We start from the raw sequence: 288,358 nt of genomic DNA, 5'->3' as shown, positions 1-288,358 counted from the left end.
ACAATTGAAAGGAAGCCTATAGAATGAGAGAAAATAGTTGCAAATGACATGTCTGATAAGAGGTTAATATCCAAAATACATAAGGGATTTATACACCTTAATAGCAAAAAACAAAAACAACAATAACAAATAACCAAATTTAAAACTGGGCAAAGATTCAGAATAGATATTTCCAAAGAAGACAACAGATACATGAAAATGTGTTCAACAACACTAATCAGGGAAATATAACTAAAAACCACAATGAAGCAGCATCTCACAAATGTCAGCAAGGATGTGAAGAAAAGGAAACTCTGGTACGCTAGTGGTGAGAATATAGGTTAGCATAGTTATCACAAAAAAAAAAAAAAACAGAACGGAGGGTCCTAAAAAAGTTAGAAATAGAACTACCATATGACCTAGAAATTCCACTTTATCCAAAGGAAATAAAATCAGTATCTTAAAAGAGATATCTGTACCTTCATGTTTCCTGCTCCATTATTCATAATAGTCAAGAATAGTCAAGAGAAACAACTGAGTGCCCACTGAAAAATGTATATATGAAATTGTGGTGTGTTTATATGTTTGTGTGAAGACATATGGAATATATATTGTAGAATGTTATATATTATTCAGTCTTTTAAAAAGAATAACATGGAGCAATATGGGTGATCCTGGAAGACATTATGCTAAGTAAACTGAGCCAAACACAAAAAGACAAATACTGTCTGATCCCACTCATATGAAATCTAAAACAATCCAAGCTCATGGAAGCAAAGTGTACAATGGGTCTTTCCAGGGTGGGACAGGGGCTGAGGGAAATAAAGAGATGAAGATGTTCATCAAAAATTCCAGACATTTAGTTAAAATATGAGTAAGTTCTGAGAATCAAATGTACAACATAGCAACTACAATCAATAATACCATATTGTATACTTGAAATTTTCCAAGACAGTAGATCTTAAATATTCTCACCAAACACACAAAGAAACTAGTAACTAAGGTGATGAATGTATTCATTAACTTGATTATAGTAATTACATCACTACGTATGTGTATCACAACACATTTCACTAAATATATAAATCAAGATATACTGTACATCTTTAAAATATGCAATATAAAATTTTTATTTGTCAATTATACCCCAAAAAAGCAGGAGAAAAGATTTTAAGCTTTCTTACAAAAACTGTTTATACATACACACACACACACACACACACAGAAAATTTTTAAAACAAATAATTATATATAACCAGGATTTTTTTTAAAGAGTATAATCACCTACAGGCACATCAATGTTTATAGCAGCACAATTCACAATAGCCAAGTTAAGGAATCAGCCCAGATGCCTATGAATAGATGACTGGATAAAGAAAATGCAATAAATATACCCAATGAAGTTTTACTCAATCTTAGGGAAGAATGAAATTATAGCATTGATGATAAAATGGATGGAAATGGAGAACATCAGGCTAATTGACATAAGCCAAATTCAGAAAGTCAAAGGCCAAATATTGTCTATCATATGCAGAAACTAGAGCATGATCCCATGAAAACAGAAAGGAGATCAGTGGAGTAGAAGAAGAGAATAGAGGGGGAGGGAGGAAAGATGGAAAAAGGACAAAGCTGCAGAATGAAATTGACCAAATTATGCTATGTACATATATAAATATACCACAATGAATTCCACATGTATGTATATCTATAAAGCACAATTAGAACATCAGTAACTAATTAAAAGGAAGATAGTAGAGTGGACAAAGGGGAACAGGCTGAGGGAGGAGGAAAAGGAAAGAGTAGGGACTAAAATGGAGCAAATTATATTCCATGCATGTATGATTTTGCCATCATGAATCCCACTATTATGTATAACTATAATGCACTAATTAAAAAAAACATTTAAGCAAAAAAAACTGAGAGTGAGGAGGCTGAGTCTGACTCTGACTCTCACAGTCATTGCAGTACATTGAGCTCCATTGAGACAGCGTGGGGCAAGGAAGAGCTGGATGGGCACTGGGCAACTCTGTGTTTTGCTGAGGAAAAACAACTAAACATGAGCAAAGGAGAGCCTAAGAAGCTGAGAAGCAAAATGTCATCATATGCATTCTTTGTGCAAACTTGCCGTCGAGAGTACAAGAAGCAGCACCCAGATGCTTCAGTCAGCTTCTCAGAATTTTCTAAGAAGTGCTCAAAGAGGTGAAAGACCATTTCTGCTAAAGAGAAAGGAAAATTTGAAGACATAGTAAAGGTGGATAAGGCCCATTATGAAAGAGAAATGAGAACAAACTAATAAACAAAAAGGCTAAAATCATTTAATAGCCCCTTGGCCTTAAAAAATATTAGAAAAATAATCATAGAATATCTAATTTTAAAAAGTATAACTTCTAGGTATACATTCTAATAATAAAACATTGCAAAATGTATTCTAATGAATAGTTTTATTATTTATATGCTAAATTCATTATGTTAATAGTAACTAGGTTAATGACTATAAGGATGTTAAATGCCAGGAAACAACTCCCAGAAATGATGGCTTGGCTTTTGAATAGCTAATCTAAAGCCCTCACTTCAATCAGAAACAAATAGCTGGGCCAGTCCTCAGCTCCTAGTTTATGACTATAATACTATACCATATACATTATGAGGAAGCTTAGACTTTGTTTCTTTGTATTTTGGTAGGCAAGAGGTGAACAGAGAAATAGCAGATGAATTTAGCTAAACTGGAAGCTCAAGTTACTAAGTTTCAAATTAAAGAAAAATAGTGGCCACATTACATCATAATTTACACCCCACCCATGAAATTATCATCTCATATTTCTAAGTTCAAGTCTCAAATATGCAATTGGGAAACTTCTTTAAAGGCTGCACTTCCAGTAAAACTAATTAAAAAGATCTGGAGCAGGGCCTGGAATTTGAATCTTACATAATCTTCCAGGTGATTCTGACACTTTTAAGAAACAGGCCTAAAATACAAATGATCTCTGTCAGTTCCAAATAGATTTCTGCCCCAAATGACAAGGAAATGTACCAGCGATCAGTTGTAGCCCATCCAGGTCTAAACTTGATATCCTTCATAATAAATAACAGTTTTCAAAAGGTCCAGACCAACTAAATATTAAGAAGAAAACCAGAAAAATTCAAATGGCCTCTACTCTGGCAGGTTAACAACAGGCCTCCAATTAATGGAGACAACAGGTTATTCTCTTTAAAAATGTGATCTAATCCAGACTCTGGGACCAAATACATATCATCATACCTAGGAGACTGAGAAAATAGATTAATTGGCAACCTAGGGAACTCACCATTCAGTTTTGTCAATAATTTTGGAGAAGAGGGAAGTTTTTCATAATGGTTAAATGTTATTTGTCCCTCTTTGAACAGATTTTAAGAAAGATGAGCCCAGTAAAAAGAAGCAAACTATCTGTAATTTTAATATGCAGTTATGTTAAATATGACCTGTTCCTTCCCATTATTACTTAACAAACTGTATTTAGTTATAAATTTTTTCCTCATATCCCCAGATTTTCATATCACCCTGAATTTCCCCCAGTTTGCCTATGAGGCTAGAAAAAAACAGTAATTTTTTTTCTCAAAACTCTATATTTTCTAAACATCAAATGCATCTGTGGTTTTTCTAGCACATGTGTTAAATTAATTCTCTTTTAGAGTTATGGATATCAAAGACACTATTTTCTTTTCATGATATGACATCTTGAATAATCCATTTTCTTTCAAACTAGCAACATATTATTTCACTCCCAGGAGTGACTGCCTGTCATCTTTAAAGTAACCATACTATTCAAACACTGTTTACAATGGTAGATCCAATGTCTTTGAACTGAACTGTTTTTTTTTGTTTGTTTGTTTTGTATACTGAAAAATGACTGGTTTCTGTGTTTTCATTGAAACAAAGATAGGTGTGCACTGTAATACACAGTAATAGATTTCTAATGTCTACATTCTACACAAAGAAATTAAATTTTCTTTGAAAATTGTAAGCAGCAGTAAGTAGCTCTTCCTTAAGAAAAATAAACTTTGTATTGCTTCTTAGACTTTGGAAGTCACTGTATTTAAGGCTCATGGCCTCCCTTGGGATATGTACTCAGAATGTTAAATTTTCTATATAGTTTATAAATATTTTTATTATAAATTTATGAATGTTTAGGACATAAGTATGTGAATATTGATCATCCCCATCAGTGACTCTCAGTAAGAGCCTTCTATATGCAAAGTACCACTGAAGATGAAGCTACAGAAGGTTCAGGATTTGTAACTTCAGATAATAGCAGTTCATATGTAAAATGCTCATCTCCTGGACCTGGAGATGTAGACGTTCGTTTTCCCAAGTTTTCTATCAGAACAACAAAAATAATGCTATCCTGAACATACAAATAAAATGTGACTAATGCAAAGTCAGTGGCAAATGATTTTTAAGTTTTATTTTTTGCAAATATTGTTCTGATTTGCCTATTCCCTCCTGAGCTGTCTAATGCAATAGTCCCTATACAAATGTTACTATTGAGCACTTGAAATTAAGCTAGCCCAATTGGGAGGTGCTGTCAGTATAAACTACACACTAATTTCAGTCAGCACCAAAAATAATGCAAATGATATTTATTATATGTTGAAATGATATTATTTAGATATATTAGGTTTAAAATGTCTTATTAAAATTCTTTTTACTTGGTATTTTCTTTTTGATCACTTTTAAATGCAACTTCTAGAAAATTTTAAATTATGCATGTGGCTCACATTATAATGCTATAATGAAAAGCACTGAAACTAGTCAGTCTCTCTCTCTCTCTCTCTCTCTCTCTCTCTCTCTCTCTCTCATAGATACTGAATGGTACACAATTATAGATATATGATATGACTTAAATTAGGGGTATCATGTTACAATGATAAAGAATAAAATTAGAAAGCCATCAAAAGGACTATGTAACCTCAAATCTATCACTAAATGCATTAACCATACATGCCACCAATGAATCCAGAAAGTTGTAACAATGTGTCTAGTTGTGATAGCAGCAAAAAGTTAGTCCCGTTGGTTCAGATCCTGCAGAAGAAGGCTGGTCACTTGGAAAATCCTTAGCACATGCAATATCTGAATGCTTACATGTTTATATTTGTAAAGAATTATGATGATAATGATGATGACATGATTATTATCATTATTATCATAACTACAATTTACTGAACACCTAATTTGTATCAGGAACTCTACAAAGTTTCTTTGTGTACTCTTCTTACTAATCCTACTAGGTATATCAAAGTAGGCTAAATTCTGAAATAAACATCCCCCAAGTTTCAGCAGCTAACATAATAAATGTTATTTCTTGCTTTCATCTGATTAAGTGGCAGAGACTGACAGCAGGCTCTGATTCAGGCCCCTTCTGTCATATAGTTCTTATGTCTCAAAGGTCTGTGGAGTCGTCCCCCATCAGCCAGCAAATGGATAAACAAGAGAAAAGAGCACAGGGAAGATTTTTGTGGGTCAAGGATGTGGTGCATTTTATTTCCACTCTTACATTCCATTATAAGAGTTCAGCAATGGAAACACAATCTACAAGGCAGGCTTAAAGATGAAATGTAGCTGTGCCCAGAAAGAAAAAGAGAACATGGATATTGATGAGCATTAGCAATCTCTACAACTGGTAGATATCATATCTATTTTACAAATGAGGAAACAGAGTATCAGAAACAAAAGTAAATTCTCCAAGATCAAAGGTCTAGAAAATAACATCCAACACAGTTCTGTAACCCTAAAGCTCATAGTTCCCCCTCTACACACACAAGGAAACACTTAATAATTTGTGGGAATTGTCACGATTTTGGTATACTTACCTTAGCAGGAGGATTAGGCAAATGACCAGGAGATGACAGAGTATTAAATTGTCTATCCTCTCCTGGCCATTACAAAAAGGCAATGTTGGAAAAGCCAGTTTAGAAAATCAAAATTTAACTTTGCATCATTAAATAATATATCTATAAGACTTGATATCAACCTTCAACAAACAAACAAGAAACAAAATTAATGGGGTAGGTTATTACATTGCCAAAATACTGAATACTCAAATACATATGTCCCCAGGATTTCCATAAATAATTACCAGCTGGCAGGATTGGTATGAGAAAAACCAAAGAATACTGTGTTTTGAGAGCTGAAATAATCTCTTACTTATCCCAAAACCAAAAATATTCAGAATACCTTACTAATCAGATTTCCTTTAAAATCCTATTAAATAATAACTATTGCTTGAATTGGTGAGCCTAAGCTATTCTAAGATACTCAAATTTCTTCTGAATTACCAAAGACAGCTTTTCTCATATTTAACTTGATCTTTAGGAACTCTTAAAAATTATCTCATTAAATCTTGATATTTTATGTAGGCTACTTATGTTAAACCAGTCACATTGTCCAAAATTTATAATCATTTCATTTCCTGATCATTTCTTTTTAAATGATGCATTATAATTATACATAACAACAAAATTCACTGCTACATATTCATACATGTACACAATACAAAAATATTATTTGATCAGTTTCATTACCCAGTACCTTATTTCCTGATATTTCTAAGAAAAAAAAACTAATTGTTTTTGGGAGAAGAAAAGAACATGGAATGATTAACATGAAATTGGAGCATTGTCTTTATAGTTAGATGACTAATGAGCTGGATGTTAAGTGTAAATGAAATTGCTAGATGTGAGAATCATTAAATTTATTTGACTATAAAAGAAATCAAGGCAGATGAAAGGTTAGATTAAAAAGTCTAGAACAATTCATAGGAGACCTTGAAGTTCACAGATTTGAAATTTGAATTTGATTCAAAAGATCACATTAAGCTCTAAGATTGCTGCGGATGCCAATGATCAAATTGCTGATGCTAATAATCAAATTTCTTTTAGTGGTCACTGATCTATATATACCTTTGGTTGAGGAGAGAAAGTCTAGAAATGAAGAGATAGGAAAACTGTTTAGAAAGACAATGACTATGGTGGTGAAAGGGGAGAAATCCAAAAATGTTAGACATTCATTATGTTTTTATCTCTATTTTTATATTCATTACATCTCAAAAGCACTTCATCCACTTCCATATCTTGTTAGTCAATATTCCTGACTCTACTGAATTCACGAACATATTTCTCAGAGGATAGTTTTATGTTTTAGTTCTATTTCCATTCTCAGAATGTTATTTATCTAATCTCAAGCCTTCTTGGGAAATCATATATTGGAAATCTTATACTTACAATGTATTTTTTTTCTAAGCTTAATGTGATAAGCATGATTTCTACAAGTCTGGGGGGGGGGGAAGATTTTATGTCTTACCTCCATACTTGTGGGCACATGGCTTGAGTTTTCCACTAACAGGTACTGTCCCCTTACTGGGTGAATGGTATATTCATTAGGTAATATGCTGTTAAGTATCATGTAAGAGTTTTGTTCATCAAAGCTTCCCCACTATCTTGCTCAGAGACAATCCTCAAATTCAAAACTGTCTCAGCTTCAAATGTCATGTAGTACTATTGAGTTCAGAGCTTACCCAAGTTTATTTACTATCATGTGTCAAGCACTATGCTGAATACCTTTAAAAAATATCAAAATAACTGTCCTATTAATCCAGTCATCTTATCTGGCAAATGGAATCCTCATCCTGTCTTTGAGATAAACTCCTGAGGGAAATCCCATTGCTTTTAATGGGGTGAATCTGCATTCTCATGAACAACTGCAGAACTCTTGATTTCACACATTTCACTTCTTGCAGCTGCTGCTTTTCTATTCTACATGAAGCTCCTTACCTTGATTTCCCAAGCCACACAAATGATTCAATACAATGTGTTTTTACATTACCAAAATTCCAAAACAACTAAATATTGTAAATAAGATATTTATGGTATTTAAATTTTTGGCTAATGTGACACCATGGAATTTTTCATGTTTTTTCACAGGATCCAGCCTCTTATCCATATTACATGGCTTTTTTCTAACTGTATTCTTTCTTCCTGGCATTTCTCCTAGTATGTGTGTGTGTGTGTGTGTGTGTGTGAGCCACAAAATAGGTGGCACAACATAAATATGGCATAGACACACATATAAAGGAATACCCACACACACATACATATGTATATAAAAAGAGAGAAACTGTCAATCTAAAAAAGAAAGCGTCTCAGAGGAGATAAATTTCACAGTTCACATATCTTAAAAATTCAGACAATTTAACTCTAAATGCCTGTGTCGTTAAAACACGATGCTAGAATTTAAATTTTTATTTAATTAATAAATTATTAATAAAATTATTTTTAAAACCCAGCTTTAGGTTCACAAGAAAACTGACCAGTTTCCATATATCTGTCTCCCAACCCTCCTAGATACAGATATAGATACAGATAAAAGCTACCCAACTATCAATATGCTGTATTATATGGATACATATTTCCATCAATAAACATAGATTGATTCATTATTATCCTTAATAGTTCATGATTTGCATTAGGGTTCATTTTCAGTGATGTATCAAGGAGAATAAATGCTGGATCATATGGTAAGAAAAAGCTTAGTTTGAAAAGCAACTGCCAGACTGACTTCTAAAGTGATTGTGTCATTCTTCATTTCTACCAAAAATGAATGAGCATTCTTGTAGCTCCACATCCTCACAAGTATTAGGTATTATCAGTGTTTTGAATGTTGGTTATTTTAATATGTGCATAATGGTATCTCATTATTATTTTAATTTTAAATTTTCTAGTGAAATATGATGCTAAACATCTTTTCATGGGTTTAACTGCAATTCCTATATCATCCTCAATGAAGTGTCCATTTAGGCAATGTCATTTTTTATAAGACTTGATAACATTGATCATGTTGTATTATCTTTGACTCTACTTTTAAAATTAAAGAGGCTTCTTCAATGCTCTCATTATATAGATAAAAAATTAAGTACAGGTTAAAACTGAATTCATGAAGAAGACAGTAGAATATGGAAAGAACCCCATGTTAATGGATAGACATAATTAATATTATTAAAATGGACATAATTCCAAAAACAATATATATATATATATATATATATATATATATATATATATATATATATATAAAATTCAATCTCCATTAAAATAGCAACAACATTCTTCACAAAACTAGAAAAGAATCCTAAATTTCATTTGGAAGGAAAAAAATGCCCAGAATAGCCCCCAAAAAATTCTAAGCCAAAAAATCAATGCTGGAGGCTTCACAATACCTGGGTTCAAATTATACTACAGGGCTACAGTAACAAAAAACTGCATGGTGCTCCCATAAAAACAGACACACAGACCAATGGCACTGAATAGAAGACACAGAGACAAACCCATACAATATGGTCATCTGATTCTTTTTTTTCTTCAAAATAACTAATTCATATTTCTTTAACTTGGGAAATGTAAAAACTTGAAGACAAAGGAATCCTTTTCAATAGCACTTTATTGTTGAATTTGCCAATAGTCTTCCTTATTGATTTTTATAGATATCTTTCCTCCCCTTTGTACTGTAAGCAAAAATAATAAATTCTAATATAGACTCTTATACTTTGTAGAATAAAAATTCTAATATTGTTTCTTACACTCTATAACATAAATGCAGTCTATCCCAATTTTTTATTCCACCCCACAGCAAGAAATACATCATCATAATCCACAACAGATACATACATAATGTGTGTTAAGAGAGATGAACAAAGGCAAACAAAAAGAGGATAAGAGAACATAACAAAATTTCACCATCAAATATTATCCTTACTATGTCTGTCACACACTGATGGGTCATCTGATTCTTGATAAAGGCATAAAAAACACATACTGGAGAAACACTGCCTTTTTAACAAATGGTGCTGGGAAACTGGATATTCATATAAAGATGAATGTATCTAGATCCTTATCTTTCACCCTGCACACAAGCCAACACAAACTTTGCAACTGCTAGGGTCAACACTCCAACAAACAGACACAGGAAACAAACTTTTCAATAGAACTTTTAAAGCTCAGAAAATAATAAGAAGAATTAACAAACGAATAGTACCAAATTTAAAAGAAAAGGAAATAGTTAAGAGTGTGAGGAGAGAATCTACAGAACAGGATAAATTCTTTGCTAGCTATCACTAAATGAGCAAATGAACAGACACTTCTCAGAAGAACAAATGGCCAACAAATATATGAAAAAATATTCAACAACTTTTTGCAAATTAGGGAAATGTAAATCAAAACTACACTGAGATTTTATCTCACTCCAGTTATAATGGCAGCCATCAAGAATATGAATAACAATAAATGCTAGAGAGAATGTGAGGGAAAAGAAAACTTTTACAATGTTGATGGGATTTTAAATTGGTAAAATCAGTAAAGAGGTTCCTCAAAAGTCTAGAAATGGAACTATCACATTACCCAGCTATACCACTCCTTGGTACTTATCCTAAAGAATTAAAGCCAGAACTACAGAAATACATACATACCCATGTTTATGGCAGTGTAATTCACAATAGTCAAATTATGGAACCATCTAGTTGTACATCATCAGATGAATGGATAAAGAAAATGTGGCTGGGTCCCATGGCCCACGCCTGTAATCCTAGCAGATCAGGAGGCTGAGGCAAGAGGCTCACCAGTCCAAAGCCAGCCTCAGCACAAGTGAGGTGCTAAACAACTCAATGAGACCCTGTCTCTAAATAAAATACAAAATAGGGCTTGGATATGGCTCAGTGGTCTAGTGACCCTGAGTTCAATTCCCAGTACCCACCCCCCCCCAAAAAAAAGAAATAAAATGTGGTATATATTCATCATGGAGCTTTATTTGGCTATAAAGAAGAATGAAATTATGTCATTTGCTGGTAAACTAGAGACATCATCCTAAGAGAAATAAGCAAATTCAGAAAGTGAATGGTTATTTCCTCTCATATGTGAAACTAGAGAGAGAAATGGGGCAGGGATGGTGTGGGGAGAATCTTCTGAAAATAGAAGGAAAACCAGTGGAGTAGAGGAAGTAGACCAGGATGGGGGCATTGGGGAGGAAAAAGGTAGGATCTGGAAAATAATATTGACCAAATTATACTGCTACATTGTGTGCACATGTGAATATGTCACAATAAATCCCATTGTTATGAATAACTACCATGCAATGATAAAAAAGGGGAAAAAAAGAACTAGAGAGAAGGATGTAGAACAAGAAGAGTATTACACCACGAGGTGGAGGCTAAGAATTGCCGCAGAGAAGCCCCACATTTGCCAAACGCTTACTGCTGCACTCACAAATTTCCTGTGGGGTCCTGATAGAAATTTGCATGCACCATAGGCCATTTAGGGATGGAGAAGGTTAAGTAAGACTAAAGCAGGAGCCGCTCCCTCCCCCCGCGCCTGCAAGGTAGACGGAACTGTGACCACCCACAGAACAGGTCCAGCGGCCTGCTGAGGGGCAGAGCCACCCCCCACCCCCTGCGCCTGCAAGGTCAGCGGAACTGTGACCACCGACAGAAAAGGCCCAGTGGCCCACAGAGGGGCAGAGCTGCCAACCACGCCTGCAAGGTAGGCGGGCCTGTGACCCACCGGCAGAACAGGCACAGTGGCCTGCTGAGGGGCAGAGCTGCCCCCCTCCCCCCGCGCCTGCAAGGTAGGCGGAACTGTGAACACCGGCACAACAGGCGCAGCGGCCTGGTGAAGGACAGAGCCGCCACCACCCCCGAGCCTGCAAGGTAGGCGGAACTGTGACCACCGACGGAAAAGGCCCAGTGGCCCGCGGAGGGGCAGAGCTGCCAACCACGCCTGCAAGGTAGGCGGGCCTGCACCCCACCACCAGAACAGGCACAGCGGCCTGATGAGGGGCAGAGCCGATGCCTCCCCCAGCACCTGCAAGGTAGGCGGAACTGTGACCACTGACGGAAAAGGCCCAGTGGCCCGCTGAGGGGCAGAGCTGCCAACCACGCCTGTAAGGTAGGTGGGCCTGTGACCCACCTGCAGAACAGGTGCAGCGGCCTGCTGAGGGGCAGAGCCGCCAACTCCCCCCGTGCCTGCAAGGTAGACAGAACAGGGACCACCCACAGAACAGGCCCAGTGGCCTACTGAGGGGCAGAGCCGCCCGCCCCCTGCACCTGCAAGGTAGGTGGAACTGTGACCACCAGCAGGACAGACCCAGAATTCCGCAGAGGGGCAGAGCTGCCCGACACGCCTGCAAGGTAGGCGGACCTGCGACCACCAACAGAACAGGCCAGACCTGCAACTGACAGACAGAACAGGCCCAGCGGCCTGTGGAAGGGTAGAGCCGCCCTCCCCCCCGTGCCTGCAAGGTAGGCGGACCTGCGGCCCACCGGCAGAACAGGCCCAGAGGCCTGCAGAGGGGCAGAGTCGCCGCCCGCGCCTGCGAGGGAGACTTTGCAACTATACAAGACCAATATAAATATATAGGGGGAAAATTCAATAGCACAACAGTTTCACCAAGCAGAAAGAAATGCGAACAGTATGAAGAGACAAGGAAAGAAAGGACCACAAGCAATACAGGTCAACTCAACCTTAGAAGAGGTAATAGCTGCAGAAGATGGAATGTCAGATAAAGAATTCAGGATATACATGCTTCACATGATCTGGAGTCTCAAGGAAGACATCAGACAGCAAAATAAGACAATAAAAGATCACTTCAACAATGAATAACATAAACAAATCCAAGAAGAAAAAGATCAACTATACAGGGAGATAGAAGTTATAAAAAACAAACAAACAGAAATCCTAGAAATGGAGGAAGCAATAAATCAACTTAAAAACTCAATTGAGAATACTACCAGCAGAGTAGAACACTTAGAAGATAGAACATCAGACAATGAAGATAAAGTATTTCAACTTGAAAAGAACATAGACAGCTCAGCAAGACTGTTAAGAAACCATGAGCAGAACATCCAAGAAATATGGGATAACATCAAGAGACCAAATTTAAGAGTCATTGGGATACAGGAAGGGACAGAGTTTCAAACCAAAGGAATGAGCAATCTATTCAATGAAATAATACGAGAAAACTTCCCAGACTTGAAGAATGAGACAGAATCCCAAATCCTAGAAGCCTACAGGACACCGAATGTGCAAAATTATAAGAGATTCACACCTAGACACATTATAATGAACATGCCCAACATACGGAATAAGGAGAGAATTTTAAAAGCTAAAAGAGAAAGGAAGCAGATTACATTTAGGGGTAAGTCAATCAGGATAACAGCTGATCTTTCAACACAGACTCTGAAAGCTAGAAGATACTGGAATAACATATTTCAAACACTGAAACAAAATGGGTTCCAACCAAGAATTGTGTATCCAGCGAAATTAAGCTTCAGGATGGAAGATGAAATTAAAACCTTCCAAGACAAACAAAAGTTAAAAGAATATGCAGCTAGAAAACCATCTCTTCAAAACATCCTCGGCAAAACATTACAGGAAGAGGAAATGGAAAATAACAATGAAAACCAACAGTGGGAGGTAGGACAGTAAAGGGGGGGGGGGAATAATCAAAGAGGAAAACAAACCATGTTTAGTAACATAAATAAACAAATATGGCTGGAACAACAACCCATATCTCAATAATAACCTAAATGTTAATGGCTTAAACTCACCAATCAAGAGACACAGGGTAGTAGAATGGATCTCAAAACAAGATCCAACAATATGCTGCCTACAGGAGATGGATTTGATAGGAAAAGACATACATAGGCTGAAGGTGAAAGGTTGGGAAAAATCATATCACTCATATGGACTTCGGAAACAAGCAGGAGTCTCCATACTCATATCAAATAAAATAGATTTCAAGCCCAAGTTAATCAAAAGGGATAAAGAGGGACACTACATACTGCTTAAGGGAACCGTACACCAACAAGACATAACAATCATAAATATATATGCCCCAAACAATGGTGCAGCTATGTTCATCAAACAAACTCTTCTCAAGTTCAAGAGTCTAATAGACCACCATACAATAATCATGGGAGACTTCAACACACCTCTCTCACCACTGGACAGATCTTCCAAACAAAAGTTGAATAAGGAAACTATAGAACTCAATAACACAATTAATAACCTAGACTTAATTGACATATATAGAATATACCACCCAACATCAAGCAGTTACACTTTTTTCTCAGCAGCACATGGATCCTTCTCAAAAATAGATCATATATTATGTCACAGGGCAACTCTTAGACAATATAAAGGAGTAGAGATAATACCATGCATCTTATCTGATCATAATGGAATGAAACTGAAAATCAACGATCAAAGAAGGAAGGAAAAAGCATACATCACTTGGAGAATGAACAATAGGTTACTGAATGATCAATGGGTTATAGAAGACATCAAGGAGGAAATTAAAAAATTCTTAGAGATAAATGAAAACACAGACACAACATATCGGAATCTATGGGACACATTGAAAGCAGTTCTAAGAGGAAAATTCATTGCGTGGAGTTCATTCCTTAAAAAAAAAGAAAAAACCAACAAATAAATGATCTCATACTTCATCTCAAAATCCTAGAAAAAGAAGAGCAAAACAACAGCAAAAGAAGTAGAAGGCAAGAAATAATTAAAATCAGACCTGAAATTAATGAAATCGAAACAAAAGAAACAATTGAAAAAATTGACAAAACTAAAAGTTGGTTCTTTGAAAAAATAAACAAAATCGACAGACCCTTAGCCATGCTAGCAAAGAGAAGAAGAGAGAGAACTCAAATTACTAGCATACGGGATGAAAAAGGCAATATCACAACAGACACTTCAGAAATACAGAAGATAATCAAAAATTAATTTGAATCCTTATACTCCAATAAATTAGAAGATAGTGAAGGCATAGATAAATTTCTAAAGTCATATGATCTGCCCAGATTGAGTCAGGAAGATACAGACAACCTAAGCAGACCAATATCAATTGAGGAAATAGAAGAAACCATCAAAAGACTACCAACTAAGAAAAGCCCAGGACCGGATGGGTATACAGCAGAGTTTTAGAAAACCTTTAAAGAGGAACTAATACCAAGACTTTTCAAGCGACTTCAGGAAATAGAAAAAGAGGGAGAATTCCAAATTCATTCTATGAGGCCAACATCACCCTGATACCTAAACCAGACAAAGACACTTCAAAGAAAGAAAACTACAGACCAATATCTCTAATGAACCTAGATGCAAAAATCCTCAATAAAATTCTGGTGAATCGGATACAAAAGCATATCAAAAAAATTGTGCACCATGATCAAGTAGGATTCATCCCTGGGATGCAAGTCTGGTTCAATATACGGAAATCAATAAATATTATTCACCACATCAATAGACTTAAAGATAAGAACCATATGATCATCTCGATAGATGCGGAAAAAGCATTCGACAAAGTACAGCATCCCTTTATGTTCAAAACTCTAGAAAAACTAGGGATAACAGGAACATAACTCAATATTGTAAAAGCAATCTATGCTAAGCCTCAGGCTAGCATCATTCTGAATGGAGAAAAATTGAAGGCATTCCCTCTAAAATCTGGAACAAGACAGGGATGCCCTCTCTCACCACTTCTGTTCAACATAGTTCTCGAAACACTGGCCAGAGCAATTAGACAGATGAAAGAAATTAAAGGCATCAAAATAGGAAAAGAAGAACTTAAATTATCACTATTTGCAGATGACATGATTCTATACCTAGCAGACCCAAAAGGGTCTACAAAGAAACTATTAGAGCTAATAAATGAATTCAGCAAAGTGGCAGGATATAAAATCAACACGCATAAATCAAAGGCATTCCTGTATATCAGCGACAAATCCTCTGAAATGGAAATGAGGACAACCACTCCATTCACAATATCTTCAAAAAAAATAAAATACTTGGGAATCAACCTAACAAAAGAGGTGAAAGACTTATACAATGAAAACTACAGAACCCTAAAGAGAGAAATAGAAGAAGATCTTAGAAGATGGAAAAATATACCCTGTTCATGGATAGGCAGAACTAACATCATCAAAATGGCCATATTACCAAAAGTTCTCTATAGGTTTAATGCAATGCCAATCAAAATCCCAACGGCATTTCTTGTAGAAATAGAGAAAGCTATCATGAAATTCATATGGAAAAATAAAAGACCCAGAATAGCAAAAACGATGCTAAGCAGGAAGTGTGAATCAGGCGGTATAGCGATACCAGACTTCAAACTATACTACAGAGCAATAGTAACAAAAACAGCATGGTACTGGTACCAAAACAGGCGGGTGGACCAATGGTACAGAATAGAGGACACAGAAACCAATCCACAAAACTACAAGTACCTTATGTTTGATAAAGGGGCTAAAAGCATGCAATGGAGGAAGGATAGCATCTTCAACAAATGGTCCTGGGAAAACTGGAAATCCATTTGCAACAAAATGAAACTGAATCCCTTTCTCTCGCCATGCACAAAAGTGAATTCAAAATGGATCAAGGAGCTTGATATCAAATCAGAGACACGCCGTCTGATAGAAGAAAAAGTTGGCTACGATCTACATACTGTGGGGTCGGGCTCCAAATTCCTCAATAGGACACCCATAGCACAAAAGTTAATAACTAGAATCAACAAATGGGACTTACTCAAACTAAAAAGTTTTTTCTCAGCAAAAGAAACAATAAGAGAGGTAAATAGGGAGCCTACATCCTGGGAACAAATCTTTACTCCTCACACTTCAGATAGAGCCCTAATATCCAGAGTATACAAAGAACTCAAAAAATTAGACAATAAGAGAACAAACAACCCAATCAACAAATGGGCCAAGGACCTGAACAGACACTTCTCAGAGGAGGACATACAGTCAATCAATAAGTACATGAAAAAATGCTCTACATCTCTAGCTGTCAGAGAAATGCAAATCAAAACCACCCTAAGATACCATCTCACTCCAGTAAGATTGGCAGCCATTAGGAAGTCAAACAACAACAAGTGCTGTCGAGGATGTGGGGAAAAGGGTACACTTGTACATTGCTGGTGGGACTGCAGATTGGTGCAGCCAATTTGGAAAGCAGTATGGAGATTTCTTGGAAAGCTGGGAATGGAGCCACCATTTGACCCAGCTATTCCCCTTCTCGGTCTATTCCCTAAAGACCTAAAAAGAGCATACTACAGGGACACTGCTACATCGATGTTCATAGCAGCACAATTCACAATAGCAAGACTGTGGAACCAACCTAGATGCCCTTCAATAGACGAATGGTTAAAAAAAATGTGGCATTTATACACAATGGAGTATTACTCTGCATTAAAAAATGACAAAATCATAGAATTTGCAGGGAAATGGATGGCATTAGAGCAGATTATGCTAAGTGAAGCTAGCCAATCCCTAAAAAACAAATGCCAAATGTCTTCTTTGATATAAGGAGAGTAACTAGGAACAGAGTAGTGTCGAAGAGCATGAGAAGAAGATTAACATTAAACAGGGATGAGAGGTGGTAGGGAAAGGGAGAGAGAAGGGAAATTGCATGGAAAATGAAGGAGACCCTCAGGGTTATACAAAAGTATATACAAGAGGTAGTGAGGGGAAAGGGAAAAATAATATAAGGGGGAGAAATGAATGACAGTAGAGGGGGTAGAGAGAGAAGAGGGGGGGGAGGGGAGGGGAGGGGGGATAGTAGAGGATAGGAAAGGCAGCAGAACACAACAGACACTAGTATGGCAATATGTAAATCAATGGATGTATAACTGATGTGATTCTGCAATCTGTATATGGGGTAAAAATGGGAGTTCATAACCCACTTGAATCAAATTGTGAAATGTGATATATCAAGAACTATGTAATGTTTTGAACAACCAACAATAAAAATTTTTTTAAAAAAAAGAAGAGTATTACAAAAGTCAAGGAATGGGACTCAACATGGCGCGGCAGGCGGGGAGGCAGCGCTTTCAGTACCTCCTCAGACTCGGAGACAGACAGACACATCAGAACGTTCGGATTCTACCTGCTGAGAAACTCCCAGCAAAATTCCTCTGAAGTGAGACTTGGCTGGGGAATTTGGGATTATTTGAGGTGACAGCTTGCCCCAGATGGGTGAATCTCGGCCACACTGCGAGGAGGTCCGGGCTGCCACTGCCCAGAGACCAGCGCAGAAGGAGGCATTTCAGCACTGTTGGATAACGTGTGCGGCTTAGAGAACCTATGAAGAGGTTGCTAACCAAGCCCTCATGAAACAGCGGACGAGAACTGGAAACCGAGACTGGGACTGACCAGAGACAGGCAAGACCTACCCCTCCCATCAGACACTTCAGCAAGGAATTTGGGGCCCGCCATAGCAGAGATCTGACATCACCAGAGTTCGGTGGACAGGATCCCTTCCCAGCGGAATCGGCTTTAACAGGTGTGTGACTCCCATCCCCACCAAATACATACAGCTGGGAAACCTGAAAAATCTCACCCCAGAGTTCCGTGGATGTGACTGTAGGGGCCGAGGGAATCAGAGGGGACTCTCGACCCCCAACTCCCCCTACCACCAGTGTTGACACCCAGGGACTTAGCCCCCAGTTCCCAGGGGCGTAACCACCAAAGGGGTCTGGACAAATTAAACTGACGGTGTGAGCGGGGCCTGGCTGGCTGGCAGGAGGAAGGGGGGAAGGGGCCGGAGAAGAGAAACAGCTCTGGACTAATAGGATTGGAGAGACGCCCAGTAGGGGAAGAGGAGCCACCTTACAGGGACTGCTGCCGGCACATAGAGGGCAGAAGCTGGGCTCTGAGGGTGCAGCTCTGCCTACTGGAAGAGAAGAAAATAGGACTTTAAGACTTCATTTATGTTTTTTTTTTCCTTTTCAATTTTTATTGTTCTTTCCATTCTCCTTTATTCTACCTATCTTTCTCTCCCTCTTTCTCTCTAAGGACTCCTTCCTTCCCCTTCCCCGTAACTTTCATCCCAAGCATTATGACTTTCATTACATGTAATTTTCTAAATGCAAATAGGTGAATGTTCCGAGGCTGTCTATAGGGCTCCTAAGTACCTAGCTATTACCAAATACCCCGATCCATTCACTGTTAATATCCCCCTTCAGTAGAGCAATCTTCCAAAGTAGCCAAGACATACTAACCTTCATACCATCATAGCACCCAACCTAAACATAAAGTACTAAGACCAAACAACAGATCACTATATGCCTACAGAATCCGTAAGCCTTTTATGAATTGAATCAGCTTTAAATTACAATAAAGCCCAACATCTCTAGACATAGTCTCCCACCATAAAGGAGAGACCACAGACATATACAAAACCAAAACAAATTTATAGGAGAAAACAGAAACACAGCAGTTAAACAGAGTTGGAAAGTAATGTGAACACCATGAAAAAACAAGGGAAAAAGGATTACAAACAATGCAGGACAACTTAAGTTTACAGGAGAACCTAGAGGAATCAGAAAAATGGACAGAGAAAGAACTCAAGGCATACCTGACTCACATGGAATGGAATCTTAAAGAAGTCATTAGACAGCAAGTCCAAACAATGAAAGAATACTTTGAAAATGAATTATATAAGCAGATTCAAGAAGCAAAAAATGAACTCTACCAGGAGATACAGATTTAAAAAAAATCAAACAGTAATCCTAGAAATGCAAGAAACCATAAACCAAATCAAAAACTCAAATGAGAATATTACAAATAGACTAGATCAAATAGAAGTCAGAACATCAGATAATGAAGACAAAGTTTATCAACTCGAAAAGAGTATAATGAACGGAGAAAGGCTGGTAAGAAACCACGAGCAAAACATCCAAGAGATATGGGATGTCATAAAAAAAAACAAACTTAAGAGTCATTGGGATAGAAGAAGGTATAGAGGTCCAAACCAAAGGAAAGAGCAATCTATTGAATGAAATAATCTTAGAAAACTTTCCAGAAATGAAAGATGGAATGGATTGCCAAATTCTGGAAGCCTACAGGACCCCAAACATACAAAACCGTAATGGACCAACTCCAAGACACATTATTATGAAGATATCCAACATACAGAACAAGGAGAGAATATTAAAAGCTACAATAGAAAGCAGACAGATTACATTCAGGGGTAAACGAATTAGGTTAACGGCTGAGTTTTTATCACAGATGTTGAAAGCGAGAAGATCCTGGAACTACGTATTTCAAACGCTTACAAATAATGGATTACAACCAAGAATATTGTATCCAGCAAAATTAAGCTTCAGGTTTGACAATGAAATTAAAATATTTCATGATAAACAAAAGTTAAAAGAATTCGCAGCCAGAAAACCAGCACTGCAAAGCATTTGGAGCAAAACACTACAAGAAGAGGAAATGAAAAATAGCACCCAGAACTAACAGTGGGAGGTAACTCAGTAAAGTAGGGGGGGAATAACCAAAGAGGAAAAACAAGCCAAATTAAAATAAATAAATAAATAAATAAACATGACTGGAAGTACAAACCATATATCAATAGTAACCCTAAACGTTAATGGCTTAAACTCACCAATCAAGCAAAATAGGCTAGTAACTTGGATTAAAAAAACAGATCCAACAATATGCTGCCTTCAGGAGACTCATCTGACAGGAAAATACATACACAGGTTAAAGGTGAAAGGTTGGGAAAAATCATACCACTCATATGGTCCTCAGAAGCAAGCAGGAGTGGCCATACTCATATCAAATAAAATCAACTTCAAACCTGAGTTAATCAAAAGGGATAAAGAAGGCCTTAAAAGGAACCATTCACCAACAAGTCATAACAATTATCAATATGTATGCACCAACTAATGGTGCTGCAACCTTCATAAAACAAACTCTCCTCAAGTTCAAGAATCAAATAGACAACAACACAATAATTATGGGTGACTTCAACACACCGCTCTCACCATTGGACAGATCCTCCAAACAAAAGTTGAATAAAGAAACTATAGAACTCAATAACACAATCAATAACCTAGACTTAACCGACATATATAAAATATATCAACCATCATCAAGTGGATATACATTCTTCTCAGCAGCACATGGATCCTTCTCAAAGATAGACCATATATTATGCCATAGGGCAACACTTAGTAAATATAAAGGTGTGGAGATAATACCATGCATCTTATCTGATCATAATGGAATGAAACTGGAAATCAATGATAAAATAAGGAAGGAAAAATCCTGCATCACCTGGAAAATGAACAATATGTTACTGAATGATCAATGGGTTACAGAAGACATAAAGGAAGAAATCAAAAAATTCTTAGAGATCAATGAAAACACAGACACAACATATCGGAATCTATGGGACACAATGAAAGCAGTTTTAAGAGGGAAATTTATTGCCTGGAGTTCATTCCTCAAAAAAAGAAAAAACCAACAAATAAATGAGCTCACATTTCATCTCAAAATTCTAGAAAAGGAAGAGCAAAACAACAGCAAATGTAGCAGAAGGCAAGAAATAATTAAAATCAGAGTGGAAATCAACAAAATTGAAACAAAAGAAACCATGGAAAAAATTGACAAAACTAAAAGTTGGTTCTTCGAAAAAATAAATAAGATCGACATACCCTTAGCCATGCTAACGAAGAGAAGAAAAGAGAGAACTCAAATTACTAGCATACGGGATGAAAAAGACAATATCACAACAGACGCTATAGAAATACAGAAGATAATTAGAAATTATTTTGAAACCCTATATTCCAATAAAATAGAAGATAGTGAAGATATCGATAAATTTCTTAAGTCATATGATTTGTCCAGATTGAGTCAGGAAGATACACACAATTTACAAAGACCAATAACAAAGGAGGAAATAGAAGAAGCCATCAAAAAACTACCAACCAAGAAAAGCCCTGGACCGGATGGGTATACAGCAGAGTTTTACAAAACCTTTAAAGAAGAGTTAATACCAATACATTTCAAGTTATTTCAGGAAATAGAAAAAGAAGGAGCTCTTCCAAATTCATTCTATGAGGCCAACATCACCCTGATCCCGAAACCAGACAAAGACACTTCAAAGAAAGAAAACTACAGACCAATATCTCTAATGAACCTAGATGCAAAAATTCTCAATAAAATTCTGGCAAATCGGATACAAAAGCATATCAAAAAAATTGTGCACCATGATCAAGTAGGATTCATCCCTGGGATGCAAGGCTGGTTCAATATATGGAAATCAATAAATGTTATTCACCACATCGATAGACTTAAAGATAAGAACCATATGATCATCTCGATAGACACAGAAAAAGCATTCGACAAAGTACAGCATCCCTTTATGTTAAAAACTCTAGAAAAACTAGGGATAGCAGGAACTTACCTCAACATTGTAAAAGCTATCTATGCTAAGCCTCAGGCTAGCATCATTCTAAATAGAGAAAAGCTGAAGGCATTCCCTCTAAAATCTGGAACAAGACAGGGATGCCCTCTCTCACCACTTCTATTCAATTTAGTTCTTGAAATACTGGCCAGAGCAATTAGACAGACAAAAGAAATTAAAGGCATAAAGATAGGAAAAGAAGAACTTAAATTATCACTATTTCCGGGTGACATGATCCTATACCTAGCAGATCCAAAAGGTTCTACAAAGAAACTACTAGAGCTAATAAATGAATTCAGCAAAGTGGCAGGATATAAAATCAACACGCATAAATCAAAGGCATTCCTGTATATCAGCGACAAATCTTCTGAAATGGAAATGAGGAAAACCACCACATTCACAATATCCTCAAAAAAAATAAAATACTTGGGAATGAACCTAACAAAAGAGGTGAAAGATTTATACAGAACCCTAAAGAGAGAAATAGAAGAAGATCTTAGAAGATGGAAAAATATACCCTGTTCATGGATAAGAAGAACTAACATCATCAAAATGGCAATATTACCCAAAGTTCTCTATAGGTTTAATGCAATGCCAATCAAAATCCCAAAGGCATTTCTTGTAGAAATAGATAAAGCAATCATGGAATTCATATGGAAAAATAAAAGACCCAGAATAGCAAAAGGAATTCTAAGCAGGAAGAGTGAATCAGGCGGTATCGCGATACCAGACTTCAAACTATACTACAGAGCAATAGTAACAAAAACAGTATGGTACTGGTACCAAAACAGGTGGGTGGACCAATGGTACAGGATAGAGGACACAGAGACCAATCCACAAAATTACAACTATCTTATATTTGACAAAGGTGCTAAAAGCATGCAATGGAGAAAAGATAGCATCTTCAACAAATGGTGCTGGGAAAACTGGAAATCCATATGCAACAAAATGAATCTGAATCCCTTTCTCTCGCCATGCACAAAAGTTAACTCAAAATGTATCAAGGAGCTTGATATCAAAACAGAGACTCTGCATCTGATAGAAGAAAAAGTTGGCTCCGATTTACATACTGTGGGGTCGGGCTCCAAATTCCTTAATAGGATACCCATAGCACAAGAGTTAAAAACAAGAATCAACAAATGGGACTCACTCAAACTAAAAAGTTTTTTCTCAGCAAGAGAAACAATAAGAGAGGTAAATAGGGAGCCTACATCCTGGGAACAAATTTTTACTCCTCACACTTCAGATAGAGCCCTAATATCCAGAGTATACAAAGAACTCAAAAAATTAAACAATAAGAAAACAAATAGCCCAATCAATAAATGGGCCAAGGACCTGAACAGACACTTCTCAGAGGAGGACATACAAACAATCAACAAGTACTTGAAAAAATGCTCACCATCTCTAGCAGTCAGAAAAATGCAAATCAAAACCACTCTAAGACACCATCTCACTCCAGTAAGATTGGAAGCCATTATGAAGTCAAACAACAATAAGTGCTGGCGAGGATATGGGGAAAAGGGTACACTTGTTCATTGCTGGTGGGACTGCAAATTGGTGCGACCAATTTGGAAAGCAGTATGGAGATTCCTTGGAAAGCTGGGAATGGAACCACCATTTGACCCAGCTATCCCCCTTCTCGGACTATTCCCTAAAGACCTTAAAAGAGCATACTATAAGGATACTGCTACATCATTGTTCATAGCAGCACAATTCACAATAGCTAGACTGTGGAACCAACCTAGATGCCCTTCAATAAATGAATGGATTAAAAAATGTGGCATTTATACACAATGAAGTATTACTCAGCAGTAAAAAATGACAAAATCATGGCATTTGCAGGGAAATGGATGGCATTAGAGCAGATTATGCTAAGTGAAGCTAGCCAATCCCTAAAAAACAAATGCCAAATGTCTTCTTTGATATAAGGAGAGTAACTAAGAATAGAGTAGGGACGAAGAGCATGAGAAGAAGATTAACATTAAACAGGGATGAGAGGTGGTAGGGAAAGGGAGAGAGAAGGGAAATTGCATGGAAATGGAAGGAGACCCTCAGGGTTATACAAAATTACATACAAGAGGAAGTGAGGGGAAAGGGAAAAATAATACAAGGGGGAGAAATGAATGACAGTAGAGGGGGTAGAGAGAGAAGAGGGGAGGGGAGGGAGGGGAGGGGGATAGTAGAGGATAGGAAAGGCAGCAGAATACAACAGACACTAGTATGGCACCATGTAAATCAATGTATGTGTAACTGATATGATTCTGCAATCTGTATATGGGGTAAAAATGGGAGTTCATAACCCACTTGAATCAAAGTGTGAAATATGATATATCAAGAACTATGTAATGTTTTGAACAACCAACAATAAAAAATTAAAAAAAAAAAACAAGGAGAGAAATGAAGTACAGTAGATGGGGTAGAGAGAGAAGATGGGAGGGGAGGGGAGGGGGGATAGTAGAGGATAGGAAAGGCAGCAGAATACAACAGACCACTAGTATGGCAGTATGTAAAAACGTGGATGTGTAACCGATGTGATTCTGCAATCTGTATACAGGGGAAAAATGGGAGTTCATAACCCACTTGAATCAAATGTATGAAATATGATATGTCAAGAGCTATGTAATGTTTTGAACAACTAATAATAAAAAAATTAAAACAACAACCACAAAGTCAAGGGATGCTATGGGTGAATCCCTTTTTTGTTTGTTCATTTGTTTGAGGAAGACCTTTGCCAACACAATAGACTCTTGATGTAGTGCAAATAATCACTGATTATTCAAAGGCAATAAGACAGAATAGAAAGAGCATGTGTAGACTTGCTCTTCCAGGAACCTGAGAAACATGACTTTAAAAACTGTCTGGGTTCTATTTGTTCATCTGTAAAATGAGATTATGTATCTTCAAGCTTCCAAATTCTGTATTTTCTTCCCTATAGAATTTTCTCTTACTTTATTTTGTATATCATATTTTTTCTTTGACAATTTTACTAATTTATTTAGCATCTCTCTATACCTTCTTATATCTCTAATGATTGCCCAGATAACCAAGATTTAATTTACCTTATGCATGTTTAAAGAGTTGTAGTTATAATAAATCTTTAAAATATATATATACTTGTAAAAGCACAAGAAATAAAATTTTAAAAATCAATAAATAGGATGGCATCAAATTAAAAAGCTTCTTCACAACAAAAGAAACAATCCAGAGTGTGAAGAAAAAATCTACAGAAAGGGAGAAAATCTTGCCACTTGCTCGTCAGATAGGGCATTAATCTTCAGGATATTTAAAGAACCCAAAAAACTTGACACCACAAAAACAAATAACCCTGTCAATAAATGGGCAAAGGAACTGAACAGACTTTTCCCAAAAGAAGAAATACAAATGGTCAAGAAATAGATGAAAAAAATGTTCAACATCACTGGCAATTAGAGAAATACAAATTAAAACTACACTGAGATTTCATCTCAAGCCAGTCAGAATGGTAATTATCAAGAATCCAAGTAATGATAAATTTGGCAAGGATGTGGTGAAAAGGATACACTCACACATTGTTGGGGGGACTACAGATTGGTGCAACCACTCTGGAAAGCAGTATGAAAATTCCTCAAAAAACTAGGAATGGAACCATCATTTGACCCAGTTATCCTATTCCTCAGTATATATCCCAAAATTCAAAATTAGCATACTACATTGCTGCCACATCAATGTTCATAGCAGCACAGTTCACAATAGCTAGCTATGGATCCAACCGAGGTGCCTGTCAACAGATGAATGGATAAAGAAAATATGGCATATATACACAATAGAATATTACTCATCCATAAAAAAATAATTACTTTACGATATATGCCAGTAAATGCACGGATCTGGAGAGTATCACGCTAAGTGCAATAAACCAATCCCCCTAACAAAACAAAGATTGAATGTTTTCATTGATACTTGGAAGCTAAATCACAATAAATGTGGGAGAGGGAAGAAGAGTTTAGTAGATTAGACAAAGAGGAATGCAGGGAAGGGATGGGGGTAGGAATAGGAAAGACAGTAGAATAAGTCTAACAAAATTTTCCTATGTACACACATGAAAATACCTAAGTGAATCCCACCATTGCGCCTACCCATGAAAATGGGATCCTAATTAGAATAAGATATATTCTATGCTTGTACAATTTTATCAAAATGGATTCTACTGTCATGTATAACTAAGAAGAACTAATAAAAAGAATTACAAAAAAATTAAACTCAAATTTCAAGAATAAAAAAATGAACTTGTAGAATTTGGAAGCAGAGAAACAATTTATGTAAATAGTTCTTTGATTTTTTATAATTTTATAGGATGTTTCAATACAAATGTGATCATTTATTCTGTTTCTACAGAATAATTTCTCAAGAAATTAAATAAAATTTCCTCCCTAGTCAGTTTATGTGCTGCAATATTCTATAAGCTTGGAAACTAACAGAATTTGGAATTTAAATTTTGGAGGTTAAAATACCTATGGGCAAAACTATCTCCAATCCACTACTTTCAAAGAAACTAATTATCAAAAAGCTGTCTTAACCCAAATGTTTCACAGCTTAAACTTGCAAATTGTCCAACATTTTTATTCTCTTGTATACAAATAATGTACTTCAGTTAGAATATATAGAAAATGTAATTTTATTACAACAAATTGTTTTTATTATTACTACAGTAGCTTAATTTATAAATGAATTCTTCCTTAATTAAATGGACATTTAGTGCTTTGCATAAGCAATTAAAATATTAAGTCATGACATTATGCAACTAAACACATAAAAATCAAGAATAATAAGCCAGATAATACCAAAGCAAATCAGTGATGTGAAGTGAAAAGGGGAGAAAATAATCAAAGTGAGAAAGTATTGAAACTAAAGCTTACCTGAAAAATAGAAGTATCCAAGAGGTCAGTCAAGCATATATACAAAATCAGGTAAGATCTAATCCAGCAACAAAATATAGGGCAGCACAGTTGAACAATATGATAGAATGGGTAGGACAATTTATGTTTATTTTCCCCCAGAGAGCAGAGATGTACTTGAGAATACTTTCTCTGGATGAAGTTGTAACTTTCAAGGTGAAGAAATAATTATTAAACTTGGACTCTCTCTATCAAAAGAGGACACAGTAAACAAGCCTGACTGGTGAAAGTCTCCATGGTCCACACTGCACACCCTATGACTGTTATCCTATCCTACCTGTGTCATTTTGGTACCTGAAGATAAATCTCTGCAACTCATAAGAAAGCAATAAAAAAATCTGGAAATAATAAGAAACATCAAAAAGAGCTATTTAGAGTGTCCAGGATATTTGTGAGATAAGATAGGATATTATCTCACTTCATTTCTGGAAAGTCTGAATCCAATTACTTTTTCTTAAAAAAAACTCACTGTAGACAATATCAACAAATATTTATCTCTTTCTCCTTTTTCTAGACACCCATTCATGCCTTAACCCTTTGTCTTCTATTTCCAAGTCAAACATTTTCTTTGGAAAGTCACTAATAATTTGATAAATACCAGGTTGAATAGGCCTCTCTCTATCCTTTAATTTTTACTTGTCTGTATCACTAGACATTATGAGTCACTTTCTCTTTTTGACAATTTTACAAACTGTAGTTCTACAACATTGTGCTATCTTAATCTTCTCTTGTCCTTGTGAGCCTTCTTTTCTGCCTCCTTTTATTTTTTTCATTCACTAATATATTTTTCTTAAGAAACTAACTACAAAGTATTATAAAAAAGTTTAAAGTGGTCCACTGCCTCTGGCATCTTTTAAACAAGAACCTTAAGATGCTTGAACCAAATTCAATGAATATCATTCCTCCTCTTTTAACTGTCCAGTTTTTTAGTTTCATTTTATTTAACTAATCACACACAAAAAGAAATCATTTTTACTAAGTAATTAAATTAAACTTCTTGGGGGTATTTTAATATATTTAAATATTATAACTGCTTCTTCTATCTCATGCCTTCCTTTTCAGCTTATTAATATTTCAAAGGCATGTACTATGGTAATAGTTTAGTGAGAGTCTGCAGGTGGGCAACTCCCTTCAGTCTATATCTGAAAACATCTTTACTTTGCCCTCATTTTCCAAATCATAATTTGGAAAATTATGAGACTTTCACCAGACAGCACATCAGAAATCCATCAAAAGTTGAAAATGGTACATCTTGGGACACCAAGCATGACATGAACCAGAGAGCTATTTGCATGCACAGTTACTTAGACCCCCACACCACCCATTAAGTTCACACCAAAACACCTCTCTCAGCTCATACAAAAAGTTATATGGGTAGAGCTCAGAAGATGACAAAGCAAATCTGGGCAACAATCCTTAACTCCTTCACAGCCCAGAAACAAAACAGTGAAAGAAGAGCTGAGCAGAGAGGTGGATTACAAAGTAAACACTCTAACACTCAATACTTCACCACTTGAGGCTTGGAGGAACTGGGAATTTGGTTAGCAGAGCAGAAAATAAAGAAAAGAGTTCCTTGACCCTGATTCCTGATTAGGATGAGGTTAGTGGGGAGAGGTAACAAAAAATTGAAAGAGGAAGAGGAAAAGACCATAAGTTTACTTCCTTAAAAACAAATGGAAAGAAAAACAGACCAAGTTAAATATGTGACAAGGAGCAACAAAGACAGAGAAGGAGATCACAAAATTCAGCTCAAATTTTGGGCAGATGTTTTCTCAGTGGAGTCCTACCAGACATTTAAAGAAGAACTAACACCAATCTTCCTCAAATTGTTGCATAAAACAGAAAGAAAGGGAACACTCCCAAATTCATCCTATGAGGCCAGTATCACCCTGATACTAAAACCAAAGACACATCAAAAAAAGAAAACTACAGACCATTATCCCTGAAGAACACAGATGCAAAAATTCGTAATAGAATGTTAGCAAATCACATTTTAAAACACATTAAGATGATAGTACAGTGGATTTCATCCCAGGGTGCATGGATGGGTCAACATGTAAACCAAGAAATGCAATGGATACAGAAAAAGCCTTTGACAAAATTCAGTACCCACCCATTCATGTTAAAAACACTGAACAAAATGGGTATGGAAGAAACTTACCTCAACATTATAAAGGATATATACAGCAAACCCAAAGTCAACATCATACTGAATGGAGAATAACTGAAAGCATTTCCTCTAAAATCAGGAACAAGAATGTTCACACTTACCACTCCTATTCAATATAGTTCTCGAAACTCTAGCCAGAGCAATCAGCAAGAGAAGAAAATTAAAGGGATACAAATAGGAAAAAAGAAGTCAAAATATCTGTTTGTTCATGACATGATCCTATATGTAAAAGACCCCCAAAAAAACCCACCAGAAGACATCTAGATATGATAAACAAATAGAATGGAAGAAAATCTTTGCCAGCTACTCCTTCAACAGGTGATTAATATCCAGTAGCAGCATATGAGATCAACATACAAAAATGAATAGCTTTCCTATACTCCAATAATGAGTCTGCTGAGAAGGAAATCAGGAAAACTATCCTGTTCATTATAACATCAAAAAAAATATTTGGGAATAAATCTAACTAAGGAGGTAAAAGACCCCTAACAAAGAAAACTATGTAACACTGAAGAAAGAAATTGAAGAAGACCTTAGAAGATTAAAAGACCTCCAATGTTCTTAGATAGGCAGAATTAATAGTGTCAAAATGATCATATTAACAAAAGCAATATACAGATTCAATACAATCTCCATCAACATATCAATGAAATGCTTCACAGAACTAGGGAAAAACAGTCCAAAATTTCATATGGAAGACTAAAAGACCCAGAATAGCCAAATTAATACTGAGAAAGAAGAGTGATACTGGAGGCATCACAATACCTGATCTCAAATTATACTACAGAGTTATAATAACAAAAGTAGCATGTCACTGGCATCAAAACAGACACATAGACCGATAGAAGACAGAGACAACCTACATGTTATCTGATACTTGACAAATGTGCCAAAAACATATGCTGTAGAAAAGAACCTTTTTTAACAAACGATGCTGGGAAAACTGGATATCCATACATAGAAGAATGAAACTTGACTTTTTAAACCATATTAAGTGGATCTAGGAATTAGACCAAATACTCTACAACTGTTAAAAGAAAACAGGCTCAATACTCTAACATATTGGCACTGTACATATTGACATTGTCCTTAAAAAGACACCTAAATCCTGAGAAATAAAACCAAGAATCAAAAAGTGGGATGGCATTAAATTTAAAAGCTTCTGCACAACAAAAGAAAGAAGGCTGTGAAGAAAAAGCTAATAGAATGGAAGAAAATCTTTGCCAGCTACTCCTTCAACAGGTGATTAATATCCAGAATCTTTTGTATAAAAACATAACACCAAAAAAATTAACAAATGGGTAAAAGAACTAAACACAGATTTCTCAAAAGGAGAAATACAAATGGTCAACAAGTATATGGGGGAAAAAACGTCTAACATCCCTCGTAATCAGAGAAATGCAAATCGAAACCACATTGAGATATTGTCTCACTCCAGTTACAATGACAATCTTCAAGAATACAAATAATAATAAATGCTGACTATGATGGGGGCAAGGTATGTTCACAAATTGTTGGTGGAACTGCAAATTAGCACAACCACTTTGGAAAGTAGTATGGAGATTCCTCAAAAGTCTAAGAATGGAACCCCCATATGATACAGCTATCCCACTCCTTGGTATTCACTCAAAAGAACCAAAGTCAGCATACTACAGTGTGAAAGCACTTCAATATTTATAGCAGTGCAATTCAGAATAGCCAAGTTTTGGAATCAGCCCAGATGGTCATCAACAGATGAATGAAGAAAATGTGATACACACAAACACAAACACATACACACACAATGGCGTTTTAGTCATAGATAAGAATGAAATTATGGCATTTGCTGATAAAATGGATGGAAATGGACAACACGATGCTAAGTGAAATAAGCCAAACTCAGAAAGTCAAGGGCCGAATGTTTTCTCTCATATGCAGACACTACAGCAAAATAAGCGGGGAAAGGTGGTGGGGTAATCCAATGAAAACAGAAGAGAGATCAGTGGAGTAAAGGAAGGGAATAGAGGAAAGAGAAGAGGGATGGGAAAAGGGAGAAACTACAGAATGAAATTGACCAAATAATGCTATGTACCTGTATGAATATACCACAACAAATTTCACATTTATGTATATCTATAAAGCACCAATTAAAAAAAAACAGTAACTAAATAGAAGGAGGAAGATCAGTAAAGTGGATGAAGGGGAACAGGCAGAGGAAAGAGGAAAAGGAAAGAGGAAGTAGGGGGGACTGAAATGAAGCAAATTATATTTTATGTGTGTATGATTTTTCCAAAATGAATCCTATTGAGTATCATACACTAATAAAAACATTTTTAAAAATAAAAGACACATATATTATGGCACTCAGGGGGAAAAAAGTCATATGAGCAGTAAGGGTTACTGTATGACCACATAGAGGAGGAAAAAACTCAACTTTTATGGATACATTATGGATAGGATGGTTTGTCATACAGGTTCAGAAATGGAAAGCAGCTGTGAGGGGTAACGAGAGGAAAAACTTTCCCAAATGTTGAAGCTTTGAATTCTGCACACACATAGAGATCTGCTTTGTGTGGAACTCCACAAATTCCTTAAAGCGAAGAGTTATACAAGTCAGCTTTGTATTCTTCATTATCTACTCTTAACAGACAATTCTCTTAGTTTTAAGATAACGTAAAATTTAGTCAAGGTTATTATGCAAAAAAAGGAATTTATGATAAGGATACAGTGATTCTTTTATAAAAATTCAAGGACAGGAATAAATACAGGTCTAAGGAAATTCTAAAACTGGAGACTTTTCCCATATCATCTTTGTACCTCCCTGAATATACAATTTGCTTTCTCTCTTCTTTATACATTGATATTTTCTACATCTCCAGGAAAAATGTATGTGAAAAATGGCCTCTATCATAGATGGATGAAGACACCACACACAATACATAAATAAAGCACCGATTTTTAAAAAATACATAAATAAAGCACATAATACATAAATAAAGCACCAATTTAAAAAACAGTAACTAAATAGAAGGAAGATCAGTAAAGTGGATGAAGGGGAACAGGAGGAGGGGAACACACACACACACACATTATTGATCCAACCAACTTGATAGAGTCATTCTTTATTCAGAATGGTTGCTAGGGGCTCAGCCTTGACCCAGATAACTAGGTCATTGTGAGATTAAAAAAATAAATAAACAATAATTCTCATTAATTCTCCCCTGAAAAATCTGAATCTTCTTAGGCATATCTGTTTTTATTTATTATATAGTTCTGTCGACAATCCATCCTTCTTTAAAACTTACCTTTATCTTTTCTTCTCCATTCTGACTCTATTATTTGCCAAAATGATAGTTCAAAAGATATATATTTTACCGTGATTAAATTCACATTTCTTTACCAGTGAGGATAAACTTTTTCTCATGACATAGGGCTATCAGTATTTTTGCTCTTTTGGATTGTAGGTACTGAATTGTGTCCTTTCCCAAAATTCACATGCTGAAGTGTCAACCCCAATACTGTATTTAGAGACAAAGCCTTTACAGAAGTAAGTAATGTCATAAAACAGGCAAGGTCATTTGAAGGCAGATGTTTGCAAACCAAAGTGAAAGATCTCCGAAGAAACCAAACCTGCTGATATAATGACCTTGGACTTCTATCCTCCAGAATTGTAAGAAAATAAATTTGTGTTGTGTAAGCTTCAAAGTCAGTCTGTGGTATCATCTTTGACTTTGTCATGTCAGCCCAAACATATTAGCAGTTTACCTCTGTATTTCTTTTTTTTTTTTCTTTAGATTTGTTTCTTCAGGTAATAGCACTCTAATTTTAAGGCCTTAGCCTTTCATACATGATGAATGCTACAAATATTTTTCCAATTTATTTCCCTTTCTCCTTCAACTTCTTCTTTTTGGCTTTACTTAGTCATTTTAAAATTTGCAAGCCAAATTTTTTAGACTTTTCTTTTATTGCTGCTGCATTTGAAATTATGCTTGAGATCGCCCTTCTCATCCTCAGAATTATATTTATCTACATGTTTTTCCAGTTCTATTTTTTTCCTTTTTGGTCACTCAAATGTTATTTTCAGTGTATAATGTAAGATATAGCTCAATGTTTTAACATAGCTAACCAATTCCCTATATCATTTACTCAATCATTTTCCACTGATTTGAAATCTTTTAGCATAGCGTAAATATACTTCAAACTTCTGTTGCTTTTTGCTTATAATGATCATTCATTCAATAATTCATTTTGGAGACTATATTCTCCCACAATCACCATTGGGGAAAACGAATTTTCTAAGTTTAAGAAAAATCTTGGATGTCTTCAAGTGTGGGAAAAAAAAAAAAGATTTTTCTTTTTTCTTTTTTTTTTTTTTTTTGGATTAGGGAAAGCTTTTAAAGTGAGTTTTAAGTTTTTCATCATATGTTTTCATCTAATAAAAATATTTTATCAAATGAAGGGCAGGTACCATCGGATTTGTCAAATTATCATACTAATAAAAGAAAAATGATAAACTACATGAGGACTGTTATTTGGCTTTTTCAGATTCCTTTAAGAGAGCGTTCTAATCTTTTATTATCACTATTATTATATATTATTAACACCCCCCCCCCTCCCATTCTCTTGATAAAATTTCAACAGTAATGAAGGGTGAGTCACAAGACTGTTTTCACAATGATTACTGCTTAGTGGTAAGAAAAGGACCCACCCAATGGTGGGGCCTTGGAAGAAGGGGAAATTCTTCCAAGAATTTCCAACAGAAACACGTGCGCAGTCCCGCAAAGCCCGTTCCCCACTTCCACCACTCCCCCCCACCCCGGGAGCGGAAGGCTGAGGACGCCGAAGTTGTGTGGAAAGGCGGAGCTAACTGAGAGGGAGGCCACAGAAAAAGTGCACTCAGATTTTTGAAGGTCGTAGAGTGAACATCTTAACTATCTCTAGATGCTCAGCCAAAGCCTCAGAAAGAAAACGCAGGAAGATTTTCTATCAGGTGTGCGGAATTCCGGGGAAAAGCTCGGCCCCACCCCACCCCGGCATCCTTTGCGCGGTGCACTCTTCCGGTCGGCCGCAGTCAGCCCGGAGTTGCCATGGAAATCCAGAGGCTCTAGTTATGTCGCTCCAGCGGCCTCCTCCGTCGCGCGTGTTCGTAGAACTGGTTCCTTGGGCTGATCGGGGCCAGGAAAACAATTTGATCACTGGCGGAGAAACGCGGCCCAATGTCTGCCGCCCCTTTTCCTCAACACAGGCCCAAGCCGCGACCCGCGAAGTGCACGTCAGCGGCACTGCGGAGGTGTCTGCTAGTCCTGACCGGGCACAAGTGGCAGTGCGAGTGAGCAGCACCAAGGAGGCAGCGTCGGAGGCTAAGAAGAGTGTTGGCCGTCGCCTAGACTACATCATGCAGTGTCTCCAGCAGCAGGGATTGCAGGTGAGAGTTCAGCAGAGCGGAAACTTCCAGCCTCACGGCACAAAGGGATGGGTGGATGGTTGGGCCCTGACAGAACACTGGTGGGGATGCGGGTGTGGAGATTCTTGGGCGTTTGGAAAGCCTTCGATGCATCATATTTGAAGGCACCACGACCTAGCCAAGTGAATCTTTTTGACCTTTTCATGTTCTAGATGAAAGCAATTCTTGGCCTCAGTAAACTTGCCAAAAAAAAAAATGCAGATTGGGTAGGTTTTTATCTGGTGATTTGTTTTTACATTTGATGAAATGTTAAAACTTGCAATCTTAGATGTAAATACTTGGCTAAGTAGAAAGCTGGGCCCTAAGTTTGCTTTTCTTTTTCTTCCCCCGCCCCCCTTTTTTCTTTTTTGTCATTTTTACTTTATCATGGAACTGGCAAATAAGACGTGACCTGCTTCCTCCGAAGCATGTTAAAGTTTTGTAATGTGTGGTTCTTCAGTATTTTTTTTTTGTAAACAGTATTGCAGGGGGTGAAAAGGTAGCACCCATTTTAAGTTTATAAAAACTCCCTCCAAAATTCTTCAACATTCTTAGTTTTAACTTTTTTTTATAGAACAGTTAAACCGGTGTATTGTGGAAGTGACATATGTGAAATACCTCTACTTAACAGAGATGCCCATGAGACAAATCACCTAATAAATCTTGCCTTAAAGCCCACTCCTAAGAAAAAAATGAGCCAGCTTTATTTTATCCATACAACAACCCTGTTAATCATGTTTTAATATCCCCATTTTCTAGATTAAATGAAGGTAAGTAATGCTCTGAACTTTAGCATAGCAGTATTTGAACTTCTGTGTTCTGAAATCAAAATCTAAGTTGCATCCAACTATCCCAGGCTCCAGATAATTAGAATGAAAGAAAATCGGAAACCATAGACATCAACTGTTTCAGCTTCATTATTTTACAAAGTACTTGGATTCTAAAGAACAAAGATCTTACTTTATGCAGAGTAACATTGAGTTTGTAAAAGTGCAGTCATTCTTGCTTCCAGTCTATTGCTAGAAATACCATAACCCTGAAAAGCAAGTCTGTATTTTAATAAGGAAAATATGGTTATATTGCATTTACAAAAATAAGAGTTATTAAGTCATTTAGGAAAAAATTCTCAAAAGAGATTTATGATTTAGAAGAATTCAAATGCTAATTCTAAATAATGTGAATAAAATGGGCTTACTATATAGAAAAATGTTTCTTAAAAACCTGCTGTCAGTGCCATAATCTTGTTTGAATTAAGTCATTTACATAAAATATAAACTGGGCCCATGTGTCTCTAACTTCTAATATGTAAAACAAAATAAATTACTAAGTCTAGTTTAGAGTAATTACGTTAAGATTCAATGTTTAAGACAAGACAAAGGATAGTAATCTCCCAAATTATCTCTGTTAATGAAGGAAGGCAATCATGTAGATGATTTGTTCAATAAATAATAAATTAAAATTATTTATATTACTTTTCAGGATGAATTACTTGCATTCATAAAGTCCTTATTCATTTTAAACTTGAGAATATTGGGTTGTAAGTTTTATAAATATCATACCCCTACTTAAAAGGCTCCTCATACTTTTAAACTCTTTTGCTTAATATATGGAACTTAACTCTCTTCATTTCCTGTCATCTTTCTCTCCTCTCTTTGTCTAGCTAACTTTTTCCCCTCTTTCCCCAGGCCAAGCACACCTTTTGGCATTCCTTTCCCAGTATAACACAAGTCTCTATTATATGATACTCTACTCCTTAATAAAATATATCACCCTGTGTAACTCTTGATTTACTTGTCTGTATATATTAAACCTCCCCAAAGCAAAGGGCTTTTTTGCATTCATGAGTTGTGTTCATGTGCACCACATAGGTATACATAGTCAAGGGGCAAGGCAGTTTACTGGAGCCTCTTTTATAAGGGCAATTTGTTGAAGAGTCACAAATAAAACAGACTAATATAAGTATGTATGTAATAGAGTAAGAAAGAAAACAATGTTCATTGTACTTGAGGAGTTTCAGTAAGATCTCATAAAAGAAGTGACACTTCTGTCAAATATTAAACAATAATTGAAGGGAAAGCTTTCCTGTTCCTCATTAGAACTCAGCAAACATATATGTTCTGAGCACTATAAGCAGTTCAGAATGGCTAGGACACAGAAGACCTGGGGGACATAAAGGAGAATCAGAGGTAAGATTGATGAAGAAAGCTAGAGGCAGAACATGGAGGAAACTTTGTGTGCCCTACTGAAGAGTTTAGATATTATTAATTATTATTGCTGGGCCTTTTACAAATGCTATTTCATTTAGTATTCCTACCCTATAAAATTAGTACTAAAATTGCTGTTTTACAGATGAGAACTCTCAGGACCAGAGCAATTGTTCACATCTGGGAAGTGGCAGAGTTTAAACTCCAAGAACTTTGATCTCAAAGCCCATGCTCTTGACTACTAAAGTATGTTGCTACTTTATTCTGTTGGCAGTGGGTGATTGAGCAGATGATACTGATCACCCCCACATTTATCTGTTGGCATTTCACATTTGTCTGTTGGCATTTCACATTTGTATGCATGCAGGCCCAACTTCTGTCTGCCAACATATGTGAATTATTTGCCTGAAAATGAAAGTTTTCCCTGGCTACCAGAATTTATTCTGCCTGCATGTGAGGCCAGACAATAATGCTTGGAAATTAATTCCTAACCCCTCATCCTAACAGCCTTCAATTGAAGGCTTAAATGAAACTGGAATGACTGAGGAGACCCCAGCTTCCTTACTCCTTGAGTAGAAAAACTTGGAGGCATGTGTTCTACCCCAGTTGCAGGGTTTTTCTATAGGATTAAATTTGAGTTACCCATAGTAGTAATTTCCTTGACAATGGCTTATTTTCCTTCTCTCTCTTCCCACTCTGGTGTTCTATGGGATCGTATTCAAAATCACCTATACTCAAATCTTTGTCCCAGAATCTGGTCCTGGAGTCACCCAATTTAAGACAGAGAATAATGGAACAGATAGAACATATATATTAACAGTAGTTTTTAATTATTAAGAATGGTAAAAAAATGATGTACTTATAGCTAAATATTTATATAAATCCTTAATTAATGTTCTTTGGACATTAACTGCTATATATATATATATATATATAGTGTATATTTATATATATATTTGATATATATATATATAATCTGTATATATCTATATGGAATATATATACTTGAAGGTTGATGAAAAATTACACTCTAGGAAAATAAGTTATACCACAACCTTGCATGGCAGGCAGTATTTTGTTTCTTAATTTTGTTCATTCAGTAAGTCTAAAAAATTATTCTGTTACTTTTTTTTAACATTTGAAGTTAAACTTTTTTCATATTAGTTTCCAGGTACTTTCCTATTTTTCCATTGTTTTTTCTTGGTTAGTTTAGAAGAACCTTAAAATTATGATTGTTCAGAGTTTATGTCTATCATATATTGCAAAAGTTTTCTCCCAGTTTCTTATTTATCATATAATTTAGCTTATACTTGTGAATATTCAAAATTTTGAATTTTTATTTACCCAAATTCATTCATCTTTTCTGTATGTTTTCCGCTTTCAATGTAATGCTTATTGGGTCCTTCCTAAGCGTGATGTCATATAGCCATTAACTGATATGTCTGAAATATTAAGGGACCCTTGAAAATGCATTAAATGTTATGTTTTATTTTTACCTTGGTATAAGAATAAGAGTTTTGTAAATAACTGTACTGAGACAAAGTATTGAATTCTGTCATTCCCTTATTGTATTTGCAGGAACCTATCTTAAACTGCCTTTACTAATAAAAAAATATTTCTTTACCTAACTGAAAAGTTGTAATATGAGTAATCAAGTATAATATGGTCAAGACTCTATTTTGATGTAGTTCCCTTGGCTTCATCTGCATCTTCCTGCATGATACAAAATGACTGCAACAATCTGAAGCCTTACATCAAATACTATATCTTAAAAAGACAATTGTGCTTATTAATGTATCCATGTTAAAAAAAAAAAAAAACCTGCAATTCACTCTAACTGGATAATTTAAACTTGTCTTTGTGGCCAGGGAAATGCAGTAGACCAGTTTAGATTGGATATCTGTCCATCTTTTAACCTAATCCTGGGGCAAGTCAGACATGATATCAAGGCAATAAAGACTTATGGGGGTGTCTCTGAATCATAGGACTTCTGCTCTGAAAGAGTAGGGAAAAATATACGATATGAGGATTCCATATTGCCTTTTTTGCCTGTTGCTTTAAAATGTTCCAGATTATTGTTTTTTTGCAGTCTTCAGATGTTCTGGAATTGGGTTATATTAGTAGCACACTATTTAAATTATTAACATCTTTATAAAATCTTTGAGGGAGAATTCTGACCTCGTTATTGTTCCCCTGAAATGATTTCCTATCTGCAAGGAGTGGTACATGTTAAATGGCAAAATGGGAATACAATCAGAAATTCCAGATAGTGGGAAATCCTATAGGACAAATAAGACTTCTCTGTTCATATTTTACATTATATTTATATGTTCATTTTAGGATAATTGCCGATTTTGCAGTATTGTGTCCTAGTCCATTTATTCAGTTATTTTTTCTGTAAAGTTTTATGGTTTTCTTCATGTTTGCCTTTTTATGAAAACAACTGGCTATTAATGTTATTCTCATATTGACCAATTCATTGTATTTATATATAAAAGTGCTTAATTGGGAAAACGTAATGAATTATGCTTGTATAATTCAATATTTTTTAGGCTTACCTGGTATTGGCATGGTTTCTCAATATTGGCACTGTTAACATTTTGTATCATCTAATTCTTTGTCATCCGGGGCTATGCATTGATGTTCAGCAACATTCCTGGCCCATAACCATAGGGTAACCAAAATGTGCCTATTTACTTTAAACTGATTTTCTCATGTCTTAGGAACCTCCTCACTTCCAGACTAACGGGAACACTTGGTCACTTTGTCTATCTACTACGTAATGGCAGTGTGCTTTTCTTCCTACATTGTGATAATCAGAAATGTTCTACACATTGGCAATGTCTCCTGGAGGACAAAATCATCCTCTGGTTGAGAACCACTTATAGACATACAACTTATAGATATACAAGAGATCTCATACTCTCCATGGAAGCCCACCAGCTAAATGGGAATATAACTATAGGAAACAGACTCAGGTTTATTTTTATTTCTTTTTTATTGGTTGTCCAAAACATTACAAAGCTCTTGACATATCATATTTCATACATTTGATTCAAGTGGGTTATGAACTCCCATTTTTACCCCAAATACAGATTGCAGAATCACATCGGTTACACATCCACATTTTTACATAATGCCATACTAGTAACTGTTGTATTCTGCTACCTTTCCTATCCTCTACTATCCCCGCTCCCCTCCAGACTCAGGTTTATATAGCATGCTACAGCAAAGAATGCATCCCAAAGGACTTTAGGAATATTTCAGAACTGAGGAGTAAGTTGGAGTCTTTTAATAGGTTTTAGACTGATGCTAAATTGTTCTAAGAAGGATCAGTGAAACAAGGGCAACATGGTAATTGGCTATTTTATTATTTTTTTCCCCAATAGGAAATCCAGAGCATTAAAGTTCGGCTAGAGCTACCTTCAGTTAAAGCTCAATAATCAAGCAGTAAAGGTTGCAAGTTGCGAATGCAGTTAGGTTCTTTTCAATTAGAAACTTAGAAACTGTAATTCTGTTAAAAACTTTGGGTTCTTTCTGTATTTTCTTGGAAGCATTGTTTATATTCTCCTTAGACCTTCTTAGTGATTGCCAACAGGCAATTTTCACTTCCCCATTCCCTATATCATTTGTATTTTCAAAATTTAGTAAATATGTGGTTATATTAATAAGAAAGATAGCTATTTTATATAGATTGCTTTCAAAATTTCTCAAGCTTCCCTTTATGAATCACTGGGCTAAATGAAGTAACTGTTTTACTGCTTCTAAGATTTTTTTCTTTTTCAGAGAGAAAAATGCTAGGGCCTAAAGTAAAGAAAGGATGGTCTTTTCTGTAATACTCCAATGTCCATGTGCAAGAAATGAATGACAACTCACACCTTAGATAAAAATTTGTTCAAGATGGATAATATACTTAAGTGTAAATGTTAAGCAAGTGGCATCATTGCTTATTATCAGAGTAGGAATCTGAGTACTTCTTCCAGTGCATCTTGGTTTGGGAGTCACTAAGAAAACACAAGCAATCAAGCACTGGATAAAGCAACACTTTACTCACATTAAGAACAAACAGCAAAATCAACTTCAGTAGTAAGTATCAATCTCCCACAGTCAGCAAATCCCTCCACAGGGGAATTGGCCAGCATGTCTATCTCTTCTGCTGCTATAAAAAAGACCCCATCCTTTCCCCAGTGGGGACAGCTATAGCAATGGAGTTGTCTAGGCGCCATGTAATACACACACTTAATAGAACAAAGGATTCCACATTAAGCCTGAAATAGGGAAAGATTCCCATGCAAGGCAATAAACTCAGTGCCCAACATAAGCTATGAGGATACTTTCTCTCTTACAAGGAAGTGTTCTAAGATCTAGATCCAAGGTCTAGATCCAAGTTCTAGACCACAGGCAGCTGAGAAGGGACTTAAGACCTGAATGAACAAGACTGTCTTTCCCAGCAGTAAAATATGAAACTTTTAGGAGAAAGTAAAAGAAAAAAATCTATGTGACCTTAAGTTTGAAGATGAGTTTTTAGATTTATTACCAAAAGCATAATCCATAAACTAAAAAAAAAAAGATAAATTGTACCTTATCACTTTTTAAAAATTGCTTTGTGAAAAACAGTGTTAGGGAGCTGGGAATGTAGCTCAGTTGGTAGAGCACTTGCCTAGCATGTACAATGCTCTGGGTTCAATCCCTAGCACCACTAAAAAAGAAAGAAAGAAAAAAACTCTTAGAAAAATGAAAAGACAATCTAAGTCTAGGAGAAAATATCTGTAAATTACATATCTGACAAAGAACTTCAAGAATATATATACACACACACACACATATATAACTTATTCAACAATAATACAAACAGCTCAATAAAATTCACAAAAAGTTATACACAGACATTTCTTCAAAGACATACAAAAGGCAAATATATACATGAAAATATGGTTCAGTATTACTTTTCATTAGGGAAATGTAAATTAAAACCACAATGATGTGTCACTGTGTACCTATTAGAACCCAATATGATGGTACCAAATGCTGAAGAGGATGTAGAGCAATAGTAGTTCTCAATCAATCATTGGTGGTGAAATTGCAAAATGATGTATTCTTTGGAAGATAGTCTTATAGTTTCTTATAAAGTTAAATGTAGACTTATCATAGAAACAAGCACCTCTGATAATTTATCCAAGTGAATTGAAAATTTATGTCCATATGAAAATCTTCACTTGAATGTTAATAGCACCTTTATTTGTAATTTCTAAAACTGGAAGCAACCAAGATGTTTCTCATCAGCAAATAGATAAACAGTATGATATATCTATGCAAAAGAATATTATTCAGCAATAAAAAGTACAGAAATCAATTTATAGAACATCATGAGTGAAACTTACATGTATATTGCTAATTGAAAACAACCAACCCCAAAAGGATTCCATTCATGTGATTCTGGAAAAGGCAAAACTGTGGAGACAAATCAGATCAGTGATTGATAGGGATTGTTGGAGAAGCAAGTGGTTGACTGTAAAGGGGATACACAGAGGAAACTTTAAAGTGAAAGAATTATTATTCATGGTACTGGCATGGTGGATATATAATTTCATGCATTTGTCAAAAACCATAGAGTTGTAGATCACAAAGAGTGAACATTAACATATGTGAAGTAGAAAAAAGGCATTAAACAGGCTGTAAGAGGATCAATCCAAAAGTAGATTTCAGAGTGTGACACATAAACCTAACTCTATTATAAATGAATGGCATTACTACACTGAAAGTGTTGTGGGAAGGAAGGGAGTAGCCTTGGAAAATGGTGGTTTTTACTGGAAATTCTGAGATAAAAATGAAAAGCACATAAACCCTATACTCTAGTTGGTAAATTTGTTTTCCAAGGGGGTGTACATTAACAATTCTGAATCTGCTTTACACATATACTAGCATTGAATAAATAAGTGGATGGTGGGTGGTGAGGACCAGGTTTCTCAGTATTAAAGATAGGAGAGTTATAATGACCTCTCTGATTCTGACTTAGAGCTGAAAAAATCAGCAGGAACCCATGTTTACCTTCCTAAAGATGGAAAGATATAGAAACAATCCTAGATATGTATGTATGTATGCATTAGGATACATCATCTAGCTCTTCCACTAAAGAGGGCCTAGAAGGAATAACTCTTAAGTGGTAGTAAACAGTTGTAGCATTAAGATTTTGGTCCTAAATCCCAATCTCAGAAGGTACTTTGCTTCTTGAAGAAATAGTCAGGTTTAGAGCTGGGGCAGGAAAAGTACATGAGCCTGACACACTGTACCAGAAAGTAAAAAGAAGTGCTCAAAAAATAAAGGATAGATGTATGTCAAAGGTCTATAGGTTCCAACTTCAATCCTAAAGTCTGTATTTATTGAGTATGGAGTGCACTTAATGTCTTGCCTCTAATTAATAAAGTATAGAAAGAAAAAAAATAGTAACTTTATAATGAAGGAACCTGGCAATACTTCCTTAACCAAGTGACCAAGGTTAACATCATGAGTAATGTAGATATGTTGTAATGAAAAAGGCATTTTACTTCTATCATATTCTTTCCTAAGATAATCTCAGTCTAACCACAAGAAAAATGCAAAACAAACCAAATTAAGGTTTGTAAAATATATGACCAAAACTTTCAAGATCATGAAAATGGGAAGACTGAGAAACTGTTACAGATCAAAAGAGATGAATTAATGTAATATAGTATCATGGATTTGATCCTGGAATAGTAAAAAGGACACTAGTGTAAAAACTTATGAAATCTAAATAAAGTTTGGGCCTTAGTTAATGGTAATGCACCAATGTTGGCCAAATCCATTATAATAACTTTTTTTTTCTTTTAGTACTGGGAATTGAACCCAGGAGTGCTTTACCACTGAGCCACATCCCCAGTCCTTTTTTATTGAGACAGGCTCTCGAAGGTTGCTGAGGCTGGCCCCAAACTTGCAGTCCTCCTACCTCAGCCTCCCACATTGCTGGAATTATAGGTGCGCACCACTGTGCCTGGCTGTCAAAATAATTTAAGATAATAAGATCAGAGAAGTCTGAAACTGATGTATATGACATTCTATACCAGCTTAGCAACTTTTTTTCCCCCCTTCTTTTTTGCTACTGAGTATTGAACCCAAGGATGTTTAACCACTCAGGTCAGCCATGTTCCTAGCACTTTTTATTTTATTTGGGATCTGGCTAAATTGCTTGGGGCCTCACTAACATGCTAAAGCTGGTCTCAACCTGTGATCCTCCTACCTCAGCCTTTTCTTTAAATTTAATATTATCCCAACGAAAAAGTCTATTTTAAAAAGGCTGAGAACAGAATGTAGGATATATTTATGAAAAAGTCTAGCCAGGCTTGGTGGTACACACCCATAATCCCTGTAGTTTGGGAGACTGAGACAGGAAGATCTCCAGTTCAAGGCCAGCCTCAGAAAATTAGAGAGGCCCTATGCAAACAAGTCCAACCCTGTCTCAAAATAAAAAAATAGGGCTGGGGATGTGGCTCAGTGGTTAAGCTCCCTGGGTTAAATCCCCAGTACCACAAAAAAACAAACAGTAAAATATAGACATTGACCTAGATATATTTATATGCACTGATAGATGGTTTAGTAAAATTTTTACTAAAATATTAATAGTAATAGGGTTTGGGGATATTACTTTTTGTCTTTTTCTCTAGTATTAGATTTTCTTTAATTAACATGTTTATATTTTTTAAATAACACTATTAAAAATAAGATTTTCTTTCCAGCTTCCTTTCCTAAAAGTGTTTCTATAATAAATTTTTAATCAGAAGTTTTATATGTATGAAGTAGAGAAAAAAATGAAAAAAGTGATATCAAAGGTGGACCAAAAGTATATTTACATATCATAAAAGAATATTAAATGACAGAAAAATAACTTGTTAACATCAGTGAAAAAACTGATTATAAGCCATATTTGTGTATGCACACAATTCTTTTTCATACTTATCTTTGTTCTAAATTTTCAACAATGAACAGGTATTACTGTTTTAATTTTAAAAATTCACATTAATATTTTCATGGGAGTGACAGATAACAGAGCTACAATTGGAACTTCAGTTCATATACCAGATTAAAGCTTTTAGAATTTTTCTGGATAATATCAATTGCTTATACTTAGTTTATGTTTTAAACTTTAGATACAGCCATCTTCCTTACAACTTGCAATTATTATTTGACATAATAATTATTATATACTTATTTAACATATATTTTGAAAGATACAAAGAATTTTATAAAATGTTATACTTGTTCCCAAGGATGAATTTTAAAACTTTTTTGAAAACTAAATAATAAATTTAACTTTTTTATTAGAATTATGTACCAGTATTAACCTAGAGAATCAAAAAAAGTTTTAATATTACTTTTCTAAAAATAAACAGACCCAAGTTCACTGTTTTAGAAAAAAAAAATTTAATTGGCGTAAACATCAGGAATTTGTTTTCTGTTTTGGAGGCTGGAAGTCTGAAATAAGAATGCTAGCATGGTCAGATTCTGGTGAAGGGGTTCTTTCCTGGTGCCTGAGAGATCAAGTTCCCTTGAGTCTCAGTCTCATGGAATTAATATCATAAGACTAGGACTCCACCTTCCTGACCTAATTAATTCCCAAAGGCCCCATCTCCAGTTAACATCACATTGAAGGTTATAGCTTCAACATAAGAATTTTGAGAAGACAATTTGATTCAAACCTTTACATCCCTGTCCCTTGCACTCACCACCAAATTCATAACCTTATCACATGCAAAATACATTCATACTGTTCCAATGATCTCCAGAGTCTAACTTATTCCAGTATTAACTCTGAAGTGGTCATCTAAATATCATCTAAATCACTTGTGAATCTAGACAAGTAATGTACTTCCAAAATACAATGGTGAGATGGGAATATGAAAAACATTCCTTATACTCCAAAAAGGAGAAATAAGAAAAATGGAAAGGGTGAGAGTTTCCAAGGAACTCCAAAACCTAGCAAGGCAAATTCCATTAGACCTTAAGGCTTGAGAATGATTTTCTTTAGTTCCATAATCTGTCCTCTAGGACCTTAGAGTAGAAGTGTCACCCCCACAGTTCTACATGGGGTGGGGGGTGGGGGGTCCTTCTCCTGGTGGCTCTGAATAGTGATCCTGCCTCCAAGGCTTTAAGAGGAGTTTATCTGACCTGTTGAAACTGAGGTATGGCCTTAATGATCTGAATCACATTGGGCATAATTTTTCCCTTTTTTATTTTTTTAGGATAATGTGTTGTTGTTGTTGTTTTGGTACTGGGGATCAAACCCAAGGTGCATTACTACTGAGCTGTATCTCCAGCCCTTTATATTTTTTATTTTGAGACAGATTCTTATCACATTGCTGAGAACCTTGCCAAGTTGCTGAGACTGGCCTTGAAACTTGTGATCCTTCTGCTTCAGCTTCAGAAACATTTTTATCATAATAGTATAACATCTACTTTGCTGAGTGGCTTTTTTTGTCAAGTACTTTACATACAGCTTAAATTTTCATAGCAATTTTATGTGATATACATAAAATATATTCTACATTCTGTTCTCAGTCTTTTTATTTGTGTGTGTGTGTTTTTGTTGTTTGAATTTTTTTTATTTTTTATTTGTTTTAATTAGTTACACATGACAGTACAATGATCTTGACATATCATACATTTGAATCAGATGGGATATAATTTCTAATTTTTCTGAGTGTACAGGTTGCAGAATTACATTGGTCATGCAGTCACGTATATACCCACAGCAATAATAATGTCTATTTTATTCTGCTGTTCTTCCATTACCCCCTACCCCTCCTCTCCCCTCCCATCACTTCTCTCTACCCAATCTAATGTGACCCACTTCTTTTTTTTTCTCACATCATCATACCCGAATTCTGTATAACGTAGGGGGTCTCCTTCCCTCTTCCATGCAATTCCCCTTCTCCCTCCTTTGCCCTCCCACCTCTCTTCCCTATCTAGAGGTAATTTTCTTCTCATGCTCTTCCTCCCTACCCCATTTTGAGTTACCTCCCTTATATCAGAGAAAACATTCGTCTCAGCCTTTTTAAACTAAACTAGATATTAACCTGATTTTATAAATTTAGAAACTGAGGCTCAAAAAAATTGAGTAAATTGCTGGGCGCTATAGTGCACACCTGTAATACCAGAGGCTCAGGAGAGGGAGGCAGAAGGATGGAGAGTCCAAAGCCAGCCTCAGCAAAAGTGAGGCTCTAAGCAACTCAGTGAAACCTTGTCTCTAAATAAAATTCACAATAGAGGTGGGAATGTGACTTAGTGGTCAAGTGCCCCTAAGTTCAATCCCCAGAGTTAAAAAAAAAAAAATGGTAACTTGGCCAAAAGGTACAAATAATAGTTATTCAGTAAGTTTATGTTACTTATAAATTTTTTGTGCATTATTTATAAGTAAATTTTAAAAATACTGAGACTCCTCTGACATTAAATATGTTATGCAGTGTGTACAAACAGTTCCTCATATTATGCTGCCCTACGTTCATACTTCCTTTATATTCTACAAATATATAATTATGATCAAATTTTAAGCAAATATTTGTAGGTTTCTTAATTTATTTTGTGTCACTTTTAGGACAGTTTTAAAATATCAGGCAATACAGGGTTTTTTGTGGTTTTTTTTTATTATTCTTATGTCTTCCTGATTTTCATAAGTTCAGGTTTCTGGTTTATGCCTTAGAGCAATTATATTTAATAGCCACACACTTAGTAATCATCCTCTTGTACTTTCTGTTTCAGGCAGAAAATGTAACTGTGACAAAGGATTTTAGAAGAGTGGAAAATGCTTATCACATGGAAGCAGAAGTATGTACTTAGCAAATAACTGGAAACAGCATGATTTTGTGGAGACAACTTGTCATTTAGTTTTATTTTTGCAAAAAAATATACCAGAGACATGCTTCTCGTAGTTTTGATAAAAGATTATTTTTCTCAAAATAATTTTTGATGTTATATAGATGATCTTTTAAATATATTTAATGAGATTTAAGAGAAGTTATTTAAAATGCAATAAAAATAGCAACAGGGAAATAGCAGTTAAATACCACCTGAATAAACTTTTAGTAAAATTATTGCCTGGTGAGCAGGAAATACTACAGGAAAGAAATTTCTCTTAGATAAAGAGTAAATGAATAGGGAGGGGAAGAATAGAAATTCAGTGGATTAGATAAAGGGGAATGAAGGAAAAGGGAGGGTCTAGGAATAAGAAAGACAAGGGAATGAATCTAACATGAATTTCCTATGTATATATATGAATACATCATAGTGAATCCCCACATCAGGTACATCTACAAGACTGGGATCTAATTAGAATAAGACATACTTCATGTTTGTATAAATATCTTAAAATATACTCTACTGTCGTGTATAACTAAAAAGAACAAGTAAAATTTAAAAAGAGTAAATGAAAAAAGTCATAAAGGATTGAAACACATTTTAACATTCTTTTATTCCACAATGCAACTTAACTGTGTTTTAATAAGTATTATTTGGAAATAAAAACTGCTTTTCCTTTACACAAATTAAAAAAAGGGGGGGGGGGGGCTAGGGATATAGCTCAGTGGTTGAGCACTTGCCTGTGAGGCTCTGGGTTCAGTGTCCAGCACCACACACACACACACACACACACAAAGAGGGAATCATTTAAGTATACTTAATTGATGATAACATTATTTAGAGCCTACAACTGTCTCAGCTTTTTACTTTCCTTTAAAGTGTGATGATTAGGATATTTTTTATGGAATCAGAATATGTTTCTGAAACCACATGTTTGGGGTATGTGCTTAATCCATGTTGCCTCCTTGTCACAGGAGAAAAAGAACAGTGAGGTTAGAATGGAATCTTGTTTACCCAGTCAGAGAATCTTTGTTTTTAGAAGTAGGAAGTACCTCAAGGTATCACCTAGTCCTATCTTCAGGCAGAGATAGATTATTTTTTCTCTAATTTTTCTATTAGGTTTAGATCACTTAGATCTAGACTTCTTAAAGGGCATATAATAAGAATTAGAGTGAAAAACTGGAATCCTGTCTTTTTATCTCTTGAGATAGTAAACAATATTCTGTTTGTTATCTCCTGGTAACAGTTTTGTGATTTCACCATTTTAATGTAACTATTTCAAGGAAATTTAAAATTACTTATTATGATTTTAGTGATCCATTTGGCAAAAGTATACTCGTGGGGACTAAAAAAATATCTTTCAAAACAAAATGAAGAACAGTCTAAATTACAGAGGTTGAAAGTTGGGAGTATGCTGTAGCATTTCAATAGTAGATACTACCTGTTAGAGCTTCAGATTGTAACACAGAGGAGCAAATTATCTTAGTTAAAGAGGTTTATTGTGAGGGTATATCAAGGAGAAAAGAGGAGGAAAAAAATAGTCCCATATTTCATGAAAAACTGGCATATTTTCCAGACCACAGAGTTTTGTAGAGATTGAACTTTCAGGTACAAAGAGTACATTAACATTAGAACTGCTTGTTTTAAGAAATAACTAAATGATGACTTAACTAAACTCTCCTCCTTTTCCTTCTGCTTTAACTTGCCTTTTTAATGTATTATATTCAATTTTCTTAAGAGAATATCTGATTACATTTTGTATAGAGCTCTCTGGAAATCAGAACTCACATTATATTATACAATACAATACATGATTGTCCTTAGATTAGCACCAGTAGTAGATATTATCTAAAATATCCAAATTTACAGGAGCAGAAAATAGAGTGTGAAGGGGGTGTGTGTGGAATAGGAGATCTTGTTCAACAGGCATAAAGTTACAGTTATATAGGATGAATAAGTTCTAGATATCTACTCTACAACATAGTAGCTATAATTAGTTTGGTATTATGCACTTACGAATTTAAGAGGGTAGATTTCATGTTTTAATGTTCTTACCACAGAAAGAAAAACAAAACAGCAAATACCACAAGAAAACATTGCAAAGTGATAAATAGGTTTATGGTCTTCATTATGTTGCTTGTGGTAATGGTAACACAGGTTACTTTAAAATTCGACAAATTGTATATGTAAAATGTGTGCGGTTTTTTGGTTTGTCCATTATACTTTAATAAAGCTGTAAATAAATTTTAAAAAGATTAATGGACATTACTTTTCCACATAATATCTGAAATTTTCATTCTGAAAGGCATTTTAAAGATGTTTTAGCTAACCTCCCACCACTTGGCTGTTCCCCTTTGGTTTAAGAATAAACATGTTGAAGGTTAGAAAGTTTCTAAATGACTTCATTAAATGTAGATGAGTGAATATGTGTGGGAAGTGGGAGTTGGATTAAAAACCGGGCTTTGAGATTCCTATATTGGTACACTTGTCACTTCTTTTGTTCTTTCTTATAATAATCTCAGTGTCAAGAGAGATTTTAAAGCCTGAAATATTAGAGGCATTCACTAATGTATATCAAAAGAAAAAGTAGTGTAGCACTCATAAGAATTTCCCCCTCCCTGTTCCCACTTATTTTTCCTGAATGCCTCCCATTATAGCTGGGACTTAGAGAGGCTGCCTTTGCTAAAAGCAGTGACTCTTTACCTAGATCTGCAGTTGCTGTCATGGGTAACTGAAAGCAAGAGAAAGCTTAGCATCTCTGCCTTTATTTTATATTTGTTTCCTTTATTACCTTAAACTTTGGATTGTGTTCCTGCTTAGTTCTGCACATTGGTATATTAATCTTCTAAGGAGTGTTTATCGAAAAACTTCACATCATGTACAACCATAAGAATAGAATCCTAATTAGAATAAGTTATACTCCATGTATGTATAATATGTCAAAAATACTCTACTGTTATATATATCTAAAAAGAACAAATAAATAAAACCCTCTAGTAATACAAGGTTTATTAGCCCTAAATTTACCATACTTATCTGTTTGTCTTGAAGACAGAGACAACATTTACAGCATCTCTTATTTCAGACCTCTGGGGTGGCACCTATAAGTCTTCAAGCTTGTCCTAAACCTTCCTGGAAATTATTCCATGTTTTAGTTAGCTTTTTCACCACTGTGATCAAAAAGCATGACAAACAATTTTAGAGGAAAAGTTTATTAGGCATTCACCATTTCAGAGGTCTCAGTCCATAGATATAGCAGACTCCATTGCTCTGGGCCCGAGGTGAGGCAAAAGATCCTGGCAGAGAGTGTAGTGGAGCAAGGCAGCTCAGGACACCAAGAAGATACTCTGCTCAACAAAGACAAAATATAAGCCTCAAAGGCACACCCCCAGGGACCTATCTCCTCCAGCCACACCCTATCTGCCTACAGTTACCACCTAGTTAATCCATTCAAGTGAATTAACCTACTGATTAGATTAAGGTTTTCATAACCCAATCATTTTACCTCTGAACGTTCTTTTATTATCTTACACATGAGCTTTTGGGGGACACCTCATAGCTAAACCATAACATCCCATGATGAGACTGCCCCCTGCCCCCAGCAGGAACTGTCATCCATCTCATGAGAACTGAAGTGTGCCCTCTTTACCCCTTTCTAGGATTACAGGTCTGGTGGATAAATTTCCTGAGCAACAAGAGGAAATTGCCCTCTCAAGTGGTAGACATCTCTGGCACTATCTAATAGAAACAGAACTCAGAGAATGAACAACTAAACCACAGTTTAATCAAATCTGCTTAATTATGCAGACCTCTTGTCCCCTACCTCATTCCATCCTCTGTTTAAACCTATACTCATGTGTGCTCTGAAGATAGGACTGAGAAGCTGGATCTCACTTTGCCTTCCCAGCATGGCCTTATTGATTAAAGTATCCTTTCCTGCTTTTCATGTACCTTTTCTCTTTGGTGTTTGGGACAAGTGGCCAAACATGGTCTTTTTGGGACCACTGGAGTCAGGACCCTAGCCTAGGACTCCAGTAACACCATATGTTGAGCATTTTCCATCCATATCTCATCCAATCTTTGTTTTAACTATTCATTTTTCTTTTGAAATATTTTATACGTAAGACCCATTGCATTTCAGACATCTAATAAACAACATTTTCTAACCTTATACCAAAATTGACTTACTGTACCTATCTACTGTTAGAGTATCTCTTCCAGAAGGAAAAAAAATAGCTAATTATTTTCTTGAAGTATATAGCTGAAGCTCACTATCATATTGATGCTACATTTGTCTTCTCTAGGAGTAAAGATCCTCGCTTTCTTTGGTCGTTTCTTATATGAAAAACTCTTTCCTGAGTTAGTCAATTTCATCCTAAAGGATCTACATCTATAGTGTCCTACTGTGATTTGACTATTCATGTTAGAGGAAGATGATTATTATCCTCACTCTAGAATATTTTTTCCTAGTAACACACTGAATTAGCTTTTGGGCATTTGCATCACTTTGTTCTATTTAGCTTATAGCCTTGGTCAGTAATGAACAGTCTTTCTCACATGCTGCTTTTTGAATCATATTTCTCCCAATAAATCATATTTCTTCCATCTTATTTTTTTATTTACTGATTCAAAATGAACTGGGATTTTATATTTGCCTCTATAAAATTTTGCCCATAGATTCAATCTATATTCTTAGCCTGCAAAATAGCAGAGAAATAAAGTTTATAATAAAGTCAAACCACTGCAGAACTGATACAGATGTTAAAATTAATTGGCAACGTCATTGAAAGATATTAGAGGGCTGGGGTTGTGGCTCAACGGTAGAGCACTTGCTGGCATGTATGAGGTACTGGGTTTGATTCTCTGCACCACATATAAATAAATAAATAAATAAATAAATAAAAAGGTTCATCAACAATTAAAAAGAATATTTTTAAAAAGTTATTAGAACTGTTTTATATACACTCAAAAATTAAGTAAGGGAGAGGAGAGAGGTAAAAGTCTTAAACTTCCAGAGATGAAAACTATAGTGTGAAAAAAAGAAATATAGGACTAATATCAAAGTTGACATTACACAGCCAAGCTTAGTGAATTTGAAGACACTGCAATAAGAACATCTAGAACAAAACATAGTAAGAAAAGACAAAAAAGAATCAATGGATTGAGGGACAACTTGCAAGTGACCTAATATACATTTAATTTTAAGTCCCAGTGGAGGAGAGAATGGAGAACAAGGATACATCTGGAGAAATAAGAACCAAAAACTTTCCAAACCTAAGGGGAATTGTAAAACCACAGATTCAAAAAGTATAATCAACCCTAACCACAACAAATACAAAAATATACAAGTGCACATTATAATCATATTGCTTAAAACCAGTGAGTAATAAAACAGCCAGAGGGAAAAATATTCATTATATACCAAGTAACAAAGGCAACAGATTTCTCCTTGAAAACAATGAAAGGGAAGAAGCAGTAGAATTAACATATTTAACAAACTAAGAGGGAAAATCAACTATAAACCTAGAATTCTATATCCAGCAAAAATACTTTTCAAAAACTAAGACCAATTAAAGAGTGTTTAAGTAAGCTGAAATAATTCATTACCTATATACGTGCACTATGAGAAATGTTAAATGATATCATTTAGACAGAAGAAAAGAGACCAGAAGGAAACAGGAATCTACATAAAGGACTGAAGAGTACTGAAAATGTTAACTATATGGTTAATATATGATATTTTTATTACATAAATCTTTAAAAAATATAAGTATTGTGAAGTTCTTATATATAAAAATGGTACATTTCTTGGAAGATTTTGATAAGTTAAACATGTATCCTGTAAACTCTAAAACAAACATTAAAATAGCAAAAAGGACTATCATTAATAAGCCAATGAAGGATATAAAATAGAATAATAAAAATATACTCAATCCAGGAGTTGGAGAATATAATGCTAAGTGAAGTTAGCCAATCCCAAAAAACCAAAGGTCAAAGTTTTCTTTTATATGAAAATGCTGACTCAGTGGCATTGGTGGGGAGCATGGGAGGAATGGAGGAACTTTAGAAAGGGCAAACCAGAGGGAGGGTAATGGAGTGGGCAAAGGGGTAGGAACAATGGTGGAATGAGTTAGACTTCATTACCCTAAGTACATGTATGAAGACATGAGTGGTGTGAAAATACTTTGTGTACAATCAGTGACTTGAAAAATTGATTTCTATATTTGTAATATGAAATGAATTGCATTCTGCCATCATGTATAACAAATTAGAATAAATAATTTAATAAAAAATATACTCAATTCAAAAGAAAACAAATTGAGAAAAAGAGGAACAGAGACAAATCAAAAATAAATAGTAAGATCAGAGGTTTAAATTTAACCATATCAACAATCATATTAAATGTAAATGGCCCAAATACCTTCATTCAAAGGCAAGTGTTTCAGATTATATAAAATAGTGAACTCTCTCTATATGCTGTCTGAGAGAAGCATACTTTAAATATGAAGGCACATTGGTTAAAAGATGAGGAAAGACAGACCATGCTATCACGAATCAAAAGAAAGGTAGAGTGACTAAATGATATTAGACAAAGTAGATTTCAAAGGAGAGAATATTACCACAAATAAAGAAAATAATTTCATAATACTAAAAAAGAGTTAATCAAGAGGACATGCAATCCTAAATACTTAGATCAAAGCTTCAAAATACTTGAGACAAAAATGATAGAACTGCAAGGAGAAGTAAATGGAGAAACCATGTTTATGACTTAAAAGACTCAATATTATTAAGATATCAGTTCTCCCAAAAGTGATTTATATATAGATTCATTACAATTCTAATCAAAATTCCAGCTAGCAGCCAGGCACCTTGGTGCTTGCCTATAATCCCAGTGACTCAGGAGATTGAGGCAGGAGGATTGCAAGTTTTAGGCCAGCCTCAGCAACTTAGTGAAGTCCTAAGCAACTTAGTGAGACCCTCTCTCAAATAAAAAGGACTGGGAATGTGGTTCAGAGGTAAACTGTCTTTGGGTTCAACTACCAGTGTAAAAAAAAAAAAAAATCCCAGCTAGGCTTTTTTTTCCGATAGAAATTGACAAACTGACTATAAAATACATGTAGAAATTCAAAGGATCTAGAACACTTTGACAAAGCAGCATCTTTATTTATAATAGCCAAAAATTGGACACAACTAAAGAGTTTTCAAAAAAACTATGTTTATATTCATATAACAGAATATAAAATTAACCAACTATTGACCATCTACAACTAAAAAAAATTATAAAAAATTAATCTACTATTATGCCAGAATAGGGATGAATCACAGATGCATTGTGCCAAGTGGAAGAAGTGAGTCTCAAAAAAGGTGCATATTGTATGCTTTCATTTATATGACATTCAGAAAAAGTTCAATGTATAACAAGAGAACAACAGACCAATGGTTGCCGGGGGTAGGGGTTGATTTAATAAAGGGGGTTCTTTGAGGGAATTTAGGGAAACAAGTCTATTATTATAGTTGCAGAGCTCTGCATATTTATCAAAAGTCATAGAACTTTACACTAAAATATTTATAGTGTATTTAAAATAAATAAATACATAAATGGTGCCATGATGTGATCATTTTTGAAGTTAGGTAATTGATGTCTGGGAATTCTTCAAATTCTTAAATCTACTATTATATATATTTGAAATTATAAAGCTAAAAAAAAACTATGATATTAGAAGATGTCCACATAGATCATAGTATGATTAATAGAGTAGTAGTAGTAAAGACAAAGAATTATGAGATGACCTCAACTTATACAATGCAGAACATAGTCAAATAGATTAGCTTCTGCAAACAGATGTGAAAATGACTAGTGGCAGCAGTGAAGTATGATGTAATTGCTGCTTATCAGTATCTAATGGCATAGATTAGATTAAAGAAAAAGAAAAAGTTATCAGGATTAGAAATTAGCCAAAAAATAAAACTGAAGGGGAAATCCTCCAATTTCATAGAAATTCAAATTGAATAAATGAATTTTAAATATTCAGGTCAATATAGATAAATTTCAACATTCATAAGCAAGAGTCTTTTTTTTTTTTTTAACTATTTTTATTTTTTAGTTTTTGGCGGACACAACATCTTTGTTTGTATGTGGTGCTGAGGATCGAACCCGGGCCGCACGCATGCCAAGCGAGTGCGCTACCGCTTGAGCCACATCCCCAGCCCCAGCAAGAGTCTTTTAATAGCAAAATAATTTAAGTATCAAATAGTCTTTCTTTTTTATTATATAATATAAAAGAACCTTATAATCTAGGTTTACTTTTTTTACTCATATTTAAAAAAATAAATTTGAAACAGTACATTAGACATGAAAATAATACCAAGTGTCATTTCATTTACAGGTTTGCCTTACATTTACTGAATTTGGAAAGATGCAAAATATTTGTAATTTCCTCGTTGAAAAGCTAGATAGCTCTGTTGTCATCAGTCCACCCCAATTCTATCATACTCCAGGCTCTGTTGAGAATCTTCGGTAAGTTTAAGCACATTTTTATTATTATTAACTAAATTATTAATTGCTTAAACAAAACTATTCAGAGAATGCCATATTAATAATCTCTGCATTTAATTCCTCAGACGGCAAGCCTGTCTTGTTGCTGTTGAGAATGCATGGCGCAAAGCTCAAGAAGTCTGTAACCTTGTTGGCCAAACCCTAGGAAAACCTTTACTAATCAAAGAAGAAGAAACAAAAGAATGGGATGGCCAACCAGATAATCATCAGTCATCCTCAAGTTCATTAACTGTACAACAAAAAATCAAAAGTGCAACAATACATGCTGCTTCAAAAGTACTTATAACTTTTGAGGTAAGAGGGAAAGAGAAGAAAAAAAAACATCTCTAAAGTTCCAAACAAAATATGTTGTATTTGTATTTTTTTATCTATTTTTGTACTTTTTATAAAGTTTCCTTTTGTCCTGAGTACATATGTTGGATAATAGATAAACTGTTTCTTTATACAATTTGTAAGTCCTTGAATATAGTTCCACAGAATGTTCACCTTTTGTTTTCAAGAACTAACTGAGAAATGTTCTTGAGAAATAAATGTAATATATGCACACTTCTGTATACCAACAATTCATACAAGTGCATGTACGATATTTACAATATAGGAAAATACTGACACTTTTATTTCATCCATGTTCTTATATGACACCACATTTTATATAAAAACTAGGCTTCCACAACTTAAAATTTTTACATATAAAAGGAAATCTTACCATCCCATCAGACCTAATAATTTTCTAAATTCATGAGTTTGATTATTTACAAACTAGTAATTTAGCCTGTTACAGTTTCTTAGATGCTGACAGAATACATGAGACTCCAGGAACAGAATCAAAGGAGCATGAACATCAGCATATTGTCATTGGCTCCCGTTGTCCCATGTTACATAGGGAAGCACAATATGGCCATAAACATAACTACACATTCAGCAGATTTCTTATAGCTGAGGACTACAGAGCTTGAAAAATTCACTGCTTTTTATGATGAACAAAAGCAAACCTCTTTGTCCTAGAAGGCATTGCCTCTTCCTTCACAGATGCTCACTGCAAACTCAGTCTTAGAAATAGCTCAGGTAAAGAGTAGTCACACCTAGCAAGAAATGTAGGGAAGAGGAAATTCATAGAAGACTGTCTTTCTCAACATATCTGATAATTTTCTTACTAGATCCAGACCATTTTATGAAGACGCAGACCAACAACTTCACAACATTAACAAAAAGAATGATAATACTTTTGATAAAAGGATAATAAGGTATACTAGGGAAATATTGATGCCCAAAATTGACATAATGTATGAATTAGACTCTCTTCTACAGTGCTTGTTAGATGATACTAACACCTGTGTGATACAAGCTACATGTGTAATGCAAAATTTCCTAGTACATGTATTATAAAAGTAAAAAAAAAACAGTTAAAAGTAATTTTAGTAATGTATTTTATTTAAGTCATTATATCCAGAGTATTATGATTTTGGTATATAATAAATATTTAAAAAATTATTAACAATATACTTATATTCTTTTTTTGTACTAAGTCTGTTAAAATCCAGTATATCTTATGTTACAGCACATCTCAATTCATATGCTAAATTTTTATCATGAATACTTGATCTGTATTAAATCCCTATACTGAGCAGTTGGAAAAATTGATTCACATATCCAAGTTGTTCCGAACATGTTTAAGTTATCCAGTAATTAGATCAAGTATCAATTTTGAAATTAAAATTTAAAAATTTTAAATGCACTTCCTTAGTTACATTGCCACATTTGAAGTACTTCAGAGCCATAAAAAGGTATTGCCTACCTATTTAAACAAAGCAGGATCATACACTGATATATAATGATCCTTAAGCTATTTAACAAGTACAAACCATTGCTATCGCATTATATATTATTTATAAGCGATCATATCACAATTCTGTTACACCGTATGCTTTCCATTCACCTAGGATTTAGAATTTTTCCATACATCTAGGACATAGAATTTTTCCTTTATATCAATATTTCTTTCCAACATATATCAATATTTCTTTCCAACAACATATTCCAGGATGTAGTGTTCATCACTTCTTACTTTTCTTAAATAGCCCTGAAACAACTAAAATTTAATCATGTGGGCAGATTGTTCTTAGTCATGGGCTTCATAATATATTGGGTTCCATCATATTTGATAAAGAAGATTATCAATTGAGCATGAAATACCTAAGGCAAATTTTTTTTTAGTTAGCAAGCACTTGTTTAAATTAAAAGAATAAAGATTGTTGCTTCAAAAAAAATCTGTAGAATGTAATCTTGCACTTCAGTAGAGTGGCTATGGAAAGAAATCCTTCAGAAATTAGACTGGTTTTATCTATGGCATCCTGTACACCTTTCCAAAAATTCCAAATTACAATTGCTACTTTCTGAAAGACAAAGGATTTTTTTTTCTAAGAAACAGACCTACTATATATCCTAAGCTTCTTTTTAAATTTTTGGTACATATTAATGATACAGAACAAGTAGGTATCATTTGTACATGCAAATAATATCATTTGATCAGTTTCATTACCCAATACCCCCTCTCCTCTCTCCTTCTTATCCTCTTCCTCTACACCAATTGTCTCCTTTCTACTTTTACGACATCCCTTTTTTCTATTTTTCCCTTTCACTTCCACATATGAGAGAAAACATGATATTTGTCTTTCTGAACTTGGCTTATTTTGTTTAATGTCATCTAAACTCCTTTTTAAAAAGAAATGCTATTAAAATAAGGTATCTGAAATTTTATTCAATTACAACTAAAAAAATTAAAATTAGAAATGTTTATCAGTATTCTCATTTAACAGTCTATTTGAGTTCATTGTAAATAAATAAGACCTGGAAAAAAATTTTGTAACTCAAGATGCTATACCTCATATCCCATAATTATTGTTATATCTTCCTCTGGAATGTAATTAGCTAAGGAAATCCCACATCTGTCAGACTCTTTGAGAAGAACTGCATAGTGAGGAGCCTTATAATAGCCTACAAAAATAAAGCATGAATCATGAGGTCAAAACCAAGAATTAGTAAATGATTATCCACATTATAAAATTTAATAGAAAGCAAATACTTTTATTATTCATTCCAGAAACAAATATAAATTAGTTTTAAAATAACATGAATATTTACTATTGTGCATACAGTATTTGCAGCCAAACAGCATCAACTCATAACCTAATGTGGCCTCTATTACTTCAAAATGTTCAGGTATCTTAATAGACTAGAAGTAACAGCGGCTGATCCAAATCCAGACACCACTTTCAAGGAGAGGAAATAGAAGTCTTTCAAGAAGGATTATTTGTATCATTTTTTATTAGCAAAATAAAACTCTTAAGCTTGCTTGTTAGGAGGATATTTTCATTTCAGCCACTCTTCTGGAGCTCTGGCTTCATCATCCCAATCAAAAATTATTTCTGGGCTGGGATTGTCGGCTCTGTGGTGGAGCGCTTGCCTAGTATGTGCGAGGCACTGGGTTCGATTCTCAGCACCACATATAAATAAAGGTTCATCAACAATTAAAAAAATTTTAAAAAGATGTAAATCATCATGGATTTTTTTTTTAGAAATTATTCTCTGCCATGTAACTTGTGGATGATCACCAATTTCACATCAAAATGAACAAATACTGGCTTTAGACTTTGTACATTGATTCTATTATAATAGAAGAAAAAAAGACTAAGTAAACATTTTTATTGATTTTTAAAAAAATAAATGACAGCAGAATGCATTACAATTCTTATTACACATATACAGCACAACTTTTCGTATCTCTGGTTGTATATAAAGTATGTTGACACCAATTTGTGTCTTCATACATGTACTTTGGGTAATGATGTCCATCACATTCCAGTATCCTTTCTAATCCCCACCCCCTCCCTTTCCCTCCCACCTCTCGGTCAATCTAGAATTCATCTATTCCTCCCATGCTCTCCCTCCCTACCCCACTATGAGTTAGCCTCCTTATATCACAGAAAACATTTGGCATTTGTTTTTTTGGGATTGGCTAATTTCACTTAGTCTTATCTTCTCCAACGCCATCCATTACCTGCAAATACCACGATTGATTTCATTCTCTTTTATTGCTGAGTAAAATTCCATTGTGTATATATGCCACATTTTTTTAATCCATTCATTCACTGAAGGGCATCTAGGTCGGCTCCACAGTTTAGCTATTGTAAATTTTGCTGCTATGAACATTGATGTGGCTATGTCCCTGTAGTATGCTGTTTTTAAGTCTTGGTGAGGTGAACAGAGAGCCTACATCCTGGGAGCAAATTTTTATCCCTCACACATCAGATAGAGAGCTATCTCTAGGGTATATAAAGAACTCAAAAAGCTAAGTACCAAAAAAAACAAATAACCCAATCAACAAATGGGGCAAGGACCTGAACAGATACTTCTCAGAAGAGAATATACAATCAATCAACAAATATATGAAAAAATGATCATCACTAGCAATTAGAGAGATGCAAATCAAAACCACTCTAAGATTTCATCTCACTCCAGTCAGAATGGCAGCTATTATGAAGACAAACAATAAGTGTTGGTGAGGATGTGTGGAAAAAGGTACACTCATACATTGCTGGTGGGACTGCAAATTGGTGCAGCCAATATGGAAAGCAGTATGGAGATTCCTTGGAAATTTGGGAATGGAACCACCATTTGACCCAGGTATCCCTCTCCTCGGTCTATACCCATAAGTAAACATATATTATTGGCTACATAGGTTTTTTAGATTTATTAGAGTTTCATGTACTCAGTATATTTGACAAGAGATAATATTAGAGAAACAAAAACCAAAAATAGTTTACACACTAAAAGCTGAAAAGCCCAGGTGGCAAGAGAAAATGCTCATTTAGAATGATCATGAAACAAGTTATTGATCCCTGAATTAAATCTTCCAAATGCCATGTTGCTTATCATCTGGTGTGGGGCATGAAGCATGTCCACCCTTAAAAATGAAAGTGTCTTTCAAAATAATGATTCTGTTACCTATCTTGCTCATTTTCCTTTGATAAACAATTTTGGACAAAGTCAAAAATAGGTAAATAGTTTCAGCACTTCATATATACATCAGTTTTATACTGATCACATTAATTACTTCCTAGTTATATTTCATCTGTTCCTCTATATGACTATGAACTCCTCAAAAGAAGGCCGTGTTGGAGACACTTATTTTCTCAGTTTCTGGCTAATAAGAGGGGAAGAGAAAACTGACTGTCAGATATTCTACTTTGTTCCCAAACAAAAGAGATCATTAATAGCACTATAGCTGACTGCCATTAACATGAACTGGAGAAGGGAAACACAGGACATTGATTCCAGATGTATTCTTAAACCATATATGTTTTCACCAGAAGGCATGGTATTATTTCCCTAAAGCTTACCTTTATTAAGAAGGAATTTGTGGGTTAAGAGTAGAGATCAATAGTAGACGACTTACCTAGCAGGCATGAGGTCCTGGATCCATTACCTACCACCAAAAACAAAAACCTAAATTCATCTCAGGCTTATTGAAGTGGCTATATACATGTATCTTTGTCTTTTACCTCCTCTTGCCACCGAGGGTGAGTACCAGTTGTGCCATACTCTTTCACCAGCAGGCAGGTTACATAACAGTATGCCTAGAGAAAGTCACTTTTGAAGTTCTGACTGTAGTCACTAGAAAACTGCATATAATAAATTCAGTTTACTTATAACTATTAATAAACAAATGCTTTAACTGAATTTGTTTCCATTGGCATTAATTTTGCTTCCAAAGCTTATTTTAGAAAATCATATTTGTACCTTATAGCAATAATGAATGTGTGGCACACAAAAAATTACATTTTTTCCTTCTATTGAATCAGTGATATTCTAATTTCATTTTAAAAGAATTAGTGTAATGATCCAAATAAATCAACTCTAGCACAAGTAAGTAAATAGCATCAAAAGAATTTTTTCCACTTATGTTAAATTAATCATGAAAAGTTCAAGGCATAACATTCTATATGGAACAGGATGTAATGTATGATTGATTCAATGCTGAATGTCAACTAAATAGTAAATTCGTTTTAGTTTGTCAAATACCTCACTGCAAAGTAAATATTTCTTCTTCACCTTCATTGTACCATTCCTAAAATTATAAAGATTTGGTGATACTGATTCAAATGGTCTGCAACTAAATCAATTTGTATATGCAGCTGAAACCTTTAAAAAGCATTTATTTGTAAACCACAAAGGTCAGCATATATTTGAAAAATGTTTATATTGGCTTTATTCTGTAGGTGGGCTGAGAATTCAGTCTCCCAAAATAGTATTCCTCTTAAACATTGCATTTATTCAAAATATCCAATTACTTAATGCTTAATTTGAACAAGAAGAAATAGAGAATTGATGATCTCAATATTAAATCAAACATTTTAGAAATGCTTTACCTAAATGGTTAGACATTTCACTGACCACTATGCACTAATGCTTTGCCATACTGTTAGGTGAGAGTCCTGGAAACAACACTGCAACCCACACACAGCTGACTGAGAACACCTGCTGCAGCTCTGAGGAGAACTGGACAGATTCCCCCTCTCACCCCAGGAGAGCTGCCCTGCTGGCAAGAAGAGTGAAAAAACCACAGCAGGGTCCACCCTGCTTCTCTGTGTAAACTAGAATATTCAAAAAGGGGTAGACAGGCAGCAGCAGACAGAATAATATACTTCTTGAAAGATAGCATGGCCCGGGTAGATCCTGTAACATCACTTCTAGAAGTCTATATGGAGGTAGTACTTTTAATGCTGTTTTCAGTCTTAACACAATTCTTATCCATATTTTTGTACACCCTTTAATACTTAGGTTAATATCAAGACTAGAAAGAAACCTGTATAATCTAAAGAATTTTTCAAAATCCTGGGCTTGAACCCAGGCCTTATGCAGGCTATGGAATGTAGTGTACCTGTACTGCTACACTTGCAAGCAACTACATCTGTGAAGAAGTGGCAAAGGCCAAAATTTATCAAGTGCTTGAAATTAATAAAACACATGATAATTAGCAAAGTCTTGTTTAGAATATTTTTCATTAAGGAAAAAATAAAACAGGAAATTCTGACTACTCTCTCCCTTTTCTATCCTGGATCACATACAAAGTTGCTATTTCTCATCAATTCTCTTTTTGATATTTAGTCAAACAGACCCAAAGCTTGCACATACATGTGAGACATAATTGAGGATGCTATACATAACTTAAGCCAAAATCTTTTCATTTTTTTCCACCAAGAAGATAAATTATTATGAATGTAGAAGTTTTTATTACTGATTTGGGAAAAAAACTGGATTTTATGATTTTAAAACTTTATCCTGGGGCTGAGGTTGTGATTCAGTGGTAAAGTGCTTGCCTAGCACATGTGAGACCCTGGGTTTGATCCTCAGCACCACATAAAAATAAATAAATAAAATAAAGATATTGTGTCCAACTACAACTAAAAAATATTTTTAAAAAAACTTTATCCTTTGTCAAATCTCAATCATAGAAAGTAAGGTGTATCATGTTATCCACATGTTCTTTTTTTTTTCTATACTTTGTCCAAAATATGTATTATTTTCCAGTCAAACCTAAAATAATATGGGACAAATATTGGAATAAATAAATATCAACTTACCTAATTATTTTCTAGTTTTTCTTATTGTCGGAAAAATCTGAATCAAATCAGCATGAAAATGTAAAAACTAAGTTTATTTTCAAGGTTTGAAATGGACTTTGTATAGTCATCTTGCATTTTTCCAACCCATTAAACCATCTGTTTCCTAGCTGCCTGTGGTCAGTAAGGTCCTATGCCAGTAATTATTTTTGAATCACTTTTCATTTCTAAGTGGTATTGATACTATTAAATTGGATTACACTATTATCTGAAAAAAGTATATAAACATTTATATATGTACATAAATTTAGACACATAGATATATAAAGTTATCAAAAAAGAAAGGGATTACTCCTTTGACATGTCTCCATCATTACTAATACTTATAACTTAAACCAAGTGAATCTGATTGCTTTATTTATTTACTTATGCGTTTGTTTATTTATTTGTTTTGGTTAGGCTGGCCTGGTATTCCTCCGCTAAACAAATTTTAGCCTCTCAAGTAGCTGGGACTACAGACATGTGCCACTGCATCCAGCTGCCTCTTTATAACCAGAAAGCAATTATCCCTTTAAAGTTTTTATTTAGAAATTAAAGGGATTTTATAAGTATTAGGTAGACCTCTAGAAGCCTCATGAACTTCCTAAAAGACCTTTCCTAACTTCCTTTATTCTTTGTAAAAATATCTAAATACAAATATATTCTGGAAAGAGTATATGCAAATCAGGAATCAGATTAAGATTTGAATACAAAATCTGAAAGAATATTTATATCATATAAATCTCATGTCATTTATACAACCATGGGGAGTTTGTGTAAAGGTAAGAAAATAAACCTCTCCCATGAGACAAAAATATAAAATACATCAACTGACATACACTCCTTATCATGTCCTGTTAATTTTCAGTTTTCCTTGGAATATCATGATTTCAGAATATTTTATCATAAGAATAGAATTTTTTAATCTGTCCACATAACATTTTCCTGCATTTCTATTATAATTGCATTATTCTTTACAACCAATTTCTTTTTCCCATGAATGAGCCTTTTCTAATTTTGTACACGTTTAAAAAGAATATAAATTAGATTAAATTTCTATTTGGGAATAAATTAGAACAACACTTTTTATAGGTTAATCAATCACCTCTAGAACACTTTGGAGTTTTCTTCCTATATCGCAAAATTGGTCTATTCTAATAGTTAAAAGACTTCTAAATCCTATAACAATATTCAGCATTAAAAGTGTGATTTGATAATATTTTAATATGGGTCTCAGGTGTCCTGTGAGTTCATCAATTTGCTAATGAAATCATGAATTCTCAGGGTAAAATTCTGACTTAGGGAGATTAAAAAATTGAACATACTCTACCTCAACACTAAAACACAATATCTAATGATAGTAACTCAGTGATTTCTTTCTCCCAAAGGTTAAGTAAAATATATATTAATAAAGATCTATAAGATTTTATGTACGCTGGAATAAACTGAAGGTTAAATAGTCTTTGCTGAATAACCTCATTCATTTTCCAACTATATGGAGATATTTCAGATGAAAGAAAGTATACAAAGAACAGACTGAGATCACTGTTTCAATGTTATTTTTAAGAAAAAGCCAAAAATAAATATTTTTCAAAAATTACATTTTATCTTCTAAGCTTACTAAGTAAAATTATTTTCTCCAAAGTTGTTTGTCCTCATTTGCTCACTAGTACTCAAAGCAGTTTTGAAGACTTAAAGTGTTTCTGTTTGTTCTTAGTCTAATTGCAGTTTTTAAGTCTTCATTAAAATATTGTTGAACACTATGTACTAATCTCAATAAGTACCTGTATTATTATAATTTATTGAGTCACCTTCTCCTACCTCCCCAAGAAAAATCTAAGGGGGTTATAATTTCATTAAAGAACATCCTCTACAAAGTAAGAAGGCATACTGATCTCAGATTAGTTGTTTTTTTCAAATATTTACAAAGAGATGATTATATCACTACCTCAGGGAATTTCTATCCCAGGACTTCACTTTTCAACATAAGTGGTAAAATGTGCATTATTTTATAACTTTTATTTATCAGAAGCCACTATATTGATTAAGCACATTACTTTCTGTCCTTGAAAAACTAAACTATTATCTTAAATAATCGGTAAAGTTCACCTCCAAAAGATAGTTAACTATTTTTAAGGATGAAAGAAAATAAGACAGAACTACAATATAGTAAAATCTTTTTATTCCTTTAAGATTTTGAACAGATTCATCATCATAAACTTGAGAGATGAAGTTCTTTGCTGATAGAGCTGCTAGCAGAATATAGATCTGCAAAAACATTACTATACTATTTGCAGACCTCTCCACAGTGATAAGACTTCAAACATACATCTCTGTATAATACATAAGGGAAAAAAATGAGGAAAAAGAAGTGTATTAACTTTGATGTGCAAATTCCTTTAGCAATACCTACATTGGAAACACTGGGTATTTTTCCTCATTACCACTGCCTGAGTCAGTTACTGACCAATTTACATTTTTTCTTATTGGACTGAAAAGTAATTAGAAACATTATGAGATTATTGATTCCTTCACAGCTACAACTATTCTTCTAAAAATAAATGTTAAAAATCCTGTTTCAAGCACCAAAATTTCCACGGACTTTAGTTTACATACAAATTGTGTGTCCCTATAAAAGCCCACTTGATATTTGTAATAAAAATAATTAATTAAAGAGAAAGCTTAGATCACAAGAAAATGTTCCTTTGCTAGGAACAGAAGATCCTTACTTGAAGAGGGGTTGAAATCCTGAGACCCATTTAATTCATATTTTCTGTGTTGAAAGTTTAGAAGTCACTACTGAGAATGTTTTTATGTCATATACACATATAAAAATAAAAAGTTGAGATAGCTTGATAGATAGTTGAGATTGATGATCTAATCTCATCAATCTGGTAACTGAGATAGCACTTGTTACTCAGGGTTCAGTACATGCCTACCAGATTGATTCAGTGTGCACATCTATTAAAGAACTTCTGGTTCTAGACATGTAATGGGGTAGAAAATCAATGTGCAATAACTTTCTTTCCCAGTGCTGAAGATCAGCCCCAGAAAGCATGCCAGCAAGCACTCTACTATACTGAGCTAAACCCACAGCTGCAATAGTTTTTACTATTAATTATTCACATGCATTAATTAATCAAATCAATGGGTTTCCCTGTGGTATTTCTATATATGCATACATTGTGCATTGCTATGACAATCTACCCTGGGATAATTCTTTTAAACCACTCTCAGCTGATCACAGTGACACAAAAGCTGACTAAAACATAGTGTTTGGCTATTAGAGAGCATTGATAGAAAATCGTAAGGAGGAATAGCATGAAAGGCCAGTCTTGGTACTGAAGAACATATTGCGGGGGGGGGGGGGATTGCTGATTTAATAAGAAAAGAAAGCAAATAAAAGACTAGCCTGAAGGTTAGCACATCCTTCCCTTTTGCTGAAATACAAAGATTTTAACTTAGTGTCTCCTGGCAAATCCACTGTGTGTCATATATGTGTATGTGAGTTTCACTAAGTGCTCTGAGAGTTCCCTTGAATGAAAGCACAATTAATGAGACAGTATCCATGTGCTCTTTTTCAGTCAAAAAGCTGAGCTTTAATGGCATAACTGCAGGATTCCTCATGTCTAAACCTGTACATCACTGGTAGGTCCCCACCTTTCACTAAGAGAAGGACCTTAAAAATAATTTATTCCAGTGGTACATATAATAACATGAATCCCAGCTGGGGAGCAGGGGGAATATGGATTACTTAAAAGACAGTAAATAGTTGTAATGTGTGGAGCTTATTTGGATCCTCAAACACATTAAAGCAACTAAAATGTTTATAGCAGGAGACCTTTAGAAATTTGAATACCAATGAGATATTTGATGTTATTTTTGTGTGCTTGATATTTTCATAATATATCTGTAAATGACATCTTTTATTATAGTATTCTGTTTCTGACAAGGACATGCGGGAAAAGTATTAAGAATGAAAAAAATCAGGTGGATCACACAAGATGGACATTAATCTGAATGACAGGCAGAAGCCAACTAAGGCTTTGATTTTTATCTGGGTAGTAGAATAGAAGAAACTTTAGAATTCCACAGGGAAGGAGAATTGCTAGACTGGAAAGGAGAGAAATTATAGTTAGTTGCTGGTGGGGGCAGGTGGCAGGACTGTCATTCCGTTCACAAGAGAAAGGAGGAAGACAATAGAAGTCCCTCCCTGAGTGATTGATTATCAAGAAATTGCAATTTACCAAGTCCAGGGTATTGTGGAATATTCAAAAGGAAATACAAATCTCAGAATTTAATTCAACAACATCAGAACAGGACAGAACCAGTTGAGTAAGCTATTTGTGGAAAATATTCACTTGGTGGTAACATTTGACAGAAAAATCGATTTCCCATTGAATCAGTAATTCCTGTTTGAAGTATTATAAACGTACAAATGTAGATCTAGATTTGCAACAGCTACAAAATGCCTCAAGAAATTGGATAGGAGAGAAAGTGATACATCAACCAAGAAGACCAAGGTGAAAATGAAAAAGCACAAAGCAAACCAAAAATGACCTGAGGAGGTCCGACAAAAACTTGGCACTCCCTCAGACTCAAAGAACAGCAATTCACACTACATTTTCTTCTTCCTCCCCGCCCTTATACCCTGGAATGACACAGACCAAGATACTGCTCTCACCATATTTTCTCCTCAAATCTGTCATTGTCATCAGTGAAGAAGTTCTGGTGCGGAGGCCCAGGAGCAGGAGATTCCTCCCGTCTGCCCTGATCCGGGGTGTCTATCCATATGCATGGCCATGAACAAAAGGTATGTGCCTCCTGTTGGGGTCAGAATCAAGGCACCCCAGGCAAAGTCTGGGAAGGGGATGAGCCTCTCTTGTGGGGGAAGGTGACCACAGCCATGTGCGAGCTCCCCAAGTCTGGGCCCCGCAGAAGCAGTGGCTGAGGGACAGGGGAGGTTTGATTTGTTCTTGTGTTCCACAGGCAGACGAGGCAGGGCACCAAAGATACCAATATCTAGTTTTGGCTACAGCAAAGTTCAGAGGGTACAGCTTTCGCTGTAATCAATTAATCCCTGAACCCCAAGTTCAGGTACTTTCAGAACTTTATGCCCAGAGTGTAAGGGAAGGGGCCAGAAATTCACAATCTATGGAAGTTCACACAAAAGCAGCTTTTTCTTTCACTGTTCTGGGCAAGTGAACCCTTCAAGGACAGCACCTGAGAAGGGGAGAGCTTCTCGCCTTTTTCCCCTTCCCTTGCCAGCTGTAACCATGGAGCCCAATTGGTAACCTCTTCTCTTAACTTTGAAATGTAAACATCTCTGTGAAGCTCTGGCCCAAGGCCAGTGGCCTGGTTAAAAGAATCTGTTTTTCCTATCACACTCTGCATTTGCAAACATACTTCTACAAACTACTATACTGGATAAATGTTTGTCAAAAACTAGTAACGGGCGTTTGGCACCAGGAGTGCTGATCTCTTCCTGGCTAGTGGCCATGTAAGACAGCAATAGGAAATAGGATGTTCAACTACATTGAACTCTTTTGTAGAGACTCTTCTGCTGATAGTCCTAAGAAATCAATTATGGTGAAGATTTCTGGAGACGCTTAGTTAAGATTTTCTTGTGGAGATGGGGGTGCCCCTACATTTGGGGCCGGCAGGCAGCCCGCTCCCCCGCCATGCCAAAATCCGTGGGCCCCTAGTTTGGGCAGGGCGATTAAGCTCGTGATGCACCCTCAGACCACTGTGCACACCCAGTGGGATAGGGGACTGGCACAGCTGCAGGAGTCTGAATTGTACCTACTCCGCCAACCTGCCTCCAAGGCCTTATAGAATCACTGGACCCTTTACAAAGTCTACCAGAGCCTCATTCCCACACTGTGATCCCCATCCCTATAGGTCTTGGCACTTCCCTTGTTCGCCTGTTAGTGCCAGGTTCGAGATGGCATAATTGTGTCCTTTGCATCTCTCACCCTTTTTCTGCTACCAACACCTGTCCAGTTGACCTCTTTCTCCCTTATCAGCCACTCCATTTCTTACTGTGACTGCCTGAGAGCAGGTCATTGCCCCAGCTGATCACCCTATTCCAGTACCCAAATCAGGTCACTGTAAATACTTGCCAGGATTCAGTAACCTAACTTAAACATGGCTCTAATCACATTCAACCCAGCTTAAAATTTTTTGGTGGCAATAGATAACTGACATCATCAAGATCAATTCCATCTTGTGATTTCAAAGCCCCTCAGAATGGCCTCTTGCACTCCCTCCTCTTTTAATGTCCTGCAGGAGAATTGAACACATTGTACTGTCTGGGATGTTTCTAATCCCTGAGGGCCTTCCTTCTCTTCCCACCTCCACCCCTCGTGCTTGTTCAACTATACTCAGCTTTAAATTAAAAACTCATAACATCATATCCTCCAGAATAGCCACCTCAGTTGTTAGATGACCCTCTTGTGTTTTCCTTGCACCTTCACATTACTCTTTGTAACAACTCCAGCAATGTGGCCACTATCGATTCCACTCCACTTGAAGCAATGTTACCTGCATACCCTGTACCAGGCACAGGGTAAACCAATGTTAGGAATTGTGGAGAGTGGTGATTTAAATCATGGTCTGACTTGTGGCTGTGTTTGCATTGGGAACTGGCTGTGCAAAAGTGCAGGTCAAATGGGTCAATTGCTATGGTGACACCATTGGAGGAAACTCTGTGTAAAGGCGTGGATTATCAGTTGGCACCTTGAGTTCAGGCATCAACTCCCAGTGATAGAAAATTTTGAACATAACAAGATGATCCTAATGTCTCACCAGTCCTGCATCTTTCAGATTGCCTGCTTTGCTAAAACTTACCCATGAATTACCTTTTGATTAAACCTATACAATAAATGTGCTGAGCTAGCTCTGGGTCACTGTTTCTCCGATAGAGAACAGTGTCCTACCTGGCTCTACCTCTTTCTATGTGTGTCTGTTTATCTTTTCTTCATCTACCATCACACCTCGTCCAGTTTCCTGTTTCTTTCCCTGAATTAATGGCTACAGCTGAGAGATGAGAGGGCCATGGCAATGATTACTTCAAACTGCCCTGTGAAGTAGCTTCTATTTTCTTCAACATACCATGCAGTACCCTAAGAGAGCTTAAGTACAGCCATTCCCTGCTTAATGACAGGTTTACTGTCTGAGAAATGGTTCTTTAAGCAATTTTGTTGTGCAAACATTGTAGATTATACTTACACAAACTTAGATGTTATAACCTACTAAACACATAGGTTATGTGGGATCAACCTTTATTTATTTATTTATTTATTTTTGTGCTGGTGATTGAACACTGGAGTGCTTCACCCATCCCCAGTCCTTTTATTTTGAGACGGGATCTTTCTAAGGTGTTTAGGGCCTGGTGGATTTGCTGAAGCTGGCTTTGAATTTGTGATCCTCCTGCCACCATGCCTGTTGGGACCAACCTCTTATATGTTATCTGTCATTGATCAAAATGTTATTACATGGGACATGAGTGGATTTGTCTAATTTCACATGGCCAGGATGTAGGGAACACAGATAGGTATTCCACCCCCACTTTTTAAAAAAATCCTGCCCTATATGAGTTCAGTGTGCAGCAGAATTGATAACCACTGCTATAGTCTGTGAGTTCCTTTAAGACAAAAGGCCATGAATTTAGTTTCTGTACATAGCACAGCAACTGGGACATAGTATTATGGCATAGATAGTAGGTGTCCTCAAAAAGATAATGAAAGAAAGTTTAGAGGTGAAATGATTAGTTATGGGAGCCTTAACCTAGTCAGTGCATTAATCTACTACTAAAGATGATAACTATAGACAGGGAGGGTGTGGCTGGAGAAAGGGAGTTGCTGGGGGCTTGCCCTTGCAATATATATTTTGTCCCTGGGGATCTTGTGAAGTCTCTGCTTCCCAATTGTCCTGTCCTGAGCTGCTTTCCTGTGCCACACTCTTCCTGCCATGATGTTCTGCCTCACCCGGGGCACAGTGCAATAGAATCATTCATCTGTGGACTGAGTCACAATCCTCCAAAACTGTGTCAAAAAAAAAAAAAAAAAGCTTACTATAACCTATAGTAAGTGTTCATTAAATATTTGTGGAATACATGGAAGTTTTTTGGCTTATTTTTCCCTTTATCTTCCTCACTCTAGAAGGAAAGCTACACAAGATTATACAAGAATCAAGGAGCCCTTTTTAGGTATGCAAGAAGTCCTAGAAAATGACTTGACAGTTCATAAATGGTAGTGACATGATCAAAGATTATGCCCTTTTCCTCCCATGCCCTTTTCACTATTTTAACTTTTTTCTGGAACAACCTCCAGGGGAGAATTTTTTTTTTCTTTTCCCTTGGAAAACTTCGGTGGTAGGAGATTGTCACATCTAACCAGATTGAGAGCATCTGTAGACCAGAATTCAGAGTGGGGAGGGTCAGGGATAGTGTATTAGCTTTTAATTGCTAGAATAAAATACCTGGGAAAATCAACTTAGAGGAGGAAAAATGTATTTTGGTTCACAGTTCCATGGGTATCAGTCTATGTTGGGCTGATTCAAAGGCAGAAACATCATGGCAGAAGGGAGTTGGATAGGAAAGCTTCTCACCTTATGGAAGCCATGAAGCTGAGAGAGACAAAGTGGCCAGGGACAAGAAATATCCTTCCAGGAGATGCCCTATTTCCTCCATGCAGGCCCCACTTCCTAAAAAGTTTCCATCAGGGCTGGGGATGTGGCTCAAGCGGTAGCATGCTCGCCTGGCATGTGCAGGGCACTGGGTTTGATCCTCAGCACCACATAAAAATAAAGATGTTATGTCCACCGAAAACTAAAAAATAAATATTAAAAAAAATTCTCTCGCGCACGCTCTTTAAAAAAAAAAAAAAAGTTTCCATCAACTCCCACTAATGTCATCAAATTATTAATCCATCAATGGATTAATCCACTGAGGTCAGAGCCCTCATGATCCAATCACTTCTCAATATCCCCACCTCTGAACACTCCTGCATTGGGGACTAAATCTTCCACACATAAGCCTTTGAGGAATACTTCATATCCATAACAGGTAGGTTCAGTTGAAAAAAAGGAAGAGGAGGAGGAAACACACTTTGCAATATCACTATTTTCATGTATAGCTCCAAAGAAATTGTGTCAGTGACTAGCAATTATTATAATAGTAAATTACATATCTTGAGATCCTTTTAGATCATCCAGAACATTACTCTAGGTGGTTATTCCAAACCAGCAGGTTGAAACAAAGTCATAAGAATTAGACCTACTGGATATATGCATACACACATATACACACATGCAGATCACCATTACCAACATCACCAGCAGTGTAGGCAATGGACTGAAGTAGTACAAAAGCAAATACAGGAAATTATGTCCTTAGCAGGGTTGTTCATAATAGCAAAAGTTGGAAACCACCACCATATCTCTGGCCACAGAATAGTTATAGTGATGTGTTCACACAATAAATACTATTCAGCAATGAAAATGAATTATATTTTGTATAAAACACATGAACACATCTTAGAAATATTAAAAATTATTGTTGGATGAAAAGACAGTATAACACCAAATATGAGAAAAAAAATATTAGCATCAGGCTCCTGATTTGTTAAATGTGCTGTGTGAATTTACACTTGCATACTGCATATGCAATTTGTTACAGAAATATTTAGATACTTATAATTCACAGGCATCTGTAAGCACATTTATACATATGCTATACAAACATTGTCTAAAATGGACTGTGATGGCACAAAAGCCATCACTGGAGAGATGACTACATCTTTTAAAAGGTTTTTAGACAAAAAGAGAATGAACTAAATAATAAATATTTTAGGTGAACCCTCCTTTTTCTCTAGCAATATTGCAACTATTTGTTAAAGAATATAGGCATTTGTTCGGTTTCTTGAAAATACTGATATTGCACAAAACAGGAAGTAAGCAGATGATATATCCTTTTATATTTGACATTTTCTACTACTCCTTGATAATCACAATATATATATTTTTAATCATCACAATGTTACACTAAGCCAAAATGCTTAATTCATATGAAATATTCCAAGATAAAATTTCACTTTTAATCTAGATCATTTAAGCTATTCCCCTAAATTAACTTTGCTTTAGGTGGGGATTAACAAATTAATATATTTATCAATTAACTCCCAGGTAATGCTATTAACTTGCAAAAGAACATTGAAAACTTTTCTCACACTTGAGAAAAGGGTTTTCTTAATTTGCCTTTATATTGAATTATGCAGAGGTTAACCCAAAATGTTAACTTCTTTTAAAATTTTGCCTGAAAAATCAATCTAAACTTTAGAGATTAGTCATTATTTTGAGTTGTGATATCACAATATCCAACACATTAAAATGATTTATACAGTACTTTCACATTTCAAAAATGTTTTCTTTTTGCACACCAGGGATATTGGTGAACCCAAATTGTATAAGGAATGAAACCAGAGTCCTCCCAGGCTGCAAAGGTATATTCACACAGAATCTTGACATATCTGTGTTTGTGTTCATTGGAGTTGTTCTGCCTAGATTCCATTTCTGCTGTCATTTGGTTGGTGACCTCATTCATGTAAAAATTAACTCAAGACAACACTCAAACAATTTCAAGGCTGTGAATATGGTATTTACATATAAAATTACTTGAAAGATTTTCAATAAATTGTCTATTGCCTACTGTTGGAAGTCACATATAAATTATGGATTTGTTTGAGCCATTATAAGGTAGGAAGGCTATTTTTCTGAGAACTCCTGGGTGAAATTCCCAGGTTGGAGAAAGCCCAGATCATACTGGCGCCCTGCCTTAGCTCACAGTCCCTAGGTTCAAATGCATCCACGTGGAGATGGGCGTAACCTGCCAAGCCCCCAACAACTTGTTTTCCCCATTCTTATTCTGCTTTCCTCAAGAAACCTGCAACACTGAAACGTATATATTTCTCCTTAAATAAAGGTCTTGGGCCCTTTTTCCGTGTTCAGTACCAGTTCCCATGAGGGCTGGAAGAGCCACCTGGTGCCCTGCTTTTAAAACTATTTTCTGTCCCTTGTCTTCTGCTCCTTATTATTTTCAGACTGTTTGTTTTCCCAGCCGGTTCACACCTCCAAGCAGGAATCTGCTCTACAGGGGTGCTGGTAACCCTGGCAGCCTACATATAATGAACAAGTTCCCTCTTTGATGATTATGATTATGACATTTAGCTTAACAGGCTGAATAAATTTTTATACGTACCACTGTTAGCATTCTAACAGTTCAGTTATAGATTTTTATAACAGGTATTATAGGAAGAATTGTCATGACTCAAATGTGAACTTCTGTCTACATCATATGGACCACTGTATACTAATTTGCATACGATGCAGTAATTATGAACTGAAATTGTTAGAGGAAATGATTCAAAGACTATGAGTCAGCATTTCCAACAATGTAATTCATCAAGAAGTTGGGAAGAGTGTAAATAAAATGTGACTTCATGGCAAAAATAAAGCCCCAAAATCTTAAGATATTAAAGCATGTTGTGGTAGCTACGAAAATGTGCCTCATAGAAATGCACCTGCAGGAGCTTAACAGCCCAGGGCCCCAGAAATTACATTCTAAATTCCATCACTGTGCGGTTCACACTTCCTGAGACTGCTCCCAGCCAATGCTGAACATGCAGTTGGCATGCATATCCAGGAAACAGTGACTCCATGGATGGTCAACTTTGATCCAACAGCCTTGCCAAATGTTCTTAGGCTACGCAGCAGTTGAGGATATTTCACCCAACATTCCTCCCCTCCTTTGCTCACTTAAGGGTCACACCTGTATTATAGTCTGTTGGATTTTCCAGCCCCTCCGGGCTCCCTATTTTCTTTCAAAAATGTTTCCACACAAATATTATGTAAAAAGTTAGATAAAATTATTTAACAAATTTGGGGGAACAAGCTTATAGCTAAATTATGTTAACTCAGATTGGCTGTGTGTTGGAGGACTAATTCAATGCTTATTAGGGAAGGTGTTTGCAACTTTCTTTCACTTCATGCTTGTGTGAAGCCTAAAGGTCAGAGAGAGGTGAACACTCAGGGTCTTCTCAGGTCTCAATCATCTAGCATAAGGCATGCACATGGCCTTCTGGACTCCCTATTATGCATGATAGCTTTTCAAAGCCTCAATTTTCCCATGTATCTTCTTCCTCAGCCTCTTCCTGCCAGGCTTTTGCTTCTGTGTGCTGCTTGCCCCATCTATTGTCCTTGGCTCAGGGCCACTGTGGCTCATATATTAGCATGTACAAGGTCCTGAAATTTCTCCTTAGCACTGCAATAAATAAATAAATAAAATAAAAACTTTAAAATATTTTTAAATAAAAAGTCTTAAAAGGAGATTGAGTTACTCTTCAAACTCTTTATAAATCTGTTCAGGTGGCAGATTCTATATCTCATAAGAATAGTTTTGTTTCTTTTTTTACTTATGTCCTCGAGTATCAAAAACAAAGATCAAAACAACAAAAAAAGCAATTTTCCACATGTAAAAAAATTTTCCTTAAAATTAATGTCATCTATATTTAAGATATTTTACTTCATTTTGAATAAATCAACTTATTCTTAGACATCCATGTTCTTAAGTAATTAATTTCTCTTTCTCATCAGTAGCAAATATTTCAAATTGACTCACAATTTATAACAATAGATTTGCAACAGTCAAAACTTCTTTCAGGGATTCAGCAAATCCCACATTTACTATAATCAGGTTATGGCCATAAGACACAGCTTGCCTGGAAGCTTTACATTAAATAGTATATTTTCTATAGGGACTAAACAGAAAAGCCAAGACTGAATCATGGGTACAGAGGACAATACACAAATGAGATAATTACAGGTTATTTTAATTGGCCCTTGTCAATAATCTAATCAACTTTTAAAAGATTTTCACATGAGGAAAATGAAGCTCAAAGATGTAATAATCTTGCTGGGGTTATTCTACTTCTTTACTGTCACTAAGACGAGTCAAACTTCCATTTTTCTAATTCCAAGTCCAGTACTTTTCAGTATAATAACATGTCTAATTAGGTAGAAAGGTACTTCATTGAATCCTTTCCACCATTCTTTTCCCTCAAACAGTAATCAATACATGAACAATACATTGAATTCAGAGTTACTAAGTACCACATCGCAAGGATCAGAGCTTTTGTGCTTTGGTCTTTACTGTTCTTAAATATTGAGGAAACTCAGATCATAGTTGATGTTACAACAAAAGAGAAATAATTAAAAAGCAGTTGCTAGCTGGATGGTGGCAACTGAAGGCTGAAGCAGAATTACAAGTTTGATGCCAGATTGGGCAACTTGATGATACTAAAAAAAAAAAAGTGGCTGCTGAAAATGTATTTCACTTTGCTGGTTCTTCTAAGTATATAATTGGTATTAGTATTTGCATATTTTAGGGGGGATGGGAAAGGTACCTGGTTCGATTAACTTAGGAGTTTAACAAAACTTCTTAGGTAGAAATGATCATTAGTAGCACAAAATTAGAAATTCCTCCTTATGTTCTTAATTTGAATAATCTACTATAGACACATTCTTATGTATTTATATCTACTATTCTTCATATGAAAATTAGAGTCTTAGGATGTTAATAAAAATGCATACTGATCTGAGCAAACTGCTAGAAAAATAGCAACAGTTTTATAGATCTCAATATCTGCACACTGCTTTTTAAGTTAAATTTTCTCATTCTTCAAAACTCTTCCCAGAAATTCCACATTTGAGAAAACATTTATATAGCATGTTCTTTTGACATATATCTTTAAAATATGAATATTGAAGTATTTTTGTACCAGGGATTAAACTCAGGGGCACTCGACCACTGAGCCACATTCTTATTTTGTATTTTATTTTGAGACAGGGTCTCACTGAGTTGCTTAGCACCTCACGGTTGCTAAGGTTAGCTTTGAACTCCTGATATTCCTGTCTCAGCCTCCTGAGCCACTGGGATTAGAGGTGTGTGCCACCATGCCCGGCAATAAAATTATTTCATATGAACACCTAAAAAGGGCAAATGAGTTTTTATTTTTAATCTTCAGTCATTTTTGTAATTAAATTACACTCAGATACTCAATTTCCTTTAATTGATAGTGATTTTAACATTTCTCTAAACAGGACACTGAAAATTTTAATGAACCAGCATTACTATAATGGCTTCTGCCAAACAACCACTTTGGTAAATTGCCTGTTAAAATTATGTATCAAGAGCTTTATATATTACAAAGAGCAAATAAAAAATAAAGAAATCATGAGACTTTACAAAAAAGGTTAGAAAAACAAGTTTTCTATTTATTTAAAAATAAGTTTATAGTTACTACATTGCAGGGACAGGAATTCTTACACATACATTCTAGTTTGTATAAAAGGATTCAAAGAATTATGCATCAAAACTAACATAGAAAGTGTCCACGTAACAGTAAAGAAAGTTCCAATCAATATGTACAAAAAGAAAGGGCACTGCTATTGTGGTGTGAGACTGCTGTTTATAACATGATACTCCAGGTCTGGAAGGAAAAAAACCCAAAAACCTCAATAAAGCTAAATAATAATTTGTTTTTAACTCTGTTACTTATTACATACAACGGATTTGCTTGTGTTTAACATTGTTTTCTGTACAAAATAAGCATAATTTTAATTTGAAAATGTGTCAGTTTCAACCTTAACCCTCTAGGTCAGTTACTTTTTAAAAATTGAGCTACATTCTACACATGTCTAAATATCCTGTGACAGGATTAAACAGTTTTCTAAAAGATATTTTTTATAAGACCTGTCTTCTTGCAGTTTTAATATGGTCCAAAAATGTAACTTTATTTTGTCTCATTTTACAGTCTATCATTGTGATAAATAAACACACATTCTTAAGAGTAACCAGTATGTGTATGCATTTGTATGCATCTGCTTTATACGCTTGTGTACTACATACCATCTTGAACCTATTTTCTTATCTCCTTGAATGTAGAAACTCAGTCACACAATATTATGTATTTGGTTTGTGCCATAAGGTTAATTTCCTGATAATTTTATCTGCATTAAAAAAGTATTCCAAAACACCTATCAAAACTAAAAATATATATTTATAGCTCAGATTTTCTACTCACTTTTATTGTAGTGTGTATAAGATTTATCGCTGGAGTGCTCAAAGTGGTACTTACAGTCTTCTGACTCAATGACCTCTTCCTGGGTACTGTACACAGTTCAAAATGACTTTTCTTTTGGAGTGCTTTGCTAGTTAAGAAAATAGTTTCTTAGTAAATGTAATAATAATTTAGCGCAAATCACTTGGAAACAGGGAAAGTAAGCAGAAGTGCAAAGATGGAAGTAAGGAAAGGTATATTTTTCCAACTTTAATAGGAAGATAAATTCTTACCTAAATAAAACTAAACTGCCTAACCTGTTATGTTAGAAACATTTTCTATGTAAATTGGGACCTGTAATCCACAGAAGATAAAGTAATTCCTCTATTATAACTTTTAAAATCATACACCTCCTGCATTTAAGGTGAACATTTATAGCCCTTTAATCACTCAAGTATCTTGGTCCTTTCAACATACTCAAAAATAAATTGCAGTCAATAAAAACCTTCAGAATAATGTTTTCTTTAGATAGAAAACTGAAAATCAAAATTATTTCCAGATTATACTTGAGAAAAATATATAGGCATCAATGAATACAATGGAATGTCAAAATTAAAGTAATACTTCTAACTGAAGAAACTACATTATGAATAATACTTTGTAACAGGTAAATGCTAATATCAAACGATAAAATGTCATTTCAATATACTTGTTAGATAATTTGCTACACTGCAGATAAGGGACAGTTTTAGATATTAACATACGTGCTGTATGAGGATCTTTTCTCTGCTCACCATTTCTTAAACTTAATTCATTTCCAGGTGATACTTAATTCAGTCAATTCTATGTCTCAGATGTGACCTAAACAAGCTCACACATATTCTATGATTTTTCTAATTAAACTTAAGGAGGAAAGACAGTTTTGTAATAATGCCACCAGCCTGCAGTGAAGTTGGGCAATAAAAATAATGAAAATAAGGCCTCATTTAATTCATAAATATATACAAAAAATGGTTCAATGCTATAATAGCAGATTGCAAATAATAAAATTTAAGATGCTAAATATCCATTGCCAAAGGTTATAAGACTATCATTGGATTGAATATTTAAAACTACTCAGTGGTCACATTCAAATTTTGTAAGATTCATCTGGGGCTTGAGAATATTAGGGAAGAGAGAACATTTAGGCTTGGGTATTCATCAACATGTAAATTAATTTCCACATTCCATGCATGTAACAAGTTATATTTCAGAAACTTGCAGCGAACTTGAGATTTTTATATTGCTCACCTATAAGACAAATGCTAATGTTTCATTCTGGCTTATTAACAGTACATACATAACTTTACTGTCTTAAAGAGGGTATTTTTCCAAGTGGTAAAACAAAACAAAAACATGGCAATGACTTAAATTTCTTAATTCAATTTTTGCAATGTATAGAATCTAAATTATAAAAATATAAATATATCTGGTATTACCAATACATTTTAAGTGTTTCTGTTACAAATAATCTGATCCAAGTCATTTTGCTTTACTAAGAAACCAGTGTATGAAAATGTCCAAATATGGTCAAATATACAGTATCTTTAGAATAGGTACAATACATTTACTTGTTATAGGAAAGATGGCAAATACTCATTTTTCTGCTCAAGAGTTGGAGCTAATCCATACACTATATAGAGGTACTCTAAGACTGTGTGCACTGTTTCTTTTTCTATACACACCTCAAAACTATACACATTTTTTTTTTTACAAAAATGGATTTTATAGTCTATCCTTTTTTTATAACACAATGCAGATAACATCAGGAAATTATATTTTCAAATAGATTGCCTTCAAAAACAACTAATTATTTTAACGCCTTAAATTTCAAACATACAATTTCAATAATGGTGTAACTGAAAGATTCATTTTTCTATATAACCAAGCCATCCATTTCTGCATTATGAAGAGTTTAACTACTGAATTTCAATTATATAGTTAAATATATCTGTTAGAAAAAAATAAATATACAAAAAACCTGAAAAATTTGAAATTATTATTCAACTGCAAAATCACAGCAATCCAGTCAAGATCTGGAAAATGGTTTACTTAATTTCACAGGAGGATTTCTGTACAAATTTCGTTACAAATGATCTAAAAAGCCAAAATGCATCACTTTTCATTCTTCTTCAAGACAGTCAAATGACAGTTAACATTTAACTTATCGGAAATAAGTAAAGAATAATTATTATATATTTTGCCAAGGTTCAATTAAAGACTTTATTTTTCTATATTAGGGTCATGCTGATACATATTTTTCCAATCCTTGCTTTTTAAAAATGTAGTATTTGAAAATTTTGGTTACATTTTTGTACCATATCAGTCCTCAGAAAATACTACATTCTTTAAACTTTTTAAAAAATGGACAATCATTTTTAAACAATAGAAATGGTATTTATGTTGGTTTTTAAGGTATAAAATAAGTAACTGTACCATAAACAAATAAATAACTGCTTTCCTTTTCCATAGCAGTACATATAGTAATACATTCTCCTAAGTCATATAGTTATCATTTACAATAGACAACTTAATTTTACTAATGATGCAAAAAATAATAGAATACAAGGCACAATCATTAAATGGAGTTTTTCTTTAGGGTGTATATTGACATACCAGCGTGATAAGGATACCGTAAAAAGTGCAGAAAAAACACAATGTGCAATGAGACCACTGTATAAAACATGATTGCATAAAAAGTGATTTGGCCTATTTTAACCTTTAATAATTGAAAATAACCAATCTTCCCCTTAAAATTAAACTATAAAGTATGACATTTTAAAATTATTTTTATTCTACCACTATCTAAAAAATCCTGAAAAAAGGAATTTATACCTGGGTAATAGTATATAAGTATGTGTTTGTATATATATTTAATTATACCCATTTATCAATATATACACATACACACACAGACACATTTCTTTGTAAGTCATTTTAGCCTATCAGATATGTCTAAAGTTTAGAAATGACATTAATCCAGATCAACAAGTAAACATCAAATCCCATACCTTTTTTCCTGTATCTTCCTTGAATCCTTTAACCACTTAAAACATTTCTCTAAGACATCTCTGTCAAAGGACCCACCAGTGCATTATTTTCTACTATTAGTACCAAAAAAAGAATATATCTCAGCATAACTCTTTAATAACTTGCTCTTTAGAATATATATCCTTTCCAATATTGAAAAGTGTATGCTGTCCTGACAGTCAAAAAACAGGCTTTCCACTGCACTGATTCTCAGTCTTTGGCACAATAAACAGAGATTGAGAGACTGATATAAGAATCAAGGTCTGAAAAATTAGACAGTCAAATGTTTTCCAATGTGGATATGTTTCCTTTTCATCAGCACATTTTGAGTTTGGCAGAAATGGAATAAAGCAAAAGCCTTCTCTAGATATTTTGTAGATGAACATTCTGTAACTAAAATTAAACTTTTTAGGGAATCAAATGGTAGGAATTTTATCTTTAGAGGAAACACATTCCTTAAATTTACTGCTACTCTATGTAATATCTGTCTTCCTAGGGGCATGACCTCTGTATCAAGAAAAAAATGTATCTTGCTTGATCAAAAATAATTCATTTTAATATGAAATGTTCTATCATTGGGAGTATTATGCTCCTTAAGAGTGTAGCAGAGCTGTCTCTTTCATAAATAAATCAGGAATTCATTATAGGTCCTCAATTTCTTATGTTTCAAACAGTGAATGAAATGAATATGGAAATGTATAACCTATCTAAGGGCAATAAATAGCAAACATTTAAAATATATATGTATATATTTATATATATATATATTCATTTAAAGAAGTGAAGTGTCTTCTAAGATTTTTTTTTTTGCAAGTCAAATCATAACATTCCCTAATCCACCATAGCAGCAAGGAAGTAGAAGTGTTAGCTCTACTTATTCCTTAACTGTACCTGTTTTATAGATTTTGAAGTAAAATATTTTGGTTCAAGTTACCAACCAATTAAATTTGCTTTTGCTTTTTCAGTCAACTTTCGGACTCGTCCTCTACTAGAAGTTCCAAAAGTCAAAGAGGTGTCTTCAAACAACAGCTGCCTTTGCTCCTCTTCCGAGTCATCCTCATTATAGAAAGCTGTCCTTCGACCTTGGTTTCTAGTTCTCATGTGGGGTTCAGAGCTTTTGAGCTCTTCAAACTCTTCTTCTTCATCTATAACAGGATCATCAGTCTTTTTTCGGTTACTTCTCCTTAGCATTTTAACATTTGCAGGAACTATAAGATCTGAATCTAGTTTTTGTGTTTTCATCTTCCTTTTGGGTTTTCTGCCTCCACGACTCTTTTTCTGTAACAAATCCTCCTTAACCATATTACTTTCAGAAAGAAAATTGCATGTTGAAGAAGGAACCACTTCATCTCTGATGGGATGCATGTTATTTTGCTCTGAATTTTCTGCCTTTGCGTACTGTAGCTTTTTGGGCTTTCTACCCCTTTTCTTGTGTATAATTTCACCACTATTGGTATTAACTTCTACCTTAGGTTTCCTTCCAGGTCCCCTCTTCACAAGTTTTGATGGCTGTCCTCCATGGCCATTTACTTGAATGGTTCCTGGTACGAGAGCATTGTTCTTACAATCTCCTACAAAGGAACAATAGCACATTTAATATATGGAATTGTTTTCTTTATTTGAACCTCAAACCAGTCAATAAGGTACACTTATATGTAATAACATGATCCAACAAAGAGCTAACAGCTACAAAAGATTTTATTGGTTAGTGATAGCCTCTTGAGGGAAATAAAAGCTCAGAGCAAATAATAACTTAGACGATAGCTGGAATTAGCAAAGGTCTCTTATTTCTACTATCAGGTGTCAATATTTATAATAAATCACTATTAATGAGTATATGTACATATATTTTTGGTATTGGAGATTGAATGCAGGGGTGCTTTTCCACTGAGTTACATACCTGGTCCTTTTTATTTTGAGACAGGGTCTCACTAAATTGTTGGGATTACAGGCATGAGCCACCATGCGCAGCTAAATATCTTAACTTCTGTACCATTCTTCCTTATACCTGATTATTTGTAATACTCAAAATTTTCATATAAATCAAACTGGGAGCTCCAGTATTGCAATGCTAAAACCTAATCATTATATACATCTGATTTCTCTAGGATTCAGGACTAACATAAGCCAGGCCAATAAACCCTTTGAAATTTGGTTTAGAAAGTAATCAGATTAAAAAATGCAAACATTCACAGTCACTTGCTTATTCATTCAAACACTTATTATCCACCATATGCCAAATACAAGTTATTTAAGAATAAGTTAATTAAAAATAAGGAGCTCATATTCTTCTGTGGACAAAGACACATGAAAAATAATAATTTTATCAACCTGTTAAGTACCACAATAGTAGTAAAGAGGATTTTCCAGAAACAAAGAAGAAAGTGCTTGATTCTACCTAAAAAGAACACAGTAGGATTCCTGGAGATGATTATTTCAAAATTTGAAAGGTAATAAATAGATCTTTAAAAAACTACAAGGAAAAAAGAAACTTCAAAGATGGGGGCAGGGGGAAGACAAAGATATTTAGGTGCTTCCATGTGGTTTCAGATGGCTAGGACATAATTGGGAGAAATAACGTAAGGAAACCTGGAATTTGTTAAGCAAGAGCCAAGGAATGAAAAGTCTTGCTTAATAGTTGGGAAGGAAAAATTAAAATCTGATTCCATGTATCATTTGAGCAAGAAATGATTTTAATTCTGTGTATGTGCATGTGCACACGTGCTAAAGATCAGTGATCAGAAAGATTACTTTGGATGGAATATGGAAGGTGGATTGGGTAAGAAAGAGCTGAAAAATGAAACAGAAAGACTAGTTAGGGAACCTAAGTAGTCTAAGTAAGAAATTATGTAGGCCCACAATAAGGTCAAAAGTGAGAATGGATTTAAGCTATGCAATAGGGGCAGAAACAACAAAAACTAAAGACTACTAGAGCTCATAACCCACTTGAATCAAAGTGTGAAATATGATATGTCAAGAACTATGTAATGTTTTGAACAGCCAACAATAAAAAATTAAAAAAAAAAAAAAGACTACTGAATAGATATGGATGCTGAAAAGAAGGCTAGGATGACTTCCCGATTATAAGCTTATGAAAACAAGAGATCTCAATGCCATTAATCAATATGAGGACATTTCACCAATGATATTAAATTGAGTGAGGTTTCTACAAAGAAACATTGAAGAAGAAATGTCTTAGATACAGTTTGGAAGTCATAAGACAAAATGCTTATTATTGGGTTGTCTGAGGTAAGGAATTATATATCGTTTTAACATGCCATATGGTATATTGAGTTATTTTCTCCATCTTTTAAACATAAAACCTTTAGAACAAAAAAAATTGCACTTCAAAAGAACTCAGCAGCTTAACTATAAGGAACTAACAGTTATATATTAAACTGGAAGCCTGACTGTAGACAACCATAATGAATTAGTAGAGGTTAGTGTACTGTATTTTTTGGGGGGCTGGGATGGGTACTAGGGATGGAACCCAGGGGCACTTAACCACTGAACCACATCCCCAGCCCTTTTTATGTTTTATTTTGAGACAGTGTCTTGCTAAATTGCTGAGGCTGGCTTTGAATTCATGACCCTCCTGCTGCAGCCTCCCAAGCTGCTGGGATTACAAGCATGTGTCAACGTGTCCGGTAAGTATATTATATTTTATAATCTATAACAAAAATTTTTTTTAGAAAAGTGAAGAATGTTTCAATAGGTTAACTAAATATACTTTAAACTCCAAGGATCTATTTCTATAGATTTTGTAATATTCAGAATTAAAAGTCTTTTATTCTAGAATGTGTTATTATTTCCATGTTTTAAAAAATTTAATGACAAATAGTTTGCTTTTGACATAAAACTGCAAATCAAAGGGTGTCTTACTATATTTATCAACTAATAAAGACTATATGATTTTTAAGCAGGCAATCAAAAAGTAGATAAAAAGAATAAATCCAACCACACCAAAAAAAAAAAAACATTTGTAAGAAAGATCTATTATACTCAAAAGGACACAAGTAACATCTTACCTTGCTCAGTGACAGATGATGACTTTGAAAGAGTGGATGCCTTTGAGAGTACAGATGATTTCATTTTACGTTTGACGGGTTTTTCCCTTTCCAAGTTTTCTTTTGCAGTATTATTCCTAGTGCCAGGACTAAAAGTGGACTGACCAGGACTCGAAAGAGTATTCAAGGTTTTGGACTGTTTCACAGAATTTTCTAGTACTAAAACACACACAGAGAAGATTAAAAAAGTTTGGGACTGTGTCTAATATGATTTGCTTAAATTACTCAAAGGGTCAAAACTTAAGGGATACTTAAAAATTTCCTCAGAAAATCTACTTTCTCTCCCCCCCGCCCCCAATGCTAAGGATCCAACCCAGATCCTTTTGCTTCAGGTCAAATGCTCTAACTCTGAGCTACAACTCCAGTCCAAGAAACCTACTTTCTAATAAGAAAAAGGCATACCCAAGGAGACAATCTTAACAGTTAAAGCCTCTTTAGAAGCTGCAGTTCAAGATTATGAAAGCAAGCCTTGGCAAACTGCTAGCACATCTATGTACTAGAATTTAACTTCAGGCAGTTTGGGTCAGTTTGTTGTTATTATTGAGCATTATTCTACATTGATATTCCTACACATCAATTTTCTTTTTCTTATTAAAAACTTTTTTTTAAAATGGAGAAAACAATAAAGCCAGTAAAAGACAATAGCATCTACAGGAAATTATCCAAACCCACTGCAAAGTAAAATCTTAAAAAAAATCATCATACACCCTTCAATTTAGAAACTGTCTTACTTGTTTTCCCTGGCACTGCAGATGTATTAGCTTTTGGAATAAAATTCTTTGCAGCTGATGAAGTAGATGGTTGCTCAGTAGTGATAACTGGATCTATAATTACTCGGTTGCTTCTGGTTCGAACCACAGAACTGGATTCTGTTTTACCATTTATCTGAGCAGCATTATGCCTTGGTGGTACTGATCGTGTAGGTGTAGAGAATGGAGAGGTAGAGATTTCTGACTTTAACTGGGGTTTTACAATCCTTTTCTTCCTTTCAGGGCTGTAAGTAAGATCACATTGTTCATCATTCTTACAGCTCTATGAGTGAATAAAATAGTTTTATAATACTGTTGGATTCAATATTTGTACTATTATGAAATATGTTAAAATATGAGATTTGTAGTGGATTTCATATGGTTGTGAGCCTTTGAAAAGTGAATATTTAGTGAAGGATTGCCATAAATGCTACAGTTATATGACAGAAAGCATGATGCCATCACTACCCTAAAAATGCTGTTTTACTGTATAGATTTAGCAGTTTGAATTTAAGCACTTACACTAGTAAAGCTTTAGTTTAAAAGATTAAAAATCCTCCACATCATAGGAACTTGCATGTCAAATATATCATTCTGCAATATAGGGAATAGTAAAGGAAGTATTAAAAAAACACCAAATTCTATCATTTAGATGACAAAGTTATAGATTACTTAATGCCACTGAAAAGAAATTAATTACCTTGATGCAGCACTACTGGAAATAGAACTACTTCTGTTTCTTTTCTTCCTCCTCTTGGTTATAGTATTTCTTTTATGAAAACGCAGAGCAGATTTATAATCTGATAAAACTGAACTAATATGTTCTTCAAAGAAAGCAGATAGGCGCAAACTCATGCTGTAAATCTATGGGGAAAAAAAAAAACAACCCACAACACTGTGTTCAAACACTCTGTAAGGGAAAATGCCCATTTAGTGAATTTTGTAACTTAAATATTTTTCTAGTAAATTTTATCAGTATTTAAATATTGCTTTTATATTACTTTTCCAATCTCTATTGAGGTAAAGTAAACTAAAAAATTTTCACCATTAATTTTGTGTTTGTATTAGAAATTTCCCAAGATTTGAGATTCTTAAAAGTTCTACTCTGAATTCAGATGGTGCATACTGACAAAACTACTCATTATTAACTTTATCATATCAAAACCATGACTGAGGGTTTGAATTCATTTTCCACTGCTACCTAGATTTAGCATCTACTCCTTCTCATTACACTGTCGTGTATCATTCTTTGCGTATCATTCTTTGGAAAAAGAAAGGTAGATAATATTAATCATACTACTTCAAGAAAAATAGCCATTCCTAAACACCAAAGAATGACATCAGTGTTACTTCATAGAGGAACTAAGGAGTAGCAGGACACTATTAAGAACTCAACAGTCAGAATGACAGCTATTAAGAATATAAACAATAAGTGTTGGTGAGGATGTGGGGAACAAAGGACACTCAAACATTGCTGGTGGGTCTGCAAAATGGTGCAGCCAGTATGGAAAGCAGTATGGAGATTCCTTGGAAAGCTGAGAATGGAACCACCATTTGACCCAGGTATCCCACTCCTCTCAGTCTATACCCAAAGGACTTAAAAACAGTTTACTATAAGGATACAGCCACATCAATGTTTATAGCAGCACAATTCATAACAGTTAAACTGTGGAACCAACCTAGATGACCTTAAGTAGATAAATGGATAAAGAAAATGTGGTATACATACACAATGGAATATTATTTAACATTAAAAGAGAATAAAATCATGGCAATTGCTAATGTATGCAGTTGGAGAATATAATGCTAAATGAAATTAGCCAATCCCACAAAAACAAATGCCAAATGTTTTCTCTGATTTAAGGATGCTGATTCATAATGTGGTGGTGGTGGTGGGGCATGGGAGGATTAGATGAACTCTAGAAAAGGCAAAGGGGAGGGATGGGTAAGGAAGGGAAATGAGGATAGGAAAGACGGTGGAATGAGATGGACATCATTATGCTAAGTACATGTATGAAGGCACCAATGGTGTGACTCTACTAGGTGTATAACCAGAGATATGAAAAATTGTTCTCTATATGGGTAATATGAATTGCAATGCATTCTGCTGTCATATATAACAAGTTAAAATTTAAAAAAAAGAGAACACAATAGAAAATTAATTTTACTCTATTTAAAAAAAAGGCAACATTTGGCTACTTAAACATACTTTTCCTTTAGATAAACATAAAGCAAATAAAATTAAATACCCTTGATCTTTTGCTTGGTGTATATGCTTTGGAATTACTAAAAATAAGTCTGACATCTTTACATAACTCCATTGGTGACTCATAATTCCCAGCTTCTAAGGTTTCTCTAACAGTAGCAAAATCCATTGGAGTGTCGATGATGTCCCTGTAGTCCTAGGAGAGAGAAGACAGGCAGTATTATTATTATTACCACAAAGCATTATTTTCAGTACAAGGATTCACACAGGCATTTCATGATGAATAGAAGCTCTAGAACTATTAATAATTGCTCTTGTTTTTTAAAAAAGGCCCCAAAACATAAAATTTAAATGCTGCTGACTCACTGAAACACAACTGTTAAATTATGACTGATAAAACATAAACAATGAAAGTAAGGTAATATTCCATTGATCTGAAGGCTGAAGTTCTAATAATGTCAACTTCAGTACAATAATTGGGAGCTTTGAAGTAATCAAGAAGTATGAATGTAAATAGTTCTCACAAAGTGTGCTTGATTCCATATAGGAGTACCAAATTGCTCGAGGTATCTACTTTCCCAATTGTATGTAAAATAAGGCAAAAGCTTGGAAGCAATAAATGAGGCAAGTGAAAGCAGAAGAGCAACAGATAATGAACACAATATGGTATAAGATTACAACATTATCAAAATAGGATATATTTTACAAAGGACAAAAAGCATTGCATCTTTTCAATAGCCTTGAAGATTTAACTATTTGTTTTTGAAGTATAACAATTCTATTTTGTACAATCAAGTTTAAAGTATATGTTTGATCATAAAGTAAAGAAAGTGCAATGTAAGATGAAATTATTACCTTTATAAATTTTTTATTTTTTCCTGTCCAACATATATGCTTATTTCCTTTTTAAAATTACACTAGCTAGTATTACCACTACTATGTTGAACGCAATAGTTAAAATGCTTTCAATCTTAAAAACAGGAGAAACACAGTTTTTCACTGTTATGCACAATGTTAGCTATGGGCTTTTTTAATAGATGGTCTTTATTGCCTTGTGAATGTACCCCTTTGTTTTTAGTTTTCTTAATTTGTATCATGAAGGGTGCGACATGTTTTAAAAATAATTCGTTTTTGTCTATTTGACATCTAATTCATCACAGGATCAATTTTATTGCTATATTGTCTGTATTTTGGCATCTGGTGGCCTTACCAACCTGTGGGGGGGGGGGAGCTCTTCCAGGGCTAGCCAATTCTTTTTTTTTTTTTTTGGTACTAGGGACTAAACCCAGGGGTGCTTTACCAGTGAGCTATAAAAGATACTAAAGGGTTAAACTGAGAACATGCAAACCAACCTGAATATAGTGTTCCAACTACCACCTTTTCCAATTCTCAAACTTCAGGTCAACATTTCTACTACCCTTCAATTATCCTAAGGCCAAGACTAGATAACTAGAGACCACCTGTATACTCCAGAGCCCACAGGGCCGGGGTTATAGCTCAGTGGTAGAGCACCTCTGGCTTTAATCCCTAAGCTGTTTACTCTGACTTGCTGTGCCTTTCCCACAGAAATCCTCAACAAAAGGTTCCTAAGTTTTTTCATAGCTCTTGCCTTCTGCCACCTAACCAAAACCTGGTGCTTTCCCTGTGGTATAGGGTGACCTCCACCTTCTCTGGGACAAGGACAATAACCTTCTTCCTTCCAAGCTTGTTTTTATTTGCTTTTATGGACATAGTGATTTTACTACACCCTATCTAAAATGTCCTTTTTTTAAGGATAAGTATGAAATTTTGTCAAATGCCTTTTCTGTTATTAATTGGTATCATGTAGTTTTTCTTCTTTAGCTTGTTAAAATGACAGATTACACCACCTGCTTCCTGAATACTGAACTACATCTCTGGATAAATACTACTTGGTCACAGTATATAATCACTTTTAAATTCCTGAGTTCTATTTGCTGTTATTAAAGAGTTTTTGCATTTTATTCCTTTGAACTATTTTTGTCTGGTTTTGATAATACTGGAATTACAGAATGAGTTAGGACATGCTCATTCTATTTTATCTTCTGGAAGAGATTGTGAAGAATTTTATTAATTCTTCTTTAAAATATGCGGTAGAATTTTCCAGTGAAGTCATCTGGGACTAATGATTTCTTGTTTTTGAAACTTTTGAACTGCAAGTTAAATTTCCTGCTGGATATGGTGGCAAACAACTATTAACTCAGGAGACTGAAGCAGGAGGATGCCAAGTTCAAAGGCCAGCCTGCACAACTTAGCAAAAACCTGTCTCAAAAAATAAAAAGGCTGGGGATGTAGTTCAGTGGAAGAGCACTTTAGGGTTCAATTCCTAGAATCACCCCCACCACCCAAAACCCAACCAACCACCAAAAAAACCCAAGTTAAACACCCTAATCGTTACAGGGCTACTGAAAATTATTATTTTATATTGAATGAGTTGTGGTAGTTTTTAAGTATTAGTCCATTTCATCTAAGTTGTCAAATTTGTTTGTAGTAGTCTAAATGTTTCCTTTATTATCCTTTTGATATGTGCAACGTTTATGATTATATCCCCAATACTAGCAATTTGTATTTTCTCTTAGCTTCATAAATCATATTTAGGAGAGGGAAGAAGGTCCTGTTATGTTCCCCAGGCTGGTTTAGAACTCCTGGGCTCAAGTAATCCTGATGCTTCAGCCTCCTGAGTAGGTCAAACTACAGACAGGCACATGCCACTGCACCTGATGTTAGCTTTGGAAACCTTAATAAAGGTTTAATAATAAATAATAAACCTTAATAAAGGAAACCTCAATAAATGTCAATTTTTATTGATCTTTTCAAAGAGCAAGCTTATAGTTTCAGGGATATTTTTCTTTTAGTTTTTGGGTTTCACTGATTTCAGGTCCATTATTTCCCTTTTGCTTACTTTTGGTCTATTTTAATATTCTTTTTCTAGATTCTTAAATAAGAAGCAGATTCCAGACTTCCTATGTATTCTTCAGTATACATTTAGTGCTATAAATTTTCCTGTATTGCTTTACCTGTATACCACAAATTTTGATATGTTGTATTCATTTTTATGGAGTTACACGTAATTTTTTAAAAATTAAGACCCAGAAATAGCAAAAGCAATTCTAAGCAGGAAAGGCAAATCAGGCGGTATAGCAATACCAGACTTCAAATTATACTATAGAGCAATAGTAACAAAAACAGCATGGTACTGGTACCAAAACAGGCGGGTGGACCAATGGTACAGAATAGAGGACACAGAGACCAATCCTCAAAATTACAACTATCTTATATTTGATAAAGGGGCTAAAAGCATGAAATGGAGGAAGGATAGCATCTTCAACAAATGTTGCTGGGAAAACTGGAAATCCATTTGCAACAAAATGAAACTGAATCCCTTTCTCTCGCCATGCACAAAAGTTAACTCAAAATGGATCAAAGAGCTTGATATCAAATCAGAGACTCTGCGTCTGATAGAAGAAAAAGTTGGCTCCGATCTACATATTGTGGGGTCGGGCTCCAAATTCCTTAATAGGATACCCATAGCACAAGAGTTAATAACAAGAATCAACAAATGGGACTTACTCAAGCTAAAAAGTTTTTTCTCAGCAAGAGAAACAATAAGAGAGGTAAATAGGGAGCCTACATCATGGGAACAATTTTTTACTCCTCACACTTCAGATAGAGCCCTAATATCCAGAGTATACAAAGAACTCCAAAAATTAATAAGAAAACAAATAACCCAATCAACAAATGGGCCAAGGACCTGAACAGACACTTCTCAGAGGAGGACATACAATCAATCAACAAGTACATGAAAAAATGCTCACCATCTCTAGCAGTCAGAGAAATGCAAATCAAAACCACCCTAAGATACCATCTCACTCCAGTAAGATTGGCAGCCATTATGAAGTCAAACAACAACAAGTGTTGGCAAGGATGTAGAAAAAAGGGTACACTTGTACATTGCTGGTGGGACTTTAAGGTACCTCATTACTGCCAGAGAGGTGGAACTTTCTATTTCCCTTATAGTCTCCACTGGTATCTGAAGGAAGAAAAAAAGGTGGCCTCTCCACTAATCTTTGATAATGTGAAAGGTATAAGGGGCACAGTTATTTTTCTGTTATTTGGCTGAAGTACAGCAGTGTGTATCAGTTTTCTGTATTGCTAGTCTGGCCCTTTGCTGATTCTTCTAGAGAAAAAAAAAGATAGAGCTAACTGAGGGACCTTTATCATCAGGGTTTATTAGCATTTTTAGATTAATAGCTTCTCCAATATCTTGAGTGGGATATATATAATGAGAAAGCAAAACACAGGAGAACTCACCATTCAGTTGGTCCTGAGAGCCCAGTCTATCTACTTTGTCTCCACCCTTCAGAATCTAGTTTTTACATCTGATGTCTACAAATTTTTAGTACGAGGTATTAGGAAAAAGGTCTACAACATCTTTAGCAAAGTCTAACTACACTGTGTATGACCAAATCATTCACCTATAACTGGTGAAAGACAGAAAGAAAAAAAGGGGGGGGGGCTGTTTCATCAAAATACAGGAAAGATCACTAGAGTACATAAAAGAGGATTGGGGATTGATTGAAGGGGAGGAAGAAGAGATGGAAAAGGGGGAAAAGAATGGAATGAATCTGACCAAACTTTCATATATACATACATGAATATAGCACAGTGAATTCCAACATCAAGTATATCCACAAGGCACTAATAAAAAAAAAAAAAAGCCACAAATGTATTTCAGAAAGATCAGTAGAGCCAGGGGAGTAGAGGGAAAGAGGAGATAAGTTCGGGGGACTGAGTAAGAGCAAGTTATATTCCATGCTTTTGTGATTATGTCATAATGTATCCTAATGTTATATATAACTAAAAAGGATCAATTAAAAAAAAAAAACAGATAATGAAATCAGATGATACCACATCTAGGTTATGATGTCTTATAAATCAATTTATATTTTCACTTGAAATCAAGCATGTTATTTGAACTATACAATCTTTAATAACTTGTTAAAAGAATAAAAATCACTAAGCTAAATTTGGATTGCTATGATGGCTTAAAAAATAAATATTTAGATCATACATTGGCATAACTTAAAAAAAGAATATATAACATGACACCTTACATTTGTATATAATGCTTCACTGTTTGAAAACTATTCTCATTTCTTCTCTATAACCCTATAACAAAGTTTTATTATTTGTTTCCTAGCTATGATAAAATTCTTGAAATTAGTGTGTGAAAGAGAAAAATTAGTAAAAATAATATACAGATGGGAGATATGTGATTTGCTCAAAGATAAAAAACTAGTAAGAGCAAAGCCAAGACTATAATATAATTCTTTAGATATTTAAAAGTCAGGGCTCTTTCCATTTTATTACACTATTTAACTTAGCTTTTCTATATAACCAAATGGATAATAAGATCATGCGTGTAATAATGAAGAAATAAATTATAGGCATATAAATAACCCGCTATTATACATAAGATATGTAGCAAACTAAAAGTACAGATAATATTTTCAAAAATAACTTACTGGATATTCAAGGAGATCTACTGGCTGTCTAAAAGGCTCTGAATCTTCACACTGAAATATGAGATTTAACAATTCCTGACATTGTTTCTTCCATGCTTGAATATCATAAGACTGAGCTCTGTTACGTAATCTTCTTCTAGGCTGATGGTCCTGAAATGAAAATATTCAAGTATATTAATAAAACAGCACTTATACAATACAAATTGTACACCATCCCCACCACCCCATGCTGGGTATTGATCCCAAGGCCTGGGACATGCTAGGCAAGTATTTTACCACTGAGCTACATCTCCAGCCTTTTTTATTTCTGAGAAAAGATCTCCCTAAATTGCCCAGACTGGCCTCAAACTTTTGATTCTCCTGCTTCAGCCTCTAGAGTATATGAAGACATAGGCATGTTCCACATCACGTGATTTAATTTTGAATTCTTAACGAAGCCTTACATAATTAGGCACAGGTTGATTATCCCTTACTTGAAACGGTTGGGTCCTGAAGGGTTTTGGATTTGGGATTAATTGCAGACTTCACTGGTTAGGCATTCCTGATCCAAAAATCTGGAAACCAAATGCTCCAAAATATGAAAGTTTTTAAGCATCCATGGAGCATTATGAGTTTTGTATTCAAATTACGAATGTTCAATTTATAACATACAGTAATACAAACAACAACAACAAAAAAATCCATAGCATCCACCTAGTTCTGAAAAACGTTATGACTGATTTGAAAGTAATACTTAATCTGCCTTTAAGATTGCTAAAAAATTAATAATAAGCTGTTAATGCATTTTTAATTCATATAAAGTACCTCTGCAAAAAAAACAAAAGTTAATTACCTTCCTTTTTCGGGTAGAAGTTCCTGGCACATCAGCATCTTTCTCTTCTTCCTTTGAAGCCAGAATAAATCAAATTTATAAAACATTTTAGATTTCATTACACTCAATTGTGTATTTAGAAATTATTTCCTTTATACTTTAGAAAACTCAATATATACGCTGGGGTAATTTAATGACTCATTAAAAAGTCTCCCTTTTGTAACAATAACAATAAAATACTGAATACCATTTTATTAAAAAGTTAACAATAGTACTGAGCAAACAATAATTTTCAGAACAGTTTTTACTTGAAAACTGTAATATGTATGTATGTAAATTTCTTTTTTTTATAAGTAGTAATCATAATAAAATATTACATACCTCAGAGTCAGACAAAACCTTCTTCTTCATTGAATTATAAAGTGGAATTATGTTATAACAAGTTTGATCCCTAAATAGCAAGAAAATGTTAATAAGTAAGACTAAAGTCATGAGTTTTTTTCCTTTGATCTTAAAACCAGATTTTAAGGGTAAAATTGAGGCTAAAGCATTTCTGCATTTGTTGACATGGATACCCAAGACACACACAATATACCCTGTGTCATCCTTCCCCCTGGATTATTTAATTGTGTCAAACCCAATTTTTGACTCCCAAGTGAATTTGCTAAGGTTGCTGGTATGCCTGGAATGCTGTCTTCCATTCCTTTGGCTTCAAGGTAAAGCTAATATACCCCATGTCTTCTCATTCCTTTATTCATTCTTAAATAGAGACATTCCATAAATTTTTGTCCTTAGTCATCTTGACACCATCACCTAAAATTCCTTGTTTAAACCTAATTGTCACTCCCCAATCTCTTCCTCTTTTAATTTTCATTTTTTTTTTTAAAAACAGCACACCATTCTAACAGTAATGAAAATCTTGGATTTTCACTATTTGTCCCTTGCTTTCTCAAAACCCAAAGAGCAGTCCAAACAGAATTCTATTCTCAAAAATATCTTGGCATCTATTCTTTTCTCACTTCCACAAATTATGCCCTTATCACCTTCTCTTTGGTATAAGCCAATGTGCTATTTATGCTTTTTGTCTCTTTTCTATATTTTAAAAGTCTAGTTCCTCTTGTAATCCTAGAGGCTCAGGAGGCTGGGGCAGGAGGATCGTGTGCTCAAAGCCAGCCTTAGCATTTTAGCAAGCCTTAAGCAACTCAGTGAGACCCCACCTCTAAATAAAATATTTTAAAAAGGGGATGTGGCTCAGTAGTTAAGTGTCCCTCAGTTCAATCCACAGCACTAAAATAAATACTTAAATAAAAAGTAAATAAAAGTCTTGTTCCTCAGGTTGGCACTTAATGCCCACCATGTTCTGTCCCCAACTTAGCACTATATTCCTATAAGTTCTACTCCTATACTGTCTACTTCACCAACTAATATTCCTCTTAATACGCTTTACTTTCCTACCTTAGGCTACTGCTTAACCCTGGAATGGCTTTCTTTTCATCTAATTTATCCTGAATACATCAGTATCTACCTTGTTCATAACATCTTCTTAAATACTTCTGTGTATTTGAATCTCCACTTTCAAAACTAGAAGTGACCTGTCCTCATGTAAACTTTCACACAATTCTTTTGTTATTTATCGCAGTATTCCTTATGTTATTTCAACTTCATGTTTACTGGCCTATGAAACTGTATTAAAAGGGTAAAAATACGATTATGTCTATCTCCAAGTACATATTAGTTTGTATACATTGAGAGCATGAAATTTTGCCAAGTAACTCAATTAAAAAATACAATGATCAAAATTTCAAGGAATAATTTACATTTTCAAAATTACTGTCAGCTAAAAATGTTTTTTAACAAATTAAACATGTACCAGGTATTTAATTTTTTAAATACATAAATATAAAATGCTTGAAATATTACCTTAATTTGCATTTCAAAATCTGAAAGAAATGCATTTTCAGACTATTTAAAATGTAAAAACAATTTTCATCTAAATTACTTCACTGAGACATGAATATTTTATATCATGTGATTCTGTGAATTCATCTCTGAAAAGAGATGTATATACATATGCTTATAACACTTGTAAAATTACAAAGAGTTTTCTAGAATTAACTAATGTTTGATTACTAAATTCACTGAAAAAGAGCAAAAGCACAGCAATAAAGTCCCTAAAACCATTTGGAAAGGAAAAGAGTTCTTAGAGAATAATGTAGAGGAAGGACACAGAGTTTATCTTGCTAATTGTTTTTCCCTTATATCTGCTTGCATTTCTTAGGAAAAAACAAAAAAACAAAAAAACAAAAAACAACAACACACACAACAAATATTCCCAGGAAAAAAGATCCTAAGATTATGTTAAAAAAAGAGAATGAAGCTGGAAAAGTTAAGGAAAAAAGCCTGAATAATCCCCTTATGTAAAAGTGGAAGCTGATAATACCTGAATTAAGGTATTTAAATATACTGTTACCTCTTCTTAACTTAAGGGAGGAGGGGGAAATCTAATATATATTAATATAAATAGTAAAATCAATAGAAAATTAGAACAATCTTTTGCACCAAAACATGATTCATGTCTCTGGCTTCAATTTAGAAGGCTCAATTCATTTTATGGCTATATAAAATCCACAAAATAAGGAAGGAAAGGTACCTTTGCCTTAAACTATAGTTATCACTCTTGCTATAGAATCAATACACAAGGAAATAAACCTAATTGAGGAAAAAGACTTCTGAAAATTCAGTATCTGACTGGATTACCTAAATACCTGTTAATAATCTTGTATATATATGGGCTGGGGATGTGGCTCAAGCGGTAACACGCTTGCCTGGCATGTGTGGGGTGCTGGGTTCGATCCTCAGCACCACATAAAAATAAAGATGTTGTGTCCACCGAAAACTGAAAAATAAATATTAAAAAAATTCTCTCTCATCTCTATATATTAAAAAAAAATCTTGTATATGTTACCTCCAATTAGTTCACTCAATCAAATATTTTAGCTAATGATCTTTACCACCTGTAAGATTGAGAGAGCTAATGAAGATAAAAAATTACATGTTTGGTTGATTTTTATTACTATCCAATGAACTAAGAAATGAGAAAAGGATCAATGTGTTTTTTTTTTAAACTACAGAATACAAATGTAATGCATTTTTATGATTTTTATGACTAAATGTTTTTAGTGCACTTCCTTTACATTACAAATTTTTTTCTTAGTACACAGGCTTTGTATTTTGAGGAACTATATTTATGTGACAGCATTATACATGTAGAAAACTATTGTATTTTACAGTCTGACATTTTATATTTTAAAAGCCATTAATCATAGCTATTATAATTAAATATGAATAAGTAACTCACTTTACAAAATGTAGAAGAAGATCAGTCACAAATTTGGCAGATTTCACAATTGGGCTTCCCGGCTCATTAAATGTTCGAGTGTTATGCTCTATATATCGAACTTCCCACATCAGGGAAGAAACTCGCCTTTAAAAAAACAAAATAGGTGTCTTAACCTCATATTTAGAAATATGTATACACAATTTAAAACTAAGACATGCTAACGTCTGAATTTCAGTCCTTAATCCAATTACATCATTCACACCTTAAATAGCTATTTTCAAAAAGCACAATCCCATTTGTTTTAGAGGACAAAAAAGAGGAGTGACATTATCTATCTATAAAGAAAATGTCTAGAACAGGACACTAGACTATTAACAATGCCTACTTTTCAGCGGGGGAAATGTCTATAGGGGAAGAGGTAGGAGTAGAGCCAGAGAAACAAGTTCTTAGTTTTTGCTTTACATATTTCTGTCATGTATGGTACCTTTAAAATAAATAAATAAAAATAAATAAATAAATACCTCTAACTTGTATATATAAAAGGAAACAATCTAATTATAGAGCTAGTAATCAAATGACATGTAAAAATGAGAAGGTAATCAATAGCCTGCTTAAGAGATAAAAAACATAAAAACATGAGTGTGTTACAAGAAAACTGAGAATTATTTTCTAAACATTCTATTGACAATGCTAAATTGTTCTGGTGCTTTGTAATTTTATTTCTGAAAGTAAAGAAAAAGTCGACTTCTGAGAGTATCATCCAATTGTGGCCTGAATTAATAAAGAATACATTTAAAAAGTTACATATAATTGTGGATATAGAAGCATATAGAGAAAATGCACATTTCAAGTTGATTCACAAGGCTCATTCTAATAAAAGAATCACAGACATCTTCAGTGTACCACATAGAAAACTGTAAAGTAGGGCACTAGATTATTACTAGCAGGGCAAACTACTATTACTAGTAGTTTCACAGACACTGAAAAAATCAGAAAAGAAAAACACAAACTTTAAAAAGATGGGAAAAAAACTTTAAGCTGTGAAATACAACATGAAGGCATCACTATATTACATAAGAACACAACTCAAGTTTACAACTATATTATCAGGTTAAAAAATAGGTGATTTCTAATTTATGTATGTATCAAGTTTCAAACTGGCTAATGCAAAAAAAGTCTATTTAAGCTATAATGTACATTGAAATAATTAAGTACACTTTAGCAATTATCATGTTCAGCAATGTTTCTATGAGAAAGAACATAACAGTAATAGTCAGAGATGTCAGCTCCTTATCTTTCCAGCTGTAGTCCAACCACCAGTGTATACGAGATATTTCTATCTCTCCCTCTAATCTTCCCATGTCTTGTTCCAATTTCTGAAGTACTAAGTATAAATCTTAACCTTTAGTAATTTAGTTCTAGGAATACAGTTATAAATTTATTCTTCATTTTTTATCTTAAACTTCTACGAGATATTGAAAAATGCTTAGAGTAGATGGCTGAGTGAAACATCATGGGGGTCACAGGAGATTTCCTTTTCATCTCTTGCTTTTGACAAATCATCAATGATTCAATAGCAAGCACACACAGCAAGATCAGAAAAATCTTTTAAACCTAACGTATATCATCTTAGTTTTCTTTACTGAAATGGTTCTCAACCAGGAGTGCCTCATCCACCAGAATACATTCGGTAATGTCTAGATTCATTTTAGACTTTAAAAGTACGAACTGCTATTGACATCTAAAGGGTAGAAGTACAGAAAAGTCCCTCACAGTGAAGAATTTTCCAGCCCCCAATGTCAGTAATGCTGCTGCTGAGAAACCCTGTTAATAAGGAAGAACAAATGACATTTTCAGTGCCAAGTGCCCCAAAACTGTTTATGCAAAAAAAAAAAAAAAAAGGCACATTTTATACAGAAAAGTATAGATTATGAATAAAAACTTCCTAAGTTAACACAAAGAATGCAAAGAACTGTAGGATTTAAAATTAGTCATAAAAAGAAAACTCCGGTGCAATACTATATGCATTAAAATATTGTTGTCCTGTCAGGGCAAAAGTAATATAAAAAAATTAAAATTACAAATTGTAATTTTTTTATGGAGAAAACTATAAACTTAGTTTTTGACAAAACACTTCAGGTAATGTTTTTTTTGGGAAAAAAAAAAACTTGCAAAAATCTGTCCAAGATTAAGAACTCAATATTTATCAAAATGGTTAACTGGAAAAAAACACAAATTTTAGTTGAAATTATATCTGCTTTTTAACACTAGTTCTATGGCATACTATTCTTCAATTATGAAAAACTAAATCTTTTCTAATTGCATTTTTCAAAAGGATTCATAACCTGAATATAAGTAAAGATAAGTAATTTTTAATATTTTAAGAAAAATCTATGAAGAAACAAAAATTCTAATATGCTATTTATTGAGAGAAAAGTAAATAATTTGGTTTGATTTATATTAAGAAAATGAGCATGAAGTCATATCACATCTAGAAAAACTGTATCTAGGAATCACATTCAACTAAACAAGCAGAATCAAGATTATAGTCAACTTGCTAGAAATTTATAATATCATATCCTATTCCAAATCTACTAAATCAGATCCTTTCAACATGTTCCCCAGGTGATTTATATGTACATTTGTAAACATAAAAAGTTAAGAACAAAGCTGTAGAAGACTGGCCAAAGAGTGAAAGAATGAATCATTTAGCTTCCTTTTGGTAGTATCCACATCAAATGATTCTAACCTGTAAAACCTGTTTTCCAGTCTTTGTTTAATTGTACTTAGATCCGTTGGATATGCCACTACAGTGCAGTACATGGGATAAGCTTGCAGATCCACAGGGGCCACAAATGCTGAAGCAATATCTAAAATAAATAAATTTTAAAATTTATTTTTTTATGTTCAAAATAATTCAAAAGGAATTCTGCTCAAATTTTAGACTAAGTCCTAATTCACACAGACTTCAGTCTGGCATTGTCTTTTCATTAAAATTTCATAATTTAACTGACATAAAGAGAGTCATTTTTTACTAAACCTACATTAACATTGTAAAATTCTGGGGATTTCTTTTTTTTTATCCATAGACAAATTTAAGACAAACATCCTAATAAATTTATAAAAAATTCCTAAAACTGACTTATTCAAAACACACACATATTTCTTCAATTGACAGCCAGTCATCCTGAATCTGTATATTTGATAAAGCCATTCTATCCTTAGCATGTTGCATTTGAACATGACCTTTCTCAAACCTTACCACTTTATCTCATTCTTACATTATTCTGTGAAATATTAGGCAATGAGAGAGAAGGAAACAGATTCAGAAGTTTTTGACTCAATATAACTGATTCAAAGGCACAAAGTAAACTGGTAGAGCAAAAATGAGAATATAGTTAAAACTACTCTCTATATTATTTTATTCATTCATATATAAAACTACTTCTTATGACAGTATTTGTAGGGCCACTTTTACAAAACTGTTGCCATTTTGCAAGGGCTGAGGATATAACTCAGTGATAGAGCATTTGCCTAGCATGTACAAGGCCCTGGGTTTGATTTCACAGCACCTCAAAAAACAAAAGCCTTCAGATCTGAATATCCTACAATCTGTGTTCCGATTATCTTCAACTCTTCTTACTCAACAAAAGCCTTCAGATTTGAATACCCTACAATCTGTGTTCCCATTATCTTCAACTCTTCTTACTCATGTCTCTAAACTTTTTGAAGCTGATTACTCACTGGCAGAATGGGTTGATATAAGCCACCAAACTAGCTGAGAGTTACTTTGGAAGCCGAGTCTAGATAATCAAATTTTGTAGTTATTGCTTATTTTTTTTTAATAATACAATTCAGTTCATAATCCTCCTTCTCTCCCCTTAAAAAGATTCTCTTATGTTTGATTAATATAGTTGGGGGAAAACTGGTACAACCGTTTATATATTTAAAATCTAGCTTCCAATACTCCTCTAGTTTACATGTCGGTTTGAATATGCCAAGGCTCTTCAAACTGGATTGTGGAGGATCCAGATTTTTCAGATACTTCTGGCATTTATAAAAGGCCCTTATTCTGAAATTCAGCTGAGAAATGTGATTTATATCTGTTTTACATACTTAAATCTTGCATTAAGATCTCATTCAAGAAAAGATTCCTATTAGAAATGCTTGAAAAGCACTGTAGAATTTATTTATTTATTTTTTTGTTGGCATAGTATTTTTACTGTAGTTTGCTTCCTGCTCCCCTGCATCCCTGCCTCATCTTCTATACTTCTGTGTTGTTGATAGTTACCTAGTGTCATCAACTGGTTTATTCCTGCAACAATTCTTTCACATTCTTCATCCCTGGGATTGGTACCCCATTCTCCATCAAGAGGTTTATAGATTAATGATCTGCATTCAACATCAGTTAAGGGAACACTGGTACCTAGTTCTTCTGGAAATACAGCTAAAAAATAGAAAAATAGATAGGTGAAAATTTGGCAATTAGTGTTTAGATTACCTTTAGAAAGTAAATTTAATGATGTCACAAAATTAAAGTCTAATTTTATAAAGATTTGGTAAATATATTCTTCATTTTCGTAAAGGAAAATATATTTCAAGGGTCAATAAAATTTACATTATTTTAAAAAGGATCCTAAATTTATAAATTATTTTCTAAATGATCATGATTATTCCTCCAAAATTATACCTGAAAACTTGCTCTGTAATCTAGTTACAGGTAAGAGAAAACAGTTCTATAAAAAGACGCAAATTTCAAAGTTTTCTAAATCATTTCAAAACTGCCACATTTACTTTAATAAACCACACCTTGAGGTGAAGCTAAAGAAAATATTTCTCAAAAATACTTCAATCAAAGCCTCAAATTTTCTAATGTAGAAATAGAATTGTGAATACTAATAGATAATCCTTGTGTGTTTTTTTTTGCTCTGAAGTGATAAAAGTAAGCTTTTCACATGTCTAAAGCTTTAACATTTTAGCTAAGAAAATCATTAGAGGGTGGTGATGACAAAAATCTACAAATATGCCAGGTAATAATTCCTTTGGACTGGACTTCATCCGGGAAATATGTCAATGTTTGTGTATAAAACTCTTCTTCCTTGCACTGTAACTAAACTCTTTCTGCACACAGATATAACAAAAACAACATCCCACCAACACCACACACATAGAGATATATTTATATATGAAAAGTTTAATAAATCAGTGTCACTTATTCATTTATAAATAGCTAAGGTATTACAACACCTGTTTCACTACTCTCATATTAGCTCTATTATTGAACTCAATATAGTCCAATGTGACTTCAAATTCAAACTTTCATTAGGGAAGAGGGACAAAACCAGATAAGACATGTAATGTTTACAAGTTGATTTTCTGTAGTTTTAAAGGGCTCTAATAACAGACTAAGTTAACTTCTCCAAGAGTTCTATCTTTTCTGACTTTTTGGAGTAACAATAACAACTCAGCGATTCCATTTGTAAATGATTATTTCTACTATATTACAAATCAGACATTTTATTCTTTTTTAAAGATCATAGCAAAAGTAACACATTGTTAACAACTCAAACAAAGTGGAATGTAAAAGATAATGTATGAAGTCCCCCTAATTCCACTTTCTATAAAATAATCATTAGTAATCTGCATATGTCCCTTTCATCCCTTTTAGGCATATTTAACTGTATCTGTGGTTATTTTTTAAAAATTGAAACAAAACAGGTAATAAGATAAAAGGAAAATGTAATCTCCATGCTTCAGCCATACCCACCTTTTCTCAGTACAAGGAAGATGTCATACTCACTGCCTAGGGCTAACTCCCAAATCCTGAGTGTGTCAGACAATATGCAAGATGATGGTTATTATTAATTACAACTACCTCTTCATTGAGCTCTTACATGTGTCAGGCTCTATAATAAGCACTTTATACACATGATGCCATTTAATCCTCAAAGCAGCCCTATAAGAAAGGTATTTGTTTAAATAATCAAAGGCTGAGTCCTAAGAAACTGAGGCTTTAAGTCTATGGAACTTGCCAAAATCACATAGAAAAATGGCAGTGTGAGGATATGAATCTATATCTGACTCAAAAGCATGACCTTTTAACTATTATGTTATACTTTTAAGTATTCTGCTGGAGTTACAAAAAAATGTCCCTAAAATACTCATTTTTAGGAATGAATAATAACTAATTAAAAACTTTCATTTGCTGTAATAAATGAATTTCAATACTCCCTGTTATGCTATAAACTCCAAGAGGTAAGGATCATGGTCTATCTTGCTTACTGCTGAGCTTCCCTAACCGTTGGGGTCAATAATAGGTGTACAACAAATATTTGTTGAATTAATGTTTCCTGTTAAATTTTCACAACAACCTTATGTGGTAGTGAGTTAACAAAACACATTTCTTACTTAAGTAATCAACTTCATAAGGTTGATGCATAAAGTCTAACATATACTTACCATTATTAGGTATAAGCTCCATATCCCAAGGACTCATCTTTTCTGTATCTCCATTGTCCCAGCTTTAAGAAAGGAAAATTTTTAAATTAAAAACAATCTACAATTTTTATGAATAACATAATTCCTTTAGTGTTTGCAAGAAATATATCCCTTTCTTGATAAATGAAGAAATATTTCAAAGCAAGACTGGCCTAATAAAAAAAAAAAAATACAAGTATTTCCTTACCAAACATTATAGCACTGAAATAAACTATCAGGGTACTCAGGCTGAAGAGGTTCCTGGCTTTCAATTGTTCCAAACCACCAAGCATCATCTATGACTGATCTGAAACGGTCACCTGGACAAGAAAAGAGGCTGTCTCATTACTCTGAAATGCATGTTTGTTGTGGTTAATTGTGTTTTCCTAAGGTATAACTCTAAGGCACTGAAACTGCAACATAGAAAGTGACCCACTTAATTCAAAAATGAGTTAAATCGGTAACACTGTAGGGGGAGAGATATTTAATATGCATACTTATTATTTTATAAACAGTGTTCTTGACACCATAAGCTTTCCGATAAAGGTAATTATGAGTTTTACAGACCTATTTACAAGCCTACACCAGTAGACTGATGACATTAGGTTAAAGAAGGAGAATTGGAAAATACAAGCTTAACCATAATGAACAGTATCTGTAGACTTAATAATAAAGTCAAAAAATGAAGTTTCTCAAAGTAAGCCTTAAAACATTTCTGAGGAAAAGAGGAGTGCTGATGCATGCCTGTGATCCCAGAAGCTCAGGAGGCCGAGGCAGGAAGATCAAGAGTTCAAAGCTGGCCTCAGCAAAATTGAAGTGCTAACAACTCAGTGAGACTCTATCTCAAAATAAATTACAAAAAAGGGCTGGGGATGTGGCTCAGTGATTGAGTGCCCCTGAGTTCAAACCCCTGTAACCTCCCCCCAAACTGAAAAAAAAAAATTCCTGAGGAAAGGCTAAAGTAAAAATAATAATAATTATTATTTTTGGTACTGGGGATTGAACCCAGGGGCACTCTACCATTGAGCCACACCCCCACTCCTTTTTATTTTTTAAGACAGGGTCTCACTGAATTGCTGAGGCTGGCCCTCAACTTTCAATCCTTTTGCCTCAGCCCCAGCCTTCCACACCACTAGGATTATACTTGTGCGCCACAGCACATGGCCCATTCTTTTTTTAAAGCTAAGTTTACCAAGACCAATAAATGACAAATCACCATGCCAATGTCTTCCAATGACACTGGAGAAAAGATAACTAATATATCAATTGTGGGCTTTGCTAAATCATACGTACCATCTTCATATCAGACTGCACTCCAAGATGACAATGGCTTTATCTCAAATTCTCAAGAACAACTACTTAATACATAGCAAACATTTGTACATAAACTAACAAAACTTAATGTCTGGAAATATTTAAAATTTCAAGGTTTCTTTGAAACTTGTTTACAACATTATTTTTAAATATTACTTTTTAAAATTATAACAGAAATAACAATAACAAAAATTAATAAAGTCAGTTTAGCTTTAATCTCAATCCAAATTATCACTCATTTTGTCAAGACTTCTTCTGATATCAAATATGAATTGTTATTAATATTTTTGGATAAATATTTAATTCAACATGTAAAAAGGCTGAAAAAAATTATAAGGAATCTTATAAACAGTTACCAAATGTAGGAGATAAAATGGTTTGAAACTTAAGCATCAACTAAAGTATTTTCAATTTAAACAAAACTTAAAAATACTTCTAATACATATCATACTTTGTTATTAACATTATTATTAATGGCAAAACATCTTTTTCTAAATTATGAAAAAGAATAAATCAATTGTTGGGTTGAAAAAAAGACATATCAAACATCCATGACTTCTGAATATATTACCCACCTATGTTCCACCGCCTATATTTGGCATCATCAAATTGTTGTCTCAAGACTAGGAAATCTATAACATCAGGCATATCGTGGTATCTAAGCACAAATAGAAACAAACTGATTAGATCATATTTTAGGAAAAAATATTCAAAACATGTTTAAATTTATCTGAATCTTGAAAAACAATCTACAATACTAAGAAACTACTGGTTCTTTCAATAGTCCTTACTTCATGGTAAATGATCCACCAGTCAGTTTACCAGTATCAGGATCCAGAAAAGCAAGTTTAAGGCAGCAAAGGGTAGGTAATCCCACTTCATATTTTATGCCAACTATTTTCATCAGTTCTTGTTCCTAAGATATAGAAAATAAGAAATCACATTTACAAAATAAACCACAAAACAGATTGCTAAACATAACTAAGAAAACATTTCTTGGTTTTAATATTCATCTGCATGGTAATTACTCTGTGCACATGTAAAAATTAATTGAACTATGTATTTAAGATGTGCACTTTATGGTTTACAGGTTGTACTGCAATTTTTAAAAAAGTATAATAGTTTTCCAACAATTTCAAAGAATGCAAGATAATTTTGAACTACTGCTGATAAAATCGAGATGACAAAATAAAGTCTACCTTAAACATTAGTGTTATCTAATTTTCACTATGATCAAATTTTGTACGCAATTTATAAAGTTTATCAGTGAATATAAACTCAATCTTGAGTTTCTTTGACTGAAAAATCAAACCCTTTTAATCTCCAAAACCACTTCAATTAAACAAGGGTACTTCATGATTCAGTTTCTTATAGTGAAAATAGTAACCCTTAATACATTTTTTTCCATGACCCCTAAATAAATCTTTAGAGTTACATAATAAATACCATACCCGTAGTTCCATTTTATGCCATGGTTGTTTTTTAGGATTGATACTATAAATTTTATTTTTCCGGGCCATTTCAACATATGCTTCATGTCCTTGTCGGAAATAATAAACCTAAAAAAAGATAAAAGCCACAATTTTAAAATCTGGATGTTTCCAAGAATGTAAGATATCAACTAAAATTGCAGAGAAAATCTCGTGTCTTCTGAGCTAATAGAAATTCTGATACTGACTTTCCCCCCTCAATTCCTTAAATTGTCTCAGCATCACTTAATCATAACCAAAGTGTTCTAAATAACATTAGTATACACTTAGAAATTTAAGATGGGGCATTATTTTTTTTTATTTCATCATTTATTAGGTTCAAAATAAGTTAATTTATCTTGCAAAATAAAGTCACTTGTAACCAGTAATCATAATAAATTCATGTTCACCTACTTTTTTCTTACATTTTAGCAGGTAGTAAGACAGTGCAGCATATGTTTTCTCATTTCATAAAGATCAAGTTTAGGTGATGTTTAACAACTGTCAATTACTTGAACACAGTAGTTTGACACCAAGTATTATTCTCAGTACTACAAATTTAAAAAGCTTGTTGAAAAATGCTATTAAGATCTTAGTAATACTTTGGAATAGCCACTTTTCCTATTACTTTCACTCTCTTCATTACTAATTCAGTTGTCTGCAACTTCAAATGCAGGAATGGAGCTGAATAAAAGGAATTTAACTATTCAAACACCAGCACCCAAAAATAAAATGGAAACAATTTCAAAGGAAATCATTTAACCAGGAATTACAAACTTTCTGACAATCTTGAAATACCATAGTAAATGTATTTAGTCTCTCCTTAATGCTGTAGGATCTGTAAGACCAATCATTATATTTCACCTATACCATAACAACGTGGTAATGCTCCAAGTTCCTCAAAACTTCTGATGCAAACAGGATCTCTAAAAAAAATTATTCCATACTTTCCTTTAGAGTCACTCTTATACTAAAAGTTTGTTTTCCTTGTTTAACTGTCAGTTACCACTTTAGTACAAATTAGAGTGCTTTATGAAAGCAGCTTTTTTCAGTTTTTATTATTGTTACTCATGTTAACAGACACCAGATAACACTATGTCTGTGTATAAAATAATATGACCCTGGGTGAGACTTATGATCTAAATCCTTACATTTTCATTCTAAATTTGTAAGTATACAGCCTAAAATGGGAGTGCCAGTTTTTTTCTTTGGTCCTGGGAACTGAACCCAGAGGGGTTCAACTACTGAGCCACATTCCCAGCCCCTTTTTGAGACAGGGTCTCATTAAGTTGCTGGGGCTGGCTTTGAAGATGTGAGCCTCCCAAGACACTGAGATTACAGGCTAGGGACACCATGTCCAGCAAGGGGTAACAACCTTAAATAGAGAGTTGAAGTATAGTTCAGTTGTAAGACCCTTGCCTAACTGGTATGCAGCCTTGAGTTTGATCTACTCTGCCAAAGATAAAAATTTAAATAAATAATAGTTCTTATTCTAAGACCATAGATTTTAGAAACAAATATGAACATATGGGTAAGTGAAATATTTTGAAATAAAATTATATGCAAAAAGCTAAATTTTATTGTAACATGCTATATATTTAATTTTTAAATTAAGAGAAACAAATATATTAATATATTTAATATATTCCTTTAGAAAGAAAAAAATAAATATTTGTTTTGAAAGAAAAAAAAGCATTACTTGTGATTGAACCCAGAAGGACTTTACCACTGAACTACATCCTCAACGTTTTTTTTTTTTGGAGACAAGGTCTTGCTAAATTGTCCAGGTTGGCCTTGAACTTGTGATCCTCCTGCTTCAGCCTCCTAAGTTGCTGGTATTACAGGCACGTGCCACCACACCTGGCAATAAATGTCAACAAAGCTTCCTTTCTCTTATAATATTTAGATGATAAAAAATTTATAGCAGTCTTAAAAAAGATTATTGTTAACCCTTTCCCCTTAAATGTACTTTCTCCATACACAGCTGTGAATGAGTTATTTGTATAAACCTGTTGTAATCTTCTATAGTTGTGTTTCAAGAACTATAAAATGTTCCAGGTTATTACTCAAACAAACAAGCAAAACAAAAAACAAAGAATAATTAAAAAGTTTAAAAGTACCTCATCACCCATCTGTGGCACAAATGGACATCTTCGGGGAATAGTATCCGTAATCCATGTTGATGGTAACCATTCTTCTAATGTCAAACCATTTTCAGTTAGTTCTCCCACAGCCAATCTCTAAATTTGGAACATTATAAAGTAATATTATCCAAAGAAGCACAATAGAGATCATTAAAGAAAAGGACTTTCGTACAAAAATTGTTTTCTTTAAACATTAAAAATCTACTCTAGAAAAAACGGTGGCATCAGCAACAATTATTCAATTAATCCAAATCATTGACAAAAACTAGACAGGAAAATCAAAATCTATAGACGACATTCATATAAGACATCCCCACAAACCCTGAAGTGTAAGCTCTGTGTTGGTTTCCTCCCTTTAAAAACACTATCAGTCTTGGGATGGGGTTGTAACTCAGTGGTAGAGCACTTGCCCTACATGTGTGAGGCACTGGGTTCGATTCTAAGGACCGCATATAAATAAATGAATAAAATAAAGGTCTATCAACAACTTAAAATTTTAAAAAAAGTATCAGTTTTACAAACACTACTTATAACAAATTATGACATAATTTGAATTTTAAAAAATCCTATTTTTAGTGTTAGAAATTATAAGATATTCTCATATGGGTTAAGTATTCCTATAAGATACAGAAAGCTAATTATTTCCATGTGCTTGACATTATATTTCTGAACAGCCCGAGGATGTTCCTCTCCCCTTCTTTTGCCCTTTTTTTTTGTTTTGCGGTATTGGGGGGGGGGGGTCAAACCCCACAGCCTCACACATCCTAGGTAAGTGCTCTGCCACTGAGTTATACTGAGTTATAAGCCCTCCTCTCCCTTTCTTAAACAGCAATTTCATTCTTGGCTCATGTTAAGCTCCTTCCAAAAAAGAAAATCAGAGTTCCCCTGACCCCAAATGAAATGTTAAGCCATGTCCCTTACTTTTTAACTTTGATGGATAAAAGTAAAACTATGTCTCTGAGAAAAGGGTTTCTGAAAAACTTTGCTGAACACCTACAAGCAGCCTTAACAGTCTTTTTATTGCTTCCTTAGACTTAGTAAAAATGGACAAAGAGCCTTTGAAACCTACTATTATAACTAGAGAAACTTTATGCAACTGAGTTAAATTGTTGTGGTTCAGTGTATATGCTCTAAGACTTGTAAATTTCATTCTGTTGAGTTTTTTTTTTTTTTTTTTAAACAAAGTAGTTACCACTATGAGTTAATGGAATGTTTACTGAAAGAAGCAATACCACAGATTATGATTATGAACACTACTGGAAGCAGGTAATTTTTTTTAACTTTTTTTTTTTTTAATTACTATTGTCCAGACTGGCCCTGGTTTGTGAACCTCCTATCTAAGCCTCCCAAGTAACTGGGAACTTAGTGCACATCACAATGCCGAGTACTGCCAGATACTACTATAATTGTTTCCCATTACACATTTTCCTCTTTTTATTAATCACACTATCATGATTCTCAAACACATCAGGAGCATTCTCATCTTGGAGAATAAGGGAGAAGTAAAGGTCTTTCATACTTCCTATATGGGAGATGAGTTCATTGGAGAATTGTAGGTAGAGAATTTTAGGTAGAAGAGCATAACTATGTACTCATTAAAACAGGGATTGGCAAGTCATGGTGCACAGTCCAAATTCAGTTTGCCAACTGTTTTTATAAATCAAGTTTTATCAGAATACAGCTGTACCCATTCATTCATGGATTATTTATGGCTGCTGTAAGTCTGTAAAGGTGAAGTAGCTGGCCTTATATGGAAAAGTTTATCATCCCCTGCTTTAGAGACTAGACCTAGGAAAAAAGGGGTAGAAGCAGAAAACAGATGGGAGGCTATTGTAGTAACACAATAGTTCATGGAGGCTTGCACCAGTGTAATAACAGTGAAAGTGGTGCAAAACAGTTAAATACTGAATAAATTTAGAAGACAGGGCCAGATTAATTCCCTGCTAGAATGGATGTTGAACATAACAGAAAAAAAAAAAAAAAAAAAAAGGAATTAAGGATAACTTCAGAAATTTTGGAATAAAAAAACTCAAAAGACAGGAGTTGTCATCAGTGTGATGGTGGAATAGAGCATATTTGAGAAGAAAGCTTGGGAAGTAAAGTTTTGCATATACTAGATTTGAGATACATTATTAAGTCAAATCATATCCAAACAGTTATATGATTTGTGAACAGTTATCAAGTAGTCACTTTGTTATTCACTAAGTATATTACAGTTAGACCCTGTTATCCCTAAAGGCATATGTGTTGAAGACTTTAATGCCGGTGTGTGGTGCTAAAATTGAGTATTTCTCAAATTTTCCAGCTTCATGATTTGAGATTTTCTTACTTGGGGAGGTATAGTTAACCGATTCCTTATCTTCTTCACTCATGGAAATTCTTCTAAGCCCAACTCAAACCTTTTTTATTCTAGGAGATCTTCTCTGAAACCCTAACATTAAGATGTTCCCATTTGGGCTGGGATTGTGGCTCAGGTGACAGAGCACCTGCCTCACATGTATAAGGCAATGGGTTTGATCCTCAGCACCACATAAAAATTAATAAAGGTGTTACCTATAACAAAAAAATATTTAAACCTTGCTTTAAAAAAAAAAAAAAAATGCTCCCATTCAATTTTTGAGTTATCTCTATAATAAACATCTCAATGAAATATATTATTAGACCACATAACATTTCCTCTATTTTATCTTAGGGCACTGAAGCATCTTGTTAGGCCACATAATTTTTGGAATAAACACTATGTTTTACATTTCCTTTTAAATCATATTATTTTATAAACTGTAATAAATATTTATTGACTAATATACAGAGCTCCAAATGACATGAGAAATACATGTATATATGTTATGAGAGTACATCACCTAAGATATGTTTACTACATCTCTGAAGAATTTTAGTTTTAATTATTATTTTCTATTACCTCTCCCTTTTTTGCTTAATTATAAAAGAATTAGCCTTATGGGAAAATATTTTTGTTTGTTCACACATGTAATAACATTACTTCTTAACTCTGTAATTCTGCATAAGGGAAATACTAAGCCAGGCCTGGTGGCACACACCTATAATCCCAACTAGTTACAGAGGCTGACAGGATTGCCAATTCAAGCCTAGTTTTGGCAACATAGCAAGACTCCACCTCAAAAGTAAATATGTAAAAATAAATAGAAATACTATTGTGTTATTTAAGTTAAAGATTAAGCAATAAAATAGTTCCATCTATTGCGGATGCACTGGTAGACATGTGAACAAAAATTCAAACTCAAGACAATAAGCTATAGCATCTTAACCTTAATAAAGTGTGTTCCATGCACAGCTCCTGTCATGATACTTTGTCACAGCAAAACAGTGAAATGAAAATATGCCAAACAGTAAACAGAAGATTCAAATGTGACCATGCATGAAGGAAACCACAATATTAGTTTGTGGATAACTATCAAACTAAGAAAGACCAGATAATGCAACCTGTGCTCTTGGGACCAAAGAATTACATTCTTTCTATGATATATTATTGGCAGATCTCAAAAGTTCATCAAAACTGATGAAAAAGATTATTTACCTTATTAGCCAGACACATGGCTAAATCAATTTCATTAACCAATCTATCACATAAAACAACAACTCAGAATATATTTATCATCACTCACAAATACAAAACAAACCAACCTACGTATGGGCAAATGTGGCATTCTCTTCAGTAAAGATTGCCCAAACAAAGGACAAAGAAAGTGACAAAAATAATAGCTATGGAATCCAGATTAAAGTAATTCATAATTATAAAGCTGAAATAAACACAAACTCAACCAAATATGATTCCCTATTATAGTATTTTAGAGAGCAGACAACATGGCCCTCATACTACATGTAGTTTGGAGCAAAAATTAAAACAGTCGCTATATTCATTCCCTGGTTAGAGAATTTCAACTCCATAAGAGCAGATAATTTTTTTCCATAATACTTTTTTTTTTTTTTTTTTACTTTCTTTGCTCTCTCTCGAATTATCCACAGACTTAACAAATCAATACTCCTCTCACCAGAGGACGAAAAAATTATGGCTCACACACTAGGTAAGTTAATGAAGACGTGTTACAACAAGCCTATTTTAAAAATTCAGCATTGAATTCATATTTGCTTTGTGATCAACTATAACAAGTTCTGTTTTTTATTATGTGATGTTTTCCCTAGAATTTGTTTATTTTTAGCAATTAGAGTGGTTAAACATGAATTCAATTAAGTAGAAATATACTTTGTTTTAGAGCAACTGTTTTTTTACAAAAATATATAAGTAAGTCCCATCAGATTATCAAGAAAAAAAATCTGTTCCTGTATTAAAATTAAATGCTCAATATTTACTTATATTTGTGAGTAAACCCTATTACATGTTAAACATCTAAAAACTTGTGTAACCTAGATGTATTTTGGTATACTTTATACATTTGAGTATTTTCTATTATTACTTGCTAACAGAAATCATTAAGGTTAATGATATTTAAGTTCAACTACGCTTTAAAAATGCACACTTTAAGTCATTTTCATAAAGGAAAACACAAATTTACAATTTCTAAAATCAACCTTTTGTTTTCTTTCTTTGGGTTTCTTTTTCTTTGGTGATGTTGCTCCATCTTTTTCTTCATTTACTTTTTTCTTTTCCTTTTTAATATGTTTTTGCTTCTGTTTTTCTGATTCCTCTTCATCATCTGAACTGCTTTCTGCTTTCTTGGTTTTATGCTTGGGAACTTTCTTTGGTGGTTGTAAATTAATTCCTGCATCTGCTGTCCAGTCAGAATAATCACTGGAGTAGTCACTAAGAAAAAAGAAGGGATTTCCAAAATATAAATAGAGCATATAGTTTAAGACTTTGCTTAATAAAAAGGGAAAGATTATAACAGAAAAAGGAATAACAGAATAGTACACACTTAAAGATCTAAAATATTTTCTTAATTTTCAAATTATCTTCAAAATTTCTTTACTTTGCATGTGAAGAAATGATATTTCATGTAGGTAAGATTATTCTACCTCTCTACATCTTAGGAACATCTTATGCTTCAAAGCATGCTATGATTCAGAGAAATATAGGTGTTACTCACTTATATATCATATTTGCCATTTCTTTTCTGTTACCTTTCAGACCTGTCTTACTAAAGTGATGTTATGGCAAAATAACCTAGATATGTTATCTTCTGTTTTAATTTTAGTATGTGAGAATATTTAACTACTTTGTTTTGAATAATTTAATAAAAAATCATCCCAGGTAAAAATCATAACTAAAATATTGTTAGTATGATTTTATTATGAAATTTAAAATGATTTTTAAGAATTTAAATAAAAAATGTTTTCAGATACTACATTCTAAAACAGGCTTGCCTCAGTTTATTTATGAGCATTTTATTTACATTGAGTCCACTCTTTGCCACTATAAATGGCACATTCCAAATCTCAAGTTGCTCCTCAGCAGTACTCAGCTCTTACAGAGTATCTTCTGCCAGTATAACTACAAATGCCAGACTGACTGTTCTCTATAACAAATGTCCTCAACTGCTAAAGCCAAAAGCACTCAATACAACACACTATGTTTGGTTTGAGATATTCATCTGCATTGCTGAGCAAAAACAAAGCAAAAAATTTCCTTCACTGAAATGTTTCAAACTCGGGTTAGATATAACCACATGCATCTGTGGAAATTGGAAAGTCCTCAATTCTAGGATTAATAAAAGTAACTCTTATAGCTTTCACTTAATGCTTCTCTTGGCACTTTTATTTTAAGAGCCACCGAGGTGGGAATAATTATCATTCTCCAAGCATTTATTCTTTCTTGCCTTACAAGGTCAGTTGTGGCCATCAGTCCTTTAACAATGTGAACCACCAATATCAAAGCAATCCTCACTTACATGATCAAATGAGATGCAAATAATAGAAAAAAGCTTATTCCCATTGCTAGAAGAGAATTTATTGATAGTATTCAATAAATTCCATTATATAAGATAGTTAACTCTATAAGATCTTGTTACTTTCATAATTTTATGCTTAAACATGTCTTAAAATCAGTAATAAGCCGGGTGCAATGGCACACCCTGTAATCCCAGCAGCTCGGGAGGCAGAGGCAGGAGGATTGTTAGTTCAAAGCCAGCCTCAGCAATGACGAGGTGCTAGGCAACTCAGTGAAACGCTGTCTCTAAATAAAATACAAAAAAAGGCTGGGGATGTGGCTCAGTGGTTGAGTGCCAATGAGTTCAAAGCCTGGTACAAAAAAAACAAAACAAAACAAAAATTAGTAATTAAAAACTGGCATATAATTCAGTTTATACATAATAGCATTCAGAAGATACAATACCAAGTAGGCAGTTAAATGGATCATTTTGCATATCTAATTGCACTTTCCAAAAAAATATTTCTATAGAGAAAATAGGAAAAGAAAAAAATTTCCTAAATTTTGAAAGACTGAAAGAATCTTTGAAGAAAACTTTTAAAGAGTTTTTGAAATGTCCTGCTAATGGGAAAAAATTTTACATCTTTCTAGTGATTTTATAATAATATTTGGAGAAATCAAAGTTCATTTACCTAGAACTGCCATCACTGTGCCATGCTCTCTCTTCTTCTTCAGAAGTTCCACCACTGACAGCAACCACTTCACCTTCCTAAGATATTGAAGACATATTTTATTAAATCATTTTAGGAAATAACATGCTGTGATTATAGAATATCAATGACAAAATACTAATGATGTTGGAATATTTAAATTAAAACCTTAATACAGCTTAATTTTACTCAAAAAAGTAAGACAATTAATGTATATGAAGACATAATACTCAATAATACTAGATTCAGAAAACTCAGATAATCAACATTTTAAAAGCTTCATATCTTCTAAATTGAAAGATATCAAATTCCAGTTTATATTTGAAATTAATTTCTACTTTCTGGGCCTTTAAAAATTAAGAATTTTTTTCTGTATATACTTTCATAACATTAAAGTTAGGCACATTATGTTTTGCCTAATATTATTAAAATAGTTTTATCATACAAAACAGGATAATCCATCTCTTATCCAAATGGAAAAAGATTAAAAAATAGCAAGACATTACTTCTCCTTAGTAAATATTAATTAGTGAAGACATTTTCTTCAAAAAAGTCAGGTTTTTGGTCACAAAATCTTATATAACTTCTTTGCTCAAATAAACTTTAAGCTCCAATAACAATAGCCCTTTATATTTATTAAGCTTTTACTGTATGTCAGAAATGGCTCCAAGCACTTTTGTCTATATCGTCCCATTTTGTCTCAACAAAACTGTGTTGGTGGTAAGAAGCAGCTTTAATATAAGAAACTACAGCTTAAAAAGGTTAAGAAATTTGCCCAAGGCAGCACAACTAGTAAGCAGTAAGGCTTAATTTGAAGCCAGATTATTTTATTCCAAAGCTAAGACAACTTTCTATTATGGTTCACAGTTAAAACTTGGTATGCATATTTGGATCATTCTTCAAGAGGATAATGGGATGTATTATTCATTTGTGATTTAAATAAAATGATATATTTTGGAGGAAAGTTTTCCCATTTTGATGTCTTAATGAAAAATGTGAATTAGGACCATTCCAAAGAGTTATGAAAATTACAGGTCCATGCCACTGTTCACAGCTTACCGTGTTCATAGAGAATATACTTAGAGAATTCTCATAATGTCTAACACCACTTGATAAAACACTGCTCCAAAAGTGAATAGCTGTCAACATCTCTGAAACCCTGACTTAATTAAGGGGAAGAGAAGTGATGATGAGGGAAGAAAGGTTAGGGACATGGTTTTAAGTACTAAATAAGATTGGTTTTGTGACTACAAACTGATTGCCTTTGCTAAGAGAATGTATATTTTAGAAGGGACAAATTTATGGATGCAATTATAAATGACGAATACTAAAAAAAAATATACATGCACACATACCCATCAAGGCTTTAAACGGTTACCATAATTAAAAACTAACCAAAACTGTCAAAAACCTATTGATTCATTCTTATAGTTACATTATACAAGTGCATCATGGTATTATTTTAAAAGTTTGGTATTAAAGTAAAGGGAATCTGCATTTAATCCCAGCTATACCATTTAATAGTTAGATGGATCTGAACTCTAAACACCTTTGAACCTCAGAACTCATACATAATATGATTTGTTTTATGGATTTAAGATTATGAATATATATATGCCATGCCCAGAAGTCAATCATGGAAGTTATCAAAGTGCTGAGATCTTACATCTGAAGAACTAGTGCCATTTTCTATCTCCTCCAATGGTCTAGGAGTCTCTTCCAGTGCAGATCTTGTACGATAATTATGTTGATTTGCTTGTTGCTTTTTGGATTCCCCAAGATCCAGGAGATGCTCATGAGCATGATTCTGAAAAAAATAAAATGAAATTTATTCATAGTATGCTTAAAGAATAGACTTCTTAATTTAAAAGTTCATTTTTTCATTATTAAAGAACTCATTCATATATATCATGGAAATGGACTAGATTATAGTATGAACTATATATTTCAACATTACATCAAGTTAAATCACAAGATAATACACTGAAATTTACTTGCTAATTAATAAGTTTAAAATATCTTTTTTCCAAGTAAGTGATGTGAAGATTCATGATATAAGACTAAGACAAACAGTGAACTCTTTATTTTGTACTTACACCAAATCTATAGAACTGATTAAAAAAAAAAAAAAGAACAATGGACTATGGGGCACATATAACAGGCAGAGGCCAAATGGAAAACAAAACAGTGATTTTTAAAAACCAAAACTATCCTGTCTATGTTTCTTTTACTGGAGATAAATCCGAGAGGTCATCTGTCATAGATGAGAAAACAAGCAATAATGAAACACCTGACAAAATCCACACAGTGACAGAGATTAACTCAACAAACAAGAATATGCATCTGAAAAAATAAGTTAATAAAGCAATCTCAAAGGCAAATAAGAAAGTAACATATCCATGAAATATGTAAGTAGAATTTTGTAGAAAATTATAGAAAAAAAATCAGTCTTGAAGTTAAAAAAAAATACTATCACAACTGAGAATGAAATAAATATTCATATACAAGGATACAAGATTTACTCCACATAGATCATCTGTAAAAGAATTACTAAATGGTTTCATAATTTTATAGAAATTTGGGGAAATACATAAAGGTATAAAAAGAAAATAATGTTCAATGACAATGTCACTAATTTTGACCAATCAACTTTTAAGAATTTAATATATCTTTTTTCTTTCATATAACAAACATTTCTACTTACTCAAATCTGTGTCATTAAAAATTCTTACTGAATTTTTAAAGCTTTATCCATAATACCCACTTCTATAAAATAAATTCCAAATCAAAGAACATAAACATTTTAAATGCCTCAATACATGATGCAGTGAAGGAGAAAGCCAGCTGTCAACCAATATTACTTCTTTCCCTTTCCCACAAACAAAAAAACAAAACAAAACAAAAATAATTTGCTTTATTTATTGGGCTTTCATGTGGCTACACTTTTGGCCAATGAGGAATCTGGTACAATATTATTGAGCAACATCAAACAGCCTTCCTCAGGAGAACACACGTGGCCCTTTGCAACTTCCTCTCTTGATCATCCATCCTATGACCTTAAATGAGGATGTTGGTAGTTTGAGGCCTGAGTCAAATCCAGGAGTATCAGAAAAATGAAAAAATTCAAGTCCTCAACAATTAGGGTGCCATATGAGGTCTGGATTATTCACTTTAAAATTTTGATATATTTCCAATTAAACTAAGTCACTGTGAGCTGGGTCAGAAAATCAGTTAACTTTGTTCTTTAGGTGGTAACGTGGACTTAAAGTTTCATATAATTTTCCTTGATTTTAGACCCAAAGATTTTCAAGCTAACTAAGGGCAAAATAGGCAGGACAATAGATTCTTATGATTCCTTGACAATAAAGTACTGACATCTCTCTCTGATTAGGGCATGACCAACTGAAATTCATTGGATCCAAAAATTTTGCCAGGGTAGGATAACAGAGAATCTGGCAGAAAAAGAGGGACAATCTGCCCCTCTTAATGGGAAAACTAAGAACTTTTATGGCAGTATTAGCAGACACGATTATTTACAATAACAAATAAGTGAAAACAAAAAGATATAACAAAGAAAAAAACCCCAAAACATTGCTCTAGAATATGCAGCCAAGACTGAACTAAAGAGCTCATGTTTAGGCAGATTATAATTTATTAGATTTAATGAGTATATATACAAATTGGCATCTGAAGAAATGGCATGCTAGAAGGCAGGAAATGTAGAATTTAAAAAATTAAATGGTAAGCCATAGATACAAAGAGATAATCAGGAGTTAACTACATAATTTTATTTCATTAATTATCCCATTTAGAGTATTAACATTTGTAATTAAAAAGGGGGTCTTAAAATAGTCATCACCAGTATAACTCCCCATTACGCACAAACACAAGAATGGGATAAAAATTGGAATGGGCTGCACTCCATGTAAGTATAATGTGTCAAAATACACCCCATATATCTAAAAACAACCAATTAAAAAAAAAAAAAGGTCATCATACTTACACAGCAAATTATTAAACATCAAAGCAATTAATATTTACCTTTGAAACACTAAGTATTTTATTCTCTTTTGCAACAGTTAAGTGTTTCCTTTTTTCTTCTGACCTATAAGTCTTTATTTCTTCTTCTCCCTTTGCAGTTCGCCATTCTTCCTGCCGACTGAAAGAGAATATTAAAAACTATACATGTTAATTTCGCAATTGATTTTTCCCCAAAAGGAATGATAGCTTTTAGAGAAAGAATGCTACTCATATTTTCTTTCTGAATGGAAGCATGCAATAAAGTTCTGAGTTTAAATTCTTAAGTCATAGGCTCAGGACATCTAGCATTAAATGACTGGCATACTGGAAAGATAAGATGTAGACTACAAGAAAAACTTTTTCTGCTGTGGTCTTTGGCAAATCAAGTATTAGATTCTGCGACCACAGTTATTCTTAGGGTAAGTATCCTAAGGATTAGAAACTGGACTTTCTGTTTTTTAAATTGAGTATAGGATTTGTACTTTTGATAATCTTGTACACCACACAGATAGCTGGAATCCTTAAAACTGAGGTTCAACAGAATCTTAAGGTTGAACTAATTTAAGCTCTGAAAGACATTATTTTCTTTCCAGTGAGACCCAAGTTAGGCATGACTTACTAAAAAAAAAAAACTCTATCCAGGCATCAAGATGAAATTGAACAGAAAAAGTTGAGGGATATTAATTCTAAACTTTGATTTCATGAAATCTGAACTCACAGAGACAAGAATGTTATTTTTTCACTTTCATTCCTTACAACTTCAAAGTTTTTGAGGTGCAAAGGTATTGAATCTTTGAACTTTCAATTCTCCCAGGAGTTTTCATAATAGGAAAGGATTTAATATTCAAACGCAGAGCACCTATATATTGCTGAAACTTTATGACTAGATATCAATGTTATTTTACTTAACAGCAACTTTTCCAATGTGTCTCATCATAATAATAAAGGGAAAATGAGTGAATTTTAAACTTGTGAAAATGACAGGCTTTGGATTTAACTTTTCTTTGTTCTTTAATTAAACTTTGTATTGAAATATTCCCAGATTCAGATACAATTATAAGAAATAATTCAGAGATATTTCTTGTATCCTTTATTCAGTTCCCCTCAATCTTGTAAAACCATAGTATAACAGCACAACTAGAATGCTGATACTGATAACACACTAATCTTATTCAGATTTCTCACTTTAATTTCTATTTACTTCTTTGTGTTTGTTCTATGAAAATTCATCATAAGTGTACATTCGAAAATCCATCACACCAGTCAATATACAGAACATTTCCATCAGCAGGAAGATTACTTGTGGTGTCCTTTTCTTAATCAAACCCACCTCAGCCCTGCCTCCCCCCACAATCTTATCAACTACAAATCTATTCTTCATCTCTCTTTCATAATCTTAAAAAATGCTCCATAAATGGAATCATACACTATACAACCTTTTAAGATTGTTTTATGTATCAATGGGTTTTTCCTTTTTATACCAAAGTAGTATTCCACAGTGTGGATGTATAGTTGATTAAACCATGTACTCACTGAAGTACATCTGAACTTTTTCCTGGCTTTGGGGCTTTTACAAAGAAAGTTGTTTATACTTGTATATAGGTTATTGTGTGAACATGAGTTTTCGTTTCTTTTGGATAAAGTAACAAAAAAGCAATAGCTAGGTTACAAGGCATATTTAGGTTTTTAAGAAAGTGCTGACCAGTTTTCCAGCGAGGCTCTACCATTTTATATTCTCATAAAAAATTCTTAAGGAATCCAACGGTTCTCTATATCTTCCCCAGCTTTTTGTGCTGTCACTAAAAATTTTCGCCAGATAGGTATGCAGTAAAATTTCCTTAGTAGCTCATGATTTTAATATCTTTTCAGGTGTTTATTAGCTATTCTCTTAAGTAAAAGGTCTGTTCATGTCTTTTACCCATTTTCTGACTGGATTGTATTATTTATTATTGAACTTTAAGAGTTATTTATAATGTTAAAGATATTAGCCCCTTTTTAAAAAATATGTGTTTGTATTTAATTTTATTCACAATAATTAGTCTGGTTTATTTAAGAGCCTTTTAGAATCAAACTTTAAATTAGCTACCAGGGGCAAATTCTAAAAGATCCCCAAAGAAAGTGTTAGGGACAAGATCTAGGAAAGCCAAACTAAAAATAACCTCTAAAGAGAAAGCCAGAGCCTTGCTTGACCTTGGGCTTAATGGTTAAATACAATGGTAAAGAGATAAAAGGGTAGAGTATTTAAAGAGAAATATCTTTATTTCTCAAGTTTCCTTCCATGTGCAGAACTTCAGGCAAGTGAGCAATCATACCTCTTTACTCATTCCTCTCCAGGGGAAGCATCTACTAATTAACTGGTATGCTCTAGAAGGAAAATCCAGATTAGGATGGCCCAGCCCTGTGCAACTAATTGCAATGTATATATTCTGCTTTGCACTTTCAAGAAGCAAACAATCCCAGTGGTTTGGAAGTCTGAGGCAGGAGGATCACAAGTTCAAAGCCAGCCTCAACATCTTAGTAAGACCCTGTCTAAAAATAAAAAAATAAAAAAGGGCTAGGGATGTAGCTCAGTGGTTAAGTGCCCCTGGGTTCAATTCCTGGTATAAAAAAACAAAACAAAACAAACAGATAAACCAAATGTCTCATAGAAAGAAAAATATGATGACCATTGGCTATTTATGTTTCAGGTTTAGTATTAAGAAGCATAGTCTCCTGCAAATAAAAGTCACATCCTTCAAAACTGTACCAGAAATAAAAAGTAACATTCTGATTTCCTATGTGTCTTATTCGCCTCTATTATTTTTCAGTTAGTTCAGAATTCATATTGAAAAGTTGATGTTATTTATTAGACCCCCTTTCAACATTAGAATTAAAAACTGAGAAAGGAGCCAACTAAAAATGTATGAGTTAGTTAACTTTTTATTAAGGACATCTGTATCATAATATAAGTTACTACTCACATTTATATCTTAGGTAGATATTTAATCCTAAATCCCCAAATTCTAAGTATTGTCCAATCAAAAAGCTTAACCTATATGATTAAATCTAAAAATGTTAACTATATAATTACTATTATATTTTGATTTTAAGAACTAGAAAGTCTTAAAATCCAATTCTCAAGTCAGTATTAACTTAGATTCATAAAGACCTCATTCATGAATATTTTATTTCCCCATAGTATGAGAAGAGGATTATGTCAAATCAATTTTAATCCATAAATGCATATTTTAAAATTTAAAAATTTTAATATACAAGATAGTTATATATTTTCCAGTAAATGGTTTTTCTTTATGCCTCTGAATAATATGATATATATAATTCGTGAAATTCATTAAAAATCCCAAATAATAACAAGTATATAAAATGTGTTTAAGATATAAATAAGACAAACTAAGATTTATATATCAATCTTATGCTACTCAATAAAATCTCCTGTTTGGTAAGTTCAAATTAATGGGTTTTTCCTTCCATTTATCTTGGCACATTCCATCTCATACCACTTACATGACTTACTCCTGAAATGAACATATTTAAAAATTTTTCTACAGTCAGAAATAGCTTAAAATACTAGCTTTTCAGATAAGTTTAAAAAAATTATAAGGCTGAAAAGATATTTTAAAGACTATAATTCAAAATGAAAGCAAGCAACTATGGTATATACAAATTAACAATTCCCTTACCTGGCTACACCAGCTGACAGCTCAGGTACTACCACCCTTCGACTCCATGCTACAAGATCCCGCTCTGTGGCTATCTCACTCCTTGGTGCATTGCTATGCATTTGCCGTACACCTTCAATTTGTCCACTACGTCTTAGTCCTACATTTGGTGGTGAATGTACCTCTGAGGTAGAACTTACAGATCCTAAGTTTAAAAAAAAAAAAAATTAGTATGGTAAGTTCTATTTAGTCATACTTCTCCATTAGTTTGTAACCGGAGAAAAAGAGTCAAAATTGTTCTATTGTTCATATGAAACACAATATTATAACCACTAATTAAATTGCTAAATCACAGACAAAAGGTTGATAAAAACAAAATATGGTTATGGTTTTTCAGTTGTTAATTCAATGAATCTTAAGTATGAACTGTTAAGACCCAAGCACTATAAGTAAAAATCATTACTTCATAAGAAGCAAAATCAAACTGAAGGACATTTATGGTTCAGTAATTTGTTTTGGCTTTTTCAAGCTTTATAAAAAGCAACAATAAGGGTGATGAGCTATTGAAAATGTGGCTGGGAATATAGCTCAGTAATAAGGCACTTGCACAGCATGTGCAAGACTAAGTGTTCATTCCAAAGCACTGCACCCCGCCCCCAAAAACCACTCATTTCTAATGTTTTATTACAGAAAACTTGAAAAAATACACACATTAAAAAAAAATCAGTATCTATAATTTAAAGCTTCATATTATGAACATTTTCAGAACATTAAACTATGTACAAAAACATGACCATTTGACAGCCCAATATTTCATTTTATAGATGTAACATATTTCAGAATTTAAAATATTTCACTTAAAATAGAACTTTTGCTTACCTCTACTCAAGCGACTGGTGTTACCAATACCTGCTTCACCAGAACGTCTGAGGTCTTGTTCTTGTTGTAGTCTTTGAATCATGCTGTCCAGGGGACTGATTTCCTGGTTTGCTTGCTGACTTAAAACTTGGTTTAATCCTATAAAATAAGCACAAAGATATTAAGAATATTTCAGAAACTCTTCAAACCATTTTACTTATCAACCTTGGAATCTATAATTAAATGTAAATTTTGTTTGGTTAAAAGACCTAAAATTAACAACTATAAATGCTAAGAGTAAAGCAAAGAAAGAAAGAAAAAAGAGAGACAGCAAGAGAAAGAGTGTGTGAGAGATGAGTGCACACATACATACCCCCATATTAGTCCATTAAAGGTAATGATTAGAGTGAGTATAATAACTGCTTTTACTATGTATTTACCAAGATCCAGGCACTCATAATTGTTAATTTAATCAAGAATGTCATGAGCTTTGTAATGTTTTGAACAACCAATTAAAAAAAAAAAAATTCTCCCAAAAAAAAAGAAGGTATTATTAATTCTACGTTAAAGACAACAAAAACTAAAATAATTATTAAAACTCATACATCAAGGAAGTGGCAAAAGTAAAATTTCTATTTAGAGCACAGTTTCTTAAAAAAAAAAAAAAAAAAAAAAAAGATCTCATTACCTATGTTCTCAAAAGAACTTTACTGCTTCATTTATGCAACAAATTTTTGACTGTCTACTTTGTGCTAGTAACTATGGTAAGTACTGGGGATACAGTGGTGAGTAAGAAATGTCAAGATCCCCACCTTGCAGGAGCTAACATCCAGATGTGGAAAGTAAGTAATATATCTACAGATAAATGCATATTGTGAAAGATGTTAAAATAAAGAGGGTGATAAGACTCTTAAGAAAGGGTGGGTATGGGGAGAGATGGGTAATATCTGTGTCGAGTTGGAACTTACAGAAGTTGTTTTTAAGAAGTTAATGCTTTAACTGAGACTTAAATTAGCCATGTGCAAAGCTAGAAAAAGTTCACTCCAGATAGTACGCAACAAGTCCAAAGGCTCTAAGACCCAAAAGAATTCTGTGTATTTTGATTCATCCTACTTTTCTAGCATCAACTTTTACCCATAATAATCACAGAGGACCACCTGACACTTCTATCTTTCTAACAGAAAATACTACTTGACCACAGAATTTCCACTGTTAAGGATAAACATAATAAAATCTTAACTCCTCCTTCAAGCGTCAACTAAAAAGCAACCTTCATATTTACTCCATAAAATCTTCCCAAAATACCTCTTGATAGAATTAGCTGCAAACCTCTTTCAATTTCATACCAATCTATACATATCTTAGTAATCAGCCTAGTATGTAACATAAAGGAAAGTTTGGGCAATAGTTAGTTCCTTAAAAACGTGTACTGTCTTTTAAGAATCTTAATATTTTCTAAAGATAATACAATGCTATATATATAAAAAAAATTTTGATGATGCTGAATAAAATATAAGAATATAAGACATATGAAAATGTCATGGGAGTAAAGAAAGGAGCAGTTAATATTCGATGTGCAGGCATATAAACTTAATTGCAGCAGAATTTTAGATTGGGCTTAAATTGGGAAGACAGAAGAATATTTTAAATGTAGTGGTGTAAGAAAGGTACAAGGAAAGAAAAATTACATGTACTAAGCATATGATATTTCATTTTCTAAAATTTTTTTGTTAATTATACATGGACACAATATCTTTGTTTACTTATTTTTATGTGGTGCTAAGGATTGAACTGAGTGCCTCACATGTGCAAGGCAAGCACTCTGCCACTGAGCCATAACCCCAGACCTGCTATTTCATTTTATAGGAGAAAACTATAATTCAATAAAATAAAATTATCCACATCACAAGGTTAGAAAATTGTAAAAGCTCAGAGGCAAAGCTGAAATATCCATATGTGTTTTCCTGATTTGCTGTTGGGAAAACAAGTCATGTTTGAATATTGATGAGTAATTGGGCATATATCAAATTTACAACTGAGGAAATATAAAAAGTGTGCTATCCAGTGTCAATGCAACAAAACTGCATTCGAATTAATTTATTATAATAGACAAGATTTACTTTTATCTATATTTCAATCAAAAATTATTATTGATCTAGATTTGCAAATAGAAATATAGTTCATAATGATGCTACAGAATTTCTGAATAAAAATTTTCTTTTGTTCTATTTTTATACTTAAGAAATCCAAAATAATGATAGTAAAGTTTTTTTTACTCTGAATTTTGTAAATCAGAACATTGAAAAATTTTGTGACTCAGTATGAAACCATAATTACTGCTAAAGATTCTTCTGTGATCCACTATTAAAAACTAGTTTCTCTTTCATTTTTGAGCTCATGTCTGCTTTATACACTAAGAATAGCTTGGTGTGAAAGAAAGAGCAATGAACCAAGAAGCAGAGGTAAGGTTATTACTCTGTGATCCTATGACACAATACTGTTAAACTTCATTTTGTCAACTTTAAGGATCAAAATACTATAGATAGAAGGATTAAATATTATATATGAAAGTTTTTTATATATTATTAAATGGAGAAAAAGAAAGCAATGATAATTAAAGTGCACTGATATTTTAATAATAAATGAGTCCTTTCTTTATTTCCCTGTGCCTGAAATCCCAGCCCACAAACCTATTTTGAGACCTGAGCAAAATTTGACTCTTGCCCACTACAGTACCACAAACTGAAGGCATTCTTCTGATTTCAGTCCAATGACCAATACTTCTCTAATACTGAGACTTCTGTAATCTGAAGATCTGCTTAGACAAATACTAGTTGTTCTCAATTCTTTTGAGTTTATACAGTATCCATATGCTGAGGCACATGAGTTTCACATACTTAGGATATCAAGTCTATACTCCTCTGTACAAGTGGTAGCAAGGGCAATACTTTTAATGTGTTTCCTTACCCTCCATTCTAAGTGGGCATGCAGGTGTCATTCCAAGAGCAGCCCTTTCTATCCATTATGTCCACCTTCAATACAATTTCATAACCAATCCTTTACAAAAAAATAAGATGGGTTTGCTACATTGCAATGGGAGTGATTTTACTGTGCTTACAAAATGTGAATTCATTATTTACTCATCACAAAATCCACTTAGAGATTTTGTCCATTATGTTAGTCTAAAACAAAATCATTTCACAAACTGTTCTAGTTTAAAATACAACAATGCATAATGATATGACTGGCTCAATCTTTATAGAGCTTCTCCATTATTTTCACTTAATAAATCAGTGTTATACTTGTCAAATAAGGAGGAGTCTGTAGACCTTATCTCCATTATTTTAACTCCCGTTCAATTTGACTTTTACACTCTATTACTTCACTGAATAGCTCAACACTCTTCAACCCTATGTTACTTCTCATAATCGTTTAAAAGTTGACCACTTCTTAAAATACTCATCATTGTGAATAGGCAACCTAGTTATAGCTTCTCTCACATACTTTTATTCCCTTCAACAATATCAATCACAATTTTTCACCATGCCTTTGTTTATAATTATGCTTACTCATCTATCTAACCCATTCTATGATACCACTGATCATATTTGTTTAATTTCCTATTGAATATCCAAGGCTTAGCAGGTCAGGAACAAAGGAGATTCTCAATAAGTGCTGCTTAATGAATAAAATAATTGAATTGATTCATCACACAGCAAATATAGGGACAAGTCTATTAGTCTTCAGAAGACCTAAGCACATATGAACCAAAATTATTGCCTTAAATCTCCATTTTAATTATCTAATAATTCTTATGCATTATTCAAAAAAACTTATATAAAACACTACTTTTACTTTTCATTTCCTGAAAACAAAGTTTTACTCAATGAGAAATTTTTAAATATTTCAGTGGAAAAAAAAAAAATTTGGCTGTCTCTAAAAATAAGCACTTACCTGAGGAAGTGACCCCCATCTGCGGGATGAGTTGCTCCTCTCTGCAGTTTTCACGACCAGGAACTAATCTTTGATATCTTGATGGATGAGGGTTACCATCAACATCAACCAAAAATGGTGGAGGCATGAGATGGGGTGCCTGCTGAGTCTGTTCATCTAATACAAAATTGTTGGCATCACGGATAAGAGGCCGATAATCACTATGAAAGAACATCTGATCTGCAATCTGTAAAAAAGGTTCAAAAAAGACTGGAAAAATTAAAATTTAGTATTATAAAGATTTTACAAAATTTCTAATGAGAAACATTTTAATACAAATTATGGCATTAAGCAACAATTTAAAGGCATTTTCTGGATCTGGAGATGTAGCTCAGTTGCGGAGTGCCTGCTAAGCACCCACATGTGAGGCCTTGGCCCAATTAAAAAAATTTCTTTTCTTGAATTAATTGTAAGCAAACTTTGTATTTTTCACATTAAATTTTAGGATCAGAAAAAGCGGCTGCTTTCTCTGGAACAGGTAGAGATTGTATATATCAAAGAACACAGGGGTAGGAAAGACGGTGGAATGTGATGGTAAGCATTACCCTAAATACACATAAAAAGACACGAAAAATGTGACTCTACTTTATGTACAACCAGAGTTATGAAAAATTGTGCTATATATGTGTAATATTAATTGTAATGCATTCTGTTGTCATATATAACAAATTAAATTTTTTTTAAAAAAGAGCTACCTTTAAAAATAAGTTATTCAATTTTAAATGTAATAGTAAACTCAAATCGAGGCATAAACCATACAATTCACAGAGCTACCATATCTTAATTCCTTAGGCATATAGTAAGCATGGTTTATTTACTTATTTAGGGTGCTAGGAATTGAATGCAGGGTCCCATGAAAGCTAAGTGCATACTCTACCACTGAGCTACACCCTCAGCCCCATGGTTTCTATAATATTAATATTAAAACTAACATAACAAGATATTCTAAGAGTGAGCATTTTCCCTAAAATTTTTGTGGTAATATAAAATTAATATGCACTCAGCCCTAACACATCTGATATCAAAATTTTATTGGTTAATTTGTAATGTCAAATTAAAATTTTGCTGTTCTTTAACCTTTTATACAACTCCACAACAAATAAATAATTAATTCTTTTACCCACTAACTTTAAAGACAAGATCTTTGGTAAAAATAAAACAAGAAACATTAGTTACTATAAGTGGGTCATAAAATTTTTAGAGAATCACAGGAAAGTTAAAATTCATATCCTAGGTAAAATGTATATTATTTACATAAATAAAACATTTTACATAATTTCAAAGAGCCTTTCCATGGACAGTATCTTTCATCTCCAGTTAAGATATGCCAAGTTAAGAACTCATATATAGTTTGTTCTTAAAGACTCAAATCTAGTTTGCTCTAACAGACTCATTACCTAATTACAGAACAGTAATATTTTAAGAACTATCTTCACCTTCCTTTCTAAAACACAAATTACCAGACTAGTTAAAATATGGTTATTGACTTAAAAAATGTTGATTTCACCCACTTCAAAACAATACAACTCCTAAGCACCCATGGATGAAAAATAAGGAAATGATGTATATTTATTATACTCTACCTTGTCATATTTGCTACTGGACCCAAAGCCAAAAATTAAAAGATGTCCGTGAGAGTCTGTGCATGCAAAATGCTGACCATCAGGAGAGCATTTGCAGTCAAATACTGCACCATGTCCTTGGCCTTCAATCTGAAATATATTTAACCAACAATCAGAAAATTCCCACTAAAATATTAGAATTTTATGATAAAAGATGTATAAGTATATATCCTAATGAAGTGAAGATTAAGTATAACAAGCACAAGCACAGTACAATAAAATTGGTGAATATTCATGAAAAGTGCCAGATTAACACCCCTGAAAAACAAAGAACCCTATTTATCCACAGACCATACACAATTCAGGAAATAAAAGAACGCCAATCTCCCCCACCCATCGAAGTCTGCTTCACGTTTTTAATCCAGACTTAAAATGTAATAAGCCATACATTTCAGCTATTTCCATCCATTCATGCCCTTTCTGCAAAGGCTGACAAAATGTAGTAACTGTAGCGATTTTTTGATAACTCTTGGAATTAGGAGACAGAGATCACTGCTTACAAAATTCATTTTTTTTGGTAATAAATTCCCTGGTGGTCTGACTCATTTTTCAAATGGTGAATTTCAAAGGTTAAAGAAAAGGTTTTTTTTACCTGATAACTGTTTTCTGTTTTCCAGTTCCATTAATCCAGAACGAATGGATTTCTCCCTGCAACCTGTCAATCAAACAGAGGTGGCCAATCACCACTCTGAATTTTTTGCTCTCAGTGCTTCTTCAGACTATGTTCCAGTTGAAAACTTCTTTAGCAGTGTTCTGAAAGAGGTAAAAATTCTACCCTATCTAAAGCACATCTAGGGACTGAATTTCAGAAACAACTGAAATAGGGAGTTGACTCCCTAACTACAGATGATTTTCGACAAATGCAATTTGGATTTCTGGATTAGCAGAATCGGAACACATACACATTATCAGGTAAGAAATACCTCCTTTCTGTTCCGGTATCCACTGATCTAGAACAAATTGAGTATTATTAGTAATATCCCACGAAATACTTGGAAAGAGTAACTTTTTTGCTTTAGTTAAAACTCTGGCATAAGAATGGATGCACAGTTCATTAAATACACAAGTGAGTTAAAATTCAGAAGAAGAACAGTTGTTTCTCAAGGAAAGTTTGTACTTTGGTCAAAAGATGAAATATCACTATGAAAAGAAGGGCTCTGCCTAAGAAGTTAATACTGCAAACAGGAATTGCCTCAAAAGAAAACTAACTTTTCTTTTCACTTACTGAAAAAGAAGAAATGTATACAATAGTTCTTATTAATCTTGTTTTGGATGGTGACAATGGAAAAGAATGAATAACTTTCCTTAAAATATAAACATATACAAGAAAGCTAATAAACTTGTCTAATGTATATGCACATAAAAACTTACCATAACAAAAATAAAATGAACCATAAGTGAATAGATTTATTTATTGGATATGAAGAAAATTAGAGAATGAAAAGATAACAGAGGAAGGTAGCTGATTATAAGTCTACTTTAAAACAATTCAAAAACAAGAAGGAAAAGAACAATTTCTCCTGATTAATGTAAGGGCATTAGTAGCCAAATAGCATTTGCCAAAAGAGACAGACTGTAAGTAGAAATATCAGGATTCGAATTTTCACTTTTCAATGTTTTTCTAGACAAGATTTTACATGGACTGTTTTAAATAACTACATGAACAAAGTTTATGTCTAGTAGAATTTTACATCAAAAACTCAAAATTATAGAAACTCCCTTAGCTATATGTTGTTAAGTGATCTTAGTCCACTCAAAATTTCAGAAAAACAAGAGACAAAACAAAAAAACAACTACTTTATAAATCCATTCTAGTAAATGCTTCCAAAATGACAATACTATTACAAGTCTAGGTTTACAATTTTAAGTATACCATAGTAGAAAGAAAAAGATTTGAAAGTAGTCCAAGTCAGCAATGCCAAAGGAAATCTAAGAGATTTTCATAAGCATGATATGCTTCCTGTGATATTTAAGCTGTTTTGCTATATATTTTTCTTTTTAGAGGGAGTAGGTGGGCCTAATCAACTCTTTATCCATGCTATCAATATTGTCACATGTATAGTTAGCAGATCTCTACAAGAGTACTTTGGGAGAGATGAAATTTATAAAGGTCTAAAAACGCAAAGAAAAAATAGTAATCATATTTAAGATCATTGAGCATCCTATATATCACATTCCATTTTGAACATGGCAGGCTAGAACTATTTTTTTTTTTAGTGCCAGGCATCTGTTTACCTCTACAGTGACTTTTACATAAGAAAAAAGGTAAACTACATTATTTGGATTAATGACTATTCATTAAAGAAGGCATTATAAGAAAATACTTTATTCATGAACAAATTAGAAAAGGTACCTAAAAACATTAATTAAAAAACCAAGTTTATCTTCAGTAAAGGCTCCTTGCATAATGAACACCCCTACTTACAGAAGGCAGATTAGACTTTCCAAATACTTGTTGATGCAAAGGAGACAAATATTTTATTTTCCCTATATAACTAAAAATCTACTCTTTTGGTGTGTACTATGATTTAAAAGTCACATGAGAAAGTCAAACATTTGTCTCTGAAAAAAATTTGATCTTTTAAAACCACAGTCAAGTATTTATGAGTAAGAATTCTCAAAGGAAAAATTTAATCATAAAAGCACTATTTGAATATATATGCATAAATAGAAAACAATGAGGCAAACCTTCACAAATCAAAAGAAAAATACCTTCTCTATTCATATGAAAGGAATATGGATCTAAAATAAAAGTAAATATACTGCCTAACAAAATAATGTGTCAACATAAAATTTAATATTATATATAGCTTATACTAGTACTTCCTGCATTGCTAGAGCAAAATAATTCCAACAAAACAGAAAATAATGACAAATTTCCAAATGAGTTTTAAATAAATTACTGTTGTAATAAAATGAAGAATACTCATTATACATTACCCAGCGCCTATAAAAATAAAGACCACATAATAAGAAACTCATATACATTAAATAATATCAAGAAATAGCTGAAATAAGCCATGAGATAGTATTTGCCAAGAACTGCAAAAATTTAAAAGAGGAATTAAAAGAAAGAAAGAAAAAAATATGCTTGGTAATTTTATATATATATTTTTTAAAGCAGAAGATGAGAGGACCACATATTAAAACAATTATTTCCCTATTAGAAAATTCTTAGACTGAAGAATTATAGAAATATTAACAAGAAATGAGTAGTATAACCTTTGTTAGAAAGTTTGGAGATTTATTCATAATGAACTTTAAAAAAATTCAATACAAAAATTTCTGAGATGAAAGTTTTGCTGATGACAAAATTACTGTACTTAAGAAAGAATGTACAACTTCTAATATAATTTATGTGAAGCAGAAAGATCAATGATTAATGGAGACAGAGGAATGAGGTCTAAGTCCAAAGAGATCTGTTCATCAATAGTGGGCAAAAACATCTCATCTGTCCATGGAATGATGGAGAATATTTAAGTGATCATTATAGATTCCTTTCTAATGCACTACTATTTGATATTAAGGAAGACTTATTGGAAGAACTGAACAAATGTGGAAATGAAGTACCTATGTCAATTCATGCTAAAATGACAGGGTCTTAATTATTTAAATCATTAGAAATACACAGATAAACAGATCTGAGCATTAAGAAGTATGTACTTCTTGAGGGCCTCAACACAAAACAGGAAAATTTTAAAATATGGGCTTAAGCAGAATTACACTGTTAAGGAATTATTTTAATTCTATGACCATGATCACTGTTCTTGTTTTGTGCATTTAAAAAAAATATATAACATTAATTAGAAGAAAACATCTTATCTAGAAAACATTTCAAAACTTAAAATTGTACACCTTTTAATATACTCTAATAATTTTATGATAGATTCATATACCAAGAGTCAAATAGCTAAGTAGTGGAATTTATACTAAGAATTGTCCTACTTAGAATTAGAAGTTCTTCTTTATGTGTAGAGAATTTTAAGAGTTAAATAAAATTATTGAAAATTCTTTATGATAATATTATTACATAACTAAGGACAGCTATTTAAAACCAATGGTATCAAGATAAAGAAATTTTTAAAACGCTATATGCCTGGTTTGATTTTTAAAAAAAGATAAGTAGATTAGCTCTAGATTGTTGTCAAAAGAAAAATATTATAAAAACAATTCATCTTCAAATTTAATCGCATTTAGTTTATCTATAATCTGATACTGAAGATAAGATAGCGATATTATATTCATCAAGTCTCCTTGAAATTTACTCTCCTTTCATGTCTCTAGCACAACATAACAAGATGTCTTCCCAACCTATTCCTTCTGGTTGTTTATCTCTTCTCTACTAAGTAAGTATATTTTTCAGTTTAGTTCTAAACCTTCTAAGCTATCCCAATTTCATAAAGAAGGAAAAACCATTTGACATGAGAACACTTCAACATTTCTTTCTCTTTACTCCTAGCCCCTCTAATTTGTCTCCAACTGCTGGCTGGCCATTTTCACATAGGCAGCTCAACATAATAAACATATACTAGAAATGAACTAATAAAATAATCAATTCTTGTTGGGCATACTGGCATGCACCTGTAATTCCAGTGACTCAGGAGGCTTAGGAAAGAAGATAAGTTCAAAGCCTGCCTCAGCAACTTAGGAAGACCCTGTCTCAAAATAAAAAATAAAAAGGCTGGATATGTAGCTCAGTGGCAAAGTGCCCTTTAGTTCAATCCTCATTAACCACACACCCCCCGAATGAATTCTTCCTCAATGTTTTAATATTTCCATTAAAAATACATTTGTTATCAAGGTCCCCCAAGTGCACTATTTTGAATACATTTATTAAATCTTTTCTCCTTGTTACTGTTCAGAAACTGTCACTACCTTTGTGATCAGTCTTGTACCAGACCCAAAATACCAAAACTTAGTTTTTTCCCCCTTCAAAATTTCCCACTACCTGTCCATATAATTTTTCATCCTTTATTGATGAAAGTAGTTCTCCCCACATCCACACTGAATTTCATATCTGAGAGCTATGACTAGCAGCCCAACTATTATTCTCTTACTTTCTGTAATATCCTATAATCACCACACTGTTCACAATTCCTTATTTGAGGCGATTAAAAACCCACCTCAATTTATGATTTTCATCTTATCATCCATTACTTCCAAACTCTGTTTCAAATTACCTAGCTAAATTACTTTTCAAACATATTTTAACATTCACCTTGATGTTTATAATGTTCTTCCTACTTATGAAAAAAACCACATTTCCTTTGTTACTGACAACGTGCTTTTTACCTTTCAAGACACAGTTCTAATTCTTTTAATTTTTTTTTATTTGGGGAGGTGTTATTGGGAATTTAACCCAGGGGCAATTTATCACTTAACTACATCTCCAGTCCTTTTTATTTTTTGAGACAGGGTTTCACTAAGTTGTTTAGGGCCTCACAGTTGCTGAGTCTGGCCTTGACCTTGCAGTCCTCCTGCCTCAGTCTCCTGAGTGCTGGGATTACTGGTATGCACTACTGTGCCAACATAATTCTTCCTTTTTAATAAGGCTTTCTCTGACCATCTATCTTGAACTGATTCTTACACCTTTAGATATAGCAATTGTCTATTCTCGTTTGTCATGCTATCATTTGAAACTATTTAATATTTCAGGTATGTTTCATCTATCCAACCTAACCATTAACAGACTGAAAACAGCCACATGTTTCTCTTCTTTGTGGTCCACATATTTTGTGCTTAACACAAAGTAAGAACTCAAATACATGCTAGTCAAAATGTTTTCACCTGCATGTTGACATTCTATATAATTTGACATACTTTCCCATTGTTTAGTAACTATCAAATCTCAAAACACTCTTGTGATAATGGGTCAGAGTATATCCAAGAAATGCTACATCCAAGTAATTTATCAATAAAATACAGTATGACAAGCTGTAAAGACAAACACTGATGGCAAAAAATCTTAAATGTTTTTGGTATCAAGAAACAGACAAAAGAGAATCTAAAGAACCCCAGAAAACAGAAAGTGTCATTACCTAACTTTTTGATCAGAAGACTAAAGATAATTCCTTAGCCAGACAAGATGAAAATAGGACCAGAGCCTTCAGAGTCCTTTTAAATACACAGGATATAGATATAGTACTATCTTATCAGATAATGACAAATGAGAGAAAGAAGAAAGATAAACTGACTTGAAATTTTTATTCACAAATAATACCACAATATAACCTATACCTATTTTGAGTTTCTTTTTCTTTCTTTCCTAGATATATGCTGCTGTGATTGTCTAAAACTAAAGTATGGGTAACACTGAGAACATGTTAATGTCAGAAGAATTATGCATGTGTAAAAATTCTGAGTGGTAGATTGGCAGCCTCTGCTCATTTGGAACGTTGCAAGGAGAAATATATTGTTCTGGATTAGTGGACACAGGAACATTTTTTTTTTTTTAATCTCTTAAGTAAAAGAAAAGTTAAGAGAACAATTATAAAAATAAGGAAAACTTTAATTAAATAAAAACTGTTATTTGGAATTTACCCATGAAACAACAAAAGTAAAGCAAAAATCAAATTCAATAAAACCGCTTTCTCACAAGAGACATATTATACTCTTCAATTAAAATTAAAACCAGACAGGAGGCAACAACTACATCTTTGAAAAACATGACAGAAAGAGAAAGATATGGAGAAAGAATCAGATATAGCTAGGACTACAGAGAAAAGAAACAGCAAGAGAGAAAGCAAAGGTGCCAAAGACGTGAGAAAAGTTACTAACATGAGTCTATAAATCTCATTCCAAACATCTTTTATTTATTTACTATCTAGTATTCAAATAGTTGAATATTAAGAAACAGAAGGTCTTTCATATCTTTTCAAATTAACATGGATTCAACTGAATTTGCTGTTAAATCTTAGTTGTACTGTGTGGTAATTTAAGGGAGGAAATAAAGGCCCAAAACAACTAAAACAACTTTGTTTTGAGGAACATATAAGATTTTAGTAAACTTCTAAATGTGCCTACTTCTTTTCAGGGAATAGCAATAATACAAGGTCATCAAGTTAAGTCCAGAGACTTTACACACACTTTCAAGTTATTTCTGGGAATAATTTCGCTGCCTCTTAGTATTTAATTGGAGTTTGAAGCCTTTAGAGCTTAGAACAACTCTGATCAAAACAAAGCTATACTAATGTCTACCTCTTGTCAAAATGTGGGATTGCTAAATTAAACCCAACTAGTTTACAATATTCTTAATATACACTATGGGTTTCAATAAAATATGCAAATATTTACTATTTTCCCCTGACTTCTCAAGTTATGCAAGGACTATTCAGCTAAAACATGAATGAATAACTGATGCTAGTTTTTTTAAATTTTTTTTTTAAGAATTTAAATAAGAAAAACTTGAGGCCCAGAATTCATGAATTTTTTTAAAACAGGAATAAAGTTGTCCATTTTCCCTAGGACATTCTCTTTAGTTATTATTATTATTTTCCTGGTTCAGTGAAAGAGAGAAAAAGAAAAAGAGATGAGGAGCAAGGAAAGAAAAAGAGACAGAAACAGAGAGAGAGCGATAAGGAGTAGGGGGAGGGGGAGAGAGGGGGGCTTTTATAAGTTCGAGATTATTTTTAATTAAAGATGAGACGGTGAAAGAGAGGAGGAATACAAGGAACACGTATTAACTATTAAATTTCATGTCCTATATTAGCCTTTTTTACAAACATCATCTCATTTGTCATATATGTCTTATTAGTAATAAAAATAACCCACCTCCCAACTGTTTTTATCATTCAGATCCTCTATGAAGAGGAATGCTAGCAATACAAATAAGTAAATAATCCCATTCGTTTTCTGAAGAAAACTACTAGCAAATTGAAAATCCATTTATAAGATTTTGAAACAAAGTAAAGTAGGAAACTGTTTAAGCATAAAAAGAGCTAAATATGTTTATCTGAATTCTCAACTTCATATCTTTTAATTTTTCAAGTATAAGTCATGGCTTGATGTGGGAAAAATGAATATTTACCTGAACGATCCCTATCAATACAATTTAAAATATTAACATCTCATAACCAACCATTAAAAATTTATTAAAACATAATTATTATAACTTAGAAGTTAAAAGTTCAACTTTTCATTTAAAAAACTTTCTAAAATATAGTTCTGGATTTATTTTATTTTTTACTATTTCTAAGATTTCAAAAACAGAATTTTAATTTTCCTAATAGGTAAGAAAAATTTGTAAAATGCTGATTAATCCAGAATATTGATTTGTCATGTAAATTCTATTATGTTTCATAAAAATATATAAATTTCAAATTGAAAACTCAATTATAAAAATCATTAATCAATACCAAAGCAGTATTCTCAAAATATGCTTAATAAAAAAACCAAAATTTATGTTTAAAAGTTGCATTCTTTTAAAATTATAGCTTACATTTTTTATTTTCTTGCTATACACCAAATGGTGAATTTATTTATTTTATAAGCTCCAATTTCAACATTCCCATGAAATATACTTAAGGCTTCATCTAAAGTTCCACAACATTTTATAGATTAAAAATGAAGCATTCTATGAAAATTATTCATTCTCAAACCCGCCAAGGAAGAACAACTACAACCTCCATATGGTTCTCAAAAAATATTTTCTAAATTGAGTATGTGATTACAAGTAAAACTTAACATCAGGGATAAAATTTGAAATCAAAGGTTTATGGTATTTTATTAATTCCAAAATGTAATGATTAGCTAATAACGAGAAATAACTATAACTGTAGTCACAGCTCAAAATTCATGATAAACAGACACAAATTTCTGTTCCTCCCTAAAATTATTTTTCCTTATATTTGTAATAGCAGTGTTGGATGCTTTATGTTTAATCTGCCCATAGATAAACAAGCAATCAAATGAAAAAAGGAGTGAAGAGCAAAAAGAAGTTGGGCACTTACTCAACATAAATTAAAGATAGGGAAAAAAAAAATTTAATACCTCAAAGATCCACACAGAGTTCTAAAAATTGTTCATGTCCCCACCCCAACATAGATCACTAACTGGGTATAAATTGAAGTTGGCTATGTAGTGACTTTGAAAACAGCTTTAAAAAAAAAAAAAACCTAACCATGACTACATTTAGACTTAAGGAGACATTCCCATCAGACAAAAATCATGGGAATAAGTTCCATGTGCCCATGTAATAACTGTGAGACCTAGGTAAACTTGGAAAAAGCACTTCATCTCTTTAACATACAGTTTATTTATAAAACCAAGAATAATAAAATCTACCCTAATTATATAACTTTCATGAGACCCAAATGAAGTAAAGAATGTGGAAACATTTTGGAAATTATTCAAAATATTAAAGAGAATAACTTTATTTTAGTGAGATAAAGTATAATTTTTTGTTGTTTTTTCAAATGCAGGATATACTTTTTATCTTTTTATTTTGTTTTGTTTTTCTAACAGTTTGAAGATTCTGTAGATACTATCTAATTCTACTTAGTACATAAATTTATTTCTATTGCTCTTTATAAATTTTTCTATCTTAGAAAGAATCAAATAATTTTATCATTTAAAACCCTAAACAATAAATAATCTTAAAGCAGTTAAGATACTGATTTCTTATTTAATTTCTTAAAACCATATATTATGGCTGACCTCTGGTTGCATAACTAATTCGTAAATGCTTAAGAGCAATCACTTAAATCTCAAGTGTTGAAATTTTTATATCTGTTGAAAAGGTAGAATATATGTGTGACCAACTTACCTGATGAAAATTCACCTTTGTAACTGAAAGCAGTATTCAATTTTAAGAGAGAACTTTCTCTTCACACACTCTACCAGTATAATAATGGTCTTTGAATTGAATTACTGAATGAAGCAAGTAATATATGTATAGCTCTTAACTGCTTTCCTTTGAAGCTATAAAAATCAACTGAGAAATGACTGTTTCCTTGAATACAGATATGTTCCACAAAGAAAAAAAATTCAGTACCAGCATATTTGTGGATTTGTTTTTTTTTTTTAAATCTCTATGCAATCACAAAGGAAATCCATCTATCACTAAGAACAAATAATCAACACTATCTTTTCAGTAAAATGATAATTTTACAACCCTTATTTCTTACCTTATGAATACTAAGGCATAGCCATGTCTGCCAAAGTTAATTTCTTCACTAATATAATTTACTTTTTCTTCTGTTTATTGACTACATAGAAGTTATTTTACAGATTATCAATCAAGTAAACATCACTTTCATGCAATTTTTTTCACAAACCATATTTCACAAATGACTATTACTGTGAAATAATGTCTTGCTAAAGAACTCTGACCACCTATTTATCATATTGTTTTACCTATTATTTAAGGTTTCTATCACTTTTTAAAAATGCTGATAGTGTAAAAACATTTTTTTCTTTCCTTTCTTTATAAAAAGGCATCCCTAATACATAAAAAGTAGACTTTTAAACTATGTGTCTATACTAACAGCAGTATTTGAGTTATATTTCATACAGTGGTCATAGGGAAGGGAAACACCACTTAAAGTAAGCTTTAAGTGTAATAGATTAAACCACTGTAATTCAAATACTCCACCAAATATGCCAAAATCCATGTAAGTAACAAAACATGGAGAGAAAAGGTCATAAGCCCAAATAAAAATTTAGTATATTAAAACATGATAGAAGTAAAGACCCGTATGATTCTTTGGCTTTAATTTTAAAATCAGTGTATTGGAATCAAATTTTGTTGCTCTAAGAGAAAGCTAATAAAGTTTAATAATACAACAAATACTAGTTAATAATTTATCCACATGGTTTTCTAAACATTTTTCTATATTACACTTCATGTTTATGAATTTCATTGCTAAATCTAATAAAACTAAACCACTTATTATATTATATAGGTAATGTAGTATGTGTAGTTAATTTTAGTATCCCAATTAAGGTATAGAATAAATGATTCTTTATTGGTGAAAACTTAATGTCAAACAATGTATGAACCAATTTTTAAATGGATTTCCTCTGTAATATGCAGAGTACTTTTGTCAAAAAGTCCCCCAAACTTTAACAGGTATAAAAACAAGAGACTGATAATTACCATATTGAAATAAGATCGAATTTTGACTCCTCTTGCTAGATCCCACACTATCACATTTCCGTCATGACCAGCAGAAAAGAGAACTCTAGGATCAAATGGATGTGGCTCAAGAACAAATACCTCATCTTCATGACCCTGAAATATTTTTGAAGTGTCAAAAGATTATAAATATTAAAGATAGGAAAAAAAAGCTTAATGAAACAATGACAAAAGTAATATTTCTAGAAATGGAATTTTAAGAATTATTAAATTGGCAAAACTTGTCAAATTTGTCAGTTTATAAATAAAAATGAAAATGAGTTAATAATACTGGCTAGGGCTGTGCTATCATTAAGTAAAACATGAGAATAGTATTAACATATTCCTAAACACCAAAACACAAAAAGAATCTACAATGTATTTCCAAACAAAACCATTTTAACTGCATTTTTAAATTATTCCTAATGACCCACAAAACCCTACTGCCGTAACTAGAGATTTTAACTAACAAAATATTTTATGTTTTAATAAAAACTACAGTCTACAGTCAGCTTTAGTCATACCAAAATTTAAAGAAAGTCCATTTTCTCACCATCAGGACATGGATAAGTTGACCAGTGTAAGAATTCCAAACTTTCAGAGTCATATTATTAACTGCAGTTATAACTGTATTGTCATGTCGATCCCAAGCAACCATAGTTACTTTCATTTTTGTGATTTTATCTTCTATTCCTTGAAGATTTTGGCTGAAAGGAAGGAGGCAGCATTTGTTTACACTGCTTTTATTAAAAGTAACAAAAACTAAAAATAAAAAAATTCTTATAATTTATAATTATTAACATGGATATGTATCACTTTAACGAAAATAAAAATAGTTTGAAGTAACAGCACAACAGCATAAGTTCCTGCGCTTAGTCAGAAAATTCAGGATTTCCTGAATTCAGGATTATGGGACTCATAAGACATTAGGAACAGATGATCTTAGGTAAATATCACTGCTATAAATCTATCTAGAATCAGGAATTCTGTGCCAAGGTGCTCACTCTACCTTTTACTGATGCTGTCAATGCCCTCCTTATTGCACCACTCTCCATCTATCTGAGATAACTACACAGAACTACTAGTAAATAATAATAAAATATTTTTTAAAAAAGTAATGGTTATAACATGTAATATGCTACAGAAGCTACTGGGTATAAATATCATCCTAAAAGGATAGATGGAACATTATAATATGGTCTCTTAAAAAAAATGTTAAAAGTTACAAGTATTCTTACAGGACAACTAGAATCCCTTAAAAAAACCAATTAAAAAATTAATCCAACAGGTCTTCTGGTTATATGGCAGTGAAATATTTCATAAAAATCAACCAATAATGTTTATTTCCTATAATACCTATAGTTATTGCAGAAAATTAATCATTGTGAACGATACATGGCTTTAGACAACAGCCCCATCAAATGCAGAATATATATTAAATAATCTAGATATACTATTTCAAATTTGATTCTTACCCTGCTGGACGAGTTGCCATATCCAACAAAATGCTCTTCCATTCTCTTCGTTTAAACTGCCAAATACGTGCTGTCCCATCCCGACTACCACTTACAAACCTGTATTTTAAAGAAATCCAACACCCCCCCCCAAAATCACACATGCTTTAACAAAATGCACCAAAATCCTGTTTTAAAAAGACAACAGTCAATCTTTATCCAATATCACAGAAATTCCTGTCTATAAATCTAACAACTTCTGAAACTCTATGCGCTTTAAAAATTTTACAAATAAATATAATTAGGTCTCAAAAATAACATTCAAGGGCTGGGGGTAGAGATCAGTGGTAGAGCACCTGCCTAGCATGTAAGCAGTCTAGGGTTCCATCCCCAGTACTACAAAGAGAAAGAGAGTGAATTTTTTTCAATGAGATAAAATTCCTCCTAATAATAAAAAAGTTTATTTGTTCTATTCAAAGTGTGAAGGAGTTTTGTTTACTTTTAAAATACAAACATGAAAAATTCACAAAATATCATTTTGTGTCATCAGTAAACATATCTGTCTTGAATACTGCACTACCAAAAAGTTTCCCTACACTTTCATACATGTAGGAAAGATTATAGATTATAATACAAAAGCTTCTATTATTAAAAGCATTCAAATAAACTAACATTATTAAAAAATAAGAAACAAAGACACATGTTTACATGCATATGAAGGCCCTATTCACTTAAGTATATCTGGTCAAGATCTTTATTTTAGGTGATTAATTTCTATATAACTTAAATATAACTACTAGAATTATCTTTATTTTTTTAAGTTTAAAAATTTAAAGAATTAAATTAGAGAAATATAGATATTTTACCTGTTACTAGTGTTGGAAAACTGGATACTGTCAACTTTGTCCTATATATAGATACATAAAAAGCAGAAGCTGAATATAAACAGTCTCATTTAAGTTATATTCATCTAATTCCTTTCACCAATACTTACAGTATGAAACTCCAATTCTGATATTTTCTCTGGCTGACCTGATCCAAAAAAATAAACTCTAATAATATGATCTGTGCTCCCTGTGGCCAGAAACATTCCACCTATAAAGTAACAGCAAACATTTATGAGGAAATACAACTTTCAAATCTCTGAAAATTAAGTAATAGCCAAGCAACTACAAGATGTATTAAATAAATTTTACTCTAAAATCATTTACATTTACCATAAATATATAATACATCTAACTGTAATTTGAAAAGAAGTTTGCTAATATAGCTTGAACTAGGATGAATTTTTCAATATTTACAGAAGTAAACCTTTTCTCTAAAAACAATTTCACTGATTACATAATCTCACCATGTTAAAATTAGCAGTTATCTTCACTAGATAGTACAGCATTTAACTCTGATATTGCTGATATCCTTCTGTTGTTCCATTTCTCATCAGTCAGAAATCTTACCAAATTTCTAAGGCCCAATGCCCTCAGTAACTAACCTTTCCAAACCTGGCAATCAAATGAAACTGCCCTCCTCCAAACTCACCTAAGACTTTGCCTTATAGCATATACATTCTACTTGGCAGAATTTATTCCCCTCTATAAAGCAAAGCTCTCCCACAGAGTCAAGTCCTTACATTCAAAATAAAATTTTTAAGTACTTTTGATAAATGATCCACTTAATGGACCTGTAAACTTAATCAAATTATTTTTGGAAGAAAAGCATAAATTCAGAGTATATACACATATATATTGTGCCAATTTGGGTTATTACTAGAAGGAACACTGTCTTTATGGCAGCAGCACTGAAATTGAGACAAAAACAGATTCACTTCAGTTTACTAGCCCTGAACTCAGGTAATACTGCTATCCACAATTATGAAATAAAGTAAAACAGAAAATAAAGGTGGAAGGAATAGGTATTAGGAACATTAGATAGTGGATCTATTCATAGTTCAATTCATTTCAACTATGTAGATCACAGAAAACTCTTAACATTCATTCAGAATGCTGCTACAGAAATTCAAAAGGTAATAGCATATTAGTACTTCTATTCAGCTTTTTCTTCTCCCCACTACCCACTCCGCCCCAATACTGGGGACTGAACCCAGGCCCTCAAGCATGTTAAACAAGTATTCTACAACTGAACTACATCCCCAGCCCTTATTACTTTAATAAATAAAGAAAGAGTCTTGCTAGATTGCTCAGGTTAGCCTGGAACTTTCAATCCTCCTGCCTCAGCTTCCTGAGTAGCTGGGATTACAAAAGTGTGTCATCATGCACAGTAGTATAATACTGCTATTTTTTTTTTTTTTAAAGAGCAATAGAACAAACTGGAACAAAGTAAAGAGAGCATATAAAAATATTAATCAAATTTATTTTACTTAGCTATGGAACACCTTTAAAATCTGCAAAAATGTAAACCAGATTTAAAATACCTATGATCAATAAGAAAACCATTTAAAGATTTAATCTTTGTAACAGAGCAAATTTTGAAACTATTAATTCTCTATTAGAGCATTATGATCTTCTTATAGAATAATATTAGTCATGTGGTTATGTGAATTAAGCTCCAGCAAAATTGAAATATTTCTAACTCAATTTATCATTCTTGTTTACTAACTAGCTCTTGTATATGTATGAGGATATGATTAAAATACATTAGTAAATATTTTCCAAAATTTTATGTATTTTACTAGAAGTTTTCTAATGTACAACTTTTAATGAAAAAGGAAGGGGAGGGGCAATCTTACCAGCACTAAAAGAAGAACAGATCATTTGAACTCCAGGTCGAGGACGCTCTGTAAATTTTGCAGGTCTTGGGCTAAAATACAAAAAATAAACAATTAAAAATATATTAAAGGGACCAGAACACCAGAAATGAGCTGTTTCAAAAAATAATCACAGAAGGACACAATTAAATAAGCAATAGATGATGACAGTCTTCCTAAAAACAACTTTGAAATTATTGTGTGTCACGATCAGATCCTGCAGACCTCTTGCACAGGAAACCTCCCAAAGTCTCTAGCACACCAGACATGTAGTTATTAGTTACACTAACTTCCAACCAAATTTAATAAGTCTTGGCTATTCATACTAAGAACAGGAATGTAGAATAGCAACATATAAAGTAACATATGTAAGGAAGTTCAGTACCCAATAACCCCCACAAAAAAGGAAGTTATTGATAAACATGAAAACATGAGCAAATAGGTGCTCTTTGGTTATGTAATGCTACATCAAAATTTAAACTTTTTTAGTATGAGATATTTTTAAGCTTCTCTGGTACCTTCTAATGTGACAAAATATTTTTCTAAAAAAGCAAGAATCTTATCTTAATGAAACTCTGAAGGCTATCTGACTGTCGTGTGAACTATAAAATTGGTTCAAAACAGGGATCTAGTCCACTACAGACTACATTTCACTGTATTTACATCAATACTATTGACATTAAATGTTATAATCTCCCATATTAAAACTACATTATAAAGTCAAGTAATGACAATAGCTCCAGTATATTTAACAAATGTGTATATGATGCGCCAATACATTGATTATATTTGAAAATATAGTTAGTAAACATTTTAACCAAGTTTTTCTCAGACTATAAGGGGAGAAAATGCAAAAAATAATTAGGTCCTTAAATCTAAGTACACTACTTAACTTTCACAATCCATAGCATTAAAATATAAAATGATTTCAGTTTTGTGATCATTTAGGGAAAAGATGCACAGATAACATATTTCTGATTTATCAATCATATATACTGAACAAGGAGGAGAGTTTTTCTTACTGATACAGAATGTACCAAAAAGTGCTTACTAAAACTTCCAGGAATAAATTTGTAAATAGATAAACCATTTATAATGAAATAAATGTCTATTAAAATACCCTTAAAAATCAAACTTTATTCAGAGCAACTAAATGTGCCACTTTCATACAAGCTTATAGATTGTAGCTTCACTCTTCCCTAGCTCTATATTTTTGTTTTGTACAACTATTCATATAAGTGCCAAGCTACCACTTAGTTGAAACACAACCAGAATATGCAAATAAAAATTCTACATACTATTATAAACCAGATTTTATATTTTTAAAGGGGAAAAATAAACATATACAAAAAAATTATTTTTAAATGCACATTTGAAGAAATATTTTAAAAGAGGGTCTTGAACACAAGAATTCCCATTTTCAGCTTTCCAGCTCTGACATTTATCAGGTATGTGACATTAAGCAAGATAACATTTCTAAACCTTTAGTCTCCTTATCTGTAAAATGGACTAACAATAGATGCTACCTCATAATTGCAGGGTAATTACATGAGTTTAATCCATGTAAAGTATTAATATAGTACACAACTCAATAAATGTCAGTATTATTAATATTTTAATTCTGTTCAACAGTTCTAGATAGTCTAGATCAAAGAATAACTGTTGTTTAGGGGGTCCTGATGGTATTTGTATTTAAATCCTGTTCTACCACCATTGGCTAATTGTGTGACCTGCCTATGTCTCAGTTTTTTCACTTTTTTGCACAAGGGATAATAACTGAACCTACCTCCTCCAAAAGGCTTTTATAAGAACTAACATGATAACAAAAGCAAAATGATTAGTACAAGCTGGGCAGACTAAGAGCTTAATAGAAATCTGTAATCATTGTTATCTGCCTATTTCATATATATCTGTTCTCCTTATACCTAATCTAAATATACTCAAGACAGGTTTCTTCTACCCAGAGATTTTTTTTTGGGGGGAGCGAGGGTATTGTGGGTTGAATCCAGGAGCTCTCTACCACTGAGCCCCAGCCCCAGCCTATCTATCTATCTATCTATCTATCTATCTATCTATCTATCTATCTATGGCAGGGTCTCACTAAGTTGCTTAGGGCCTCATTAAGTTGCTGAGGTTGGCTTGGAATTTGAATTCTTCCTGCCTCAGTCTCCTGAATCACTGAGATTATAGGGATATGGTGTCCTGCTCCAGAGTCTCTTAAGCTAGCTTTTGAAGTCACCTAGACACTCAGTTTAACCATCTTAAGAAACAGCATCTTTACTGGTGGGAGTTGATAATATACACATAAACCCTATATAAAAGTCAATTAATCAATAGATTTGGGTTTCAAAGTTCAAATGATTTTTTTCAATTACTGTAGACAGATGAATTTCTGAAGTTACTTTTCTAGATTATACAAACATCACCACACAATATAATTTTTGCCTTTATTATTATCATCATTATTTGGTACCAGGGATTGAACTCAGGGGAATTCAACCACTGAGGTACACCCCCAGCCCTATTTTGTATATTTGTTCATTTAATTTATATGTAGTGCTGAGGATCAAACCCAATGCCTCACACATGCTAGGCAAGCACTCTAACCACTGAGTCACAACCTCAGCACCCCCCTATTTTGTATTTTATTTAGAGACAGAATCTCACTGAGTTGCTCAGGGCCTGGATTTTGCTGAGGATGTCTTTGAACTCCCGATCCTCCTGCCTCAGCCTCCCGAGCTGCTGGGATTACAGGATTGCACCTTCTCACCCAGCTGCCTTTGATTATTACAGTATAATATAACTACAGTAACAAAACTATATCCTGCCAAATTTTTTGGCAATTATCAATGATATGTAAATACAGAAAAGAAAAGAAGTGCCCCAAAGCCTACAGCCAAGGAGAAAGGGATTACTCTTATTTTTATATCTGAGACTGGCTTGAAATTTTTAAAGAGATAATTAATAATAGCAAACAGAAAAGCATACTATTCAGAAATAGCTAGAAAAAACTTTAATGTTCAAAAACAGAAAAAAAATCACTAAGCAAAGTGTGGAACAACTAAATAGAACATAACACAGCTATTAAAATTAACAGAGTGACGCACGGTACCACATGCCTGTAATCCCAGTGATTCAAAAGGCTGAGGTAAGGAGGACAATAAGTCCAAGGCCAGCTTTAGCAACTTAGCCAGACTCTATCTCAAAATTAAAAATAGAAAGGGTTGGGGATGCAACTCCTTGGTAGAGGGTCCCTGGGTTCAATTTTTCATACAAATCTGCCAAAATAAATAAAAAATACCAGAAATGTTTATGATAAAAAAAAAAAATCAACAGAATATTATAATTCCTCTGCCTATACAAGATCAATCATAAAAAAATTACATTCAGGCAGTGAGTTATATGTGATTCTACATTATAAAAAACTCACTTCTCAAGGATACAGAAGCCTAAATTATTATTGTAGTTAGCATTGTAATGCTCAAAAAAAAAAAACTTTTATAAAAATTTTGTAAAACATGTTCTGTTTGTATCCTAATTTAAAAACTGCTTATCACTTTTTTCTTCTCTAACAAGACAGTAATAAACAAAGGGCATTCAGATACCAGGAAGTTAAAATATAGTAACAATTACTGATGACTGTCCAAATGAATAAGTACTATAGTTCAACCTTTATCTAAATGTCTATAGAAAGACATTAAATATAAAGAATACAATTAAGGTTAAATCAACTTGTTTTGTCCAAAGACATCTTTTGTATCACAATCTTCTCTTCAAATGAAGTACACTTGTATTATGTTTTTCATGTTAGCATGTTCTAATGCCCTCCTATAACAAACATTGCATAGGAATGTTCACACACATGGTTTAAGAGAAGTCTTACATTGTGTCAATATACTAATTGGAAACAATTATGTGATACTACCATTTAAAATAATAAAGGTATATATAAATTATTAAATTACTCAACTCAAGTTGATAATTTATAAACAGATAATTACTGAAATATACCTTCTAATCTGAATGATTTTCTTTTCTGAAAGTGGCAAAAATGACCACTTTAGACACTGTGGATTCACTGGAGCAAATAAATACAAGCACCTCTCTTCAGTCCATCTACTCAAAAGAAATGGAATATAAAGCACAAGACTAAAGAGTAAAGAAGTGTTCTAATTTTGGTCTTCGATTAAAAAAACAAACAACAACAACAAAAAACTTGTTTTAAATATGGGAAAATCATTTAACCTTTCTTCACCTCAGTGTCCTTAATCAAAAGATAACTGTCAGCCAACCTGTTTTGACAAACCAAGATTTTAACATAGGTGAAAGCACAAATGGAAATGTGATTATGTGTGTACATCTATCTAGTAAAATTTGTTTTCCAAACTTTCCCTAGATCTATAATAAAATCTAGTATGTGTAGATTTAGTAACACAATTACAATTATTCTGAAGAATAGCATTAGTAACTCTAACATTTCTCAGCACCAAACAGAAATACTGAGACATAAGTATATGGCACATAGAAAGGAATAGTATTTAAACAGGTATACCCCGAAGGAAAGAACTAGGACACAGATGAGAGGAAAAAAATATTTATGATTAGAAAACTTTCTTTGAAGCATAGAAAGGGGGGGCGGGCTTAAAAAAAAACAGGTCATTGAACAAGCAAAGGGAATTTCTATTATTTCCCCAAGAAGAAAATGAAACTGATTTCTATTGTTGACTTTTGCAATTTCAATCGTTAAATACATTTTATGAAATAAAATAGCAACTGACTTTATTTTAAGAGTTCCAGCATCCCAGAGCCAAAAACAAATAGTGCCATCTGCCCCAGTAGAAGATAAATATCTCTTTGAGCCACTGCACAATGGTGAGAACTGAAAAACAATCACAGAAAAATAAAAATATTTACACAGAGTGATATAGTACAAATAACCACTTTTTATCATACCATTAACAACTAACAATACAGAAAATACCCAGAACAGAACAAGATCATGACTACTATATTATTCAAAATACATATAATTTTCTAAAGAAAACAAATATTTTTTAGTTTTAGTAAACCTTATATAATGATTATAAATCTGAGTTTCTAAAAGCTTACTCTAAATTACAACAAAAAGTTTTTAAAAGGAATTAAAACAATTACCTGTAGTGATGTAATAGATGCACTGTGACCCTGAAGAACTGCCAAAGGTGCACAGGTTCGAAGACACCAGACTCGGATCATTTTATCACAACTTCCAGCTGCTATCATGGTATTCTCATAGTTTACAGCCATGTCTGATATTTCAGCAGCATGTCCTCTTAAAGTAGCTAATAATCTCCCATCATCTGTTGCCCAGATTTTCACAAGGCAATCATCAGAACCCTTAAAATACAAGTGAATATTAGCATAATTAACCCTGTAAGTTTTAATTCAAATTCTTAACACTGATAAAGAAATCCTGTTATGCCCATTTTCTAACAATTATATTTTAAGCACTTCAAGTTGTAAATATTTTTGTTAGAAATTTTCCTCATCATAAAGTTACTTATTTATTAAATTAAATCACTTGAAAAACAAAAACAAAACAACAACAACAAAAAAACCCTGTGTGCCCACCAGCAAACTAGAGAAGTAGGATGTTGGCAATAATTGACATTCACCCCTGGTCCTCTACCTATCAATTCAAGATAAACTTTACCTGGAATCTTATGAATAAATGTGAACCTCTGAAGTAGTAACACAAAGTTATAATTACAAAACAAATATAACGTACACTGGTAACTAATATAATCTATGTTATTTTGTTATACAAAAGGAAATGTATGCTTATTTGGGGGAGCTTTATCCAGGAAGGTAGAAACATAATACTGTCTGAGTTTCCTATCATTGATCTTTGGCTAAATATAAAACATGATACCACTTATCAGAAAAAAGATAACCCTTATCTGCATAAAGTCAATAAAAATGAATAAAATACTTATTTAATTCTGCGATAGTAACATAAATTCAGGAAGAAACTGTAAAGGATATAGAGTTTCCCAATAATACCCATATTTGGAAATAAACATTCCAATTTCATACAACCAAAGTAGAGATCAGAGCTTCTATGGCTTATTTTTATCTTGTATTAAAAAATGTCAAATATTTTTAAAAGTAGAAAGAATAGTGTCATTAATTTGCATGTAACAATCCCCCAGGTTCAAAATTTATCAGTATTTCTACATTTTCTAGTCCTTAACATCAAGTTAAAATAAAAAACACAGACATTTGTAAAATTACCAAATGCTCTATAGGATACAGTTTTACTGGTTTTACATAAAAATTCTGTATGATTTTCCAATTTAATTCTAAAACAAAACCAAACATACAAACAAAAAACTTTATGAGTGCTCAGAGAACCTACAAAGGCAAATGATCCAGACAAGTTTTCTGCTTCATACTGAAAAGACACAGATATGAAATATAAATGATCACAAACACAATTCTTACAGTACATCTTACATGAGGTATATGAAACTAGACTCTGACAACACTGCTTACAAAACACTCTCCAATTAGCTATAAAATCAGTTCTTCTGATTGAGCTTTCAGGCAAATTGGTGGGTTATCAACCACTAAAATTCTAGTAATGAAATTTAACTTTGTTAAACCATTCACATTAAAATCTGGTATTCTCATTACATATATTTAGTCTCAAGTTTTTCATCTATAAAAAAAAAGATTAATGATTTCTAAGATTTCCTGTACCTTTACAATTTGGTGATTCATGCAATCATTTATCCATCTGCCTCTTGATTAAGAACGTGCCAACACTGGCAACAGAAGGATGATATTCAAAGACATAGTATTCCTGCCTTAGAGAAGCAAAAGTGTATAAGCAATATCAAGTTCTAAGTGGTATTCTGTGAATCAGTAGAAATTCAAACAAAGGAACAGTCAGCTTTTCCTAAGAGATGAGGCCTAGGAAAGAACACAGAAGCAATGCTGCTTCAACAGTCTTATGAATGGAAACAATATAATCTAGTAGTTTAGATCAGACTCCAGAGTCAAATGTCTGAGTTCATGATCTGGCATGACCACTACCTACTTGTACAACCCTGGACATGTTATACACATTTTCTATGCCTTAATATTCACATATGAACTTTTCTCATAGAGTTGTAAACACAAAATGAGTCAAGTAATAAGAAGAGCTAAAACAATGCTTGGCACATGGTAAAAGATATATATGGACTAATATCGCCAATTTTGCTATTGATAGTATTCTTAGTCTTTGTTTTGCTTCTTTTCCCCTCACTACTGGGGATGAAACCCAGTGCCATGCACAGGTTAGGCAAGTGCTCTATCAATAAATCATATCCCCAGACTGTAATATTCTTATTTTAGTAATTTTTTTAAAAGTACAAATATTGTATGGAGCAACTAGAGGAAAAAGTATGATCAAAGTAAGCAACTGTGAAACAAGGTAGGTAGTTCAAAGAACTGCAAATAGTCTGCCAGCTAATTCACAGTGTGAAGCAAGGCATGAAGATGAAGGAATATGGTATGTAATGAGGATCAATGAAGAATAACAACAAGCAGTTGAGTACCACGATCAAATTCAGAGTTTTCAAAAAAGCATCCTGTCATCACTGTAAATTAGGAATGTAGGAGAACAATTCAAAGTTGCTAAAATACAAGTGGGAAAGAATAAGTGGTTAAAAAAATTTTTTTGAGTTATTACAGCAAAAGAGAAAAATCAGAAGAGATGGTTATAAGGAATAAAATGAAGATTGTATCACTGATTATCTCTGGAAAGCAAAGAAAGAACAATACCATACTATGACTTCCAGAAAGATGGTGTACAACATCACATGGCATGTGGGAGGGACTCTAAGTATTTTTTGATTAATAAAAAGGCTTTTATTTAAAATACTCCTTTAAATCAAGTTCTCTAAAATTCCATAACCAAATCAATTTATTCACTTTACTTACTTCCAAAATTTAAGGCAATACATATATAGTCAGCCCTTCATATTTGTGGTTCAGTAATCAAGTACTCTTGGGGGGAAAAAACCCACACCTGTATTAAACATGTTCATACTTCTTTTTCTTGTTATTATTCTCTAAACAACAAAGCATAAAAGCTACTTGTGTAGCTATTTTATAAGATATTATAAGTAAAATGATTTAAAGTATATGGGAAGATATGTGCGAGTGTGCAAATGATATACCTTTTTTTTTAAGAGAGAGAGAGAGAATTTTAATATTTATTTTTTAGTTTTTGACGGACACAACATCTTTGTTTGTATGTGGTGCTGAGGATCCAACCCAGGCCGCACGCACGCCAGGCTAGCACGTTACAGCTTGAGCCACATCCCCAGCCCACCATTTTATATATGGGATTTAAACATCCATGGATTTTGGTATCCCTAGGTGTTCTGGAACCAATTTCCCACAGATATCAATGAAAAACTAACTTTGACTTGCATTCAGCACAAAGATGACATTTTAAGCATACCAACATCAGTAGACAAAAGAAAAATCATGTTATCTAATTATGCTTCAAAACGATATAATTCATTTTGTTCCTATGAATGTGAATAAGAGTTTGCTTTACATTTACTAGGTGTTTCACTTTTTCCATGTTAAAAACAAACATCATTCCAGCTGGAGCTGGGATTGTGGCTCAGTGGTAGAGAGCTCACCTAGCGTGTGTGAGGCACTGGGTTTGATTCTCAGCCCCACATAAAGATAAATAAATAAAGATATTGTGTCCATCTACAACTAAAAAAAAAATATTTAAAAAAAAAATCATTCCAGCTACTGGAACAAAATGTCAATTTTAATGAAAGGAACAGAGGCAATTGTTTCAGAAATTCTTCACCAATCAAGTCCCACTATATTGTCACTGTGTTTATTATTTAGTAGTCTTACCAATTTAGTATTGTTTTATAATTCTTCAAATAAAGTTCTGAAAACAAAAAGCAATGCATATTCTCCCTCCAATGTGCATTATCCCAATTAATCTATCAAATTATAAAGGAGACATTTTTCATTACCCTTTCAGGGAAATCTCTTTCATGACCTATAGAATAGTTTGCTGCCCCCAACCTCAATCTCACACTCCAGAATGCCTAGCAGACTTTCAAACAAAACTCTAAGCATCCTTAAGCAATTTCTACCTCATGCATTATTAGTTATGATCACTTTATTTTTTAAAAGGAAATCTGAAACTAGAGATGACCCAAGCAGAAATTTAACTAAGTTGAAAGAAATTTACTAGAAAAACATTTTTTTAAAGTACTGTAAATGTGTTTTAAATGAATGTAGGATGAATTAAAAATTAGCAAAAGTTATTCTTTAAAAAAGGACCAAAATGTTGAGCAGATTTAAAACAAACTTTCTTTCCATATGCCTAATCTCAGTTCCATAAATTTTACTAATTCAATAATAGACTAAAAAGTAATTATAGTCTTTCAGTCAAAGGAAATGAAAATGTTAAAGCAGCATTACAGATATTAAAAGCAATGTTACAAAAAAAAAATAAAAAAAATAAAAGCAATGTTACAGAAATGGTGAAAAGGTGTTATATCAACAATATGGGATACATTTCTTCTAAAGAGGTATGAAGGAGGAAAAAAGTAGGGCAGAGACACAAATTTTAAAGTAAATCAGAAAGAAATTATATAATTGTACCCTTAGCTAAAACAAATATGTGAGGATTAGTTCCTTGAAAGGGGGATGTGAGGGTAATAAAGAAATGAACCAAAAGTGAAAAAGGTTTGAAAATGCAGAATAATAGCAGTGAGAAAGAAAAAAATTCTTTTTTTTTTTTTTCCTGAAAGCAACAGTAAAAAACCTGCTAAATTTAGATAGCCTAATTTTAGAAATACCTCAACTGGCATAGTTTTTTTCAGCAAAGTTCCAATGCCCAGGAGAAAACATTTAAGTACTCATTTCTTTTCAGTACCATCTACATACCACGAGGGCTGGGGATGGCAAAGTAAGAAAAGGTGGAAGGTACAAAGCTTAAGTCTTTCAGTCAAAGGAAATGAAAATAACAATAAATTAAGTTGGACAGTTTTTATCTGAGGAAGATAGTAGCCTGTTGAAGGGCTTAGATTTAACCTAGTGAGGTGGCTACTAGAGAGTTTTAGGAGGACAAGACAAGGTCACAATATTTTAGTCAGGTCCTTCTAGTGTTTATGTGTAGTACAGATCCGAAGCTACAAAAGAAGGTCTAGGCTAGAAATAGGAAGCTGGGTATTGTTAGCTTATAGGTAGTAGTTGAAACAGTAACAGTAGATGAGATTGCAAAGAGATAGCATTTAGTGCAGATTTTTATCCGAGAAACCACAGATGGGTTTTAAGAAATATGACAGGGTAGAAAATTAAAAATGGGTTTTTTTTGGAATTCATTTTTAAATCAAATTATAATGTTAAACTAGTGTTTAATCCAAATAAGCAAAGGAACAATGGATCACTAGTTTCACTTTTCAATAATGTAATTTTTAAAAAAAAATAATTTAACCTTTACTTTATTTATTTGTTTTTATATGGTACTGAGGATCAAATCCTGGGCCCCACCAATGCTAGGCAAGCGTTCTACCACTGAGCTACAACCCCAGCCCCAATAATGTAAAATTGATGTAATCATTGTCAAAGAGTGCTGACTGAGATGTTATCATTTCTCTGTTGACATAAAACTTAGCATATCCTAGAAAAATAACAAAAATATAGTTTATACAGCTTTTGGCTTACTTAAATCACCCCCCAAATAAGACACCAAATTTATAGTGTTTTTTAAATGTCAAAATATCTTGTCAATAAAGGATAAAACCACAAAAATAAAAGAATACATCTTTAATTTGGTTTGAAGAACCCTATAAGTTTGCTGATTCTGATGCTATAACATAAAGAAGCTACACATACTATGATAAAGAAATCAGACTTTTAAACAGTCAATAGGCTCTTGAAGTTTAGGACAGAGGAAGAAAACCAGATATTTGCTGTGGAATCAATGTTATTTCTTCTAATACTTTTAAATACAGTATGTAGGTAGTGGTATCAATGACCTTTCCTTCTAACATACAAGTAGATCTCTTACTGAATAGAATTTTTTTTTTTTTTGTCTATTCAAAAAAAGTTCAAATTTTGTGAATTCCTTTGGAAATAGCAATGTTTCTTCAAAATAAAAGTCTTACTTAAAGCCTAGGCAAGGTCTGGTAACACATCTGACCTTGCTGTTCTGATGAAGATACATACCACAGAACGATGAGGCTTTGTGTTTTGTCACGCACTGGATATTCCAACTCTCCTCAAAATCTAGAAAAAAAAAATGGCCTCTCTACTGACACAAAAATTTCATGCAACAACTTTGGATACAGGGCCATGAGTCTCACAAATTTGATAGAGAAAACAAAACAGATTCTAGTAGATTTTCCCCAAATTCAGTAAAACTTGGTTTCTGGATGGTTAAGTTTTAAAAAACTTTATTTTAAATAAATAATGAGTTGTTCAATTAAGTTTAAGTTTCAGAACAACTTGGTAGAGTTCTTTTTGCTACAGCTTATTTGGCAGACACTCTACTATATAAATAATATACATTTTCAAGTCAACTACAAATATTGTTAAAAAACAGGGCTAGATGACTAAAGGTGACAGTTATGTGAAATGTTAAATAAAAATATACACTACAGGATGTAACAATAAATGACAAAGAATGGTTCACTTTTTTCAAATAGAAGACTGCATACATTTAGAAATAGCTTTCTTTTGCTCACTCAGATGATCTTAAAATTAAAATGTAGGTCTGCTAAGAGAAGCTTCAATCTTTAGACCAATCAAAGATTATTATTGTGACATGAAAACAAAGTAATTATGTGGTTTTTAACTTAAAACATCTTAGAAAATTTGGTGTTTCTTGAAAGCCTACTGTTATCTTGCAGAGTCCACACAGAATTCTAATCTCTCTTGCTATTATCAAATATTTTATAAGTCAGAAATCTCATCAATTACTGTTATTAGAAGAAAGTAAAAAACATTGTGCATATCAACATGCATATAACTTAATTTTTGTACTCAAGCTAAAAAGCAGTTTATTCTCAGGTAGCACTAAAAACTGCTTATAATTTAAATTTAGATCAACTTTTTAAGAAGAGGTCATTGTTTTCTTTCTTAGCAATCTATCATCACCCTATTCATTGCCCTCACAAATTAATGTAAACTACAGTGTCAAACATTTCAACATATGCCCAATTTTCTTGCCCTCTTGTCCATCTATACCAAAAATGACTTATGCTCTATCAATTTAACAACCATCACTAGCTCTGATCCTACTGTTACAAAGCTAGGAAGCCAAGTACCATCGTGGTAAAGAATCTAAGCATGCTAATTCATAAATTCCCTGTTTATTTGGGAGGCTAAGCCTAACCAGCAATCCTTTTCCCTAACTGGTTTCTACTCAATAGTGTTTCCTATTGTGAGGCTTTATCACTCACTTTTAAAACCCATTCCCATCACTAGCCAGGACTCACCAGATGAAATATTTTACATTGTAAAATAGAATGTTACTTATGAATCTAATTAACAGTCCAAATAAAGTACATTTTTATACATCTCACCTTCATCTTACTCATCTATCCATCCTCCTTAAAAACTACTGCATATCAATAATCTCCTCTTATATCTTCAAGTTTATTCAAGTTCCTTCTCCTTAACCTACAATTTCTTCACAACTTATCTTCCTCTAAATTACCATACTCTGACTCTCCTTACCATTACTACAAAAAAAAAATACTGAAGAGATTATGATTCTTAAACACAACCTATGTTCTTTTAAAAAAATAATTTTAAATTCCAAACTTACAAAAGTTTCAAGTATCATATAAATGCTTCCCATCATCTAGGAATCAACTCTTAACAATTCACTCACTGCATTTGCTTCCATCACCACCTCCTTCTGTCCCATCTCAATGTAGCACACACACTACCATTAGTCTTTTTACAAATCAATTAAGAGCAAGACTGTAGATTAGATGACCATCACCTTTAAATATCCTGGTGTATATTTCTTTAAAGCAAAGACAATTGCCTACTAAGTTAGGAAACCACTATTAGATAATACTATCATTCAATCCACAGAGCCCATTCAAATTTTGCCTGTCAACTTTCCAGATATTTTTTTTTTTTTTTCCTTTTGGGACATGACTCCATACATGTTCTGTCTCTTCACACTTCTTCAATCTGGAACACTTTCTCATTCATGTCCTTACTAGTCTACAAAGAATATAGAAGTATGACTAAGGATGGGGCTCGGTAGTTGGCAGAGTGTTTGTCTAGCATGCATGAGGTTTTGGGTTTAATCCCTAGTATCCTCTCTTCCCCCAGTCTCACACCAAGAATACAGAATTTACAGTCTGTATAAAGACCCAGAATCTGGGTCTATACAATGTTTTTTCATGACCAGATCCAGCTTATACTGTCTTTGCACAAATGCCATAGGTAAGATATTGTATTTTTCTCAGTGCACCACATCAGAGAAAGAGAAGTTTATTTCCAAACTTTCTCCCATTTTTCTCCCCTTCAATTTTTCCTTTTAACTAACTGATATCTTGTGGGAAAACATGCCACTGCAAGACTTCTTTACCAATCTTATACCTGCTAATAAAGGAACCAGCTAGATGAATATTTTGAAGAAGATAATCCCAAGCAAAGGGAATAACTAGCAGAAAGGCTTTAGCCAATAATAGGTTTTGCAAGTTTGAAGTATGGAGCAGAGATGGGATGAACAGTGTAAATGTAAATGAAGTACAACAGAGGGAAAAACTTGTCTTATAGATGTCTTTATGTTTATTCATTATTTTGTTGTTTGCCTACCATATGCACCAGATATTCTACAAGACACTACAGATCTAAACACAGTATCTTGTACCTTCTGTCAAGGTTCTTATCACATGATATTAATACTTTCTGTTTAACATTTGCAAACTCTTCAAGGACAGAGAATAAGTCTTTCAATTCTGTAATTCCAATGCCTGGAAGAGTTACTGGCCCAAGAACAACTCCTAAGTTCACTAAAAGAGTACATAAACTCATATTATCTTGATGGAAAAATTTTATGCTCCTTCACCTTAATCTAAATGGGAAAAAGATCCCTTTTAAATTCTGATAAAAGGGGGCGGGAAACCTCTGCCTTTTATATTGTACCCAGCGAACTTTCATATTATTCCCTTAGTCCTAAGAATTCATTAACTTTGTTCTTTGGTAAACATAATTGGGGGTAATGATTCTGAAACTAAGTAAAAATTAAAAGGTTAAGAGAGAATTAGGGAGTAAAGTATGAGATTATAATTATGCTATCTCCCTCCTTAGGTTTTTCTCATTATTCTTCTGGGAAAACATTCATTTTTATTAAAATATTAATAATTTTAATATTAGCACAAAATGATGATAAATTTTTTAATATATAATTTCACTTATCAAATACAATGATTCCTGTTAAGCCTTATGCAGCACCTACAAATAAAGGCTTAATTGGGTGAAAAATAGATAAAATTTACTTAAATCTATCCATAAAATTAACAGCAGCAACAGGTAAGATTTAATGACTGCTTTCTATATACCTTAATCAGTACTAATTATATGTACAATATAATTATATTTCATGTACATCCACAAAAATTCTGATAAGTTGGCACTATTATTATCTACTCCCCTCTAAGAGAAAAATAGAGATTAAAGGGGTAAAGTAAACTGCCAAAGTGTCACTACTAAAAATTAAGTGAGTAAGAGTCCTCAAATGCCAAATCTGATGCTCTTAATCATAGTATTATACTGTCTCTAGTTGTGACTATTCAGAAGACTCAAGAAAATTAATCCTTTCAAAGACGCTTCCAAATACATCTATACAGGTAACTTAGAAATAAATCTGCAAAGTCTTAAAGTACTAAAGACTTCAAAAGGAAATACTAGTTAGTCCATTACTGAATTGTTATTTCAATAAATAATAATAGTGTTCTCTCACATGAATCTTTCACTGATTAATCAAGATCCATTGTTCTAAAGCTTTATACTACTAGTTTTTAAGATTTTTCAGAGCACTAAGCTATATCTCATGTGCTTCTAATTGAATGAGAACACCCAGTATCCATTCCATTTTATGAGAAAATATAAACAATGAGCACATATCTAATCTACTGCCATTTATAGTGATAATTATAAAAATGGGAAGAAAGTTTTTAAGTAATGTTTAAAGTACTGTTTTAGAACCTGTAACTGCAAATTACTAGTAAAAAATTCTAAATGAGATTTATGATTCTGACACAATCAGCAAATAATATCACACACTTAAAATAAAAAAATTTTTCAGAATCTTGGTAAAACCATATAGAACAGTACAGTGGCTGAACACATTGGCACATGCCTGTAATCCCAGCAGCTTAGAAAGCTGAAGCCCTAAGTAACTCAGCGAGACCCTGTCTCTAAATGAAATATTTTAAAAGGACTGGGGATTGGCTCAGTGGTTAAGCACTCCTGGATTCAATCCTCAGTATCAAGAAAAGTACAGTGTTTGTTACTTATTTTTCTTCCCTTTATTTATGTGCCTTCAACTAAAGAAAGCAACCAGAAAGCAGCTTCCTCTTCACATATTATTCCTGTTTCCCAAATTCAAAGTAGGAATTAAATATCTAGAAAAGGATTGTAAATTTCTGTAAAGGGCCAGATAATAAACAGTTTAGGCTTTGCATTCCATACAGTCTCTGTCACAACTACTTAACTCTGCTATGGTAGTGCAAAAGCACCCCCTCTCAATACATAATGAGCTGAGTGTGCATATATCAATAAAACTTTACTGTAAGAGGTGATGGGCTAGAATGACCCACAGACGGTAGTTTGTTAAACCCTGATTCAAACTGCTCTTCCAACTATGTACCTATCATCCTACTACTAACTCGTAAGATAGTAACAAGCACATTATTTCATTGCATTTTCCTTCCCAAAATTCTGGAGATTGTGTATCAGATTCATCTCAAAACACAATGCTCCACAAAGTAGGATAAATGCTTGGAATCCCTTTTATTTTTCTACCAGGGATTGAATCCAGATACACTTAACCACTGAGCAACATCCCCAGCCTTTTAAAAAATTATTTTCAATTTTGAAACAGGGTCTTGCTAAGTTGCTTAGGACCTCGCTAAGTTGTTGAGGCTGACTTTGAACTTCCAATGCTCCTGCCTCGGCCTCCCCAGTTGCTGGTTTTACAGGTATACACCACTGTGCATGGCTCTAACATAAAGAATTCCTACAAGGTATGCCACCAACATCAAAACTGAAGAAGTTGAACAGCGGCTGTGGCTCAGTAATTAATAGAGCAACTTGCCTTGCACTGAAAGGCACTGGATTCAATCCTCAGCATCACATAAAAATTAATAAATAAAGGTATTGTGTCCATCTACAACTAAAAATATAAAAAAAACTGAAGAAGTTATGTATTTTTTATAACTCATAAGATAGTAACAAGCACATAACTGCAGTCATATAACTTTAACAGTCACCAAAATAAAGTTGAAACAATATAACGCTTCTTTCTCATGATTACTACTTTTGAAAGAATTCAACTTGAATGACTTATTTTCATTTACTATGAGAACAAATTATTGTATCAAGCAGAATACAGAGATACCTACTCTCTACTCTGAAAAAAAAAAAAAACTTGTCAGAAAGTTTAGAAAATTTCACTTTTGTTTCACAGAAAACAATGGGGAAGTGAAAGTGAAGAGGGAAAATATTGATGGAGAAAGTGATCTACAAATACCTAATGGACTAAAGTCAACAATAAAGAAGTATGTGAAAAAATTTTCCCTCATCCTGTTGTTTAGCTGTTTTACTGAAACACACTGTGTGTACAGATAGAAGAGAAAAAGTAGGTATATATATTCAGCTTACAAGCAAATTATCATGACTACAAAGTTTACAGCTGCTCTCTTCAAGTCAGAAATGGGAATTACCATTTTACCTTGTATTTCCCATTTTCTTATTTCAAAGGCAATTAAGGACTTTGTGAATGAATAATGCATATTTTCAGCCCACAGGGTATTGTTTAATAATAAGTATAACCACAGTAGTGGTTAATAGTAAGTATTACCTTTAATGGATTTAATAGTTAAGGCATCTGAAAATAAATTAAAATATTCAAAAGTAATTTTCTCACTTAAAGCTATAGAACTTTACTTTTGTAAAGAGGGCTGGGTTTGGCTCAGTGATAAAGTACGTGCCTAGCATGTGCAAGGTCCTGGGTCTCTAGCACCAAGGAATGAGCGAGGGGATTCAAAAGAAACAATAACAAATCCAAAGAACTTTTAAAAAAAAAACAACATTAGATATTTTTTTTTTTACATGAGGTGTTAAAGATAAGAAAATCATAAGCAAAGAGTATTAGATATGCTCAGAAATTTTTCTATCACTATTTAAAGGGAATTTTCCCAGACTAGCATATGGTTTTCTATGGATAATATAAAACGGTATATTTAATAATCTCCTACAATTTGCTTAACATACTTGGGAAATGCCCTTCGTTTAGAATTAAAATTATTGCATGACATTTTATAAAATGTCAAACTACATATTTGATATAATGTTAAGAGCTACATTTATTCATCATGTGGGCCCATAATATAACTGTGACTGTTACAACATGTCTTTCATGAAATCTCCAAACTTGAAGTTCAAATTTAAGAAAAGTCTGTACACTGCACATTGAGTTATAGTTTAATTGGATTTACAGTTTCCCATTAGTTGTTATTTTTACATTCACCTATAAGCAATGTTTGGGGTTTTTTTGTTTTTTAATGTTTTTAGTACCAGGAATTCAACCTAGGGGTACTTAACCATTGAGCCAAATTCCCATACCTTTTTATCTATTTTTTTGAGATAGGGTCTTACTAAGTTGCTGAGGCTGGCCTTGAACCTTCAATCCTTCTACCTCAACCTTTCAAGCTGCTGGGATTATGGGCATGCGCCACCACGCCTGGTATAAGCAACATTTCTTAAATACCGTATATAAGTAAAAATAATATTTTAATTACTTACAGTAAATATACGTCTGCCAGTACGGTCAAAAGTTACACAGTACACAGATGACAAGTGTCCAAGAATTCGTTTATGCATCTTCATGTGCTGATATACTGCAGTTGGAACAAGTCGCTCAAGTCTATATTTCCCATTCAGCTTCCTTGAAAACAGTGTATCCGCTACCAAGAAAACAGAGAAATTAATATAAAACAGAATTAAATTTTCTTATATTATCAAGTTTTAAGAGTTCACATATTTCAATTTGCATGTTTGCAAAAATAAAATGCTTTGTAATATATGTAGCTCCTGATTAAGAATCTCAAAAATAGTCAATAAAAACAATTATTTCACCTGAAATAAGTTTAGCCAGGCATCCTCTCATTTTGTAAATTAGCAAACAATTAAATGGCCTCTCCAAAGTCACAAACTAAGGTATGAGGTAGGATTAAAACCCAGACTTCTTTACTCTTTTTCTAGAGCTCTTTAAGAACAAAAAGCAGTGTTATATTATTTCTTTAGAAAGATCCCCAAGATATAGTTTTTCTTATAAAAGCAGTTAAAACTGCAAATTAGAGATTTTTTTGGGGGGGGGGAGATCAACCAACATTTGAACATTCTAAATATGCCACACAGAATGTTTAAGAAAACTCTGAAACAAGACAGAAATAAATCACTTGTATTATTAAAAAATAATAATTAAATTAGGGACTTGTTAAACACTTGTATGATGATTCTTTTTTTGGAATACATTGGCTCATTTATTCTAATGAATAAATTAGAATTTATTCATTCTAACCATCTTTCAAGATCTGACTGAAGCTCATTTTCCTCCTCAAAGCTATATATGTTGACTCTAGCCCAAAATGATCTCTTTTATCTAAATTACTAATGTACTTATTTGTTATACTGTTAACTTATGGACAAAGAAGGTGCTCAATAAATATGTGTTGACTGATCTGCAGCCACATCAACAACCTATAGATTATCTTTTAATAGAAGGTATTGTGCCTGACATACCACCTACACTGAATATTTAGCACTATATTTTCTCACTTGAATGTGGTCCCAAAGAAAAATAAATATATACACAAAATACTACTTAACCTAGATTTAGACCTAACAATTGTGCCCTAAAAGCTGATGAAACATAAATATTTCAGGTGTATTAAAAAGAGTCTCAGCACCCCGGCCCCCCGGCATATCCAGTACATTTTTGACTCACACTGCATTTGCAAGCCAAAAGAGGAAAAAAAAAAAAAAATCTTGGGACCTGGTAAAGAGAGATGAAGATGGATGCTAAATATTACATTCTAAAGCAAGAATATCTCAAAGAAAACTTATATCATGCTTAAATGTTCTTTAGCTAAAGCAATCACTTTATATTTGAAGAGTATTTCTCTTTCTGTTAGCATATAAATTCTGTATAACAATCTATTCTAACAACTGGGAATGTCTAAGACAAGGTTTGACAGTTGCTAACTGGCATGTTTATGGTTAAGCTGGTTATACAGAGATTTAGAAAGTTAATTTACAAAGACTTAGAAAGTTTCCATCACAGTTTGGCCTCTGACACATTTTCCTTTTGCACAGAAATGAATTGGTAAAATACATCCTCCAATGCTTGGACTCCAAACTGATTTCATGTAAGAATCACATAATACCACAGACATCAATTGTTCTGCCTTAAGAAAACTCAAATCATCTTATTCAAATACCAAGAACTACTGACATCTCAGACTCACCTGTCTGTTCTGTAAGAAAATAAGTGATGACATACCACACAAACACTGACTGTGTTTCAAGATGTGGTTTAATTCTTTCTATTAAAAACTTATAAAATTCTCAAAATGTTAAATTTTATGAAAACATTTAGCACAATTCTGAAGGTATGAAAATGCTGGAGATAATTAAAACTACCATTTTGCAATGATCAGACACTAGTATGCATATTAAAATTTTATATAAATAATCTAAAAATCAGAGCTAACAAAGTATTGTCTAGGTTAAAAAAAAAACAAAAACAAAAAAAACCACTTCCTTTACATGTAAGAAAATGTTACTACTGTCCTAAACTTTTTTACTAAATATTTGAGCTGAGGTAAAATTAACTATTTCTATTTTGGGAGTCAATTGAAAAAAGAATATCCCTTTCAAAAAAAATCACTTTACAGTTAACTGTTCAAGTAAAACCTTCCAGAAACCCATTAAAAGTGAAACAGACCAGTTGCTGTGGAACACACCGGTAATCCCTATGTTGTGGAAGGCTTGGGCAGGAGGATTACTAGTTCAAAACCAGCTTCAACATTGAGACCCTGTCTCAAAAATACACACACACACACACACACACACAAAGAGCTGAGGATGTGGTTCATGTGGCTCAGTGCCTAAGCACTCCTGGGTTCAATCTGCAGTACCAAACAAATAAGTGAAACATAATTTAAACTATATTGTACACTACCCTTCATAATGCTAAGTTAACCAGTTAACCATTGAGCTTCTTAGTAGCTACACTATGAACATGTCCTAAAGACTATAACTAGCAGAGTCCTTGCATTAAACCACTTTACAAACTTGTGCAACAGCACTAAAATATATGCCATACAGACAGAATAATATATAAAAGTTCCAAGGTAATTAGTTGGTGGTTCAAACTATAACTATTGGTGTTAGATAAGAAGAAATGTTATGTATTGTTCAGTACCTGAAGTACAACTGAATAATGCCAAATTTGAGGAAGACCTGACCAAATCAAATAAGTAAATAATTTTTACAAAGGTATGTATACCAATGTCCATCTTAGTTGGATCTTAACTACTTTAATAATGAACAAAAATTCTCTTGTATTTCTCACAATTGAGTAAAGAACCTTTCAAAAAAGTATATAAATGAATCTTAATTAAGATACACTAAATGGTTCAGTTTAATTTATAGCTGCATGGCACAAAAGATTATTCACTTTCTAATAAAAGTGTAACAATTGGATTTTTGAGTAAAAAAAAAAGTCTCAGATTATAGGAATTCTTTAAATTTTATTGAACTAGAATGTTAATTTTTAAAATGAGTACGATTAAACATATAAGAGGACACAAAGAATTAAATTCTTTACATGACATTATTTACAGTTTTAAACTTAAATTGAGTAGCACATGACTTTGCTTTAAAAGTACATATACTGGGGGGGGCTAGGGTTGTGGCTCAGAGGTAGAGCGCTCGCCTAGCATGCGTGAGGCACTGGGTTCGATCCTCAGCACCACATAAAAATAAAGATATTGTGTCCATATAAATAAAAAATAAATATTAAAAAAGAAGTACATATACTGAGGCTGGGGTTGTGACTCAGCGGTAGAACACTCGTTTCACAGATGTGAGGTGCTGGGTTCAATCTTCAACACCACATAAAAATAGATACATAAAGTGTACATGTAGCAGAATCATATTGTTCATGTAGTCACATACATACATAAAGTAATAATATCTGTTTCATTCTGCTATCTTTCCTATCCCTACATCCTCTCCCCTTCCCTCCCATCACTTTCCTCTACCCAATCTAAGGTAACACTATTCTTCCCTAGTATCCCCCCCACCTTATTGTGAACTAGCATCCACATATTAGAACATCCGGCCTTTGGTTTTGTGGGATTGGCTTATTTTGCTTATTAGCATGACATTCTCCAACTCCAACCATTTATTGGCAAATGCCATAATTTCACTCTTCTTTAAGGCTGAGCAATCTTCCATTGAGTATATATACCACATTTTCCTTATCAATTCAACCACTGAGGGACACCTAGGTTGGTTCAATAATCTAGCTATTGTGAATTGAGCTGCTATGAACATTCATGTGGCTATGTTACTATAGTATGCCAATTCTAAGTCCTTTGGGTATAAACTAAAGAGTGGGATAGCTGGGAAAATGGTGGTTCCATTCCCAGTTTTCTGAGGAATTTCCATACTGCTTTCCATAGTGGTTGCACCAATTTGCAGTCCCACCAGCAATGTGGGACTGTATACCCTTTTCACCACACCCTCACCAACATTTATTGTTGCCTATATTCTTGATAATTGCCATTCTGACAGGTGTGAGATGAAATATTAGAGTAGTTTTGATTTGCACTTCTCTAATTGCTACAAACGTTGAATACTTTTTCATATATTTGTTGATCAATTGTATTTCTTCTTCTATGAAGTGTCTGTTCAGTTCCTTGTAAATATTCTTAAAGCTTGCCAAAGCACCTCTAAATCCTTTTCAGTTGGCAAATTCTTTCTTATCCTCAAGTGTCAGAAAGATACTTCCTGCAATAAGACTGTGATGAATTTCAAATGCATTCTAACATCACTTCTCTCTCAAAACTGCAGTGTTTTTCATTTCATTTCATTCAGAATAAGAGCAAATGTCCTTATCCATTAACTTAATATGACCCTGCACAAACTTATTTCCTATTACTCTCTGACCTCCTCTGCTACTTCTCCCCATGGTCTGCCCTATCCATTCTAACCTCCCTCATTCTTCCAACACATCAGACAAGCTACTAACTTAGAAATTGGCTTTTTGCCTCTGTCTAGAATGCCAACCACTTTTAAGTCTTCTCTCAGATGTTTATTACTTTCTCAATTAAGCCTAAACTCAGCCCACTGGAAATTGCAGCCTACTCCCTAACACCTTCTTTGACCCACCTTTCTGTAGTTCTGTATTTGTTTTTTATCATTAGTCACCTGATACTATAAGTTTATTTGCTTATTATGTACCTTTCTTGTTTCCAACCTCCTCCCACTACAACATAACAAACTACACATGGGCAGTATTTTCTTGTTTTGTTTTCTATTTCAACTAGAATAGGAGATGAAAATTATGGCTGCTGTTTAATAGATGATCCGTGTATATCAGGCAAATTGATAAATTACATACTACTAAAATAATTAGGTTTAGGAATAAAACAAAAATGGAGGATTTCTTTATCTGATAGAGTAAAAACTCCAAAATGTCTCTAACTAGTGTTTCATTTCAACTGCTACATACATATAAACTTGCAAAGGAGGGCAGAATACATATTATGGTTTGGATGTGAGGTGTCCCCCAAAGGTCACATATAAGACAATGCCAGAAGATTCAGAGGAGATATAATTGGGTTATAAGAGTCTTAACCCAATCAGTGAACTAATCCCCTTCAGTGGTAAATGAAGTGGTAGGATATGGGTGGTGTTGGTGGGACTTGGGACATGGCTTTTGGGTATATATATTTTGTATCTGGAGAATAGAACTCTCTCTCTCTCTCTGCTTTCTGATCATGATGTGAGCTGCTTCCCTCCACTACACTCTCTTGCCATTATGTTCAGCCTCACCTGGAGAATAGAGGAATGGAGCCAATTGTTTCAAAAGCTGACTAAAACATAAAACAACACATTTACTCATTTTTCTAAAAATAGATCAGAAAATGAAATAAAAATTTCAGAAATCACTGTTATTCATTTGAACTATCAGTCCATTTAAAGTCTAAAGTAAAAAAGGAACAAAATAGTGAAAAATGTCATTTGTAGGAAATCATTCAGAGCAATCTTTAAAATGAAGTCTATATATACAACTGTATATACTCACTAGAGATAAACAAGAGACCCACAATTTCATAAACATAATTAGCTATAATGATAAGTATATCCAGACAGTGGCTTCTTAACTATTTCTTCTCTAGGTAGTAAGATGATAAATCAAACTCCCAAGTCAGTTCTTATTAGTCCACATCTAGTGGTTTTTAAGAATTGATTTATTTCTCTAATCACAATACTAATTCATACTCAATTTAGAAAATAACAGTATAAATGAAAGAATCCTTAATTCTACTACCCAAAACAATCACTTCGTAAATTTTAAAAACTGTTTCCTCATGAACAGCATCTTAATAGCTACGCCATATTCCTTAAGGAGAAAGAGGTTTTAAGTTTGAAAGATTTTTGTTATAATCTGACACTGTGGAGACTTTATGCAAGTTACTCTTCTAAACCTCAATTTCTCCAGTTATATTAATAGGGAAACAGTTCCATTTTCCACAATACACTTGGCTTTCATATTCTGTTGTTATCTGACATCCCACAGTTTTACACAGTTGTTGAGAGCCACAGCCGAAGGGGCCCCAGCAAACTTCCAGCTGCCAGTAAACTTCCAGCTGCCAGCTGATGATTGGCTCACAGCGGCCCAAGCAAACTTCTAGCTGCCAACTGATTGGCTCCTCTGCAGTGATGCTCATTGGGCTGTTTCCCCGCCCTTTCAGACCACAGAACTGCTCATTGGGGGACTTTTTTTTGGCTCTGCCCACGCGACCCAGCCAATCACCCTCAAGAGCAGGAGGAATGGGGGAGGTTGAGAGGCTTGTGGGAAGTGGGTGGTGGCAGTTAGGCTCTGAGGGTTTTTCCTGAAGAGCTGTGTGGTACGGTGTGTGTGTTCTAAAAATAAAGTTCGTTTCTTTTTTTTCTTTTTTTTTTTTTTTTTTTTGAGAGAGAGAGAGAGAGAATATTTTAATATTTATTTTTTAGTTATCCGCGGACACAACATCTTTGTTTGTATGTGGTGCTGAGGATTGAACCCGGGCCGCACGCATGCCAGGCGAGCGCGCTACTGCTTGAGCCACATCCCCAGCCCCAAGTTTGTTTCTTTTGACAAGTGGCTCCTGAATTGTGCCCATAGGGGATTGAACACGAGACCTTGGCGTTATCAGCACCATCACACAGTCACTTTAATCACTATTTTTCCTTTCCTTTGTGATTTCTACTTTAGTTTTAATATGAAAAGTCTTCCTACTAGAAAACAGTACAATAAATAGCCACTTAATGTTTTCTGTGGCTTAAAGTTCTCATTTAACTTTTTAAAAATTGTTTTAGTTGTAGATGGATACAATACCTTCATTTTATTTATTTATATGTAGTGCTGAGGCAAGTGCTTGACCACTGACCTACAATTCCAGCCCCTCATTTAACTTTTTAATACATCTGCAATTTTAGTACACACTACTGAGTCTCTAAGGGTATTTTTCCTCCCCCAAATAATCGATCATTTGGTTCCTGCCTTCCCATTTACTAATCCTATTTTCTGTTATATTGTGATTACATGTGTGTGTGTGTGTATATATATATATATATATGTGTGTGTGTGTGTGTGTGTCTATGTTTATATATATGTATATATATGTACACATATACACAATATATAATATTCACACACACCCACACACATACATACACACACACTAGGCCAATGACATGCCTTAAAGTCTATTTATATGCCACTACCAAAATTTCAATTTTATACTTATATAATGTTTTAATATCTGGGTATTCCTCTTCATTATGATTCCATTTAAAAATATCTATTCTCAGGGCTGGGGTTGTAGGTCAGTGATAGAAAACTTGCCTCGCACATGTGAGGTCATTGATTCAATCCTCAGCACCACATAAAAATACATAAATAAAATAAAGGTATTGTATCCATCTACAACTAAAAATATTTTTTAAAAAACCATCTTATTCTTGATTATTGATTAATTAATTTTGCAGATAAGTGCAAGTTTTTTTAAAAACTTGTTGGAAATTTAAGTCTAAAATCATTTGTTGGCAAAGAACTGCCTTTTTTTGAAATATGTATTTTTTATTTTTTAGTTGTAGATGGACACAATACCTTTATTTTATATATTTATTTTTATGTGGTGCTAAGGATCAAACCTAGTACCTCACTCATGCTAGGCAAGCACTCTACCACTGAATCACAACTCCAGCCACAGAACTGACATTTTTTTAAGTCCAGGAACATGGTCATGCTTTCTTTCTATAGGCTGGGTCCAAGTTTTCAATGCAGATGATTTTATAAAAAGATTAACATAATCAAAGATGCCCTAGTTTCTCTCACTACAAATGTGAACTATTGAAACAAGTTCATAAAAAAGGGAAGAAGTTACTATAAAAGAGCATCTATAATAACCTTAGTAATTACCTTTTTTAGGATACTAAAAAAGTACATGATAAAAATAAGTACTAATGCGGAAATACCATCATCAAAATATGCAGACTTTTCCTCCTTTTGCATGTACTGTAAGGCACACAAAACCAAAATAACTTATTCAAGATCAAAATTTAAAGATAATTTGGAAAAATTAAAATCACTATCAAATAACAAAAATGCAGAGTTTACTATTTTGTTATTGTTATTTTGTGACTGTTAAGGACAATAACAAGCTATATAGAATTAGAGGACCCAAGAAGAACTAGTCACTATAACTTCTACTAACTTATGAAAACAGCCTTGATAGTAACCTAATGAATGAATTCAAGAAGCATGTAGCTTTAGATTCCAAAACCTAGAGAAACAATTTTTGTAACAGAAAAATTAGATGAGAAAGCAATAGACAGATTATTTAAAGTCAGAAAGTATCTCAGTACAACTTGGGCATCGTTTGATATAGAAAATATGGGTATTCAAATAAGAAACATCAGGACATTTCACCAGAAGGTTGTTTGAAACAATTTTTATTAAAGTCATTTTTTAAAATATCATTTTGACTAATTTTATTCTATCTGTGCTTCTGGTTAAAGAAAACAATTGGAATAAAGGCTTCCAGGGTTTGTTTGAGTAAAATGTAAAAGTAAATACAGAAAATGTTCCTCAATTGAAATACACAAGAGTGAATTCTGGATAATCAGTACCTAGGCTTCATTTTAATTTCCACGATCTGCATTAATAAAGATTTTCTAAATATAAGACTAATAATACATTAGTATAAAACAAAGAAATTGATAAAACTAAACTTTAATGAACTACAAAAATACTAATTAAAAACAAGAGTACATAAAAAAGAGTATATGAAAATAAATTACAAACTGAATTTATTTCCCATACCTGCCATGTCCAAATTTAGGTGGTAATTAATTTCCCAGAGAAATAATGCTATATTCATGACCAGGCACTCAGACAGCAAATTTTTATGGAAATGATCTTCCAAGTTCATTACAAGGTCATAAGTGTGGATGGTTTCAGAATTTCTATCAGATAAAAGTACTATAAAGGCATAAAATTACATGAAATGTTATTTGCTTTAAAGAACCACAAAAGTATTATAATGAAAAGGAGATATGAATATGGGAGTCACACACAAAAACATAAAATAACCAAGCAAAAACAACAAAACATAGCTAATAATAAATCTTTAACACAGAAGTTATGCCAAAAGCCAGGTATCAAATACCTTGAGAAAATGGCTATGAATAAAGAAAAAAACCGATATGGAGCTTACTAAGAGGTTCTGAGATTTCAAGAATGTGATGATAGAAAGTCTAATTAGATGCTATAAAGAGGGTCAGTAAATGTCAAAATACAAAATACAATGCAGGGTGGAAAAAGATATGTAGAACATAAGCAATTCTTGTATGCAACTGATTTGCAAAATAATGGCTAATATTTTCTGAATGCTGTATTACACACCAGACATTATTCAAACCACTTTTACCTATATTCTCATTTAATCCTCAACTAACCTTGGAGATAAGGACTATTATCCCCAATATGGGACTATTCTTACCAATAACTATTACAGTGTGGCAATGGACACAAATATTAGGGGGAAAGATTGAAAGAACACATTCCAAAGTATTAATAGAAGATAACCAGTGAGAACAATTTTGGAGCTCTTCTGTTTTCTAAGCTTTCTTCATTGGACATGTATTCATTCTAATTCATTATTAAATAAAATACAGATCAATCTACTTCAAGGAATTTAAAAAGGCAGTAAAGAAAAATCTAAAATGTCTTAAGAGATTAACTTAAATTTAAAGACTAATAAAAACAGACCTAGGGATAATGATGTGAAAATTAAACAATATTTTTAAAAAATTAAAAACTGTACAAAATATGTAAATATGTATTATACTATAGAAAATGACCATCGCCAATTTGACACTGGCTTGAAAAACAAGATGCTATAAAGAAAGAATTCACGTTTTGATTAGAAAGCCATAAGATAATCAATTATGTTTTAAAGTTTTGTTGTACCTCTAGGTTTAATCCCTAGTACCATGCACACACTAAAAATCTCTTCCTTTGAGGGAGAGATTTGTTATTGAAGTACTGGGGACTGAATACAGGGCCTAATAAATGCTAGGCAAGTAAGCTATCACTAAGCTAACTTTTAGCTTAGTGATACTTTGAAGTAAAAAAGAGAAAAATGTTAAAGATAATTTAGGAGGAAACTATATAAGGAACAATATATAATTCACTGGAGAGCCACAATGGAAAGGCTTGCCACAGAAGTTTTGAGGTTACTAATATATATTAGCAGGAAATGACAACCAAATAATAATATTTCAAGAGTCAGAGATAATCCATAAAATAATTCAACCCATATTGGTCTATTTCTACGAGTCATCCAGTCTCTTCATTAGCAACTAGCAACTGACCAACAAAGGAACAAGACAAAATAACATCTTTAGTCAAAGTAGGAAGGGAGAGCAACATTAAAAGGATAATCCTCTAATTAGTTTTTGTTCATAAAATGGACAAACAAGTAATGGGGAATAGAAGAGTAAAGGAAACCCAGGCAACACAATACCCACTAAATGTTTCTCTCTTCTTTATTACACTAAAAAAATTTGTCCACAAAGTAACTACTTTCCAAATAATTCATATTCATATTTTCAGTTTTTAAAAATAGTTTTTGTAGTTGTATAGTAACTTTTATTTATTTTTATGTGGTGCTGAGGATTGAACCCAGGGACTTGCACATGTGAGGCGAGTGCTCTACCGCTGAGCCATAACCCCAGCCCCAATATTTTCAGTTTTAATGTTTACTTGTACCTGTTTCAAAAATATCAGATTTTTAAGATTTAGCAGCTGCCATTAAAGATGAATAATGTATAAAAAGGTAAACTGAAATACTATCTAGTAAAATACAGAAAGTAATGATATCATGATCTCAAGAATTAAACCAAAAATTTCATGAACCAAGTATATAACAAGCACATCAAAAAAGGGCAGACAGGCTGGGCAAAATGGCGCTGGCTTGTAATCCCAGCGGCGCAGGATTGGGAGTTCAAAGCCAGCCTCAGCAAAAGCAAGGCACTAAGCAACTCAGTGAGATGCTATCTCTAAATAAATACAAAATAGGGCTGGGGATATGGCTCAGTGGTTGAGTGTCCCTGAGTTCAATCCCCTCACACAAAATAAATAAATAAAAAGCAGACATTAAATTACTAGGAATATTATTTATCTTCCCCTTTTATTTCCTGGAAACCAGTCTGTTGCCATCTCAAAATACTACAGTGGTACAATATTTTCAATATTATACCTTTTTTGCAGTTATTTACGTCAACATTTTTTAAATTTCCTTTTAGTTTGGTGGTGCTAAGGACTAAACCCAGGGCCTCATATATGTTAAACATAGGCTCTCACTGAGGTAAACCTAACAAACCACGTTTTTCTTTTAAATAAAAAAGTATTTTAAATTATGTAGTTTTATGTCAAACATTTTAATCATTCAACGTGGAGTCAACAAACATTTATAGAGCACCTATGAGCCAACTATAGGCTAAAGAGTGCAACCGGGGGACAAAAAAAAAACATGGTATTTACCCTCATGGAGATTGCAGTCTATCAGGCAAGAAAGACATGAAACAGACTTACAACAATGATTAAATACTATCAAATAGAAGATATAGGAAAATCTTGAAATATAAATAAAAGAGTTCTAAACATGTGGGAGGCAGTTTATCAGAAAGTCCAGGCAGATGTCTCTAAAAAGCAGACATTTAAACTAAGATCTGAAAAACAAACAGCCAAAGAATACTGGTAAGAAGGGAGCATGTTCCAGGTTGAAAAACAGCATGTACAATGGATGGCCTCAGGCTGGAAACAGAATAGTACTAAAACATATAAAGAAGTCAAGTGTTGAAGAGACTGAGAAGGTAGGGAAAAATGTAGATGCCTTCTAAGCTATGTGACACATTTGACTAAATTCTAGTAATAATATGTTGAAGAGTTTTTGGGAGAAAAGAATAGGATAATATAAGATTTGCTTTGGGATAATTAATTGCAGTTTTCTCTCTTGACCACAATGAGAAAAGATCAGAAAGGATATATATATATATATATATATATATATATATATATTAAAAAAAAAAAAAAAAAGCCAATTCAGTAAAAGAACCAAAGGGTTCAAAAACTAAAATTTCATTTCAGAAAAAAAATTAATTGGTTTGATACCAAGATTCTTACAATTCTCTCAAGAAATCAAATCTCTCTTCTTAAATTTAAGGATTTATCTGGCAATATATACTTGAAAGAATATACCATGTTTTATTGTTTTTAGAGTTCATATACTGAGGCACAATTCAAAAGATGGCTGTAACCAAATCAATAGGATACAACTAGTTCAACATTAACAGATAAAGAAATTCACAAAGGGGGCTGGAGTCCTAGCTTAGTGGTAGAGTATTTGCCTAGCATGTGTGAGGCACTGGGTTCAATTTTTAGCACCACATATAAATAATAAAGTCTATTGACAACTAATAAAATATTTAAAAGAAGAAATTCGCAAAAGGAAAAGGGGCTATATAAATGTGATATAAAGTTAAATGTGTAAGATCTAAAGCAAAATAATGAAAGAACTAACTGAATTAAGTACTCTCTCTCTAAGCTTTGGTTTTTCTCATTAATAAAGTAGGGGTACGGTACAGAGTTGCTATGAAAATAAATAGTACAAAAATGTTTTCCAAACTCAATATTTTTATACAAACATTCTATAAGTACTGACCCTCAACAACCAAATCATTAGGTATTATAAAAGTAAATCTACCTGATTACAGTTTCTCTTCTAATCTTAAAGACTTTCATGCTGGACATGGTGGCCCATGCCTATAATCCAGTTACTTGGGAGGCTGAAGCAGGTCAAAGCCAGCCTCAGCAATTGGAGGCCTTAAACAAATCAGTGAGACCCTGTCTCAAAATAAAAAAGAAAAAGGGCTGGGGATGTGGCTCAGATGTTGAGTGCTCCTGAGTTCAATTCCTGGTAACAAAAAAAAAAAAAAAGAAAAAGAAAAAAAAAAAGAGATTTTTTTTTTCATTGAAAATCTGTTATTTATTAATGTATTCTATGATTATTAACTATCACTTTATGAAATGATTTTAGATTTCCAAAAATATAATGTGGAATAGTGTTTCCATAAGCTTTCAGCTAGATTCTTCTGACGTTAACATATTATAACTGTAGTACATATATTAAAGCTAAGAAATTATTGTTGTAATAATCAACTCCAAATTTGATCTGAATTTCACATTTCCTATCAATGTCTTTTTTTCGTCTTTTACTGAATCTAATCCAGAACACAGCACTGAAATTTGTCATTAGCCTCTCAACTCTGTGACAGTTTCTTAAAGTTTCCTGACTTTTATCATGTGGACACTTTTGAAAACAACTGGTTAGGTTTTTTGTGTTTTTTTTTGCATTAGAATTCTTAATACACCATTATACCATAATTTATCATCTCTGATTATATATAAGGTATGTTGACACCAAATTCACATATCTTCAATACATGTAGTTTGTATAATGATGAGGGTCTCCTTTCACCATCCATGCTATTTCCCTTCTCCCTCCCATTCCCTCCCACCCCTATTCCCTGTCTAGAGGTAATCTTCCTCCCTTGCTCTCCCACTCAACTCCATTTTGAGCCACCCCCTCCACCCCCACCCCCGTTTATAACAGAGAAGACATTTGGCATTTGTTTTGGGGGATCGGCTAACTTCACTTAGCATAATCTTCTCTAATGCCATCCATTTTCCTGCAAATGCCATGATCTTATTCTTTTTTAGTGCTGGGTAATATTCCATTGTGTATAAATGCCACATTTTTTTAATCCATTCATCCGCTGAAGAACATCTAGGTTGGCTCCATAGTTTAGCTATTGTGAACTGTGTTGCTATAAACATTGATGTGGCCGTGTCCCTGTAATATGCTGTTTTTAGGTCCTTTGGGTATAGTCCAAGAAGAGGAATAGCTGGGTCAATTGGTGGTTCCATTTGTCTACTGAGTGAAGGCAAAATTTATGTCATATAGCTACTGGAACTAAAGTTCTTAACTATATGAGGAAAATTCAAAGGTTATTTCTATTATATCTGCATTTTAAGGTAGCAAAACATTAAAACCATTAGGGTATTAAATCTGTAACCTCCCACAAGGCTTTATGAGTATCCTGTGTGGGTCGATTTCCCAGGTCTCTAGTAAGATGCATCCAGTTTGGGTTAGACCGCTTCCTTTCTTTCTTCAGCATCTGGCCCCCAACACAGGGCAAGTAAAAGTTCTGTATTTAAAGACGTGACCGGCTGGGAAGTTTCCCAATTGGTGCCCCTAGAGAGCAAACTGCGGACTTGGAGCAGTGTGACCTTCCCAATCAGTGGGGAGGGGAAAGATGTACACCTAGAAGATAGGGCATGGGCCAGGGTAAGACAGTAGAACCTTCTAGAGGACCCAAGGGGAAAGTTCTGAGTGGACCTGGGAAGGGACATGGGAGCCCCATTTGAGATGATCTATCGCCTTTCAATATCAGGTATCCTCAAGAGGGCCCCAGGCCTGGGCCTGTCCAGAGGCATAAAGATGCCATGCTAATGGGAGGAGCTAATGCTGAGGTCTGGGGAAGTCACCACACAGCTCCCAGACCTGCATTTTGTACAAATACCCGCACAGAAAGTAAACAGTTCTTGGTGAACTCAAAGAAGCCCACCCTTCAATCAAACAAGAAGCCAAATGCTCACACACATTATTTTCCAAGAAAATGAATCTGCCCCTCCAATTAGCACCCATGTGGGGAGAGGGAATACAGAGCCATGGAAGGACACAGCTCAAATGGAGACATTGTGTGAATGTGTGTTTCCAAGGAATCTTCATATTGCTCTCCAAATTGGCTGCACAAATTTGCAGTCCCACCAGCAGTGTATGAGTGTACCTTTTTCCCCCGCATCCTCGCCAGCACTTGTTATTTGTCTTCATAATGGCTGTCACTCTTACTGGAGTGAGATGGTATCTTAGAGTAGTTTTGATTTGCATTTCTCTGATTGCTAGAGATGATGAGCATTTTTTCGTATATTTGTTGATTGACTGTATATCCTTTTCTGAGAAGTGTCTTTTCAGGTTCTTGGCCCATTTACTGATTGGATTATTTGTTTCTTTGGTGCTTATCTTGTTGAGCTCTTTATATACCCTAGAGATTAGAGCTCCATCTGATGTGTGAGAGGTAAAAATTTGTTCCCAGGATGTAGGCTCCCTATTCACCTCACATATTATCTCTTTTGCTGAGAAAAAACTTTTTAGTTTGAATCCATCCCATTTGTTGATTCTTGGTTTTAATTCTTGTGCTACAGGCGTCTTATTAAGGAAGTTGGGGCCTTGAGAGATACTATTTTCCCCCTCTGGCTTCCTTAAGGAGCTGAAAATTGTTGCACTATTATATAAATATCTACAACTGATTACGAACTTCCTAGTTTCAAAAGATATCTAGAAAAATGTTCAAATCCTTTAATTCAAAGAATCCCTGAAGTAATTAAAAATAAAGAGAGACTGTATCAGAATAATTTGTTTCATTTACGAAGATGTAAAATTGAACATAAAACTTAATCATTCTGGGAAATATATGATGGGGGAGAAATGGCAAGTGTTTCCTAATTACTACTGGAATTGCTAGCCAGATAAATCACAAGGGATGGAGTGTTCCTCATCATATCTATAATCTAAAAGCAAATTTGATTTTATTATTTACCAAAAAAATTAACACACAGCTATAAGAGTAGTAATTTCAACTCACTTAGGGAAACTGTCATTCTTCAAAAGTTTCACCCTTTTGGTCAACCATAATTTGAAAAGAAATTTAAGCAAAATAAAAGTAAAATCTCATATATTTGGTACTTTGTCGTAATAAACATTCACTTTATTTCCCTGAAATAAACTAACCCCCCTCCCAAACAAAAATACAAATACATCTTGGAAGTCTGTTTTTGAAAGGAAAAGAAGAAAAGAAATAGACTACAGAAGAAAGGCAGGGAGAAGAAAGTTAAGAAAACTAAAACCATGCCAAATGGAAATATGAAGACCATTTAGGGAAATAATTAAAAGACCAAGACAATAAAACAAAATATCTGTATCAGAAATAATTACATAAAAAGCACAAATTATAGAACTGTTATACTAGGATTATGACTAGGAATGCAGAAGAAAATGTTTTGAAAGAAAAAATACTGAAAAAACAACAATGCATTTAAATAAGTAATGAGTAGATAATCTAACTAGGTATGAACTAAGTATGAACTGAATAAAAGAAAAGAATAAATAGAGAATATTAGGAAAAGAACAAGTGATAAAGGAATAAAAACCCACAGACATTTAAAATCTTATAATTTATTGATATGTTAAATAATGTCAAATTACATCCTGCATGTTAAACCTTTTAGATTTATAAATGAAACAATCCAAAAAATAAGAAATACATAACAAAAAAATTAAATCTAAGGGTCTAGGGAAAAAACCTTCCTGACTGAATAAATGTTAAACTACAAACTGCGGATTAATTTAAAGACAGTTTTGGAAACATGGCAAAATATAGCACTCAAAATGAAAAAGTAGAGAAACTTTCTCTTCAAAGATTTGCATATAGTTTTAAGTGACTCCCTTGCTGCCTTTGTTCAAACTAGTTTCATTAGAGAATCTCAGAATTTTAAACATAGATAGGATTTCAGACTTATTAGATATTTGGGCAATAATGATATTATTGAGGGCAAAGTTATTTCCTTATTGTTTCCTTACAACATTTCTAAGAAACAGATCACCCAAAACTCATTATTCTAACCCACTAAGACTAGAGAACTTAACAGCAATCTTGCACAGAAAAGTAAGTAAAACAAAAGTAAGTATATAGGTAAAAATGCCAAAAAAAAAAAGATGAGAAATGGAAGATCTAAAAGTAAAAGTTTATTTTACTAATATGATAAATGTAAGAGAAATGCAAAGAAATCATTTAAAAAGATTATGTATTATAATCTTTCTCTTAAAATAAACATGCATTAAATGAATATACAAATTTAACTTTAAAATCTATATAAATTTTAAGGTTTTTTTTTTTCATGATTTCTCTCTACCCATGGTTCCTTTATTACTGAAGTAAAATTATATATATGGAATAAACTATAGCTAAAAATAGGCATAATGTAGATAAGAAGAAAGCAGAAAAGGTACTATTGGCAATTCATTAATATCTTTGAAAGTAAATGCTGCTATGCCAAGTACATATTCATGTTCTCTCTTCTACAGTAAATGAATAAAAAGTTAGTAAAAAAGAACAGATTGATGGGATCTTTTGGCTGTTTTTTTGTTGTTGTTATGGTTTTTGTTAGTTATGAAAATAATATTAAAGGAAATTCTAGGGTGTTAGAAATAGCTGACCACTTTGGAGGTCCCACACTAAGAATGAACTCTAGTTTGATGTTAATAATTTAAATCAAGGACCAGGAGATATAAAGCAGTCAGGATTTATAAGCTGATTATAAAATAAAGTGACATAAAACACTGAGACAAGTATAGTTCTTAAATTGTATTAGTATAGTTTTAATATTCCAAGTGTAATAAACTGACAACCTAATTCACTCATAAACCTTAACATCTTAAAAATCAGGTTTTTCCCCCCTACTGTAAAGCTATCCTTGGACTGTCTTTCTTCTTCCTACCAATTATATCATTTTTTTTAAAACCCCATACCTACCTCTGACCTTTTATTGTGACACCCCAATGCATCAATTACACCAATTACCTACAGCCTTTAATTTAATATTTACTAATGCTGAGGAGTTGAGCCTAGAAAGAATAAAAAAAAAAACTCACTCATTTTGTAAGGCCTAATAGTATATTAAAGAAAAGAAAGGTAAATAAATAGATGCAAGCATGTGTCAAAAACTATAGTAAAAAATTACCTAAAATCACTTAATCCTACCCAATGGCATCTAAGATTTAAAAGATGCTCATTTAAAATTTACAAAAAATAAGGGATAATTCACAGAGAAATACAAGATGTGAAGAGACAAAGGGATAACAAAACAAAACATGTCTGACTCTAAGAATTGCCAAACAGTTGCACAATGCTGGAGAGCACAAGGTACAGGTGAGGAAAGGTCAATTTTCTGTGCCCCATTAAAACAACTGAGACTATTTAAAGTCACTAGAGAAAGAAGTGGAGGCAAGGCATGATCATATTTGCATTTCACAAAGTTTAGAGAAATGGTAACTTTGTCCTGGAGGTACTAGCATTGTCTGGATGCTACCATCCAGAGAGGGTGCTACCAACATTTAGTGGGTGGAGTTAGAGATGATAATACATCCTATAGGGCAAAGGTCATCAGCCTATAACAAAAAATTAACTCACCCCCAAACAGTCACCACTTCCAAGGTTAAGAAACCTTGATTAGAGATAAATTGAAGGATATAATAAGATTAAGCACAGGGGATCAAATAGCATATCAATTCTAAGAGAGCAAGAATTATGTTCTTATTAGCCAGCAACTCCTCATCCTAGTCTAGAACCAGGTATAACATAAGGAATCAACATTTAGTTGTTGAATAAATGAGTGATCTAGGCAACAAGTCTAAAAATAAAATGATTTCCAGTGTTCTACTTTGGAATACCAGACAGGCAAAATTCTATTTAGTTTAAGGCAAATGTGTGATATTCAAATAAGGAGGTCCAATAATTAGCATATAGTTTAAAAACATTTCAGAAAATCCAATTTAGCCATCTTAAATAACGCCCTTGCAATATAACAAAATGTTCAATAAAAAATTAACAAACCCTAAGTACAGAATGATACCCAAGAAAATAAAATTAGTGAAAAAACTTGGTGAAATATGAGTAAGGCCTGTTGTTCAGTTAGCGGCAATATACCAAAGTCGGTTTAGTAGTTTTGAGAAATATACTAGATAATGTAAAATTATAACATTAGGGGAAACTGTATGAGCGGAGTAAGAACTCTTTGAAATACCTATGCAGCTTTTCAATAAATAACATCCTATTCCAAAATTAGAAGTTTGTTTTTAAAAACCCAACTATCCCAAATGTGTCAAAAGTTCATACCTGGGATCTATATTAAACAATTAAATCTGTACGATAAGAAAAGCTAAAATGCTAAGTTTCTATGAATGAAGAAAGAGCAAAGAAAACTTTTAAAAGGTAGCCAGAAAATGGCAAAGCAAAATCAACCAAAGAAATAAGTCAAAATGACAAACACTCATATTTCTATGACAAATTCTTTTGATCTATACTCGGACAGCTTGAAATGATTACTGCATCACTATGCAGGAAAACTACTCAGCCAAAATTTTAAAAAACTAAAAAAAAAAAAAAAAAAAAAAAAAAATCAATGACTTTTTCTATCACTTTCCTGTTCAAAACTTATAACAATGATTGTCAAACTGTACATCAGGTGAACTGTGATAAGACATGACAATAATTATGACTATATAGTCATTTTGACCAGTCCAGCGTCTCTTAAGCAATTTCAAAGAAATATGTGAATAGAAATTTTTTTAAAAGTAGGCAAAACTGGCATTCTAGTCGAGGAATTTCTTAATATAAAGAGGTAAGATTTTCTTAAAAATAGGAATGGAAGAGAAAAATATTTTTTAACTTAAATTATAACAATCAAATAGTATTCATAAAGGTACATCAATGATCAGCTTGGTATTTAATGTTTTTACACATCACAGAAAAACAAACTGATATAAAACACATAAAAGTGGACAAGAGAGGCTAAAATGAGAAAGTTTTGTATTTGTTCAACTGAAGTCTTAGAGAAGGAAAAATGGAGCCTATTATTTTAAAAGATAATGGCTGAGAATGTTCCAGTTTCAATAAAAGACATTACAAATTCAAAAAGACTAATAAGTTCAAACAAGATACATAAAAGATACTGACACCAAAACACACTGTAGTCAAACTGCAGAAAATCAAGGAAAATAAAAATCTTTTATTTAAAGCAACCAGAGTATCATTTCCAAAGTAATAACAGATGATTTAAATACAAATATATCAATAATTACACGAAAAGGACTAAATGTTCCACACAAAGTACAAAGATTGTCATATTTTTAAAGCCATTTCTTAATGCCATTTTTAAGAGATAAGGAAAATAAGATTAAAAAAAGTAAGCAATGGAAAACGACATATATAAAGATCAAATATGAAACTGTATTAATGATTATCAGTAAATAATTACCCAGGAGAAAAAGAAATAAGAGTTGGATAGAAACAAAGATGGAACATAACAGGAGGGTGGAGGTGCAGGGAAAGGATATAATTAAAATATGAAGGTCTCTGAAAGTCAGGAATTGACTTAGTGGTAGATGTAATACAATATTACTAAAAATATTATGGGACTGGACTGTGGCTCAGTGGTAGAGTGCACACCTAGCACGGGCGAGACCCTGGGTTCAATCCTTAGCACCACATAAAGATAAAATAAAGGTATTATGTTCAACTTCAACAAAATATTTTTTTAAAAATATTATAATCGTGCTCGCTTCAGCAGCACATATACTAAAATTGGAACAATACAGAGAAGATTAGCATGGCCCCTGCACAAGGATGACACACAAATTCGTGAAGTGTTCCATATTTTTAAAAATAAAAGACCCAGAATAGCAAAAGCAATTCTAAGCAGGAAGAGTGAAACAGGCGGTATAGCGATACCAGACTTCAAACTATACTACAGAGCAATAGTAACAAAAACAGCATGGTTACTGGTACCAAAACAGGCGGGTGGACCAATGGTACAGAATAGAGGACACGGAGACCAATCCACAAAATTACAACTATCTTATATTTGACAAAGGTGCTAAAAGCATGCAATGCAGAAAGGATAGTATCTTCAAAAAATGGTGCTGGGAAAACTGGAAATCCATATGCAACAAAATGAATCTGAATCCCTTTCTCTCGCCATGCACAAAAGTTAACTCAAAATGGATCAAGGAGCTTGATATCAAAACAGAGACTTTGCGTCTGATAAAAGAAAAAGTTGGCTCCGATCTACATATTGTGGGGTCGGGCTCCAAATTCCTTAATAGGACACACATAGCACAAGAGTTAAAAACAAGAATCAACAAATGGGACTCACTCAAACTAAAAAGTTTTTTCTCAGCAAGAGAAACAATAAGAGAGGTAAATAGGGAGCCTACATCATGGGAACAAATTTTTACTCCTCACACTTCAGATAGAGCCCTAATATCCAGAGTATACAAAGAATTCAAAAAATTAAACAATAAGAAAACAAATAACCTAATCAACAAATGGGCCAAGGACCTGAACAGACACTTCTCAGGAGGACATACAATCAATCAACAAGTACATGAAAAAATGCTCACCATCTCTAGCAGTCAGAAAAATGCAAATCAAAACCACCCTAAGATACCATCTCACTCCAGTAAGATTGGCAGCCATTATGAAGTCAAACAACAAAAATGCTGTTGAGGATGTGGGGAAAAGGGTACACTTGTATATTGCTGGTGGGACTGCAAATTGGTGGGGCCAATTTGGAAAACAGTATGGAGATTCCAGGGAAAGCTAGGAATGGAACCACCATTTGACCCATCTATTCCCCTTCTCGGACTATTCCCCAAAGACCTTAAAAGAGCGTATTATAGGGATACAGCTACATCGATGTTCATAGCAGCACAATTCATAATAGCTAGACTGTGGAACCAACCCAGATGCCCTTCAATAGATGAATGGATAAAAAAAAATGTGGCATTTATACACAATGCAGTATTACTCAGCAATAAAAAATGACAAAATCATGGCACTTGCAGGGAAATGGATTGCATTAGAGCAGATTATGCTAAGTGAAGCTAGCCAATCCCTAAAAAACAAATGCCAAATGTCTTCTTAGATATAAGGAGGGCAACTAAGAACAGAGCAGGGAGGAAGAGCATGAGAAGAAGATTATCATTAAACAGGGATGAGAGGTGGGAGGGAAAGGGAGAGAGAAGGGAAATTGCATGGAAATGGAAGGGGACCCTCATTGTTATACAAAATTACATATAAGAGAAAGTGAGGGGAAAGGGTGAAAAAAAAAACAAGAGAGAGAAATGAGTTATGATAGATGAGGTAGAGAGAGGGGAGGGGGGATAGGAAGGGGATAGGAAGGGCAGAAGAATACAACATACACTAGTATGGCAGTATGTAAAACGTGGATGTGTAACCCATGTGATTCTGCAATCTGTATACAGGGTAAAAATGGGAGTTCATAATCCACTTGAATCAAATGTATGAAATATGATATGTCAAGAGCTCTGTAATGTTTTGAACAATAATAAAAAAATAAATAAAAAACTGAAAAAAATATTATAATCAACTTCTTCATAAGTTCTTGAGTAAAAGAAAGACACAGTAATAGGAGAACTGAATAAGATTACTATTACAGTGTCACATAGTATGCTGGAAGGAAGAAAGGTGGAAAATGGAAGCAATTAAGTCTAGTTCAGAAAATGCTTTATCAATCCCAGGTAAAACAAGGATCTAGAAGTAGTTGAAGTGAAAGAAATATTGAACTCAAGAGGAAGACCTATCTGCAACAGTTCTTCTTTGAAATTTTATAGACAAAAATATGCACAGGACTTACAGATAACCAAACTGCTTTTGTTTTCTACAGTAACAAATCTGAATTGTGATACTAACACTACTAAACTCAATCTAATAACATCCAGTTTAGTAAAAAAGGTTTGTAAAAATAAAACACTAAAGAGCTAATTAGCTTACACAAGGCACAATGTATGTTCCATAATTACACATTATTATGACTTTGTTATTAAAACTATTAATGTAAGAAAAAATCTGATAGTTCTTTCCTCTTTGAATGCTGATGCATATGAGATTCTGTGACAGCACAGTAAATAAAAAAACTTTTTATTTTCAAATACTATTTACCAAGAGGATATCAATTATAAAAAGAACTCAACTCACCAATGCTGGGTGGGCTACCATAGTTAATTGGTGACTCAGGTGGTCTTCCACAATGCAATGCAGCCAGAGCAGATCCTTTCCATACAACATGCTTGCAGCCTATTAAACACACATATTTTTATGAATACAAAAATAGGACACAAGAACAAAGTGAGAAAAAGAATGTCTAAATTATACTGGAAAATTTCCTTACTTTTATTTGTACGTAGCAAGGACTGTCTTCCAGCTCCTAATAAAGTTTGTACTCCAGGAACACTTTGAGGAATTTCTTGTTCAAGAAGTGGTCCTAGTCGATGACATATTTGCAGCAAGTGATCAGGTGCTAGATGTCTGTAATACTTCACCTATTATGTGAAAGACAAACAAAAATATTTGTTATGTAAAATTATATAATTCTTTACAACAAGTGGAATGTAAAACCACTTGTTTCATAAAAAATAGCTGCACTAACCATCACTTAGTCCGCTGAAGACCAAAAAAAAAAAAAAAAGCTAAAAACTAATGTAACCTAAATGTAGCAAGATATATGAATTAACAGATGCTAGTCAATGAAAATGCTAATGAATAAAAAACATAGCATTATATATTTCAGTTTATCACTTGGATTTTTCAAGAACTTTAAGAAACAACCAAAGAAAAAAATCATCCAACTACAAAAGACAATAAATGTTTTTGAGACCCTGATATTATGAAGAAAATCTCCAGAATAATTAAGAATTAAACAATTGGGGCTGGGGATGTGGCTCAAGTGGTAGCGCTCTCGCTTGGCATGCATGCAGCCCGGATTCGATCCTCAGCACCACATACAAACAAAGGATGTTGTGTCCTCGGATAACTAAAAAATAAATATTAAAATTCTCTCTCTCTCTCTAAAAAAAAAAAGGATTAAATAATTGACAAGTTTATATTCTCATTACAAAACTTAAGAACACTTAATATCTACACCGAATTTTATAACTTACCAAAAATCTTTTATAAAAGGCAAAATTCCAACTCTTGCTTTAGGCAAGTTTCAAATATAAAATAAACCTAACTACCATAAAAACTTTAGGAACAACTCCAAAACACTGATTAATTTCTGTTAGCATTTGAAACCAATTATGAAATGCTGATATTTTTATACTCTTGTCTTTAAAGAAATGAGCAGTACCACACAATTTAAACAGATTTAAATTAGAACAAAAATATACTATTTTATCACTTTATATACAGCTACCAAGGTATAAAAGATGTCAGTTAAGTACCTAACTGCACCATTAAAGGTGTTTTCAAAAGCATGTTCTAGAAACCCCTGGAAGTTTTACAGATAAAAAAATGAATACCATTGATACTGCATTTCCTTTTTTACTACATATATGACTAGAGATATCACAAAGATTGAATGTAGAAACTGATATGGAATTCTAACAGTCCTGTATTTATCTAGACACCAAAGATCGACAAAAATGTAAAACAACACCTCTCCTCACAGAAGTTTTTATAAAATTTATACTATTATTTGTATTAACATGAAAGTATTCACTAGGCTTCTAATGTGTCAAGTGGTAAGTCACTATTATGGTAAATACCAATAAATTATAACCCACATAAAGGGACCTCAATAATAGTGTAAAGGGGTTCTGAGACCAAGCAGTTTCAAAACTGCTCTCCAATTCATGAGTTTTTAAGATGAATTTTTTATGATAGGACTAATGAGGAGTAGATAAGGAATTAAACCATTTCATTCCATCCTGTAATTATCTGTAACACACCACTGCACAAGACCACGAGTGATATTCTTTAAAAGTTGGTTATTACACTTCCTCCTAAGCTGGAGCCAAAAAGGGAAACCCATCTTACTTTTCATCATAACATACTGCTATTGTGGATAAAATGGAGTCATACTGTCACACTTTGATCATTTTAAACTGCAGAGTCCGGCACACAGTAGGTAGTTAAAAAGTCTTGGCAGTATCAAAAACTTTACAAAAAGGGGTTCTAATAAAACATGCATAATGCAAATTTTCACACTACATACCTAGTTGGAGATTTTAAAAGTCCACTGACATTAAGAAATCTTCAGATACATTTATTTAATTTTATTTCAACCACAATTTTCTAAACTTTAGCTACAACACCCCTTTTTTCCATAATATCATATTCACTTAGAACATTTTCCAGAAACCGCTAGTATGATTAAATAAAACTGACATTTGGGCTGGGATTGTGGCTCAGAGGTACAGCGCTTGCCTGACCAATGTGAGGCACTGGGTTCGATTCTCAGCACCACATATAAATAAATGAATAAAATAAAGGTCTATCGACAACTAAAAAAAAAATTTAAAACCTGACATTAAAAAGTATTTAGAAGAAAATATAACAAAATATGAGAACCTAAAAACTATATTTACACTTTTCTCTGATCTTTTCCAGTATGTTCTTCAACTCTACTGCATAGTAAGGTGACTATGGTTACCAAAATATTTCAAAATAGCTAGAGGGAAGACTTTAAATGTTCTTAGCATAAAGAAATGATAAATTTATGAGGTGATAGATATGCTAAATACCCTAATTTGATCATCACATAAGGTATATATGTATCAAAATAACACAGTGGTCGGGTGGGATGTGCACGCCTGTGAACCCAGCAATAGGAAGGATTAAAGGAGGCGGAGTTGCCAGTCTCAGCAACTTAGCAAATTCTGTCTCAAAATAAAAAATAAAAAGACTGGGGATATAGCTCCAGGTAAAGTACCCTGGGTTCAATCCCTAGTACAAAAACAAAAAAAAAAAAAAAAAAATACACTGTACCTCATAAATATGTAGAAACATTTATATGTCAAAAACAAAATTTAAAAGTTATAAAAGATAAAATTTAAATGAAAAAGTCTAGAATATTTTTAAGGTCCCTTTCAGTTCTAAACTTACATGTGGTAATTATTTCAATGTAATTTCTTAAATGCTCAAAATTCCTTTAAAAATTTATACTTCAGCTGTGTGTGGTGGCACACACCTGTAATCCCAGTGGCTCAGGAGGTTGAGGCAGCAGGATCCCGAGTTCAAAACCAGCCTCAGCAAAAGCGAGGCACTAAGCAATTCAGTGAGACCCTGTCTCTAAATAAAATATAAAAATACAAAATAGGGCTGAGGATGTGGCTCAGTGGTTGAGTGCCCCTGAGTTCAATCTCTGGTACCCACACCACCCACCAAAATTATACTTCAAAAAAATAAAGTTCATTACTTACTAACTTCAGTTCTGTGATGATCCTGTTTTATCAACTGCTGGCAAAAATATCTTTCCAGGTACAGAACCTGAAAATCTGTACTGCAGAATTCTATCTTTTTTGAGTCACTTTGCCTAAAGCTTTCTTTGATAATATATTTTGATTTTTCAAAAATCAACTTTCACTTCAGTTCTTAAACTCCTCATATTTTCTCCAGCTTTTGAGACTTTATAGAAGCTGATTCCTATGCTGGCAATCTTCTTTTTACACACCCACTTCCGCACCTCAATCTCTTTCATGTTTTAATCTATATGCCTCACTGACTTCCATGATCTATTCACAACTCTGCCCCTTCTTTATGTACATTCTTTGTGTTCCTGTAGGACATTATATTCCTTTTAAAATGTTCCTTCATCTCCTGGCATTCTATAGTATTTATCAAATTAATTGTTCTTAATATAACTTGATACTTAACCTTCAGTGGAAATCTAATAACTATGATTCTCATTCACAGAAACACACAGGTTCTTGCCCAATCTGGGGATTCAAAAGACCCTTTCACTAATACTAAAATTGCTGGTTAACTTGTTCATATCCTATATAAAAGATATAGGATTAAACTTGTTTATCTGTCTACATGGTATCTAACGTAGGACTTGAAGTTAAGTGCTTAATAAACTATTAGATAAATAAACACATGAGAAAATGTAAAAATTGGGGCTGGGGTTGTGGCTCAGTGGTACAGCACTTGCCTAGCATGTGTGAGGCACTGGGTTCAATTCTCAGCACAACATATAAAACAAATAATTAAAGGTCCATCAATAGCTAATAAAAATATTTTTTAAAAAGAAAATGTAAAAATTACTACTTCACTGCTAAAAAACCAAAACATTTTCAACACCTATCCTAGCACATAAAAATAAAGCAAAAAATATTTTATATTTACATAGTCTAATGATTCTAATGATTTTAGTCACTTTTTAAAGCCACAAAACATATTTTCAAACAAAATTTTAGACAAAACAAAGTTACAAAGCATTCTTACTTAAGCATCAGGGATACAAATCTCAATGCCTGACTCTACACTTGGTTCCTCTTAGCACTCTCTGAGGTATTTGCCACAAGAGGAAAGCTGAAGCTGTTTTCTCATAAAATCTATAAGGCTACCAGCATCTGTATTTATCCTACATCTTATTAACATAATTGCCCCTATTAATATCTAAGATCTAATCCCCCTAATGCTTTGAATCCTAACTCAAAAGTATTTTATACCAACACCTATATGGACTATCCCAACAACCAAATTCTCTAACTTAATGGAAATCCTAAACTATAAATTAGTCCTCCACAATCCTTATGTTCCCCCCTTCCTTAACATCTCCACCTACATTTAAACATGCTCACTCTGCTTTCAACTTGGGCAAAAACCAAAAATCCTGACTTGACTTCTCTAACCCATCCCTTCTCAACATTAATACCCCAGCTATCACTTTCCCTTTCTTCTCCTCTTTAGAAACATGGTTTTTAAAAAACAGTCTATTGGGGCTAGGGATGTGGTTCAAGCAGAGGCGCGCTCGCCTGGCATGCGTGCGGCCTGGGTTCGATCCTCAGCACCACATACAAAACAAAAAAGATGTTGTGTCCACTGAAAACTAAAAAATAAATATTAAAAAATTCTCTCTCACTCTCTCTTTAAAAAAAATAAAAATAAAAAATAGTCTATCGTCAGTCTCATCTCATCTCTCACTCTCACTTCAACCTACTACATACAAGCTTTCATCCTCCTGACATTAGAAGGGCTCTTACTAAAAGTTCACCTTACTTGTTGACAAATCTATACTATCTCAATATCTCTAACCCAGTTGAGCATTCATTCACTCCTTTGCAAACCCTACGTTCTCTTAACATCTGCCAGACTCCTTGGTTTTCCTCCTATCTCTTTAACCATTCCTTCTCTTTGTCCTTTATAGGCTTATCCTCTTCTACCTACCTAGCCATTAAATGAAGTTCCTTAAAGTTCTAGGTCCCAGAACCCAAATCCAGACCCTCTTTTCCTCCCAAAATTCAACACTGACCCCCAAAACGTTCCCTACCTTGATGAACATCAACACTATCTTTCCAAACTTAAAACTGGAACAAGGAGTCATAACTTTTCTCACTGCTTGGGCCTCCCACCTATCCCACCCCAGTATCCAATCTGTCACCAAATCCACCTGACTTTTTCTTCTTATTCTTAAACCTATCTACCTCTATCTCCATAATAACAACCTACCCAAAAGTTCAAATCATCTTCGCAACTCTATCTTTCCCATACTTACTCATGCCTTCCACCTTATCCAACTCTATTTTCTATATTGCAAATAAAATTCTTTCCAAAACACACATTTGATCAAGTCACCTCTAAACTTAAAACACTACAGAGGCTTTCCTTGCTCTTTTTAGATACAGATCCAAATTCCTAAAATGGTCAACTTATCTGGCACATTCCCATTCCCCACTAGCTCTCACTCCACAATTCAGATACAATGGACTTCTTTCAGGTTCTTTACCTATACTCTTTCCTGTCAGGCTTTTCCCATGTGGCACACTTTCTGCATTTCTGACACCCCTCTTATCCAAACAACTCTTCTATATGCTTCAGATAGTCCCTCCAATGTAACTTCCTTTGTTCTTTACAAAGACTCTTTTCTCTGTTGACACTTTCCATGATTCCTTTTTAATTCACATCAGTTTGTGATTATGCATTTAGAGTTTAAGATTATATATCTGAGGTTTTTCTTCTCTATTTTACCAGAAACTACAAAAAAAAAAAAAAAAAAAAAAAAACAGGGGCCCTGAATTTTTTTGCTCTCAACTACTTTATGTACACACACATATAGCAAGCAAACTTTTTAAAAAATAAAAGTATACTTTTCTACTGCCTTATTCTAAACCTTCTTTATAAACACATAAATTATACTCATGTTCTTCATAAATATTAAACCATGTCACTATGACCATTTAAAACATAAAACAACTTTTGACAGTTAAAATTGTTTATGGTTATACATGACCTTTTTAAAATATCTTTTTTTTTTTATGTGATGCTGAGGATTGAACCCAGTGCCCCACACATGCGAGGCAAGCACTCTACCACTGATCTACAGCCCCAGCCCTACAAATGACTTTTAATTTCCAAGTTAGTAGGAACCTCATCTTTAATTTTAACTTAAGGCTTTTAGTTTAAATTAGCTTTTTATTTTATTAGAAAATTATTAAAAGGAAGACATTAAGTCACATTGTAATAAAATCCTTAATACATGACTATATTTGGATTCTCAGGATCTGTTGTACACTATTATTTAGTAAGACTCATTACTTTCTGTAACCATAGTAGCTGTTTCCAAACTTTTAAGATATTCAACACATAAAGGTATGACCAAATTATAAAACTAAGTATGATAAATATGATTATGTATAAATATATTTGATTAAATATATATACATAAATATATGATTAATAACCCACTAACATAGCTAACATATTGATTCCACACTATAAATGCCAGGCCCTACAGTAAATGTGGTTACATACTCTTACTAGAAATTATTTCCCAAAAAATACAGCAACTATTTTATGGTTACACACAATAACTGTATAGTAGAGGTAGTCAAATTAAGATATTCCAGCATTAGAACTTACATTCATACTGCCTCATGAATTACCTGATGCTTCAAAATGTATTTATATACTAATGGGCAAAGAGAAAAACAAGTGACATTTTGAATAATTGTCAACACACATTAAACTAAGCCAGAAAAAAAAAATATTTTACCATTCACTTTCACTACTAAACAAAAACTAGAATAAAAGCACAAATGCTTATAGGCTAAAGGGAATACTCTCTTTTAAAATCTAAGGGTAAAAGTAGAAGATACAACTACAATGATATGTTGACAATCCTAAAAAGCCTCCTAAAATGGCTGTAAGAATTCAATGTGACGAACCTAACATTTTTAAGATTATTTTTTAATTTGAAATTTGTTATAAATATGGATTAAAGTTACTAATCCCTTAAAAATTGATTACTATAAAAAATTTTCAAATGGCCACTTATTAGTTGTGCTCAAATTTAACACATGCCCCTTTTGATGAACAAACACTGGTTTATCTCTTCCCTCCATGAAGAACCTGCTTTATGGATGCTACCCCTGATGCTACCCCATTGAGATTCACTACTCTACAGGCTTAACCAGAGGCTCATGGAAGCTTTTTCAAACTTCTTATAAACCTTCCAACTCCATTCTCAATTGAGGATTACTTGTTATGGTAAAAGAAATCTTTGGTTACCTGTCTATAATTAATGGTTAAAATATGAATTAAACAAAGGTATCCTTTTTTAAAATATCATGCTATATTATCCAAAGTACAGAGCAGCAAGCATGGGTCAGATTTTAGGTTTCGGGAGCTACCTACCATTTACATTAAAAAAAAAAAAAAAAAAAAAAAAAACACTTTAAAAATGTATTAAGTCATTCTTACCTCAGGTCTTAAAAAAAAGTTTCTTACACAATTTATCCAAAACAGCTATAGTATACCAACTATTCCTCTGAAGAATAATCCACAGTTCTAGCTATGTTTCTAAGAGCAAAGATTACAGAACTCTGTGAAACAGAGGCAACTCTCTTCATCCCTTGTCCATCTTGTCCCAAATCATAGACCCTTATCATTCCTTTCTCACATTTCACATAAAACTATTTCTAGAATTTCAAGTGGAATTTGAATACTACAATCATCTTTTGAGGATGTGAACTGTGAAGCCTAGAAGGAAAATGGAAAGAAACTGAGCTGAACGGCTTATTATCCTGCATCTTTATCTAAACAAACTTCTTTTGGCTTAGTATGTTATTTTATATAAACAGCTATCCTTTCTAGCCAAGAAAAGTTTGCCATTATCATAAGGTATTGTTAAAAGTTAATACAATATAAAGGATCTGAAAGACACTGCTTTCCACCAGACATAATATCATTAAGAACTTTCCTTAATAATTTTTAAAGAAAAATTAGTAATTTTGAAGGAAATATGATACAAACATCCTGGGTTTAAACTTGCTAACCAGGAGCATGGAGAAAACACTCTTTTGTTACCAGATATTGAACCTAGGGGCGCTTACCTACTGAGCCACATGTCCAGCCTTTTTTTGTATTTTATTTAGAGAGGGGGGGTCTCACTGAGTTGCTAAGTGCCTCAATAAGTTGCTGAGGCTGGGTTTGAACTCTCAATCTTCCTGCCTCAGCCTCTCTAGTTACTGGGATTACAGACACGCACCACAACCAGCTGGAGAAAATATTTTTAAACTTCAGTGTCCCCTCATCTATATGAATTGGCATGCAACAGCCATCACATCAGAAGGTAGTCATAATTTATTAAATTATTTTCAACATATGATGTTCTTAGCATAGAACCTGACCATGAGAGTCAGCTATACTCCATATATCATGAACTACATGTTGACCCTTTATGTTGGGGGGGAAAAAAACCCTCAAATAGGGAGAAAAGTTTTGAATATCTTTTCAACAAATTGTTTAAAATAAGGTTAGATCAATTAAGACTTTATGAAATAAGATCCAACTAATGTTTGGCACCAGTATAATCTGACTTGTCTTGGCTATTCACTTCATCCTTACGTCTTCAATACTCATAAAATGTCAGGTTTTTGGATATTTTTTTCCCATTTTTTTGTTGTTGCTTTCATTGCTAGTTCAAACCCAGGGACTCACACATACTAAACAAGCAATCTACCAATGGGCTAAATTCCCAGCCCAGCATTTCACTTTCTTTTCACAATTCTGTCCAACCTAAAGACCTCTGTTGTTCATTACATTTTGATTTAACACTAGTATAATGGAATACAATTCTTATTTTTATGACTATTCTAGTCTATGATAAAATTACAAACTATTTACTACTTAATTACTCTATAAGACAGCACCTAATATTCTCAAAATTTCCAAACTTCAACAATTATAAATCTGTTACTAGTATAACAAAGTATGGGTTAATTTTTATCTATAACCTTTATAGCTAAATACATATTTCTGACTTTGTTTTTGCTGTAATAGCTTCTCCACAGAGTGATATACTTAATTTGTGTCACTGTTTTGAAACTTGTTTAAACATCATTATCAAATAAACTGAAGGATTCCCTATCTCATAAGTAAAGAAAACTGAAGTTCAAAAGTAACACAATTTGTTGAAGGACATACATTTAAAAAATTAAAAAGTGAATCAAGGCCACGTTTCCTAATTACAATTTTATAATTTTTATTACATTACTAATTCCTCCTCAGAACTTTAATCTCCCCTCATCATCACACAAGCTTGATCACTAAAAACTACATGTCAAGTCAAATCCTTTAAGTTAACTATTTTCAGAACTCTTAAATGCCTATAATTTCTTTATAACTAGAAATGTATGAGAATTAATATAGAACCTTATTAAAGTATCATAATTAAACTTGGCGGTCTATTTACTCTTAAGAAATTGTGAATTTAAAAAAAAAAAACAGCTTGAAAGTCTTATTTCCACAATTTAGTCAACCATGAAGAACTCATTTAGTAATTCAGTTCAAATTATCAATACAAATACCAATAAAAATTTGTCATTTGAACAGAATGCAAAACACTCTTACATATTTTATTCATTACAATCTGATTGCATCTTGCTTATAAAACAAAACCAAAACCTATTCAGAATCAAGGTTTCCATAAACCAAATTAGGAATACCCTACTAAAACTCACTTAAAACACATATAAACACACACACATGCGTGACAAAACATTTGAAGTTTCGTTTTTAAGTCAAGTCATATTTGCTAAGCAAAATTTGTGCAATAAGAAATCCTTTTTAAGACATCATGTACATTACATTTTGATTTAACACTAGTGTTAAATCAGGTGAAAAAAAAATCACTGTCTACTAATTTAAAGATGGAAAAATCCTTCAATTCTTAAAATCTTAATACAACCAGTTTCGTTTTTTAGTAATGTTTCAGTTTCAGCACTCAAAATAACTATTACTTCATGTACAATGACAGTGAAATTGTTTCAGACAAGCATGTTTCACCAAATTGCCTAAAATTTGGTATTTCCACACCCCAGAAATAAACCAAAGTTAAGTGATATCCATTATTTTTTTTTTTGCATTTTTGTATCATACTTTCTGCCCAGACAAGTGTGTGCCTGTTTTGTATCAGTGAAAGGGATCAAGTAGGTCAAACCAATATGACCACAGGCCAGGCCAGCTAACATTCAAAATCCATGGATTCTCTAGTACTTCCTCTGGAATAGGCTACCAACATCTGCACTGCCATAGATAACCTAGGGTCTATAATACAAGTCTCATTACAATTCAGTTTTAACTTAAGCATCAGTTATGCCCGACTATACAACCACCTAAATTTCCTTAATATCAAAATTTTTGATTCAATCATCCTTTTCCATCTGTAATATTGAACCTCCAAGACTGCTTTTAGTATGGATGGTAAGCAACTGATGACTACCTTCTCTGTGGTAACCAAAGATGCTCAATTTTATATGTATATAAAGCTTCCAATATTATAATTGTTGATTTTTCAGTGCTGTGTTCTCAAATTCCATTCAGATAAAAAAATTATAATTTTCACCAATTTGCTATGGCATACTAACTGACACTGCTTTGTATCCCATACACTCAATAATTCATTAATTCCAAAGTAATTAACTTTCACCAAATTATTCATAATTTCACCAAAAGAGCCTCTCACAAAACTAAAAATCTTCACAAATTTAAAATTTATTTCTAAAATGGTAAATTTGACTCCTATTTTTTTTTAAAGAGAGAGAGACAGAGACAGAGACAGAGAGAGAGAGGGAAAGAGAGAATTTTTTATATTTATTTTTCAGTTTTTGGCGGACACAACATCTTTGTTTGTATGTGGTGCTGAGGATCGAACCCCGGCCGCAGGCATGCCAGGCGAGCGCGCTACCGCTCGAGCCACATCCCCAGCCCAACTCCTATTATTTAACGTTCTTTATTGTTTTTAGATATAATTAGAAGAGTAACTTAAAATCCTAGAATAACTAGTTTCTAATTTTTTTCTAATATACTAATATAATACATGATTTTCCTGAAGTCAATAAAAAGTTCACTGAAACAGAAAGTAAAATAGACATGGTATAGTACTCTCTGCTAACTAAAGGATAGCTGGCTTAATATTACAGTTATTTTTCTATGACTTCTAGAATACTAGTAAGAATGAAATTAACCTGCTTGGTATTACTTGTCCAACCTAAGTTGCAAAGGATACAATTTTGTCACAATCGCACAGTGACATAATATATAATCACGAAATTGGGGTAAGAAAAAAATGACTTCAGTAGGTGAGAGGAATTTCCAGATCAAAACAAGTATAACAAAATCAAAAACTTGGGGTCCATCTTTCAAAAAACTCTGAATTAAAAAAAATTGACTCTGGATTTATTTACCCTAAAACTAACCTAAAGAATTAATTCCAAAGTCTCTATTAAATTGTTTAAAACATATACTCTTTAAACAAAAGATTAACAAAATACCTCTCTGATAATTTCTAAGAAGATTACAAGCTATTGTGGTTTTGAATTCCACAAATTTATACATAGAAGGAGCCAGATGAAAGAGCCAAGCTCCCTTACTTTTGTCTTGTGATCACTACCAACAGAAAAAAGCTTCATCAATTCAGCATATTTCAATCACCCAAATATTCCTTATTGTTCATTGTTCCACACCAAAAGTTACATTTAGAATTAGCAACATATTTTTTCTAAAGATCTATTATCCAAAAAGTAATTTATTTTTTATATTTACCAAATTTTTTTATTTTCTGAGGCTTTATCATTTCATCCCTGATCCTAAAAAATATACTAATAGTACCTTCTGATGTTCTTAAAATGGTGTTATTGATACTATAACTGCTATATTTGAAAAATTATACATAATTGTTTCTGAAATAAAAATGCTTTAAAAGAAAACTTTAACACCTTAAAGCTATAATTAGAACAATCTTTACTACCATTACTAAAGTTCTGTAAAACTATTACTAAAATTCTATAAAGCAAACCCCAACCCTTACATAGCACATGATTCATGCCCATCAATTACTACTCAGTCTTTAAAAGGTAGGAACTATTAACCCATTTTACAGATCAGAAAAGTGGACCCTTTCAATACTATGTTGTCTCCTAAAAATTATATAAAACACGGTGTTTAGGTAAGAACAATTCAACTCCCCTTTATGTTCACGCCACTTTGCAATGGGAGTCAAAATATTAAGAATCAAATGTACTTATTTCACTTAAAATGTTTGTAAATGCCTCAAAAATTTTTCAAAGGTACAAGTACTAACAGAATAATTAAATGTGTAAGCAATTATTTAGTTCTGTTCCTTCAGCACCTCCCCATATACTACTCCCACATAACATTTTATGTTTGTGAGATATTAAAGCCCTATTTTAGTCTAAGTTTCTATTTCACTGATAATTAAAAAACAAGCCAAAAATCCCCACATGTAACTCATCATATGCTGCTCCATCCCTTCCAAGAGACAGACATAGGCTGAGTCCTGAAAGTACCTCAATAGAGGGTGGGAATTCCTGACTCAAAAACCTGTCACATGGGGCTGGGATTATAGCTTCAGTTGGTAGAGCGCTCACCTGGCACATGTAAAGCACTTACAAAATAAAGGTATTTGGTCCATCTACTATAAAAAATATTTTTTAAAACCGTGTCATATGTTACCTATTTTTCTAAAACTTATCTCCTAGGTTTTATATGTTAACTTCCACATTAATCAGCATCCTCTAAATAAATGCATACCTAAGATATATACTTAAGTGAATCCTATTCAGGGTTCCTGTTCAACTCTGAATTTGAGACTACCAATAATCTATGAAAACCAGTACTTAAACCATGTGGAAAACATAATAATTATGGAGCAACAAAGATGTATTCTACAACACGGTTAAGTGCCTCAAAAATTTTCATCTTTACAAAACATACTGCAACCAAAAAATAACATTATGAAAATTGTTTATTTAATTTTCTAACGTGCAAGGTTTCTCCAGATCTACTTTTCAATTTTGGAAAATTAAACTCCAAGAATGAAACAATTGAGCACTTAAAAATAACACTACTATTTCTAGTTCAAAATCACAGAATTTCAGATTAGAAAAATTTCAATCCACTCTTTCACAAATAAGATAACTAGGGAAAAGAGAAATGCCAAGATTTTCCCAAGATTACCTGCAAGCTGTCAGCAGTGTTTAAGATACAATACAAAAAAAAAAAAATCCTGACTCTCAACCTACTAAAGGGTCTACTAAAAATTTTTCCCATAAGATGTTAGAAATATGCAGACATCTCTAAAGTGACAACTAGAAAGCACACTTAATAAACCAACTAGTTCAATTACTCAAACTAAGAAACAAATGACAAGTTTTCCTTTGTCCAAAAAATGTTTGGTTTTTTTCTTATTCTATAAAAAGTTCACCTATATACTTGGTTCCATTTAAAAAATAAGATTCTGACAAATATTTGAAAAATGCCCTTCTGCTTTAAAATTAATGTTTTTAAAAATTTATATAATCTGAATAAAATTATATCAGTGCCAAAACAAATCCTATCAAATTTCATTCATTTTGTTAAGAATGTTTTAAAACTCAACATAGATGGTAACAATTAGTCATATTTTATAATACCAAAAGCAAAAATAATGCTTGGATTATGAATATTTCCTACTTCAATCACACCTGAAATAAATGCACTGGTTTTATTTTTATTTTTTTAACCATCAACTTTAATACTGCTCTTTAAACTCCATATTCTTAACTGAAATCCAATCATTGTGATTCTATCTGCAGGCTAACTAAAAATGCTGATCAGTGCCCATAAGTACAAATATACACCCTTTCCTAACTTGCTAAGATTTTCTAATTTTTCTAGAACTTGCAATTTGACATTTGAATTTTCCCATTTAAAATACTGCTCAGTTTATCAGTTAACATAGCAATCATTCCCAGGCAGAAATAGAAGCTACATAAATTAGTTTTACTCACCTAATGGTCTTCAAACCATTATTAAATAAATTCAACTTGATACACAACAATGTAAAACTTGTTTTAAGTCATAAGAGTAAATTAAAACAATAGGAAATACTGCAAAAGAAATGAGCATGTGCTCACTTAGACACAACATTTCAGGATCTATCAAACAACAAAACAAAATGTGCTCAAAAACCTGGTAATCCAGAACATTTTTAAAACTAAGTCTCAAAAAAAAAAAAAAAAATCTAATGAAGTTAACCCAAGTAGCCACATACATAGATATATATTTGGACGGATATGAAAGCACCTTAAATGGTGCCTTGCATCCAGTATACACAGTAAGCAATATGCTGAATGAAAAAGAGAAAATGAATCAAACTCCCGAGTTTAATAATAACTTTTAACTGCCTTATGAGTATGCCAACAAGACTGTTCTAGTAAGTTGAAAACTCTGAAAGCAAGAAAAAACACTTGCATGCAAAATAGGCTGATTTTGATAAGTAACACACTTAAGACAATTCTTACTGTACTTTAAATCTGAAAAACAGACTAGGAATATAAATTCTAACATGTGGAAGATGAGAAACACTTCTCCCCTTCCCCAATTAAATCACAGTTAAAAATTTTAAATGATTCCTAGAAGGAATCACAATTAGCTGCTTCATTTAAAAAAAAAAAAAGTAACATTACCGAAGGTCTCCAAGAAAACAGCAATTCTCAGTGACTTGCACTTAAAAGATATTTTGTAAAACCTACCCCATCTTTAAAATGGAATATTAATATTACCCTTGTGATAATTTTCTCAAATAGCATGGAAGACATAGAAATCCACTTACAATTTTTGTCAAATATTTATAACAATAAAAATTTCAAATAATGGTAAGTAAATCTTGAACTACTTCAAACTCAATTCATTTTAACTAAGTATTGAATATAAAACTACCCTAAATCACTACTTGAAAAGTGACACAACTTAAGTGTGGAAATGAATACACTGCTAAGTCTCCATTAGATTTATTAAACTAAAGTACCCTTAGTATTTAACAGCTGTGAGCAATGATCTATAACTGACATTAAATAAGAGACTTAAGCACACAAAAGCTAGGAGATGTACTATACCCAAAATAAAATAAAAGCTATCAAAATTATGCTCATGACTTCACTTCACATGAGACATTCATTCTGAATTAGGTGAAACTTCCTGATCATTACAGAGGCCCTGATGAGGTAACATTAGTAATTATAAGTATCTCAAAGTGAGTTACAATCTCTCGTAAACTCAATGCACTGCCTAAATTTCAAAAGCTTGGTATGCCTCGGTGTGACTGCTTTAATTGTCCTACACACACATTCATATAAACAACTTAAATCAGTTTAGGCAAAGAAAATACTATGGAAAGCATAGCTCCTTTTAAACTAAACTTTACAGTAACTACTTTTCTATTCACAATACTAAAAACGGAAGGTCACTTTCGGGAAGGAATTTTTAGAAATTACTAAAATATTCACGTTGAAAACCCACAAAACTAAAAAAACAGGTATTTTCCAATCTATTAAACAAAATATATCGCAATATTAACACAAAAAACTTATCAGTCAAGTTCCATACTACAGTAGATATTTATCAAAACTCCCCAATGTCTTTCAATAATAGTTTTTAACTAAAAGTGGGGGGGCATACCAAGAGAATTAACAAAATTAGAGAAAGCCTGTTAAAACTTCTGGTTTTACACTTAGGCAAATATGTTCCGGCAAAAACGCGCCGCTAGCCAACTATCATCACATACCGAACTCCTCCGATTAAAAAACAAAACAAACAAACAAACAAAAAAAAAAAACCCAGCTCTGAATTTAAGAAAGGGACGACCAAATTAAAAAAAAAAAAGAAAGAAAAGAAAAAAGAAAAAGTCTTGCCAAGGTTCCGCAGCGGCTGAATAGCCTGCTTGTGAAATGCTAATGCCACTTCAATGCAGTTAGTCACCAGCTATTGTGTAGGGCAGGAGAAAGCCTAGCCTGCCGCGCGTGCAAAGCGAGCAAGCTTGCGCGCCCTCCCTCCTCGCGCAGCTCGCGCTACTCTCGCTGCTGCCGCTGCCGCCGCCGCCGCCTTGAGCGCGCCGCCGCGACCGCACGGACGCGCGCGCCGGCCCCTCCTCCTCCGGCCTTGCACTGCACAACACTCATGACGTATCTTTATTTCTAGCACATTAACAAAATATCACAAATAAATTGTCCGCAGCCCCTGCGGCCCGGGGGTGCGGGTCCCCCCAGCCATTGCCCCCTGAACCCCCCACGCCGGCCTACCAACCCTCCCCGTGGCCTTTGGAGCTTTCACGTTCTGGGGCCAAGTTTTTGTCTCTGTAAAAAATTGCGGGAAATTCAATTTTTATTCGACTCAGGGAAAAGTTTCTTTGCTCTGCGACGTGAATGCCTCACCAGATTCTGGTAGGTCCTGGGATGCTCCTTCCCGGTCCAGTCGGTGCGCCGGGGCAGCAGCTGCGGGGAGAAGACGCCCCGTGAGCCCGGCCCCCGGCCCCGGCCCGCCCGATCCCCTCCCCCGCCCGCCCCGCGCCCCGCCAAGGACCCCGCGCCCCGCGCCCCGCGCCCCGGCGGCGGCGGCGGCGGCGCAGCGGCCCAGGGGCAGCCGTGCGGCGGCGGGACGCGCCGGGCCGCCGCCGCCCTTACCTCCTTCTCGGCCACCTCGCGGATCAGCACCTGCAACAACAAAGCGGGGAGAGCTAAGCCCCGCGCCCCGGGCCGCGGCCCCCGTCGCCGCCGCCGCCTCCCTCCCCCACGCCCGCGAGCGGAGAGCGGCGAGCGCCGGCCCGGCCCGCGCCGCGCGCCGCCGTACCTGAGCCGCCTGCTGACAAGGTCCATCTTCCAAGAACCGGGCGATGAGGAAGTAGAGCTCTGCGCGGGAGAGAGGAACGGGGAGACACACAGACTGAGCGGCCGGGCGGCGGGGGGCGGGGGACCGCGGGCGGAATCGCCCGGTGCCAGCGGCCCCGCAGCCTCCCGACTTACCCGATCGCAGCTCCGAGAGGCCTTTCCTCTCACAAGACATGTTTATGGGTCACTTCGGGGCCGCCGGCGGGACACCCCGCCGCCGAGGGGAAGCGGGGATGGTGCCGCCGCCTGCCCTATAGCTGTCAGTGTGTGTTCACGAGCCGAGCCTCGGCTCCACCATTCAAGCAACGGCGGCGGAGGCGGAGGAGGAGGAGGAGGAAACAACAACTCTCAGGCAGCGGCTACGGCCGTAGCCGCCTCCGCCGTGGATCCCTCCGCCGCAGAAAGGAGTCCGCCGCCTTGGCGGCCCGGGGTTCGCTGGGGTCCTCGGCCCGCGCCCCCGTCCCCCCACCCGGGGGACAAAAAAAGGAGTGCCTCCGACCCCTCGCCCCCAGCGCCCGGCACCCGCCACGGCGCGACCCTCGCCCCTCCTCCTGGCCCGGAGCGCGATTTATTTATTTATTTCCAATCGGAGAAGATGTCGGAGCCGAAGCCGCCGGTTGGCTGGAAGGCGCTTTCTCTGTGGAGGCCGATAGCGGGAGGGAGGGGGCCGGGAAGGATTCGCGGAGGGATCTGACGCACACGGTGCCGCAGCACTGGGTCTATTCAGCGGCGCTGGCTGGGGCTGAGATGGAAGTTAGTTTCTATGTAGCAGAAATAGGAAACAAATGAAGCAAAACTGCCCAAAGAGGGGAAATGCCCCGAGGATGGGTCGCACTCTCACGCGCGCATACAGACACACGCAGAGAGCACTCTCACGCTGAGCAAACTCGGGATCGCACTGTCTTGCCCGAGTTGAATGATAGTGTTTGGTTTCTGTCTCTTGCCATGTGCATGTGTATAAATGCTGCGGATTGGCATCTGTGTAAGTCTTGTCCTGCGTTATTTCTGCAGCCTATGCAAGTGTTGTGTAATTTATTGGAGTGCTGTATATTGAAATTGAGGTTCGGGCTGCTTTTTGTTAAGCACTTGGCGTTTTGGAAACCCGTTATTTGCTGAAGCCACCTCTGCATATTTCTTTTATTACTACCATTGCCTTAAGCATACGTTTTTTAAAAGATTTTTTTTTTTATTGTTAAACCACGGCAAAGCGAACTCCTGATTTGTACTTCAGATACTCTTTCCTGATTACAAAAAAAAAAAAAAAAAAAAAGGCTAGTGATGGCTAATTAGGGATTTGGGATTTGAGAACCTTAAAGCTTTTTAAAATGTTTACAGGAAGGGATAATGTTAACGTGAGTGAAAGGAAGGGACGCTAATATTTATCTTTTACTGATCTAGAGGTAATTTAGTGACAGATCGATAACCTACCCGAAGGATACTGAAAGAGTATACCACCGCTTAGCCAAGGTGATTAGTGATTAAATAATTTAAATTATCTGTGTATCTTGCCGTTGACTTCGTCATGCTAATTAATGGCTTCTAATTTGAGGTATAAACCATTACTGTTTACAGTTAATCACGGAAAGACTTCTTGAAAACTGACGAAAAGAGAAAAAAAATAATCTTTCGTAAATCAGTATGTAATTACCGGTTTTATATGCTAAATCATACATCTGTATGTTGCTGATGAGGATAAGGGCCTTGTTTTTTTTTTAAAAAAAAAACCAATATGGGTGAAATTAATGGAAACAATAGAAAAAAAACATTTGTTAGAAAACAAGGACACCAAAGATATTTATCTCCGGATGATTTAAGCACTTTCCAAAAAGACTTGAGAGTTCAATTCTTTTTAAGGTTTGCATTTTAAAGGAAATTAGGGTAGTCATTCTTTTGTTAACATTTAACAAAAGATTCTCCTTAAAATTTTTAGATGATAAAATGCATATTATGGGTTTGGTTTTAAAAGGTTATTTGTGAGGAAAGGACCAACAAGCTGTATTGTGATTTTCTAGATTGTTTCCTCAAGCCTTGTACCCTCCTAGCTCCTTACATTCCTAGTGGGAAATACTTGCTGCTGTTGCCTTGGGCTGTGCACTACAAGACAGCACTGTTGTAATGCCCTGTACTAAAACATCCAAAAATCATCATACATGGAAGGAAGAAGGAGAAAAGCCTCAACCCCTTTGGAATAATAGGATGTAAAATTACCTTTTGCAACTCTATCTTAACAAAATAAAAATGGGAAGTTACCATGATTTGTCCTATTGCAGGCTGGTTATCAGAATAACTGTTATTTCTTGACATAGCTATCTTAGATTTCTGAAAATATTTGCATCTTTAAAAACATTTGATTCTATTCTAATTATTATAGGCAAAGTAACCTACTTCTAGACGGTTAGCCAAAAAATAGAGATATTTTACATGCTTTTTTTTTTTTTGCAGTTGTACTTATTCTCTGATGCTATCTTAACTTTTTAAAAAGTATGTTTTTCAAATAATCATGGTATCTTACATTATTGTGATGTTCTTCAAATTAACAATTTTAGGAACTAAAAATTCTAATTGGGAATTTCGGGTTTTGAAATGCTATTATTTTGATATTAATTTGAAATGATATTAGTTTGATTCTTACCAATAGATATTTTATCCTTATAAAGGAAAATAAACCAAAGTATGACAAGGAATATAAAATTACTCTGAGTAAAGTTTCAATATATATCTTATGGGAGTGATATAAATATGGACAGCTGTTATGATTGTCTCATGTATGTTTTTCATTGAGAAGCCATGAAAGCTTTTTCCTAAATATGCTACTAGTACGTAGCTTCTAAAAAATTTTTCATGAAAAGTTTCCTTTTTTAATGATATTCCTGTCAATTTTACTAATCTTTGACAATATTTTTAGTTTCTTTTTAAAATATTCTATTTGAAAACAGTTGAAACACTGCGTTTGAACTAATTGCTATAAGTTTGTTATAAGAAAATATAGATTTCCTGACAAAAACTTCTCTGCAGCCAAATAAACTAATTGTTTTTAGCAACAGATATTAAGTTGAACTTTAGCCAGTCCTTCAAATGTAATTTAAAAAAAAAAAATTCACACAATCTTTTAATTTCTTTAAACATAAAACACTTTTCTGAATTCTGGTATCATAGATTAACTATAAAGTTTATTAAGCAATTTATTATGTGTATGTACACAAAAAGTTTATACATATCAAATAGAAAGAAAATCTTATTTAGAATTCCTACATTGTAGATCCCAAAGTAATGACCTTTACAGTTCTTTATTTAACTAACTCTTTTGCATATAAGGATAATTCAGATTTCATCAATAACCCTTTTTGTTTATTTAACTTAACTTTTTCTGTATTTCAAAAATAAAATGTCAGCTTAAAAAGATCTTCATACATTTTTAAATAGGAAGGCCCAAAAAAAAAAAAATAGTTCAAATTTGGAAAACCAACAACTAATATTTTTATATGATACTGTCTTTTTAAGAGAATTATAAACTTTTTTAAAATGAGAAAGTTTCTGTGAAATTCATCACTACATTTCATTTGGCATCATATGAAACAAGGTAAACATTTAATAAAAACTTTTGTCTTGATCTAGATAAGCCATTATTCCAGTACAATTTTGCTAGTTCTATCCGTTCTAGAATAAGATGAGACAGAATTTTTTAATTTGAAAAATTCCATTACATTTATGAAATATAGTAAGGGAAATAATACATAACAAAAAATCTCTACAAATAAAACTTGTTAAATATATGTTAAATCTTATTTCTATCTTGATATTATACTGCTTTCTCTAGCAAAAGTTTTACCCTATGAAATACAGAAATAGAAGACACCCTTTTCCACAAAATACCTGTAAAACTGCTGTCAATACAATCTTGTTTAATAGACCACACTTCTTCTTGTGAATCGCTCCCCAATATTGTGTGTTTCTGTCTATGCTTGCCTTTTTCTCAGCATATGCACCATCCCTCTTCCTTCACAAAGTATGAATATTTATCAAATTTGAAGCACATGAGTAGATATAATATTTGACTCCTACAGAAAGAACAAGGGTAACCACTTTTAAAAAGCCATTATTTAACTTTTGTTGTTGTTATTTAACATTATTTAACATTTTTCCCTGACATCTCACTGAAAAACCTTTTAAATTAGAGCACATTTTCTTTTAATCTGTAACAAAGATTATCTGGTCCCCAAAGATTATATAATCCCTTCTGTATTTACATGTTGTTAGTAATTCTCTCAACCTTTTCCTCCTCCAAATTAAATAATCCTAGTAGTTTAGATTTTTTATAAATCTTAATCTGCAAAAGAAATACACATCTTCATGGATTAATTTATGTTTTTTTCTAACTTACTTCATGAATTTAACAGTACAATTACAAAGATTAAAGGAGAAAAACAATTTTAGAACATATTTCCCCTAGATTTGGAGCAACACAGTGGATAAAGTAGAAAAAGCTGTTCCAGATGGCAGGAAACATAAAGGAGAAGTCTGCAGGCTTGTTCTATCATAGGAGGATGGCTGATGGACAGGGAGTGGGCTAGCCTGAAAGAACAGTGGAAGAAGAGAAGGTAGACATGCTGGGAGGGAGAATACAGAGGCTCTGTAAAGTTGCTGGTGATTGTGTTTCAAATAAATCATACTATTATAAAAGTGATATTAAGATTTGATTTAAACAGTCTTTTGCCTTTACTTATGCTTGAATTCATAACCTTCAAGAATCCAAAAAAAGGAAAATAATTTTAGTTATGGAAAAATAAGGTAGAAACTTATCTGACAAGTCATGAGGAATCTGTGCATAATAGAGATACTAGGAACCAAGGACACCAAAGTAAAAATACTATTGGTGAAAAAGGAGAATGGTTTGAAAGAAAAATATCTGAACTGGTGTTCACTGACTGTAAGGTCCAACTCAAAACTGAGAATGAAGTTAGATTTAACTGACTTTGTAATTTAAAAAAAAATGTTCTTTTCAGTTTTAGAAGTCTTATAAGATGCCTAATTATACAACCTTATTTATAAATTGCTCCCTCCCCATATATATCAGTACGCAAGTCTGAGCTCGCACACACTTGGTAAAGATCACCTTGACTGTCATTATAGTCCCTTTAAAAAAAAGGGACTATAATGTTTTAGTTGTAGTTGGACACAATACCTTCATTTTATTTTATATTTATGTGGTGCTGAGGATTGAACCCAGTGCCCCGCATTTGCTAGGCAAGCCCTCTACCGCTGAGCCACAACCCCAGCCAGTTATAGTCCCTTTGATGGATATGCTCATACACATTTATTGAAATAATGATTAGCTAACTAACACAAAGAATGAGTTCTATCTTAGAATTATAGAATTTAAAATAATATTGGTAGCAAGTAGATCTTTCAGCTGAGATGTGTGATAAATTTTAAGAAAAGCTTATAATTTCATTTTGAAATTACAGGTAAAATCCCATTGCACTCATAACTTTTATGCTTACTTTTGAGTGCATGAAAATATAGTTACAGATAAAAATGATTATAATGGATTTTAAAGCCTCATCAAAACTTACCAAATGACTATGGTTTACAGACAAACTAAGATAGCCTTTAAGTGGGATACTGTAATAAGAATATATGTGCTATTTCCTCTCAACAGTCCTCAGAAGTAATGTTACTGGCCACTATTAGGGAATGTGTTTCTTAACAATGTTGAATAAGTGGTATCATACAAGAAGGAAGAAATGTTTGTATAATACCATCCTCACCTCTGTGAATTGCATGTTATACTTTATACTTATTTTTATCATTCAACATTTTAGATTTTTTTGGTAAATGCATAGATAAGATCTCCATATTTCCTTTGATATTCCCACATTTTCAGTTTTCTCAAAGTGTCTATAAAATTTCATTCTCTTTCATCACTGAAACTTGGGTTTCTAATGGTAAACCAAATGTGAAAAATAAGATGTCATTAACTTAAAAAAGTTTCCATTTTATATTAAGAACTCTAAAAATACAAAGGTGAATTTATTCTTTGCTTCTTACAGTTGGGACTGTCACACGTTAAAATCTTCAACATTTCTTATTTTCAGATGTCCTGGCTACTATACAAAAGATAAGAAACAATTTATTCAATTGGTGTCAAAAGGAGGAAAAGTCTTCCTCTTTTCCTCTACTTTTCAGTAAGGAAAAACAAATGAAGTGCTAAACAATGTATATATGCAATGTGTATATGCATTTTTGTATTACTAAATTTTTCTTATTTCAACACCTTTGCTAAGGTCAAGGTAAACATGGCCTCTTCAGATGTTAGATTTTACTCAAAGGATATACTGAATTTGTAAAAATTATTTTGCATCTCTCAGACTCTAATTTGTGAAGTTTATAGGACTTATATTGACTAAAGCCTCTTTGTGGTTAATATGGCTTAATTTCACTTCTTTAATATATTCAGATTGGGAAACTGACTCAATTTTCAGGACTAGATCCCATTATACCTAAAAAAAAAAAAAATTAAAAAGCAATTTGTGTTTTACACTTGATGGCAAATTTCCATGGCTCAATAGTGTAGATATTTTCCCCTAATATCTATTAAAAGTCATTCTTCTATTAGAATAATAATTACAAAGGTCATTTCCTCTTTCAATCACCCCATTTATTTTCTTTCTCATTATTTTATCTTCCTGTTTCCCTTTTTAATACTAAAATATTTTAATATAAATTGTTTTCTAAATGTTAAAAATAAATAAGAACACCTATCACAGTTCAAATGACCTGCATTATTTCTATGAAGTCCTTTCTTTTGCATGAGCAAAACTGAGTTGACAGAAACATCAAATCAATCTCTAACATCTGTCACTGTGCCCATATACCATTCTTAATATTATGGTATCTTCATGGCAATATCCTTATTTTCTGCCTGTGTGTCAGTGGAAGTTTGACCCCCATTATGCACTTTATTCCACATAACTCACCCAAAGTTGATCCAGGGTATGAGAGCTAATCTGAGACAGCCGTGTTCCCAGATTGTTTCAGGTACACCTGGAAAGCAGAGGTTTCAGTGATAGTCTGGCCAGTCTCCAGAAACAATCAATTATTAAAATCTGACTTTATTTAGGAACAATAATTCAATTTATTGAATGCACTGCAAGAGATGAGTCAATTGCTGTACATAGTATTCAATTTAACTAGAAAGAATTCCCATGCCTAACATAGAAACAATGAATGTACTCATTACATATAGACTTTGTTTTTGTATGTTAATTGATTTTGGTACAAAGTCTACCAAGTTACAGCAAATTAACATAAAATTTGTCAAATAATCACTTGAGTGTAATATAGATTTATGCAGTTTTTTCAAAACACTTTGGAATGAGGGTATGATTTTCATATTTTCAAAATTAACAACTAATTTCCAACAAGTTAGCTTTTGTTGTATGAACTTAAAGAGTCAGTCATACAATATGAAGTCCTCTAAGCCACAATTATATTAAAACTTACAAAGTAGAGTTGAGTTGCATTGACTCAGAAAATTGTGAGATGTACAGAGTTTTTTCCTTTCCTTTTAGCTTTTAAAAAGTTACAAACATATATTGTTTAAAAATTTAATTTTGGTCTAGGGATGTAGCTCAATAGTAGAGCATTTGCTTTATGGTCAAGGCCCCAATTTCAATCCTCAACACTACAAAAGAAAAAAAAAAGTTTACTTCTCTTTTATTAAGATATTTATCTTTCTAGAAATCAAGTTACATTAAATCAGGAGAAATTTTTAAAACTCTTTTTTAAAAATATTTATTTTATCTCTTAGTTTTAGGTGGACACAATATCTTTATTTTACATGTATGTGGTTCTGAGGATCAAACCCAGTGCCTCATGCATGCTAGTGGATACCTCATGCATACCACTGAGCCACAACCCCAGCCCCTTAAAACTCTTTATTGTGGAAAAAGTTCAAACATTTAAAAAAATAAAGAGACTAGAAAGATAACAACCCCTACCCCCAGGCACCCAATTCCTAGTACTCATAATTACCCACATTTTGACAATATGGTTTTATCTATTTACCCCAACCAGCCCCCTTTTTGATTGAAAGTTTAAAGTAAATCTCATTGTTACTTCTATAAAAAGTTTGATGTGTACTCCAGAAGCAAATTCCTAACTTAGTTCCTTTATTGATTGATGGAGTTATTTATTTACTATCTCATATTAAACACTTGTTGAGTGTAGTATCATATTCTAGACCCTGCATTAAAGCCATGAAAATTGTTTGGTCATGTCATTGGAACCCTTTTTAAGAAGTTCTCTGGTGATTGGAAATGTAAACTGCTAACAATGGAATTATATTACTAACTACTAAATGGGTTTAAGCAATCCATGATGCTTCATGACTCCCAGACAATCTTTAGTATGACTTGTGAGATCCATACTTACCTGCCCCCATCAAACTCTCAATTCTATCTACTGGACCACAATCACTTTACAGTCCTTCTACATGAACATATTTAGTATTCCAAATGTCTGTTTTATTTTTTGCCCATACTGGTCTCTCTTTCTGGGATCTTTACCTCCAAACCAGGTAATCATCACCTCTTTGGAAAACCTGACTTTACCCCTCTCTTCCCAGAGAGCTAACAACTAGGTATTCATCCTTTGTACTTCCAAAGAACCTTCTATATGTCTCTACAGTAGCACAGAATTTGGATATATTTTAGCTTTATATTTTTCTGACTCACTAAACTAAGAGATTTTTAGGACAATTCCTGAATTTTGGAATGCTATATCCCCATGATATGGAACAATTCAGAATACAACAGGCACTTAATATAAGAGGAATATTTTTTCCTCAGAATGTGTGTGTCGAGTAAATAAACCATGATCATTTCTGGAGTTATATTAGGGTGGTTCCTAATATGGCCCATGGAACCACTGATAGTTTTTTCATTGAAATGAAGGAAACAAAGAAAGCATTGTATTTAAAAGAAGCAACAGAAAGTCATGTGACATTTGGATATTAGATTTACCCTTTTGGTCTTTATAATGTTATTATTTGAATATAAAAATAAAGAGATGCTATGATTGATGAAAGAAGTTCACCGAATACAAAATAATAGCATACTATCATCCTAATAATGGCGAATTTGTGGTCCTAAGTTAAAGTAATGGACATCACTTCTCCTGCACCCACCTCAAATTCCCCTTTGCCTAAATATTTAGTGTCAGATCAGGCTGGTACAATGTTCTTCCATATCTTATATCTCCACCTTATATTTTGAACTCTTAAGAATCAGAGGTAAGGGCTGGAGTTGTGACACAGTGTAGAGCACTTGCCTAGCACACATGAGGCACTTGGTTCATTCTCCAGCACCACATAAAAAACTAAACAAAATAAAAGTATTGTGTCCATCTACAACTAAAGTATTAAAAACAACAACAACAAAAAGAGAGGGCTGGGGCTGTAGTTTAGTGGCAGAGCACTTGCCTAGCATGTGTGAGGTACTGGGTTTGATCCTCAACACCACATAAAAATAAACAAATAAAAGACATTCTGTCCATCTACAACTACAAAAAATTTTTCTAAAAAATCAGAGGTAAACAAATACACTGTAAATAGGATACCAAATACATAGCATTGTGCTTCAGCATGGCCCTGTGTAGCAAGTAGAAAAAAGTGTCTGGGTCATTATGCTTACCACTGGAGCAATTCCACACATAGGACCACTAAATAGAGCTGGAAACAAACCTAGAGATTGTCTAGTCCAAATCCCCTTTCAAATAAGTTAGATGATTTGTCCAAGCTCACAGCCTCTGCAATCTTTCCAAGATTATTGTATAAATGGCAGAGCCAAATCATCAAAAGAGAATAACTTTTCATGAAGGAGGTCAACATGATTTCTGCATGAGAAATGATGTTTGTTGGTTTCACTCAAGTTGTTTCAGGGGATAAATAAGCATGACTAAGTAATTCTGGAGAGCAAGTTTATATTTAAACTTTCAAAAAGCTTTTTGACAGGTTTCATATCAGAGATTATTTAAACAATCTCCATAAGAAATCAGCTTGGAGAGAAATAGGGGGAAATTTGACTAGTTAATAAAATAGATAAGAATCAAGTCCTAATTCTGTCTCTTAGTGGCCTTGGGGGGAAATTATTTCAACTTGCTTTTATCATTTTTCCACAAATAATTTAAGTAATATGTTTGTAGAACACCCCTGGTGCCGCAGTCTGGCTAGGCACAAATCACCGAGCCACCACAAAGCACTTGTATGTTCAAATAGGAAACTTTATTGCCCGAACTCTACCAGCACTCCACGCACACTCCCCGGGAACTCTCTCAGCTCTCCCCCGGGCTCCTCGCCTCCCCCACTTGGACCCCGGGAGAACTCAATGGGAACTCCAAAGTAGCAAAGTAGCGGGCGCCTGAGGCAGCAGGAACCACCCTCTTCCCTGAGCCGCCCTATTCTTGGAGCCACCCTATTGCCGGACAGCAGGGGTCCATATACAACTGGATACACAGCTTAACATAAGCATCATCATCTCAATGGCTGGCTGGCATCACCTCTCAACCACTCCCTTCTGGCAGAATGCCATGCATCATCCCGACTGGGCTGTGGCCCTCAACACCCTGGTTAAGTCCCCACTTAAAAAAAAAAAAAAAGTACTTTGACCTAAGTCATAGGGCCTGGTGTAAGGTCTGAATGAGATAGTATTATTCATAATAAAAGCTGACATAGATTGGGTACTTAGTACATGGCATACACTTTTCTAAGTGTTTAATAGTCTCATTCAATCCTCACAACCCCCTCCCAAGACATTATTATCCCCTCACTTAAAAGATGAGAGAACTGAGGCATAGAATGGTTAAGTAACTTATCCTGTGTCATGGAGCTAGTAATTTGTAAATACAGGAACCAAACCTAGGAGTGCTTGCTCCAGAGCCCTCACTTAGCCAGTCAATCTCCTGACTCTTGGGCTAATTATTAATATGCACAAACCCTTTTCCATGTGCAGAACTAAGTACATAATAAGGGCTTAATAAATGTTAGCTCTTACTATTTTTATACTTTCTCATATGGAAGAAGAAAGGAATACCTAATATTGACTGAAGAATTATCTCACACCACATTTACTTGATATAACTTGATTTCCCCTTAGTCTGGAACAGTTGTCCTGCCTTTTTCATCTTTCATGACATTGGTAGTCTTTTTTTAAGAATCCAGGGAAAGTATTTTTCAGAATGTTGCTCAGTTTGAGTTTCACTAAATTGTGTCTTCATGATTCAATTAACGTTAAAGATTTTTGGCAAGAATACTATGTAGGTATTGTTGTACCCTCCAAGCACTTTTTAAAAAATTAGGGCATTATACATAGTAGTTGGTTTCATTTTGACAACATGATAACATGCATGGAATTTGATTTACTCTATTTCAGTCCCCATCTTCCCTTATTCTCCTCCCTCCCCCATCCTCCTTCCTCTATTGGTCTTCCTTTCATTTATTTATTTGTTAATTTTTGATTGGTGCTTTCTGCATGTACATAAAGGTGAAATTTCCTGTAGTATATGTATAGATGCTCATAATGTGATTTTGTTAAATTCATTCTGCATTTCCTCCCCTTTCCCATCTCTCCTCTCCTCCCTCTTCTACTCCACTGATCTTCCCTATATCTTTATGATATTCAATTCCCACTTACTCCCCTTTTTTTTTAAATTTCAACTTTCATATATGAGAGAAAACATTCAACCCTTGATTTTTATTCTCCAGTTCCACCCATTTACCAGCAAATGCCATAATTTTATCCTTTATGGCTGAGTAAAACTCCATTGTGTATATATGCCACATTTTCTTAATCCATTCGTTAATTGACAAGCATCTGGACTGGTTCCATAATTTGGCCATTATGAATTGTGTTGCTATAAACATTGATGTGTCTATATAACTATAGCATGCTGCTTTGATTCTTTTGGAAAAATACCAGGGGCTAGGAGAGCTGAGTCATATGGTTCATTTCTAATTTTTTGAGAAATCTCTATCCTGCTTTCCAGAGTGGTTGTACTAATTTGCAGTCCCACCATCAATTCATGAGTGTACCTTTTCTTCAAGCACTTCTTAAAACTTAAAATAGGAGAGATTTAGAACTGTTGAAGTCCTACTGTATCTTCAGAGAAGTCAAAGGAAGTACTTTCATTCATTCAAAAGACTTAAACTGGGAGGCCTTAATCCATAAAAGTTAAATCTGTTAAGAAATCAAGGAATGCTTTAAAATGTTTTTAACTATTTGCAGGCGACATGTAGGGGCGAGTATGGCTTTCCACAGATCTCTTGACATTACTGTTAAGAACAGAATGCTGACTTTTATAACCTGACGCTAAATGGTGTGTTATTTTTTTTTTTCATTTTAGCTTGCCTAAAAATGGCATTTTCTAATGTCTATCTCAACACAAAATCAAATCCCACTCTGCTAGGCGTTTGCAACATTGATTCTAAATGTATTTGCAGAATACATTTGGAAAGACTTTAAAATGTTTGAGAGGACTTACATATCAACACAGGCTACTCCTAAATTTTATATTCTTAATGACCTTGAGTATATAGTTCTTTTTTTTAAGTATTTTTTTATATCTTTTTTAAAATAATTTATTTTTATATGGTGGTGAGGATTGAACCCAGTGCCTCGAACATGCTAGGTAAGTGCTCTACCACTGAGCTACAACCCCAGCCCCAGTGTATAGTTCTTTAACATAACAATTGAAAGTCCTTAAAACTTGGGCAGATATAAATGCACAGAGTATAGAGAAAATCACCAATTTTTCCAAAATTTCCAAACTGAAATTTACTTTTGCTACTGTTTCATGACAATGAAGTATAATAAGATTAATATGGATTTGGGATGCAAAAAGAATTTAAACCCCCACATTGCTACTGTCCAGATACTCCCCTATATTTGAGTAATTTAACTCCTGTAAGTTATATTTTCCACATTTGTAAAATGGAAATGATAACATTTACCTTTCAGTATTGTTATGAGTACTGAAAAATTCTTAAAAGTATTGGTTTTATAATTATGGGAGAGAAAAAAAATCTTTGATTTGATCCAAGAACAGCATGGTTCACTTGGACAATCAAACCCTATCTTCTGTATAAATTAATCAGTTACTTGATTATGTTTGCTACTTATTAAATTTTTCTCCAAGTGAAAAGTGCCAGACCTGGGCTGGGGATGTGGCTCAAGCGGTAGCGCGCTCGCCTGGAATGCGTGCGGCCCGGGTTCGATACTCAGCACCACATACCAACAAAGATGTTGTGTCCGCCGAGAACTAAAAATAAATAAATTAAAAAAAAAAAAAAAAAAAAAAAAGAAAAGTGCCAGACCAAACATTCTTCAAGTCTCTTATTCTATTTGACACAAGTTCCCAACCTTAGGTTGTGTGAAACAACCCAATATCTGTATGATAAATTATCCTGTTTGCTTAAGAAAGATTATGTTTAGTTTTTGCCACCTATAAGCAAAAAAAAAAAATATTAACACACCATTTAGCATCAGGTTATTAGTGCCCAGCTTGGTTAATATCAAGGATGGTCAACTAGTACTAATAATTCCTTTAACAAACAGGTTGATGTTTTCATTATCATTCTCACATCAGAAGGTGCAATACTCACAGGGCTCTATGTGATTTGATATTGTTTTCTAGTTTATTTTCATTCCATTCTCCCATTTTGACTTCTCTTCATTCTTATTGTAATTTCCCCTATTTTTATGTTAAGGAATAACATATAAGAAATACATATAAAGTAAAATACAGAATTATTAATGCTATACTTTACTGAATCTTTATCAATGTATACCACCCAAATAAAATATAACAAATTTACATCACACGTAGATACCCTTAACACCATTTACAAGGAAACCACTATCTTAAGTTTGCCTGTTCTTGATTTTATGTAAATGAATCATACAGTATTGTATTCCTTTGTGCCTAGTTTCTTACCCCATATTGTTCAGAGATTCATTCATGTTACTGCATGTATTCATAGTTTATGCTTTTATTTCACTGTATGGTATTTCATTGTATGAATATACCATAATTTATTTATACATTTGCCTATAGAGGGACATTTGGTTTGCTTCTAGTTGGTGGCTACTATGAAAAAGATGGCTATTATAAATAACAATGATTATATGAAAGATTATTATGTACAAGTCTTTTGTGGAAATATGTGCTTTTTTCTCTTGGATGCATAGGGATAGAATTGATGAATCAGAAGGTAGTTCTTTTGGGGGACAGCATTAGTAGATAATCCCAAATATTTTCAAAGTGGTTATATACCTTTTTGCCATGCTACCAACAATTTATAAGTCCCAATTGTTTCACATTCTTACCAACACTTACTAGTTTCATTCTTAAATTTTAGCAATATTAGTAGATAGATAGTGGAATTTCATTGTAGCTCTAATTTGCATTTCCCTAGTGACAAATTCATGTGGCAATTCTAAATTTATGTGAAAGTACAGACCTAGAATATTTGTGATGATACTGAAAATGAAAATTGGAAGACTTGTACTACTAGATTTCAAGACCAACCATAAAATTACTAGTATGAACAAAGTGAGGAACAGAGACCAGAGAGTAGACCTATACATATGCAGCTGCTCATTTTTCAATTATTTTGCCCATTATTCAATAAAATGGAGAAATGGCTCTGGTATAACTAGAACAATTTAAAAAAAATGGTTCTGATATTACTGTGTCTTCATATTAAACATTAATTTAATAGAGTGTTAGATCTAAATGGTAAGTCTAAAATCACAAGGCTTCTTTGAAAAGAGAGATATCTTTATGATTTTGAGGTAGGTGAGAAAACAGAACACAAAGAGCACCAGCCATAAAGGAGATAAATTATATTACTGACTGAACTTAAGAACTTTTGTTCATCAACAAAACAAAATGAAACAGTAAAAAAAAAAAAAGTAAGATACAGGCTGGGAGAATGTATTTGCAACATACTTATCAGTCCTTCATCTGATAAGGACTTGTATCCAGAATATGTTTTTATTATTTTATTTTTGTGTTACTAGAGATTGAACTGAGGGGTGATCTACCACTGAGCTACATCCTAGCCTTTTTAAATTTTTTATTTTCAGATAGGGTTTCCCTAAGTCACAAAGCTGGCCTCAAATTTGTGAACCTCCTTTGTAAGCTTTTTGAGCCATTGGGATTAAAGGCATGCGACACCACGCCTGGCTCCAGAATATGAAAAATATATATATTTTTTTTGGGGGGGAGGGGTACCAGGGATTAAACCCAGGGATGCTTAATTGCTGAGCCATATCCCAGCCCTTTTTATATTTTATTTAGAGATAGGGTCTCAATAAGTTGCTTAGGGCCTTGCTAAATTGCTGAGGCTGGCTTTGAAATTGTGATCCTCCTGCCTCAGCCTCCCGAGCTGCTGGGATTACTGGCATGTACCACTGCACCCAGCTCCAGAATATAATATTAAAAAATTATTATAAATTAATTTTTAACAAAACTAAATAACCTAATTTAAAAAATGATAAAATACTTGAACATAATTTCACAAGACACTATTCATATGGCCAATAAGCATATAAAAGGTGCTGAATATCATTCTCTGTTCTTTTTTTTAATATTTATTTTTTTACTTGTAGTTGGACACAATACATTTATTTTACTTATTTATTTATTTCTTTTTTCTTTTTTTTTATTGGTTGTTCAAAACATTACAAAGCTCTTGACATATCATATTTCATACATTTGATTCAAGTGGGTTTTGAACTCCCAATTTTACCCCAAATACAGATTGCAGAATCACATCGGTTACACATCCACATTTTTACATAATGCCCTATTAGTAACTGTTGTATTCTGCTACCTTTGCTATCCTCTACTATCTCCCCTCCCCTCCCCTCCCATCTTCTCTCTCTACCCCATCTACTGTAATTCATTTCTCTCCTTGTTTATTTTCCCATTCCCCTCACAACCTCTTATATGTAATTTTGTATAACCATGTGGGTCTCCCTCCATTACCATGCAATTTCCCTTTTCTCTCCCTTTCCCTCCCACCTCATGTGTCTGTTTAATGTTAATCTTTTCTTCCTGCTCTTCCTCCTTGCTTTGTTCTTAGTTGCTCTCATTATATCAAAGAAGACATTTGGTATTTGTTTTTTAGGGATTGGCTAGCTTCACCAAGCATAATCTGCTCTAGTGCCATCCATTTCCCTGCAAATTCCATGATTTTGTCATTTTTTACTGCTGTATAATACTCCATCGTGTATAAATGCCACATTTTTTTTTTTATCCATTCATCTATTGAAGGGCATCTGGGTTGGTTCCACAGTCTAGCAATTGTGAATTGTGTTGCTATGAACACTGATGTAGCAGTATCCCTGTAGTATGCTCTTTTAAGGTCTTCAGGGAATAGTCCGAGAAGGGCAATAGCTGGGTCAAATGGTGGTTCCATTCCCAGCTTTCCCAGGAATCTCCATCCTGCTTTCCAAATTGGCCGCACCAGTTTGCAGTCCCACCAGCAATGTACAAGAGTACCCTTTTCCCCACATCCTCTCCAGCACTTGTTGTTGTTTGGCTTCATAATGGCTGCCAATCTTACTGGAGTGAGATGGTATCTTAGGGTGGTTTTGATTTGCATTTCTCTGCTAATGATGATGAGCATTTTTTCATGTACTTGTTGATTGATTGTATGTCCTCCTCTGAGAATTGTCTGTTCAGGTCTTTGGCCCATTTGTTGATTGGGTTATTTGTTTTCTTATTGTTTAATTTTTTGAGTTCTTTGTATACTCTGGATATTAGGGCTCTATCTGAAGTGTGAGGAGTAAAAATTTGTTCGCATGATGTAGGCTCCCTATTTATCTCTCTTATTGTTTCTCTTGCTGAGAAAAAACTTTTCAGTTTAAGTAAGTCCCATTTGTTGATTCTTGTTATTAACTTTTGTGCTATGGGTGTCCTATTAAGGAATTTGGAGCCCGACCCCACAATATGTAGGTCGGAGCCAACTTTTTCTTCTATCAGACGCAGAGTCTCTGATTTGATATCTAGCTCCTTGATCCACTTTGAGTTAACTTTTGTGCATGGCGAGAGGAGGGGATTCAGTTTCATTTTGTTGCATATGGATTTCCAGTTTTCCCAGCACCATTTGTTGAAGATGCTATCCTTCTTCCATTGCATGCTTTTAGCTCCTTTATCAAATATAAGATAGTTGTAGCTTTGTGGATTAGTCTCTGTGTCCTCTATTCTGTACCATTGGTCCACCCGCCTGTTTTAGTACCAGTACCATGCTGTTTTTGTTACTATTGCTCTGTAATATAGTTTTAAATCCGGTATCGCTATACTACCTGATTCACACTTCCTGCTTAGAATTGCTTTTGCTATTCTGGGTCTTTTATTTTTCCATATGAATTTCATGATTGCTTTCTCTATTTCTACAAGAAATGCCATTGGGATTTTGATTGGCATTGCATTAAACCTATAGAGAACTTTTGGTAATATGGCCATTTTGATGATGTTAGTTCTGCCTATCCATGAACAGGGTATATTTTTCCATCTTCTAAGATCTTCTTCTACTTCTCTTTTTAGGGTTTTGTAGTTTTCATTGTATAAATCCTTCACATCTTTTGTTAGGTTGATTCCCAAGTATTTTATTTTATTTTTTTGAGGATATTGTGAATGGAGTGTTTTTCCTCATTTCCGTTTCAGAAGTTTTGTCGCTGATATACAGAAATGCCTTTGATTTATGCGTGTTGATTTTATATCCTGCTACTTTGCTGAATTCATTTATTAGTTCTAGTAGTTTTTCTGTAGACCCTTTTGGGTCTTCTAGGTATAGAATCATGTCATCCGCAAGTAGTGATAATTTAAGTTCTTCCTTTCCTATTTTTATGCCTTTAATTTCTTTCGTCTGTCTAATTGCTCTGGCCAGTGTTTCGAGAACTATATTGAATAGAAGTGGTGATAGAGGGCATCCCTGTCTTGTTCCAGATTTTAGGGGGAATGCCTTCAATTTTTCTCCATTGAGAATGATGCTAGCCTGAGGCTTAGCATAGATAGCTTTTACAATGTCGAGGTAAGTTCCTGTTATCCCTAGTTTTTCTAATGTTTTGAACATAAAGGGATGCTGTACTTTGTCGAATGCTTTTTCTGCGTCTATTGAGATGATCATATGGTTCTTATCTTTACATCTATTGATGTGGTGAATAACATTTATTGATTTCCGTATATTGAACCATCCTTGCATCCCAGGGATGAATCCTACTTGATCATGGTGCACAATTTTTTTGATGTGCCTTTGTATCCAATTCGCCAGAATTTTATTGAGGATTTTTGCATCTAGGTTCATCAGAGATATTGGTCTGTAGTTTTCTTTCTTTGAAGTGTCTTTGTCTGGTTTCGGAATCAGGGTGATGTTGGCCTCATAGAATGAATTTGGCAGAGCTCCCTCTTTTTCTATCTCCTGAAATAGCTTGAAAATTATTGGTATTAATTCTTCCTTAAAGGTTTTGTAAAACTCCGCTGTATACCCATCCAGTCCTGGGCTTTTCTTGGTTGGAAGTCTTTTGATTGCTTCTTCTATTTCATCTATTGATATTGGTCTGTTTAAGTTGTGAGTATTCTCCTGACTCAGTCTGGGCAAATCATATGACTTTAGGAATTTATCGATGTCTTCACTATCTTCTATTTTATTGGAATATAGGTTTTCAAAATAATTTCTAATTGTCTTCTGTATTTCTGTAGCGTCTGTTGTGATATTGCCTTTTTCATCCCGTATGTTAGTAATTTGAGTTCTCTCTCTTCTTCTCTTCGTTAGCATGGCTACGGGTCTGTCGATCTTATTTATTTTTTCAAAGAACCAACTTTTCGTTTTGTTAATTTTTTCAATAGTTTCTTTTGTTTCAATTTCGTTGATTTCCGCTCTGATTTTAATTATTTCTTGCCTTCTGCTACATTTGATGTTGTTTTGCTCTTCCTTTTCTAGGGCTTTGAGATGAAGTGTGAGCTCATTTATTTGTTGGTTTTTCCTTTTTTTGAGGAATGACCTCCAGGCGATGAATTTCCCTCTTAAAACTGCTTTCATTGTGTCCCATAGATTCCGATACATTGTGTCTGTATTTTCATTTATCTCTAAGAATTTTTTGATTTCCTCCTTTATGTCTTCTGTAACCCATTGATCATTCAGTAACATATTGTTCATTTTCCATGTGATGTAGGATTTTTCCTTCCTTCTTTTATCATTGATTTCCAGTTTCATTCCATTATGATCAGATAAAATGCATGGTATTATCTCCACCCCTGTATATTTACTGAGGGTTGCCCTATGGCATAATATATGGTCTATTTTTGAGAAGGATCCATGTGCTGCTGAGAAAAAAGTATATCCACTTGATGATGGTTGATATATTCTATATATGTCAGTTAAGTCTAGGTTGTTGATTGTGATATTGAGTTCTATAGTTTCTTTATTCAACTTTTGTTTGCAGGATCTGTCAAATGGTGAGAGAGGTGTGTTGAAGTCACCCATAATTATTGTGTTGTGGTCTATTTGATTCTTGAACTTGAGGAGAATTTGTTTTATGAATGTCGCAGCACCATTATTTGGTGCATAAATTATTGATAATTGTTATGTCTTGTTGGTGAATGGTTCCTTTTAACAGTATGTAATGTCCTTCCTTATCCCTTTTGATTAACTTAGTCTTGAAGTCGATTTTATTCGATATGAGGATGGCCACCCCTGCTTGCTTACGAGGACCGTGTGCGTGGTATATTTTTTCCCAACCTTTCACCTTCAGCCTGTGTATGTCTTTTGCAATCAGATGTGTCTCCTGGAGGCAGCATATTGTTGGATTTGTTTTTTTAATCCATGTTACCAGCCTATGTCGCTTTATTGGAGAGTTTAAGCCATTAACGTTTAGAGTTACTATTGATATATGGTTTGTACTTCCAGCCATGTTTGATTATTTATCTTCTTTTTTTTATTTAATTTAGTTTGTTTCTCCATGGTTAGCTTTCCCCCCACCCTCTGCTTTTATAGAGGCACTTCCCACTGATGGTTTTGGTTATTGTTTTTCATTTCTTCCTCGTGTAGTGTTTTGCTCAAGATGCTTTGCAATGCTGGTTTTCTGGCTGCAAATTCTTTCAGCTTTTGTTTGTCATGAAAGATTTTTATTTCATTGTCATACCTGAAGCTTAATTTGCTGGATACAGGATTCTTGGTTGGCATCCATTGTCTTTCAGTGTTTGAAATACGTTGTTCCAGGATCTTCTCGCTTTCAGCGTCTGTGATGAAAAATCCGTTGTTAACCTTATTGATTTACCCCTGAATGTAATCTGCCTCCTTTCTCTTGTAGCTTTTAATATTTTCTCTTTGTTCTGTATATTGGATATCTTCATAACAATGTGTCTTGGCGTTGGTCTACTGTGATTTTGTGTGCTCGGTGTCCTGTATGCATCCAAAATTTGTATATCCGTTTCCTTTTTTATTTCTGGAAAGTTTTCTGTAATTATTTCATTCAGCAGGCTACTCATTCACTTGGTTTGAATCTGTGTACCTTCTTCTATCCCGATGACTCGTAGGTTTGGTTTTTTTATGTTATCCCATATCTCTTGGATGTTTCTCTCGTGATTTTTAACCAGCCTTTCTGAGTTGGCTAGGCTCTTTTCAAGATGATATGTTTTGTCTTCATTATCTGACGTTCTGGCTTCTACTTGCTCCACTCTGTTAGTGATACTCTCAATTGAGTTTTTAATTTGGTTTATCGTTTCCTTCCTTTCTAGAATTATTGTTTGATTTTTTTTAATAATCTCTATCTCCTTATAAAGATGCTTAACTTCTTCTTTTATCTGTTTATGTAATTCATTTTCAAAGTGTTCTTTCACTGTTTGGATTTGCTGTCTCGTATCCTCTTTAAGGTTCCATTCCATCTGTCTAAGGTATTCCTTGAGTTCTTTATATGACCATTTTTCTGCTGACTCTAGGTCCTCCTGAATATTTAGGCTGTCCTTCATTGTTTGTACTCCTTTTCTTCCTTGCTTTTTTATGCTGCTCATGTTACTTCTTGTTCTGGTTGACTGCTGAGTTACTGTTTACTCTTATAAATTTATTTGATGCTTGGGAGGAAAGATATTAGAAGGGAAGGGAAGAAGTCACTAGAGAGAATGAGAGTAGGCAGGTAGAATTCAAGGAAGGGGGAATAAGAAAATTGAAAAGAAATGAAAAGACAAAAGAAACAAAAACAAAACACACACACAAAAGTTAGAAAATAAAGAAAGAAAAGAAAAAAAAATTTTTAACAAAAATAATGATAATAAAAATAATGAAAATTAAAATTAACAAAAATAAAATAAAATAATTAAAAACATTTTAAAAAGTTAAAGAACAACAACAACAACAAAAATTGAAAATGAAAGAAAAAAAATGATAATAATATTAATAATAATAAATGCAATCATAGAGTTCGATTAATTTCTCTTCCAGTAGGTGGAGCTGTGCCCACTGGGTCAAGCTTCTCCTCTCAATAGGTGGGAACCAATCACTGTGCAGCAGCTCTTCCTCACAGACTGGGCAGATCTCCAATCCTGAGTGCCTAGGGCCTTCTCTTGTGTTTCCTCAAGCCAGGCCATGCTCACCCGTGACGCTCACCACAATACTGGCTACACGCCATGTCTGCTGCTCCTGGGAGCCCTGTCGTGCTGGTTTCAATGCAGTTATCTCCTCCGCCCGTGACGTCAGTTCTCTGCCAAGGTGGTATCGAATGCATATGGTGACCGTTCGTTCCCTTTGCCGGGTGACCAATGCAATGGGTGGGTCCTGACTATCTCTCCCAATCCCCGTTTCAATCCTGTGGCCACTGCCTATGAAGGCTCGGTTGGTTTTTACCTCTGAAAGTTCATAAGGGCCAACCAGTTATTTCAGCGGGATCGTTAGTGCTGAGTCACGAGAAGCAGGCGAACCGGAGCTTGAATGCAGCCGATCCGGGCTCGGTGTGTGTGTTCTGAGGGGCCCAGACTGTACACCCCAGATCCACGTCAGCTCAGCATTGCCTAGTGATCCTGAGCAAACAGCATTTATACAGTTTACAGCTCCCTATGCCCGTGCAGTTGAAGAGGTCAGAGACTTGATCTCTCCCCGCCCGCTGCCATGTTAGATCTCCTCAATGATATTCATGTTGCCCTTACAGCTTCCTGGCATAAGCAATTTCTTGGGATTATACAAACTGCTGCTTCTGTTTCCAGTCCAGATTTCTAGAAATTAAACCCTGCCGCCGTCGCCTCTTCCCCGGGGCCACGCTCAGGGGCGCCGCGCTCGTCCGCGACCGTAGCTGTGCCGCTGCCCGGTGCCCAGCCCCCGGGGCCCAAGTGGCTGCCGCCGCGGCTCTCCGACCCCTCCTCTGGAGCACGGGTCCCCTCGCAGGGGGATGCAGAATGACCCCAGAGCAGGCTCTGCCCGAAGGTGCAGCGGCGAACAGGGGACCCAGGCGCTCAAGGCTGCGGTCCAGCCTTCGGAGGACAGGGTTCGGCACGCAGCCCAGCTCCAACCTCTAGGTGCGGCTGCCAGACAATGTAGACATAGCCATCAAGACAGCAAGCAGAGAGCAAATGGTGGCTCCCGCGGAGTGGATTTTCGGCACAGAAACCGCAGCCCAGCCAACAATCCCAATCCACAAACTCTCCCTGTATGAAAAATATTCAAAAAAAAAAAAAAGGCGGGGCGCACTGAGCTTTCTTTGCCTAGGGTACTTACAATCCACTGCTGATTACACGTTCAGCTTCTCTGCCCGGAGCGAAGCGAAAGAGGAAGCAGATGGGAGCAAAGTGCCCACGGCTCTGGGCGGCTATTTTATTTATTTATATGTGGTGATGAGGATCGAAACCAGGGCCTCACACATGCTAGGCAAGCGCTCTACTGCTGAGTCACAACCCCTGCCCACTCATTCAATGTTCTTTAAAGGTACTATGATCTTTCCTATACATGTACCTTCTCTCCCTAACACATTGTTCTCCCCCATTATCACAAACTACTTCAAAGACTAGATTGCACCTCCCATTACAACCCCTCTTGGCACACATCTTCTAGTTCCTCATAGCCTCTACCACATTGTGACCAACTATTTGTTTGATACCTGTCTTCCACAAGGAATGAAGGTATGACAGTCAGCCATGCCTGTAGCATAAGCAAAGTACTTAATTCATAGTTAAATACATAATACATTTTTTTAAATATAGGAAGGTAAAAAAAAAAAGACCTGCATATAGACTAAGAAGAATAATCAAGCCACTATGGGATAGCAAATAATCTAAGAATAAAATAAACCAGATTAAACACTTTAGTTTAATAGGAATAAGAATTTGGTGCACTGTGTATTTAAAAGTGAAATTACTTTAGCATTTTAAACAATGCACAGGTTATCTCAAGAAACTTGTCAATAGAAACACTGCAAACTAAGGGCTTCTACTCTACCCCCAGTGGAACTGGTGATCATTACTATCTGTCTTGCAATTTGAATTCTACTCTATGCCTGTGGCTAATAATGAGCCAGAATGAATGCGGTAGCTTCCAAGTAAGGTATGGCATGATTAAATATCTCATGTTTGGGAAAAATCAGCTTTAAAACACAAATGCCTCATTTCCCACTAGCAAATTAATGGAAACCAGACACCATTTCTATTAATTTATCCTTTACTTCTTATTACATCTGATTTAAAAACAACCCTTATTTGTTGTTCTTAGTAACAAGTTGCATTTCCAAATAAATGTAGATCAGCTGCCAAGATCTTCATTCCACATATTTTTCTACAATGTGACCTTGCTACTCCCCCATTGAAGCAGGAATTTGCATTCTTTCCCTTTGAATCTAGGTAGGCTCTGACTGTTCCAAATAATAGAAGTGGTGGTACATAATTTTTGAGGTTAGGTCATATAATGCCCTCAGCATCTATATTATTCTTTTGAAAAGCTCGCTCCAGGGATACTTCCTTTTCAGAATTCACCTTGTTATGAAAGCCCAAAATTGAGTGGCCAAAAGTGGGTACTCCTAGTTACCCAATAGTATAGGTGAGCATTCTTCATGTCATCCTAGCATAAGCATAGGCTTTTCTTTTTTCGGTGGGGAGGTATGGAGGATTGAACTCAGGAACACTCAATCACATCCCCAGCCCCATTTTGTATTTTATTTATAGACAGGGTCTTGCTGAGTTGTTCAGCACCTCGCTTTTGCTGAGGCTGGCTTTGAATTCGTGATCCTCCTGCCTCAGACTCCTGAGCTGCTGGGATTACAGGCATGTGCCACTGTGCCCAATTTAAGCATGGAATTTTCTTACCTGAGAATGGCTTATAGTGAATAGTACCCATGGTTCCATCCATTCTCAGGACAGTAGATTTCTTTTGCTTTTTTCTAAGAAACGCAATAAAAATAAATTTTTTACTCTTAATTACTAGCATATAGAAAAGTAATTAAGTTTTGTATACTGATCGTATATGCTACAAACGTGCTAAACTATAGTAGTTCTAACAGGCTTTTTGTGATGTAAAAAAATGTTCCATACAGGAGAAACAAGTTAATAAAAGCAGGATCACTTCTTTATTTCTGATCTGCATGGCTTTTATTTATTTTCCTTACTCTAAGCTCCATAAAAAGATGGAGTAAAATCCTGAGAGCACACACTCTCCTTTTTGTGGATATCAGGGAAACAAACTTCAATTTTTCTTGTGGAAAAAAAAAATCAAAAAGTAGTATAAAATCAAGTAACAAGACTCTCATAGAGGCTCTTTCCCAGGTTAAGAGCATTCTCTTCTTTTCCTAGTTTGATTTTTTTTTGAGGTGCTGGGGATAAAACTCAGGGCCACACACATGCCAGGCAAGCACTTTACCAAAACTCAGGGCCACACACATGCCAGGCAAGCACTTTACCACTGAGCCATATCCCCAGTCCCTAGTTTGAGAATTTTTATCAGAATGGGTATGGATTTTGTTCAATGCTTTTTTTTTTTGTACCTTTTAAGATGATCACATGGTTTTCTTTTTAGTCTATTAATATGGTGAATTACCTTGAAGGATTTTTGACTGTTACACCAATCTTACATTTCTGGAAAATCCATTGAAATCCATTTTTTGGTTCAAATTGCCACAATTTTGTTATAAGAACTTTTCCATATATGTTTATAAAAAATATTAGCGTGTAGTTTTGTTCCTATAGAGCCTCTCGGTGGTTATTGTAACTGAGTAAAGCTGGCCTCATAGAATGAATTGGTAAGTATTTCATTCTTTTTAATTTTCTGGCAGTTTTTAAAAAAGATTGTTATCTTCCTTAAATGTTTGGGTAGAATTCACCTGTAAAGGTATCTGAACTGGGTATTTCCTATGTGAAAATATTTTTAGCAAAAAAAAAAATCAATCTATTTAATAGATATGATCTATTTCTGGGCAAAGGGTGTATCTCTACATTATAGCACTTGCCTAACATGCAGAAGATCCTGGGTTCAATCCCCAGCACCACCAGTAAGAAAAATAAAATCTTTTTAGCTGCAAAGGGTGACAGATGCCACTCCAGAGACTGAGGCAGAAAAATCTTGAGTTCAAAGCCAGCCTAGGCAACTTAGTGTCTTGAAATGAATAAAAAGGACTAGGGATGTAGCTCGGTGGTATAGTACTCTTGGGTTTAATCCCCAGTACCACCAAGAAAAAAAAAGATATTTCTTCTTGATTGAGCTTTGTTAGTTTATGCATTTTTTTTATAGTTCCATGCCTTCAAACTATAATAGTTTTGGTCTCTCTGAACTCCCAACTACCATTTTGAACTTGGGGACAATGCCAGTCTCCATTAAAACTCCTCAATTCTGCACAACAGTCTGGAAACTTTTGTAGGCAATAAATTAGGGCAATTTTGGTGCTCATTTCATTTATTTCTGGTCTCTTAGAATCACTGTTAATTCCTTGCCTGATGTCCAATTTCTAGAAAACCTATCCTTTATACATTTTATTTGTTTGTTTCAGGAAAAAAAAAAGGAAATTCAGTCCCTATCATTTTGTCTTGGCTAGAAAAACCAGTCCATTCTTCAACTTTTAAAATATTTATCTTACCCAAAATTGAATGACTCTTACATTATGCTTATTTTTTCTTAGTAATTCTTTAAGACTTTGACACTCTAAAACAATACAGCTTTCCTCTGGGAGGGGTAGGAAGGAAGCTTTCTACTGTTTTATTCAGCTCAATGCTTGACTCATAATTTTCACCCATCAGCTTTATAAAAGATCTTCAGTGTAAGCTATTGGGATCAGTTTGACAGTAAGACTTTCTGTGATGAATGCATTCCTTAATTGTTAAAAAAAAAAAAAACTAAGCAAAAGATTTAACTGTTGTGCCTAATTCTTCTTCACCACTGTACTATTCTTTGCAGAAAAGCTTGGAAACCAGCCATATTCTCTTCCTCTTTTCATATTTTCTTTTGTGTTCTTTTTGTTCCCCCACAAGAGTGAGTTGGAATGTCATAAAGATGTTTTTAACCATTTAAAAGAGAAAACATAGAAATTCTTCTACATTTACTTGTATAAAGCATATATTTATCAAAAGTAGTATAAAATCAAGTAACAAAATTTGAACATTAGACAAATTTTAGGGTTGACTCCTTTAGGGGCTGTCAGTGAGACATACCCTCTAATACCTAGGGCTTGTGCATTCCTTTTGTGGAATGATATGTTCCAACTGGGGTTTGCTCAGACTGGCAAAGCTCCTGTCTGCTGTTCTATCCATCAGCAAGATCTTACCTGCTGGCAGGTAAGAATATCATATTATAGAAGTTATACAAATGTTAGTAGCTCACAGCAGGTGCATAGTGACACTGTAAAATAGTTTGTTAACCCAGAACCAGGTACACAGGAACTTTGGACAGGCTGCAAACATCTTGAAATCATACACAAATGTTTCTATACATGTTATTTTTCCTGTACTGAAATCCACAGCTTTTATTTAATATTAGTCAAATTAATCAGTTTCTTATCACTCTAACAAAATAACTGAGATAATTAACTGATAAAGAGAAAGGGTTTATTCTGGCCCAGAGCATTGGAGGTTCCAGTCTATGATCCATTGGCCTCATTGTTTTGGGCCTGCAGCAAGGCAGTACATTAAGATGGGAGCACACAGCTGAGCAAAATCACTCATTAGCCAGAAAGCCCAAGAGAAGAGAGAGGAGACCAGAGGTTCTCCATCCCCTTCAACAATACATCCCAATGAACTAAGGACCTCCTAGAAAGTCCTACCTCATAGAAGTTTCACCACCTCCCAATAGTGCCACCTTGGAGATCAGACATTGAACATGTGGGCCTTTGTGGAATATGCAGGATTCAAACTGATAATACTCAAAACTATTTTTTATGGCTATAGTAATCCCTTTTCAGAGTAGTGAAACAGAACAACCAGGCTAATTGTCAAAATACTATAGAATGGCACCCTAGACAGTTATATTATGAGGGTAAATCCAGTTCATCCAGGTCTCAGAATGAACATTTTTGACTCAATGATCTCCTGCCATATTCCAAATTATAGCTAATAATTTACCCCCAAATAATAAGCTCTTTTGGTGGCTTAAAAATCTAACTATCTTAAATTTGGTTTTTATTTCTTTTTTTCCTATTAAAAAATAAAAACATACTCAAGTGAAACTTTTGTTTAAGGCTATAAAACATTTCTAAGAAATGGGCATTTTTTAAGCTAATTGTTTATTTAGGTGTTTTTTTGTTTGTTTTGTTTTAATGTGGTGCTGGGGATTGAACCCAGTGCCTCATATGTGCTAGGTAAGTGCTGTACCACTGAACCCCAACCCCAACCCCAGGCATTTTATTTTTAAAAGACAAAGTTGCCCATTCACAAGATCAGCTATTCAAGTGCAAGCCTCTGGGTTTTAGTTTACTAGCTATTTATGCTAAATCACGGAGCCAAGTTGATAAGATCAATTGTACTCTATATCAGAACTTGAATGATTTTTTTTTAAATTTATATTACTCTTTCTCCCAGTAGACTGTTTCTTTGCTATTTTTATTTCTGGATAACAGTACCATATCTCAGAATGTAGGCTAGTCATTTAAACTATTCTATAATAACTCACTCTATCATGATTCATATGGGGGAGTGCATTATTTCTGTCATTTTTAACAAATCAGAACCTCTAAAAGAGATTATGTTCATGATAAAGTCCACTTTCTTATTTTTGAAGAGTTCTTATTAAGCACTTTTTAATGTATAATTTACTAATAAAATTTACATACATTCAAGTTATACCCTGTGACGCTTTTTGTATTATGAAATGATTATCAAAATAAGGCTAATTAATATATACATCACCTCACATACTTACTTTTTTTTTTGTAGTGAGCATACTTATGATCTACTCCCTTAGCCAACTTCAAATATGCATTATTATTAACCATAGTCACCATGTTGTACATTAAATCTCCAGATAGATGCAAGTTTGTACCCCTTATCCAATAGCTCCTATTTCTCCTACTCCTGATCCCCTGGTAATAACTCCTGTACTTTCTGTTTCTGTGAATTCACTTTTTTAGAATCCATGTAAAAGTAAGATGATGCAGTATTTGTCTTTCTATGTCTTGCTTATTTCACTTAGCATATGTACTAGTTTTATCTATGTGATTGCAAATGTCAGGATTTCCTTCTTTTATGGCTAAATAATATTCCTGTGTGTGAGACATTTTCTTTATTCATTCATCTGTGACATACTTGCAGATTGTTTCCATATCTTAACTATTATGAATAGTTCTGCAATGAATATACTTTTGAGGTAATAATTTTACCTCTGAGACAGTAATTTTATTTCCCTTTTATATACCTAGAAGTGAGATTGGTGGATCATATAGGAGTTCTATTTTTATTTTTTTGAGGAGCCTCTATACTGTTCTCCATAATGGCTATACTAATTTATAATCTCATCAACAATATACAGCTAAACGTTTCCCTTTTCTCTACATCCTGGCCAATGCTTCTTAACTTTTGACTTTTTTTTTTAATGGTGTTGGGAATCAAACCCAGGGCCTCACACATGGTAGGTTAGCTAGCACTTTACTACTGAGTCACATCCTCATCCCCTATCTTTTGACTTTTTCGACTTTTGTATCCTAATATGAGTAAGGCAATATCTTCTTGTGGTTTCAATTTACATTTTTCCTGAAAATTAGTGGTGTTTGGTCCCTCCCTGTATATCTACTGACCATTTGTACATCTTCCTTGGAAAAATGTCTTTTCAGGTCCTTTGCCCATTAATTAGGTTATTGTTATTGAGTTATATGAGTCCCATACATATGTTGGATACTAATACCTTATTGAGTATATGATTTCAGATGTTTTCTTCCACTCTGTGGGGTGCCTTTTCAGATTTAAAATACTTTTCTTTACTGTGCAGAAATTTTTCTAGTTTTATATAATCCAGTTTGGTTATTTTGGCTTTTTTGCCTGTACTTTTGGTATCATATTAAACAAAAAGTCATTGCAAGTCATTGAGCCTTTCTTTTGGGTTTTCTTCCCTTCCTTTCTTCCTACCTTCATATGCACATACACATCTCCCTTCTCTTTTCTTTTGAGAGTTTTATGGTTTCAGGTCTTATGTATAAATCTTTATATATATATTATATATATTTATGTATAAATCTTTAATCCAGTTTGAGTTGATTTTTTTTCTTTTATTGGACCAGGGTTGAACCCTAGGGGCACTTAACCATGAGCCACATCTCCAGCCCTTTGAGTTTTTTTTTGTGTGGTATAATACAGGAGTTCAATTGCATTTGTTTTGTTTGTGTTTTATTTATTTATTTATTTATTTATTGCATGTAGATAATTTTTCCAACAATTAAGTAAAGAGATTATTCTTTTCTTGTGTATTCTTGGTGCCTTTGTGAAAATTATTTGACTATGTATATATGGGTTAATTTCTGGTAAGCACTTTTTATTTGAGGTTTCCTTTGGTATCATTTTTTATTCCTGGAGAGCTTTCTTTGGTAAAAAGAATGGCAATAAAAGTCATTCTTTTAAAAATTTTCATCATCCCTTCATATCCTTTCTTTTTCATGCCGTATCTCTGATTCAAATTACACTTTTTTTTTCCATTTGGCAAACTCTTATTTAAGTTTCTTCAATGCAAGAATTAAATAATACACAAAGAAAATTGTTTTCTCATGAGAGGAAGTCAGTAATATACCAAAATACAAAAAAAATTCAATAGAAGGTATTTTCTTTGATCACTGAGGCATTTTACTACATTATTAATATTTGGGGACTATTTGACATGTTAATTATGCAATACAAGTTACAGATCCTGCGTTTTTCTAACATAACTTTTGGTGAAAATTTTCTCTTTATGTTTTTTATAAACCTATTTAACTTATTTTATGAACTTAATTAATTATTTGTGTTGACTGAAGGTTTTTCTCCCTGAAAGGAGAAAATATATCTGTGCAATATTGATATAAAATGTCAGGATACTAAAGGAAATATTTTGTTGTTGTTGTTTTGTTTTGGTGGGGGTACTGGAGATCAGACTCAGGACTTTGTGCTTGCTAGGAAAGTGTTCTAGCTACATCTCCAGCCCTTTTCATTTTTATTTTAATACAAGGTCTTGCTAAGTTTCCCAAGCTGATCTCTGACTTGTGATTCTATTACCTCAAGCTTCTGAGTAGCTAAATGAAGCTAAATTTAATACCAGCAATTAAAATCTAAAAAGTAGTATATGGTTGTAGGAAATGCTTTAAATGTGTTCTATTAATTTGTGGGCCACAATAATAATTATAAGATGAAGCAGTGGGATCGTACTTCCGTGTGGCTTCCCTTGAACAATGGCAGCCAGCTTGTGGCACAGGTGGTAATAACAAGTTGCAGTATCTTAGCATGATATGACTACTATCTTAAGATCCATCTCTGAAACTTAAGCAGATCAAAGAAATTGCAACTGCTCTGTTAGTAATGATCTAAAATACTCTACACTGCTTCTTACTAGGGTCTGGATAAACAAAAATATTCAATTACTTTTTAAAAATTAAATATTTTTACATGGTGAAATTTTGCTCTACAAAAGATCATGTTAACATTAGCATATCATGACACAATTATTTGTAAAAACAAAAATATGAAAGATACAAGAGCTATGTATTCAACATAGAACACAAATTCTAGATAGCCTATGGAATCAAATAAAATTACAGATTCTAAAATAAAAAGTTTAAACACTGTTGTAACACTGAACTAAAGATCACCTAAATATTCTCAGTCATGTCAATTGATACTGGAAGAAAAGCAAGGATATATATGGGCCAGTTCATACCTAGATAAACTTTCTATTGGCTTACTGAAACTCTTACCATCTTAGTTATCAGTAGCCTCAAAAAAAAAATGTTTTCCAGTTTTACAGAGCTGGATCATTTCAAATGTATTAAAGGTGGAGATTTCTGCTCATTTTGATCTTAATCAATTCCCAATCTGCAGGAGAATTTTAAAAGAGCCCCTAAAATATCAATGAAACTAATTTAATGCCATCAATTATTCTTAATAGACTTCCTGGTGGAAACCTCTCATAAAAACTTTTAATACTTTTTCTAAAAAAGATACTTTAAAAATATGCAGTAGAAACTTACAGAGCCTTCAATCAAAAATGTGTATAACCTAATCATGTCCCAGAGTGTTTTAAGGGTGAAGAGGATAATAATATTTGTCAAACAATTCAATTAGTCCTGGGTGTAGTTAATCCAACACTATGTTCTTTAGACCCATGTATTTGAAAAACAGATACTCTAGTTTCAACTAGTGATCTGATAGAAGCACACAATCAGAATACATGAATCCCTCAATTATGAATTGCTAGCAGTTTTGACATACTTCATTCACTTTACAGTAGATTTTGAAGGGGAAATCTAACAATATTATTATTTTATCCATATAGTTACATAGATTTTTTTTCTTTCAGCAATCATAACTTGAGAGTAAATCTTTTGTTTGAAATTTAAGAATTTTTTAGAATTATGTTAGGTTACTGTCAATTATAGATAATACCATGATAACTCATTATATTTCATAAACCAGGCTCAAACCTTGACCTCCTTAGTATGTTAGTCCTAACAAAAGAATTTCTAGGCATACGGAAGACTATCACTCCTGCACATCCTATTTGAGATTTTTATTTTCCTTTTTTGTAAATTAAAACTTGCTTTTCTAAAAAGCCAGCTGGAAGCTTTGATGGATAGATGTTCGATGCTTTAGTGAAAGGCTTTCACTTTACATAAACAAGATCCCAATTTAACTTAAAATTCAAACAGCATATAACCAAGTTGAACAGACTCCTTTTATACACAGGTTCACACATGCATAGACAGTGACAACTGACTCTTATTTTCCTTGATGGCAGATGAATTTTTGAGAAACTATCATCATAAAATATATTTTAACCTACACACATTAACTGAAGAGAAACGACCTAGAATTGAGAAAATACAATATGTCTCAATATTTTTTTCTCTTTTGTATATCAGTCTTTTATATTCCTGACACAATTTGAATATTACAACTAAGGCAGCACAGGGAAGGGGTTAAAGACTTGAAGAAACACTGAATAATTGCAATATAATCAACTCCAACTGTATAATAATATGTCACAGCATCTATAAAGCAGAGGCAGCTAGGAGAAAGCTCTCTTGGTTGTTCTTTCAGAACTACATTGCTAATGCCTTACCCATGCACTCTGTTATACTCACTAGGTAAATTTGTTATATCTTTCAATGATGAGAGATATTTGTTATGCCAGCTTAATGTTAGTTTTACCAGGCCATTAATGCCTGCTCTAGGCTTTCCCACTTGACCTACTCAGTTCAGCAGCCCAACTGACAGACATCACCTTACCCATGCAAACCTTGGTTCTAACAGATATTAGTTGGATGGGTAAGAGAAGATATCAATTTTACCACATTCGGACAATAGGAGAATTAAGTAGGTTCATGTAATCCAAGGAAATACTGAACCACAACAGAATCATAAGTCAGGAATCTAGTTAAGTCACAGGGAACTTTGGAAATGTGGAAAGAGGCCCTGGACCCATGCTAGTTATGTGGATGGAAACAGGGAATATTCTAGAAGAGGAGTGTTCGGCAGAGACTTCCACATGTTCCTTACATAGCAAAAACAAAGTTTATGTATTGTTTATCATCTATGAAGACTTATGGCATTCTAGGTGGAAAAATCTGGGATATGAGTACAATGATTTTGTTCAGTCAAGGAAGATATCATAACAGTGGTTCACTGACACATTCTGAAAATTTGCTAACATTAACTTTTAAAGGTTCAAAAAGTCAATAGACTTGCAAAAATTACATTGATATTAAAATATTTCTTCCTGGGTCTCTGGTCATTTGCCCCATCTATCACTGCTTCAAAGCCACAAATAGAGTAAAAAATCTATACTTTTTATTTTTTGGTTCAATTATAAATATTTTGAAACTAGGTTAATCATATGGTAAAAGGAAGGATGAAGGTGCCAGAGTGAATATCCTGTTTTTTATTACTTATTAGTTATTTGTATTATTTTTGTGTTTTTATTGGTATATTATAATTATACACAATAGTGGGATTCATTGTATCATATTTGTATGAACACATAACATAATTTGAGCAATCTCATTCCCATAGTAACTTCTCTTCCCCTGGTCTCCTTCCTTTCCTAGACTGTGAATTCTTCTGATCTCGCATCTATTATAATTATTATTAATTAGTGCATTATAATCGTATACAGGAGCAGGATTCATTGAGGTATATTTGTACATAGACATAGCATAATTTGGTACATTTCATTTCCAAGTACTTCTCCATGCCCTGCCTTCCTCCATCTCTCTCATCACCTTCCTCTATGCTGTTAGTTTCCCTTCCATTTTTGTGATATCCCCTTTTTTATTCCTTCCCCTGCCTCTTTAGTTTCTGCATATGAGAGAAAACATTTGATCCTTGACCTTTGTAGTCTGACTTATTGAAATTAGCACAATGTTCTCCAGTTCCATCCATTTACCAGCAAATGCTATAATTTCATTCTCTTTATGGCTGAGTAAAACTCCATTGTATTTATATGCAACACTTAAAAAAATCTATTCATTGGTTAATGGGCACCCAGGCTAGTTCCATACTTGGCTTTTGTGAATTGCACTGCTATAAACATATGCATATATCATGATGGTACGCTGATTTTAGTTGGGAAAGCTGGGTCATATGATGGTTCCCTTTTTTAATTGTGTTAATGATATCTAAAAAACTAGAGTGTATAATAAATATTGCTCTAGGAGAAACAGAAAGAAAAACCAAACAACTAACAACAATAACAAGGAATATAATATCAAGAAGAATAAAGTGGTCATGTGGGAACACGAAAGAAAAGGAAAAATTATTTTAGAATAAATTTTAAAGTCAGACATGTGCAACTCATTAGAATAAAAAAAACATAAAAATCAAAGTTTATGGAGTTCATTACACCTTCACTACAATCTCACATAAAGGCTATTATTAGCCTGGTATGGTCATATTGAGACCAATGGCAGAGCTAGAGTCTAAATCAAAGTTCTTTGGCCACAAATTATGCTCTTGCTCTTATTCTACATAGCCTCCCATTCAGGCTCTTTACCTGCCTCCTACAGGCTTAGATGGGGAAGCCCTACCTATTGCACTTGTTAACTCAGTGACCATAGCCGAGTTTTCTTAACCTCTTTGAACTTCACATTACTCACTTATGCAAAAAGAATGATGATAACCTTCCTGTCATTATTGAGTTGTAGGAAGATTACATAAGACAGTGTTTTGTAATAGTAACCTTTATACACATAAAGGATTGCTATTAAAATTCACAAAGAAAAGTGTTGGTGAATGTGTTAGTCAGCTTTTTGTCATTGTGACCAAAATATCTGACAAGAACAGTATGAAGGAAAGGGATTTATTTTGTCTCATGCTTTCAGAGATTTTGGTACACGGTGGGTGGGCTCCATTGTTTGGGTCTGAGACCATCATAGCAGAGGAATGTAGCAGAGGAAAGGAAAATATGCTCAGCTTATGTCAGCCAAAAAGCTGGGGGTGGGAGAAGGCAAGAAATACCCCTCCAGGGTATGCCCCCAATGACCCACTTCCTCCAACTAGGTCCTACCTCTTACAGTTTCCACCATATCCCAGTAATCCATTCAAATTATTAATCCATCAAATGGATTAATCCGCTGATGAAGTTAGAGCCTTGATAGTTCTAGGAGATTTCCTGAAATCTCTACCTCTGAACATTGTTGTGTTAGGGACACAGCCTTCAACACATGAGTCTTCGGGAAACACTTCATATCTAAACTGTATTGCTCAGTCACTAGTTGTTATTTTTGAGGATTCATTGCAACAGTAATTGGAAATAATTTCTCTTTCAATTAGGCAGACATTGGAGCATCATGGAGCTATTATTTCACCTAGTTTATGTCTCCTCACCTTGATGAATAAATCAGGCCCATGAGAAAAGATGGAAGCAGTTGGAATTAATTAGTTTGGAAACAATAATTGTCTCTTAATACTTGAAACATTACCATAAGAAAGAGGTTGACCAACTTTTATTCATTTCCTCTGAGAAAAGGCTTGAAAACAACTAGAAATACAGTAAGGACATAAGAAAGAATTTACTGATAGGGTTGTTAGTTAAATATTAAAAGAGTCTGTTAAAAGAAGAGGTGGCATCTCCTTTGCTGATGACTTTTTAAAAATGCTTTTATTAGTGCATTATAGTTACACATAATAGTAGAGTTTATTTTTACATAGTCATACCTGCATGGAATTAATTTATTCCATTTCATTCTCCAATCCCCCACTTTCCTTCCCTCCATGCTCCCCCATCCACTTTCTCTACTATACTAGTTTTTGTTTCATCCATTTATTTATTTTTAATTGGTGCTTTTATAGATATACATAAAGTTGGAATTTACTGTTGTAATTTATTCTGGCACATAGCATGATTTTTGTCAAATTTATTCTGCATTTCCTCCCCTTTCCTATCTCTCCTCCCTCTTCTACTCCACTAATCTTCCCTATATCCTTGTGATATCTGATCTCCTCCTTTCCCCACTTATTTTGAGTTTATACATATGAAAGAAAAACCTTTGACTCTTGATTTTTTGAGTATGTCTTATTTCACTTAGCATGATATTCTCCAGATCCATTCATTTATTAGCAAATGTCATAATTTCAGTTTTCTTTATGGCTGAATAAATCTCCCTTGTGTATATATGTCACATTTTCTTAATCCATTCATCTACTGATGGACACCTGGGCTGGTTCCATGACTTGGCTATTGTGAATTGCAGTTCTAAAAATATTGATGTGACTGTAACATAATAATATGCTGATTTTATTTCTCTTTTGGATAAGTACTGAGGTGTGAGATATCTGGATAGTATAGTGGCTCCATTCCTAGTATTTTTGGGAATCTCCATATTGCTTTCCAGAGTGGTTATACTACTTTGCATTCCAACCAACAATATGTGAGTGTCCCTTCCTTGCATACACACACATCTCAACAGCATTTATTGTATTCCTGATAAGTGCCATTCTGACTAGAGTGAGATGAAGTTTCATTGTAGTTTGGATTTAAATTCCCTAAATGCTATGGAAGTTGAACATTTTTTATATATTTGTTAGTCATTTGTGTTTCTTCTTTTGAGAAATATCTGTTTAATTCCTTTGTCCACTTTTTGAATGGTTTATTGGATTTTTTTTGGTGTTAAGCTTTTTGAGTTCTTTGTATACACTGGATATTAATTCCATGTCAGAGAAGTAGCTAGCAAATATTTTCTCACATTTTCTAGGATCTCCTTTCATGTTCTGAATTATTTTCTTGGCTGTGCAGAAGCTTTTAATTTTGATGTCATTCCATTTATTGATTATTGGTTTTATTTCTCAAGCTTTAAGGATCTTGTTATGGAAATCACTGCCTACCCCAATATGTTGAAGTGTTGATCCTATCTATCTTTCCTTCTAGCAGTTGCAAAGTTTCTTGTTAATCCATCACATGAAAAGAATTAAGAGAAAAAATAATATGATCATCTCAATAGATGCAGAAAAGGTCTTTCATAAAATCTAGCACCCATTCATGTTAAAAACACTGGAGAAACTAGGGATAGAAGAAATTTACCTCAACATTATGAGGACTAAAAATGCAGACCCAGAGGCAACATCATACTGGATGGAGAAAAACTGACAGCATTTTCTCTAAAATCAGGAACAAGACAAGGATGTATACTCTCACCATACCTGTTCAACATAGTTTTTGAAACTCTAGCCAGAGTGATCAGTTAAGAGAAGAAAATTAAAGGAATGAAAATAGAAAGAAAAACTAAAAATATCTCTTTCTGATGAAATGATCCTATAATTAGAAGACCCAAAAAAACTCTCCAGGAGACTTCTAGAACTGATAAATGAATTCAGCAAACTAGTAGGATACAAAATCAACATTCACAAATCAAGAGATTTCTTGTACTCCAATTGTGATTCTGAGAAAGAAATCAGAAAAACTGTCCCATTCAAAATAACCTCAAAAAAATTACTTGGGAATTAATCTAACCAGCAGGTAAAAGATCTCTACAATGAAAATTATAGAACACTGAAAAAGGAGAATTGAAAAAGACCTTAGAAGATGGAAAGACCTCCTATCTTGTTGTATAGGCAGAATTAATATTGTCAAAATGGCCATATTACCAAAATCAGTCTATAGATTCAATGTAATCTTTTAATGACATTCTTCATAGAACTAGAAAAAATAGTCCTAAAATTCATTTGTAATAATAAGAGACCCAGAATAGCAAAAGCAATACTAAGCAAGAAAAACAAAGTAGGAGGCATCACAATACTTGATCTGAAATTACACTTCAGAGCTATAGTAACAAAAACATCATGGTACAGGCACCAAAACAGACATGAAGACCAATGGAATAGAAGACAGAGTCAAATCCACAGACTTACTTGACAAAGGTGCCAAAAATGTATGTTAAAGAAAAGATAGCTTTTTAAAAACAAATGGTACTAGGAAAACTGGATATCCATAGGTAGAAGAATGAAACTAGAACCTTATCTCTCACTCTGCACAAAAGTCAAATTGAAATGAATCAAAGACTTAGGAATTAGACCAGAAACTTTGCTAATGACTTTTAAAGAAAAATTGGCACAGGCCTGGAGATATAACTCAGTTGGTAGAGTGCGTGTCTTGCATACACAAGGCCCTGGGTTCGAATCCCCAGCAACATACATATATAAATAAATATTCCCTCTTCCTTCCTCCTTCTCTCCTTACCTTTAAAAAACAAATAAAAAAATTGACACAAATCAATTTGGTATAGTCAGGGAGCAGTTTCAATCAGGGATCTAGGAAATCTAAATGATTGTGATCTTCTTTCATATCTCAAGAACTCTACAGTTTTCTAAATCCCCTGAAGTAAGTAGCTAAATTCCCTAATTATCCTTGTTTAAATATGCAGACTACATGAATAATATTTTGTATGTTACCATTCTATGATGTATGTGATGCTCCTTCTTCTGTAAAGTGTGATATATGTAGACTCTTTGGTTTATGGTATAGTATCTTTGAATGAGTGAGACAAAAAAGAAATTTTGAATTGGTTTTGAAAGGGTAAAGTTTCTAAGCTGCAATGCCTGAGTTAAAATGTAAAGGACCAGGTATTGTTAAGTTTCTCAGCTACACTCAAAGCCTGAAATTCCTGTAGCTGTTAGGACAATTTCCAGGACTGCCCATTAGATAATCCCCCCTGACCACTTAGTTGTTTAACAACCTGGACCCTGTGCAGCTTGGCACGTAGGCACCTCAGGGCCCAAACCAATAAGTTTGAATGTATCCCCTGCTTTAGGACTGACCTATCACCCCCGCCCGACCTGTTCCCGCCAATGAATGTACTAATCATGTTTGAGAATTGTTGTTTGATTTTCCCGCGGTGTATGGTGATTTGTTAAAGGGGACTGTGATGTATGTAAAGTCCCTGCCCTCCCTAAAAAAGTGTACTTAAGCACTGCTCAACCCCTGCTTGGGGCTCTTGGCCGCTCTCCCTTCTTGAGTGAGCCTGGAGCCCCAGCGCGCTGGATCCTCAATAAACCCCCTTTTGCTGTTGCATGAGTCGGTCTCTTGGTGGTCTCTTCCTCCGACGTTCGCCGGACCCTTACAGTTTCTTCCTAGCGAGGCATGGTGTCACATGCCTGCAGTCCTTGAGATTTAAGAGGCCAAAGCAGGAGGATTACAACCTTAAGACTAGTCTCAAACTTATCATGAAAAGGCGGGGTGGGTGGGAAGGGCTGGAGATGTAGCTCAGTGGTAAAGAACCCCTGGGTTCAATTCCCAGTTAAAAAATATAAACAAATAAATAAATTGATGTCTTTTTATTAAAACTCCTCCCCAAATAACTATTCTAGTGTGTTTATGTACATTCTTAAATTTATATGCATCTTTGGAAATATGTAGTGTCATTTCATATGTGTATATTTTCAAATTCATAGATAAAACGTTTTTTTCCACTTTCACAGAGCATTTTTAAAAAATTAGTACATATTTATTATATAGAATAGTGAATCTCATTGTGTTGTATTCCTACATATGTATAATATATTTTCATAATTTCCACCACCTACATTACTCCTTTATTCTCACTTATAGTCTCCCTTCTACTTTTATGTGTGTGTGTGTTTTTTATGGATTTCACATATGAGAGAAAACATGCAATACTTATTTTCCGAATCTGTCTTGTTTCACTTAATGTGATTATCTTTAATTCTGTTCATTTTCTTGCAAATGACGTACTTCATTCTTCTTTATGACTAATTCTCCATTGTGTATATGTACCACATTTTCTTTATCCACTCATCTGTTGACAGGCACTTAGGCTGATTCCATAATGTGGCTATGAATCATGCTATGATAAACATGGGTATGCAGGTATCTCTGTAGTATACTGACTTTAATTCCTTCGGGTATATACTAAGAAATGGTACAGCTAGATAATATGGTAATTTTATTCATAGTTTCTGAAGAATCTCCAGACTGATTTCTATAGTGGCTGTACTGATTTATATTTCCACCAACAGTGTCTAAGTGTTCCTTTTTCCCTGCATCCTTACCAGCACTTATTATTATTTGTATTCTTACTGATTGCCATTTTGATAGACTCTCAATGTAGTTTTGACCTGCATTTCCTTGATGGATAAAGATGTTGAATAGTTTTTCAAATAATTGATGATCATTTGTACTTCTTCTGAGAACCATCTGTTCAGTTTATTTGCCCACTTGATGATTAGATTAATTGTTATTTTGGTGTTAAATTTTTTACTTACTTGTATATTCCGTCTATTAATTCTTTGTGATAAGAGTAATTGGCAGAAATTTCCTTCCATTCTATAGGCTCTCTTCACTCTATTAATGTTTTTTTTAGCTGTGTAGATGCTTTTAATTTTGTGCCATCTTTTTTGTTGATTCTAGCTATTATTTCCTAAGTCCTATTCATGAAGTTCACATTGCCTATGCTTATCTTGAAGTGTTTCCCCTATGTTGTCTTCTAGCATTTTCCAAGTTTCAGAATTTATGCTGAGGTTTGATCAATTTCGAAGTGATTTTTGTTCAGGGTGAAAGATAGGGATCTAGTTTCAATCTTCTACACGGGGCTATCCAGTTTTTCTAGCACCATTTTTTAATTATTTTTTTCCCAACATTTCGTTTTTGACACCTTTCTCAAGAATCAGATGGCTATAGCTGCACGGGTTTATTTCTCTGTCCTCTATTTTAATCCATTGGTGTATGTGTCTTTTCTTAGGCCAATACCATTCTGTTTCGGTTACTATGAGTCTGTAGTATATTTTGAAATCAGGTAATGTGATACCTCCACCATTGCTCTTTTCACTCAGGATTGGTTTAGCTACTCTGGTATTTTGTTCTTCATGTGAATTTTAGGATTATTTATTCTAGTTCTGTGAAGAATGTCTACTGACAGGGGAATGCATTGAATCTATAGATCAGTTTTGGTAATATGGCTATTTTGACAATATATAATTCTGCCAATCCAAGTCTTTCAATCTTCTTGTGTCTTCTTTAATTTCTTTTTCCACTGTAATTTTCACTGTAGAGGTCTTTCACCTTCTTGGTTCATTATCAGTGTAGAAAAAAGCTATCCATTTTGTATGTTGATTTTGTATATTGCTACTTTGTTGAATTTGGTAGTAGATCTAAACGTCTTCTAATGGAGTTTATAGGGTCTTCTATCATCTTATCATCTTCAAGTAGTGATAATTAGGCTTCTTTCTTTCCTACTTGTGTTTCGTATATTTCTTTCTCTGGCCTAATTGCTCTGACTGAAATTTCAAGCACCATAGTGAGTAGGAGTTGTGAGAGTGGACATCCTTGTTTTGTTCAGGGTTTTAGAGGAAATACTTTAAGTTTCCTCCCATTTAGTATGATATTGGCTTTGGATTTATTGTACATAGCCTTTATTATATTGAGGTAACGTCTTTTTACACCTGATTTCTTCAGGGCTTTTAGCATGAATGGATCTTGAATTTTGTCAAAATTTTTTCCTGCATCTACTGAGATTATCATGAGATTTTATCCTCAATTCTACTTATGTACTGTATTATACTTATCAATTAGCGTATGTTGAACCATTCTTGTATTCCTAGGGTGAAACTAACTTCATCATAATGTATGACACTTTCAATGTTGATTCAGTTTGCAAGTATTTTACTGAGAATTCTATAAATTTGTATTTAGGAAGGATATTGGTTTATAGTTTCCTTGTTGTTGTTGTGTTCCTCTTCAGTTTTAAAATCGGGTAAATACTGGCTTTGTAGGATGAGTTTGAAAACATTCCTTCCCTTTCTATTTCATGGAATAGTTTGAGGAGCATTGGTGTTCTTTAAAGGTCTTTTCAAATTCAACCATGAATATGTCTAGTCCTGGGCTTTTCTTTGTTGGGAGGCTTTCTGTTACTGCTTCAATCTCATTGTTTTTCATTGATTTTTTAAGTTTTTTCCCCCTATCTGCATGATTCAGTTTTGGTAGGTTTTTGTCTGGAAATTATCCATTTCTTCTAGATTTTTCAATTTACTGAAATATAAATGTTCAGAAATACTATCCAATGGTCCTCTGGATTTCAATGGGTTCTGTTACAATATCCCTTCTTTTATCTTTAATTTTATTATTTTGGGTCTTTTCTTTATTTCTTTTGATTAGTTTGATGAAGTGTTTATCAATCTTCTTTATCTTTTCAGAGAACCAACTCTTTATTTCAATGATCCTTTGTATTGTTCTTTTAGTTTCTCTTTCAATAATTTTAGCTCTAATATTTATTATTTCTTTTCTTTAACTGGTTTTGGGTTTGGTTTGTTCTTGCTTTTCTAAGACCTTGAGATGCATCATTAAGTTATTATTATTATTATTTGAGATCTCTGATTTTTTAAAACACTTATAGCTATAAACTTTTCTCTTAGAACTGTCTTCCCTTCATTCCACAGATTCTAGTATGTTGTACTTCCATTTTAATTTAATTCTAGAAAATTTTAAATTTCACTCCTGATTTATTCAATTATCCACTGGTTGTTCAAAAGCATATTGTTCAATATCTATGTGTTTGTATAGTTTCTGTTGCTGTTGATTTCTAAATTCATAATAATCTGATAAAATGTAAGAAATTGTTCCATTTACTTTTGTATTTGTTAAGACTTGGCTTATGGCTTAATTTTTTTAATCTATTTTTTGGAGAAAATTCTATGAACTATTGAAAAGAGTGTGCATTCTGCTTTTTTCAGAAGAAAATATTCTATAGATCACTGTTAAGTCCATTTGATCTATGGCGTAGTTTAACTCTATTGGTCTGTTGTTGATTTTTAATCATTCTGTAGTTTTTCTAATGTTTGATTCATTTCTAATTCTCCTTTATTAATTCACTTTTATAATGAGATTTGTCCTTTCTTGTGCTCTCCTAGTTGTGTTTATCTTCCTTTTCTGTGCATAGGATTTCTTTATGGATCTATTTATTGTATAGCTGGCCTTGTGGTCATAAATTCCTTTAGTTTATGGTAACTTGGAAAGTCTTTATTTTACCTTTGTTTTTTGTTACTGGGGATTGAACCCAGGGGCATGCAAACTGAATTACATCCTCAGCCATTTTTATTTTTTAATTTGAGAAAGGATCTTACTAATTTACTTAGACATCTCTAAGTTGCTGAAGCTGACTTTTAACTTGCGATCCTCCTGCCTCAGCCTCCAGAGTTGCTGGGAATATAGGCATGCACCACTGAACCCAGCTTTATTTCTTCTTTGATTCTGAAGGATAGCTTTGCTGTATATAATAATCTAGACCAACAGTTGTTTTCTTTTAGGGCTTGAAATACATCATTCCATGCCCTCCTGGATTTTAGAGTATATTCTGAGAAATCTGCTGATGTTCTGATGGGTTTACCGTTATGAGTTGGTGTCTTTCACAGTTTTTAATATTTTTTCCTTGTTTTTTATTTTTTATTTTATTTTATTTTAACTAAAATGTGTTGTTGAGAGTTTCTTTTTGCTGATGTCTATTTAGGGTTCAAAATGCCTCCAGTATCAAAATGTCCATCTCATCAGCCAGATTAGGTAAATTATCTGTTCTTATTTCACTAAATATGTTTTCTATGCCATTAACCTCTATCTCTACTCCTTTCTCAATATGTTGAGTTTGATCTTTTAAAGTCTCACAGAGGGCTGGGGATGTGGCCAAGCGGTAGCGCGCTCGCCTGGCATGCGTGCGGCCCAGGTTCGATCCTCAGCACCACATACAAACAAAGATGTTGTGTCCGCCGAAATCTAAAGAATAAATACTAAAAAAATTCTCTCTCTCTCACTCTCTCTTTAGAAAAAATAAAAAAATAAAGTCTCGTAGATCTTACATGCTATATTCTTATTTTCTTTTCTCTATTACTCTCTGAATATTTCAGCTCATCCATCTTGCCTTTGATCCCTGAAATTCTTTTTTCTGCTTGATCTAGTAGATTGGAAAGACTTTCAATTGAGTTTTTAAAATTTGATTTTACTAAGCTTTCTTTTTTTATTTATTTAAATTTTTTTTCTTTTTCTTTTCTTTTCTTTTTGGTACCAGGGGCACTTAACAACTGAGCCACATCCCCAGCTCTTTTTTATTTCTTATTTTGAGAGAAGGTCTTGATAAGTTGTTTAGTTTCCTACTAAGTTTCTGAGGCTGGTTTTGAATTTGCAATCCTCCTGCCTCAGGCTCCTGAGATTACAGGCATGCTCCACTATGTCCAGCTACTGAGCTTTCATTTCCAATATTTCTGCTTCGTAATAGATTTTTCAGACATGCCAAATGTTTTCTTTGGTTTAAGGAGGCTGATTCATAGTGGAGTAGGGATGGGGAGCATGGAAGGAATAGAGGAACTCTAGATAAGGCAGAGGGGTGGGAGGGAAAAGGAAGAGGCAGGGGGTTAGCAAGGATGGTGGAATGTGATGGACATCATTATCCAAAGTACATGTATGAAGACACGAATTGCTGTCAACATACTTTATATGCAACCAGAGACATGAAAAATTGTGCTGTATATGTGTATTAAGAATTGCAATGCATTCCATTGTTATTTATTTTTAAAAAATCAATTAAAAATTAATAAAGAATTTTTAAAATACATAAAATTAGATTAAAGTGTGAAAAAACAATCAATAAGAAAAAAATAAAAAACATAGAACACAATATGAGTGAAAGCAAAACAAATGAAAAAAGACTAAGCTTCCTGTTTGCTAAGAACCTTCTTTCTGGAACTTCCAGTTTGGGAATCTGTCAGATATGGAGGTAGGGCAAGTATTCAAACTGTGGTGGCACATCTGCTGAATGCCTCTAAGTATGGAATAAGTGACTGAGCCAACATGATCCACATGGAAGAGGGGGTTGCTGTATATTTAATTTTTTCCAACATTTGGATCAGCATCCTGCTTCTTTACAAAACCGGAGGCACTCAGGCTCCAGTGCCCTTTCATATGGTCCTTTCCCAGCCCTTCTCTGGCACATCAAAGTGGCTCTGGTATCTATGCAGCATGCCTCAGAGCCAATGGCCCTCTGAGAGCACCTACCAGGTGGCATTGAGGTGTCCCTGACCCAGTGGCCAGGTTCCTCCCTGGTGAAGATAGTGGCTCTGTGTGTACCAGGGGAGTCCTTGGTGCAGGAGAAGTGCCACATGCCTGGCAATGGAAGGGACCTCACTGTATGTATTCTTCTATGGGCCTTCATCAGTGATGTTCTGTTGTGGCCACATTGAGCAACAAGGTAAATGCTGGCCAGGACAGTGTGGCAGTATTTACTGTAATTACCAGAGAAATGAAAAATGTAGGGATTTATGTTACACAAAGTGGCTAGGTCAAGGGAGACCTTCTCAAGATGATTCCCAGATGTAGCACCTTGCTTATGAACTGAGAAATGCAGAGCAATTCTCAAGCATTGGCTGCTATGTACCTCCAGCATCAGATAAGTTCAGATTGCTGCTTTGTGCCATAGCTGTTTTTCTGCCAGTTTTGTTTTCTGTGTCTCTCTCTCCCTTTGTGTCATCTCTCCCGCCATGAGGCTTTAGCACCATTGGCATAGGTTTGGCACTTATGCACTCTTTCTGGCCCTCTGTTCCAATAACCAGAATCTCTTGAGTGTTTCCCAGTGTCTGACTGTCCTATATTAAACTTTAATGCTTTCCCTTAGTCACCCACTTCACTGAGAAGCTTTCTACAGCTGTTTTGATACTGAGCTTCAGAGAAGCTGGAAAGTGCTGCCTGCTTCTAATCTGCCATCTTGATCTCTCACCAGCATTATGTTTTGAAGATCTGTGTTGCTACTAATTTTTGTGTAGTATTCATGGTATGTTCCACAGATTCCTTACATGTTCCTCTAGTGGCAGACAATAAGAATGGTTTCAAATTCTTCACTTCCATAAACTATGTTGTGAAAAAATGTATTATTTTACATGCTACTTTTTGTAAGGCTTCTTTCTCTCCCTTTCTCTTTAGAAGTGGGATCAGATATTCATACAGGATATGGGCAATTACTTTGCCAGGTTATTCTCCAAAATGGCAGCAGCCAAGTAGGAAGGCATTCTTGTTTCCCCATAGGCATTTCGTGTTATCAAACTGGGAAAATTTTCTACATCAGATTTGTATAAAGTAGTATCTCATTACTGATTTTCTTCTATATTTACTGAAGATAATATAATTGTTATTAACTCACAAATTTTATATTTTCCCTATCTTTCTAGGGTTTTCAGTCTTGTTGATTTGAGGAGTTTCCTCTATAGAACAACTATTTTTTTTTCTATGTCTATTCCATTCATCTATTTGTCTATTACAATTGACATTTAGATTGGGACTGTAGTGAATTTATAGAGTGATTTAGGGATAGTTGATATCTTCAACATTAAGTCATTCTATCTAAATGCAGCTTTCCATTTATTCAAATCTTCTTTAATGTCATTTAGTAAAGTTTTAAGTTTTCTCCAAAGAGACATTAATGATATCTAACCCACGTCTATCACTCTACAAGTTGACATTATTCAGTAATTTAAAGCACATGTTCAATATTAACCATGTTTAGGCCCTTTCTGTCTGTAGTGTTTATAAGTTCTCAAGAAAAAAAAATTCTGTTTGATTTAACCTGTGAAATAACTACACAGCTTCATGAAAAGGAGGATATTGATATGTACTTTTGATTAAATAATTCCTTATTTTTCTCTTGTAAAATGCTTCTCACCAAATGATAAAAGCTAAGAGTTAGTTACTTCTAGAGTAAGAACTTATCTTATCAATAATAATAGGCATAAGTAGTAGAATAATCTGGTCCCTTATTTATATTACAGAAGTTGTATGACTTCCTACCATGGGCCAGGCTACCATGTATAATCGAGGGATGCCTAGGATCCTGAGACCTTTTCAAGGCATCTGAGAGATAAGAACAATATTCATAACAATTCTAAGATTTTTTTCTTTTTCCTCTGTGTTAGCATTTGCACTGATTGTGCAAAAGCAATAGTGGTCAAGATGCTGGTATTTTAGCATAAATTAAGGAAGTGGCACCTAGCTGTACCAATGATGATTATATCCTTCATGGACATGCACTCACAATAAATAATAAGAATAAGAATCAACAAAAAGAGGTGAATGATCTATATAATAAAAACTACAGAACCCTAAAGAAAGAAATCAAAGAAGACCTCAGAAGATGGAAAGATCTACCTTGCTTTTGGATAGGCAGAATTAACATTATCAAAATTACCATACTACCAAAAGTGCAATACCTATTTAATGCAATTCTGATCAAAATCCCAATGGCATTCCTCATAGAAATAGAAAAAGAAGTCATGAAATTCATCTGGAAAATAAGAGACTCAGAATAGCTAAAGCAATCCTTAGCAGGAAGAGTGAAGCAGGTGGCATCATTATACCAGACCTTAAACAGACCAATAGTAACAAAAACAGCATGGTATTGACACCAAAATAGACTGGTTGACCAATGGTTCAGAATAGAGGACACAGAGACTAACCCACATAATTACAATTATCTTATATTAGACAAAGGTGCAAAAAACATGTATTAGAGAAATAGCATCTTCAACAAATGGTGCTGGGAAAACTGAAAATCTATATGCAACAAAATTAAATTAAACCCCTATCTCTCATCATGCACAAAACTCAACTCAAAATGGATCAAGGACCTAGGAATTAAATCTGAGACTCTGTATCTAATAGAAAAAAAAATAGGCCCTAATCTTCATCATGTGGGATTAGGCCCCAACTTCCTTAATAAGATTCCTATAGCATAAGAATTAAAACCAAGAATCAATAAATGGGATGGCATCAAACTAAAAAGTTTCTTCTCAGCAAAAGAAAAAATCTGTAGGGTAAACAGAGATTCTACATCCTGGGAGCAAATTTTTACCCCTCACACATCAGATAGAGCAGTAATCTCTAAGGTATATAAAGAACTCAAAAAGCTAAGCACCAAACCAGACATTAAAGAGATTTGTAAAATGAAAAATAATACCACTCTTCTATTTTTTTGTTTTAGAAATCAAAATATTCTTCATAAAGATGTTATTTATGTTAATATGTAATTGGTTTATTATTATTATTTTAAATGAAGGAATGCATAAATATTTTGAATTTTATTTTAATTGCTAATATCAAATAATAGTAGACATAAACAAAAACCTCTTTGAGTTCTGAGTGATTTTTTTTTTTTAAAACAGGGGTTGAACGCAGGGGGATTTAACCACTGAGCTACATCCCCAGCTTTTTCCTTCCTTCCTTCCTTCCTTCCTTCCTTCCTTCCTTCCTTCCTTCCTTCCTTCCTTCCTTTCTTTTTTAAAATTTTGAGACAGAATCTCATTAAATTGCTTAGGGCTTCATTAAGCTGGCTTTGAACTTGCTACCCTCCTGCCTTCGCCTCCTGAGCTGCTGGGCTGAGTGATTTTAAGAGTGTGAACTCCTTGACATGATTAACTTTGAGAACCTGTACTCTAGAAACAGAAATAAGAATGAAAGAAATAAAGTTTTTGTTCTCTTTCTAGTTGGCATATGCAGATGAAGAGATAAATAAAGGTAAGATCAGGTTATTTAGGGATGCTAAAAGAATTGAGGTGATGTGGGATGTAGAGTGTACAGCCAGAGGAGCACCTCTAAATACCATACTCAGTGAAGTCTTCTCTGTGGCAGTTACAACTTGACCTGAGACATGAACAATGCGTAAAAGTGATCCGGTAAAGAGCTACAGGGAGACCAGTCTAGATTAGATGGAGAAAGAAATTATTCAGTCTGAGACAAAAAGTGTTTGCAGGTTTTTCAATCAAATCTTGTGAGTGTAAGTATTATATACACACTGATGAGTTCCCATTAGCATCTTCCACCTACTTTCCCTGCAAACATCAGGCTCATATTCAACAACCACTTGACTAGCTGCTTTATAGCTATCTCAAACCTAGCATCCAACTGAGTTCCTGTGCCTCCCTTCCCCAAACACATCTGTTCCAGCTTCAGTGTGTGTCGTCTCAACAACAATATAACTACATTTTGCTCAAGTCAAAATCTTGGAATATGCTTGACTCTTCTATTGTTCAATCCAACAATACAATCTTATTGGCTCTAATTTCAAAGCATATGCAGTATCCCATCACTTCTTAACACATTTATTTTTTTATACTAGGGATTGAACCTAGGGGTGCTTTATCACTGAGCTATATCCCAAGTCCTTTTTTTTTTTTTTTTTTTTTTGGTATTTTGAAGCAAGATGTCACTAAGTTGTTGAGGTTCTCACTAAGTTGCTGAGGCTGGCCTTGAACTTGCAATCCTCCTGCCTCACAGAAATGCGGGTATGTGCCATCCGTTGCCACCATTCTAGTTCATCATCATCTCTTGCCTATATGCTTCTAATTTATGTGCCTGTTTCTGATTTTGTCTCTCTATAGGATATCATAGAAGAATTATTTATTTAAAATGTATTTTAATAATGTCTGTTTAAAATCTTCTAAGAGTCTCCCATTTCACTTTGAATAAAATTCTAAGTTCCATTGTCTACCCCAATAAATCATCTGGCCCCTTGCCACTGCTCCTTTCCATCTCACTTCTTAACTCCATTTCAGCAACATTAGACTTGTTCCTTGAACACAGCAAGCACTCTCCTCATTTAGGGTCTCTTATACTCCTTCTGTCTGGATTCCCTTCTTTAGGATATTTGCATGGCTTATTTCTTCACTTCTTCCTGGTTTAACTTGTTTATCATCTTATTATAAAGACCTTTCCTTAACACTCTTCAACTTCCAGGTAAAGATGGAGAGCTGAACACATACCTTTCCCTCAACACCTTCCTCAGATTCCAATAAGTGGTAATTAATATTCATTAACTCACAAAGACAAAGAACACAAAAGGGAGCACACTAATGACACAATTTTAGAAGCTGGAAAGAAGACATAACACACACACACACACACACACATCCACTCACATGTGTGCGCACATTCCACCCTGTGACTATCTGTTCTTCTTTCCTAGCTTTATTTTTCTCAATAGCACTTAACCTAGATAAATATAAATAAATGTAACCATAAGATATTCTTTTTTCAGTTTATTGTCTCTTTGCTCTTCTTTACAGAATGTAAGCTGTATGTCAGAAGTCTTTTCAGGTTTTATTTACTATAGTATTCTTAGGTTTTGGAATCAAAGGGAATCAAATTTGATACAAACTTTAGGCTGAATGAGGCTTGGGTGAGATACAGTTTGTGATGGATATGTGGTTACAGACATCAAGAATTTGGTTTTGAATGCTAATTTGAGATATCAAATTACTGCACCTATCCTAGTAATGATATCAAGTGTAAATCTGGACACCTGGAGCTAAATGAAGAGATTAGATATTAGGGCTCAATATATCAGTTTTGAAGTCAATAGCATTTTAACTAAATGAGATCACCTTGGAAGAATATGAACATAAAGAGAGAAAAATGCCAACTTCTGAGCCCTGGTAAACAACACCATTTAGAGGTCAGACAGAACAATGTTTTTCAACCCTTTATAATCATACTATTAACTGTAAGAAGAAGAAAAAAATAATTTAAACTGAGCAATGTAATATGTAGGTATTTATTGATTTATAAATTATACACATGTATCACTGTATAAATATATTATATACATTATGAAATACACAGACATAGATATTAAAAAAGAATGAGCTGAAAGTCTTCCAGTTAAAGAGGAAGTATTGAACACATGCATTTTTAAGGTCCCTCCTGAAGGACCACTCCAGAAATGGTAAATGGATTTTTAAAAACAAAGTATAAAACCTCAAGGACAAAAAGAACAAGAGCCAAACAATACCATCAGAACAGAGGACTCTACAAAGAATAAAGACAGATGGCAGCTGACTCACTAGACCTAGGGAAGCTGGGGTTGCATTGGGAAGAGCAGAGATGAAACCTGCTTGACAATGCAGAACCCTACATCCATTTCCTACTCACCCCAACCTCCAAGGCTCAGGTATTATTGTTTGGCATCTCTGCTGGTGGAGGTAATATTGGGCCGTGACAGATTTGGCTGTATGTTTTTTGAGAATCAGTGACACCTGCAGACACTTCTACCCCTCTGCTCTGCCAGGTGACTAATCACCTACCACAACACAACAGACCAGAGGTTTATTTTCCTGAAAGGGTTAAGCAGGAGATGTGAACTAAAGGATGTCAGGAATATGAGGAAATAAATTACAAATGAAAAACAGGTAGATTAAGTCAAAATCAATATCATATTGTTTGAAACCAAAATATCAAGAAGGACCTATATATGTTTCTAAGGGATATGAAGCAAATAACAACAATAGCAAAACACATTATTTTGATGTGTAGCAATGATTGCCAATGGAATTCACCCACATACAGGGAACTTTAAAATAATGAATGCTATATAACATTTTCTTTATTTCTTATAGCATTTCAAATATTTATTTCTATTTGTTTTAAAGTAGGTGGATTGTTTGAACATTGTCTTGGTACATGAATGCAGACATTTTAAAGTAATTGCATTTGTTGTAGCCTGAATTGGAAGTAGGTATAAATATTGATTTCTTCTGTGCTATGTAACTGATGACAGAGTCTGCTTTGAGTATATGGCATAAGCAAAACTTATTTCCATATTTCTCATGATACATGCACATGCATATAGACGTAATCCCTGGAAGTATAATAGTTTTATCTTGCTTTTATAATATTATGCTTTTATATTTACACATCTTGATCATACAACTTATTCTAATCTTTATTCACAGTAAAATTCTTAGTTCTTAGAAATCCCTATTCTCAAATTATTGCTTTTTTCCCCAAAATGTTGTTTCTTTCCTTCTTACCTACCTGAAAAGCTCCCAGAGATATCTTAAATATGACTTCTTCTTTCAGGGTTTCCTTGGTTTCCCTCAATTGCTATTGCTCTATTATTGTTGGTATGATATAGAACCTTGTTTATACTTTTATTAGGGTAGTCCCTGCACTGGATTATGATTATATTTATAAATCTGTTAATTCTCTCAGTCCAGTTACTATGTCTTATATATATTTGTAGTCTGCTAACCTACCAGACTGGGCACACGATAATTATTAAATGAATGTTTGAAAATGAGCTTATGTTCATCATCTCATTTGATTTTTCCAGATTCAATCAGTTACTAGATTCTGTTGCTGTAAATATTTATTATATTCATGACTTCTTATCCATGCAATGTCTACTGCCAAGAATTCATGCTCTTGCTATTTGTTGCTGGAACTATTAGTACCTTAACTCGATCTGGGTCTCTAGTTTTACTCTCTTCCAATTAATACTTCATTTGCCCCTTCAGAATGATTTAACCACTTAATTTACTATTTTCTATCTACTTTAAAACCTTTAAATAGGCTACATCTATTTCTGCAAATGACAGAGTAAAAGTGAGTATATTTAATCACTTTCTTTAAACAATTAGAAAATGGGAAAGAAAACCTTTTCAGACACTTAGACAAAAGGCAGTACAGGACATTGATCCTTGAGAGAAGAGAGACTAATAAATGAGCCTTTTGACTGCTCCACATCACTGCCTTTAAAGAGTTTCCAGGCCATAGTAAGGCGAAAATAAAACAAATTCTGGCAGTCTCGCTCAGTTAAAGAGACAGAGCTTGGAGTTAAGAGAGATGAAGGCTAGAATTTGTGAAACAAATACTGAAGAGATGAAAGTTTAGAGTGAGAGAAAGAGTGCTTTAGAGGTCTTCCAAGGATTCCTCACAAGTTCTGAGGCTGAGTACTGGACTGTAAATGCATAGAAGGAACTAACTAATGCTGGATTGAAACATCCTTGGGAAGGAATAGACCAAATAGTCCTCCAGCTCACACAGGCAAGCAATAATTTGTGTTTCAGCTAGCCAGAGTGTAACAACCTTCTAATACCTGGGCATTAACTGGAGTTTCAGAAGGACAGTGCTTCAATAATGAGAACAAATTGGCCCTAGGCTAAATGCTATTCTACATCTGCCTCACTAAGCTTAAAAACAAATCTTAAAAGGATCAAACTTATTCCAAGCGACGAAGCCCGATATTTAAATGAATACAACAAAATCTAGCATCTAACAATATAAAATTAACAATGTCACCATCCACTCAAAAGCAAGCATGCACAAAGCAAGAAAATACAACCCATAATTAGGAGAAAAATTGATGAACAGGTACAGACCCAAAGATGAGAGAGATGATATAACTAGTAGGCAAGTATGCTAAAATGCCTTTTACAAATGTATTAATTAATGCATTGTATTTATATGTAATAATGGGTTTCATGTTGACATATTTATAAATGTATATAACATAAATGTAATGTATATGTTCAAGAAGTTAGCGAGAAATATGATTTTGGTGATGAAGTAAATGGAAGATATTTTTAAAATTGAACCACATATGAAAAATATGTAATTTGATACAAAGAAACTAAATGAGATTAATAGCATATTACACTGCAGAATAAAAAGATTAGCACACTTGATGACACAGCAACAGAAGCAATTCAAAATCAAATAGAAAACAGTGAAAAATATATAGAATTAATGAACTGTGAAATGACATCAAACCATAATATATGCATAGCTTTAATATTTGAAGGGGAGAGCAAAACATAAAAAATATTTTAGAAAATAATGAGCATACAAAGAACCAGTAGAATACTGGGAAGTAACCAATAGGAGAGAGAAAAGAAGAAAAGGAGAGGGAATGGGGAACAATATTGATCAATTTTATTGTTCTGTTTTGTGCATGTACAAATACATAACAATGAATCCCACTTCTATGGATAATTTGAATATATCAATAAAAAATAGAGAAAAAAATCACTCAGAGAAAAAAGTATTATGTTCAGAGGAATGGAGATTAAATTGGTAGCAGACTTCTAATCAGAAACCATGCAAGTCAGAAGATAACAAAGGAAATTCATCAAAATACCAAAAGAACATGCAAATGTTTAATCTATTAACATACCAAGAAAAGTATCTTTCAATAGTGAAGATGAAGTTTTGCATTCTTTTAGGATATAGTAAGCTGGAAAGAGTGCTGTTTTTACTATGACAATGAAAAACAATAAGTTACAAACTCACAAATTATCTTGAGCTCATTAGAGAGCTAAGATTACAGGACAACCAAGAGGCTTGAAAGCCAAAAAGAGATTAGCCACTTAAGGAGAGGGAAGATGTATAAACACTGGCTCATCTGTGGCACAGCATAGGGAAAAGATGAACACTTGAAATTTTAAGAAATTTGTAAGAATGCTGAGTGTGGGCTAGCACGACAGTGTAGATCCCTGGGAGCCACAAACTTGCAAACATCAGGGGCAGGACACAAGACCAGAAAGAACTTCCTTCAGTGGTGCAGGTTCATTGAAGGGGATTAGGTGCTACTAGAAAAGAATTGAGCACATCCTGGATCCTTTACTCCCATGGAATAAAAGCCTTAAGCCACTTAAGGATGGAAGGAGCAAACCCTGATTCTCCCAGTTCTCAGATAAAGTAAGTGGCTGCTACACAGGTTAAAAAAAACAAAAAACAAAAAACACCCTTACTCACAAGAGAGGTTCAGGAAACTGCTGAACAAATCTCATTAAGAACACAAGGCAGAGTTTAGATGTTATGACATAAGGTCAGGATCAAGAAAAAGCCCTACCCGAAAGACAAAGGCTCCCAGGCTATGACCAAACCTGAGCTGTATCAGCACAACAGAGAATCTTTCTGCCCCTTCCCAGACAGAAAGCTCTGAATAACAAGCAATAGTAGGCTAACACTGGAAAAGAGTCAAGGTTTTGGAGAATGATCTGCAATGGAGGGTACTTGCACAGGAAAAGCTTAATGTTGAAGGAAGATCAGGAACATTGAAAAATGAAACAAAACAATCATTCAATATAGTATCCCAAACCCTAACCACAATGTAAGTCTAGAAGAAATTGAAACTGGTGAAGACTAATCATAACAACGAAACCGAAATCCAGTTCAACTTCTGACTAGGTTGAATCAACCCCGGCATTCATGGTCCAGTTGAAGAAGAGTTATGTTTATTTACATGCATAAATGACATTTATCTCAATTCTGATTGCTTTCTACAGAGAATCTAGTACTCAATAAAAATTTTAAAAGACACACACACACAAAAAGAGAAAAAAGCAGTCTGTTGTAAAAAAAATAAGTAATTTCCAAAATCAGACTCAGATGACTTTTAAAGGTTAGAAATCAGGCAGTGAACATAAAGTCAATAAAGTGTTAAGGTTCTATTTGAAAAGAAGAACAACATTGGAGGTCACATGAGGAATTTTGAAATGTGTAAAACCAAAAAGAAACCATCTTGAAGTCCTCAAGGGGGAGAAAAATCTATCACATATGTTAGAATTAAGATGATAATTAAATCTGACTACATAAAAAAATTATGCAAGTAATAATACAATGGTGTGACATCTTTAGATTGTTGACGGAAAAAAAAATTCACTTGGGTTTTATACCCAGAAAAATATCTTTCAAAAGTAGAAAAGCAAAATAAAGACTTTTTTTTTCTCAGGAAAATAAAAACTGAAAGTATTGTAGAAGACTTGTACTATTAAAAATATTAAAGGAAGTTCAGTCTCTGGGATTATAGGAATGCTCTACCATACCAAGCAGTGATTTAAAACTCTAGTAGCCACATTAAAAAATAAACAGATAAACCAGGCATGGTGGCACACCCTGGTAATTCCAGGCTTGGGAGGTTGAGGCAAGAGGATAGCAAGTCCTAGTGTCGCCTCAAAGTTCTAAGCAATTTAAGGAGACTCTATCTCAAAATTAAAAAAAAAATTAAAAAGGGCTGGGGATATGGTTCAGTGATTAAGCACCCTTGAGTTAAATCCCAGGAAGGTAGGAAGGAAGGAAGGAAAGAAGGAAGGAAAGAAATAAAATTAATAGCATATTTTATTTGACAGAATCTATGCAAAACACTATTTAACATATAATCAACATAAAGTTATTAATGAGACAGTTTACTTTCTGTTTTATACAAACTCATCAAAATTCTATGTGTATTTTACACTTACAATACATCTCAATTCAGATCATCCATATTTCAAGTTTCTAGAGTCACATGTTGTTAGGGGTAACCTTATTGCTCAGTGCAGTTCTAACCACTGAAATTGCATGCCAGAAACTTTCTTTTTTTTTTTTTTTCCTAAATGCTGTTTACAAGAAATCCTCTTTAAATCCAAAGACACAGAGAAGTTAAAAGTAAAAGCAGAAAAAAAAAAGCTAAACTGAAAACACAGTACTGTGAAAATGCTAATCACCAGAAAGATCCAATATATTAATGTCAAAGACTTCAGAATAAGAAAAAGAAAAATTATATAACATAAAAGATAAGTTATATAAATTCCAGTTTACTATAAAGAAAACATAATATGCATGTATCTGATAATGGATCTTGAAAAGTCTAAAACAAAGTGGTGGAATGGAAAAGTGAAATAGATAAAACCACAATTATATTTAGATGTATTAACACTTTTTTTCTTGGTGATGGAAAAATTAGGAATTCAATCAGCATGAAAGACTTGAACAGCACTATCAACCAACTTGACTTAGAGTATTCTACCCATGAACAGCAAAATACTTGTTCTTTTAAAGTGCCCATGAAATGTTTACCAACATATACCATATTTTAGACCATAAAACAAACCTTTGCAAATTAAAAATAATTGAGGTCATGCAAACTATGTTCTCTAACCACAATGGAGTAATAAAGATATCTGGAAAACCCTCAAATACCTAGAACTTCAACAACATAATTATAAATAAAAGGTAGATTAAAGAGAAAGTCATTCAGGCAATTAGTAAATATTTAGAACTGAGTAAAAATGAACATATATCAACATTTGTGCAACACAGTCAAAGTAATATTTAAAGGAAAATTTAAATTCTCAAATTAGAAATAAGGAAAATTCTTAAATCAATGATCTAGCCTTCATCTTAAGAAACAAAGGGTTCTTAAGAGGAGTGATATAAAGAAAGGAAACAATAAAGCTAAGATAAACAGAAATATGGAAAATTTAAAAAAAATGTTTTTTGATCAATGACTCTAAAAGCTGAATCTTTCAGAAAATGAATACAATTAAATAACCTCTAGTCAGGTTGATGAAGAAGAAAGAAAACCCAAACTAATAATATTGGGATTAGAAAATAGCCATCAGTCCAGAATACCAATATTAAGGTATAATAAGAACATATGGACAGATTTATGCCTGTTTCAATTAGGAACTTAGTTGAAATTGACAAATTCCTTAAAGGAATTTCAAAACTTACTCCAGAAATAAATAAATAACTGGAATAACTATCATTTATTTAAGAAAATTAATTTATAGTTAAAAACTACACCTAAAACTCCAGGCCCAGATGACTTAATTAGCAAATTATAGCAAAAATTTAGAGAGATAAAATAATGCAAACTCTATATACAAACCCAACCAAAAAGTAGAAGTGGGCAGAACACTACTAACTAATTTTATAAGGCTCTCATTATCCTGGTAACAAAATATGACACAGACATTACAAGGGGTCAGGAACTCTTTATAGACCAGTATCTCTTAAAGATATAGGTGCAAAAAATCCTCATCACAATGTCAATAAATTGCATTTGGCAATACATATACTAAAAAAAGGCAATGTGCCAGGACCAAGTGGTATTTGTCTTGGGAATGCAAGATTGGTTCAGCAGAGAAAGAAAATTTAGTGCAATTCATCATATTAAGAAACAGAAAAATGTTAGGAGTTTTAAAGTTAGAAACAGAAGAAAATATTTGACATAAACAACCCAGTCATTATAAAAATTCCCAGAAAACAAAGGAATAAAGAAAACATACTAAATCTGCTAAAGAGTACTACAAAAAACTGCAGCAAACTTAATTCTTCATGGTGACAGATTTACATCCTTTTCTCCTAAGACTGGGAATAAGGTGAGGATATCCACTGTCACCACTCCCATTAAACATTGTATCAGAGGTTTAAATAAATGCAATAAAGCAATAAGCATGGGTAAAAGTCATATAGATTATAAAGAAAAATGTTAATTGCAGATTTACCATCATGTAGATAACAAATCCAGTAGAATTTATAAGTAAGGTATAAGAACTAATAAATGAATTTAGGAAGGATGCGGGGTAAAAAAGTTAACATTTTAAAGCATATATTTAATTTCTATACATTATCAATGAGTAATTGGAAACTAAAAATTATATGGATTGGGATGTTAAGATGTATATTCTCTCCAAATCAATCTATAGATTTAGTATATTTGCAATTGAAATCCAGCATATTTTTTGTAGAAATTCATAAAAATTATTCTAAAATTTATTTAGAAATGTAAACATAAAACAGTCAAAACAGGGCCGGGGCTGTGGCTCAGTGATAGCGCACTTGCCTGGCATGCATTGATGTATGTACATTCCATGTATGTATTATATGTCAAAATACATTCTGCTGTCATGTATGACTAAAAAAAGTAAAAATAAATCGTATGGTAAAAAAAAACTTGTCTTCATAAGGACTTGTACAGGAATGTTTTATAGAGCTTTATTCAAAATAGTCTTAAACTGGAAATAATAAAATACCATAATCTTGCAAATGAGTTAACAGGTTGTAATATATCCATATGTTGGGCTACTACTCAACAATAGAGAAACGAACTACTGATACGTACAACATTGATGGTTCTATAAAGCTTTATGACTAGGGGCTGGGGCTGTAGCTCAGTGGCAGAGCGTGTGCCTTGCACATGTGAGGCACTGGTTTCGATCCTCAGCACCATGTGAAAATAAACAAATAAAATAAAGGCATGCTGTCTATCTACAATTACAAAAATTTTTAAAAAATAGATAAATTTTTAAAAAAGCTTTATGACTAGTGAAATAAGTTACAAACAAAAGACTACATATAGTACTATTTCTCCTAGGAAATCTAGAAATGGCTGAATTTGTCAGCAAATGAATCAATGTTTTCCAGGAAATAGAGGGAACGAACTAACTGTATTGGGGTTGTGCAGTAACTTCATGGTGACAAAAGTTCTACATTGTGTTTGTGGTGGTGGTTACACCCTGTATCCAATTGTCTAGACTCTTTGACATAGACTCATGCACTTCACTAGTTGCATTTATGTAAACTATACTTCTATAAAACTGACAAAAATGTCTAATGGAGAAAAGTAGATTTGAAAAGCAGACTAGGGGAAGAAAACCCTTCCAGTGTGGCTCTACATGACCCATAGTTAAGTTTGCTAAGTCATATCAGTTATCTGAGTGTGGGCAGAGAAAGGGTTCACAAAGAAAATACGGGACTTTCTGAAGTGTCCATAGAAGAGTGGTAAGAGGAATGAATATGTTTTGACAATAAAGAAGGGGTAACCAAGGAACCATTGAGGATAAAGAGTTATTTAGAATAAACTCCATGTGGTCCTTCATAAGCCTGGCCTTGCCCACCTCTCCTTATCACCTGCCTACCCTCCTTCTCATACTCTGCTTTAAATATATAATATATATATATATATATATATATATATATATATATATATATACACATACATATATATACACACACACATATATATATATATTTAGTTGTAGATGGACAGCATGACTTTATTGCCTTTATTTATTTATATATGGTGCTGAGGATTGAACCCAGTGCTTCACATGTGCTAGACAAGCACTGTACCACTGAGCTACAGCCACAGCCCCTCACACCCTCTTTTACTCTTCCCTCTCTGTCAGCTTTTGTACTGGGTCATGCTCTCTTTTCACTTTGCACCCTTTGCTCTTTCTAGGTCAATAATCCATTTCCATGTCTTCAATTATTAGACCAATGATGATGAAGCCAGGGAAAGCCTTAAAGACTTTCTTTTCTTTCATACTGTCAAAAAGTTCTTCTTAGGTAATGAGATCAGCTACTTTACCTGAGTTTGGGAATGGAGAAAGGAAACGGAGGCATTTATGGAGGAAAGGGGCAAACATGAGAGAATGGAACCATTATTGGTTTTCAAAAATTATTGTTCTTCCAGACTTACTAAAGTTTTCTCATAGTGCCCTTTGTTTCTTCTTCAAAGCACATCACACATGGAAGTCTTTGTGTAACATCTGTCTTCTGGGGTTACTTGCAATCTCTTTGAGGGTCTGCCATCTTCACTTCTGGAATGCTTAAAATCGAGCAGGGTGCTCTTAGTCACCTCTCAATAAGCAACTGTTGACTAACTAGCTCTCATATCATGTCATTCATCCAAACATATTCAAACTGAGCAATGTGCCATTTGTTATGTAGCCTGGGACTTTTATTTGACTCTTCTGCTTGGGATGCAATTTTGTTCTATCCACCTTCCAGCCTTACACCACTAGGCAAATTCTTACTTAACTTCCAACCTCAACTTAAATGTCCTTTTTAGAAAACCTCTATGGCTCCAGAGCTTTGCACCAACTTTATATCTTCTACATGCTTGTTTTATAACTAGCTCTTCATTATAATGAGATTCCTATGCTTGTTTTCCCTTCTTAGTTAATTCTGCCTCTTCCACACCTATTATAATAGTGGTCACACAACTAACCCTTAATAAATATTTGTTAAATAATTTTTTCTCACCAATCATATGAGATATATATATATATATATATATATATATATATATATATATATAGTGGCATTGTGCCTAGATAATTATTAGGTTTGTGATGAGAATGATCCCCAAATCTCTTACATGGGAACTAATTAGAAAGTAAATCAACACCTACTAAGGTTAATGCCAAACCTCAAATCCTTGGAGAAAGCTGTTATTGGAACTTCCCACCACTGCTAAAATAAGATTTAAATAGTAAAGACATATATATATATATATATATATATATATATGGAAGTTCTCCAAAAGGGAAAATAATAAATTCATGTCTACATTCCTTTAAAATTAGAGGTTAGCTGTATTAGCTTTGAAATTAAATGCAAAGTCATGAAAAGATTATGTAAAGTAAATTTTCATATGGCCTAATTCAATCTTGTGGGAAGCAAGTGTCTTACTTAGTTAATTCAACTGATTCTCTTTGAAAGTATTATAATTCTGTTACCTACTTACTTCTAGGAATTATAATTAAAAAATGATTACTGGAAATCTAACCATGACAAAATAATTTTGTTAGCACATAGGACAAATAATATGTGGTTTTGTGTAGTTTATAGGTATGTTCCATCTGTAAATAATGGTTTCATAGAAATTTAAGGACGTGAAGATAAGTGCACAGATACTTCTATAACTTTTTCCAACATGTGAGAGGAATGTACATGGGGTTCGAGGTCAGTGTGTTCAGTCCTTGACAATGACACTGAGATTTTAAAACAGATAATCTTGCTGATAAAAATTAATACAATTCCAAGTGCTTAAAAAGAATATGCACAATTTAAAAGCAAATACCATACCTCCTCCTGCTTAGATATACATAAGATGCCCTACCTGAAAATCAAAGAACATATTGTGAGAAAGTCCTTAGGAAAATGTGAATTGTCTATGATTTGCTACTCTCAGGAAGTAGTGTAGTAGGAGTGGGACAGGAAGGAATTGGAAGGAAACCTGGATTCTAGATCTTACTTATAAAACGTTTGTCACAGAAAATTTCAATTTACTCCTCCTATAAAATACACCCTGCCTATCTGAAACTCCTTGCATAGAGCCACAGCTTCTTCTATAGGCATTCAGAGGGTATAGGATGGAAGTCACAAAATATCTTCTTTTTAAATTTCATTTCATTGAACTCAGTGAAGAAAATTCTCCTGGGAACATAGGGCCTACCAAGCCAGATTATTTCACATAGGTTGGAAGATCTCATCAAACCTTTCCTAGAATCTACATCTAGATTGATTACTAAGCCTTCATGAGCTTGTGTAAATGCTGACTTGCAGCTCTTACTTTTTTGTTTATTTAACAATACTTATTGCATATCTATTAAGACAAATATCATACTGTTTATCATTACTGCCCTCATAGAACATATAATCTAGTGGGAGAAACATAAAAATGGAGAAGTAAATGACATGATTACAAACTGCAGTAAACACGATGAATAAAACAATAGGGATTAAAAAAAATGTGCTGTGACGTATTTTACATGTGAGTTTTAGGGAAAGTCTCTCCAGGAGGTGACTTGAAGGTTGAAAACTGACAAATAAGAAAGGTGTGTGTGTGTGTTGTTCCAGGGCAGAGACATGTGTAAATCCCTGAGATGGGAAGAAGTTAGGCAGATGTGAGAGTCTGAATGAAGATCAGTTGACCCTGCTGGCAAGAGCTAACATGGAAAGGTAGGGGCCAAAATCATATAGGACTGTATCAAAGAAATCAGTCTGGAGTTTATTTTACTAATAGGGAAGCTGTTAAAGGACTTTTAGCAGGTATATAATGTGATCTTCTAATTATTTTGGCTACTAAAAAGATTAGGGGGAGCAAGACTAAAAATGGAGCCAGGTTCAGTCTGTCATCTCTCCCGAAACTAGGTTGTGATAATGAATTAGAGAGTAGGTACTGTCACTTAGGGCTTTGCCCTGGCAGAAAGACACCCAATGTATGCCTATTGAATGAATTAAGGCAGTATTTACATTTTATGATATGATGTACCCTTCCATTTTAATAAAATTTAGTATAATATTAAATAAAATGAATTACATTAGAAGACCTTGCATTTTGAGGCAACATTGTCTGTTTTTTACATCTAGAATTGGTATAAAGTGAAAATTATATTCACCCAGAAAAAGAAGATGAAGAGCAGAGGAAAGAGAGATGGCAAGCTTTTTCCTCCTGCCCATGATCCTATTTCCTCATCTCTCATCTCTCTGTGAATGTCTTTGGCTGATGTATGGAACTTATTCTCGACTACAGGAACCATATGTTGTTTCTAAATGTTATGCCCTTTGGAACAGCTTACTTTTTCTTTCTTTTTTTAGATTATTCATACTCGATCTTTATAAAAAGCATCATCATCATAATAAATAATATGAGTAGAAGTATGATCTTTTGAAAGTTTGATGAAGATAGTAAAATATTTCACTTTTTCTTATTCATTAAAGCTATAAAATTTCAATATTGATTGTACATATACAATATGACCTGGACTCTCACTTCAGGTCATACAATCCTGAACAAAGGGTCATTTAATTCAACAATAGCTTGATTTACATACAGAGGTCCATGGTACTAGCAATGTTAGAATTATACCTCATGCTCTTCTTTCTAGTTTTACTTTGGGCATATTGACTCAATTCAAATTATAAAATCAAAGCCTAGATTGCATCTGAATATATTTCAGACAAATCATTTGCCTATTACTTCTCTTTAACTTGTTTTAATGAGAGAGAGAGAGAGAGAGAGAGAGAGAGAGAGGCAAAGAAAGTCTTTCTGAGATGAATTGTTACTGAGCTTTTTGTTTTCAGTTTTTATTAGGGAAATTTATGTGGCCCAAATTATTCACAAATCAAAAATGTGTGTTCTTAGACTCTGTGATATTCACAGTTCAATGAGGTTTAAAAATGGGAATTGGAGCCAAATAGGACACTCTCAGTTCCCGTGTTCAGCCTGGAGGTGGTCCTTCTCCTTTAAACAAAGAGTTGATCCTCAAAAATTTGGCCAATCATGTTTTCAGATCTAAGAAACTTGAACACAATTTTTTTTTGGACACAATTTTTAAGAATCATCATCCATCTGCAGTGGCCTCTACTTAGAAGAGTGGATCCTACAAAGTAAAATACTCCAGGTAATTGGGGATAAGCAAACCATTATTTTTAAAGAGCAACTTTTACAGTTACCTAATAGTTTTATATTTTTAAAACCTATTTTCAGAGAGATGTGCCATTTAAGCTGTGTGGTGAGCCGCTTCTGCCGTTTCTGCAGATTATGGTCGCCATTACAAGATGACGCTGGCTCCGCTGTGGTCTGTGACAAACAACTCCTTATCTGGGAAAGTTGGCACATGATTTTTCACCACCCTGTGAGAAAGCTCCACGCGGCAGCTTTGCATTGGGGCTTGGGATGCTTTATTAAGGCTGGGAGGGGCATCCGAGAGGGAGAAGAAGAAATATCAAGGGCCTGAATAAACTGCTGAAAGAAGATTCCTGAGTTGCGTCTTCCTTGCGGGCAAGGGGTCGCGACAAAGCTGCATAGCTCTTTACTGAAAGAACCAGTGTACAATTTCTCATCTGTGAAACTGAGACTTGTGGAGGTTTCCACAAGTTATTAAAAATGAAACTAATACAATAAATAAAATATCCTAGTTCTTTGTTGGTGCTTTCCTTAACTGCTATATTGACTCTTATGATTGTAATCAAGGGCTGAGGAGCATAATAATGGTGTTGATAATGTATAACACATTTGAGTGACTGCTATGTGTAAACTCTGAGCTGACTACTTCCCTCACATCATCTCATTTACTCCTCACAAGAACCTTTTGAGTCTTCCACATTACTGATGAGAAAATGGATGCTTTATGCCTTTAACCAATACTTTTTTTTCCCTCTCTCTCTCTCTATTAGTGATTAAACTCAGGGACAGTCAACCACTAACCCACATCCCCCACCCTATTTTGTATTTTATTTAGAGACAGATCTCACTGAGTTGCTTAGTACCTAGCTTTTGCTGAGGCTGGCTTTGAACTCACCATCTTCCTGCTTCAGCCTCCTGGGCTGCTGGGATTACAGGTATGTACCATCACACCTGGCTAACCAGTACTTCTTAATGCTTCTTAGAGAGATAGTGCCACTGTCTGAAGATTGGTTGGAGTTCACTGCACTTTCTACTTTTGGAAAAGGCTGTCTGGTATTTTCTGTTATTTCACACTCAATCTGTATGCATGTGCCAAGATCTGCATTCAATTAATAACCAAGTATTTCTATTTTTCTTGACTGTTGAAAAAACTGAAGCTTAGAGTAAATGTCTACCTTGCCCAATATGAGAACTGACTTTTAGAGCCAAAGTTTAACTTCTGTTTGCACTATTCACTAGCATCAGTACCTTTGTTAAACATTTTTTTAAATATAAACTTTATTTTTAGAGCAGTTTTAGGTTCACAGCAATGCTGAGCAGTAGTACAAAGATACCCCCATCCCCACCACATGTGTAGTCTTCCACATTATCAGCATCCCCTACCAGAGTGGTAAATTTGTTATAATTGATGAATCTATATTGACACATTATTACCACTCAAAGTCTATAGTTTATATTATGATTCAGTCTTGGTGTTGTGCATTCTATGGGTTTGGACAAATGTATAATGACAGGTATCCACCATTATAATATCATATAGAGTAGTTTCACTGTTCTAAGAATTGTCTTTGCTCCTCTTATTCATCCCTTCCTCCCTCCCAGTCCCTGGCAACCACTGATCTTTTTACAGTCTATGTAATGCTGCCTTTTCTAGAATGTCATATACTTAGAAGCATACAGTATGCAGCCTTTTAAGATGGCTTCTTTACCTCACCAATATGCATTTAAGGTTCTTCCATGTCTCTTCATGGCTTGATAGTGCATTTCTTTTTTAACGCTGAACAATATTCCATTTTAATGATCTCTCACAGTTTATTTATCCATTTACCTATTCATAGACATTTTGGTTGCTCCCAGATTTTGGCAATTACAAATATAGCTGCTTTAAACACTTGCATGTGGGTTTTTAAGTAGATATGGTTCTCAATTATCTTTGGTAAATATGAAGAAATGTGCTTTAGAAGAGTGTATTTAGTTTTATAAGAAATACCCAAATTGTTCTCTAAAGTGTCTATCATTTTGCATTCCCCTTTGTAATGAATGAGAGTTATAGCTGCTGCACATCCTCACCAGCAATCGGTATTATTGGTAGTCTGCATTTTGCCCATTCTAATATGTGTGCAGCAGTATTCATTGCAGTTTTAATTTATACTTCCCTGATGACATACAATGCAGAGCATCTCTTCATATGCTTATTTGCTATCTGTATAACTTTATTTGTGAGGTGTTTGTTAAAAGCTTTGGCTCATTTTTAATCAGGTTATTTTCTTATTGTTGAATTTTAGGAGTTCTTTATATATATTAGATAACAATCCGTTTTTAGCCATTTGCAAATATTTTTCCCTGTGTACATTTTTTAAATTCTCTTGACAAGTGTCTTTTGCAGAGCAGAAATTTTAGTTCTGATGAAGTTCAGCTTATCAATTCTGTCTTTCATGTTTTGTGCTTTTGGGGTTATATCTAAAATCTCATTGCCAAATCCTGAGGAAATTTAGATTTTCTCTTATGTTGTAGTCTAAGAGTTTTATAGTTTTGCATTTTACGTTTTTGTCTACAATCCATTTTTGACTGAGTATTTGTTAGGAGTGTAGATTCTGTGCCTAGATTATTTATTTTATATAATTATGTGTACTTTATCCAGTACCATTTGTTGAAAATGCTGTCATTTCTTTTGCATCTTTACCAAAGATCATATTTATATGAGTTTATATCTAGATTCTCTGTTTTAGTCCATTGATCTATTTGTTCAATCTTTTACTAATACCATACTATCTTGATTACTGTAGTGAGTTTTGGAGTCTGGTAGTCTCAGTATCCCAACTTTGTTCTTCAACATTGTGTTGTGATTCTCCATATAAACTTTAGAATCAGTTTATCAACATCCACAAATGAACTTCTGGAATTTTGTCTGAGATTGACTTGAATATATAGATTGAATGGGGAGAGCTGACATTTTGACAATATTGAGATCATAACCATGGAACAAAGAATATATCTCCATTATTTATCTCTTCTTAAATTTTTTTCAGCCAAGTTTGGTAGTTTTCCTCATATAAATCTTGTACATACTTTATTAGATTTAATCAAGAATTTAAGTTCATACTTTGTTAGATTTAATCAAGCATTAAGGGGGCAGTACTAATGTAAATGGTATTGTGTTTTTAATTTCAAATTCTACTTTTTCACTATTGGTATATAGGAAAGCAATTGATTTTTGTATATTAATCTTATGTTCTGCAACCTTACTATAATCACTTACTATAATCAAAAATTCCATGAATTTTTTTCCTTTGATAAGCTTTTAAATTTTCCCAAGCTTCTGTTTTTTTAAAATCATACTGGTAGTAAATGATAGAATCCTAATTATCAGAATCCTATGGTGATCATTAAAACAAGAGTTCAAGTACAGTTCCTAGTACAGAATAGATGCCCAATGAAGGTATCTCTCATTGCAACTTCAATTTGACAACTTCACCCAGAAAAGCTGATAAGCACTTCTCTCCAAACATTTATAGTTCTCACCTGGGATATTTTTTCTTTGTTATCTAGGGAGGGAATTCTCTTGAAGCTTATCTCTACAATGGAAGACTCCTTGGTACTAGTTTCCTCCTGGAAACAAATAGGAAGTTTCAGTTTGCCAAGATCAGTATCTATAAGATATGACCATTAGTTGTATAGATTTATATGTGAGTTCTCCTAATGTACCAAAATCTTTTACAAAATAAACAAAATGGCAAAAAGTTGGTTTGAATACTTTCCATGTTTTTCTACTAGTAAAAGATGAATTAACTAATAATGAGAGGGAATAGTGCATAAAGAATGACTAAATAGCCTATGGCTACTGTCTCTGTGGGAGAAATACATACAATGTAGAAAGGAATATGAAACAACATATACAGAAAAAAGGCTCTGTGGATTTTTTTAAAGAGTTCCTCATTAAAAAAAAAATCTCAGTTGCATATTTTTACCTTTAGATTTTGAAATGTTAAGACCTTTGCACCTTTTCTTAAAGAGAAAGAAAATGTTTGTAAAAGTTAAAACGTCAGAAGCCATTCTTTGTGCCTTCAAGGCCTGGGATCAACACACTGGGATGGAAAGATTACACATAAACAGAAGTATAAGCAGAATGAAATGTCCAGCAGAATTCTGAACAGGCACTCTTGCTATCTGAATAGCTCCTTTGGCACAAATCCATTGCAAACGGGGTGTTTGCTTTCCTTGTTTTTTTTTTTGTTACCAACCTTTGCTATCTGGACTCCTCTTGTTTTTCTTTTTTCCCCCTCAATGACTGTCTATTAGGCTCCCAATTGCCTTTGATCCTTGGCTCTGGCTTTTGGATTTTTCTGTACCTGTGTTCACCCGGGGCACCTCGGCTCCTTTTGGTTTCTGACTCTCATTTCAGGACACCTGGCTGGGTGTCTGCATGCTTAGTAGCCCCTTCTGAATGCTCCCTGGCTCCTCTCCAACTGCCTTCTAACAGTCCCAGAGTGTGGACCAGCTTACTTATGGATGAGGAAAACCTATCTATAATCTCCATTTTGGGGACAGGTGATAAAATATTCCTAGTTTAAAAACATGTTTTCTAATAAAAACAAAGTTCACACTGGCTAAATTTTATGTGGTATGAATACTTGATAAGTAAGTGAATAAAACATTGTTTTATTTGTCCAAGTTCCCCTTGTCTATTTCAATATATTTTAGAGTGAAAGAAAGACTTAGAAGATAATAATTTTTGTCTTGCAATTTAATGCAAATGATAGAATGAACTGTCATGTGAAAAAGCATTATGGAAACACCCAACATTAATGGTTGAAATAATGTTTAAGTATTTTAGCTTTATTCATAGCCCAAGCCTTCTTATCTATTCACATTTAAATTTATAGAACTCTGATGAATAATTATAAACTTCCTCAGCTTATTTAAAATGACCATTTTTTAAACATTTGGTTAACTTTATTATTATTAATTAGCTAACTCTTTTCCAGCATTAATATATATTTGAGGGAATTCACTCAAAACATCGCACGCATGCTTATTAAAATTCACTTCTATGTTATGGATGCTATAAATTTTTACCTTTCACAGATTTGACAGAGCTAAATGGCCTTTATTGTAAGACACTGTATTACAAATATTGAAACATATTTCAGCTCCTTGCATAGTAGTTTGTTTAGCATGTGTTTTTGTGCCATCTTGTATTCAATGTTAAATAAATAACTCATTATAATAGTATTAGTAATTGTTTCTTTCATGCTACTCTGCTACCAACTTCAAATGTTAATAATTATAAATAGTTTTCTCTTTTAAAAAAACCCCAGTATCATTTGACCCCACTATCCCACTTCTCAGTTTATACCCAAAGGACTTAAAATCAGCATGTTACATTGATGAAGCCACATCAATGTTTATAGCAGCTCAATTCACAATAGCTAAACTATGGAACTAACCTAGGTGCCCTTCAACAGATGAATGGATAAAAAAAATGTGCTATATACATATATAGGATGGAATATTATTCAACCTTAAGGAAGAATGAAATTATGGCATTTGCCAGTAAATGGATAGAGCTGGAGAATATCATGCTAAGCAAAATAAGCCAATCCCCCAAAACCAAAAGCAGAATGTTTTCTCTGATATGCAGATGCTAATTCACAATGGGAGCGGTTAGGGAAGAATAAAGTTACTTTAGGTAAAGGGGAGTGAAGGGAGGAGAAGGGGTATGGGGGTAAGAAAGATAATAGAATGAATCAGACATTATTACCCTATGTACATATATAACTGGTGTGATTCTACATCATGTACAACCAGAAGAATGAGAAATTATACTCCATTATATACGATGTATCAAAGTACATTCTACTGTCATATATAACTAATCAAAACAAATTTGAAAATTTTTTTAAAACCCTAGTACTCTAACATAGCACACACCCTCCACTATCAGTTTTCTGACCTTTTACTGTTCATTGGTTTATTCAGTCATCTATCCAACAAACATTTTACTGAAAGCCTTCTATGTATCAGGCACTATGATGCAAGGTGCTGAGTATATAATAAATAAGATAAAATTATTCTTTCAATGATCTCATAGTTTAGGTGGAAGTAATCACACAAATAATGATGATACAAATTGATATATGTTAAAATAGTTATTTACAAATTGCTTTCTTTCTGTCTGTTATGGAAAGAAAATAAAATTTGGGCTGGATTAAAAAAGTGACCAGAGATGCTACAGAGGTCAGGGATATAGAAAGCACACTGCAGGAAGAAATATTTTTATTTGAGAAGAAACGATGGGGCACCTGGGTATCATCAAGCAGAGCAATGTGGCTGGAATGTGGGGAATGTTAGAGAAGGTACACAGATGAAATGATGAGGAAGGGGAGAAAATGCCTAAGTCATTTTTTTCGAGGGTCTGGGAACACACTTGGTCTGAGAGTAGAAATAAGATTGTGGTGATTTGACAATTTTGTATAAAAGGGAGGGCAAAAAGGCAAGTGGAGTGGAGCCAGGTTCTATGAAAGGCACTTTTCAAGATGTTCTAAACTCAGCAGAATTGGTGATAGAGGCAAAAAGTTCAGGAGGGAGAGAGAAAGAGACAGACAGACAAATAGACACTGGGGAAGGAGAGGAGAGAGAGAGAGATACCTAAGGTAAAAGAAACTATTCTACGTGATCTTCAAATTTGTTTCATATTCTTCCTTCTCACGTACAAAGAAATCTCCATTTCTAGCCCCCTGACAATGTTAAGCAAATAAAATGAATAGTTCAGGCTAATAAATTGTGGGCAGATATTTAATGTGTTAACTTTTGGGCTGAGGCATGAAGAGCTCCAGTGTGATTTCCCAGAGCCTCTATTTGAAGAGTTAGCTAGATCCATAGTGGATTTGGTAGAGGGAATCAAGTTTAAAAATTTTTTTTTAATTAAGCCACTGCATTTGGTGGTGGTGGTGGTTGTTACTTCAGCATAGGATAGCTGATATTAACTAAAACATAAATTGATATGTCAATTTGTAATGAGCATATAAGACAAAAGAGACAGAAAATAAACTCAAGGTCATAAGTTAAGAGGCCTAGAGAAAAATGGAGACACTTTTTCCTCATGGAGGAAAAATATAGGAAAATTTGGAAACAGAAAAGGAGGAAGTTGAAGTTTATTCATGATGTTCTATGATATTAGACATTAAAACTTCTGCTGAGAAGATGAGTGGGAAGAATGAAGAAGGTAGAATTATCGAACAATTGTTGAAGGAAGTAGAATTATAGAGCAATTGTTATTGAACAGAATGGAAAAGAGCCTGTTAGATAGAAAAAAACTGCAAAGCAGTGGTACCTGCCCAGCCGGGTCTGTAGCTCATGAATTCAGAACAGCGTCAGTCATTTTCTGTAGCAGTGATTGCCATCCTGAAAGGGGTGGAAAATGAATAGTTGTGTATATGGTAGAGTTCAGAAAATAAGTTACTGTATGAGGAGGTGAACTCTAGACAATTAAGAAAATTTGGGAAAGGGTAGTTGAAGTGACTGGAATGCGGAGAAGGAAAGTGAAGCCAGGAGGATGGGAGAACAAAGGATTCTATAAGAAATGGGTGTTTTGGTGGCATTGAAGGACAAGTTTATCAGGAGTATGAGTATGTAAATGGCTAAAAACAGGAGCAATTCATATAAAGACAGTAATATGATGCAGTGTTTAAGAGTAAGTTGGCTGTATTTCACGAGGACTCTGCCCCTTACTAGGTATGTGGCATCAAACAAATTAGTCACATTTTTTTGTGTGTGTGCATCTCAGTCTCTTCATAGGAAATTTTAACCTACACCAAAGGGTCTTTGTGATGACCTAAATGAATTATAACACATAAAGTTCTTAAAATAGTGGCTGGCATGAAGTGCTCAAGGGTAAGTCATTATAGTGATAGGATTTATATATCCATGGGGATGGTTGGTGAGGTGTAATGGAGATGGAAAAAAGTTAAGGAATTCTAAGGTGGGTACTTGGCAGATGATTGATGGGGCACTGCATATTCTCAAAGCTACTAAAGAGAGCCAGAGAGAATATTCTGAGCCAGTAGGACCTGCTCAGTTGCTGCAGTGGGATCATGAAGGAATGACCATGAGGTTAGGTGAAAGAGTGGCAGATGTATGGCATGAATTTCAGGATGGTAATTTAGGCATCCAGAACATTTTTATACCCCCACAACTTGTCACTGAGACTCACAGGGCATGAGAAAATGAGCAACCTCTCCTCTCAAGAGTTTCAGGAACTTTGTATCAAGAAAAACCACAGGTTAGTCAGTGCCCAGAGGTGAAGAAGAAAGAAAATGCAATTAAGTAAAATCTATGGCTATGTGTGAGTGAGTCACTCCACAGGCACTTTGGCCAAGACATCTTGTGAAAAAGGAAGAACCAGTAAGGGCAGATGAGAGTAGAAGAAAGTATGTTTCCTAAAAGGGAGTGGAAGAGCACAAACCTGAGCCATCATCATGGAGTAGGAGATGAGGAATTGATTTGCTTTTTTAAAAAAATTTGTTTTAGACATTGATGGACCTTTATTTATTTATTTATATGTGGTGCTGAGAATTAAATCCAGTGCCTCACACATGTTAGGCAAGCACTCTACCACTGAGCCACAACCCCAGCCCCTTGATTTGCTTTTAATTTTTGTTTACCTCAACTTCACATGTTCATTTTTGTTTCCACATTGACCATTTATAGTATTTTTAGAATACATATATTCTAAGTTTCAATCAAGAGCTGCCTATAATGGCCTTTTCAATAAATAGTGCTGGGAAAACTGGAAATCCATATGCAGTTAAATGAAATTAAGCCCCTATCTCCTCTCACCATGCACAAAACTCAACTCTAAGGTCTAAGGATCTAGGAAATAAACCAGAGACTCTGAGCCCAATAGAAGAAAAAGTAGGCCCAAATTTTCATTATTTTGAATTAGGCCCCAACTTTCTTAATAAGACTCCTTTAGCACAAGAAATAAAATCAGGAATCAATAAATGGGATGGATTCCAACCAAAAGCTTCTTTTCAGCAAAAGAAACAATCAGTGAGGTGAAGAGAGAGCCTTCAGAATGGGAGCAAACTTTTACCACACGCACATCAGATAGAGCACTAATCTCCAGGATATATAAAGAACTCAAAAAACTTAACACCAAAAAAAAACAAAAACAAAAAACAACAACAACAACAAATAACCCAACCAATAAATGGGTTAAGGAACTGAACAGACACTTCTCAGAAGATGGTATACAATCAATCAACAAATATATGAAATAATGTTCAACATCTCTAGCAATTAGAGAAATGCAAATCAAAACTAATATTTCATCTCACTTCAGTCAGAATGGCAGTTATTAAGAATATAAGCAACAATAAGTGTTGGTGAGGATGTTGGGGAAAAGGCACATACTTACATTGCTGGTGGGACTGCAAATTGGTGCAACCAATTTGGAAAGCAGTATGGAGATTCCTTAGAAACTTGGAATAGAACCACCATTTGACCTAGCTATCCCACTTCTTGGTCTATACCCAAAGGACTTAAAATCAGCATACTACAATAATGCAGCCACATCAATGTTTATAGCAGCACAATTCATGATAGTTAAATTGTGAAACTAACCTAGATGCCCATCAACAGAAGAATGGATAAAGAGACTGTGGTATATATATATATATATATATATATATATATATATATATATATACAATGAAATATTACTCAGAAATAAATGAGAATAGAATTATGGCATTTGCAGGTAAATGGATGGAGATGGAGAAGATCATTCTAACTGAAGTTAGTCAATTGCAAAAAACCAAAGGCCGAATGTTTTCTCTGATAAGTGGATGCTGATTCATAATCGGGGTGGGGGAAAGCATGGGAGAAATGGAGCAACTTTGGATAGGGCAAGGGGGAGGGAGAGGAAGGGAGGAGGCATGAGAGGTAGGAAAGATGTTGGAATGAGATGGACATCATTACCCTAGGTACATGTATGAAGACATGAATGGTGTGACTCTACTTTGTGTACAACCAGAGAAATGAAAAATTATGCTCCATATATGTACTGTGAATTGAAATGCATTCTGCTGTCATGTATAAAAAATTTGAACAAATAAATAAATTAATTTTAAAAAGAGCTGACTATGGAGCTCTTTCATTATGTAAACAAAAATAAATACATTTAATCACACATAAGGTTATTGAGAAATAATTCCAATGCCATTTAAAATTATTCCAAATCATACACAATGTTGAGCTTGTTAATACACATTACAAATCTGGCATAATATTAACACTAAAGTTAGATACTAATAATAGGAAAAGAAAGTAACAGCCCAGTTTCCTCTTACACACATATATGCAAAATTCTTTTTTTTAATTGGTTACTCAAAACATTACAATGATCTTGACATATCATATTTCATACATTTGATTCAAGTGGGTTTGAATTCTTATTTTTACCACGTGTACAGATTGCAGGATCACATTGGTTATACATCCACGTTTATACATACTTCCATACTAGTGTCTGTTGTATTCTGCTGCCTTTCCTATCCCCTTCCTATCCCCCCTCCCCTCCCCTCCCCTCTCATCTTCTCTCTCTACCCCATCTACTGTAATTCATTTCTCTCTTTTTTTTCCCTTTCCCCTCACATCCTCTTATATGTAATTTTGTATAACAATGAGGGTCTCCTTCCATCTTCCATGCAATTCCCCTTTTCTCTCCCATTCCCTCCCACCTCTCGTCCCTGATGCAAAATTCTTGATAAAAAATTAGAAAATAAAACTTGACAGTGTATCAGCAATGACCTGATGTATATCCACATACATTGCTAAGATGCAAAGATGGCCTCATGTCAAGACTCCTTTCAACACCATAATCCATTACAACAGTTTAGTAATGGCTTAAAATCATATTAATAGATGATGAAAAGGCATTTGGTTAAATCCAGCAGTCATTCCTACCAAAATCCTAATAAATAATAGGAATAGGAGGAAATCACCTAAATACAATAAATGCTACTTAGGCAAAAACCAAGAACAAACATCACCGGAGACTCCAATTTAGAACTATTGTATCAGAATTTCGTAATATGCCTGTATATGTAATTCCCACTTAAGAAATATGTTGCTCTCTACTAGAATTAATCAGATAGAATTAGAAATAGAAAAATGTGGGAAGCCATTCTCACATGTGATTGGGCACCTCCCTGATTGGGTGTGAAGCGTTCTGGCTAAACTGTGTCGGAACTAATCCCCACCCTCTCCAGGTGCGAGAGCCTGTCCGTGTGGTGGTGTGACTGACCATTGACCCTGAGACCAATCACTGACCCTGACCTTGGAATGCTGTCCCCCTCGACCTTCATTGGATGGAATTTTCCCCTGAATTTCTTGTTCCCCAATAAAAGGCCATCCTCTGGCGTGCTCTCTCTCTCTTTCCTGCTAGTCCTGAGTAAACCTCGCTGCCCCACCGGGTGGTTTGAGGCAGGAGCCAGAGGGAGGGCCATCTCAGACCTGGTGAAAGAAAAAGGTAATTGAGTCTTGTGTGTTTATTTTGATCTCACTAGTTAACTTCTATGCTACAAACCTCTTGTATGAAGCCAGCGTGCTGGTTTCGCGGCTGAGAAAAAACTATATATATATATGTATATGTAGATATACATATATTTGTACATACATATATTTATAGTAGTACAAAGAACTTAAATATTTTTAAGTAAATGTAATAAAAAAATTTGCAGGATCTATAGGAAGGGAATGATAAAATCTTATCAAAGGGCTACGTCATTAGCTAAAAATACAGAAACGCATACCCAGTTCTTGAATGAGAAATCTTAAAATTATAAAAATATCAATTCTGCCTAAATTGTTATATGTATTTAATGAAATTCCAAATAAAATACCTATGGTCTTAGAAAATTGGATTATACTACTAAGAAATATAGGAATATGAAAAATAATGATGATAATTCTTGCCAGATATTAAAATGCTATAAAGTCAGCATAATAAAAATGATTGGGTATTATCTTTGGAATAGACTGATTAATAGACTGAAAAATATTGCAGAATAAACAAGAATTTAGTGCAGGATAAGAGTGATATTTCATGTCAAAGGGGAGAGAATAGTTTATTTGGGAAATTAGCACATTTAATTGACATATTAGTAAGTAGAACAAATAATTATTCATTTGGGTAAAATTGGTTGAAACATAACCTCATAGTATCTATAAAAATATTGTGTTAGTCTTAAAATTAAAAAAAGATAAAATTTAGAAATCCACATATGTAATCTATATGTTGGGGATATTTTTTCAAAATTTAAATTTATTTTTTAGCTGATACATAGAAACATAACAAAAAATATAAGTATTTATGGGGTACCATGTGATGTTGAGACATGTATATTTTGTGTAATGTTTTTCAATCAGGGTAAATATACCTATTTCCTCATTTATCATTTCTTTATTGGGGATAGTTTTTAAAGCAAGTTGTAAACCCAGAAGTTATTTCTAAAAATACATGATTAATCCCACCCAGATGTTAAGCAAATTTTGTTTAAAATAGAGAGGGGGTGGGGGGTGCTGGGGATGTGGCTCAAGCGGTAGTGCGCTCGCCTGGTATGTGTGTGGCCGGGGTTCGATCCTCAGCACCACATACAAACAAAGATGTTGTGTCCAGCGAAAACTAAAAAATAAATATTTAAAAAAAAATAGAGGGGGGGGAGAGAGAAGTTTTTAATATTTATTTTTTAGTTTTCGGTGGAGACAACATCTCCATTCTATTTTTATGTGGTACTGAGGATCCAACCCAGCACCCCGTGCATGCCAGGCGTGCGCGCTACCGCTTGAGCCACATCCCCAGCCCCTAAGCAAATTTTTTATGCCAATAAAAAACAACAAAAAATCCCACCTGTGTGTGTTAGGATGCATTCAACTAAAAGTACCAAGAAATCTGACTCTTACAATTCTTCAACAATCAAAGAGTTTATGGATTCCTACCTTGGAAGTCTAAAGTTAAGGTGGCCTCACCTCAGTGTATTTATTCAGTTCATTTTCTCTTATTCTCTGGTCTTTGCTTAGTTCTTTGAATTGTTTTCTCCTGAGGTTGGTAGCAAGATGATTATACCCATTTTTCTGACAGTGACACCTACAGAGACAATGGCCAGGAGAAAAGGAGCTAATTTCCTCCATCTGCCTGTTCTTAAGCCTGAGGAAAGAAGCTTTTAGCTAGTTTCTTCTCACATCTCATTGGGCCCAACTGGCTGTATATCAGAATTCCTAGAATAGGGAAATGAATTGATTGGCTTAGACCTGAGTGTATGCATAAAAGGATTGTCATGAAATTTGATTTTCTTAGTGTGAAAGATTTTGTGTAATGTTTTACTTTTCCCCTTGTATTAAATGGAATATTTAGAAAAAAAATGTATTTTTCTATTATTAGGAAAATGACAAATTAGTAGTGCTCATTGTGGAAAAAATCATTTTATTCTAAGAGTGAGCTGGGAACAATATGGACTTATGTATCTCTTTATTGTTTTATTTTTCACCTATAACCTGGCAGGAAGTCTTTTTTTTTTTTTATGTAATGTTCTTTTTAAAATGGCTCCCAAAATATTATGTATGAGGGAAAATTTTCCTTCAATAACATGCAATGGATTGTTATATTTTTAACATTTTAATAATTATAAATAATCATGAGGTAAATAATTATAATTTAAATAAAAAGCGAAGTATAAGGTAAATAAATAGCTATAGTTATTTAAATATATATGTATGTGTGTGTATATGTGTGTGTATATATATGCGTGTGTGTTTGGTGCTGGGGATTGAATCCAGGGCCTTATGCAAGGACTCTACCAACTGAGCTATTTCCCCAGACCTTAAATATATATATGTTAATTTTTTTAGTTGGTTTTTTTTTAATTTTTAAATATTTATTTATTTTTTAGTTTTTGGCGGACACAACATTTTTGTTTGTATGTGGTGCTGAGGATCGAACCCTGGCCGCACACATGCCAGGCGAGCGCGCTACCGCTTGAGCCACATCCCCAGCCTTTTTTAGTTGTTGATGGACTTTATTTTATTCATTTATTTATATTCGGTGCTGAGAATCAAACCCAGTACCTCACACATGCTAAGCAAGTGCTCTACCACTGAGCCACAGCCCCAGTCCCCCTAAACATATATTTTTTTATACATGTAGTTCTTAAGACGTTCAATGAACATTTACTCCTCATTAAACATCTCTGCTTTGTTGGAACAACGAATGGTTGACCCACCAACCTGAAATGACATTTCTATCTCAATGACAACTCTTTTTCTTTTTGCCCTTGAAGCAATGATAAGTCATGCCACACTCATCTGAGAAAACAAATGCACTAGTTTCTTCTGATATGTGTCTGGGAGTGACTATGAATAAATTCCTGCGGAAGTCTGAGCATCAGTAGTGGGAGAGGTATAGGGCGTCCCCACGCTCACTTGCAGAATTTGGCCGTCTCTTCTTACCAGTTGTTCTTGCTCAGATTCTCATATCCCAGGAAATGCCACCCAGTGCTGTACACATGGTGGGCTATTTTTAGAGATGGGCCTGCCTGGGGAAACTGGAGAACTTGAACACTCACTGACAAGGAAGTTGAAGAGAGCAAAGGCTTAAGAGAAAGACGAGATGCTTTATCTTTTCCTCCTGTGATTTCATTTGGCAGCACATCATCCAGTTAGGAAGGTCTGAGAGATAAAAGAGAGAGACAGTGAGGAGAAGTGAGAGGTGATTGGGAGGAGGGAAGAAATCTGGCAGTAGGAAGGAGTGTGTGAAGTGTGTTTACATGAAGACAAAGAAGAGTTATGCAATTGGGTTAAAGAGGGAAAGTTGAGGCCAGAGAGACTGTTTCTAGAGAAGTCAGTGGAGACCCAAAGTGTAAATCTTTAAGTCTTGAAAAAGTGGTTAAAGAAGATCAAATTACCTGTAATTTTCCAGCCATGTGAATTTAAGCAATTTATTTAAATTTCCCTGAGCCTAAGATTTCTTATTTATAAAACGTGAGTATTTAAAATCTAGCTTACAAGGTTATGAGTCAAATGAGTATAAAATACTCTGCATGGGTCCTGGGACACAGGAAACACAGAGTGGACATTATAACTTTGTTTTAATTTCTGTATTTGAATATATTATTCTACTTTGTTCATAAAAAGGCAAAATAAAAAAAAACAAAAAACTATATGGCAATGGGGACATTCTAGCTCTTGCTCCAAATGCGCATGCACACACACACACACACACACACACACACACGGAAACAAATTAGAGATGCATTGTTTGTAGCATCATTCATAAAAAGCAATGCTCAAGGGAGTTATTAAAACTACATTACTCAGACACTGTCCACCTCTGTTTTTGTAGTTATTCAGCAAGGGGGGGAACCTTCTGAACTATCATAAACATGTGTTAAGTGTAGTATGAATCTGAGGGCAAACCAATGTAAATCAATTCATCTACCTTCAGACACTCTGTCCTAACTAAATGTAATAGATCCCAGGGGAAAATTAAATAAAAGATAGGTAAATGCATCAATATTAACACAAAGAACAAGAAAACTAAATGCAGTGCATGGGACCTCAAGTTAATATTTGGCAAAGATTATTAAGTAAGTCTCAAAACAGGGAAATATAAAATTAATACTAGAAATATAAAATTGTGTGCTCTAAGCAAAAGCAAAATAACTCACAGGAGATATACTGGCACTGTTCACAACTTTAGATTATATGACTTCCAAAATCCATCCAAGTCTCACTAAAAAGTAACATTACCATTTCTTTTTTTCCAACTTGAACTTTTTTTTGAGAAAGGGTCTTGCTGAGTTGCTGAAGTTGGTCTCAAGCTCCTGTATTTAGGTGATCCTCCTTCCTCAGCCTCCTGAGTAATGGGGCCTACAGGAATGTACTAACACACCTGGCTTTCAGCTTGATTGTTTTCTTCAATTTTCTAGTGAAAAAGCAACTGATATTAAAATCTTAGAATATGTTATTTCACAGTTTGCACAACAAACATCAGCTCTGCTCTTCTAGACAAGTTGTATTTTTTAGGGAGTTTTGTAAAATTTCATAGTTTATACTTAAAACCAATACTTACAAATTGCTTAAACATTTTTCTTAGTTTTAAGTGTTCTCTCTCTCTCTCTCTCTCTCTCTCTCTCTCTCTCCCTATAAATAAGCAAATGTGATATTTCCGTTCCCTCTATTTTCTTCATCCTTCCAAGTATAACAGCCCCATTGACTGTATCCTAACGCTAAAATTAACAGAACAGGTAGAATTTTTTTCCCACATGACTTTTGGAGGGAAGTCTCTAAGCAACCTAATACCTCCCACCATTTTTAGATTTCTGGATCTGAGAGATAGGTGGATAAAATATAGACATATGGAATCTAAAGGTGGCTGTTGAAGGACAGGAGTTGTCTCTTAGGTAGAAATTTCTGTGCAGAAAGTTTACTAGGGACTTTTCCTGGGATCAGCACTTATTGGGGAGGGGAAGGAAGTTGAATAGGGTCAAGAAGAATATGGGGTGGTATCAAAAAGAAAAAAAGTTCTGTGATGTAGTCTTGAGATGTTAGCCAACACCTGGGATTAGGTAAAGGCAAGGGGCCAACCTTTACTCTGAATGTGACATGCCTAAGGGAAGACACTTAAAACTGGGCAAGGCAGCTCTCTTCTCCTAAGAGAAATCCTCAGGCAAAATTTCTAGGTTCAGGAAGAATAAAATCTTGAGACACAGGGTAGGAATCTGGGCAGTGCAGCACAGTATCCACCACAGAAGTCATGGAGAATAGATGTCAGTTACCCTTTGGTCAAGTGCTGGCTATAAATGTGAGGCAGACTGACAGTTGAGATAACATTTGATTGGCTCCCTCCCCCACATACACATTCCTATACCCTTTCCTTCTCTGCCATTCCATCTGCCATCGCGTTGGCAGAGGGATTGAAAGAGCAGAATTCAGAGAACAAAGGGATTAATTCTTTGCTTTTGGGTTTCAAAAACTTAGGCCTCAGCAAAGACAAAACATTTGGAAAAAAGCAGGAAGTGTAAAAAGAGAAGATTTCTCAACCCCTCCCAGACTAAAAGATTCTCTGGGCTTTGGCCAGAAAAGGTGGAGAGAAAATAAAGACAACTCAGAATCCTGTGGATTCATGGGGTAGAAACTTATGAGCTGAGATCAAAGGATTGAAGAAGACAAGGAAATATCCTTGCCCCCAAGGAATGAATACAATGCTGTGAGCATACTATGTTGATAGAACACATAGGAATGGGACCTAACCTGGCCCAAAGTCTGGGAATGGCTCACAAAAAAAAAAAAGATATGTTTAACTGGGAACCTGCAGCTTAAGTAGATGCCATATAAATGGAGAATAGAGTGAATAAAAGTATTTCAGGGAAAAAGAAGACATGGAAAAGCGAAAAGGAAAAAAACTGTGTATGTTCATACCTACAGATTTTCATACACACATATAAATCTGATTATTTCTGAAAACCTCCCTGTCTTTGTCTTTCCATTCCTATGGAGTTGTTTTATGTACCTTCAAAGACATGGAGAGTGAACTCTCTCTCAGAGGTTAAAAAACGTTGGAACTCCAACCATGTGTACTGATTTCCTAGAGAGGAGGGATTTCCTACAGAGAGATGGAAATACGAGGGGGAAGTAGAAAAAGTTTTGGTTCCTAAGTAGTTTATTTTTCTGGTACTCTCAAGGTTCTCTTCTCTGGTGAGTTTCATCTGTTGATTGATAATTCAAACACTGTTCCTGAGTATAGTATAAAGACCCCAAGCAAGATCTGTGAAGGCTCTAAGGATAAATAGCAACTAGAGGGTACCACCTCCATTTCAGAGCTGCCTTGGATTCAATGGCCCTGAGGGATAACCCTCAAAGATCTCATTGCCTTTATCAGCATTGCAAGAAGGTTGAAAATATGTAGCTTCTCAAATAAGATTGAAAACTCCCTAATATATTTCCTCCCACTTATATCTTTTGGGAGATTGCCTGCTTTTTTTCCAAGTGCAAATTTCCCTGCTTCTTTTAGATGCAGTCACTATGTCAGCTACCTCAACTCTGTTTTGCTCCAAGTCCCCAGTCAGCACTATTTTGGGGGCTGTCTTATTTCTCTTTTAATCTTTGGCATCAAAATGATAACATGGTCATAGTTCCTTCTGTTCTACCCATGTAAGTCTTCATGGGTGTATCTCAACTAGGAAACACCTTTGTTGCTTCAGATACCTGGACTCTTGTCTCCTCTTGCCTTTTCCAGAAAGTCATGGGAGCCCCGAGGCAGCCTTTAGAGATCTGGCCCAAGGGTATGGAGACAGTTTATTCTGCTAACCCCTTCTTACCTCAAGGACACAACCCCTGATCCCTCCTGCTCACTTCTCCCCCATTTCCCTCCTCTCTTCCAGTTTCCTCCTCTCTCTCCTCTAAGTGTCTTACTGGAGCAAGTAATTCAGGGAAGAGAAGATTCATAGCAATAAGAGCCACTGGAGTTGGACTCTCTCTACAATTCTCCACTAAAAATATTTCAGGTCATACATCACTGAGATATGGGGGGATCTCTTACAATAACAAAATATTGCAATTAGCTTGCTTGGCTATGTGTGTGGAGTAAGATACTCTCTAGACCTCAGTTTCTTATATGTATAATGAAACTAATACATGAATAATGAGAAGAGCTGTATTAATTAGGAAGCTTATGGGGCCATGACAATTTTGTATCATATGCTTGAAGTTCCACCCTCCCTTATGCCATATAAATGTCAAGCCTTCCAAAATCTAGCTCTGCGTCTACTGACAGGGTTTTGTAAGAGTGAAATAAACAATAGATGTAAAACATTTGACACAAGTCCTGGCTGTCACCATTATCATTATTAACACTACTAAATTATTCATCTATCGAAAGGATGATAAAGGACTTAATCAAAATTTAAAATATCAAGCTTCAGAAGCTATGTGAATGAATGCAAAATAAACATTTTTCTGTTTTTATAGGGTTTTGCAGCAGTAATAATATTTTTCCAAATATTTTCAAATTTATTTTCAATTACAAAAGCAATTCAGGTTTGTTATAAAAATCCAAATAGTATGAGGATCCAAAAATGTTTTATTTTTTTACCCTTCCTTGCCATTAGCCTGCCTCCACCCAAACTCCTCTATCGAGGGTTACCATAAATTAATAGTTTGGTATATATTTTTCTAAATCTCAACATGTACCTTATAACTGAAAGAATATTGAAATCAATAGAAAAGTAACTTTTTTCTTTCCTCAGTTGAAAATAGGCATGGAAGAGGATTACTAAATAGGTAACCAAATGGAACACAAGTGAAGGTTTATATGCATGCATGCACGTATATATGTGATATATATATATTTTTTTCTGCAAATCAAGAAGTCCAGAGTTTAAGGAAAGCAAAACTGTCCTCTTAAAGATTTTGCTAATATGCAAAATACTATTTTATTAAGTGTTATCGGAGAGCACTTGCTAAATAATTTTGCCCACATAACCTCAGTGTCAACCCTTGCTGAAGATATGCATTTTAGTCTGTTCTGTATGGGTCAGGTTGTAAAAGGCAATGGAAAACAATCTCAAAAAGGGAGGAAATGTGTTTCTTTTATCTTTCCTCTTGGGTATAAATATTTAATGCAAATAGCTCCTGTCTTGAGAAAGAAATAAAAACTAGTGCTTCATGTTGTGGCACCCGCCTGTAATCTCTGAGACTTGGGTGGCTGAGGCATGAGGGT

At 34.0% G+C, this 288,358-nt stretch overlaps 2 protein-coding genes and 1 non-coding gene across 6 annotated transcripts; 2 read left to right on the top strand and 1 right to left on the bottom strand.

The window, feature by feature from the left end:
• Positions 1–34,300: 34,300 nt before the first annotated feature.
• Positions 34,301–64,223, top strand: Irak1bp1 (interleukin 1 receptor associated kinase 1 binding protein 1). 4 transcript variants are annotated; one of them, XM_046420685.2, is made up of 5 exons: positions 34,354–34,759; positions 47,752–47,817; positions 56,235–56,365; positions 56,470–56,698; positions 62,890–64,004. In XM_046420685.2, the coding sequence occupies exons 1-5, from the start codon at positions 34,445–34,447 to the stop codon at positions 62,929–62,931; spliced, it is 783 nt and encodes a 260-aa protein (XP_046276641.1). In that variant the 5' UTR covers positions 34,354–34,444; the 3' UTR covers positions 62,932–64,004. The 4 variants fall into 4 exon arrangements, with proteins under 4 accessions (XP_046276644.1, XP_046276646.1, XP_046276641.1 ...); XM_046420688.2 differs by lacking the exon at positions 47,752–47,817 and having other exon boundaries at positions 34,301–34,759; positions 62,890–64,223; XM_046420686.2 differs by lacking the exon at positions 62,890–64,004 and having other exon boundaries at positions 34,359–34,759; positions 56,470–57,817.
• Positions 64,224–78,375: 14,152 nt separating this feature from the next.
• On the bottom strand, positions 78,376–205,074 carry Phip (pleckstrin homology domain interacting protein). The gene is made up of 40 exons (XM_046420682.2): positions 204,812–205,074; positions 204,639–204,697; positions 204,473–204,502; positions 204,224–204,283; positions 187,681–187,831; positions 187,488–187,586; positions 164,490–164,650; positions 151,578–151,799; positions 151,202–151,302; positions 146,406–146,476; positions 144,657–144,757; positions 144,529–144,569; positions 143,684–143,782; positions 142,762–142,915; positions 142,191–142,325; positions 131,057–131,185; positions 129,435–129,660; positions 125,502–125,639; positions 124,644–124,827; positions 120,985–121,102; positions 118,610–118,750; positions 116,926–117,002; positions 114,940–115,171; positions 110,347–110,466; positions 108,209–108,316; positions 107,549–107,673; positions 107,333–107,415; positions 105,652–105,763; positions 105,426–105,487; positions 103,258–103,413; positions 101,716–101,836; positions 98,985–99,110; positions 96,008–96,077; positions 95,648–95,698; positions 94,816–94,965; positions 89,316–89,468; positions 87,767–87,930; positions 87,049–87,311; positions 86,279–86,476; positions 78,376–83,821 (listed from the first exon to the last, which is right to left on the bottom strand). Exons 1-40 carry the CDS (start codon positions 204,849–204,851, stop codon positions 83,181–83,183), a joined length of 5,472 nt encoding a protein of 1,823 aa, XP_046276638.1. The 5' UTR covers positions 204,852–205,074; the 3' UTR covers positions 78,376–83,180.
• LOC124076638 (U6 spliceosomal RNA) lies at positions 185,043–185,149 on the top strand. Its single transcript, XR_006846407.1, has one exon. It is a non-coding gene; the product is annotated as a U6 spliceosomal RNA (small nuclear RNA).
• Positions 205,075–288,358: the final 83,284 nt, after the last annotated feature.

The sequence above is a fragment of the Marmota monax genome, unplaced genomic scaffold (assembly GCF_021218885.2).
Source record: "Marmota monax isolate L192 unplaced genomic scaffold, Marmota_monax_Labrador192_F-V1.1 WCK01_AAM20220418_F8-fsc00365, whole genome shotgun sequence".
Lineage (NCBI taxonomy): Eukaryota > Metazoa > Chordata > Mammalia > Rodentia > Sciuridae > Marmota > Marmota monax.
This window is presented reverse-complemented; position numbering and strand designations above follow the sequence as displayed.

What these genes read in the sequence shown, in the direction of transcription:
- Irak1bp1 (XM_046420685.2), top strand. Translation starts at nt 34,445, where the DNA reads ATGTCGCTCCAGCGGCCTCCTCCGTCGCGCGTGTTCGTAGAACTGGTT. An exon ending in TCCAGCAGCAGGGATTGCAG is followed by an intron (nt 34,760 to 47,751) that starts GTGAGAGTTCAG and finishes TTTCTGTTTCAG; the next exon opens with GCAGAAAATGTAACTGTGAC. An exon ending in GGCTCTGTTGAGAATCTTCG is followed by an intron (nt 56,366 to 56,469) that starts GTAAGTTTAAGC and finishes TTAATTCCTCAG; the next exon opens with ACGGCAAGCCTGTCTTGTTG.
- Phip (XM_046420682.2), bottom strand. Translation starts at nt 204,851, where the DNA reads ATGTCTTGTGAGAGGAAAGGCCTCTCGGAGCTGCGATCGG. An exon ending in GGTGGATCATTTACCATGAA is followed by an intron (nt 107,416 to 107,548) that starts GTAAGGACTATT and finishes ATTTGTGCTTAG; the next exon opens with ATACCACGATATGCCTGATG. An exon ending in TAGATCTCCTTGAATATCCA is followed by an intron (nt 89,469 to 94,815) that starts GTAAGTTATTTT and finishes TCTCTCTCCTAG; the next exon opens with GACTACAGGGACATCATCGA.